Here is a 287,006-nt window from a genome sequence, read left to right on the forward strand (position 1 = left end):
GCCCGCCTCCAGGGGCTGCTCCCGGCGGGCGCCCGCCCGCCCCTCGTCCCCCCCGCCCCCAGCCCCCCTGCAACGGCTCTCCGGAGCCGGGGGCGTCGCTCCCCTCCCCTCATTGCCCTTTCCACACCTTCTGGGACATTCTTCCGGCCCTGACCGTCCGTCTGTCGGTTTCTGGCCTCTCCTAATCCTACATGTTCTGGTACGAGCGGGTGCGTGTATGGTGAGAGTGAGTTTGTGTGTGTGTGTGTGTGTGTGTGTGTGTGTGTGTGTGAGCGAGCGCACTCTGGAGGGACGGCCCCTCCTCCCCCATCCCATCCTCCCCCGCCCCCACATCACCTTCGCCCAGAAGTGCCCCCGTTGACCCCATGGGGCAGGCATTAAACCTCGTGCCCTAGTTCCTGTTGGACCTGCTGTCCCCAAGATAGACCCTAGGCCATCTCCTTGGGGCTGAGGGGTGGGGGGGGGGCGGGGAGTGGGCGGAGGGTTGTTGTAACCCCCACCGGCTTTGCCTTGACCCTTCGCTCTTCTTGCCCTGAACCGGGAATGTTTCGGGGAGCGTGGACACTGCAGGGAGACTGGGGCAGCTCTCCTCACTGTAGATAGATGCAAGGGGCTGATGATTTATTCAACACCGGTCTGTTGGGAGCCTATCTTGTGCAAGGCACCACTGGGGCTGGGCTCCCTCCGGTAGAGTGCAAAACAGACCAAATCTCTACCCTCAGGCAGAGCATGTGTGAGGGGAAAATGCTGAGTATAATAAATAGTATAAAGAATATGTTTTAGGGGCGCCTGGGTGGCGCAGTCGGTTAAGCGTCCGACTTCAGCCAGGTCACGATCTCGCGATCCGTGAGTTCGATCGAGCCCCGCGTCAGGCTCTGGGCTGATGGCTCGGAGCCTGGAGCCTGTTTCCGATTCTGTGTCTCCCTCCCTCTCTGCCCCTCCCCCGTTCATGCTCTGTCTCTCTCTGTCCCAAAAATAAATAAAAATGTTAAAAAAAAATTAAAAAAAAGAATATGTTTTAAGATTGTATGCACAAAGTAGGAAAATAAAGCTAGGGAAAGGGGAAGATAATGGGAGTGTTCACAGGGTGATTAGGTACTAGGCATTTATGGGGAACGGGGGTGGCTGAATTTGATTGTAAGCCCCTCAGGTGGTCCTGCAAACTCTCCTTAGCCACAGACCTCACCACTCCCTATTGTGTGTAACTGGGCTGATCACACATGCTTCCTGCCATCCCTCTCCCATCCTCCCTCACCAGAGGCACCGAATGAAATTCATGACCCTAGTGACCAGGGGGAATGCCCACGTGCAGCATTTGTTCAATGAGAATTCTCTGAGTACTGATTTCCTGTTAGGTGTTAGAGCCTGGAGGAATTCAACACCTAGTTAGGGGGGCCAGATGACAGTACCTACCCCAAGGATGAAGAGGATAGCCATGTGAGTGCACAACGTCCCAGAGAAGGTCAAAGGGCTCTGGTTTAGGGTCATCCAGGAAGGCTTCCTGAAGGAGGCAGTATCCCGATGAGTGTGCTGGGATTCTGATGAGCCAGATGGGGCAAGAGGCAGCAAAGGATTATTGAGACAGGCCAGCAAAGCCAGGAGACATTTGGCAGGTGGCTGGGCTGGGGTCCCAGAGCATAATGGACACCCTCCATGTAAGGAATACGTTCATGTCTGGAGCTGATGAAATCCCACCATCTTCCACACACTAGCAGTTCCTGGTTCCAGTTGCCCTCCCATCAACCTGGAATTTCCCATTGCCAGGAGGAGATGTGTTGAGCATGTAGAGGAGAAATCACGGACTCCACTCAATTGCTTGTTTGCTGGTAAAAAAGGACATATTACTTAACCCCTCTGAGGTTTAACTTCCTTATCTTAATAAGCTGTGTGACAACTTACTTAATTGATCTATGCCTTGGTTCCCTTGTTTGGAAAATGGACACAGCAACAACACCTGCCTCACAGGTCCTGTGAATGTTACACAAGACAATAAAGATGAATTGCTTAGCACATAAGTACTCAGAGACTTTTCTTGTTTTTATTATCACAATAATTACACTTGCTTCACAGGGTTGTTGGAATTAGGCAAAGGATGTCAGGCACCTAGTTTAGTGCCTGGAACATAACAGGTGTGAAATAAATCGTGACTATTATTACCATTAACTACATGTACCCCCAAATCTCTCCCCTTTTGGTCTACCATGGTGCTGTGACGTTCCTGTTAGAATTTTCTTAATATGAAGAGGCTAATTCCCCAAGAGCTCTTAAAATACAATCAGGGATGGATAGACTACAATACCTGCCCCTCCCCTACGTTAACCTGCTTTGATGTAGATGGAATGGAGCCCAGGACTGGTATGTTTTAAAAAGGTAGTAAAATCCAGAGCATGGGACACTGACGGATAAAAGGCGCTCGGTGTCCCTTGGCAGCCAGGCATTTGGTGGAGGATGGTAAGAGTGGGAAGGGGAAGGGTATTCCCAGGGGATGGGGTCATAATGCAGAGGGGAAGAAGGGCTAGGGGGCTGGAGGTTGACAGAAGCTGAAACCAGTTAGGGCAGCTGTGGGAAGGAGAATAGAGGGTTAGACCTGATGGGGCAGATGATGGAGAGAGCAGTAGGGAAGTGAAGAGGCTGACAGGCTGGGCTTACTCCCCCTGAAGTTGAGATATGCCCAGCCTAGAATTAAGACCCTAGCATCCCAAGCCCTGGAGGGAAAAAAAAATGGGAGTGGAAAACACACACACACACACTGGTCCATGTGTAAACAAAATAACATTTTATTTTGGAAATTGACACAGAATTTCCATGCTTCTTAAAATTGAACTAGCTTCCTTCTCGATTTTCTGATTGTAAAACTTATGCTTATCAGAGCTGACCACCCCCATCTCTCTCCCCCCTTATTGTTCTGTGCCCCATCCAGAGAATAATACATTTATCTGTTTCACTCTTCAAGGCACTTTTCACATCTCTTGTTTCCCCAACAATTCACTGTTCTCAGTCCCATTAAGTTCCAGATACAGGGATTCAATGGGACCCTTCTCCCCACTGAGAGCCCCAAGCCATGCCTCAGTCATGCTAGCCTCCTGTGCTAGACTCTGCATGCCACACAGAGCAAGGAGGCAGGCACAGCCCTCCCCGGATGAGTTTCCAATGCAGACAAGACGAAAAGGACATGTTCAGACCGGCACTGAACAAGCATGTGGAATCCACCAATGAGCGAATAATGGATTAGTGATCAACATCACATGGTTAGCCTGGGAACGGTGGAGGGGAGATGGGAAAGATTTGGATTCCCTTTTTGTTCCATCCAATATGGAAGGCTTCAAGGAGGAGGTGAAGTTTTGAAGAGTTTCTCTATACTCCCCACATCTCTGGTTGGAAAGGAAGGGCAGGAAGTGTGTCCCAATTTTGACAGAGCAGGACTCTGAAGCCCAGAGAGGAAAAGTGACTCGTCAAGGTCACACAGCGCATCGGTGACAGAGCTGGGCTAAAAACAGATCTCCTGACTTCTGGTCAGGTGCTGTCGTCACCAGATTCCTCTACCTCCCCCGCAAACCTGCACGGAGGTGGGGCGGGACAGAGCGGGGAAGCCATTGGCCCAGGAGCCCATGGTGTTTTATTTTTTGAGCTGCCTCCCAACAGCACGCACAGAGGTGAGCAAGACACCCCCAAGGGACAAAAGTACTGTAAAAACAGCCTCACAGCCCCTTCTGCCCTCTCCTTATCTTCCCACCAGCTGGCTTCGCACTTGCAAATTGGTTTCCATCACCTGCTGGGTGGACAGAGGCTGTTGCCAGCTGTGCCCTGAATCTGGAGACCAAAGTGTCAGGAGTCTTGGAATTGTAGCTTTCTCTGCTCATGACTCATGCCAGGGGGGTTAAAAATGTCCCGAAGACCTATTGTCTTGACAAGACATTCAATCTTGGGAGATGCCCAGAGTTGGGACCCAGACTATGCATGAGAGAGGGCTCACCCTAGGACATACACAGACAATGGCAAAGTCAGAGCGCTTTTCTTAGACCAGGCACTTTCCAAGCACTTTACACACATTAACTATGAGGATAGGTTCGATTACTACAGACGTGGAAACGAAGGCCCAGAGAGGTTAGGTAACTTGCCCAAGGTCACACAGTTGGTAAGCAACAAAGCTGAAATTCAAACCCAGGCAATCTGGTTCCAAAAGCCAGGCTTTTAATCATTTAGCTAGGAAAGGAGCAAACACTTTCTGAGGGTCTTATTGTGCACAGGAGGATTTTACATCTCATTTAGTACTATTATCCCCATTTTACAGATAAGGAAACTGAGGTTTCGCCAGGTCTTTCCATGAGGCCTCAAAGCATAAAAAAGGAGATCTTTGATATGGTCCATAGGGTTTCTGCTCTGGAACACACGACAGTGGCCTGGACACCATCGCCACCTAGTGGCATTGTACCTTAATTGCGGGCAGGTTACCTAATTGGATGCTGGGTATCAAGTTCAACAACACCCAATAAAGATTTTGCCTTCTGGCTTTGGTTTTTAATTCGTGTCCTGAACAACAGAGAGACGTGGTTCACTAATACTCTGATATTGAAGACGTGGTAATGGGCAGAGTTCACCATTTGTAATATCAGCCTCAAAATTAATACCTAGGGGAGAGGAATGTATATGGTGTGTTGATTTTTTAGTTTTCTAAGGGCTTTTGTATACATTATCTCCTTTGATTCTTACCACATCTGGTACTACTTTGACTCCTACTATTTTTTTTTTCAACGTTTATTTATTTTTGGGACAGAGAGAGACAGAGCATGAACGGGGGAGGGGCAGAGAGAGAGGGAGACACAGAATCGGAAACAGGCTCCAGGCTCTGAGCCATCAGCCCAGAGCCTGACGCGGGGCTCGAACTCACGGACCGCGAGATCGTGACCTGGCTGAAGTCGGACGCTTAACCGACTGCGCCACCCAGGCGCCCCTACTCCTACTATTTTTTAAATGTTTATTTATTTTTGAGGGGGAGGGGGAGAGGCAGAGAGAGAGGGGGATAGAGGTTTTGAATCCAACTCTGTGCTGACAGCAGAGAGCCCAATGCAGGGCTTGAACTCAACGAACTGTGAGATCATGACCTGAGCGAAGTCAGACACTTAACCAACTGAGCCACCCAGGCGCCCCTTGACTCTTACTATTTTTAATGAGGAAATGAGATTTGTCAAGGGAGCCTTGATTGAGTTGGCATTGGAACCTAATCCTAGTGGCTCCAGAACCTGTATCTTATGATTGGAGAAGCCCCATTGGGTCAAACTCCCACCTTCCAGGCCCAGAGACTTGCCCAAGGATTTCATGGGTCAGTGGCAGGCCTGAGTCTTGATCGCAGGTCTCCTGAATGATAGGGCTGAGTTCCTTTCCAACCCTGGACTGTGTTTTGGCTTCCAAAGCAAACCCTGCCAGAAGGAAAACCAAGGTTTATGCAAAGGCTTTGCCATGAGGCTTGCTGCTGCAAAACACCCCCTTCAGCCCATGGTCTCTGCTTTGCTGCTTTCCAGGCTGAGGGTCTGGGGTCTTCCTTCCAACTGGTTCTCCTTCATCATGCAGCCAGTGTTAGGCCGAGGAAGAGAAAAAAAAAAATGACACTGGTATATTTGTCTGCTCGCCACCCCCACCCTCCTGCCACTTGTCCCCTTTCATGCTGGTCCCCCCCCCACCCCATTCCAGAGCCAGGAAGCCCAAGCCAAGATGAAAATACCTTCATGGGATGTAGAGCCAGGGGACTGGAATCTGATCCCGGTTCTGCCACCAACTCTCCAGGTGGCCTCTCAAACCTCAGTTTCCTCACCAACACAATGGGTATGGATCCCAGCATAGTGTGTTAGAGCTGCAGACTGCAAACCACCCAAGTGCCCCTCCACATGGGATATATTAGAAACGCCAAGGCATAGCCAAGCAATGGAGTATTGTTCCTTTTTAAAGGAAAGCTATTTGGGGCTCTTGAGTGGCTCAGTCAGTTGAGCGTCCAACTTCGGCTCAGGTCATGATCTCGTGGTCTGTGAGTTTGAGCCCTGCGTCGGGCTCTGTGCTGACAGCTCGGAGCCTGGAGCCTGTTTCAGATTCTGTGTGTGTGTGTGTGTCTCTCTCTGCCCCTCCCCTGCTCATGCTCTGTCTCTCTCTCGCGTTCTCTCAAAAATAAATAAGCATTTAAATAAAGGAAAACTATTTTATTTTATCTTACGTAGGCTTCAGGCCAGCACAGAGTCCAACGTGAGGCTTGAGCCCACGACCCCGAGATCGAGAGTCGCATGCTCTACCAACTGAGCCAGCCAGGCACCCCTCGAGCAATGGAATATGATGCAACTGATAAAAAAAAAAGTGGGGCTGGGGCACCTGGCCGGGTCAGTTGGTGTAACATGTGACTCTTGATCTCAGGGTTGTGGGTTTGAGCCCCACGTTGGGTGAGGAGACCACTTAAAAAAATCGAACAAGGCAGCTCTTGGTGTTCTGATACAAAACAATCACCAAATATCTACTTTAAGGGAAAAAAGGTGCAAGGCTGTGAGTATAGTCACTACCATTGTGTGTGTGTGTGTGTGTGTGTGTGTGTGTGTGTGTGTATTTTTAAGTGGTGGTGGAAGAATATATATCCATGTTTGCTTGTAAATGCAGAGGGTATTTCTGGCAGGACACAAGACCTGGAATGAGTCTTCCCAGTCTTCTTCCTGGGAAGAAAAGAAGGTGGCTGGATACCAAGCAGTAAGACTCTGCTTTGTGGACCCTCATATTCCTCTCTGATGGGTGAACTATTTAAGCATTTAGCTTAATTCAAAAAATTAAGTCACATATTTTAAAGTTTATTCATTTTGACAGAGGGAGAGAGAGAGAGAGAGAGAGAGAGAGAGAGAGAGGGCATGAGCAGGGGAAGGGCAGAAAGAGAGGGAGAGAGGGGGAGTCCCAAGCAGGCTCTGCACCAGCAATGCTGAACCCGACACGGGGCTTGAACCCACGAAACCATGCGATCATGACCTGAGCTGAAACCAAGAGTCAGACACTTAATGCAGTGAGCCACCCAGGCGCCCTGAAGATAGAAACAAATACAGTCGGGGGAGGGGGCAATAATCATAATCACCGCTCACATGGGCTTGCCCACCGCTCACAAGAGCCCCACAGCCAATACCTCTCTTGTCACAATGAAGCTACCAGGGAGGCATCCTTATTATCCCATTTTGCGGATGAGGAAACTGAGGCTTAGAGAGGTGAAGGAAGGAAGGAAGCAGTGGCACTTGGATGCGGACCCAGGTGGCCTGGCCGCCCACTGTGATACCGCCTCCTGCGCACTGCCAGTCCCCGTCCCCCGCAGGGATCGTGATGGACGTGGGATGCAAGCCCTTTAAGAGTCGAGAGTGCCCTGCCGATCTGGGCAGAACCGCACCCCAATGCATTCTGAAGCTGTGACACAGCGCACTTCCCAAAGATGGCCCCACAATGACTCCCACCCATATGCCCTCCTGCATGTTTCCCCGGGAAGAGGTGGGGTCTATTTCTCCACCAGCCTTCAATCCGGGTGCCCAGGGACTACGTGGACCAACGCAACGTGGCAGGAGCGAGGCTCTGTTAGCTCCCAGTGTAGCCCCGAACCAACCTGCATCTTCGGCTCCCTGCTACCCGTCACTGCTCTGGCTGACAGCCGGCACCAACCAGCACCAACGAGCAGCCTGGAGAGAGAAAGCGGTCCTGGGCTTCCAGACCAGTCAGGCCTTCAGAAGACTCCAGCCCTGGACAGCAGTCTGACTGCAGACACACCAGAGATCGGGAGTGAGAAAACCACCCAGCTGAGCTGAGTCAACCCACAGAGTCAGGAGACCACGTAACACATTTTTGTTTGAAGCCACTGAGCTTTGGCCTGGTTTGTCATCCAGCAGTGGATAACCAGATAACCAGTGGATAAGCCTGCTCTTCTTGCCGCCCAGTTCTTGGCTGCGGCACTATTGCACTGTAGTGTTCGGTTGGCAGAGGGGAGGGAGAGAGGCAGAGACCCTGGACGGCTCCTCGGTGACAGCCTCCAGCGACGACAGCCATCAGAAGCTCAAAGCTCGAAGCTCGGCTTGAGTGTTGTCACAGCTCCACCTCCTTGTCTGTCTGGATCTCTCCTTTTGCCCTGATGGCCTGGGAGGCGCCAGCAGCACCATTTCCGGTTGTGCTGACAATGTGCCCTGCTGCCCCTAAGCCACGTGTCACCACTTCATAGCACCGCTCAATCACACAGTGGGGCACAGGCTACTCTGTCGGGTATCTGTCTCCTGGCAAAATTGGGAGCTCCTTGGAACTTGGCTCACCCTCAGTGTGGAGTGGGACGGCTTGGCCCCATCATCTGGGCCCCGGACCCTTCTCAGTCCCGCATTGTTTCTCTCTTACTCTCTGCCTCTCCGTCTGATAAGGTTCCGCATGGTTTCACTCACGGACTTACTGAGAAACAAATACAGACCGGCAGCGTTCTATCCAAGCCATACTTCGTTTCTTCATTCATTCCAAGTATGGAGGGCCTATTGTGTCCCAGGCACTGTTCTGGGTGCTGGGAATACAGCCATGAACAAGTGAGGCAAAATCCTTGCCCTCCTGGGGCTCCCAGCCCAGTGGGAAGGAGACAATAAGCAGATAAACAAATACACAGTCATGTCAGGTGAGTGGTGGTACTATGGAGAATAATAGGACCTGAGAGTTAGATAATCTTTAACAAGGATAATCTTTAATAAGGAAGATCAGTGAAAGTTCCTGAAAAGTCATCAAAACAACATGAAAATGACTCAAAGAAAGAATCAAAACTTTTTTTTTTTTTTAATTTACTTACTTATTTTCATAAGAGAGAGAATCCCAAGCAGGCTCTGCACTGTGAGCGCAGAGCCTGACTTGGGGCTCAAACTCAACAACCGTGAGATCACGACCTGAGCTGAAATCAAGAGGCAGATGCTTACCTGACCGAGCCACCCAGCTACCCCAGAATCAAAACTTCTCGACAAAATTCACATCTGCAAAATCTGATCAGAGAAATTATACTTGGTAAAAATAGAAGCACAAAGAAAATTCACAAACATAGGAGCTTTAGATAGTAACACCTGGTGTGTACTTTCCTTCCATTAAAAAAAAGTCAATAAATCACATGGAAGGGGCGTCTGGGTGGCTCAGTCTGTTAAGTGTCCAATTCTTGATTTTGACTCAGGTCATGATCACATGGTTCGTGACGTGGAGCCCCGCGTCAGGCTCTGTGCTGACAGCGCGGAGCCTGCTCAGGATTCTCTCCCTCTCTCTCTCTCTCCCTCTCTTTCTCTCTCCCTGCCCCTCCCCTGCTTGTACATGCACGAGCTCTCTCTCTCTCTCTCTCAAAAATAAATACATAAATATTAAAAAAATAAATCACATGGGATTTTTTTTTTAATTACTCAAAAATAATTGGTCCTGGGGCACCTGGGTGGCTCAGTCGGTTAAGCATCCAACTCTTGACCTCGGCTCAGGTCATGATCTTATGGTTTTGAGATCGAGCCTTGCATTGGGCTCTGCACTGAGCATGGAACCTGCTCCGGATTCTCTCTCTCCATCTCTCTCTGCCCCTCCCCCATTTATTCTCATGTACTCTCTCTCTCTCAAAATAAACATTTTTTATAAAGGCATAAAATAAAATAAAATAAAATAAAATAAAATAAAACAAAAAAAAAACAAAATAAAATCTTGAAAAATTTTTTCCAAGGGACTCCTGAGTGGCTCAGTTGGTTAAGCATCCAACTTCAGCTCAGGTCATGATTTCACGGTTCGTGAGATCAAGCCCCACATCAGGATCTGTGCTGACAGTGTGGAGCCTGCTTGGGATTCTGTCTCTCTCCCTCTCACTCTGCCCTTCCCTGATGTGAGCTTTCTCTCTCCCTCAAAATAAATAAATGAATTTTAAAAATTAAAAAATAAAACTTAAAAATTTGTTTTCCAAAAAAATATTTTTCCAACTTAACTATTTTGTTAAACCTTTTTTTTTTTTTACAGTTTATTTATTTATTTTGAGAAAGAGAGTGCATGAGCAGGAGAGGGGAAGACAAAGAGAATTCCAGGAAGGCTCTTTTCTGTCTGCGTGGAGCCTGATTTGGGGCTTGAACCCACGAACTATGAAATCATGACCTGAGCCAAAATCAAGAGCCGGACACTCAACCGAATGAGCTACCCAGGAGCCCCTCCATCTGAACTTTTTAAGTGCATGGTTCACCAGTGTTAAGTGTATTTAAATTACTGTGCCATAGATATCTGGAACTTTTTCATCTTAAAAACTCTACAGCCATTAAACACTAATTTCCCCTTCTCCCTCCCCTAGCCTTTGGCAACCACCTATTTTCTGTTTCTATAATTTTGACTACTTCAGGTACTTCATATCAGTGCAATCATAAAGAATTTGTCCTTCTGTGACTGGCTTATTTTGTTGGGCATAATGTCCTTGAGTTTCATCCACGTTGTAGCATAGGACAGGATTTCTTTCTTTTTTAAGGCCACGTCATATTGTCTCGCGTGTAGACGCCACATTTTCTCCACCTGTTCATTGAACCGTGGACATTTGGGTTACTTCTGCCTCCTGGCTACTGGGAACGATGGCTGTGATGAACATGACATGTGCAAATATCTCTTGGAGACTGCTTTCAGTTCTTCTGGTCACATACCAGGAAATGGGATTGCCAAACCATATAGCAATTCTACTTTTAATTTTTTGAGGAACGTCCATATTATTTTCCACAGTGGTTACACCATCTTCCATTCCCACCAACAGCGTGCAGGGTTTCAACCTCTCCACATCCCCACCAGCACTTGGTGTCTTCTGGGGTTTTGATCGTTACCATGCTAATGTCTATGAAGTGATATTTAGCTGCATTTTTACTTGGAACCTGACATTTTCTTTTTTTTTAAATTTTTTTAACGTTTATTTATTTTTGAGACAGAGAGAGACAGAGCATGAACGGGGGAGGGGCAGAGAGAGAGGGAGACACAGAATTGGAAGCAGGCTCCAGGCTCTGAGCCATCAGCCCAGAGCCCGACGCGGGGCTCGAACTCACGGACCACGAGATCGTGACCTGAGCTGAAGTCAGACGCCCAACCGACTGAGCCACCCAGGTGCCCCGGAACCTGACATTTTCTTTTTTTTTTTTTTTTTATTTTTTTTTTTCCAACGTTTTTATTTTTATTTTTGGGACAGAGAGAGACAGAGCATGAACGGGGGAGGGGCAGAGAGAGAGGGAGACACAGAATCGGAAACAGGCTCCAGGCTCTGAGCCATCAGCCCAGAGCCTGACGCGGGCCTCGAACTCCCGGACAGCGAGATCGTGACCTGGCTGAAGTCGGACGCTTAACCGACTGCGCCACCCAGGCGCCCCGGAACCTGACATTTTCTAAAGCTCCCCAGGTGACTCCCACATGGGACCAGGGCTACACTCTGAGAATCTGAGTGCTAAGATGTTTCCCAGTTCAAAAAAACCCAAGGACATCAAGCACAGGGGGACAACAGGCACCAGGAGATGACAGTAGCAGGGACGCTCAGAACCTCCACAGCTGGTAGGGGCTCCACACCCAGCCTGGCTCATCTTTGTCCCCTCCGGTCCTCCTGACACCGTAGCTCACCGGGAGCCCGACAGCAAAGGGATTTGGGGAATTCTGGAAGGTACCACTCCCTGTTTCTGATTCTTAAGGATGAAAGGTTCAGTCTGTGGAATTTGACTGGAGGCAGAAAGTCAAATCGTCACCTTGAAGGGAAAAGCCAGGCGCAGAAGGCAGCTGGAACACGGCTCAGCGCCTGCTCCCAATTTGCAAAAACCCACTTCTATTGTTGAGGAAGTGGACTCACCATATGGCATCAGCCGTGCCAGCCCTCCCAGCCAGCCCCAGAACAAAAGCTGAGGCATCAGAGGGGAACATGACCGGCCATTCCATCCATCAGAATGCCGGGGCTCCGGGAGGTAACTTGTCTCCACACTCAGCCAGGTGGCTCCGTACCACACAGGGAGGGGCAGCAAGGCAGGAACAAAATGATGACTTTTGGAGTGGCCCTGATACGTCAAATTATCTGCCTTCCCCTTCATCTGGCCTTGTCCTGCAGGCTGCAAGGAGCTTTGGGGTCAGGCTGCTCAGTTTGTCATTTCAGGCCAGAGGCGAGGGAGGGGGCGCCTCCAGGATACTCCAAGGCCGGTGAAATGGGCCTGCAGGGCGACCACCACGCCCACAGTGTTATTTATGGCACCGGCCAGGCCAGCTGGTTTGTGCCTTCCTCCTGCTCCATCTGGCCCTCCCTGGCAGGGCTCCCGCCTTGACTTACCACCGGCAGGGCCATATGTCCTGCCAGCGTTCAGGGGGCCTGTGAGTGCCAGGGGCGGGGAGGAAGATGAGAGCTAATTTTCCTTCCCTTTGCACCGTGCTGGCCCCCAGGAGGAGGGTCCACCCATCCTGGTGCTCCCCAGAGCCCCAGGTAGAAACTGCCAACTGGGTGGAAAGGTTGGAGGACGGTGGAGTTGGAACGGCAGGATTCCCTTCTGGAACTGGAGGCCGGGAGCCATCCATTCCTCCCTCCTTGGGTTACCCCTTAGTGACAGTGACAGGTACAGGCTTCTGTTAGCCCCAGGCAAATTTCCCAAGGGCTGGGGATGGTACTTGCTTGGGCTCTGGGTCAGACTGGGATTCCAAAGATGGCCCCATCCATCGGCCTCTGCGTGCACCTGCTGCTTCCTTCAGGAGGTGGAGTCTGTGTCCCTCTCCTTGAATCTGGGTGGGATTTAGCTCACACTGGGGAGAAACTGCTGGTCATGGAATAAAACTGAGTTGCGGGACAGGGATGACAGAAATGGAGGGAGAAGGGCCACACAAAAAGTGGATGTGCCAGTTACGAGTTTATTTGCCTCTTGGCTCCAACACCTCGTTTCTTCTCCATACCAGCTGAGCTCACAAGGAAGCACACAGATCATCTAGTCTGTCCACCAAAAAGGCTAGATGCAGTGATCAACCCAACAGCAATGAGCTTCCCGAAAGCCCAGATTGTGGTCTTGAAATATCATTTCCCAAGAAAATGGGAGAACTGCCTGGCTTCAAGGCTGGAGCAGAAAGGTAGGAAGTGCAAGGTACGTGATGAGCCTTGATGCACCAACTAGCCAGAGGCTCCAAAGACTAAGAGGATCGAGTCAAAAGGACTCAGAGCCAGTTTGAAGAGGTTCCCACTGGACCCTGTGAGTTCTAATGAGGATAAGAAATACCATGGATTCAAATCAATCAAATATGCTTAAATCCATGGGTTCACAATGCTATTAAAAAATAATTGGGGGGAGCCTGGGTGGCTCAGTCAGTTAAGCAACTGACTTCGGCTCAGGTCATGATCTCACGATTCGTGGGTTCGAGCCCCGCATCGGGCTCTGTGCTGACAGCTGGGAGCCTAGAGCCTGCTTCAGATTCTGTGTCTCCCTTTCTCTCTGCCCCTCCCCCACGTGCGCGCGCGCGCGCGCTCTCTCTCTCTCTCTCTCTCAAAAATAAATAAAATGTAAAAAAAATTTTTTTAATAAAGTAAAATAAAATAAGATAATCGGCCATGCCCTGATTTTCAGAACGACCTGACCTTCCTTGCACATCGCCAGCCAGTTTGCGAAACCCCAAAAACGTGCGTCTCCACTTCTCTTGAAAGTTTACTCCAAAGAGGGGTTGGTTTTTTTTTCCTTTACAGGGTTGGCACACAAAATCACTGAGTGGCCATGGCTCTGGGAATACAAGTGGAGTGTCCCCCACCCCCACAATAATTGGCCTCCTTGATAGGGAACCAATTCATTGTCTTGGAAATTGGTAAATAAAAGAAATGACCCAAGCATTTATCCTGCCTTCCCAAGATGAACTATGTCACTGGGTAACCAGGTAACAGATAAGGGGAAGCATCTCTTTATAAAAGTATTGAACCAATAAATGAAATCATAGAAATTGAACATCATCATTTTGCTACAGCCTGTGAATTAACTGATATAGGCATTGAGCACTAATGGCTGCTAACATCACAAAAAGAGAGAGAGCCAGACATCATGCGCCTCCTGAGGGAGTATCCCACCACCACCTAAATGTTGGCAAAGGAGTCTGACCTGAGTCTGATCAATCCTCTGGGTCCAGCTGCCGATTTGCCATAAACACAGGAGACAGAGGGACATGTTGAATTGCACTGTGCATCGATCAGAAAATCTAGACTGGGAAACTCTACAGTAACAACCCAGGACTTCAACAAATTCACCGTTAAGAAAAAAAAAAATGGGTGAAGAGTGTGGCCAACATAGCCTCAGTGACCCCGAGTGAGTCATGTCCCTGTATAATCCCTTCCTCTTGAGTACAAGCATGACCTATGGCTTGCTCCTACCCAAGAGAATATGGCAAAGTGATGGGATGTCACTACCATGACTATGTTTTGTTATATAAGACTCCATCTTTTTTTTAAGGTATTTTAAAATTTATTTTTGACAAAGAGACAGAGCATGAGCAGGGGAGGGGCAGAGAGAGAGAGAGACAGAAGTACAGAATCCGAAGCACGCTCCAGGCTCCGAGCTTCAGCACAGAGCCCAATGCAGGGCTCGAACCCATGAACCTGGAGATCATGACCTGAGTTGGAGTCAGACACCCAACCAACTGAGCATCCAGGCACCCCCAAAAACCTTTTTATTCTGGACTAATTGTAGACCTAGACAAAAGTTGAAAACATAGTACCCAGAGTTGTCTTACACCCTCCACCTGGCTTCTCTTAGTGTTATTCTGTGTCGCCAAGAGTAGGGAGGTAACACAGGTACAACACTAGTTAAACTACAGACCTGACTTAAATTTCATGATTTTTTTTTTTACTAATGTCCCTTTTTGTTTCCATGATCTGATCCGGGACCCCACACTACATTTAGTTGTTATTTTTCCTTAATCTCCTTGAATCTATAAGTCTTTCCTTGTCCTTATGATGCTTATCAAAAACATTTTTTTAATGAGCAAACCAAAACAAAATTTTTTTTTAAAAAAAAGAACAGAGTGGGGCGCCTGGGTGGCTCAGCCGGTTAAGCATTCGGCTTCGGCTCAGGTCACGATCTCACGGCTCATGCGTTAGAGCCCCGCGTCAGGCTTTTTGCTGTCAGCAAAAAGCTGTCAGCACAGAGCCCACTTCAGATCCTCTCTCTCTCATTCTGCCCCTTGCCTAATCATGTGCTTGCTCTCTTTCTCTCAAAAATAATAAATAAAAAATTTTAATAATAGTAAAGAAAAGGAAAGAAAGAAAGAAAGAAAGAAAGAAAGAAAGAAAGAAAGAAGGAAAGAAGTTAGAAAACTTACACTACCTGATTTCAAGACTTCTGCAAAGCAATGGCATCCAGGAAGTGTCATGCCGGTGTCAGGACAGCCCTAGGGAGCAGTAGAAGAGAAAAGAGAATCCAGAAGCAGATCCAGAAATTTATGGTCTGTTGATTTTTGACAAAGATGCCAAAGCTATTCAACGTGGAAAGAATGGTCTGTTCAACAAATACACTGGGAGCACTAGATGGCCGTTGGAAACAAAAAGAATCTCAATCCTCACACGCACACAAAATTGAATTTGAAATCGATCATAGATGTGAGTGTAAAAGGTAAAAACGACAAAACTTCTAAAAGAAAACATAGGAGGCAATCCTTGTGCACTTCAGGTAGACGAAGATTTCTTAGCTAGGACACAAAAAGCACGGTTGTTAAAAAATTAATAACGTAGTCTATTAATAATTAATTAATTAATTTAAAACTTCTGGTCTTCAAAAGACACTGTTAAGAAAATGAAAAGACAAGCCACAGAATAGGAGAAAACATTCATCTGCAAAAAAGGACTGGTATCCAGATTACATAAATAACTCCTACAATTCAATAATGGGAGGAAAAAACGATCCAGGCTTAGAAACAGGCAAAAGACTGATCACACGCTTGAAAATGGTTATGATGGTGAGTTATGTGCGTTTTACCACAATTTAAGGAAATGTTCATGGGCAAAAGATAAAAAGACCTTTCAGAAAAGAAGCTATCAAAACATCAGGTGTCCACCTTAAATATAGGCAATGATTGTTTGTCAATCATACCTCAGTAAAGCTGGGAGGGAAAAGAAAAAGACGGGTGAATGGTCAATACGCCAATGAAAAGATACTTAACATGATTGGTCATTAGGGAAATGCAAATTAGAACTATCGTGAGATACCACTATATACCCTACATACCATAGAACGGGTTAAAAAAAACAGAAAGAAACAAACCAACGGATTTAAAAAGAACTCTGATGATTCTAAATGCTAGCAGCGATGCAAAGTAACTAGAATTCTCATATGTTGCTGATGAGAATGTTCTCCACTTTGGAGAATAATCTGACAATTTCATGCAGATTTTAACACACACTTCTTATGCAACCTAGCAATCCCACTCCTGGGTATTTACCCACGGGAATGAAAAGCATATGTCTGTACCAAAACCTGTACACTCATGTTCACAGAAGCTTTAGTCAGAGAAAAATTGATGTTTTTGATGGTGTTTTGATGGTGCCCATCAAAACGGAATGCATAAACACATTCAATATATTTGTTCAGTGGAGTATTACACAGCAACAATAAGGAAGAAAATATTGATACAGTCTACAAGGTGAATAATTTTTTTTACTGTTTTATTTATTTTTGAGAGACAGATAGAGTGCAAGTGGGGGAGGGGCAGAGAGTGAGGGAGACACAGACTCTGAAGCAGGCTTCAGGCCCCGAGCTGCCAGCACAGAGCCCAACGTGGGGCTCGAACCTATGAGCTGTGAGATCATGATCTAAGCCAAAGTCAGATGCTCAACCGACTGAGCCACCCAGACGCCCCCCCGCCACGTGAATAAAATTTAAAACCATTATGTTGAGTGAAAGAAGCCATTTGCAAAAAAGAATATACCATATATGATTTCATGTATATAAAAGTTTATTTTTGTTTCAAAATTTTAGAAAAGGGAAATTTAATCTATTGTGACAAAGCAGATCAGTAGTTGCCTGGACCGAGGAGTGGGAAGGAGGGAGGAGTGTAAAGGGGCACAAGGGAATTTTTCGGGTGATGGAAATGTTCTTCTATCATGATTGATGGCTATATGACTATATACTTGTCAAAACTCATCCAAATGCACACTTAAAATTGGTGAACGTTCTTGGGTATAAATTACACCTCCATTAAGTTCATTTTTAAACTGGGCACTGAACTACAGCATCTAGAGATGGACACATAGGTGATGATACTCCATGGAAGTGAATACTATGAGCCAGGCTGGTGGGCACTGTTGGAGGGAGCCAGGGGCCGTACTCGGGATGAGGTAAGGAGGGGCTCCTGGATGGGGGGGTGCACAGGAAAGTTCTAGTTCTTGACATGGATGGTGGTTACAAGAGCATTTGCCTTACAAAAATTCATGAAACTAGGGGAGCCTGGATGGCTTAGTCGGTTAAGCGTCTGACACTTGGTTTGAGCTCAAGTCACGATCTTAGGGTTTGTGAGTTTGAGCCCCACACCAGGCTCCACACTGACAGCAGCGGGCCTGCTTGAGATTCTCTCTCTCTCTCAAAATAAAGAAATCATCTTTTTTTAAAAATTCGTGAAACTGTACCTTTATTTTCTGTGGTTTCCTGTATGGTTTTATTTTATAATGGCATAGTAAAAAATAAATATGAAAAATTTAAAATACTAAATAATTAACGTCTTGAGTGCACGCCGTGTGCGAGGCACTGCTCCAAATGCATCACTTGTGTGAACTCTTATAATCCTTCCCACAACCCCACAAGGTTGGTACGACTGTTATTTCCACAAAGGAGATGAGGTAACTGAGGCACAGAGAGGCGAAGCGATCTGCCCAAGGCCCCACAGTGACAGTGGCAGAGCCGAGATTTGCAGCAGACTGGGTAGAGGGAAAGACAGGCTCCAGTGGGGGCGGGGAGAGGAAACTCCAGAGAGGAGCGTGGCTACCTTGCTGGTCCTACTGGACTGAGCCGAGGAAGGAATTTCAGTAGGAAGAGGATATTGAGTTAGGAATTCCAAAACCAAAATGCACCACAAGCTTCGTTTATTAAGAAATCTTTACTGAGCCCCTCCTGTGTGCCAGGCACTGTCCAGGCTGCTGGGACAGCAGCTCACCAGCTGTGAGCACTGCTGGCAGAAATCCGTGCCCTTGTGGAGCTGACATTCCAAAGCTTCCGAAGCATCAGTTTTTCCTGCCATAAACGGGTACTCAAAGCTATAATTAGGCAGTTTAAAGGAAAACACGGGAATGTGAGAAATGCTCAGAGGTTTACAGGTGACAGTGGATGAACCAGACCTTGACAGCAATGTGGATCATCTCTGCAGCAGCAACAAGAGCAGGGACTCAAGGCAACAGACCCAACAGACTATAAAAATGTGGCATTCCTGGGGCGCCTGGGTGGCTCAGTCGGTTAAGCATCCAACTTTGGCTCAGGTCATGATCTTGCGGCTCTTGAGTTCGAGCCCCACGTCAGGCTCTGTGCTGACAGCTCAGAGCCTGGAGCCTGCTTCAGATTCTGTGTCTCCCTCTCTCTCTGCCCCTTCCCTGCTCGTGCTGGGTCTCATAAATGAATAAATGTTTTAAAAAAAAATCTAAACAAAAAATGTGGCATTCCTGAACTCTGTCTACCGTTTTTGTCTCAACACTGATCATTATCAAATAATTTGGGGAACTAATCATGGCTGCTCCATGCAGGTGAGGTCAGAGGAGCTGCCCCAGTGACATACAAAGAGATGACAGTCCCTGAGGGAGAGGTTGTCCATAAGGCACATGTGGAAGGCATGTTCAGGCTCCATTTAGAGGAGAAATCCCACCATCAGCCCCATGGCGCCAGATGTGGGTAACTCATGTATGCATGCGTGTGCGTGTGTGCGTGTGTGCGTGTGTGTGTGTGTGTCCGGGAATGTATCTGCAGCCATCTACCTACATATCACAAACTCACATATGCTGTGGGAGTTATAAATGAAAATTCGCAGCACAGATGGCTCTTTTGAGGAGGTTTCTTCAGAAGTGGGAGGAGGTAACAGGATTAGAAAGCTATTCTAGATGTGGCGAAGGGAGATGCAGGGAACCGGTGAGGCCCAAGGTGTCTGTTGGTGACATGTGATTCACTGCTGTTACAGCCAGTGCATCACCTTACTTGGACCATGAAAGAGCGTGTGCACCGGGTTCCCAGAGGCTCAGAAATAGAGGCCACCCTGCGGGCCATAGGGGGCACTGCTCCCCAGGTCTCCCTCCATTCCTGCCGTGACACAGATTCTACTAAAGGCTCTGGAACCTCAAAAGGAAAGGAACTGCAACCAAAAAAATCTTTACAAGCCACAGTTACCTCATTTCAAACCTGGAGCTCCCAGGGGCTCCAGGGACCCCGACCCTGACTTTCATCTTTTGCAATAGCAAAAGGAGTTTATAGATTCCTCAAAGTCAGTGGTTCTCAAGGTTTGCTGCTTTAGAAACCGCTGCTACTCAGCACCCAGGTCCACCAGAAGACGTGTGTAAGACCATTCATTCTCAGCAGCTTTGTTACTTTTTTTCTTTGAGAGAGAGAGAGAGAGAGAGAGAGAGAGAGAGAGAGAGAGAGAGACCGGGGGAGGGGCAGGGAGAGGGAGAGAGAGAATCCCAAGTAGGCTCCACGTCCAGCACAGAACCCGACGCAGGGCTCATTCCCACGACCCTGGGATCACGACCTGAGCCGAAATCAAGAGTTGGGCACTCAACCTACTAAGCCACCCGGGCGCCCCTCAGCAGCTTTATGTATAGTGGCCAAACACTGGCAACAACTTAGATGTCCATCAACTGGTAAATAGATAAACAAATTGTGATCTATCTATACAACGGAATGTCACCCAGCAACAAAAAGCAACAGACTGCCCATACCTGTGACACGGATCCTCACAGACCTAGTGACTGGGAGTTGGGGGGGGGGGGCGTGTAGCCAGACCCAAACAGACACATCTGTGGTGCCATCAGTCAGAATGGCGTGTATGTGGGAATAGGGGTGGGGCGTCGATGGAGACCAAGACTAGGGTTTTGGTCATACCCCATTCTCTCTCTTTATTTTTTTTAAGTTTATTTATTTATTTTTGAGAGAGAAAGAGAGAGAGCACAAGCAGGGGAGGGGCAGAGAGAGAGGGTAAGAGAGAGAATCCCAAGCAGGCTCCACACTGTCAGTGCAGAGCCCGACTCAGGGCTCAAACTCACGAACAACGAATTCATGACCTGAGCTGAAACCAAGAGTTGGACACTTAACCAACGGAGCCATCCAGGTGCCCCACATACTCCATCTCTTGATCTGGATGGGAGTTAACATGGAGTCACATGTACACACACGTAACGACACATTGAGTTGTAGTCTTAAGATGTGTGCACTTTACCGCATGTATATTACACATCAAGAAAAATGACAAAATAAAATACTGATGCCTGGGCTCCACCCCCAGAGCAGTTGACTGAATTGGTCTGGGGTATGGACTGGGGTGAATCGATTTTTAAAAGCCTCCCAAGCTATTCTGATGGGCAGCAGGGGTGAGACCAAACCCCAGGAGAGCCAGAGTCCCTCCTCTCACTGTGCTAAGTCCTGGGCTGTGGCTCCCTGCCCCTGACCTTGACCCCAGTAGAAAGACCCCATTGCAGAGGGACAGCCTAAAACAACAGGGAAGGCTTGGGGCTCTGCAGTCAGACTCCACTTCCATCACTTCCTAAGTCTTGTAACCTAGAAAGAAGCATCTGTTTCTCTAAGCCTCAGTTTTGGGCTTTTGGTTCTTTGTGGTTTCTGAACCTTTAACATGTGGTAGGTGACGTAATTACACCTTACGCACAGTATAGCATGGCAGTGGTAAAAATGGTGTTGATCTTTATAAAAGTTAATCTTCTTAAAACATACATCTGATCCTGTCACTACTTTTTTTCTTTGCTTTTTTTTTTTTTTTTTTTTTTTACGTTTTATTTCTAAGTGATCTCTAGACCCAACGTGGAGCTTGAACTTATAACCCTGAAAGTCACATGCCCTCCCGACTGAGCCCACCAAGAGCCCCCTGTCGCTCTTCTTGAAAGCTGTTGCTTTTCACTGCCCTTTGAATAAAATCCTACTTCCTTCCTGAGGCCACTTGTGCCTTGTCCGTCCCAGCCAGGCTGGCTGCCTTTCAACTCAAGTGCTCTTCTGCAGTAGAACCTGTTGTAGGAACTGCTCCCCTAGCCTGTTCTCAACCCAAGCTCGACTCCTCCATAGGTGTTAACCTCCTTACTCCCCATTGCTTTCTGTCACCACACCCTGATCATTTTCTTCATAGCTTCCAGCACATAATGGAGGTGTTTGTTGCTTGGCATGGGATCCATGTGTGTTCCTGCCCCGACTCTTGCCCCACCACCTGGCCCAGCGCCAGGCGCTCAGTGCCTAACTGATGCATGGAATTCAGTGAATTCAAGGATACACTGTCATCAGAGAAGTCTTCTATAAAGTCAGAGGGTATTATTATTCGTCCTCCTTCCCCGTGAGGTTGCTGTTTATTCTGGAAATACTTATTTAAAAATTTTTTTAATGTTTATTTATTTTTGAGAGAGAGAGAGCAGGGGAGGGGCAGAAAGAGAGGGAGACACGGAATCAAGAGCAGGTTCCAGATTCTGGGCTGACAGCACAGAGCCCACACGGGCTAGAACCCACAAACCGTGAGATCACGACCTGAGCTGAAGTCAGACACCTAACGGACTGAGCCACCCAGGCGCCCCTGGAAACATTTATTAGGTATACCTAACGTGTGAGACTTTGTGCTCACTGCTGGAGAGGACACAGAGAGAAAAGCATGGTCCTTGCCCATCAGAAGGGATCTACCCAGGGAAGGAGACACCTACAGGAATACCATCCACAGGTATTCCCAGGTGAGCTGAGAAGTTCTGTGAGGTCCTTCCTCACCCACACCCTCTCTAGATGATCTCAGATACTTACAAGGTCTTAGATGACTCCCTTACCTAATCTAACCCAACTCTAACCCACAGAACAAATTCTGAGCTTTTTATCTAAAATTATACTGGGGTCGAACCACTCTACTGAAACCACACCTGAGACTAATATATAATACTGCATGTTAACTAACGGGAATTAAAATAAAAACTTTAAACAATTTTTAAAAGAAAGTGAGATTGGTGTTTCACCAGTGCGTCTCATAGGCACAAATGCAACAAAACCTGAAACTGAATTCATCTCTCATAAACAATTCAGCGGAATTTCAGAGAAATAGAAGCGTAGCTTATGGAGGAAATGATGTTGAGATAGCAGCTGACCCTCTGGAGTTAAAAATTTTACATCAGAAAACATTGCAGAATAAAAGATCTAAACACAAACAGTTAAGTCACAAAAAAGACCGAGTATTTTTGCAAGTGAACTAGGGAGTTATTGGAGGGTTTTACGCAGGGGAATGATATGGTCTGATATAATAGAGGGATCACTCTAGCCATTACAAGGGAGGTGACCTGGGAGACTCCATTTCAGCAGAGGGCATTCTATTGCTGCTCTGGGAAGAGAGCAGTCTTCCTCGTCTTTTCCAGCTTTTAAGATCTTCTCTTTGTTTTTGATGCGCTGCAATTTAATTATATGTTTAGGCATGGATGTATAAATTTTTTATGTTTTGGGGTTTTTTGTTTGTTTGTTTGTGGGCATGGATATGTTCTTAGGTAATCCACCTTGGGATTCGATGAGCTCAGGGAATCTGAAGTGTGTTGTTTTCCAATAATTCTGGAAAATATTCTGACAGTGTTTCCTTCTTACATACTCTATTATGAGACTTCACTTGATAGATTTTCTCACTCTATCCGTCATACTTCTTATCCTTTCTTTCAAATATTCCATCTCTTTTATTCTCTGAACTACATTGTCAATTTTTTTCACTTCCATCTTCCATTTCATGGAAATGTGTGAAATCTATTGTCTGTTCTTCAAGTGTGTCAATCTATTGTTTATTCTTTTTTGAATGAAATTTTAAATTTCAGAGGCGCGTGGGTGGCTCAGTCAGTAAAGCATCCAACTTTGGCTCAGGTCATGATCTCATGGCTGGTGAGTTTGAGCCCCACATCAGGCTCTCTGCTGTCAGTACAGAGCCCTGCTTCACATCCTCTGTCCTTCTCTCTTTCTACCCCTCCCCCGCTCGTGCTCTCAAAAATAAACATTTGAAAAAATAAACAAAAATTAAAAAAAATTCTTTTTTATTTTTTCAAATGTTTATTTCTGTTTGAGAAAGAGAAAGATACAGAGCAGGAGCAGGGGAGGGGCCAAGAGAGAAGGAGACACAGAATCTGAAGCAGGCTCGAGGCTCTTGAGCTGTCAGCACAGAGCCCAACATAGGGCTCGAACTCACAAGCCGTGAGATCATGACCTGAACCAAAGTCTGATGCTTACTCGACTGAGCCACCCAAGTGACCCCAAAATAAAAAATTTCTGTAAACATGTTATGAATACTTATTTTTCAAATTGTGGTAAAATATACATAACAGAATATTTACTATCTTACCCATTTTTAGGTATACAATTCAGTAGCATTAAGTAATTCACATTGTTGTGCAACCAATCTCCAAAATTTTTTCCATCTTGAAAAAGTGACAAATATTTTTTAGGTAATAAGACCACAGAAATACTTGAAGAAACTAGATGAATATTTATATAATCGTGAGATGTTGAGTGATGTTTTAAGCATTGTACCAAAGTCTGAAAATCATAAAGATTTGGATATAAAGAAACGTGAAACTTCTACTTCCAAATACCATGAAAATCAAGACAAATGAAAAAAATAGGGAAATTCTTGAAAACGTATGTGATAAATGATTAATAGCTTTCATATGTAAAGAGTGATTTCAAACCAATAGAAAAAAAAAGTTTTCAATAGGAAAGCTGATCATGGAAACGAACAATTCATAAAAGAAGGAACACAAACGCCTAAAAAGAAAACTGTTTAACCACAGAAGTAATCAATAAAAATAAATTAAAAGAGCGTTTATCAAACTGACAAAAATGAGTAACAATATTACCCAATCCCAGCAGGGTTAATGGGGAAGTGAGTCTTGTTAATAACTGCTGGCTAGAATGAAATTGATAAAGCCTTCCTGAAAGTCAGTGTAGAATGCGTCAAAAATGTAGAATGTGCTTTGTTGATGTGTGTGGGTGGTTCAGTCGGTTAACCATGGCGCTCTTGATTTCAGCTCAGGTCATGATCTCATGGTTTGTGAGATGGACACCCTCTAGGCTCTGTGCTATTAGCTTGGGATTCTCTCTCTCCCTCTTTCTCTTCCCTCCCCCGCTCTCTGTCAAATAAAAAAGTAAATAAACAGTTTTTTAAAAACGTGTGCCTTAGGGGCACCTGGGTGACTCAGGCAGTTAAACATCCGACTTTGGCCTAGGTCATGATCTCACAGGTCCCAAGTTCCAGCCCTGCTTCAGGCTCTGTGCTGACAGCTCAGAGCCAGGAGCCTGTTTTGGATTCTGTGTCTCCCTCTCTCTCTCTCTGCTCCTCCCCCACTCACACTCTCTCTCTCAAAAATAAATGTCAAAAAATAAAACTTTTAAAAAAATATGTGCTTTACTGCTCAACAATTACACTTCCAGGAATTTATCCTAAAGAAAATACTGGACAATGGTGCAAATATGTGTGTGGTATTGTTACTTATAACAGTGACGGATTTTAAAAATACATATCCAGGGGCATCTGGGTGGCTCAGTTGGTTAAACGCTGGGTTGACATCCGCTCAGGTCATGATCTCACAGCTCATGAGTTCAGGTCGCATGTTGGGCTCTCTGCTGTCAGCACAGGGCCTGCTTCGGATCCTCTGTCCCCCTCTCTCTGCCCCTCCCCAAGTTGCTCTTTCTATCTCAAAATAAATAGATAAACTTAAAAAAAAAAAAAAAAGAAAATCCCTGGGCACCTGGGTGGCTCAGTTGTTAAGCATCTTACTTCCCGCTGAGGTCATGATCTCACAGTTCATGAGTTCGAGGCCCGCATCAGGGGAGCTCCAGCCCCACTTCAGATGAGCACGAGTGCCCCTTCGGGTAAAACACGAGCTCCGGGCGAACCCCACTTCTCTCTCTGTCTCTCTCTGCCCCTCGTGGGATTCTCTCTCTGCCCCTTGTTCCCTTGGGCCCTCTTCTCTCTCAAAAAGAAAAAAAAGAAAAAAGAAAACAACAATAAAAAACCCACAATGTTGATTCAACTATCCACCAGTGGACTCCCCTCAATTACATGAAAAGAGATTCATGATGTGTGATAAGCAGAAAAACACAGGTCACCACCATATCTTACATAATGTACATACAAGACATCCCATTGTTGCTATCTATCTATCTATCTACATACTTGCTTGGGTGCGTTTGAGTGTAGAAGCATACATACCAAAATGTCAATAGTCATTACCTTTAGCTCATGGGATTCTGTATTTATTCTTATACTATTGTTAATTGTTCTCTACCTGCTCAAAAAACATGTATTACTTCCACAATAAGAAGTTAAATTATCGGTGGGAAATAAAGAATTAGCATATTTCTGAAGGCACTGCGCAAGCATAAAAGGGATCATTTTCCGACAAAACACGCAGGCTCACAAGCTCCGGCGTCGGCTCCCACGTGCGTGGAGGCCCCCAGGCGGTCGAGGTTCCGAGCCGCAAAGAGCCAACCAGTCCCTCAGGCACCGCCGAGGCCACCCCAGGCAGCCCGCGGGTCCTCGCAGGGGGCGGGGCACGTCCGCCCGGAAGAGACGCCGCGCCGCGCATGCCCCTTCTTTTCGGCCCCGGTCCCGGACGTAGTAGCTGCAGAGGTGAGTTTCTCCGTGGTGCGGGTTCCATCGGCTTCCATCCTGGCCATCCAGTTGTCGTAGTCGCCGCTCCGCCCCGCAGTCGGGGCGGAGGGGCCACTCTCCTGCTTCCCGCGCGTCTATTTCTGAGTCGTGAGAGGGGCCGCGGGCGCTCTTTGGCGGGTAGTGGGGCGCTGAAAGAAGATTGGCGTCCCGTTTGCGGAGGCTGAGGAGGGGGGGATGGAAGCCCTTGTGTCGCGGCGACCCTAATGGCGAGTTTGAGGACACTGTGCTCCTCTTGCCCGTTTTTGTTTCGATCCTGAATTGTTTCCTCCGGGCTCCCTCCTTGCCCGGCCTTGTAGCTCTAGTGGAAGAGTGGTAGGAGATGAGGGAGGGAAGGCCTTGGCCCTTCGGTTTGGGGTCCTGCGTCCCTGAAAGCATGCCTCGCCGTTCCGCGCTAGGTACAGTTCCCCAAATACCCCCCAAATACTGCCGAGAGTACAGGGTTTGCGCCCCCCATTATGCTTCCGTGAGTGTGAGAATGAAGTCTGGCGCGAAGGGCCACCCCACATCTGTTTTGCCCAAACGTCGCGGCACCTTCTTCCTCGAGCGTTTTTGGCAGGTGGAGGCGGGTAACTGGCGGGTGTCAGTTTTGAGGAGTTTGAACTTCTCTTTCCTGCATATTTTCAAGTGCGTGGTTTGAGATTTCAACCCACTGGACGATAATTTTGTGTGATCGTTTTGGGGTCACGAACTTTGTTGCTGGACCCTGGCTATTTTGCCCAGAAATGCTCTTGATGGATCACTTCCTTCTAGATGTTGATGCCCAAGAAGAACCGAATTGCCATTTATGAACTCCTTTTCAAGGAGGGAGTGATGGTGGCCAAGAAGGATGTCCACATGCCTAAACATCCTGAGCTGGCAGACAAGAATGTGCCCAATCTTCACGTCATGAAAGCCATGCAGGTAGCCTGGGGGCTGCTGGAGTGGGGTGCAGATGGAGGGATTTTCCACTAAATGTTGGAGGCAGATTCCAAGGAGAGGTCAGGACAGCCAGAGCTGCTTGCTGCCTTGAAGGGCGCTGAGGTAGATACATCCTGAAAGCTTGTCTACGTAATTTAGCTTCCTTTTGCACCAAGTTTCTAGATTCGGGTCTCTAGTTGCATCTTGACAGTTGTTTTCTGTTTTACAGTCTCTCAAATCACGAGGCTACGTAAAGGAACAGTTTGCCTGGAGACATTTCTATTGGTACCTTACCAACGAGGGTATCCAGTATCTTCGTGATTACCTCCACCTGCCCCCTGAGATCGTGCCTGCCACTCTGCGTCGCAGCCGTCCTGAGACCGGCAGGCCGCGGCCCAAAGGTATGTTGCCCACATGAAGGCCTGCCCTGAAGTTGCTCTCTCTCTCTCTCAGAGGAAGGGTATATGTGAAACGGTGGGGAGCAAAAGGGCTCTTATAATACACCATTGGTGTCAGCTGGACCGTGGGCCAAGTCCTGGAACCTTTGTCCCCTGGCGTAGGACTCGTAATGGAACTGCAATCATGCCAGGTCTTCAGGCCATTCCAGGTGATGCCATTAAACAGAATATAGTCTGTGGCCAGGCACATGTGGTAGAGCATGCAATAACTTTTCCAGGACAGAGATTGTGCCGGTCTCCAAAAGTCCAGAACAAAGCTGTTTACCACATGTGAAAGAAATGGAGAGTTTATTTACAGTCTCTTGGCAATGGGAGCAAAAATAATCAAGGGGTGCCTGTGTGGCTCAGTCGGTTAAGCATCCTACTTGGGCCTAGGTCACGATCTCACTGTTCAGAGTTCGAGCCCCATGTTGGGCTCTGGTTGATTTGATTTAAAATAATCAAAACTGGGGCGCCTGGGCGGCTCAGTCGGTTGAGCGTCCGACTTCGGCTCAGGTCACGATTTCGCTGTCCGTGAGTTCGAGCCCCGCATCGGGCTCTGGGCTGATGACTCGGAGCCTGGAGCCTGCTTCCAATTCTGTCTCCCTCTCTCTCTGCCCCTCCCCCGTTCATGCTCTGTCTCAAAAATAAATAAACGTTTAAAAAAAATTAAAATAATCAAAACTCAAACTCCTAATCATAGTGTGAAAGGATGTGCTGGTGAGAAGGGTGGTGAATTACCTTCTGGCGGGGGATCACTGCTGGCTCACAGTTGTGTTTTGTCAAGGTTATGATTTTCTTTCCTTAGGTTATGGAAGAACTTGTCATAGGAATTTTGTGGGAGGAGCAGTTTGTGGGCTTGGGTAATGAGGTGCAGTGTCCTAAAACCAGATAATCACCACACTGTCCAGGTTCCCCTGGCGAGAGACTTCTTAGCACTCAGGAATCTATTTTTTGTGAACGTTCCCTAGGGGATTCTGGTGGTTACGTGGGATTATGTATCAGTAGAGCAAAGGTTCTCTGCTGTATCTTGGAATCCCCGGCGGGGGGGAAGAACAGTCTGTGCCCCCACAGATTCTGATTTAGTTGGCATAAATGAGACCTGGCATGTATTTTAGCCACTCACTACAGGTTCAGTCTTACTTCTTGTACTTAAAAAAAAAAAATACACTTGACCTTTGGAACAATGTGGAGGTTAGAGGTGCCTCTGTATTTACTGTACTATACTCTTAGTTTATGAAAAGAAATTGTGTCTGGGTAGATCCCTGCAGTTCAGACGTGTTTCAGATCAATTATAGTCTATATTCTAATCATGGATTCTAGGTAAAGTTCTAGGGTGCTGGGTAGAGAGAATGAGATTAACTTCTAGTGTTTTGGAGAATGTTTTAAAAGTACCTTTTAAATCTGCGTAGGGGCATCTGGGTGGCTCAGTTAAGCATCTGACTCTTGGTTTCTACTAAGGTCATGATCTCCCAGTTGGTGAGTTCACCAACTGCACTGGGCTCTGTGCTGCTGGTGCAGAGCCTGCTTGGAATATTTATTCATTCATATTCATTCTCTCTCTGTCTCTCTCATTCTCTCAAAATAAAGAAACTCTGAAATAAGTTAATCTGCCTTAACATATATCCCACAGCCCAGGGACTAAAGGGTTCTTGGTGGCCTGTATATTTATATGCTGACTGTTGGAGGTGGGGCTTTCAGCACCTCCTTTCCCATTTGCACAGGAGATTTTCCACTTTAGAGATGGGTCAAGTTCAAAATTTTGGCTCTTCAGAGATTTGTAGAAATGGTCGGATTGCTTAATTTGCCAAGTATTTGGAAGATGTGTATCTGTGTTGAGAAGTGCAGTAGAAGAAAGCAATACTTTTGCAGATGGGTGGCATTTTAATTGTGAGTTTTCTCCATCACATTTGAGGAGCCAGTGTCAGTGATGACAAAACTTCTGGCCAGTAGTTCTGTGTCAGTTCTGTCCCCTTGAACTCATCGTAACTAAGTTGCCAGTGAGAACAGGAGAGCAATTTCACTTTTCTTGGCCTGGAGGCAACAGAGTTCCCACATGGCTCTGTGTTCACAGTGTGGTTTCATTTCTCTAGGTCTGGAAGGAGAGCGGCCTGCAAGACTCACACGAGGGGAAGCTGACAGAGACACCTACAGACGAAGCGCTGTGCCCCGTGAGTAATGCATCACCTGTATCGGTGTATTGGGGTGGGATCTCTGGATTCTCAGTCACCTTGGCTGGGGCTCAGCCCTCGAAAATGCCAAGGTGACTAGGAAAGATTCTTGGTTTCAATCTTTAGGTCATCTTTAGCTGGAGTCCTTTATGTTTCTTGCCTTGTGCTGGGATTGGATAGATGGGATTAGGGGAAAAGGCCTTTTCACTGGGGACAGGGAAGACTTTATTGAAGACCTTAAGTAGAGCAAAACTGAAAACTTTTCCAGAAAGCAACGTGCTTTTGTTAGTTGGTGGTTGTGTTCCTGTGTCGCAATCTCCTTGCAGGCAGGGCCCATTCAAATTGTCTTTTGCTTCTTCTTGCAAAAATGGTTCAAAACCTTGTCTTTAAATAGGTGTTTGCATTGTCTTGGAATAACAGGTGTTTGTTCATTCAACCAATATATATATATTTCTGTGACGTACCGGGCACTGTTGTAGGAGCTGGAGAGACAGTAGCATACGTAACAGATAAAGGGTCTTTCTCACTGAAATTGCATTTTAGTAGTAGGAGACTGGTAAGCAAAAATGAGTATATAGTCTGCCTCTGGTGTGGATGCTTCAGGGAAAAATAAAGCAGGGGGATGGTGCAGTTTTCAATAGGGTTTTCAGTCACAGAAGTGAGATTTAAGCAAACATCTGAAGGAGGTATGGGGAGTCAGCCAGTAGCTCTCTGTGGGGTGAGCATTAAGGCACCTGGTCTGGCTTGTCTAAACCACAGAAGACAGGAGAGTCAGATGAGGGTGTAGGGTCTCATAGCTTTGTGGGCCACTTAAAGAGTCCTTATCTTTGTTGAGAAGCAGTTAATTGTAATACGAAAGGTTATAAAGGAATTTTCGTCAGCTTTTTCCACACATACCTGCCTCGTGTCCTGGTTCCTGATTCTTCATAAAAGAAATAGACATGAGCACCTGATCTGAATTTACTGGATAGTAAGAAAGAATTTCTTCAGCCCCTAGTTCAGAGAAAGTTAATGGTTGCTCTTATTAGATGTCACATCACCGGGCACCTGGGTGGCTCAGTTGGTTGAGCTTCTGACTTCCGCTCAGGTCGTGATCTCGCGGTCCAGGAGTTCGAGCCCCGTGTTGGGCTCTGTGCTGATGGCTCAGAGCCTGGAGCCTGCTTCAGGTTCTGTGTCTCCCTCTCTCTCTCTCTGACCCTCCCCCGTTCATGCTCTGTCTCTCTCTGTCTCAAAAATAAATAAACATTAAAAAAAATATTTTAAAAAGTCACATCACATGGGGAATTGGAGTAGTTCTCCAGAGGATGTGAGGTTGGGCCTGAGCCCCAGTTTGAGTGGGAATGAGCATTTCGGGTGAGAGCAACATGAACAAAAGTACAGCATTGGGAACATGATAGCTTGCTTGTCAAAGGGGCGGGGGAGTGAGGGGAGAAAAGCAAGATTTTATTTGTTTATTTTTTAAGCTCTATATCCGACGTGGGGCTCCGACCTACAACCCTGAGATTGAGTTGTGTGCTCTACTGATTGAGCCAGCCACGTACCCCAAATCCAGTATTTTTAAAAATGTTATTTTAGGGGCACCTGGGTGGCTCAGTCAGTTAAGCGTCTGACTCTTGGTTTTGGCTCATGTAAATGATCTCATGGTTCATGAGATTGAGACCTGCATTGGGCTCTGTGCCAACAGCATGGCACCTCCTTGAGATTCTCTCTTGCTCTCAAACTAAAATTTTAAGAAAAATAAAATACGGTGCTATTTTAACATGTAATCTGTATAAACATTGTTTTGCACTCTCTCAAGTCTTTAAGTCTGATGTATTCTGCACACACCTCAGTTTGGACCAGTGGCTGCCACACAGGACAGGGCAGCACCGGATCTTTTCATCTTTGTTCTTTACTGTGGTCATAATGAAGTTACTTTTTCCTTCTGTGAGCCTTTATGTTCTTTATCTCTTCCTTCTTTATTGCACTGTGTCTGTAAGCTAGGTGCTGATCTGAAGGATGTAAGTAACTCGATGGGAAGTGGGGGCCTATATTGAAGGGCACATAATTCAGACTTGGTGGTCTGGGCAGCCTTCCTGGAGGAGGCGGTAGTTTGGACCGTGAGTTCTGAAGGATGACATAAGGAAAGCTGCCACAGGAGAGGGACGGGGCAGAAGTGATTCACCATTGGGTATAATTTACCTGCACTTCATGGTGTACAATTGTTGAAATGGCTTCCCTTGGTCTGTAGTAGATCACCTCATCTGATGGTTCTAAAGTGATGTTTCTTGTTCCAGCTGGTGCCGACAAGAAAGCTGAGGCCGGGGCTGGGTCAGCAACTGAATTCCAGTTTGTGAGTATCCCCCTGTTTGCTCTCCGTAGATAGGCAGTCATTGTTCTGGCCTCTGCCCTGGGTGTCTGCAAGTTCTGGGGATACGGTGTAGTGTCGTGGGTCCCACCCCTTGTTGCAGTGGAGCCCCCTCCCAGAGAAATATGAACCAGGTTTTTACATTAAGATACAGCATACAAACTTCTATAAGTATGTAAGTTACTGAAACCGTAAGACCCCAAATCAATACGACATAGAGCATAGTGATTTCTTCATTGATGAGCATCATAATTCTAACTGCCGTAAGTAGTTTTGTGAACTAAAACTTACAGTTAAGAACTACAAACTGGAGATTGGGTTCCAGGACCAAGATGGTGTGGAATCAGGTCCTTCATCTTCCTTTTGGTGGTGTGATATTGGGCATATTCCCTCCATGCCTGTTTCCTCATCCTTAAAATAGAGGTGATGGTCTTAGCTGTCGCGAGTACTTGTGAGATTAATTGATCTAGGTAAAGTGCTCGGGGCAGGTGCTGGCATATCACTGTTGAGGCCACAGCTGTCCCGTGCTGGGGGTGCTTCTGTGTGTGTGTGTGTGATTGGAGCACACTCTTGAATGGGTTTCCATATTCCCATTTTACAAATGTGGAAACAGGCCTAGGAGGTGGCCTTGTAGCTAGTAAAGAGCAGGGCTGGGAGTTACGGCTTGAAGTCTTGAGCCCTTACGTTGGATAATGAGGCCTGTGTGGCATCCTGCTAATATTGATGTCATATGTTTTCTCTTGCAGAGAGGCGGATTTGGTCGTGGACGTGGTCAGCCACCTCAGTAAAGTTGGAGATTGTTTTGTGTTGAATAAATCTGTAGCCAGAAAAAAGTTAATCTTGTGTGTCCTGTTTGGTTTGCATTCTGTGGGCTGAACAGGAATGATATAAGGATCAGAGTGTAAATGGGGCAAGACAGTATAGGTTTAAAGAGTTGTCTTCATCCAGGGTGGCATCACTTGTGGCTGTTACAGCTGCAGTACTTGGCTGAGACACGGGCCGTCTGTTGCAGCACGTGCTCCCCTGTTGAGTCCCATCCAGCGTGGTTACCATACTGGGGGGTAGTTGGAAAGTTGGCATCTTCACTAGACGGGGCCATGCTGGTGCTGCTCTGGCAGGAAGGTAGCTGTTTTGTTAGCCCTGGAATTAACGAATCTCAACCTTCTCGAAGCTTAGGAGAAATCGGGAGAAAACTGCGTCAAGATTGCACAAAATCCTCTGAAAGAGACTGCCAGCAATATGAAGACCCCTGGGAGTTTTTGGTCTTTACGTAATCAGAATAACCGCAGTTGGAGCTCTTGCTCTTGCAGGGCTCCTTCAAGGAGGAAACACTGTCCAGTCTTTTAGAGCCTTTGAAAGTGGTGACCCTGCATATGACATGAGTAAATGGATAAGAGCGGCAATGTTCTCCAACAGGGCCAAGTGCCATCTTGGTACCAAGAGGGCTTTTTGGGGACCATGTCTGGCCCTGCACTGCAATGTGGCTGGCTCGGTGTTGGGCAGGGGCCGTGAAGGTGCAACCTGTGAAAGGGGACAATACTGCAGACAGGTTTGCTGGGTGAGATGCTGGCTTGGCTTGCAGGTGGAACCACAACTGACGACGGATGCAGTGAGCACACGGCACAGAGTCCCAAGTGTTTGAGGCAGCAGCTCTGGGCCAACTAGCAACTCTGGACGTGCCCACCCATCGAGGTAAGGTTTTTCAGTCAGCAGAACTGGTAACTAATAGTGGACCTTAAGGGGGTGTGGACACTTGGGAGTCGTATTTATGAGCTACTACAGGCCAAGCATTGTGTGGATTTGGACAATAATTAGCCAAGTGAGATTTGTAACCTTGAAATCCTGAAAGGGTGTGCCTGGGTGGCTCAATTAAGTGTCCAACTCTTGATTTCGGCTCGGGTCATGATCTCTCGGTGGGTGCTGATGGTGCAGAGCCTGCTTGGGATTCTCTCTCCAGAGAAAGGAACTTTTTAAAGAGATGTAAACATTTAAAATTCCTGGAGTGGTTTTGTGCTGGTAGCCATCCATTTCAGTCTTGATAGGCAGTTGTAATTTGGACCACAAGGTGGCAGCCGACAGCAACTCCCAATGTGCACTTAACATTTAGTTTTGGGAGATGAGCTTTGTATTCTGAAGCACCAATGAGTAGAAGCTTGCCTTGGCAGAAAGAGGTGGTGTTTGGGGAAGCTGTTTCAGTGCGGCCTTGGCTGCCTAGCCAAAGATTGCTTTTTATCCAATTTTTCTGCTGGCTCAAGTGATGTCAAGTGGTTTGCCCGTGTTCACACGCCTTGTGATTGTTTAACCTGGATTCCACTGTGAAATGTTAGTAGCTCCCGGCCTTTCTGTTTCCCACCCAAGCCAGCAAGCAAGCAGATGGGTTTCCATTATAGCCCTGGTGATTTTCTGGCCCTTAAATGTTACTTTTTCAGCTGGGGCTCCTTGCCAACCCTCTCCCTCATGATTTCAATTAGTCCTAGGATGTGTTCTCCAAGATCACCCATGGACTCTGGGAAAACCCAAAGATTCTACAAAGTAGAGTCATAGCCCGTGGATAAAAACAGGCTGTTGGAGGCAGCTCTTTTGCTGCTGGCCAGCACCCTCCCCCCTCCCCTGGTAGATTGGCTACTGCCGGCCAATAATCATTGATTAGCTGTTCAGGGATCGGTGTTAAGTGCTCTGGGAAACAGAAGCCTCAAGATTTGCCTTCAAGAACTTCACAGTCTAAGTAGGAAAACAAAACCAAAGCTAAGCTTTAAAAGTCCATATGCAGGCCACCCAGCTGGCTCTCAGGGTCTTGGGTTCAAGCCCCATGTTGGGCATTGAGCTTACTTTTTGAAAGAAGTCCCTATGCCAAATACTACATAAGAGGTAAATGTTTATGTCCAGAGCTAAGTGCAGGGCAGGACGGATGAATGTCAGCTGAAGTGACACACAGGTGGGCTTGTGGATCAGGGGAAGGGTCAGAACAGTCGGGGCATCTTGAGGATTTACTGGAAAGTAAAGATGTTGGTGTCAGGTTATGAAAAACAGGCCCTATAAAAACTTGAGAGTTTTGGGGTAAAAATGGATGTTGATTATTACAGGTGCCTAGGAAGGTCATCTGGGGTGGCTGGTTACAAGGGACAGGGAGAGGGATGCCTGGGTGGCTCAGTCAGTTGAGCGTCCAACTTGGGCTCATGGGTTCAAGCCCTGCCTTGGGCTCTGCTGACAGCTCAGAGTCTGGAGCCTGCTTTGGATTCTGTATCTCCCTCTCTCTGCCCCTCACCCTCTCGCTCGAGGGTGCTCTCTCTTTCTCTCCCAAAAATAAAAACATTAAAAAGGGGGGGGGTGCAGGGAGAGGCCTCCATGGCCACATCTATCAGTGGGTGAAAGCTTTAGAACAGTTTTGGGGTCAGTTTCCATCATGGCCTCACATCTGCCCACTAGCCCCAAAGCTCACCAGCTAAGCCCCACTGCCACTACTGCCACCAACCAAGGTTCCAAAGGATTTGTAAGGGATTTTGGAAATGCGGCTGAAGAGACATTTTCCAATTTAACACAAACTTCCTGTTAACACAAACCACCTCTCCCTGAAGCATAGTTCTCCTGTGGTAGTGCCAACAGCAGCTTTAAGTCTCTGTGATGCTTTTAAAGTCCTAACTAGAGGGGCGCCTGGGTGGCGCAGTCGGTTAAGCGTCCGACTTCAGCCAGGTCACGATCTCGCGGTCCGTGAGTTCGAGCCCCGCGTCGGGCTCTGAGCTGATGGCTCAGAGCCTGGAGCCTGTTTCTGATTCTGTGTCTCCCTCTCTCTCTGCCCCTCCCCCGTTCATGCTCTGTCTCTCTCTGTCCCAAAAATAAATAAAAAACGTTGAAAAAAAAATTAAAAAATAAAGTCCTAACTAGATCTACCGTATACCTATGTTAGGTGCTGGGAGACAAAGATGTTGAGAAGGATGTATCCTGAAGACATGAGGACCCGCTGGAACACTCCTTACATGGATGGATGGGCCTCCAGTAGGGCAGCATGAGTCCATCGTGGCTAGGAGTTCCCCCATCCCAAGCCCCATCCAGAAGCCAAGGCCCGCTTAATGCCCAGACTCCTCCAAGGTAGCAGCCAGTAGCAGCCCCACAGTAATGAGGGGTCATGGGCTCCTGCTGCTGCTTTAATGCTGAACCCTTAGAATGGATTTATCAGCCCTGTTACTTCTTAGACCTTGGAGAAAGATGGGAGAAAGTCTTGCTGAAAGCACTAATTAGGACAATTGTATCAAAGCCCACAGGTGAGGGAGATCTTGGTTTGATCAGTCTTGGGACAAGGTTTGCCTATTTCCAAGGAGTGTGAAGCACTCTTGGCTCCCAGAGGAAGTATCAGCGACTTTGGGGAGAGATGGCTTTTTTTGGTTAGGCTTTCAGGACAAGAACTTGGTCTTAGGATGCTATGGAAGGAAGCTGGTGGTCTATGGGCAAGTAGGTTACTGGGCCGGGAGTGGGAGTGGAAGTGTAACAGGTCCTTCTGCTTCAACTTTCCCTCCTTGCCTGTGCCTCAGGCTGCCAATAACTGCCCCAGAACCACTGCAGTCCCTTCCCAAGAGGTCCCCTGCCCCAGCTTTGCCCTACCAAGGTTATTTTTTGGAAACACAAATGTGAACGAGATATTCCCCAGCTTAAAATCTTTAAAAAGCTCTATGTTGCCTTCCAGAGTCTTCTAGAATCTAAACAAATGCCAAACTCCTCACATGGCCTGACGGATCCATCACAACTTCACCTGCCTACCAAATCAAGCCTCCAAATTTCAGCATCCAGCTAAACTAGCTTGCTCTCTTTCTCAGCATGCAGTGGTCCATTTACAGGGAAACTCTCCCACCCCACCCCACTCAGGACTCTTATTCATTCTTCATTGTTCAGATTAAATACCACCTCCAAGAAGCTTTTCCTGACAGAACCCACCCCTACTTCAACATCCAGTTTGGTGTCTTCTTGTTAGTGCCCGCGTCATCTCTCACTTAGGCTGTGTTGCAACTGCTTGAGTATTTGTTCATTTCCTCTCTGACACTGAGCCTTGCTCCAGGGGCCCAGCCCAGGGCCTCACACGCAGTAGCTCCTTTGTAGTTGTTAGCTGCCTGAATGATGTCCCTAAAGAGTTGTCTCTGAGACTCTGTCTCCTTATGTGCAAAGAACACTTGTAAAGTTAAAAACAAAAATCTCTGCAAGCCTAAATTAGGAATATGAAAGTAGCTGAAACACAGCCTTACTACAGAGGTTCTGCCGGAATTAGAGAAGGCAGACCTAGAAATAAATACTAAATAGTAAATGGCCTGGTGGCAATGGCAAGAGTTTAATTGGTAGCCTGCAGGGAGGAGGGAAGCAAACACTATTCAGGGGAAGGCTAGTAGGTCTTCTGTGACCAGTGGGTCCCCATGACCATCTGAACTGAATCTTACAGTCTGGACTAAGTATGAGGCAATAATGGTGGCTGACCCAAGTGGTGCCCCATTGAGCATTGGAGAAGGCTGGGGCTTCCTTGGCCAGGTCTAGGACTTGCCTTATTTCCAATTCTTTTCTTTTTCAGCTCTAATGAGGTATAATTGACATTTGATAAAGGGCATATATTTGGACATACAATCCAATAAATTTTTACATACGTATATGCCCAAGAAATCAAGGTAATCACTCTTAAGAGTTTCCTTCTGTTAGTTTGTAACCCCTCACCCTACCCCACCCTCATCTCCAGGTAAACGGTGATCTGCTTTCTGTCCTATAGGGAAGTTTGCATTTTCTAGAGGTTTATAAAAATGGCATTTTACAGTATGCATTCTTGTATAGTCTGGGTTATTTTACTTAGCATCATTGTTTTGACATTCACCAGTGTTGTTGCTTGCATCAGTACTTACTGCTGTGTGCATTCCCTTGTGTGGATATGCCACACGTTCTTTAAATGTTTATTTTTGAGAGAGAGCGCACATGCGAGCGGGGCAGAGGCAGAGAGAGGGAGACAAAGAAGCCAAAGCAGGCTCTGCGCTGTGAGCGCAAAGCCTGATGTGAGGCTCCAACCCACGAACCGTTGAGATCATGACCTGAGCCAAAGTCAGACACTCAACCAACTGAGCCACCCGAACTCTCCAGACACACGTTTTTTTTTTTTTTTTTTTTTTTTCAGACACACATTTTTAATCCGTTCACCTGTTGGTGGGCATTTGAGCAGTTTCCAGTTTTTGGCTATTATGACTAACACTGCTACGAACATTCATGTACAAGTTTTGTGTGGACATGTATTTTCAGTTCTCTTGGGTATCTAATTAGGAATGGAGTTGCTGGGTCATATGGTAACTCTATGATTAACATTTTGAGGGCCTGCGAGACTTTTCCAAAGTGGATTTCCCATCAACAGTGTATGAGTTTCAGCGGCTTCTCATCTTCATCAGTAGTACTTGGTCTGTTCAGTCTTTATTTTAGCCATTCTTATAGCTATCAAGAGTTTGGATTTTGTCCTGTAGATGATAGAGAGCCAATTAACAATAGAAAGGTGAGGACTGATGCTTCCAGGAGTGCTGGCTGATTGGCAAATACTTAACCACCTGCTGCAGGAAAGAGTAGACTGAATCTGGGTCTACACAGTGACCACACTGGGGCACTGAGTGGTCATGGGTAAACCACTCGGTCAATAGTGACCACAATACACATTCAGCCTGCTAACGGGAAAGGGAGGGGGGAACTCCATCATTTGATTGCTCAGTTTTAGAAAGGGAAACTAGGACAGAAGGAGGGCATTAAGGGGGAGAAATGAAAGGAATTGTTTAAAAAGTTACAGCCCATAGAAAGCCTGGAGCCTATTTCTTTTTAAAAGTGCTTTATTGGAAGCCTGTGATAAATGCATGGCACAACTCCAAAAGAACAGCCACTTGAAAAATAAGCCCTGAATGGTTTACTGACATATCAAAGAGGCCATTGTGAGGAAAAGGGCATCTTTAAAAATAAATAAATATTAAATGGCAGAGGATACCCAAGCCGAGGGAATAAGGAGATCTTAAAACAGGGCGAAAAATTGTGAAAGCTCAGAATCAAATGGCATTAAACATTTTTGAGGAGTACCGGCAAAAAAATGTCCAAGTAAATAAGCTCTAGCTTATTTAAGTGCATGAAAAGCAGGAAGTCAGTTCGAGAATCTAGGGGCATCAGTTCATTAATGTGCAAAAAGTGTCCTAGGGGGATGAATAGTCAACTGACTTCTGTGACATCTTTGCCTCCATCACATAATTTCCCCTTCCATCAAAATTAACAGCAACAACTTTTTATTATGGAATATTCCAAACCTACATAAACATATGAGTATAATAAACCACCATATACCCACCACTGAGCTTCAACATTCTGCCTCCTGTGTTATATCCATCCCCACACCCAGGCCTTCTCAGCCGTAACACAGTTGTTTTTTTACAGTCAGGCTTATTGAGGTATCATTTACATGCAATAAAGTCCATCCTTTATACGGGTACAGTTCTGAGTTTTGATAAACAGGGATAGTTGTGTATCCTATACAGTCGTATTATCCTGTATCATCTGAGTGGCCACAGTACAATCACAAGGATCCTTATAAGGAAAGAGGGAGGCAGGAGAGTCAGAGATGCGATGACGGAAGTAGAGGGCAGAGAGAGAGGAGTGACCAGAAATGGTGGCCACGTGGCAAGGAGTCGAACCCCCGCAGGAAATAGTAGACTGAATTTAGCTCTGCACAGTGACCACACTGCTATAGCGAAGCAATGGAACGTTTCTATCACCTTAAAAAGATCCCCCATGCTGACCCGTTGTGGTCAACACCTTGGCAACTGCTGTTTTGGTCTCTATAATTTTGAGTTTTCTGGAATATTACATAAACAACTGCAACCATTTATCTAATGTCTTCTTTCTTTCGCTCAGTGTAATGTTTTGAGATTCACCCATGAGGTTGCATGTATCCATAGTTGATTCCTTTTTATTGTTGGGTACTATTCCATTGAGTGGATGTTCTACCCTTTGTGTAGTCATCTTGATTTTTTTTTTTTTTTTAAGTAAGCTTTATGTCCAACTTGGGCCTTGAACTCATCACCCTGAGATCAAGAGTTGCGTGCTCTACCGACTAGGCCAGCCAGGCCAAGCACCCAGTCATGGTGAGTTTTTTGTTTTGTTTTTTTTTTAAATGCAGACATTTGTGGGTAAAAATTGAAATAAACCAATCTTAACTCCATCCTTTTGACGAATAGCTGTAACCATGTAACTCACACCCCTGAGAAAGAGAAAACCAGCCCCTGACATCCAGGAACTGGCCTCACCCTTACAGCTGGGTCTTGGTATGTTTAAAGTTGGCCTGGCATTCATAGTGAGGTCATGTCATTCTCTTGGACATCAATAGCATCATCAAACAACAACATCAGACAAGGTCGCTTTGTGACTCTGATAAAGTAGACAAAAAATCAAGACTATTTTATAATCTTATCTAAAGACAGACAAAAACAAGTTCACTGTGAAAACCACTGAAATGCCAAAGATCCTCTATCCCAGCTAACAGGAGTGACTACTGCTTCTCTACCAGTTATCACATTAGCTGTGTTCATTCCAGCCTCCTTCTAGGTAAGGTTTTTGAAGATACCCAGTCACAGAATCATCCTGCTTCCTGAAAGCATCTGGTCCAGAGCAAAGCCCTACTTCCTTAAAACCTCCCCCAAAATCACCCAGCACAAACCCAAATCCTACAATACATCCTTTTTTAAAAAATAAAAAAAAATATTTATTATTTATTTTTGAGAGACAGAGAGCACAAGTGGGGAAGGAGCAGGGAGAGAGGGAGACACAGAATCTGAAGCAGGCTCCAGGCTCCAAACTGTCAGCACAGAACCCGACATGGGCTCCAACTCATGAACCGTGAGATGATGACCTGAGCCGAAGTCAGATGCTTAATGGACTGAGCCATCCCAGGCACCCCTGTAATAAGTCATTCTTAATATCTTCTTCCAGAGACACCCCATGGTTTTCAATGGTATGTATTTCTCCATCATTGCAACAAGTAAAAAACCCAACCTTGTTCAACTACAAGTGTGTTCTTGGTCTTTGGCTGGAGGGCACTGACACCCCTGTCAGATCCAGAACATTTCACTGTCCCATGGACACATGTGTTGTTTGGTTGTTATGCATAAAGCTGCTGTGAACATTTTGTAAAGTTTTTTTATGAACATGTTTTCATTCTTGCTAGGTGTATTAGTTTCTTAATTTGCTGCTGAACAAATGATCACAAACTTAGTGGCCACAAATCAATATAAAATTGTCTTGCAGTTCCAGTGGTCAGAAGTCCAAAATGGGTCAGCAGAACTGCGTTTTCTCTGGCAGCTTTAAGGAGAATCTGTTCTCTTGCCTCATCAGCTTCTAGAAGCCACCTGCATACTGTGGCCCCTTCCTCTATCTTAAAGCCAGTTGAGTAGCCTCTTTAAATCTCTCTCTATGCTCTCTACTCTCATCACCACATCTCTGACTCTGAATCTCCTGTCTCCCTCTTTCCCCTGTAAGGACCTGCATTGGGCCCACCCAGATAATACACGATAATATGCCCAACTTGACATCCTTAACTTAACCTCTGCAAAATCTCTATTCCTGTGTAAGGCAATGTATTCACAGGTTCTGGGGATTAGGATGTGGACCTCTTCGGGGGGCCGTGATTCTGCCTACCACACTGGGTAAATACACCCAGGAGTGGAATTGCCTTGTTACTAGGTAGATATATATTTAGCTTTATGAGACACTGCCAAACAGCCCTCCAAAGTGTTTGTACTATTTTGTATTCTCACTAGCAATGTAGGAGAGTTCCCATTAACTCAACATTTGATGCTGCCTGTCTTTTTAATTTTAGCCACTCTAATAGAGGTGTATAAAGTGAGAAATTATAAAGAATTTGCATGATTATGCAAATTCAAAATAGATGTAGTGGCTTCTCATGGTAGTTTTAATTTGCACTTTGCTGATTACCAATTATGTTGGCCACTTTTTCTGGGGCTTGTTGGCCATTTATATATATTTTTTTGTATCTATTCCACTATTTTGCCCATTTTTATTTTTTTTAATTTTTTTTTTATGTTTGTTTATTTTTGATAGAGACAGAGTACAAGGGGGGGAGGGACAGAGAGAGAAGGAGACATAGAATCCGAAGCAGGCTCCAGGCTCCGAGCTGTCAGCACAGAGCCCGACGTAGGGCCCGAACCCACAAACCTCGAGATCGTGACCTGAGCTGAAGTCGGATGCTCAACCGACTGAGCCAGCCAGGCGCCCCATGGCTATCCATTTTCTGATGAACAGAATTTTAAAATTTTGATGAAGTCTAATTTATCATATTTTTCTTTTATTGTCATTGCTTTCTGGGTCCTACTCAGAAATCTTTGCTTAACCTCAGGCCCTGAAAATATTCTCTATGATTTCTTCTAAAAGTTTTATGGTTTTAAATTTTACTTTAGGTTTATAGGTTTATGATCCATCTTGAATTAGTTATTGTGTATAGTGTCAGGTAGGAATCAAGGCTCTTTATTTTTTTATGCAAATATCCAGTTGTTCCAGCACTGTTAGTTGAAATTTTTTCCTTTTCATTGAAGTCAGTTGATTGTATAAGGGTGGATCGATTTCTGGACTCTATTCTGTATAATTTCATGTTTTTCCTAAGACTAAAATCACAGCCTTGACTACTGTTGGCTTTAGACTGTTAGTCAGATAAGTCCCCCAGCATTTTTCTTTTTCAAGATTGTATTGGCTACTGACGTTTTACATTTATATGTAAATTTTAGAATCAGTTTGTCAATTTCTAAAAAAAAAAAAAAACAAACCAATTAGCTCTCCATGATTTTGATTGGGATTGCTTTGAATACATAGATCAGGTTGGGGAGAGGTGACTCCTTAACCATGTCAATCAAGTCTCTCAATCCACTCGCGTGACATCTCTCTCCATTTATTTAGATCTTCTTCACTCTCTACAAAATTTTGTAATTTGTAGTGCAAGGTCTTTTGTTAAATTTATTCCCATTTTTGTGATATTTTAATATTTTTTAAATTTGAGAGAGAGAGAGAATGTGGAACTCGACGTGGGGCTTCATCCCATGACCCTGGGATCATAACCTGAGCCATAATCAAGAATCTGGTGCTCAACCAACTGAGCCACCCAAGCACCTCTTTATATAGATTTTATATAAGTGGAATTATGTAATATATATTTTTTATTTTTTAAGGTTTGTTTATTTTGAGAGAGAAAGAGCATGAACAGGGGAGGGGCAGAGAGAGAGGGAGAGAAAGGATCCCAAAAAGTCTCCATGTGGCCAGAGCAGAGCTCAACACAAGGCTCGAACCCATGAAAATGAGATCATGACCTGAGCTGAAATCAACAGTTGGATGCTTAACCGACGGAGCCACCCAGGCGCCCCTAGTCTAGTTACCATATGTCACCATACAAAATTGTTACAATATGATTGACTGTATTTCTTATGCTGTACCTTACATCCCCATGACTCATTTTAAAATTGGAAGTCTGGGGGTGCTTGGCTGGCTCAGTCAGTAGAGCGTGCAACTCTTGTTCTCAGGGTTGTAAATTCAAGCCCCACGTTGGATGTAGAGATTACTTAAAAATAAAACCCTAAAAAAAATAACTATTATAAAATTAAATTAAAAAAAATAAAATTGGAAGTCTGTACCTCTTAATTCCCTTTAGCTATTTCTGCCCATTTCCCTCTATCTTCTCCTCTAGGATCCCTATAATGCCGATATCAGCGCACTTGATGTTTGTTGTCCCAGAGGTCCCTTACAATAAATATCCTCATGTTTTAAAATTCTTTTTTCTTGGGGCATCTGGGTGGTTCAGTCGGTTAAGTGTACAACTTCGGCTCAGGTCATGATCTCACAGTTCATGACTTCAAGCCCCACATCAGGTTACCTGCTGTCAGTGCAGAGCCTGCTTTGGATCCTCCGTCTCCCTCTCTCTACGCTCCTCCCCTTGCTTGCATTCTCTCTCTCTCAAAAATAAACATTTAAAACAGTAAAGTAGAATTCTTGCTTCCTTTCGCTCTTCAGCTTGGGTGATTACTGCTACCCTGTCTCCAGATCCATTCTTCTGCACCCTCTAATCTTCTGTTGATTCCCTCCAGTATCTTTTTCTTTTTATAACTTTTTTTTAAGTTTATTTATTTTGAGACAGAGAGAAAGAGAGAGATTGAGGGAGGGGCAGAGAGGGAGAGAGAGAATCCCAAGGAGGTTCTACACTGTCAGCACAGAGTCTGATGCAGGGCACGAACCCATGAACCACGAGACCATGACCCAAGCCAAAATCAAGAGTCGAATACCCAACCAACTGAGCCACCCAGGTGCCCCGCCCCAGTGTATATTTCAGTTCAGTTATTGTATGCTTCAGCTCTGAATGATTCTTTTTTATATTTTCTTTTTTTTCCTTATTTATTTATTTAAATTATTTTTTTAGTTTACATCCAAGTTAGCATATAATGCAATAATGATTTCAGGACTAGATTCCAGTGATTCATCCCCTATGTATAACACTCAGTACTCATCCCAAGTGTCCTGCTTAATGCCCCTTACCCATTTAGCCCATTCCACCACCCACAACCCTCCAGTAACCCTTAGTTTATTCTCTGTATTTAAGAGTCTCTTGTGCTTTGTCCCCCTCCCTGTTTCTATATTTTTTTTTGCTTCCCTTCCCTTATGTTCATTTGTTTTGTATCTTAAATTCCACACATGAGTGGAGTCATATGATGTTTGTCTTTCTCTGACTGACTAGTTTTTTTATATTTTCTGTCTCTTCGTTGAAGTTCTCACTGTTCATCTACTTCTCTCCTGAGTTTGGCAAGCATTTATGACCATTAGTTTGAACTCTATCAGGTAGATTGTTCATCTTTTCATTTAGTTCTTTTTCTGAAGTTTTGTCTTGTTCTTTTGTTTGGAGCATAGTCCTCTGTCTCTCCATTTTGCATGACTCTCTGTGTTTGTGTCTATGTATTAGGCCAATCAGCTATGTCTCTTGGTCTTGAAGGAGTGGCCTTATGTAGAAGGCATCCTGTGGGGCTCAGAAGTGCAGTCCGTCCTGGTCACCAGAACCAGGTGCTCTGGCTCATGAGGCTGGCCCCCCATGGGCTGGCTGTGATGCCTGGATGCTGGTGCTGGAGTGAGCTGGTGGGTGGGGCTGGCCCCCTACTTCCCACGGAAGCCAGTCCCACCTGAGGCTGTGGAATACCTAGCAGGGTGAGAGGTACTAGCAAGGTAGATAGAGAAATTGTGCCTACCAGTGCCAATCCAGCTAGGTAGAAAGAGAGTAAGAAAAATGGTGCCTGCCAGTGCTTCCATTCCCAAAGAAAGTTCCTACTGATCCTTGCCCCTCTGGCGCATGCCCTAAAATTAGTCAATAAGTTTCCTTCTCATATGGCCGAGGCACTTTTCAAACTGCTGGGTTCACAATGATTAAGTTTGTGCAAGTGCCCTTTAAGGGCAGAGTCTTGGTTTCCTAAGGCCCCCTGCTCTTCCAGAATGAAGTCCTGCTGATTTCCTGAGCCAGATATTATGTGGGCTCTTTCTGGTGCAGGTCTCCAGGGCAGTGCTGCCTCACGTGGGGCTTGAACTCCTTGCTCCTCAGGGAGGACCTCTGCGTTGGTGATATCCCTCCTGTTTGTGGGTCCCTGTGCCCAGGCTGTGGGTCCTGACTAGACCACATCTCTGCCCCTCCTGCCTTTTGATGTGGCTTTTTCTTTATATCCCTAGCTGTGGAAGAGCTGTTCTGCTAGTCTACAGGTCATTCTCAGAAAGAGTTGCTCTACATGTAGCTGTAGCTTTGGTCCTGTCTGTGGGAGGACATGAGCACAGTACTCCATTATCCTGTTCCTCCTCCTCCCTAGCTCATTTTATTTTATTATTGAGTGGTATTCCATTGAATGAATATGCCGCTATTTATTCACTCTCCTAGTGATGTATGTTTGGGCTACTTCCATTTTGAGGCTATTAAGAATAGGACTGCCACAAACATTCCTGTACAAATTTGTGTGTGTGTGTGTGTGTGTGTAAATTTGTTTTCACTTCTGTTGGATAAAATATCTAGGATTAGGCATGTTTTTAACTTAATAAGAATGTTCTAAATACTTCCTCAGTTTCATTGTACAACCACTATACAACAATTGTTTGAGAGTCTCAGTCATTCCATATCCTAGCTAGTCAATATTTGCTGTTATGAGTCGTCTTTATTTTACCTATTTGAGTGTGAACTTGTATCTCATTGTAGTTTTGTTGATGGTTACCTGATAACTAATGGTCTTAAGCACTTTTTTTATGTGCTTGCTGGACATTTTTATGTCTTATTTTGGGAAGCATCTGTTTAATTGTATTTTCCATTTAAGTTTATTTATTTACTTAGAGAGAGAGAGAGAGAGAGAGAGAGAGCGAGCGAGCTGGGGAGGGGCAGAGAGAGAGGGAGAGAGTCCCAGGCAGGGTCCACACTGTTTGTGCAGAGCCTGACTCGGGGCTCGAACTCACGAACCATGAGATCATGACCTGAGCTGAAGTCAGACACTTAACCAGCTGATACATCCAGGTGCCCCAATTTGCATAAATTTAAAAACATATTTTGGATACCAATCATCTGTCACACATATATGTATTACAAATGTGTTTTCCAGGCTGGTCCGTTCGTTTTCTTTTTTTCAAAGTTTATTTATTTTTGGGACAGAGAGAGACAGAGCATGAACGGGGGAGGGGCAGAGAGAGAGGGAGACACAGAATCGGAAACAGGCTCCAGGCTCTGAGCCATCAGCCCAGAGCCCGACGCGGGGCTCGAACTCCCGGACCGCGAGATCGTGACCTGGCTGAAGTCGGACGCTTAACCGACTGCGCCACCCAGGCGCCCCCCGTTCGTTTTCTTAATGGTGTCTTTTGGTGAGCAGGCTATAACTAATTAATCAAGTTTTTCCTTTTATGGATTGTGCTTTTTGTGGCCTCTAAGATATTTTTGCCTGCTTTGAGGTCATGAAAATATTCTCCTATACTTTCTTCTAGAAGTATTGAGAGTCTTGGTTTTATGTTTAGGTCTATGACCTCAAATAAATTTTTGTGTATGGAGTGGCATAGAGGTCGAGGTCCATTTTTAACCAACATTTTATGAAAATCTAGCCACATACTGTAAAATCCATTATTGAATATTTATATTCCCACTACCTACATTCTACCATTAACATTTTACTATGTTTTCTCACTTATTGCTATCCTTCCATCTGTTCATCCATATATCCATCCATTAATACATCTTCTTTTTCTTTCTTTCTTTTTCTTTTTTTTTTAAGTAGGCTCCATGCCCAGTGTGGATCTCAGTGTGGGGCCTGAACTCATGACCCTGAGATTAAGACCTGAGCTGAGATCAAGAGTCACTTAACTCACATCAAGAGTCAACTTAGCCAACTGAGCCACCCAGGTGCCCTGTTTACATCTTATTTTTAAAATTCATTTCCAAATAAACTGCAGATAGTAGTACTTTGTCCCCACATCGCCTGTGTGGCTCAGTCAGTTAAGCATCTGACTTCAGCTCAGGTCATAATTTCACGGTTTATGGGTTTGAGCCCCACATCCGGCTCTGTGCTGACAGCTTAGAGCCTGGAGCTTGCTCCAGATTCTGTGTCTCCCTCTCTCTCTCTCTGTCCTTCCCTCGCTTGTGCTCTGTCTCTCTCTCAAAAGTAAATAAACATTAAAAAAAAAGTGCTATATCTCCTAAATGTTTCAGCATGGATATTATTAGTTATAGCTCAATACTATTTCCACAGGTGAAAAACACAAATCCTAAGAATATGTTCACTGGGTTGTGAAAACAGGACTTATGTAACCCAGACCTCTAAGAAATAGAATTTTACCATCATTCTAGAAAGTTCCCTCATTCTTCTTCCCAGTTAATCCCCATCATCCATACCCACAAAGCAACCATTGTTCTCTTTTGTTTGTTTTTTTTTCCTCACCTTAGATTAGTCCTCCCCGTTCTAGGACTTCCTATAATGGAATTATACAGTATGACTCTTTTGTATGAGGCTTATTTTTACTGTTTCTGAGATTCGTCAATGTTGATGTATCTATCAATAATGCATTCCTGTTTGTGGATGAATAATATTCTATCGTATAGTTACACCTTGATTTGTTTACCCACCCTTCTATTGATGGTTGCCAACATCCTTCTGGGATGTCGCTAACTTTTTTTTATATAGATTTTTTTTAACGTTTATTTATTATTATTGAGAGAGAGAGACAGAGCATGAACATGGGAGGGGCAGAGAGAGGAGGAGACACAGAAATCTGAAGCAGGCTCCAGGCTCTGAGCTGTCAGCACAGAGCCTGATGCAGGGCTCAAACTCACAAACCGCAAGAAGTCGGGGCTTGAACTCACAAGCTGAAGGTGGATGCTTAACCGACTGAGCCACCCAGGTGCCCCTGGCTTTATGGACATTCTTATACAAATTTTCGGTGACTATATATTTTCAATTCCCTTGGGTAAATACCTAGAAGTGGAATTGTTGGGTCATGTGGTAGGTATATTTCTCACTTTTTGAGAAATTGTCATGCAGTTTTCACAAGTGGTTGTACCATTTTACATTTCCACCAACCATGGATAAGAGTTGCAGTTGCTCTACATTCTCCCAACAACATATGTTGTCAGTCTTTTTCATTTAACTATTTCAAAATTTAGCCATGCTGGTATATTTCATGTGGTTTTCCTTTGCACTTCCCTGACAACTAATGATGTTGAACACTTAAAAGAATTTTTTTTTAAATGTTTATTTTTTGCGGGGGGAGGAGCAGAAGAGAGGGAGACACAGAATCTGAAGCAGGCTACAGGCTCTGAGCTCTCAGCAAAGCCTGATGCTGTGCTCGAACTCATGAAACCCGAGATCATGACCTGAGCTGAGGTCAGACGCTTAACTGAACCACTCAGGTGCCCCTGAATACTTTTTTAAGGTGCTTATTGGCCATTCCTTACATCTTTTTTTAAATGAAATATCTGTTAAACCTTTTGCCCAATTAAAAAAAATTAAACTTTAAAAGCTTTTAAAATGATACTTCCCACAAAGCTGGAAAAAAATAAAATTGAACATTCAAGAAATTAATCTTTTGGGGCACCTGGGTGGCTCAGTCACTGGAGCGTCCGACTCTTGATTTCGTCTCAGGTCATGATCTCACAGTTCATGAAATGGAGCCCTGCATAGGGCTCTGTGCTGGCAGTGTAGAGCCTGCTTGGTATTCTCTCTCCCTTTGCTCTCTGTCCCTCCCTCTCTCTCTATCTCAAAAATAAACAAATAAACATTAAAAAAAAACAACCTGTACATAAATGTTTATAGAAATGTACTAGAAATGTTCATTTCCAGTAGCCCCAAACTGGTAACAGTCTAGATGTCCTTCAATGAATGACAGGTTAGATAAATTCTGGTGTATCCATACCATGGAATGTTAGTTACTAAGCAATAAAGAGGAATAAACTATTGAAATAGGAAACAATATGGATGATCTCCAGAGAATTATGTTGAGTGAAAAAAGCCAATCCCAAAAGGTTACATATCGTATGATTCCCTGTATATAACATTTATGAAATAACAAAATTGTAGAAATGGAGTATGTACCAATGGTTGCCAGGGGTTAAGAAGGATATTGGGTTGGAGGGAAGTAGGTGTGACTATAAAGAGCAAGAGAGAGATCCTTATGGTGATAGAAATACTCTATATCTTTTTTTTTTTTTTAATTTTTTTTTTCAATGTTTATTTATTTTTTTTGGGGGGGACAGAGAGAGACAGAGCATGAACGGGGGAGGGGCAGAGAGAGAGGGAGACACAGAATCGGAAACAGGCTCCAGGCTCTGAGCCATCAGCCCAGAGCCCGACGCGGGGCTCGAACTCACGGACCGCGAGATCGTGACCTGGCTGAAGTCGGACGCTTAACCGACTGCGCCACCCAGGCGCCCCTACTCTATATCTTAACTGTATCAATATCAATATCCTGGTGGTGATAGTGTTTTGCAATATTTTATTTTTAAGATATGGTTTTGCAGGGCGTCCGTGTGTCTCAGTCAGTTAAGTGACTGACTCTTGATTTTGGATCAGGTCATGATCCCAGGGTGGTGGGATCAAGCCTCAAGCCCCATGTCGGGCTCTGTGCTGAGCATAGAGCCTGCATGAGATATTCTCTCTCTCTCTCTCTCTCTCTCTCTCTCTCAAAAAAAAAAAAAAGATATAGTTTTGCAAGATGTTGATGTTACCATTAGGAGAAATTGGATAAAAGTAGTCTCTCTGTACTATTTTTTTCTTTACAACATATACATTTACAAATATCTCAAAATTAAAAGATTAATTTTTTAATGTTTATTTTTTGAGAGAGAGAGAGAGAGAGAATATGCATGTGCCGATCAGCACAGAGCCCAGTGCAGGGCTGGATCCCATGACCCTGGGATCATGACCTGAGCCAAAATCAAGAGTCAGACTTAATGGACTTAGCCCCCCAGGTGCCCCTATGTACAGGTTTTTGAATAAACATAAATCTGCATTTCTCTGAAATAAATGCCCAGGAGTTACAATTGCTGGTTTGGATATGGTTGTTGCATGTTTAATTTTTTAAGAAACTGTCCATCTGTTTTCCAGAGAATATGGTAAAATGTACCAAATTACATCCCTACCAGCAACATATGAGTGATTCAGTTTCTCTGCGTCTTTGCCAGCATTTAATATTAATCCTATTTTTAATTTTAGCCATTCTCTTGGTGAGGAGTGAGATTTCATTTGGTTTTAGTATGCATTTCCCTAATGGATAGTGGTGCTGAATGTCTTGTCATGTGTTTATTTACCATTTGTATACCCCTTTGGTGAAATGTCTGTTCATGTCTTTTGCCCATTTTCTAATTAAATTGTATGGGTTTTGAAAAAAAAAATTAATGTTTATTTTTGAGAGGGAGAGAAAGCATGAGTAGGGGAGAGGCAGAGAGAGAAGGGGACAGAAGATACAAAGTGGGCTCCCCAATGACAGGAGAAAACCCTATGTGAGGCTGAAACTCACGAAAAGTAAGATCGTGACCTGAGCTGAAGACAGATGCTCAACTGACTGAGCCACCCAGGCACCCCAAATTGTGTGTGTGTGGGGGGGTGTTAGGTTTTTTTAATGTTTTTTATTTATTTTTGAGAGAGAGAGACAGAGCATGAGCTGGGAGAGAGACAGAGCATGAGAGAGAGAGAGGGAGACATACAATGTGAAGCAGGCTCCAGACTCTGAGTTGTCAGCACAGAGCCCAGTGTGAGGCTTGAACTCACGAACTGTGAGATCATGACCCGAGCTGAAGTCGGATGCCTAACCAACTCAGTCATCCAGGTGCCCCATTGTGTGTTTTTTTAATCACTATGTTTTGAGAACTCTTTATTGTAGATACTAGTCCTCTGTCATACATGTGATATGCAAACATTTTCTTCCAGTCTGTAGCTTGTCTTTTCATACTCTTAACAGGGTCTTTCACAGAGCAAAATACTTAAATTTTAACGAAGTCTGATTTACCATTTTAAAAAAAATTAAAAAAAAAATTTTTTTTTAACGCTTATTTATTTTTGAGACAGAGAGAGACAGAGCATGAACAGGGGAGGAGCAGAGAGAGAGGGAGACACAGAATCTGAAACAGGCTCCAGGATCTGAGCTGTCAGCACAGAACCCGACGCGGGGCTCAAACTCACGGACCGTGAGATCATGACCTGAGCCGAAGTCAGACGCTTAACCGACCAAGCCACCCAGGCGCCCCACCATTTTTAAAAATTTTATAGATCATATTTTTCTTGTCAAATCTAAGACGTCTGCCTAGCACTAGATCTGAAGATTTTGCCATATGTTTTTTTCCTGTAAGTTTTATAGTTTTTTATATCTTACATTTTTTTTAAGTAGCCTCTATGCCCATGGGATCAACAGTCAGATGCTCTACTGACTGAGCCAGCCAGGTGCCCCTATGTCTTACATTTGAATCCATGATCTACTTTGAATTAATTTTAAAAAATATTTAAACATGTTTATTTATTTTTGAGAGAGAGAGAGAGTCAGAGTGCAAGCAAGGGATGGCAGAGAGACAGGGAGACACAGAATCTGAAGCAAGCTCCATGTTCTGAGCTGTCAGCACAGAGCCTGATGCGGGGCTCATGACCTGAGATCATGACCTGAGCTGAAGTCTGACACTTAACCAACTGAGCCAACCAGGCGCCCCGACTTTGAATTAATTTTTGTATGAAATTTAGGTTGAGTTTCTTTTTTATTTGTTATGGATTATTCTAGCATCATTTGTTGGAAAATCTATATTTTTTCCCAGTTTTAAATTAGGTTATGTGTCTTTATTATTACTGAGTTGTAGTAGTTACTAATATATCCTGGATACTATCCTTTTGTCAGATATGTTTTATAAATATTTTCTTCACATTGATGACTTATCTATTAATTGTCTTAATGATGTCTTTTGATGAGTAGAAATTTTTAGTTTTGATGAAGTCTAACTTATCAATTTCCTTTCATGGTTATTACTTTTTTTTAAGTTTACCTTTTGAGTAATGAAGATATTTTATGTTTTGCACAAAAGTCTTTATGGGTTTTGCTTTTATGTTAATGTCTACAATCCGTCTTGAATTAATCTTTGCATATGGTGTGAGGTAAGAGTTACAGTTCATTTTTTTCACATGAATATCCATTTATTCCAGCACCACTTGTTAAAACGTCTGTCCTTTCTCCACTGAAGTGCTCAGGTGTCTTTGCTGAAAATCAAATAATCCTATAAGTGCGGGTTTATTTTTGGGTTCTCTGTTTTCTTCCATTTATTTATTAGTGTGTCTTTACACTGTTATTCCACAATCCTGATTACTGTCATTTTACAGTAAGTATTAAAATTTGGTAATATCAATGCTGTTTCTGTTCTTTTTTGAGATTTTTTTTGGCTATTCTACATGCTTTTTGTTTCCATGTATATTTTAGAATTACTATACCTACTTTTTCCAAATAATCTGATAATTTTTTTTAAAATAGAAATTGCACTGAATATATATATCAACTTAGGGAGAATGGATTCTTTTCAATATTAAGTTTCCTAATCCATAAACATGATACATCCCCTTCATTCATTTAGGTCTTCTTTAATTTCTCTCAGCAATATTTGTAGTTTTCAGTATACAGGACTTACATGATTTTTGTTAGGTTTATTTTTAGATATTTGACTTAAAATTTTTTTTTAATGTTTATTTATTTTGAGAGAGAGAGAGAGAGAGAGATAGCATGGGCAGGAGAGGGGCAGAGAGAGGGAGACACAGAATATGAAGAAGGCTCCAGGCTCTGAGCAGTCGCACAGAGCCTCATGTGGGACTTCAACTCCCAAATGTGGGATCATGAGCTGAGCCAAAATCAGCTGCTTAAATGACTGAGCCACCCAGGTGCCCCTAGATATTTGACATTTTTGATGCTATTGTAAATGATATTTTGTTTAAATTTCATTTTCCAATTGTTTGTTGCTTGTTATACAATAAACCGACTTTTTATGTATTGATCTTGATTCCTTTCGTTTTGCTAATTTCACTTATTAGTGCTAGTATTTTGGGTGTAGCCTTGTTTTTAGATTTTCTTACATATACACTCATGTTGTCTATGAATAGTGATGGTTTTATTTCCTTCCCAATCTTATGCCTTATATTTATTTTTCATTTTTTATTTCACTAAGTTCTCTAATATAATATTTACTAGTAGTGGTGGGAAGGTATTCTTGCCCTGTTTCTTATCTTAGCGGGGAAGGATTTATCTTACCTTTTACCTTTAAGTATAGTGTTATTGTTGAGAGATATCCTTTAACAGGTTGAGAAGTTTCACTTTTTTAAAAAAAAATTATTTTTATTTTTTTTATTTTATATTTATTTTTTTAAGATTTTATTTTTAAGTAATCTCTACACGCAACATGGGGCTTCAACTTAGAACCCTGGGATCAAGAATCACACGCTCCACCAACTGAACCAGCGGGGCAACCCCCCCCCCCAAGTTCACTTTTATTCCTAGTTTGCTAACCATTTTTATTATGAAATAATTTTATTAAACATTTTTTTTTTAATTTTTTTTTTCAACGTTTATTTATTTTTGGGACAGAGAGAGACAGAGCATGAACGGGGGAGGGGCAGAGAGAGAGGGAGACACAGAATCGGAAGCAGGCTCCAGGCTCCGAGCCATCAGCCCAGAGCCTGACGCGGGGCTCGAACTCACGGACCGCGAGATCGTGACCTGGCTGAAGTCGGACACTTAACCGACTGCGCCACCCAGGCGCCCCTAAACATTTTTTATAAAATACTTTTCCTGGATCAAGATGATCATATAGTTATTCTCTTTTAGTCTGTTTATGAGGTTTATGTCATTGTTTGATCTTTGTAAAGTTAAGCTAACCTTGCATTCTTGTATTTCCCTGTATATGTAGGTGGATTCTTTTTTTTTTTTTTTTTTTAAGTTTATTTTGAGAGAGATCAAAGCACGAGTAGGAGTGGGGCAGAAAGAGAGGAGAGATAGAGAATCCCAAGCAGGCTCCACACTGCTAGTGCAGAACCCCATACAGGGCTCAAATCCACAAAGCCCGGAGATCATGACCTGAGGCAAAACCACCCAGGCGCCCATAGGTAGATTGTATTTACTGATATTTTTGTTCAGGATTGGTTTTTTTTTTTTTTTTTTTGTATGCATATTCGTAAGGAATATAGGTCTGTAACTCTTATCTTGTAATGTCTTTATCAGATTTTGGAATCAGGGTTATCTTTGCCTTATAAGACAAATTGGGAAGTACTCTTACGTCTTCTATTTTCTGAATGTGTAGGATTAGTATTACTTCTTTGGATATTTGATAGATTTCACCAAAATACCACCTGACACTGGAGTTTTCTTTGTAGGGAGACTTTTTTTTTTATTTTTTTATTTTTTTATTTTTTTATTTTTATTTTATTTTTTTTTTTTTTTAATGTTTATTTATTTTTGGGACAGAGAGAGACACAGCATGAACGGGGGAGGGGCAGAGAGAGAGGGAGACACAGAATCGGAAACAGGCTCCAGGCTCTGAGCCATCAGCCCAGAGCCCGACGCGGGGCTCGAACTCACGGACCGCGAGATCGTGACCTGGCTGAAGTCGGACGCCCAACCGACTGCGCCACCCAGGCGCCCCGAGACTTTTTTTTTTAAATAGACTTTTTGTTTTAGAATAGTTTTACATCTACAGAAAAGTTGTGAAGGTAACTGAGTTCCTAACCCCACCCAGATCCTATTGCTGACATCTTACATTAATATGGTAATGTTTGTCACCAATGTCAATCTTTGTCACCAATGTCAATACATTTTTATTAACTAAAGTGTGAGAAGGCTTTCAACAAATTCAATTTGTTACATAGATAAGGATGTTCAAATTTTTTATTTTGTTATTTTTGGTAAATTGTTTTTCTAGGAATTTGTCTATTTCACCTACTTGTTGACATTGTTGGCTTAAAGTTTTTCATTATATTCCCTTATTACTCTTTTGCTGTCTAAAGATCTATTGTGCCCCCGTTTTTCATTAATAATATTGGTAATTTGCTTTTTCCTCTTTTTTTCCTTTATCAGTCTTGCTCATGATTTATGAATTTTATTAGTGTTTTCAAAGAACAAACTTTTGGCTTTGTTAATTTTCTCTATTGTTTGTTTTCTATTTCACTGATTTCTTCTCTATTCTACTTACATTGGGTTTAATTTACTTGTTTTTTTTCTAACTTTTTAAAGTAGGAACTTAGATCATTGATGATTTTAAGTTTATTTATGTTGAAAGAGAGAGAGAGAGAGAGAGCGAGTGGTCATGAGAGAGAGGGAGATAGAGGATTCTGAAGCAGGCTGTGTGCTGACAGCAGAAAGCCCGATGTGGGCCTGGAACTCACAAACTGTGAGATCATGACCTGAGCCAAAATCAAGAGTCCCACACTTAACCAATTGAGCTACCTAGTCACCCTAGATTTTGATCTTTTTTTTTTATGTTTATTTATTTTGAGAGACAGAGAGAGACGGAGCTCGAGGGTGGGGTGGTGCAGAGAGAGAGAGAGGGAGACACAGAATCCAAAGCAGGCTCCAGTCTCTGAGCTGTCAGCACAGAGTCCGACACGGGGCTCAAACTCACAGACAGCAAGACCATGACCTGAGCCAAAGTCGGACGCTTAACCAACTGAGCCACCCAGGCACCCTGGATTCTTTTTTTTTTTTTTTTTTTAACGTTTATTTTTTGAGGGAGAGAAAGAGCAGGGGAGGGGCAGAGAGAGACAGAGACTGTCAAGCAGGCTCCATGCCCAGCACAAAGAGCCTGATGTGGGGCTGGATCCCATGATCTGTGAAATTGTGACCTGAGCCGAAATCAAGACCTGTAGCTTTACCTACAGAACCACCCAGGTGCCTCAACTCCAAGATTCTTAACCCACAGAAATCATGAGAAATGATTCATGTTTTAAGTCACTACGTTTTGAGATTTGTTATGCATCAATGGGTAAGTACTACAACAGCAGGGATCAGAAACACTAGGTGCTCCTGGGGGACTTGATGGGATGGACAAGGTAGTCCTGGGAGGTGGACAGAGTGAATGGCATGTTAAGGACGCAGGATGGAGCAAGGAACCTGTGAAAACCAATTTTCTGTATTTTGTCATTCCATTCAGGATTAACCCTAAAAAGTTACTATGGATGATCCCTGAAGTGTGGGATCAGGAAAATGCTATGTGATCTTCATTCAAAGGGCAGATTTTGGGTGTGTCGTTAGAGGGGGGGTGTTCCTACAGACAAGTGAGTCTCGTTCCATACTGAGCAAGTAATTAAGCTCTGTACTCAAGATCAGGTTTTGGAAGAGCAGGGGTTGTTCTTTCATTAACAAAATTGTTTTGAGGTGTGTTCTATGTCAGGCCCTGAGATAACTGCAGAGTGAAATAAACAAGGATAAGTGAAACACAGACTGCCTTCAAGTTTAAAATGTAAGATTGGCAAGAAAACTGTGACAGTACTGTACCATGTGACAATGTGATAAAGCAGGACAAACTCAGGCCAGTAGGAAGTATAGAGGCAGTTAGGCAGTAGGAAAAGGTAGCCTTTTTTTTTTTTTCTTTTTAAAGTAGGCTTCATGCCCAGCTCAGGGCCCTATGTGGTGGGGCTTGAACTCACAACACTGAGATCAAGACCTGAGCTGAGATCAAGAGTCAGACACCTAACTGACTAAGGCACCCTGGCACCCCCGGAGGAGGTAACTTTTAATTCATTTATTTATTTATTTATTTATTTACATTTTTTTATGTTTATTTTTGAGACGGAGAGAAACAGAGCATGAGTGGGGTAGGGGGAGAGCGAGAGAGAGACACAGAATCTGAAGCAGGCTCCAGGCTCTGAGCTGTCAGCACAGAGCCTGACATGGGGCTTGAAACCACCAACTGTGAGATCATGACCTAAGCTGAAGTCGGATGCTTAACCAACTGAGCCACCCAGGTGCCCCTTAATTCAAGTTTTTAAAAATATTTATTTTGAGAGAGGGAGAGAGAGACGGTGGGGTAGAGAGAGAGGGTGAGAGAGAATCCCAAGCATGTTCTGTGCTGTCAGGGTAGAGCCTGACGTGGGGCTTGATCACATGAACTATGAGATTATGACCTGAGCTGAAATCAAGAGCCCCTCAATTTGAGTTTCAAAGGATAAATATAATTTGGCTTCCTCTGGGTTGGTGGGGAGAAACAATGAAGTGAGGGTCTTGGAAGAAAAGCCTTCTAGACACCAGGGAAGCATGTTCAAAGAGTTGGATGATGCCCTAGAGGTTCAAGAAACTGTAAGTAGGTTTTTTTTTTTAAATTTTTAAAATGTTTTTTATTTATTTTTGAGAGAGAGACAGAGAGAGGGAGAGAGAGAGAACAAGCAGGGGAGGGGCAAAGAGAGAGGGAGACACAAAATCTGAAGCAGGCTCCAGGCTCTGAACTGTCAGCAGAACTAGGGGCTCGAACTCACAAATGGTGAGATCATGACCTGAGCTGAAGTCGGCCACTTCAACCCACTGAGCCACCTAGGTGCCCCCATACTAGTTCTTTCTTGTAGCACTTTTGGAGAAGTATTTAACTGGAATAATAATAATTTTTTAATGAATTTAAATCTGGTCTTTACTGCTATCTTCCAGGAAAGGGTGGGATCCTTTGGTTGAAAGTAAAAAGAAAAAGTAATTACAAAGGAAAAGTAATTACTACAAAAGCAAGAAACCTGGAGTGGTCCTGTGGGTTCTTGCAACTACACAGGCTCGTAAGCTGGGGAAGGAATTAGAGACAACAGAAAAACTGCATCCACCTACTTAATCAACATTTACTGAGCTCTTATTTTGGACAAGGCTTTGTGCTAGAAGGTGGAGACATGCAGGTAGATGAGACAGGGCCTGCCCGTGAGGAGTTTACAATCTAACTTGCTTATCACCTTCACTCTGGTGTACTGAGACCAGGAATGTCATTTGCATTTCTGCTCTCAACCTTAAGAAAACAGCAGATAGTACACTGTGGCTGTATAGCTGCTGGGTTGATTACACTCATAGACTTTTCTGCAAAGGCTTTGGCAACAGGCAGCAAGAGCCACAAAGATATTCCTACCCCCTTGGTCTGCCTCTGGGAATTTATCTTGAGGAAATACCTGAGATAGGGTTAAGGATTTATGTTCACGGACATTCATTGCTGTTCTAATGAAACAGGGGACATAACCTAAACTTCTAACAATGGGGAAAAGATAAAATAATTGATGGTGCATCCCTATGATGGACTATTAGGTAGTAATTAGAAGTGTTATTAAAAAAAAAAAGTAATAACATGGGGGAAAAGACCGGGGGTGGGGGTGGGGGGTGGGGGGCAGGGCTACAAATCTCTACTGAATGTGCTCAGAGATACGTGATTTAATTTTGTATGCCCTCTGTATTTTTCAAATTTTTGACAAACACGTTAGAGGATTTCTACAGTCAGAACTTGTTTTCTTTCTTCCTTCCTTTCAGAGATGTAATGGCAGAAGAGAAAGCTATAAAGACAACCAAAATGACCAAGATTTTGGGAATTGTATTGCATGTGGATTGACCCAAATTAACTGAAACTCCACATTTTACGTGTCAAGCATTGAGTGAAGTATCAGTAATACTAGTTGCAATGTATTAAGTTACTACCATGTGCCAAATAGAAGGGTAAATAAATGATATAATTGAGATCCCAACCCAGGTTTGGTTTAGGACCTGGTTTTTTTTGACTGTGCCAAATACAAGCAAGTTAAAGAAGGGAAATAAACAATTCATAGACAAATATTGCACATTCAGGGAACGGGCATCGTATTGTTTGGTCTGGGCTGCTGAGAATATCCACAGGTTATATACATTTTTTCCTTGCTCTACAGCGTGTGGGTATATATTTTCCCCTGGAGAATATATGTGTTTGACATCCACACTATATAGTCCTCGTTTATTGCCAGGAACGATGATGCATTATGATTTGCATTATGTGTACGTACACACACACCCATCTTCCTTTTCTGGACCTTCTGTTTACCTTAAGAGAAAGCATTTGTTTTTGCACCAATCAAGGATTGCAGGATAAACATCTGTTAATGTCCCAGCCCCTGAGACTTCCACAGCTTCTGGATGTCAATTGAATGGGCAACCGCCACCCGCCACCCCCCACCCGCGTTGACGTGCAGTGCCTAATCCCAGATAGTTTAGGTTGCACACTCCAGGGCGTTTAATCGCATCCCACTTTTTCCTCCAGACCTTCCCCTTCACCCCCTCCCAGATGAACGGGCAAGGCCGAGAGCGGGCGGCCTGACCTTGGGTCATCTTCGCCCGTGGAACTGCGGTGTGACCTTGGGCAAGTCCGCCGCTCTCCCTTCGCCAGGCCGCGTAGCTGGATAGCCGGATCTCCGCTCCGGCCGCTGCCCAGCCGAGCGGGGCGACCGTGCGTCCGCACCCCTTTCTCCCCGGACTTCCTCCGCGCACGCCCCACCTTCCCCACCCCTACGCTCCTGGCGTTGCGGCCGCCTCCATTCGCACGGCCCTTTCATTCCAGACGCTCGTTTACGCCGCGCGGACTGGGAGGGTGCGATTCCCGGACGCGGCCTGCGCTGCGAGCGCGCGGCCGTCCCGCAGGCCGGCGCGGCTTTACGCCGCTGACGCAGCGCGCCCAAGATGGCGGCGCGGTCGTCGTCGGGGGTGGCGGCGGCAGAGGGGGCGGCGGCCGTGGCGGCAGCGGCGACGGCAGCCGTGACGGCGGCGGCGGCGCGGGGCCTGGGCCGGGGGGAATGAGGCAGCCGTGGCGGGCCAGCGGCCGAGCCGTGTAGCGGAGAAGCGGCTTCCCCTCCCAGCTTCCCTTGGCCGAGCCGAGGACGCGCGCGCGCGTCCGTCCGGAGCGGGCTCCCCACCCTCGACTCCCGCGACCCGCTCCGCACCCCCACCCGGGCCCGGAGGATGATGAAGCTCAAGTCGAATCAGACTCGCACCTATGACGGCGACGGCTACAAGAAGCGGGCCGCGTGCCTGTGTTTCCGCAGCGAGAGCGAGGAGGAGGTGAGGCTCCGGGCCCGGCGGGCCGGGGGTCGCCGGAGTCGGCGGCCACCGCCAGCCGAGGCGCGGGGGGCGCGGCCGCCGGGGGAGGGTGTGCTGCCGCCCCTGGCAGGGCCGCTCCTTTCGTCTGAATGAAGTTCCGACGGAATTTCTTGAACCGAGGAAGAGGAGAGAGGAAAAAGGACGGTGGGCGGAGGGGAAGCGGGTCCGAGCGTGGCCACACGGCACCGATCCGGCCGAGGGAGCTTCAGAGCCCGTCGCCTGTCATAGGGGAGAGTGGCGGCGGAGAGAAAGCGGTGGGTGGGGAAGTGTGTGGGTTTCGGGCCAGGCCTCCAGCTTTGGATCCAGGAAGGGCAGCTCAGCACTTGTCAGTCCGCACATGTGTGCAGAGGCCGCGGTGCACGAGGCGCAGGCCGGCCCTTTGTGCCAGAGAAATAGTCCACTTCACTGGCGGGTTTCGGGGTTGCAGAGGGATTATGTGTGTCTGTGAGCCTAAGGGGGGGGGGTGTTGGGAAGATTTAGGGCGTAGTGCAAAAGCCAAAGCTAATTGTTTATTTTACAATGCGCTGGGTAGCCCCTTCTGGTGTAGCTGAGAAGAAAGGACATTTGATAAGATAATTTTTATGGGCTGAAAATATTTCATTTTCATTGGGAAGGCCAAAGGCGGTGTTTCAGATCTGTGCTCTGACATTGCCCTTTAGGAAGGCCTTTAGGATTAAATTTGCTAGCTAAATAGAAGTGCTTAAAATCAGTTTTTGCTTGGGGTACTTAAAAAAAAAATCTCAGCTTTTCAGAGCCGTTTCTGTGGTGATAAAGGGAATTTAGAGAAGGCAAACGTTTTTGTAAATCCACAAAGAATTAGCTGCTTTGGAAATTCATAAGATGCCTGTGGGAAAGCGTTTGTCTCCTGTGCATGGGGGTAAAATGGCAGTTAAAGTGGAAACAATGAAGGACAGTGAAATTCAATATGCTATATTCTGGCATTCAGCAGTGAGCTATCGCGGCAGGCTACAAGTACAGTGCATGGTGTTGAAATGGGGGGAGCGGAACTTGACCCGTTAGTTATGAAAAGAAGCTGTGATGAAAGAGACAGATGGATTGCCAAGAGTTGCTGTCCAGAGATATTTAGGAGGAAGTGGGACTTTAAATTATTGCCTGAAAAAATTTAGTAAAGCAGTAATTGTGCTGTTGAGGGAGTGTGTGTGTGTGTGTGTGTGTGTGTTCCTTTTCAGCAAAACAGAAGGAAATGGAATTTGGAAATATATACTTTGTGTCCTATCATATATTGTAAAAGTCCCCAAAACAGATGCCTGGTAATAGAGGTACTAAGTAGGGCCATGTTGTAAATTACATAGTTTTGGAATACATACTTGAGTAAGGTAAAATTGTTGGTGGTGTTTACTGCTCCACAGGCTTTGTTCTCTTATCATATCATATTATGGGAAATCAGATGGGATCACAGTCTGTTTTAACTGGAGGGAAAATTAATTAGCATAATAACATGTCTTCATACTGTGGTTAAGTCTGTGAGCACCCCAATTATAAGTAGAAGGGTGTATAATTTAGTTGTGTGAAGGATGCAAGACTTTATTCATTTTTAAAAACTCATACTAGAAATTGAGAACATGTGAGTATTTTGGATAAATTGGCAACTCTTTATAGGCCATACGCAAACTAAAACTTGATTTTCCATTTTCTGTTAGTTTTATTATGTACTGACATTAGCCATTAGCAGGCTTAATGTTAAAACATTTGACTGATTGTGGAGTTTCCTTGAATTTCTTTTTGAACATTGGTTAATGAGCAGAAGATTCATGCAAATTTTTAATTACAGATTCAGTGGATGTTACAGCTAAAAGCCCAGAAAGAACAAGAAAATTAATGAAATGCACCCATTTTAGACTTGTTCAGTTCAACTAAACAAGTGTGTATTAAGAGCCTACTATGGGTGCAGAACCCTATAATGTGGGATTTAAAGATAAATATCCTTCCCCGTCCTCCCAAATTGAGTACTTATTGATGGGATCCCTTAATTGGGAGGGATTTCGGACCACAAAATAATCTCTAGGGTGTCGTTCAACTCTCAGATTACATAATTGTGTTAGAAGGGAAGTAATTTGTTAGTTCCGGGAGAACTTTTATGTTCTCAATAGAAGTGCCAGAAACTGGAAGTATTAGCTGCCACATATTGTGGGAATGTGAAATTCAAACTCAGTAGGACATTCAGCCTGGTTTTATTTTGTAATGGGAACTTATGGCTTTAATCAAGATAGAATAGTTCATAGAATATTATTAGTATTAATATAACAGTAATATAAATATAAATAGAACTCTGGTTAATAAATTCAATTAACGAGTGTCAGGAAACATACATACAATGTAAAGAAAAAGAGATAGAAAATATTAGCAGGGGGTAGACTGTGAATCAGACCTTCTAACATTTTTTTTCAGCCCCAGGAAATTTTACTTATAAGATCCACGTTAGGAAGTGGGAACATACTCAGCAAGTGAACTGAGCAAGTTTATTGAGATAAAAGGAAACAGACATGTAGGGAGCTTGGAGTCTAGTGGGAGAGATAGAACAAACAGGCCCAACAGCATGAAGACAAGGAATTTCCTTTCCTTCAAACCTCTGGCTGTTTTTCCTGTTGATAAATAAGAATCAATAGCCGGAAAATCCCCCCCTCCCCCCCCTTACAAGTTTTACTGATTGTTAATTTTGGGGCATTCATGATAAGTAACATATTTATTACAGTACTTTGAGCCTGGTACACAGTAGAGAGTCTTTTACCCAGCCACTGCTTTAACCAGCTTGGTGCACTGAATACTTGGTGTTGCCCTCTCCGCCACTGGGTCTGATATAACCCCCCAACCATGAGGCCTCCCAGCCAATTGTGTGCTTACAAAGATTCAGTTATATTTATTCCTGTATTTGTTTATATTCATCATTCTTGTTATTGTAATTCTGCAGTGTAATTAAATATGATGTAAGCCCATGAAATTTGAATTCAAAAAGAATGGTTTTGTATTTCAAATGCTTTACTTATTAAAAATTTTTTTTAACATTTATTTATTTTTGAGAGAGATAGAGACAGAATGTGAGTGGGTTAGGGGCAGAGAGAGAGGGAGACACAGAATCCGAAGCAGGCTCCAGGCTCTGAGCTGTCAGCACAGAGCCTGACGCGGGGCTCTAACTCATGAGCTGTGAGATCATGACCTGAGCCGAAGTCGGATGCTCAACCAACTGAGCCACCCAGGCGCCCCTCAAATGCTTTAGAATGACTCAATTGCAAGTCATTAAAAGAAATTACTGCTCAGTTATATGGGTAAGCAAACTGTAAGAGTTGGAAAGGGAGTCTTGAAAGTCTAGAAGGACTCTGCACATAGATCTGCACATGAATGTTTTCAGGGTGTTTTTTTTTTCTTTATAGAAACCTGAACTGGAAAACATAGGTCATGATGGGTGTGGTATGTGAAAGACAACTCACTGTTCAATAGTAGGCCTACATTTAAGATAAGATCTTGGACCCACAAAAAAGATTAGCAAATACATATGCGTGTATATTTTTAATCTGCCGTATCTTCCAGTTAATATTTTATCCTAAACAGTATAGAAGACTGAAACTGATCTCTTGAGTAAGACTTTATTGTTCTGGATTGGGTAATACAACATTCATCTTTGTCCTGTTATTCAACTTTGCCTCTCCGAAAGCACTTCCAGTTGCGATTTTCCTTCTTCCCCCTTTTTGGAGCCTCTATAATGACAGGAAGTGAGACACACTAGGAGTGGGCTTGCTTTGTACCCTCCCCAGAGTGGAGTGGGGGGAGTATAACAGGCCTTTTAGACAGTTGAACTATCTAGCAGTGTGAAATACTCACAAAGGCCAGTGACACAGGCTATACACCAGATGATGTCACAGTCCCTAGGAAAGTTAAAGCTGTGCCTATTGGGTCTGTTTTTACTCAAGGGGAAAAAAAAAGTACTGATAGGATCTTTCTCAGTTAGATTTCCCTGTATATTAAAAATTAAAACTGCTTTTATTATTTTTTAATTTTTATTATTTTTTAAATTTGTTTTTGAGAGAGAGAGAGTGAGAGTGAGAGTGCACGAGCAGAGGAGGGGCAGACACAGAATCTGACACAGGTTCCAGGCTCCAAGCTGTCAGCCCAGAGCCCGACGTGGGGCTCGAACTCATGGACCGCGAGATCATGACCTGAGCCGAAACCGGATGCTTAACCAACTGAACCACCCAGGTGTCCCTAAAACTGCTTTTAATAAGAAAGGACAATACTGTCTTTAAGGGTCTTAGTTTGGTTTGTTGGGCTTTTCCATCTCTTGGCAAGGGGTTGCCGTTTCATTTTCTCAGCTCCTTGAACTCATGAGGTTGGGTGTGTAGATGATTGATAACAGGAGATCCTTAGTGGGCAGAGACTCTGGTGGCCTTAGTGTTTGTCAGTAAAACTGACTCCTAGAGGAGCAGGTGGAAGGACGTCACTGCAAGACCACACCTTCCCCTGGGCTCTAGACAGGGGAGTAAAACACGGGTGGTAATCCCAGAGGCGATAACCATGACGAAGAGCTTCCAGTAGATCCCAGGCTGTTTGGAGAGTCTTTTTGTAACAGATCTTGGTGATTGTCCGGTATTACATTGTTCTAAGATCAGGATGGGTGCGTTCATCCAGTCACCTGACTGGACATTTCTGTTCCTCATTTCTCTGTCTTTCCTGGAGGCTTTCTTGTGTGTGTGTTCCGTTGTGCCTACCTAATAATACCGGTTAGTCAGTTAGACACTTCTCCCACTACCTCCTTTTCTGCCTGTTTCCTGAGATGTGATTTCTGTTCTGAAATCATACTGCAATCTCCATTTTCTCCCATTCTTTGCCCTAACCTTTTTTTTTTTTTTTTTTGCTTTTGAGCAATTCTCATTTCTCCGTAAATATAGTGTTGCCTATCTACTTTGTGTGAAGCAATCTATATTTTTCTTCATAGCCTAGTACAGAAAGGAAGGGCCCTTGTTCGAGAATACATTAGTTTATTCATTTTTTGAGAGCCCTATTATGGACTAGTCTCTGTGTAAGAACCTGGGAATTCCCAGGTAAATAAGGCTGTGGTTCCTCATGAAGCCAGCCTGTCTGCCTGCTGTGCATTTGTATGCACCCCCTCCCACCTGCCCAGGGGCCTCGCTCTGATCGGTGTCCTGTCTTTCCTGCTTCATTGCCTTTCCTTCTCTACTTTATCATTCCCAGGGCAAATAGGCTATAGTATTTCCCATCTTAAAAGAACTGCTCCCTTGCCCCATGTTCCCTCCAGCTACCATCCCATTTCTCTCTTTTCCTTTTACAGCAAAACTTTTCTGTACTTGGTGTCTCCACGATCCCGGTTCCCATTCTCTCTCGAACTCATTCCAGTCAAGCACTCTTTCCTGTGATTCTGCCAAAACCAGTCTTTAAGATAACAAGTTAACAAATCCAGTTCTCAGTCCTTGTTACCCCATCTTTCCTTTCTTCCTGAAACACTTTCCTTACCATGCTTCTAGGGTATCTTTCTAGTTCTTCCCTTTCTTTCTGGTTGTTCCTTGTTAGTATTGTTGTATTCCTCCTCATTTTCCTGACTTCTTCCATTGCAGTGCACGAGGACACAGTCTTTGAACCACCCTCCACCCCAACACGCACCAGTAGGTGATCTCATCTAGTCTCATCTTTAAGTACCGTATTTATACTGATTGCTTTCGGCTGTCTCTGTTTAGCCCTAATTTCTCTCCTGAAATCAGGGCTTGAATATCCTGCAGTCTACTCAGTATTTCCACTTGGGTATCTGATAGGCATCTCAAACTTAAAATACCCAAACTGAACTCTTGATTCCATCCACCAAAAAACAAACGGCAACAAACCTGCTTCTCCTACTGTTGTGCCTCTTTCAGTAAGTGAAGTCTCCATGCTGCCAGTTGCTCAGGTTAGATATCTAGGAGTCATCCTTGACTTCTCCCTTTGTCATACCCACGTCTAACCTGACAGCAGATCCTGCCTAACCTTAACCCTTCAACCTCCACTGTGCTGTCCTACCCTAACCCATGATTGCCGCTTGTCTGGACTACTGCTGAATCTTCCTGACTGGTCTCCTTGCTTCTGCCCTCACTCCTCTAGTCTTGTCTACCACAGCTGCTGGAGTGATTCTTCCAACACAGAAGTCAGATCATGTCACTCCTCTGCTCCGGTGGTATTCTGTCTCTGTGAATCCACAGTCTTCACCATGACCTCTAAGGCTCTGGATGTTCGGGTCCCCTGCCATAGCTCTGATCTCATCTCTTACCACTCTCCCTCTTACTCATTCCTCTCCTCCAGCCACACTGGCCTCTGTACTGTTTGTTCTCCGTATTATCTGCATGGCTAGCTCCCTTCTTTTGGGTCTTTGCTTAGTTTTCGTCTCATCAGACAGGTCTTTAACGATCATGCTATATAATACACCAGTCCATTGTCACTGTGTCTCTTAGGCTTTGTTTTTTCTTGGCAGCACAAATCACCACCAAGACATGGTATGTACTCATTTGTTGTTGTCTGTTTCCTCTCACTAGAATATAAGCTAGTTCATGGGGATAGGAGTTTTTGTCTGTTTTATTCACTCCTGTATCCTTGTTGTTTAGGACATAGTATATGCTCAATACTATTTGTTGACTGTGTGAATGAATGAATGAACACATTGCCCCTGTTTTTAAGCTTACGGTCTAGTAGAGGAACTGAAAATACCCCAAATACACTGAATGCTAGGGTCTACCAATAATGTGGTGATAACAATGTTTCAGGGAAGTCTTCTGTCTCTTTTTTCCAGTATCTTAGTGACAAGGTGTCTGATAATGTTGGGTATCAGCCCAATGGGAGTGTATGTGTATTTGGTTGTAGATCTTTTTGGAATCTCAGTGGATCGTCCCATGACAGGGCACTTAGGATTTCTTTCAGATGTTGAACTTGTGAATCTATGCCATCTTGCAGGATTTGTGTTGGATGGTTGATAAAATGTACTGATCCTCAATCCTAGTGATTCATCACCTGAGGAAAAGGATTTTCATTTTGCTGATAGCTTGGAACCTTTTATTTCTAAGTAAATAAATACATCAACAAACTATAATCAAGCAGTGGATAGCCAGGGCGCCTGGGTGACTCAGTTGGGTAAGCATCTGCCTTCGGCTCAGGTCATGATCTCATGGTTTGTGAGTTCAAGCCCCGCATCAGGCTCTCTGCTAGCTGCACAGAGCCCACTTCAGATCCTCTGTCCCCTCTCTCTCTGTACCTCCCCCTCCCGCACGCGCGCTCTCTCTCTCTCTCTCTCTCTCTCTCTCTCAGAAAAAAAAAAAAATATTGTGGTTCATAGCCAACAGTGTATGTCAAATCTGGATTCCAAAGTTTAGTTGATAGTAGAGTAATTAATTTGAAAATGAAGGTTGATAGGGATGGTCATAATATTTTCCTGTCATCATCGTTTTGTTCCTTATCTAGGTCAAAGTGAAAGAGATATGATGTCAAGTTTGTGAGCGCTGAGTCTTGAAGTGTTTCCTTTATGGTGGTTAACGTACGAAACAGAACAAAGGAACCATCACAGGCAAAAAAGATATGTGGATAAAAGAATAAGGAATTGGATTTGGAAATAAAATCCCCAAACCTAAAACTTAGTAATAAAACATATGCACCTGAAGACAACTTGTTGAGTAAAATCCTCTGAGACCAAAGAAAACTTCCTTGAATCCAGTTTGAGAATTTCTGCCCTAAAGTAACATGGCTCAAGAATGTCCACAGTCTTTTTCCCAGCCTTCTTGAAACCCTTGCTTCCTAGCTTACTGACCCTTTGAGTAGGGAAAAATGTTTATTCTTATATTCATTCATTCATTTTACAAACTTTATTGAATGCCTGCTTCTGGGCCAGACACTGTTCTTGGAATGCAGCTGTGAATGAGGCAGAGTGGAGGCTCTTGCTCTTGTGAAGTTTCTGATAACAAATGCGGGGAGACAGTCAATGAGCAGAAATATCAGTGAACTTGATTTTAGGCAGTGATGGTGCTGGGCAGGAGATAAGCGTGTGATGGTGCTGAGAGTGGGGAGGGGATTGGCAAATTGTGGCTGGGTAGGCTCTGAATGGCAGGGCAGGGGAAGAGCAATTACCGAGGCCCCAAGTGGGGGACGACTTTGGCCAGGAGAAAAAGCAGGAAGCAGGCCAGAGTGGCTGGCGGCCAAGTGGAGGAGAGTGGTGGGAGATATTGCAGAGGTGGGAGGCCACCATTTCCCATGAGGCTTTGTTACCCACCCTTCCAGTTCTCCTGGTTTTCCTTTACTCTGTCCTCCTCTGTCCCTTAAAGCAACCCAGCAGACACGCCAGCAACAGCCCTCAAAACCACCTTCTTTCCCTTGACTGTGAGGCACAGAAGTGGTGGTGACAGGATGGTGAGAGTTTATTAAAAAAGGTTGTGGTTAAGAAATGTACAAGTGGAGAGAAAAGAAAGTACTGTACTGCAATCTTTTTAAAAGAGAAATCTGAAAGGACTCAAAGAAAAGACCCTAATGTTTCTTTACACAATCTTAGGGTAGTTTAGTCAGAAAAGCTACTTTGGATAGATAATATATGTGCCCAGTACAAAATTCAGAAGGTACAAAGAACATGGAGTGAAGGACTCAGGTAGTTATCTTATAAAAGATAAGACTGGTGCATTTCAAATGAAGGATTGAGGGGTATTTTTGTTTAATCGAGGCTTGCCATTTTTTCCTAGGAATATATTTGAATCCAGGCCACTTGGGCACCTATGATTTTTCAGCACTTACCTAGTTTTATTGAGGTTTGGTTACCTTAAGTGCCAGGGATCCTTCTAGAATGAAGAACTGCTGGGAATGGAGTGGGGTGTGTGTGTGTGTGTGTGTGTGTGTGTAGAATCAGTGTTGGCAGTGGGCTGTGTGTGTGTCAGGAAAGCACTCCCATGTAGAAGCTCCTTGTCTAACTGGCCTTTGGGCCCCTGAAAAGCAGCTTAGCAGTTGTCTGGGTCAGATGGGGTTTGCTGATTTCTAAGCTCTCATTGTTTGGACTACTCAGAGTCAGCCTTTTAAGCCAAAGTACCTTCCTAGCAATGTGCCTCTGTCCCCAGCTGTGGAACGGGGGGGTAGGCAGCATTCTGAGTGGAATTGTGGCCTCCCAGCTCTTCCTGAGACAGACTGTGAGATACTAGAAGGTGTGTGTTGGTCTCTGGCCCCGCTTCCTGGCACAGAGCTCCTGATCCTCTTGTGATTTCTTACGCGATAACATTAGGAGCATCTCTTGCTCTAATATTGGTCTTTGACCTCTATTCCTGATGCAGGGCTCCTGAAACTCATGTAATTTCCTGGGTGATAGGAGGGTCTTTGGTTCTAATGAGGCCATTCTGGGTGGGCTCCTGGATAGTTTCTGGGTGAAGGCTGGTCGCTAGAAAGACCAAGCCATGAATAGAAGCTTGAAATTTTCAGCCCTGCCCCCCATTCCCTTGAGCAGGGAGAAGGGCTGAAAATGGAGTTAATGATCAATCATGCCCGTGTGATGAAGCCTCCATAAAAATCCTGATAGTACAGGGTTCGGAGAATTTCCAGGTTGGTGAACACATACTGGTTGGGGGCGGGGGGGGGGTGACACACCCCACCTCTACCGGGACAGAAGCTCCTTGCCCTGTGTATCTCTTCATCTGGCTTTTCATCTGTATCCTTTACCATATTCTTCAATAAACTGGGAAACATAATGAAGTATTTCTCTGAGTTCTGTGAGCCACTCCAGCAGATTAATTGAACCCACGGAGGGGTTGTTGGAACCTCTGGTCAGTAGCCAGTTGGTCATAACCAACACTGGTGATAACGTGGGCTCGTGACTGGCATCTGAAAGGGCGGTGGCAGTCTTATGGGACTAAGCTCTTAACCTGTGGGATGTGATGCTATCTTTGGGTTGAGAGATGACAGTCAGAATTGAGTTAAATTGTAGGACCCCTAGCTGGTGTTGCAGAGACCTGCTTGGTGTAGGGGAACCCCACTCATTTGGTGACCATAAGTGTCCGAAGTGAAATGTGCTTTGTGAGTAGTGAAGGAGACTCTCAGGAAAGAAACACATAGTAGGGAAGAACTGGGGTTTTCCCTTTTCAAGTAGGAAGAAAACTGGGGTTTTTCCTTCTCATAAACTGTGCCTTACCCTTCTTTTCTATCTCCTTGCACCAGTCCCCCAAAAGGCTAACCCAGAGTTAGGTATGAGAAACCTAACTGAAGAAGATCATCATAGTGCGATGTCCTTATTTTATGAAATAGGAAAAAAATTACCAGAATGATACAAAAATATTCATATGTGAGCATCAAAAGTATTTGCAAAACAAACATGAGTGGTCCCCCCCCCCATTTTTGACATTTTATCATTTGTATTGTGTGCGCTGCTTTCTTATTAGCACAGTTCCCCAGAAGTGGACTGTGTGCAAATCAGGTTATGTATCTGAGGCAGATAAGATCATGCTTTTTGTGTGCTTTATCCAAATATACTTGAAGAAATTCTGAGGCAGTTTAGGATACTTTTTAACTCATTTTCAAAATGGGAAGTTAGTAACTCGATTATCATGAAATATTTTTGAGCACTTCCAAAAGGAGATAGAGTGAATGAATTTCTACTCCGTGTAAAAAAAATTATTACAAAACAATAAAAACTTAAATCTGACACAAGTAGAAACAAACTTATAGAGAAGACAAGACTATTACAAACATAGAAAAGAAATGATCCCTTAAATAGACTTTCTTTGTATACACTTAGTTGATCTCTTTGTTCATAAAACAGTCAAGTCCTTTTAAAGAACTGCTTGGAGGGACTCTTGGCTGGCTCAGTCGTTAGAGCATGTGACTCTTGTTCTCGGGGTTGGGAGTTTGAGCCCCATGTTGGGCTTAGAGATTACTTAAAAAAAAAAAAAAATGGATGTGTTTTAGATGATATTAAAAAAAAAAAGAACTGCCTGGAAAATCTTTTCTTAGTTGGTTATTTAACACTATTCTGATTTTCTTTCTTTGTTTCCTTCATTCTTTCTTTATTAAAAAAATGTTTTTAATGTTTATTTTTGAGAGAGAGAGAAAGACAGAGACCGAGTGTGAGTGGGGGAAGGGCAGAGAGAGAGAGGGAGACACAGAATCTGAAGAAGCTCCAGGCTCTGAGCTGTCAGCACAGAGCCCGACGTGGGGCCTGAACCCACAAACCTCGAGATCATGACCTGAGCCGAAGTTGGAGGCTTAACTGACAGAGCCACCCAGGTGCCCCTCTGATGTACTTTATAAGAGCAGCTTAGCAGTGATGAACAGAAATGGATATGAACTCAGACATACAGTGCTTCTACTTCTGTTAAAAGGAAGAAATACATGGGGGCACCTAGCTGGGTCAGTCAGAGTGTGCGACTCATGATCTCACGGTCATGAGTTCGAGCCCCACATTGGGTGTAGAGATCATGAAAAAAATTAAAAACAAAGGAAAGATAGTGATTTTCCTTTGAATATTTAGGAATCCTAATAAAATATGCTTTAAAAGAAGTTATAGAACACTTTATTTTTGTGAGTAGCTTGAAATAATATATTTTGAATCATTGGAATTTTAATTATTTATATTTCCTTCCTCTTTGCAGAAATGACTTGGTTGTTAGACTTATATTCAGTCATCATTTGCTAAATGTGCTGAGCCCTCACTCAGGGCTTTTACACCTATCACTGTAGTGATTTTTTTCCTGGGAGGCTTTGCAGTTTGGGGAGACTCCCTTTAATAATAATAATAATAAGATGAAACTTTTAGATTTTATTGGTAAAATGAGTTAGAAAAAGAATCCAGAAAGTTTCTGTGTGTAATAATTATATTTCTATGTTATTTAAATAAGTTCACCAACTATTTTTTTAAAAATGTTTTTAATGTTTTTTATTTTATTTTTGAGAGACAAAGACAGCATGAGTGGGGGAGGAGCAGAGAGAGAGGGAGACACAGAATCCGAAGCAGGCTCCAGGCTCTGAGCTGTCAGCACAGAGCCCAGTGTGGGGCTCGAACCCACAAACTGTGAGATCATGACCTGAGCTGAAGTCGGATGCCCAACTGACTGAGCCACCCAGGCACCCCATAGGGTTCATCAACTATTTAATAAGGACGTAGCTTGGGATCATCCTTGTGCTAGACACCATGAGTGATTTTTTTCAACAGAATTGTTTTTTAATTACAAAAATAGTTGTCATATATCTATAAAGAATACTCTAAACTGAGGAGGTTAAGATGTGTAGAACAGAATGTGTGCTCCTAAGGGGCTGTGAGCTGTTGGCAGGATGTAGTGTAGAATGTAAAATATAAGCCTATTAGAGAAGTGATGGAGAGGAGTGTTTAAGGGAATTTGGGGGAGTCTGTGAAGATGAGCTGAAGTGTCAGGAGCAGTTTTATGGAGTGTGTGGGGCCATACCTAGAAGTCTCGGTTAGATTGGGGTAGCTGATGAAGAATATTCCAGGTGGAGGACATCGGGCCAGATAGGTGACCTCATGGAAAGTCAGAGGCCTTTGGAAACCTGTTTGCCCTGAAGAGTCATGAGGACCACAGACTGATGGCTCATGGCTGTGTTTGGGCTGCAAGATGATTAAACAATTTTTTAAAATTAGTTGCCAATATTTTAATATTGAAAATGTTCAAATAAGAAACCTGGTCTCTAGGTTTCTTGGAAAATCAGAAGATCTGGCAGCTCTGGGCCAGCTTTCCTGTATGATGGCTGTAGCCAGAGCTGACTGGTGGCTGCCCTTTGGACTGTCCACCCCTCTTGAGTTGGCCACAGTCCTTGCCACTCCGCGTGGTCCTTTTGATATCGAGGCCCAGCAACAGCTACCATTTATTGTGGTGGCTGAGGTGTTACTGCCTCCCTGAGGTAGCGCTAAGAGGAAGGTCAAATAGTTCTTGTACCCTTGTAAATTTCACTCTGAAGTGGAAGGGTCGAGATAAAAGGGCGACATGTTTCAAAAAAATGGGAGAGTGCCTATTTCTTTATGGAGATGGAAATAACTCCTACCTCTTTGCTTTGGACCCATGATGAGTCCTTGTCAGAATAGTCTGACTGACTTCACACACTTGTGCCCCCTTGCCCAGGCCTCATAGAGTAGCATTTGAGTTTTGATGTTTGTAGTGGTTAAGAGCTTGGGCCCTGGAGTCAGACAGACATGGGTTGGAACCCTGGCTCTTACACTCACTACGCCGGTGATCTTAAGCAAATTACTTTATGTCTCTTTGCCTCGTCTTCCCTCTTGTAGCAATAATAGTACCTCCCTATTTTATTGTATTGTTGGAGAACTGAGGAAAATCACTTAATATATAGAACATTTAGCCCAGGGCCTGGCACCAGTTAACACTCAGTGTCAGCTATGTAAATAGAAAGCTAAGAAAAAGGCAGTTTCTGACTTCATTGTAACCTGCGCTTGTAGTGAATTGTGGTGAGAAGAACGTTGTGACATTCGTGAGCCCCGGTTTGCATTTGTTTATGAGTTCGGTTTGTGCTTCTCGAGCAGTACCGCACGGGGCTGCATTTCAGTGAATGAGGCCGACACAGGCCCTGCTTTCATGTTCTTGCAGTTTGACGGTGGAGATCGATAACTAAACCAGCAATTGCAGTACGGTGTGATATTTGAAGTAGAAGATCTTAAAATAGAGTCCTTCAGTGGTTCTCTGGTTTCGTCATCTTCTATGACAGTTTCAGCGTGAGGAGAGGTACCAGATGGGGCAGAGTACTTGGTGATGGGTCCTGTTCATAAGAGCACGGCACTGTTAAGTAGTATACATCTTTCCTCAGATCATCATTTATGGAGCACCTACCATCATTTAGGCAAATGTCCAAGCCTGACAGAAAAAAGAGAAAGAAGCCTTTCTCTGGATAAAGAAAGCTTTTGTCCTCAGCCTGCCTCCCCCCCTCTGCCCCAGATCTGTACTTGGAGAAAGAGAAAGTAAGAGGGTCTCACCCAACCAACGTCTGAGAGAGGAATAAAGACACTTCTCATCCCCAAGGAGTTGAAAACAAGAAACTCAACAGAAAACCCTACCAGTTTGGAACCTTGGAGCTGCCACTAGAACCAGGAAAATCCTTCAGAATTTAACTTTTTATTTCATGGTATCAATACTTTGTACCATTAAAAACTAGTACTTTATTGCATGTCTAAGAAAGTATTTTAAGTACATAAAAGAAAACTGATTTAACAACTTATATTTTATTTAAAATAGTCCCTGTGGGGGCGCCTGGGTGGCTCAGTTGGTTAAGCGTCTGACTCTTGGTTTTGGCTCAGGTCATGATCTCACAGGCCCCACACGGGGCTCTGTGCTGACAGCGCAGAGCCTGCTTGGAATTCTCTAGCTCCTTCTCTCTCCGTCCCTCCCCCACTCATGCACTTGCTCGCGTGCTCTCTCTCTCTGTCTCTCTCTCTCTTTCATAAAATAAATAAACTTTACAAAAAATTTAAAAAATAATCTCTGTGGATTAGTTTTATAATAAAACAAAAATTTTAAACTAGAAATACAGTGCTGTGTGAGAAGTGGGGGGATGAATTCTTTGGTTTTATAAGGTGTGCGTCTGGGAAGGACTCGCAGAGGACTTGATCAAGGGACTTGGGGGGAGGGTATGCTGTGGCCAGACTGGGCAAAAGAGGCCAAGGGCAGCTGAGGCAATAGCACACACATTAGAGCCTCTGGAGAAGAGTTTGTGGGCCCTAGTGCAGGGATTTAGAGTGTATTGAACGATTGATTTTTCTGGCAGAAAATCGGAGCATAGAATGTTTGTAGAGTCATTCTGAGAGTGACTCTGCAAGTGGGTATGTCTCTGACGAGAGGAATAAGTGCTTTTTATTTCTAGGGTCTCTGGTCAGCTCTTCTTTCCTCAAAGCATTCTTCTTTTTTGGAGAAATCCTCTTTTGGAGAGGAGGAAGGGCCCACACTACCATCCCCAAAACTGAATGGCCAGTGCGCTAGCTCCCTTCTCTGGTGTGCCTGTGTGTATGCAGGACTCAGGCTCCGTTAGTTGGTGGCTCAGTGCTTGGAATCTGGGTCCTGAGAAGGCTGTGGGGAGTGTTGGGGAAGGCGAGTGGCTACCTTGCTAACCAGATGTTTGTGTTTTAGATCCTGTCTGAGGCTCTAGCTGCCAGTCCTGGAGTGCCATGGTGTGGGCTTATCTTCCCAGCCTGGCCTTCTAGTCCCTGCCTCTTCAATTATCTGAGCTTGTGGTATTTCTTTCAGTACATTTCCTTTGGCTACAGATGGCCAGACTTGGTTTCTGTTGCTTGCAACCCAAGAACCCTGTCTTATGCCTTGGGTAGTTTTTAAGGTAACGTCCTTACTAATTCAGTACCCCAGAAGAAATGTGTATGCGTTGAGTCCAAATTATCTTATCTTATCTTATCTTATCTTATCTTATCTTATCTTATCTTATCTTTTCTGGGAGAGCTTTAACATTTTTCTATTTTTTTCTGTGGTAAAAATTTCTTCCTGCTAAAGTAATGGCCAAAGAATAATCCAGTCAGATTAGAGCCAGTGTAGCTAACATTGGCCTGAACACTGGTGTTTTTACTAAATGCTTATCAGCATAATCATACCCTCCCTACCCTTGATGCTTATAGTTTCTCTTTTTATTTATTTTTTTTTTAATTTTTTTTTTCAACGTTTATTTATTTTTGGGACAGAGAGAGACAGAGCATGAACGGGGGAGGGGCAGAGAGAGAGGGAGACACAGAACCGGAAACAGGCTCCAGGCTCCGAGCCATCAGCCCAGAGCCCGACGCGGGGCTCGAACTCACGGACCGCGAGATCGTGACCTGGCTGAAGTCAGACGCTTAACCGACTGCGCCACCCAGGCGCCCCATAGTTTCTCTTTTTAGAATTGTCCTAAAGAATATCTGAGGATGTGTGAATTTTTAATATTTTAAACCTTGTGGATGTCAAGGACCAGATTAAAAAATGTTTTTTTTTTAATTAAAAAAATATTTATTTATTTTGGGGGAGAGTATAAGCGGGGGAGATAGAGGGGGACAGAGGATCCGAAGCGGGCTCTGCACTGATGGGCTGTCGGCACTGAGCCCAATGTGGGGCTAGAGCTCACAAACTGCGAGATCATGACCTGAGCGGAAGTTGGATGCTCAACCGACTGAGCCACCCAGGTGTCCCAGTGTTTTTTTTTTTAAGATTTTATTTTTCCAAAGTAATCTCTGCACCCAACATAGGACTTGAACTTATAACCCAAAGATCAAGAGTTGCATGCTCTACCTACCGACCGAGCCACCCAGGCACCTGAAAATTGCTTTTTAAATGCAGGTTTATGAAAGTTCTAGGATGTTTCTTAAAATACACATTGTAGTCTCCCAAGTTCTATCTTGATCAACAAGAATTTATTGAGGCCTTTATATAAAGCACTATTCTAGATGCAGTGATGATTTTTAATACTGGGGATGTGTTCCTTGGTCTCCAGGAAGAACGCTTTTCTATATTGATAATTAAATTTTCTTTAGGCATTTCAGTGCAGTTGAACAACCGGCTATTTTGTGTCTTAAGTGGGGGCAGATAGACAATTGGAAGAGACAGGACTAAAGTACATGGTACAATTAGAAGTATAGAGAGGCTGTGCTTTGGAGGGACTTCATGTTGGAGACAGAATGCTGAAGTAGTCAATCTTGGGCTTTAGGAGATGCATAGGATTTAGGTAGGTAGGAAGGAGGAGAACAGGTATGTTTAGAAGGGGATCCAGTGTGGTTTTGGGTTGATTAGGAGTGGTTTCAGGAAAGAAGTGAATTTTAATCTGAGATGGCAGGGTGGAGAAAAGAAAAAACCTAGAGCCTGAATTATATTGATGTGAATTTGAGAAAACTCCTTCCAGATGGCCCCATCATTCTGAGAAGGAAAATGTATATACTGAAAGGGGTCTGGTCAGAGGTATTTTAGAGGCGAGAAAAAGTCTGACAGACTGGTATGGTTGGGATCAAAATGATTGTTTTTTAAGTTTGGAGGTTGAATGGTATGTATCCTCACGAGCAGTTGTGGGCCTGCTGTGTATAGAGCACCATGGAGAATAAACTATAAACAGGAAGGAGAATTTTAGAACTCTGGAAACTTAAATCCTGTCTTCAAAAGAGAGGCTAGAAGCATTTGTATTTTTTGTATTTCCCTATGCCTTTGCATGTAGGAGCTGTAGAGAGGAAGGGGAACAGAAGAGATGTTTCAAGGGTGGGGACTGATTCAAGAGCATTATGTAAGGTCAGAGGAGTCCGTGTTTTCATCTGTAAAGTGGGAATAAGTAGCACCTAACTCATGAAGTTCTGTGAAACTTGAATGAGGGAAGATCAAGCGCCTCCCAGGTACTTGTGGAGCACTCAGGAATTATTAGCTATTGTTACTAAGACAGGATCCACTGAAGGAATCACAGTGGTCAACAAATAATTATGAGGCAGTGAGATAAGTGTTGTAAAGGGACCCTGTCCAGAATGCTTAAGGCATGGTGGGGTGACTAGTACTGAATTGGGAAGTTGGAAATAGTGGGAAAGGAGTAAATCTGGGTGTCGAAGGGTGAGTAGAGGTTTGCTTCCACTACATTAATACAGATTGTGCAGATCTTGAAAAAATATCAGATCCCGATCTTAACAGCCTAGCACACTGCACAAAGATAGGCTTTAGTGTGATGTGTGATCCAAAAGCGTAGGAATTGGAAAAGAAAGAATTTAAATGGAGCAAATTGTAAAAAGGATTTATTTATGGGGTGCCTGAGTGGCTCAGTCGGTTAAGCGTCCGACTTTGGCTCAGGTCATAATCTCGCGGTCTGTGAGTTCAAGCCCTGTGTTGGGCTCTATGCTGACAGTTCAGAGACTGGAGCTTGCTTTGGATTCTGTGTCTCCTTCTCTCTCTACCCCTGCCCTGCTTTCTCTCTCTCTCTCTCTCTCTCTCAAAAAGAAATAAATATTTAAAAAATTTTTTAAAAAAAGGATTTATTTATTTACTTTTATTTTTTTAATTAAAAAAAAATTTTTTTTAAGTTATTTTTGAGAGAGACAGAACACAAGCAGGGGAGGGGCAGAAAGAGAGAGAGACACAAAATCTGAATCAGGCTCCGGAGTCTGAGCTGTCAGAGGGCTTGAACTCACAAGCTGCAAGACCATGACCTGAGCCAAAGTCGGACGCTCAACCAACTGAGTCACCCAGGCTTCCCTAAAAAGGATTTAAATGCAGGAAATGAAGCTATATGAGTTTGCTTTCAAAGGGCTTTATCTTCGGAAGGAGGGAAGAATCTTTACATTTGTAAGCCTGGAAGTAACCTTAGACAAAATCCAGCCACTTCAATGAGATAAGGGAACTGAAACCAAAAGGGTGTTCAGAGCTGTCTACTGTGGTATTTCTGGTGAAATAATGTGTCCAAAAGAAGAAAAGGGCACAGTTTTTTTTCTGACAGATCCACAAGAAGAAGGTAAATATGTGGAAAGGAAGAAATGTGAATAAAGATATATTTCTAAAGCTGTCTCCCAGCACCAGCATGGAAAACAAAACAAAAAGCAGGTGGAATGAGAGGCTGTGATACAATTATAGAAATAAAATCTATACTGACTTTAGCAGCGTCTATTGGTTATTGTCACTTTTGGCTGCAGCTGCTCACACATCCCAGAGCCAGCACATGTGTGTTGTGGGAAGAAGTGAATTTATCAGAAACATGGATATTTTTGGCAAATTTTGAATGCCAAAAACTTATTTTGGAAGGCAGTTTTATTAGTCTTTCTTACATTATAATGATATTTCACGCTCGTTGTAGTGAATTTGGAAAACTTCCCTTCTTTTGAGCCCACTGGGTTGTAAATTACCAGAGATCTAATGCGTCTCTCCTGCTTCTAGTTTATCTTCCCTGGTGCCTACATGGTGCTTTATACACGGCAGGCTCACAATTGTTGGGAGGATAAATACCTACTCTTAATTTCTTCCAAAACATAGGGAGGAAATTCTTTAATCATTATGGTTTTTGTTTTTTACAGCATTGTGATTGGTTTAAATACAGTTTTGTAAACTGGTTTTTCATGTATGATAAACATTTTTTTTCCTAATCTGAACTCAGCATATACATTTTAATGTCTGTGTGTCCATTGAATAGATTAAATAATTTATTTAAATGTTCCTCTGTTGTTGTAAATGCCGTGTAAATGACATTGTTAAATCACAAATATAATATTGGCAGCCACAGTAATTACTGTTTTATCTTTCTCCAGTCTCACAAAATACACATTTTTTTGAAGATGACAGCCCACCATCTTAAAGAATTGCCACCGTCTTCCCCCAGTGCTCATTAATAAGAAACAAGTGTGAGATTTAGTGAAAAGATTGGTGGTATTTTACACTTTTTACAAATCCACAAATATTCTTAGATAATTGATAGCCGGGTTTTCATATCTGCTATTCAGTACAGGATCAGTGTTTTGATAGGTTGTTTTGAAATATCTGAAGAAAAGTGAGTCTCACACAGAATATGTAGTGAATTATTTTGTAGGATGTTCCTTAACTTGGGTCTCATGGTTTCTTATGATTAGGTTGAGGTCATGTATTTTTGGCGATAATGTCTCAGAAGTGATGTCCCCTTGTCAGTGCATCATATCAAAAGGTACATGATGTCAGTATAACTTATTGGTGATGTTAACCATGACTGTTGGGTTAAGGTGAGGTCTGTCTGGTTTCTCAACTATAACATAGTTACAAATCTTTTTTTCTGTTGTTGAGCACTTCTGAGATTTACTTTCTTAGCAACTTTCAAATAACTGTATACAACAGAGTATTGTTGTTGTTGTTGTTGTTTTTAAAGCAAACCTCACTTTATTTATTTAGCTCACGATTTTGTTGGTCAGCTGCATAGTTTTTGTCCTCTGGATGAGCTCAGCCGATCTACATCTCTCATACATACTTCTGTATAACCTGGATCATGTAGGGGGGCCCCCCATCCGTGTGTCTGGTTGTTGGCCAGTTCCAAGCTGCGTTACCTTGGTTTCCCTCCAGGTGTCCTCTTATCGTCCTGGGGGATAGCTCAGGTCCACTCACACGGCCATCTTGGAATTTCAGGAGTTTGCAGCCATTCTTTCAATCTATGTCAATCTTGATTTAAATGTTATTTACATGGGTGTATACACATTGTCCAAATGTATACTCAAAACCAGTATGTTTTACTGTATGTAAGATTTGTCTTTTTTTTATTGTGATTTTTTTTCTTTTTTTATTATTATTTTTTCAATATATGAAATTTATTGTCAAATTGGTTTCCATACAACACCCAGTGCTCATCCCAAAAGGTGCCCTCCTCAATACCCATCACCCACCTTCCCCCCTTCCCACCCCCCCAGAGTATTGTTAGCTATAGTACATAACATCCCCAGAACTTTTTTTATTAAATTTTTTAAATGTTTATTTACTTTTGAGAGCGAGAGAGACAGAGAGTGAGCAGGGGAGGAACAGAGAGAGAGGGAGACAATCTGAAGCAGGCTCCAGGCTCTGAGCTGTCAGCACAGAGCCAGACTCAGGTCTGGAACTCATGAGCTGTGAGATCATGACCTGAGCTGAAGTCTGACACTTAACCAACTGAGCCACCCAGGCATTCATCCCAAGAACCTATTTATCTTGTAACTGAAAGTTTGTAGCTTTTCACCCTGTTCACACCCTCCCATCCCCACCTCTCATAACCATCAGTCTGTTCTCGGTTTCTGTGAGTTTGTTTTTTAGATTCCACATGTAAGTGAGATTATATAGTGTGTGTTTTTGATTTATTTTACAAAGCACAATGCCCTCCAGGTTCATCCATGTTGTTGCAAATGGCAGTTTCTCTTTTCTTTGGCTGAATAATACTCTTATGTGTGTGTGTTGCATTTTCTTTATCCATTCATCCATCTGATGGACACTTAGGTTGTTCCCGTGTCTTGGCTATTGTGATAACGCGTCAGTGAACATGGGCATATAGATACCTCTTCGAGGTAGTGATTTTGTTTCCTTTGGCTATACCTAGAAGTTGGATTGCTGGATCATATGATAGTTCTGTTTTTAATTTTTTGAGGAACCTCCATACTGTTTTCCATAATGGCTGCACCAGTTTACATTCCCACCAATAGCACACAGGTTCTCTTTTCTCCATATCCAATGCTTGTGATCTCGTCATTTTAATGACAGCCATTATAACAGGTGTGAGGTGATGCTCATTGTAGTTTTGATTTATATTTCTCTGATGATGTTGAGCATCCTTTCAGGTACCTGTTGGCCATTTGTATGTCATCTTTGAAAAAATGGTTTAAAATTTCCCTCCCCAACCCCTGAAAAAATGTTTATTTAGTTCTGCCCATTTTAAAATCAGATCTTTTTCTTTCTTTTTTGTTTTGTTGTTGTTGTGGAGTTATATGAGTTCTATGTATACTTGGGATATTACCCTTATCAGATGTATGATTTGCAAATGTTTTCTGTTATTTGGTAGGTTGCCTTTTTATGGTTTCCTTTGCTTGCAGCTTTTTAGTTTGATGTAATCCCACTTGTTTATTTTTGCTTTTGTTGCCTTTGCTTTTTTTTTTTTTAAGGAGTTTTATGATTAAAAAAAATATTTTTTAATGTTTATTTATTTTTGAGAGCGCATGCACGAGAGTGGGGAACAGGGGCAGAGGATCCGAAGTGCGCTCTGTGCACACTGCCGAGAGCCCAATGTGGGGCTTGAACTCAACAACCCTGAGATCATGACTTGAGCCAAAATCGGATGCTCAACCAACTGAGCCACCCAGGCACCCTAGCTTTTTTTTTTTTTTTTTTTAAGTAAAATCTGTGCCCAACGCGGGGCTCAAACTCACGACCCTGAGGTCAAGACTCACATGATCTACTGACTGAGCCAGAGTGGCACCTCTGTTACCTTTGCTTTTGGTCTCAAATTAAAAAAATCATTGCCAAGACTGATGTTAAGGAGCTTATCTGCTGTGTGTTTTCTTTTAGGAATTTTCTGATTTCAGATCTCACGTTAAAGTCTTTAATTCATTTTGAGTTAATTTTTGTGTATAATGTAACACAGTGGTCCAGTTTCATTCTTTGGCATGTGGCTGTCCAGTTTAACCAAGAGTTGGACGTTTAACCAACTGAGCCACCCAGGTGACCCTCCCAGCACCATTTATTAAAGAGACTGTCCTTTCCCTGTTACATATTTTTGGCTTCTTTGTCATAAATTAATTGACCATAAATTCATGGTTTTATTTCTGGACACTCTGTTCTGTCCCATTGATCTATGTATGTTTGACACCAATACTGTTTTGATTACTGTAGCTTGGTAATGTGGTTTGGAACTGGAACTGGATGCCTCCAGCTTTGTTTTTTTTTTTTCTTTTATTAAAAAAAAATTTTTTTTTACGTTTATTTATTTTTGAGAGACAGAGAGGGACAGAGCACAAGTGGGGGAGGGGCAGAGAGAGAAGGAGATACAGACTCCAAAGTGGGCTTCAGGCTCTCAGCACAGAGCCCGATGTGGGGCTTGAACCTACAAACCGTGAGATCATGACCTGAGCCGAAGTCGGACACCTAACCACTGAGCCACCCAGGCGCCCCAGCCAGCTTTGTTCTTCTTAAGATTGCTTTGGCTATTAGGGTCTTCTGTGGTTCCATACAAATTTTAGGATTGATTCTTCTCTTTTTGTGAAAAATGTCATTCAAATTTGGGTAGGGATTGCATTCAATTTGTAGATTGCTTTGGGTAGTATGGAGCATTTTAATAATATTAATTCTTTCATCCATGGTCATGGAATATCTGCCCATTTATTTGTGTCTTTGGTTTCTTTCATGAATGTCTTACAGTTTTCAGTGTACGTATCTTTCACCCCCTTGATTAAATTTATTCCTAAGTATTTTATTCTTTTTAATGTAATTGCAAATGGGATTTTCTTAATTTCTTTTTCTGATATTTCATTTTTAGTGTATAGAAATGCAGTTGATTTTTTGAATATGGAATTTGTATCCTACAACTTCATGAAATTTATTAGTTCTAACTTTGGCAGTCTTTAAGGTTTGCTTACATATAAGACCATGTTATCTGCAAATAGTCACAGTTTTACTTTTTCTCTTCTGACTTGGATGCCTTTCCTTTCTTTCTTTCTCTTCTTTCTTTCTTTCTTTCTTTCTTTCTTTCTTTCTTTCGCCTAATTGCTTTGGCTAGGGCTTCCAGTACTGTGTTGAATAAAAGTGGCAACAGTGGGCATCCTTGTTCTGTTCCTGATTTTGGAGGAAAAGCTTTCAGTTTTTCACCTTTGAGTATGATGTTAGTCTTGGGCTTGTCATATGTGGCCTTTATTATGTTGAGGCACATTCTCTTTTTACCCACGTTGATGAGAGTTTTTATTATGAATTGATGTTTAATTTTGTCAAAAGCTTTTTCTGTATCTACTGAGATGACAATATAATTTTCAGAATTAAAAAAAAATTAAAAAAATTTTTTTAACGTTTATTTATTTTTGAGACAGAGAGAGACAGAGCTTGAACGGGGGAGGGTCAGAGAGAGAGAGGGAGACACAGAATCCGAAACAGGCTCCAGGCTCTGAGCTGGAGATCATGACCTGAGCCAAAGTTGGACGCTTAACTGACTGAGCCACCCAGGCACCCCAAAAATTTTTTAATGTTTATTTATTTTTGACAGAGAGAGACAGAACATGAGCGGGGGAGGGGCAGAGAGAGAGTGAGACACAGAATCCAAAGCAGGCTCCAGGCTCTGAGCTGTCAGCACAGAGCCCGACACGGGACTCGAACCCAGAGACCGCGAGATCATGACCCAAGCCAAAGTCAGATGTTCAACTGACTGAGCCACCCAGGCGACCCAGAGATGATAATGTAATTTTTGTGTTTTATTTTGTTAGTGTAGTGTATTATATTGATATGTGGAGGTCAAACTATCTTTACATCCTGGAATAAATCCTACTTGATTATGGTGTGTAAAATATTCAGTTCCTTTTTTTTTTTTTTTTTGAATGATTAGTCTCAGTATGATGCTTCAGTAATAATATTAAAAAATACTTTGTTGGGGCGTCTGGGTGGCACAGTTGGTTAAGTGACCAAGTCTTGATCTTGGCTCTGGTCATGATCTCGCAGTACATGAGTTCAAGCCCTGCATCAGGCTCTGCGCTGATGGTGTGGAGCCTGCTTGGGATTCTGTCTCTCCTTCTCTCTGATCCTGCTTGTGCTCAATTTCTCAAAACAAATAAACTTTAAAAAGGTTAAAAAAAAAAACAAAAAAACTTTGTTGCATAAAACATGATAAGGTAGATTATTAACATCTACAAATCTAAGGGTAAGATGGCTTCCATCTTCCATATTTTTGTTTCTTACTACAGTTTCATCCAGTTTCCTTGGAGTAGACTCCTCCCTTTCATGAATCCGACAACTCACTGATATGGTCAGTTTCATCATTTTCAGCATCTTTAGACATGGATGGTGCAACTGTGGGTTGAGAAATCAAGTCTCCTAATCTTCCTTTTTTAAAGAAATAGTCTATCCTTAAATATAAAACAGTTATAGACACATTTTCTTTTATTTGAGAATAAAATATTGTTAAAGTAATAAAATGGTGGTAAAGTAACAGTTTTAGATACAATTTAAAAATTTAGAAAAATTTAAAAATTTGAAATATGCTATTGCCAAACTAGACTACAGAGTGTATTGTTTGTGTTTTTGTGTAGGCATAGGCAAAGCTTCAGAATTTGGATTAATGATATGTAGGGCAATATTCAGGTTGTAGGAATTTATAGCAGGTGTAAATGACTGGTAAGAGCACAGAACGATCAAACTGAGTTAATCTCTGAGAAGCATATTTGTATCCTAAACCTGTTATCTTAGAAAATTCTAGATAACAAGACTATACAAGTACACATTCCATTAACGGTCGGAGTGATGACATTGTTACCTGTCACGTAGCCTCTGGAAAACTCCACTGTACACACATGAGAGAATAAGAGTGCAAAGGGCAGATAATATCTTAGTATTAATATGAAAATAGTATTGGCCCCTCGGGGACCTGTGCCCCCCACCCCCCAAAGGAGGTTTTGAGAACCTCTTTTTCTGAGTGATTCTTAACTGCAGCCTGATGTGAAATTTTGGTGGGAGGAAGGGCATTGTTATTAGTCAAGTGCTTTTCTGTGCCAGACACTATTAGGAACTTTATTAGATACAATCTCATTCAGTCAAGGTCTTTGGAATGGTGGCAGTGGAGGTCATATGAAGTCACAATTGGGTTATTCTTGAAGGTGGGATTTTGTTGATTGGTTGAGTGTAAGATGTGAGTAGGGTCAAGGGGTGCCTTAAGGTTTTTGACCAGAGTATCTGGAAGGGTAGAGCTGCCATTTCCCTGGAATGGAGTAAACGACTGAAGGAGCAGGTTTGGGATGGGGAAAAGATTAGCTATATATAGAAAATGGCATTCAGGGGAGAGGAGTGGGCTGGAGGTATAAATTTGAAAGGTGTCAGCCTATCAGTGGTATTTTAAGCCACAATCCTGGACAGAATCACAAAGAGAATGAGTAGGTATAGAAGAGAAGACACTTTGAGGACTAAACCCTTCAACACTGCATGATTTAGAGGCTGAGGAGATAAGGAAAGAGTAGCAAGCAAGGGAGCAAGGAAATCGGAAGAGTATGTGTTCTGGAAGCCAAGGAAAAGTTGATTCAGCGCAGAGTGAGAATGTCATCATGACAAGGGCTACTGATGGGTCAAGTGGATGAAGACTGAATTGGCCATTGGATTGAGCAACAAGAAGGTAATTGGTGACTTTGATAAGGGGGAAAAATTCTGTTTGCAGTGGATTCAGGAGTGAGTGGGAAAAGAATATAGATCAGTAGTTACAGACAATTTTACTGAATAATTTTGCTATAAAGGAGAGCAGTAGATAGAAGGGGGATATGGGGTCAAGAGAGGGTTTTGTTTTTTCTTGAGGGAGAAATACAGCATGTTTTATGCTTTGGTAGAGAGGTAAAGTCGTTATGCAGAAGAGAGGGGGAGAATTGCTGGAGCAATGTTTTTAAGTGGGGCATAGAAAACCACCGGGTTGGTTTCCACTTGGAGCACAAATAGTGCCTCTGTGGTACTAAGAGGAGAGACCCGGTTTATGGGCCTGGGTGCAGTAAGGTAGGGAGATGTAGAGATGGAAACATGTGGATATTCTTTTCAGATTGCATGTACATTTTCAGCAAAACAAAACCAAGAGAGTGAGGGTGGAGCAACTAAGGGCAACGTGCCGCGTCAGGTATAGCTGTGAAATGGCAAAGAAGCCACAAAAGGACAGCGTAGGGTAATGTGATATAACCAGAAGTTAGGCTGCTTGCGAATTTCACATCTGATTACCTCATGCGAATTCTAGGATAATCTGTGACAGAGCTTCCATTTTGGCTCCATATTCTCACTGAGTGAGACGTACTTACATTTTTTTAAGTTTATTAAAATTTTTGCATCTTTTGTATCAAGGAGTATTTTTAAATGTACTGCCTGATTAGTGTTTGATATCTTAATATTTGTGTTCAAACAATTAGCTTTTGCAGTCATGTTGTACCTTAGAATTATCCTTGTTTTAATGGTCGTGTTATACTTCACCGTTGTTGTAAATAATATAGAAAGGTGTCAGAAAACTTTATTAACTGGAAAGCAAAAGGGTAAAAACAGCTGATTACATCAAGTCTGTTTTATAGGCTACTAGCACTAATAAAAGCAGCAGGCATCAGTTATGGAAAATGTGTTTTTGAACTTTGATACATGATGCAGATCTGTAAAACCAATGGCCAGTTGCTTTCTAGTGAAGGAAGAAAAGCAAACAAACCCATAGATCACAGTTTTGTCAAGTCACCCATGTCTAGAACTGCTTAAGGACTTTGCCCACAGTGGTCTGTTACACATTTGAAATTATGTTGCTTAATATTTACTCTTTTGTGTGAAGCTCAAATTCATTTTCATTATTGAAGTATATCATCATAGCCTTCAAACAGTTACCTTTAGGAAAAGCAACAAAACAAAACCGACCCTCCATCATTCAGGCTTTTGCAGCTTTTCCTCTGCTCTTGATCTTTAGCGTGTCATACATATATGGTCATTTTTTTTGTATTTGCGATGTTGTAAACTGGTATTTGATGTGCAGGTTTGAAAAGACAAAGGTGATTAGCTGGTTTCTCGCTCGCTTTGTTGCTGTGTCGCTAAGTCCAGGACTTATGGAGCTTGTTTTGGTGGTGGGTCACCTCTTACTGGTAGCACGGCCCTTCTGAAATGGTCAGGCTGATCAGCTGTCACATTTCTTTCCCTTCAGGTCACATCTCTTGGCATTGCTGTAGGTTGAGTTTCAGTGCCCTTAACGTGTTTCTTTTGCATCCTGGATTAATGGTACAGGGGCTTCTTGAGAATGAGAATTGCCTTGGTTGTGTACAGGAGGAGGACAGCCTATTCTGCAGAATTGGCACTATGTTGTGGACTGACAGTAATCCTGAAGATTGCCGGGTATATAGCTTAGACTTCACTGGAAAAATTACATATACAGGCGAAGCTTTTCATTGTGAGTATGGAAGAACTGGAAGCTGTCACCTAATTCCACCTGTAGGCAATATGCCGAAAGATAAAGAAGTAGAAGACTGATAAAAAAAATTCTATACGTGGGACGCCTGGCTGGCTCATTCGGTAGAGCATGTGACTCTTGATCTCAGGGTCATGAGTTCCAGCCCCACGTTGGGCATAGAGCCAACTTAAAAAAAAAAAAAAAGTTCTATACACATTTTAAGAAATTGGCAGGCAAGCTGTACAGTGAATGTGATATCAAGTTATTTGGTTCTGTGCAACGATAGGTATCAACACACCTTCTTAAGGGCCCTGATACTGGAGGCTGGCTAAACACTGAATGGCTGATTTAAACATTTGGTCAGCGCCACCTAGGAACACTAGTGCTGTGGTCGGTGCTCCATAGGAGCATATGATTAATTGGCAATATAGGGTTATCACTTTAAGTCTTCTAATAATCACCAGATAAACAGCCGTACTTCTTTTTTTTTTATTTAAAAATTTTTAATTGTGATAAAATACACACAATGAAGTTTATCACTATTTTGTGCAGAGTTCCATAGTACTAAGTACACTTACATTGTCAGAGTTTACATTTACATTTACAAAGTCCAGAACTTTTTCATCTTCCAAAATGGAAACTATATTCATCAAATAATTTTCTATCTGCCCTTCTTCCCCCAGGAACCAGCATTTTACTTTATTTCTGAGTTTGATTACCCTAGGTATCTCATATAAGTGGAATTATATACAGTATTTATCTTTTGTGACTGGTTTATCTCATTTAGCACAGTGTCTTCCAAGTTTCATCCATGTTGTAGCATGTGTCAGAATTTCCTTTTTGTTTATTTATTTTTTTAAGTTTATGTATTTTTGAGAGAGAGACAGAGCACGAGCAGGGGAGGGGCAGAGAGAGAGAGAGGGAGACAAATTTTCTGACACCAAAAACAGCCATACTTCTTAAAGAGAAAACAGAAGAGGGATTACTTAGTCAGTGGCCTGGTATATATAACCAACTCAACCTCCAGTAAACACCAGAATGGGACTAATGTTACCAGGGGGAATTAGTGAAATACAAGGGCAAACATTTGACCCCAGTGATAATCAGGAAATAAATACTGTAATAGGGTGTCAAGTCTTTCCTTAAAGATAGTCTCCCACTGTCTGAAATTGAAATGCAGCCTTTCCTGCAGGTAGAGAATGGTCTAGTTTTCAGGTCTGCCCTTTAGCTCTGGTTTTATAATAGCAAATAATAAAGCAATCTTTTCTTTTTTTTTTTTTTTCCAGTTTATTTTTTGAGAGAGAGAGTGAGAGCACGCAAGCAGGGGAGGGACAGACAGAGAGGGAGAGAGAGAGAATTCCATGCAGTCTCCATACCATCAGTGCAGAACCTGATGTGGGGCTTGGACTCCTTAACCATGAGATCATGACCCGAGCTGAAGTTGGACACCTAAGCTGCCTGAGCCACTCAGGCACCCCAATAATAAAGCAGTCTTAAGAACTCTCCTTATTAGATTAGGAAAGAATTTCTGTTAAACCTTTTTACTGAAAATTTCTTAGCAAAAAAATTTCTAAAAATGAATGAAAATCTTTTAATGCCCTTATTCAGGTTTCGAGTAGTCTTATTCTTACAAGTTTAGCAGTTGCTTAACGTTTATGAAGAGAGGTTACCCCAAATTTTTACAAAGGAATTTAAAGTTTGCTTACTCCCTTGCTCTGCACTGGGGCCAATTTTGTGTTTTTAAACAAAAAATATGTAGAATCTTTTTTATTTTTTTAAGCAGAACCTTCTTAATTCAGACTCATTTTCCAGTAATTGCGAGTTAATAGTCTGGACTACATACAGGCATATCTCATTCTACTGTGCGTTGTAGTACTATGCTTTTTACAAATTGGAAGTTTATGGCAACCCTGCATCAAGCAGGTGTGATTGGTTTATTTTTCCAATAGCATTTGCTGACTTTGTGTTTGTCACATTTTGAAAATTCTTGCAATATTTCAAACTTTTCCATTATTATATTTGTTAGTGTAACCTGTGATCAGAGATTACAACTTGCTGAAATGAAAGCTCAAATGACAGTTAACATTTTTGGCACTAAAGTATTTAAAATTAAGATATGTACTTTGTTTTTTGAGACATAATGCTATTGCACACAGAATAGACTACAGTATAATGTATACATAGCTTTTATATACACTGGGAAACCAAAAAACTCGTTTGACTCACTTCACAGAGATATTCACTTTATTTCCATGGCCTTTGGAAACCAAACCCTTAATATCTTGGAGATATGCCTATACTATGGAGCTTTCTTTCTTTCTTTTTTTTTTTTAATTTTTTTTAAACATTTATTTATTTTTTGAGAGACAAAGACAGAGCATGAGCGGGGAGGGGACAGAGGGAGAAGGAGTCACAGATTCCGAAGCAGGCTCCAGGCTCTGAGCCATCAGCACAGAGCCCGATGCAGGGCTCGAACTCACAAGCCCCAAGATCATGACCTGAGCCAAAGCCAGACTCTTAACCGACTGAGCCACCCAGGCACCCCCTATGGAGCTTTCTTGATTGATAGATACATATATACATAGGGTTCAAGTATTTCCTACTGAGTGAAGGGTCCTACCATCTAGCTGTAATTGACAAGAAGAGTGATTAGTAGTTAACATGGATTATTTCCATATGAGCAAGTGCTTGAGGGTGCTTAAATTGTTTTTGGACTTTACTGTCAGTTTACTTAGCAGGTCATAGGTAGAATAAAAGTTAAATTTGTAAGCAGCTCCTCAGTTATAAATTTGGATTAATGGTGGCTGAATTAATTGGTGAAGTCTTTTCCACATACTTGATGCAGTCTTTATTTAAAAGATATTTTGATAAATTTAGTCTCTTGGCTGGCCATAAAATTATTTCTTAGGGTCCTAATAGCACTGTAGTTCTAAGAAATATTGAAATTAATGTTCAAGATGTCACTGTCCAGATACCTGAGTTGTTACCCTAAATGTTCACACGTTAAAATAATCAGAATTATTTAAATCTCATTTCTGCCTGTCACCCAGGTGTTTTGATAAAATAAAAAGACAGACCCATTTAATGTTACAGTTTCCCACATGAATTATACAATTTAAATGGCACTGTGACGATGCCTGGAATATATTACAGAAGGACTGTCTGTGGCGATCACGAGGGAAGCAGAATGGTGAAGTCCTGGGGCCTCTGTTGAAGCATTCCTAATAGAAAGCTGCTTGCCAGCCATCTGGAGCAGGACGTGAAGGGAAGTTCCTGGGGTCCGAGAGAGAATTCATCGCCATGTGTCCCCTATTCCTTTGATCTTGATTTTGGGGAAGGAGGAGAAGCAACTATAAAAAGAGTGAAAAGAGACCGGGTTGTGGGTTTGTGTGGTTATTTTTGGTGGATAATCATGATACTTCCATGACGGGAATGCTAAGGACTCCAATATCCCCAAAGAAAGACACTACCGAGGGAATAAATAAGAATGATTCCTCTGTGCCACTTGCAGAAAACGGAGACCAAAATGGCAAATAGTTTTCAAAACTTTAGAATGTGTTTTGTTACAGGGAGTTTGAAAGCAGTTCCATTGATAGTCTTAGATAGTAAAATAGATCATTCAGCAGCTACCTTTAAATCATTGGCTCTCTGCCAAGTCCTGTGCTAGATGCTTGATATTCACCGATAAGCAAAAACATGGACTCTGCTCTTATCAACTTTAGAGTTGTCACACTCAGAAATGTTTGATCACAAACTAAAGTGACATTGTCTGGGAAAAGAACATCAGTCAAGTGAGTGCATTTGACAGAAAACCTTGATGTGGACGTGGTGGGCAGGGGTGTATTGGGGAAGGCCGCCCTGGTCTCTGAAGAATGAGTAGGAGTTGACTAAGCATTGGGAAGGGCATTCCAGATTGATGGAACAGCATGTGCAAATACTTTGTATCAAGCAGGAGTGCAGTGTTTAAAGAATTGAAATTAGGCCAGTGGTGCAGAGGTGTGGAGCACAAACATGAAGTGGGGCCAGACGGTAGAGGTCCTTGTCAGCCATAGTCTTTGGCCTTAGGTCTTTGTTTCTTGGTTGTTATTTATTTTTTAACTTTTTTTTTTTATTATTGTGGAAAATCTCAGACATACACAGAAGAGAGGCTAGTATTAATACACTCATCTAGCTTTCATCGGTACTTGGCCAGTCTTGTCTCATTTCTGTTTTCACCCATCTAATCACAGTTGTGATTCTTAAAGTAATGGGAGGCATTGCTTTGAAGATTTTAATAAAAGCAGGGATGAGTAGGATATTTGACCAGATTTTTGTTTTGAAAGATAATTCGGGCTGCAGGGTAGGGAATAGATGAGAGAGGGAAGAGCACACATACTGGCGGACAGTTGGGTAGTTTACTGTAGTGGTCCTGTCAAGTACATACCTTGAATCAGGTTAGCCGCTGTGGAGCTAGGAGAATGGACAGATTTCCAAGGTGTAAAGGGGAAGATCCCCTGGACTTGGGAACAGGTTGGCTACGAGGGATAAAGGAGAGGGAGAAGGTGACCCCTTGGTTTCTGACTTGAACCTGGGATGGTTGAAAGATCCTGAACTTAAAGGATAGTTGTGTGAAGACCAAGTGCAGGAGGAAAGAAGGCAACCAGTTTTGCCATCTCCCCTCCCTACACTTCCCAAACTCTGCCTTTCTCCAGGTTACATGACAGCTTGGCTTCTCACACTAAGACCAAAGAACCAAGCTGATTTGAACTGTGCGCTTTTTTTTAAATTATATTTTTAATGTTTTTATTTATTTTTGAAGGACAGAGAGAGAGAGAGAGAGAGAGAATGAGCGGGGGAGGAGCAGAGAGAGAAGGAGACACAGAATCCGAAGCAGGCTCCAGGCCCTAAGCTGTCAGCACAGAGCCCGACGCGGGGCTCGAACTCACGAACTGCGAGATCATGACCTGAGCCGAAGTCGGACGCTCAACTGACTGAGCCACCCAGGCGCCCCATGAACTGTGTGCTTTAAAAAAAAATTTTTTTTTAAGTTCATTTATTTTGAGAGAGCATGCGTGCACATGTGCAGGGGAGGGGCAGAGAGAGAGGAGAATCCCAAGCAGGCTCTGTACTCTCACACAGAGCCCGACATGGGGCTTGATCTCACAAACTGCGAGATCATGACCTGAGCCAAAATAAAAAATCAGACACTCAAGCGACTGAGCCACCTAGGTGCCCCTGAACTGTTTGCTTTTAATATTTCTCTGGAGCAAAAAACATGGTCCTGTTTGGATTCAAAGAACATCCTGGAGCTGTCTCATAGAATGGTGCCATGAAGGCAGCAAAACCAAGCTTAGGGCAGGTTTAAACTGTCAGAAATATTCTATGAGTAATCTGTTTAGATTTTGAGTGTTTGCCGTGTTCTTTCAGGAGTCACCAATTCTTAAAAATAAACCAGAAAAGAGGCAAGACTTTCTAAATATTATGTTTCAGGTCCTTATTCAGGTTAATAGATTTATAATAAACTTCCTCTAGGAAATCTCAGATTTGTTTCCAGGATTTTGAGTAGTATGTATTGTAGCACAGGTGCAAGCGTTAGTCATTCCAGGAAGAGGTCAGGGTTAGAGTTCCCGTCTTCAGAGTCCATACCAGCTAGCTGCCTGATAACTCTGTGAGGTGCCTGAGAAGACCATCTGGGCACCTGTTCAGCTCATTGCTAGCTGTAATCTTCTGTAGGGATTCTTAAAAATCTTTTCACCATTCTGAGGTGGCATGTGATAAATGATGTGAAGTAATTAAGATGAATCCCTTTAGATCAGTCTGTTGGTTTTTTTCTGAGAGGTCTTGCCTGGCCCTCTTTCATGTAGCATTCCATCCACATCACACACTATCACATCATGCTCTTTCTTCTCCCTAGCACCTGTGACCGTCTGAAGTCCCCTTATTTATCTGTGACGTGACTCCCTGCCTTAACAGTGGACTCCACGAGAGCCGCAGTCTCCTGTCACTTTCATCTGTGTATCCCCAGTGCCCAGACAAGGAAGAGCCTCATGCATATACATCCTCAAGAGATAATTTTTGGATGAATAAATGAATGTTAATATCTAAATATATTTCTACATTTTCCGCATTTGCCAGATAATTCACATTGCTCAATTTAGTTTAATCATGTAGGAAAAGTGTGATTTCTCAACAAAGAAATTATTTGGTACCTAATACATGTTGAAATGTACATTGAAATGTAACTGTGCATTATGGTTTTACAGAATAGACAAAAGTTGCTTATGTGTTAGGACGTTTGGATTTTTTACCTTTGAATCTTAAAAAACTACGGTTTATTTCATATTTTTAGAATAATTTTATTTCTAAATGATGAAAGAGAAGAGATTTCAGGATGCTTTTTGGAAGAATCTTTCAGTAAGCAACATGGAAGGTATGAATAACCTTTAATTCCCACTAAGAAAATTCCAGATGCACATATTCAACATTCTGTTTTTTCTTTTGCTATTAGTTTTGAAGTGTGGGAACATACTCCTGTTATATATTAGAGATTTTGCCCAGTTGAGTACAATTTGCACATCTGATAGATATTGTTGTGAAAGAAATTTGTTCTTTCTGTATTCTGTATTCAACTGATGGCCTGTTATAGGTTGTGACATGTGTTGAGCCTCAAAGGATGGATAGAATTTACATATAGATTTCTGTTGTTTGGATTTAGAAACTGTCCTTAGCGGTTTATTTAGAAATTATTAGTAAAAATATAAGTATTTTAAAATTCATTTATTTTTATTTTACTTTTATTTTTTTTATTTTGAGAGAAAAAGTGGGCGGGGGGAGGGGCAGAGGAAAAGAGAGAGAGAATCCCAAGCAGGCTCCGTGCTCAGTGCAGAGCCCAATGTGGGGGCTCCATCTCACGACCCTGGGATCATGACCTGAGCAGCAATCAGGAGTTGGCTGCTCAACTGACTAAGCCACCCAGGTGCCCCCAAAATACAAGAATTTTAAAATACAAGTACTTATTTTTTATCTACTATTTAAAATTTTTTTTATTCAAGTATAGTTTACATAGTGTTACATTAGTTTCAGGTATACGGTATGATTCAAAAATTCTATACATTATTCAGTGCTCATCATGATTAGTGTACTCCTAATTCCCATTATCTATTTTACTCCTCTCCCCACCTACCTCCCCTCTGGCAACCACCAATTCTCTGTATTTAAGAGTTGTTTTGTCTTGTTTAATTTGTTTCTTAAATTCCACATATGAGTGAAATCGTATGGTATTTGTCTTTATCTGACTTATGCCACTTAGCGTTGTACCCTCTAGATCCATCCATGGTATTACAAATGGCAAGATTTCATTCATTTTTATGACTGAGTAACATTCCGTTGTATATATATGTCTTTATCCATTCATCTGTGGATGGTCACTTGAATTGCTCCCATGTCTTGGTTATTGTAAATAATGCTGCAATAACATCAGGATGCACATATCTTTCCAAATGAGTGTTTTCATTTTTGGGGGGTAAATACCTGGTAGTGGAATTACTGGACCATATGGTAATTCTATTTTTTAATTTTTTGAGAAACCTCCATACTGTTTTCCACAGTGGCTGCACCAGTTTGGATTTCCACCAGCAGTTTCATGAGGGTTCCTTTTTCTCCACATCTTTGCCAACACTTGTTTCTTGTGTTTTTGATTTTAGCCACTCCGACAGGTGTGAGATGATAGCTCTTTGTGGTTTTGATTTGTATTTCCCTGATGATGAGTGATGTTGAGCAGCTTTTCATGTTTCTGTTAGCCATCTTTATGTACTTCTTTGGAGAAATGTCTGTTCAAGCCCTCTGCCCATTTTTAAATTGGATTATTTTGGGTTTTTGGGTGTTGAATTCTACAAGTGTTTTATGTATTTTGGATATTAACCCCTCATCAGACATACCATTTGCAAATATCTTCTCCCGTTCGGTAGGTTGCCTTTCTGTTGATGGTTTCCTTTGCTATGCAAACAAGTCCTAATTAAAAAAAAATTTTTTTTAATGTTTTATTTATTCTTGAGAGAGAGACAGAGCACAAGCAGGGGAGGAGCAGAGCGAGAGAGGGACACAGAATCTGAAGTGGGCTCCAGGCTCTGAGTCGTCAGCACAGAGCCCAATGCGGGGCTTGAACTCACAGACCGTGAGATCATGACCTGAGCTGAAGTTGGATGCTCAACCGACTGAGCCACCCAGGCACCCCAAGTCCTAATTTTTCTAAAAGCTTCTAAAGAAGGGATGCACAGGTTGAACTGCTGTTGGAAATACTGGAAATGATGCAGGAGCTTTTTTAGTGCTAGAGAACAAAGGGACTGAGCTTCTAAATGAGAGCATATAAATTTAGTTATATTTGCAATGATTGACAATAAGGGCAACTTAAGAACTATTACTGTTTCTTCTGCCAGCCTTCATTTTCTGACTTTTTAAAATCTTCTAAAATATGTCTTTTGATTCTTGATGTCCAAAGTAGATTAAAAACAGCCTTTGTGACATAATAATTTGACAACAGCAGAAAATACCACCTGAGAATTTTGTGACCTAAGACAATTTGTGGTCAAGCATAGTTTTACTTGAAAGCTTGACTCAATCTGGTTAGTTAGCAATAGCTTCCTTGTTTAGCCTCCCAAGGATGAAGCCAGGAACAGATACTGGGGGACAACTAGGAGTCATCTTTGCCACATTTCTCTTCTTTCCCTTCCTGCTTTCCTTAGGCTGCCCCACCATCATACCCACCTGCAAATCAGATGTGGAACATAGAGGTTCCTTTTGACTGGAGGCAGGGGTGCAGGGGAGAAGGTGTATGGTGGGGGTGAACACTGTCAGGGTGGCTTTACAAGGTTACAGGACAATGGCATAGTCGGTGCTGGGCTTTGAACTTGTAATTATTTCCATGGTGAAGACGGTTGTGGGGAGAGGAATAATTTTTCTGGCATTTCAAAAGACTGGTAGCTAAACTAATTTTGAACTGGGCATATGAACTATAAATGCGCAATCACTAAAAATATGTGCTGATCAGAATTCTCACCTAGCTGTGTTTAATACATCTATTTTGGGCCCTCTTTTCCCACTGCCAAGACTCCCTAATCTCCCATGACTGCTGAGTTTGCTTCTTACCCTTAAATGACAAGCCTGCTTCTCTTACTCCCCCCCCCTTTTTTTTTTTTTTTTTTACCGTTTATTTCTTTTTGAGAGAGAGAGACAGAGTGCAAGCGGGGGAGGGGCAGAGAGAGGAGAGGGAGACACAGAATCCGAAGCAGGCTCCAGGCTCTGAGCTGTCAGCACAGAGCTTGACGTGGGGCTCAAACTCACAAATTGTGAGATCATGACCTGATCTGAAGTCAGATGCTTAATGGGCTGAGCCACCCAGGCACCCCTTCTCTTACTCCTTTTAATGGGCAAGGATAAAAATTGAGTTTTCAGTGTTGTGGGTGGATGAGGAGTTAAGTCTGCTGTTGTGTTTTTATTTCTCTTTGGTTATTTCCAACTTTTGCTGATCTGTTTTATATAGCTGCCTTCCTCTAGTGGAAATGATGAAATACCAGTACGTGTTAACTTGTAAAAGGACCCAAGTAACCCTTTATCCTTGTTGAGGTGAGCATGGGCATCTGGAGGACTCCCAGGCTATGCAAGCTTAGAACAGAACGAACCTTGGTGTGGCTGCTAACACGTAATGTAGCCACACAGTTCCTACACCAGCTATGAACATCTGTCAGCTTTTGGTTCCTTAGAAAAATGGAGAGGAGGATGATATTCTTGCTGGGTTGAGTATTCCGATGAATCATTATCATATACTAAGCATGTTTTGCGAATTGGCACCATGTGCTATAGAACTGAAGCTACAAGTGTAATTTGCTCTTCATACAAATGCAGACTCCCAGGATTCTCGTTAGCTAATGGTGTTGGCTAATGGTGGCCAGTGCTGCAGCATTCAGATGGAGTCAGTGTGGTGGAAAGAATGTGGTTTTAGGGTCCGGCCTGTAGTTCAGGGCTGAGTTACCCTCCTAAAACCACAGTTTCTTCAAGTGTAAAATAGAAATGCATCCACTAACAGCATCTAATTCCCAGGGTTATTATGAGAATTACGTTAGATTATATTTACATGCATAGCATTTAGGACATTTCAATTGCTTGTAGATACATTAGTTACAACTGTTACTAATAATTCTATGAATTTAGGTTGAGCCTTTACCGACCCTTTAAAGTAATCCAGCAATTGTGTTTTAAAATAAATCCAGTACCTTTAAAACACATTTTAATACTCTTTTTAAGATTTTATTTTTAAGTAGTCTCTACACCCAATGTGGGGCTCAAACTTAAACCCTGAGATCAAGAGTCCCATGTTCTACAGACTGAGCCAGGCAGGTGCCCCTTAATACTTTTTATTTTTTTATTTTTTTAATGTTTATTTATTTTTGAGGGAGAGAGAGAGAGAGAGAGAGAGATAGAGTGTGAGCGGGGGTGTGGGGGACAGAGAGAGACACACACACAGAATCTGAAGCAGGCTCCAGGCTGTCAGCACAGGGCCCGATGCGGGGCTCGAACTCACAAGCTGTGAGATCATGACCTGAGTCGAAGTCGGACGTTCAACCGACTGAACCACCCAAGAGCCCCCGCCCCTTAATACTTCTTAATAGACTTTATTTTCTAGAACAGTTTTTGGTTCACAAAAAAAATTGAGTGGCAAGTGTAGAAAGTGCCCATGTACCCTCTGACTTCACACACTTAACACCTTCCCTACTGTCAACATCCCCCACCAGAGTGTCACATGTGTTACAGTCACTGAGCCTACATGGCTACATCATTATCATCCCAAAGCCATACTTTATATTAGTGTTCACTCTTGGTGTTGTACATTCTGTGGATTTTGACCAATATATAATGACATGTGTCACCGTTACAGTATCGTACAGAATAGTTTCACTGCCCTAAAAATCTCTGCTTTTCCTGTTCATCCTTCCCTGGCTCCACTCCCTGGCAACTGTTCATCTTTTTACTGTCCCCATAGTTTTGCCTTTTCCAGTATGTCATGCAATTGGAATCATACAGTATGTAGCCTTTTCAGGTCATCTTCATTCACTTAGTAATATGTTTTTAAGGTTCCTTCATGAACTTTTCATGGTTTTGATAGCTCCTTTCTTTTTAACGCTGAATAATATTCCCTTGTCTGGATGTACCACAGTTTATTTATCTATTCACCTGTTGAAGGACACCTTGATTGCTTCCAAGTTTTGGTGATCATGAATTAAGCTGTTGTAAATGTTTGTGTGCAGGCGTTTGTGTGGTCATGTTTTCAACTCCTTTGGGTGAATATAACGGAGCATGACTGCTGAATTGTATGGTAAAAATATGTTTAATTTTGTAAGAGACTGCCAGATTGTCTTCCAAAGTGCTCATACCATTTTGCATTCCCACCAACAGCAGTTCCTCTCAGTCCATGTCTTCCCCAGCATAGCATTTAGTGTCAGTATTGTGACACCATATGGATTTTGGCCATTCTCAGAAGTGTGTACTGGGTATCTTACTGTTTTTTAACTTGCACTTTCCTAGTGACATATGGGGTTGAGCATCTTTTCATATGTTTATTTGTCCTCTGTATAGCTTCTTTGGTGAGGTGTCTGTTCAGGTCTTTCACCCAATTTTTTTTAAGTTGTTTTTTTCTTTTTTTTTTTTTTAAGATTTTAAGTAATCTATACACTCAATTGTGGGGCTCGAATTTACAACCCTGAAATCAAAAGTCGCATGCTTCACTGACAAAGCCAGCCAGGTGCCCCTCTTTTAACCATTTTATTTTTTATTAAAAAAATTTTTTTTTAATTTTTATTTATTTTTGAGAGAGAGAGACAAAGTGTGAGCAGGGGAGGGGCAGAGAGAGAGGGAGACACAGAATCCGAAGCAGGCTCCAGGCTCTGAGCTGTCAGCACAGAGCCTGACACAGGGCTTGAACTCAATGAACTGTGAGATCATGACCTGAGCCGAAGTTGGATGCTTAACTGAGCCACCCAGGTGCCCCCCTTTGACCCATTTTTAAATCAGTTACTTATTTTCTTCTTGTGAGTTCTAAGAATTCTTTTGGATGAGTCCTTTACAAGATATGGCTTTTTTTGTTTTTTAATGCTTGTTTTTGAGAGAGACAGAGCCTGAACAGGCTAGGGGCAGGGCGAGAGGGAAACACAGAATCTGAAGCAGGCTCCAGGCTCTGAGCTATCAGCACAGAGCCCAATGCGGGGCTCGAACTCATGAACTGAAAGATCATGACCTGAGCCAAAGTTGGATGCTCAACCGACTGAGCCACCCAGGTGCCCCTCAGATATGACTTTTGTAAATGTTTTCTCCTAGTCTGTGACTTGTTTTCTCATTCTCTTGATATCTAATACATTTTTACTTATTTTCTGGGAGAAAAAGTCTACTTATTTAAGTTTTCTGTGGGGTGGGGGGAAGAGGAGGAAATAGGAGTTTAATATTTCCCATTCCTGCTTATCACTATTCTACTTTCCTTCAGTATTTAAGTAATTATTAGGACATTCTTAGAACTAGGTTTTACACTTTCCACCCACTAGGATAGCTATAATTTTAAACATGGGAAATAACAAAGTTAGGATGTGGAGAAATTGGAAGCCTTGTACACTGCTGGTGGAAATTTAGAGTGGGTCAGTTGTGGAAACAGTTTGATGGTTCCTGAAAGAGTCAAACATTAAGGAATTATGTTTGACTTAGCAATTCCATTCCTAGGTATGTACCTAAAAGAACTGAAAACAGGTACTCGAATATTTGTACATAAATGTTTAGCACTATTCATGATAGCTGAAGGTGAAAACAGCCAGACGTTTATCAGTGAATGAATAAACAAATTGTAATGTGTATGTATAATGGGCTAATATTACCCATAAAAAAGAATGAAGTACTGGTACATTCTAATACATTGCAGATGAACCTCAGAAACCTGCTAAGTGAAAGAAGCCAGATCTCTTGTCACATTGATTCCATTTACATAAAATATGCAGATAGGTAAATCTGTAGATGCAGATAGCAAGATTGATGGTTACCAGGGGCTGGAGGTCTGAGGTCCTGGATGAGGAGTAACTGCTTAATGGGTATGAGGTTTTATTTTGCGGTGATAAAAGTGTTTTGGGATTAGATAGAGGTGGTGGTTTTATGACATTGTGAATGTATTAAGTGTCACTGACCTGTTTACTCTGAAATGGTTAATTTTAGGGGCACCTGGCTGACTCAGTTGAAGAGCATGCAACTCTTGATCCTAAGGGTTGTGAGTTCGAGCCCCATGTTGGGTGTAGAGATTATTTAAATAACTTAATAAAAACCAAAAAAAAAAAAAAAAAGGTTAATTTCAAGTTGTGTGTATTTCACCTTTTTTTAAAAGGCTACTTTTAAGATTATAGTAATTTTTAAGAAGTATTCTCTTAAAAGTTTTCCTTTTAGAGTGGTCTGTTATTAAATGGCAATTTATAATTTAATATGATTTCATGGATAAAAAGGCTTTGTTTTCTACATACTTCATTGGGTGGGTGTTGTTGAGGGTATTTCATTCTCCACATGCTTTGAAGTATAATCGAGAGATAAATTTAGGGTCAAATTGTTACAGTAAAAGTTTTAGAGGCACTCCCAAAATGTGGCCAAATTAATTGTTCAAGAATGATGCTTTTCCAGAGTAGAGCAGAGTAATTTTTGTTTTGGCCTCTTAATGGTTGAAAAAAGGAATGTCAAGAGTAATTTATAATTTTGGTTTTCTTTAAGAAAAAGATTTATGAGAGTTTGCATTAAAAATATATGAAACAGATCAGCTAAAAGTTTTAAAAGATCAGTAGAAGAGATATTGCAAGAATGGGCAGTTGTCCACTAAATCTAGCTCTCTTATGGGTTAGTTAAAAAGAAAGAGGAAAATGTGATGGGACTAATGGCTTTTTAGTGACTGATAAAAGAACAAATGTAAGTTAGTCTAGAAATAGACGTTTACTTTAAGATTCACTTATGTAGGGAATTTGAGTGTTCTAATGATTTTTTTTGTTTTTTGTTTTTTTACTGTTTATTCATTTTTGAGAGAGTGAGCAGGGGAAGGGCACAGAGAGGAACAGAGGATCTGAAGTAGGCTCTGAGCTGACAGCAGCGATCCCGATGCGGGGCTCAAACTTAGCAACTTGTGAGATCATGACCTGAGTCCAAGTCAGACACTCAACCAACTGCACCACCCAGGTGCCCCAACAATGTCTTTAAGTGTTGTTTATAGAAGGTTCAGAATTGTTCTTCAGTTGGTCATTTTATAGCATCTAATGAGCCCTTTAAAAAAAATTTTTTTGGGGCGCCTGGGTGGCGCAGTCGGTTAAGCGTCCGACTTCAGCCAGGTCACGATCTCGCGGTCCGTGAGTTCGAGCCCCGCGTCGGGCTCTGGGCTGATGGCTCAGAGCCTGGAGCCTGCTTCCGATTCTGTGTCTCCCTCTCTCTCTGCGCCTCCCCCGTTCATGCTCTGTCTCTCTCTGTCCCAAAAATAAATAAACGTTGAAAAAAAAAATTAAAAAAAAAATTTTTTTTTTTAATGTTTATTAATTTCTGAGACAGAGACAGAGCATGAGTTGGGGAGGGGCAGAGAGAGAGGGAGACACAGAATCGGAAGCAGGCTCCAGGCTCCAGGCTGTCAGCACAGAGCCCGATGCGGGGCTCAAACTCACAAACTGTGAGATCGTGACCTGGCTGAAGTCGGACGCTCAACCGACTGAGCCACCCAGGCGCCCCCCTGTAATGAGCTCTTAAAATTAAAATTTTTAAGCTTTTTATTTAAGTAATCTCTACATCCAACATGGGGCTTGAACTCATGACCCCAAGACCAAGAGTTGCATGCTCTTCTGACCTAGCCAGCCAGGTGCCCCAAAATGAAATTTATTTTTGAATAGGCAGTACATTTACTTGGTTTAAAATTCAAAAGACACAATTGGGATACAATGAAAATTCTCCTTCCCATACCTGTCCCCCCTTTTATCCAGTTTCCTTCCTCACAGACAACCAGTGTTATAATCAGTTTCTTATGGTTCTTTTATTGATGTTTGATTATATAAGATTTATTCATATTAATTTTCTATGAAGTTGAATGAACCCTCGCTCTTGGGTATAATGAACCCTCGCTCTCTCTGTTTACTCCTCTTTATTCTGAGTCTTAGAGCAATGGATTGTCTTCAGGTAAAGGACTCTCAGCCAAGATTTCTCAATCTTAATGCAGTTGCTACCTAGTTTTTTCTGATTTCTGGTGATACTGTCCATCTTCTACTAGAGTAAATGAAGCATAATTTATGGTAGAATAAAACAGTTTGACGGTTCAGTTATGTTAGAAACATGGAAAGTTGTGAAATACAGTATTTGAAATTACATGAAAATTATCTTTCCATCTTAATTTTCTCATATACAGTTAAATATTTCGTTTATTCTTGGTGCACCATATGTGTTTAGCCCTTTTTTGTTTTCGTTTTTGTAAGAATGGTAAGTTGGAATCTACAGATATGCGGTCAGAATTGCAACAGAATAGTTACTTGTGACCTGCCTGCCCCCTGCTTACTGCTCATCTGACCCCACCATATGATGTGGCTTTCCTGTACATCTGCTCGTGGCCATAGCTGGGCAGCTGTAGTCATGATGGAAACCATGATGGTTTATAGTACATTAGCATAAGGTAAAAATTGCTTTTTTACTGAAAATAATTTTCTCTTAATCATTTGTGCTTATGCATGGATTTAATATAATCTTAATAGTAATCTATAAAAAGTTGGTATGATTTTTTTTTGAAATAATAAGCAGTAGAATAGTTAGGAGCTCAAGAGTAACAAAAAGGAATAAACTGAAGAAATCGGCAAGATCTGTGGAAAGAAAACTTTAAAAATGTCACTGAGAGGATTTGAATAAGTGGAAAAATGTACAGTATTCCTAGGTAGGAAGGTTCAGCATTGTAAGATGTCAATTCTTGCTAAGTTGATCTGTAAATTTAACTTGATCCTTGTAGAAATTACAAGTCAGTCATCTTTTTAAAATGTTCATTTGTTTTTGAGAGACAGAAAGAACACAAGTTGGGGAGGGGCAGAGAGGGGGAGATGTAGAATCCAGAGCTGGTGCCAGGCTCCAAGGCATCAGTGCAGAGCCTGTCACAGGGCTCAAACCCACGAACTGTGAGATCATGACCTGAGCCAGAGTCAGATGCTTAACCAACTGAGCCACCCAGGCGCCCCACAAGTTGTTTTATTTAAACTACTCAAGCAGTTTCTGAAGGTCAAATGGATAAGCAATCATGGAAGAATAGCTAGTAAAATTATTGTTATTTTTTAAAGATTTTATTTTATTTGCATTTTTTTTAAGTTTATTTATTTTTGAGAGAGAGAGAGAGTGAGCACACGCAAGGGCAGGGCAAAGAGAGAGACAGAGAATCCCAAGCAGGCTCTGTGCAGTCAGTAAGAGCCTGACGTGGGGCTCAAACCCACGAACCATGAGATCATGACCTGAGCTGAAACCAAGAGTCAAATGCTTAATGGACTGAGCCACCCAGGCTCCCCAAGATTATATTTTCTTTTTTGAATACTCTCTACACCCAACGTGGGGTTCAGACTCACAATCCCAAGGTCAAGAGTCTTGTGCTCTACCAACTGAGCCCGCCAGGTGCCCCTGGCCACTAAAACTCTGAAACAGAAGAGTGAAGGGTGGGAATGTTAATGTCTAGTCCAATTAAACCATGTTGCAAAGCTATAGTACTTAAAATAGAATGCTTGGAAACTGGATCAGGAGTAGGCAAACTAATCAATACAACAGAATAAGTTGTCCTGAAATAAATTGGCAGGTCATCTAGAAAAAAAAAAAGTTGGATTCTTTTTTTAGGTTTATACTAGAGTAATTTCCATTGTAGATAGGAAGTGTAAACATTTAGAAAGTTAAAACTATAAATTGCTACAGGAAGACATGAGGCAATTTTGTTATAGTCTTGGACAGGGGCAGGACCTTCTAAATTTATGCCATTTAATTCGAGTCATAAAAGAAAAGATTTGAAGAACAGCCTACATAAGTGGAAAACTACACCTCGCTAATGAATGAGAAGACATTATCGTTCTTACCAAATCATCTATTGGTTTTCCATTACTACTAAAAATCTCAGTAGGTGTTTTAAAAAAATAAATTCATTCCTGAGTATATATGGAAGTATATGGCCAAGAATAACCAAGACATTAAAAAAAAATTGAAAATTTCAAATCTTTACAAAAGTAGACCAGATAGTATAATGAGCTCCCATGTACCTCTCACTCAGTGTCAACTGTTACCAACTTATGGCCAGTTTTGTTTCACGTGTATCGTTAACCACTTCTCTCCTCTTGTAATATCTGATCAAATCTTAGACAATAATATCACCCATAAATTTTTAGAACATACTTCTAAAAGAGAACACTCTGCTTTTAGAAATCGCGTACAGTATCATAATCATACTGTAAGAAGTTCATATAGGAATGACAAATAGCTGGTATTTCCCCCTCAATTTACCATTATCGCTCAAATTAATGAGTTACTGTACATCACGTATGCTTCAGTCCATGAGTTCATATTGGTTTTTGAACAGGTAGAGCCTCTTGAAGTTAACTTCTAAGTCCTATTTATATTAACTAAATATTAGCAACTTGAATCCACCAATATACGAGAAGAGTAACATATCATGGCTATCTAACTGGGTTTATTCCAGAAATGCAAGGCTGATTTAACATTTGAAAATCAATCAATGTAATCTACTACATTAACAGACTGAAAAAGAAAAGTCATTTGACAGAATCCAACATCCATTTATGATAAAATGCTCAGCAAACTAGGAATAGATAGGAACTTCCTCAACATGATAATGGGCTATTCAAAACAGCTAACATTATACTTTAACATTGAAAAAATAAGTACATTGCCCCTAAGTTGTGAACCAGACAAGGATGTCTATTCTCACCACTTCTATTAATCATTTTTCTGGAAGTTCTATCCAGTACAGTAAGGCATGCATGCATTAATTAATTAATTAACTAATTAATTTAAAATATAAATTAGGAAGAAGTAAAACTCTTGATTTTCAAATGACTTGATCTTCTGTGTAGAAAATCCTAAGGAATCTATCAAAAAGGAATTAGAACTATTAAGTGATGTTGGTACGGCCACAAGATAATAAGGTCAGTATGCAGAAATCAGTTGTGTTTCGGTACACCAGCAATTAACAGAAATTGAAATTTTAAAAGAGCATCAAAAGATAGTGTCAGACAGGGACTGGCAGATGATGACTCATTTTTGTAAGTAAGGTTTTCTTGAATCACAGCCACATTCATGTACATATTTAGTGGCCGTGATGCTTCTGTGCTGCATTGGTAGAGCTGAGTAGTTGCGACAAGGTATACAGCCCACAGAGCTGAAAATATCAACCACCTGGCCATTAAAAAAAAAAAAAGTTTGCCAACACCTGATATAGAAGAGCTTTATGATCTCAGGGAAGGGGAGGATTTTTTATACAGGAAACAGAAAACACTAACCATAAAAGGTAATACAATGTCTTCATCAAAATTAGTAACTTGTGTTCATCAAAAGATATGAAAGAATAGAAGGAGAAGTCTTCAAGAGTGGGAGAAAATATTTGCAAAATATAGCAAAAATCTATAACAATCAGAACACAGTAGGAAAATGGACCCTAGACTTGGCCAATAAAGCCTGTCATAAAAGCAGATGGTCTGAGAATATTTTTTAAAGTACTCCAACCCATTCATAATCAAAGAAATGCAAAAAAATCCCACAATGACATACTATTAAACACTCACCAGAGGAAATGTAAATTGAAACAGCCATTATGGAGAGCAGTATGGAGGTTTCTCCAAAAATTAAACTACCATATGATCCAGCAATTCTGTGTCTGGGAGCATCTGAGGGAAATGAAATGAGCATCTCAAAGAGATAACTGTACCCCCATGTTCATTGCAGCATTATTCACAGTAGTCAAGATACGGGAGCAACTTAAGTGTCTATTGATGGATGAATGGGTAAGGAAAATGAGGCATGTGTGCACTCACACACGGATATTACTCAGCTATAGAAAGAAGGAAATCCTGCCATTTGTAACAATTATGGATAAACCTTGAGGGCATGATGCTAAATGAAATGTCAGACAGAGGAAGACAAATACTGTATGATCTCACTTATATGTGGAATCTAGAAGAGTCGAACTTGGAAACACAGTGGAATGGTGGTTACCAGAGTCTGGGGGATGGAGGAAATTGAGAGGTGTTGATATAAGGGTGTAAACTTTAAGGGTTTTTTTTGTTTTGTTTTGTTTTGTTTGTTTAAACTAACCTCTACCCTCAACATGGGGCTCGAACTCGCGACCCTGAGACCGAGAATCTCTACCAACTGAGTCAGCCAGGCACCCAAACTTTAAGTTATAAGATGAAGTTCTGGAAATCTAATGTATCACATGATGACTCTAGTTAATAATACTGTGTTGCATGCTTGAAATGGAATATTCTCGCCACACACTCACACAGTGGTAACTATATGAAGTGATGAAGTATTAACTAACTTTATTATTGCAGTAATCATTTTACAATATATGTTGTACCCTGTAAATTTACACAATTTTATTTGTCAAATAAATAAGTAAGCTAATAAACAAACATTACCTCAGTAAAACTGGGGAAAACATCTGATTGGCGGGGAAAAAAAAGAATACAATTAATTACATAAAAACAGAAGGCTTCTACACGGCAAAATCACTATAAAGTCAAATCAACAATCACCAGGTCAGCATTTATTAAAATTACAACTATGTCTTATATTTGACATAGCAGTTCTTAGGTTCTGTAAAGAAATACCTTTATCATGATACAAATGGCCTCTATGTTGTCAAATCCAGTGGTCAGTTCTTAGCCTTTATCTTACTTGATCTCTTAGTGGCATTTAATCTAGTTGATCATTCTTTCAAACACTTCACTTGGCTTCTTGTATGCCTTATGGTTTGGTTTTCTTTTGTGCTTACTGTTGGTTCCTTCTCGAACTCCTTCGTTGGATCCTTCAAAACATTGAAGAGCCCCAGGGTTCAGGCCAGCAGTGCTCCAGACTTTTTCTCTAAGTGATCTCATCCAGCCCCAAATTCTGCATACTGCTACATGTTAATCTCCAGCTCTGACCTCTTTGCTGAACAGCAGACTCCTCTCTCCAGCTGCCTTCTCAGCAATTCCATCTATGTTGTCATTTAGGCAGCTCAGGCTTAACATGTGCAAAACTGAACTCCTAGAATTACCAAACCCTGCTCCTCCCATTGTTTTCCCACCTTGTCCATTTGCTCAGGTCAGGGAACCAAAGTCATCCTTGACTTCCTTCTTTTTCTCATAGACCAAATCAAGAATTCTGTTGGCTCTACCTTTGGAAGAAGTCAGAATGTTATGACTTCGCACTCTCCCCACTGTTACCTCTTTAGTCTAAAACCATCTTCACTTCTCTCCTTGGATTATCGTAGATCCTCCTAACTAGTCTGATCCCGCCTTCGTTCTACCTTGCAGTCTATTTTCTATGCTACACTCTGGTGATTCTGTTCCAGGTGTTTACTTAGAACCCCTAAGGGGCGTAACTTCAGATCTTATCCCAAGTGAAGAAGAATTAACTTGTTCTGAGAAGCCCTCTTTGACCTGTCCTGCTCCTCCTCCTTTTTTCCTTGCTTATTCTGCTCTAGCCACTCTGGCCTTCTTACCTTGATCTTGTGGCCTCAGGGCAGGACCTGTGTTTCAGAAGGTACCTTTCCCTAGAGAACCAAAGGCTTGTTTTCCTCACTTCAGTCAGATCTGTGCTCAAACCTCACCTCTTAGGAGAAACCTTCCCTGACTTCCCAATCTAAAAGAGTACTCTGTTAATTTCTGCTTCCTTATTTGGTCTTAGGTTTCTTATTACTACTTCTGACCACCTGACATTATTTTTGTTTATTGCCTGTCTTCTCCCATTAGATTGTACATTCCAAAAGAACAGGGCCTTTGTTTGCTTATTGCTGTATCCACAGTGCCTAGAACAGTGATTGGCACTGAGTAGATAGTCAGTGAATATTATTTGAATGAATGAGTGAGTGTGCGAATTCTACCAATATATTCACATTTGGGAAGTGATTCATGTATAGGGCTATTTACCGTAGCATTGTTTAATAGCAGAAATTGGAAATGCCCAAAATGTCCATCAAGAGGTCTAATGAAATAAATTGTGATACAACCATATAATAAAATCCCCTGTATGAACTCATTTATATGAAGATCCAGAACAGGTAGAACTAATCTGATAGTATAAATCACAATAGTGATTGCCCCTGGGTTGGAGGCATTGATAGGAAAGAGTCACAGGGAACTTTTTGGGGAGACGGAAACATGTATCTTTATAGGAATGTGTGTGGAATCAGGTGCATGTGTTAGACTTTGACCATCTGTAAATTCCAGTGAATGTGAATTGTAATTCAGTTACAACAAAATGCATTCCTAAAAATGGAAAACAAATGAACTTGTGTATCAAGCTAGTGGCATAATCCTACAGAAAATCTTTCATGTGACTCTAAAATAGTGTTTTGATTGAACATCTCTAGTGGGATCTGTCCTTAGGCTAAGAAAACTACAAAGAAACCTTAAACTGTAGTTAGTAGTTTTATGGTTAATAGTGCTATTAATTTGACACTATTAAATTATATTACAGGACAACTCGGATAATTCTATTAATGTTATTTTGAGCATAAAAGATACATAAGGATTAAATCCAAAAAGTCAAAGCTCAGTAACTTTTTGTTAAAGATTTTTAAAAAATAATGTTTTTATTTTTGAGGGGAGGTGGGGAAGGGCAGAGAGGGAGACAGAAGATCCGAGTGGGCTCCATGCTGAGAGTGGAGAGCCCTTTGTGGGGCTTGAACCCATGAACTGTGAGATCATGACCTGAACAGAAGTCGGGTGCTTAATCGACTGAGCCACCCAGGCACCCCTAAGATTTTATTATTTTAATTTTTTTAATGTTTATTTATTTTTGAGAGAGAGAGAGTGTGCGTGTGTAAGTGGGGGAGGGGCAGAGAGAGAGAGAGAGAGACATAGAATCCGAAGCAGGCTCCAGGCACTGAGCTGTTAGCACAGAGCCCAATGTGGGCTTGAACTCAAAAACCGTGAGATCATGACCTAAGCCAAAGTAGACGCTTAACCGGCTGAGCCACTCAGGTGCGCCCCTGCCTCAGATTTTAAGTAATCTCTACACTCACCATGGGGCTGGAGCTCATAACCGCAAGGTCAAGAATTGCATGCTCCACCAGCTGAGCCAACAAGGCGCCCCAAAAGCTCAGTAACTTTATTTTTTTTTTCATTTTTATTTTTTACTGTTTTTTTTTAATATAATTTATTGTCAAATTGGTTTCCGTACAATACCCAAAAGCTCAGTAACTTTAAACCAGAAATGGAAATATCGGTATAACCCATAATTCATTTTTCTTTTCAATTATTCTCTTTATTGTTTTTGTTTTAATTATACACGTTTCCTATCTGCTATTGAAAAGCCATAGAGCGATGACAAGACAACAGCGCCTGTACCTAAATTGAGGTCTCTAAATATCCTTTCCCACCAAGAACCAGAGCTCCTTAGAGAAATAGCTGAATTCAGATATGGGGCAGGCAATGCTTACAATGAGCCTGAGATGTTACAGTGACAAAAAAGCAAGACAAAACCAAGATTAAAGATTTATGTCAAAAGGATATGAGATAAACAAGATTTGTGCAACATTACTGGTAGAATATAAGTGGGAGGCATATGGGTGGTTACTGTACAGTTCTTTCAACTTAGCTGTATGTCTGTAAATTTTTATAATTAAGTGCTGGAGAAGAAAAAGACAAGAGCCAGTCTGAAGCAGCTCTTGCTAAAGGTGGGGGCATCAAAAGATTAATGACTGCAGTAGATTGAAACACAGGAAGTATTAAATCTACTAGTTAATTGTACAACAGTAACAAAAAATATTTGGAGACTGCTTGGATGCTATCTCATTTTTCTTTTACTTTTTCTGTCTTTTTTTTTTTTTTTTTAATTTATTTTTGAAACAGGGAGAGACAGAGCACAAGTGGGAGAAGGGCAGAAAGAGAGGGAGACACAGAATCCGAAGCAGGCTCCAGGCTCCAAGCTGGCAGCACAGAGCGTTGACGCGGGGCTGGAACTCGCGATCATGACCTGAGCCGATGTCGAACACTTAACCAACTGAGCCACCCAGGCGCCCCTCATTTTTCTTAAAATGAGTAAATTAGGAAGGAAAAAATTATGGATATAGATGATTATGGATATAGATGGCTGTCATTAATAGACGATAAAACCAATAAAAGAAAGGCTGCTGATGTGTTCTGTAGTGGACAGGTTATGTGATGGTACTTGAAACCAGTTTCATCGTCTCATCACTAAAGGTGATGTCAGATCTTATTATCCGACAGTGCGATCCTATAGGAAGCATGTCGCACCGTCTGTGAAGTTTTTTTGCCAAAACAAATCCAAACCTGATCAGGCTTCAAGATCTAACAACCTGGGTACAGGAACTATGAGAGAAGAGATTGAGGACCGAGTTGAATATTACAACAGAGGGAGGGCATTAGCAAATGCAGGAATGTGGGAAATCCTACAAGATAATTAAATGATCTGTTTTCTTCAACAAATAAGTGGCTTGAAAACAATGAGCCATGATGGGGAACTGTTTTAGAAAACTAAGGCTTAAGAGTCCTTCTATCAGTCAAATGCAATGTATGTATGGGCTTGGTTTGGATTCTTCATTTAAATAAACCAGTTGTAAAATAACATTTTTTAAACAGTTGGAGAAATTGTCATGGCTTGTTTACTAGCTGATTAAAGCAATTGTTCATTTGCTAGGTATGATAAGGATATATTTTTCAAAAGTCCTTATCTGTTAGTGATATGTAATTGAAGTATTTAATAATGAAATATGTTAATGTCTGGGATTTGCTTTAAAATACTCTGGCATCTGGGGTGCCTGGGTAGCTCAGTCAAATGTTGGACTCTTGGTTTCTGCTCAGGTCCTGACCCCACATCAGGCTTGTGCTGCCTGCTTGGGGTGTTCTCTCTCTGTCTCTCTCTCTCTCTCTCTCTCTCAGAATAAATAAACTTAAAAAAATACTCTGGGGGGCGCCTGGGTGGCGCAGTCGGTTAAGCGTCCGACTTCAGCCAGGTCACGATCTCGCGGTCCGTGAGTTCGAGCCCCGCGTCGGGCTCTGGGCTGATGGCTCAGAGCCTGGAGCCTGTTTCCGATTCTGTGTCTCCCTCTCTCTCTGCCCCTCCCCCGTTCATGCTCTGTCTCTGTCTGTCCCAAAAATAAATAAATGTTGAAAAAAAAAATTAAAAAAAAAAAATACTCTGGCATCTAAAATTAAAAAAGGAGGGGGACACCTGGATGGGTCAGTTGGTTGAGCTGCAGACTCTTGATTTCGGCTCAGGTCATCATCCCAGGATCGTGAGATGGAGCCCTTAGCTGGGTTCCGTGCTGAGCGTGGAGCCTGCTTAGGATTCTCTCTCTCCCTCCCTCTGCCCCCCTCCCCTGTTTGCGTTCTCTCTCCTTCTCTCTCTCTCTGTCTCTCTCTCTCTCTCTTTCTCTCCCAAGTAAACAAAATACTCTGGAAATGGGTTTAGGTAAATGAAACATGATAGGCAAAATGTTAATAATTATTGAAGCTGGGTAATGAAAACATGGAGATTCATATGGATTTTCCTCTATTTTTGTGTATGTTTGGAATTTTCTACAATAAAAGAGTTTTTAAAAATACCACATGGTTGGGGCCCCTGGGTGGCTCAGTCGGTTAAACTGTGGTCTCAAGTCATGATCTCAGAGCTCCTGAGTTCGAGCCCCGAGTGGGACTCTGCTGACCGCTCAGAGCTTGGAGCCTGCTTCGGATTCTGTCTTCATCTCTCTCTGCTCTTCTCCTCTTGCACTCTGTCTCTCTCTGTCTCTCAAAAATACACGTTAAAAAAAATTTTTTTTATTAAAAATATTACATAGTCTTTAAAGGAAAAAAGAGGCTTTGTGGTTATCTAGTGATAAAATGATTTCTGTGATTTAAGTTAAAAAATAAGGTAGAACAGTTTGTCTGATGGGTTACTATTTGATTTAACAGAGAGAAAAGAAAATAATAAATGTGTTTCTATTTATACTCCTATATGCTAAAATATCTCAAGAAGTCTTCATAAGCAGTGCCTCTGGGGAGAGAGGTAGGAGAGAAGGCTTACTTTTCAAGGAATGTCCCTTTGTACCTTTTTAACAAGTGCAGTGTGTACTATTGAAAAAATAGGTCATAAAAGAAAGAGTAGAATTAGGAACCACTATTCCAGGCACAAACATGTGTGTAAATTTAGAGCAATAGAATGTTAATACTGGGAGGGGTGTTGAGGTTATTTGCTCAGTCTCATAAAACTGAGAAAGTTGAAGTATGTGGATTTTTTTTTTTTTTTTTTTGCAGTTGTATGGCTGATTGGTGTGAGGCAGACCTGTAAGCCAAGTCTCTGACTGTTCGCTATAAAGTAGACAGCATACGACTGTGGTTTTAAACTTTGACATCTCTGTAATTAATATAATCTCAAGTTAGATTGAAACGTGATTGATACGTTGGTGGCTACTGTAGGGACACAATACATACCTGTCTTTGAGTCCACTGTCAACGTCTTTTTTATGAACCTGTATTTTAGAAGACTTCATTTGTGTTTGGCTCAGCAAAATCAGTGTATTGATGAACAGTGATTTTACAGTGTATTCCCACAGTTCTAAGATCGTGTGTGGGAAAATAATGCAGTTTGTGGATGTCAGGAATGTTGTTGCTGTGGCTTCGTTTGTTTTAATGACCTCAAGAAGCTTGAATGTTCTAAATATTTCATTCACTCTTATTTGGCTTTCAGAAATTTCCTAGGGAATAATGCTTGGCATTCTTCTTGGCCAAATATAAAAATCTTAAATGCTTGTTCTAAAATATTCAAGCTGTACATGAAGTTTTAAAGAAATGCCTTTAAAGAAAATGCTTTCTCCTCCTTAGTGCCACCAATTGTACTGTTACAGAGGCAGTCTTTGTTTCTGGGGTGAATGCTTTCAAATGGACATTTAAATTGAAGCTGTGAAGTTCCCATCACATAGAGTGCAGGAAGCTTCACTTCTCCTGCTGGTGCCTCAGCCTTTTTCTCTTTTCCCATCTGCTCCCCTCCTGTTTGTCTCTTGAAAACTGGGTATCTGTGTCCATCTGCTAACCCCAGTAGGAAGCCATAGCCCTTACATCCCTTTTTTTAAAAAAAAAAATCTTTAAGGTTTATTTATTTATTTTTAGAGAGAGGGAAGTGAAGGGGCAGAGAGAGAGAGAGAGAGAGAAAATGAGAATCCCAAGCAGACCCTTCACTGTCAGTGCAGAGCCGGATGCAGGGCTCGAATCTGTGACCCATGGGATCATGACCTGAGCTGAAATCAAGAGTTGGACGCTTAACCCACTGAGCCATCCAGGTGCCCCGCCCTTACATCCCTTTCACAGCACCCTCCTTTCTGATTAATTACCAGTCCCTGCCATTGCTGCCCCCTAAATGAGACGTAACGCACTGGTTGCTCCCCATCTCCGGGGATGCCGATTATATCCAGGTCCCTAATCCTCTCTAACCAACCCCTCTGCCCCAGCTCCAGCCCATCACTCATTCAGCCTTCAGATTCAGGCTTCGAAAAGAAATGAAATTGCCATCTTCCTCTTCAAAAACCAAGGAGGATTCCTAGTTGCCTTCTGTTTCTGTAACTCTTTGGTGTGCTTGCTGTATGAGTTTTTTAGACTGGTTTCCAGTCTGATTAATCAGCCTCCTCCGTTGCCCTCTTTTTCTTTCCCATCATGCACCTTACACCATTATCAAATTGCTCGAATTGCTCAGTGTTCCCTGGATAAAATACACTGTTGGAGCATCGGTGCCTTTGCAGTTGCAGTGCCCCTGTCTGGAGCACCTCTCCTTACTGAGCTCGGGAAAGCCCTCCTCTAGGCCCCTTTCACACGTTCCTTCTGGAGAAGTGTCCTGGGACCCTCTCAGAGCCTTTTCTCCTCTCTCATACTCCTTGCTGACATGATGTTGGAGCTACTTGGGCCCTTCATTAGATCCAAGGTTGACAAACTTTTTCCTGTAAGGGACCAGATAGAAAATATTTTTGGCTTTGTGAGGACATGTTCTTTATCAGAACTGTTCAGCTGTACCCTTGTAGCTTGAAAGCAGCCATAGGCTGTAGGTAATGAACGAGCATGGCTGTGTTCCAATAAGCTTTATTTAGGGATACTGTAACTTGAATTTCATGTAAATCCATGTTCCCAAATATTCTTCTTTTGATTTTTTTCAAACTTTTGAAAATGTAAAGACCGTTCTTACTTAGGTCATGGGCCATACAAAAACTGATGGATTTGGCCCATGGGCCACAGTGTACCAGTCCTTGCATGAGAGAGATCAGGGGTAAGCTTTATATATTTTTACACATCTCTGCCTTCCCTTCACACACACTGCCCTTCCTCCATGCCTCACTTCACTTAGAAGCAAATAATGACTGAACCAACCGTTGTTTATGGAATAAATGTTTAAGTAAGGAATTACTTAAACTATGGTAGTATCTAAACAAATGTGAAAAATAAGAGACTCATGTTGCAAATTAGTAGCCATTTTTAATATTTATTAATAAACACTTTCACAAAAGAAGGTTACAGAAGTTGCACAATCTAGAGGAGCTCACAGTCCCCTCTATGTAGAAGACAGCTCTGGCCAGGAAAGATGTAATGAGCAAATAAATAGTCTCTGCTCAGAGAATTTTGAAAATTGGCCCAAATCTTTGAATTCAGTATCAGATTACCTTCTCCATCTTTTCCTTCTACCTGGCCTGGAGAAAGTCGTGTTGTACCTTTTATCCAGTGGTGGTTAAGCTTTCAGAGGGTTTTTCATGTAGGACTTGATATGTCATGGGTGTGACAGGCTCTCAAGTGGCCCGGTGGTCAGAGTCAGACCTGGAGACTTTTGAATCCTGGCTCAGCACTGATCTTTTATGTGCCCTTTGCCACATCACCAGATCATCTTCAGGCTTAGTTTCCTCATTGTTTATAATGGCAAGTATTGAATAATACCCAGCTTGTATGGTTGTTTGAAAATTAGGAATAGTGTAGTAAAAATAGATTATGTAAAAAGCCAGCACCTGGCCCAAAATGAGCACTGAATAAATACTACCTGCTGTTGTTATTTATTTTCCCCCAGGATTGGTCTGTTTTCTTTCAGTATATACAGGGGCTGTGGGAGTGGGTTAAGGTTTACAGAAATAGCCTGGGACATTCCAGTAAGTTATGTTGAAATAGTGTGATCCAGCAACTTTTAGTCTTTGTCTTTTCCTATAACCTGCAAATATAGCCAAGTTTATTGGTTTCTTTAGGCTTATTAAAAAAAATAAAAAATAAAACAGTCATCGAATACCAGGCAATATAAAGTGCTGTATGTGGTTATCTTAACATTTGGACATTAATTGAGGAAGACCGGGCAGGGCGGGGGGCAATCTGACTTCGAAGTCTAGTATTACACTCTGTACCCTGGGACTTATACTTAAGAATGCTGTGTAGGATAGTTTGTGTCTCTGACCACTTTTTCATATTGTTCTTAAAATACCTTGTTACTTCCAAAGTTAAACTGGCAGAATATCTGTTCACAGCACAGTGTGGTAGTTCTTTGTACTAGACAGGGAACTTCCTTTCATTAAATAAACAGCCTGATTAGCTAGATAAAGTGAAGGGATGTTTATAAGGCATTTTGTAAACTGACTGTTTATGTCTGCTTGTTCCTTATGTTAGTATTTTGAGCTCCTGTGTAGGAAAAAAAATCGAAGGGTAAAATGGCTTCAGAACTCTAGGAACTGATACTACTAATGCTTGGTCCTGTGATAATTTATTGATTTATCTTGCTTGCTCATCTTTACTTACCTTTTAAATATTTTTATGAGATCCTGTGCACAGGAACTTGTGGTGGCTCTTCTTTAAAATATCCTGTTTTCAGGGCACCTGGGTAACTCAGTGAGTTAAACTTCTGAATTCGGTTTAGGTCATGAACTGGTGGTTGGTGAGTTTGAGCCTTGCCACGGGCTCTGTGCTGACAGCTCTGAGCCTGGAGCCTGCTTCTGCCCTCTCTCTCTGCCCCTCGCCCACTGGCAGTCTCTGTCTCTCTCTCTCATAAATAAATACTAAAAAAATTTTTTTAAATATTCTGTTTTCTGGAATCTAAGCAGCTGCAGACAATTATTCATTATTATTTCGGTCTTATTTTTCTTTTTTTAATTTGTATTTAAAAAAATTTTTTTTAAGTTTATTTATTTTTGAGAGAGAGAGAGAGAGAGAGCAAGTGCATGCGCACATGCACAAGCAGGGGAGAGGCAGAGAGAAGGAGAGACAGAATCCCAAGCAAGCTCTGCACCATCAGCACACGGTCCAAGGCAGGGCTTGAACTCATGAACTGCGAGATCATGACCTGAGCCAAGATCGAGAGTCAGTCGTTTAACTGACTGCGCCACTGAGATGCCCCTTCTTTTTCTTTTTTAAGTACAACTTCTTTTTTAATGTTTCATTTATTTTTAAGAGAGAGAGCACGCGAGCAAGGGAGGGGCAAAGGGAGGGAGACAGAGAGGATCTGCGCTGAGCACAGAGCTCAATGCAAGGCTTGAACTCACGACCATGAGATCATGACCTGAGCCGAAGTCAGATGCTTAACCGACTGAGCCACCCAGGCGCCCCTATTTTGGTCTTATTTTTAAGAAGGAGCATAGAGGGGCGCCTGGGTGGCGCAGTCGGTTAAGCGTCCGACTTCAGCCAGGTCACGATCTCGCGGTCCGGGAGTTCGAGCCCCGCGTCGGGCTCTGTGCTGACGGCTCAGAGCCTGGAGCCTGTTTCCGATTCTGTGTCTCCCTCTCTCTCTGCCCCTCCCCCGTTCATGCTCTGTCTCTCTCTGTCCCAAAAATAAATAAACGTTGAAAAAAAAAATTTTAAAAAAAAAGAAGGAGCATAGAAATGATTAGAAAGGGTTTGTCTGTAGAAGCAGTTTGCAGGGTGTATCACAGAGTTCATAGTGTGTAGCCCTTGGATTGTCTGGGATATCCACACAGCTCTCTGGCAGTAACGGCAATGCTGAGGGGCCTGCTGAATGTAGGAGGCATTGCATTGTTGGAAATGAGACCATGTTATATATATTACTGAATGTAGTTTTCTGAGAGTTGGTAATATGTCCGAGATCTATAGCTTACCTATCAGAATTTCCCATGATGTAGATCGTTACTGTAGATATTCTCATTTTTTGAGGAAAATATTTCCAGAATTATACCTGAAATATATTTACCTCCATGATGCTCTTGGTGAGGGAAATGGAAACTTATCTGATACCAAGGGTAGTGGACAGGTAGGGAGAACAGGGATAGCTCCTCTAGCTAGAACTTTGCAAAGATACATATTCTGTCTTGTGTTAGTCTCATCCTGGTTGGAAGAGTCTAAGACCATTCTTCCCCCCAAATCTCTTTTTCCCTCTTCTCAGCTCCAGTCCCACATTTATATGCTGGTCCACTGAAAATACTCATTAGATATCTCATTATACTCTCGATTCATGTGTTCAGAGGATAGCTTCCTATGGTTCCCTCCTCCACTGATACTTTTTTCTCATTTTCCTTGGAGGGCAGTTCCTCCTTTGACCCAGCCCATGGCTATCAATCACTTGGTCCTCTGGATGCTTCTTTCTGTTTATCTGAGAACCTGTAACTCCCTTCCCACTCCCATGTCTGTCCTCATCCTTTCTCAGCCTGAATTCAGTGCAGAAACCTATTCTGCTTCCAAGCTTGCCCACCTCCAGCTCAAGTAAGAGTGACCTTTCTAAAACCCAAATTGGGAGGAACGCTCCTGGCTACTTCTGGTTTGGCGCTGCCGAGAAGGAATTAGTTTTTGTTGAAATAAACTCTTAAAAATTAAACACAAAAACAAATTGGGTTGTGTTATTTCTTTGCTTAAACAACTTCCTGACTTACCCATTGCCTTTAGGTTTCAATCCAAACTCTTTATAATTAGACCCTTGCCTTTTTGTTCAACCTCCCTAAGTAACCCCTTCTGGATGCTTTCCGTGCTCCTTTTTTCAAGCACTTGTTTGTTCATTCAGCCTTTGGTCCATTCTTTCATTTGCTCATTAAACTTTTATTGGCCACTAATATGGGTCAAAGCTCTGTGCCTAAGGCTTGGGTCTCAGGCAGTCAACAGAACGGATCCTTAGACATTTCACTGACCTCTCACACTGTTAATCAGGATTGATTAGGTTATGCTGCAGTAACAAATTTACCCTGAAATCTCATTGTTTTAACACAACACAATTGTATTCCTTGTTACGATGCCACTCAGTCTTGGGTTGTCAGAGGCTCTGCTCTACATAGGAACCCTTCCATTTAGAGGCCCTGGCTTATAAGCTACACCAGCTAGAACTCACTGTGCTCCTGGGCACTGGGACAGAGGAAGAGAGAAGCTGGATGGGCTTCTCCCTGCCTCAGCCCAGAAGTGACATGTGTCCCTTCTGCTCACATTTCATTAGCCAGAACTAGTCAGATGGCCCCACCTAATAGCAGGAGGGCTTGGAATACCATCGACAAGAACATAAAATATCCGGTGAGCATGATGGTCCCTGCCACAGGCCCTGAAGTATAGTTACCTGACTTCTGGTCTGTCCTATCCACTGGACTTCAAATTTCTCAAGAGCTGGGATTGTATCTCTCTTGCTTTTGTGTCCTAAACATGTGGGCACACAGTAGGCTTCTGATTTTTGTTGAATCAATGTCCTTCTTGAGCTTGAATTTAACTCAGGTCACTTCTTTTAAGAAGCCTTCCCTTGCCATCTCTCTACTGTCCTCCCCCCAGCCTAGATTAGGTGTTTCTTTTCAGTGTCTTTGGGGTATCCTGTGCATACCTCAACCAAAGCACTCCTCACCCTGTATTACTACTCTTTTTTTCTTTCTTATTTTTTCTTCCCTCTCTCCACTAGATACTCCTTTCCTGGGTAAGGGGCTTTCTTTTATATTCTTTTGAGAAGTTGTATTAAGCATTACTTTTTTAAAGTTTATTTATTTATTTTGAGAGAGACGGAGACAGTACTGTTGGGGAGGGGGCAGAGAGAGAGAGAGAGAGAGAGACACACACACACACACACTCTCTCTCTCTCTCTCTCTCTCTCTCTCTATGTGTGTGTGTATATATATATATATATATATATATATATATATCCCAAGCAGGCCCCAAGCTGCCAGTGCAGAGCTCAACGTGGGGCTCCGACCCACGAAGCTGTGAAATCATGATCCAAGTTGAAACCAAGAGTTGGGACACTTAATGGACTGAGCCACCCAGGTGTCCCTGGATTAAGCATTATTAAAGCAATTTAAGAAACCTTAAAAAATAAAACATTACTGTTCCAAGCTTAAGTCCATTATAGAAATCTTCCCCTGTTAGGTTTATTATTCCCACAGATTTCTTTAGTCTTTCATTGTATACCTGTGTCCCTAATCAATATAATGATTTTCCTCTGTGTCCATGTGGATAACAACTTGTCCCAGCCCCACTGTTGATTTCTCCCTGCTCTGTAGGGCTAGCTGCATCATGTTCATATGTGGGTGGGTGTGTTCTGTGGGCACATAGCCATCTCTGCACTGATATCACCTGTCTTGGTGATAAGAGTTTCATGAAGGGTCTAATTAATACCTGGTTGTCCAGTCCCCTACTTTGATCTGCCTTAAAATTGCAGGGGTTTTCATCTTTGCAACCGCCATTCCTAGTTTATAACAATGCTGAATGAATGTTTGTTGAATAAATAACAAATTCTGTGGTTGTTTTCCTTAGTATGTTGTTTTCAGATTTAGGAACTTTGCCATTTGATTTCTTTTCTGATAATTTTATATTTAAAAATCAAGCTTCAGAATCAAAATTTACTGACCAGAAACACCACTTAGTGTTTTATAAGATAGGAAGGAGTAAAGCCTCTGGCTAAAGGAAAGATGTTTTGTTTTTCAATGGGTTGTCAAGGAAACTTAGGAGAACTGTTTACTGGTAATGGTGTTTGCTTTGAAGTGTGACTACAAAGTAATGAGGCTTATTTTTCCCAATGTCTGTATTATACATAGTCTGACCTCATGTAGGCCTGCTTTGAATGTGCAAAGTAGTAGTGACACTTGCAAGATTTACTAATTAATATTTCACATTGATTGAAATTTAGAAATGAAATTATACTTTATGTTAGAGGTTTCTTTTGCTTTAGCTTTAGTATTGTCCCCATGAAGTTCTTTCATTTGGACTATAACCTAATTGAATGGCCCTAGTCAGCCTTTTAAGCAAATGCTTAGGTTCAGAATGGCTACGTAACACTGCCAACAAGTGGGAGAATTCTAGGAAGAAAGACTACATGTTCTTTATATAACAAATCCTTGAAAGATTAACCCATTTTCTACCCTTTCTTGAGTTTTCCTTGCAGGTTGGATTGGTATGATTTAAATGCCAATATCTAGAGAGTCTCGGGAGGACTTTTTAAAAAAAACTTTTTGGGGCGCCTGGGTGGCTCAGTCGGTTAAGCGGCCAACTTCAGCTCAGGTCATGATCTCACGGTCCGTGAGTTCGAGCCCCGCGTCGGGCTCTGTGCTGACAGCTCAGAGCCTGGAGCCTGTTTCAGATTCTGTGTCTCCCTCTCTCTGACCCTCCCCCGTTCATGCTCTGTTTCTCTCTGTCTCAAAAATAAATAAACGTTAAAAAAAAAAATTTAAAAAAAAACATTATAAAAAAAAACGTTTAACTTAACAAACATGATTGCATTTGGGCTTATTTTTATTTTGAGAAGGAATTTTTAAAAATATAAGATTTGCCACAATTATCACAAGATGGGAGGAGTGTGGCAGTGATTCCCTCCCCCCTTTTTTTTTTTTCTTGAGAGATCAAGAGAAGAGAGAACACGAGTGGGGGAGGGACAGAGAGAGAGAGGGAGAGAGAAAGAGAGAGAGGGAGAGAAAGAAAGAATCCCAAGCAGGGTTCCCACTGTCAGCACAGAGCCGGATGCAGGGCTCGAACCCACACACGTGAGATCATGACCTCAGCCAAAACCAAGAATCGGATGGCTAACAAATTGAGCTACCCAAGCACCCTTGCCCTTTTCTTTTATGGAAATAGTGTATTATTTCAGCTTTATAATTTAATATGATGTAAAACTAAGGATCACTTCTTGGAAGGCTACTCCCCTGGAATATAGACTCTGAGGAAAAAAGTAGTGGCACTGACTCCTAAATTTAGCTTTTGAAAAGTTACTGTGATCTTAAAACCAGTTTTATTTTATTGAGATGAAGCTCACATAACATGACATTAACCATTTAAAAGTGAACGAGTCAGTGGCATTTGGTACCACTAATTCAGTGGCATTTAGCAACCTTTGTATAGTTTCAAAATACTGTGGTCACCCCAAAATAAAATCCTGCTCTCCATTCTTCCCTTCCCCCAGTCCCTGGCAACCACCAGTTTGCTTTCTCTCCTCTCTCTTGATTTACCTATTCTGTATATTTCACATCAGCGGAATCTTACAGTATGTGACTTTTGAGCCTGGCTTTTACTTCGCCTGATATTTTGAAAGTTCATCCACACAGTACTTCATTCTTTTTTAATGGCAGAATAATATTCCTATGTGTGTGAATGCCACATTTTGTTATCCACTCACTGATCGGCATTTAAGTTGTTTCTACTTTTTGGCTAGAGTAAATAATGCTGCTGTGAATATTTGTGTGTAAGTATTTGAGTGCCTGTTTTCAGTTCTTTTGGGTGTATACCTAGGAGTAGAATTGCTAAGTCACGTGGTAATTTTTTATTTAACTTTTCAGGAACCACCAAACTTTCCACAGTGCCTGAACTATTTTACATTCTTACCCAATGTTTGAGGGTTCCGATTTTTCTACATCTTTGCCAGTTCTTGTTATTTTTAAAAATTATAGCCATTCTTGTGGGTGTGAAGTGGCATCTCATGGTAGTTTTACTTTGCACTTTCCTAGTGACTAATGGTGTTGAGCATCTTTTCGTGCGCTTCATGGCTATTTGTAGATCTTCTTTGGAGAAATGCTGCTTCTTTGGAGAAATGTCTTTTTGTTATTGTTGTAAGAGTTTTTATATTTTTATGTATTTATATTTTGGATACCAGACCCTGATCAGATAGATGATTTGCAAATATTTCCTCCCGTTCTGTAAGTCGTTTTTTCACATTCTTGATAATGACCTTTGATGCACAGAAGATTCTAATTTTGATGAAGTCCAACTTACCTAGTTTTAGTTGTTGTTCATACTCTTGGTGTGTCATGTGAATTGGCATATCTTGCCAAATTCAATGTCATGAAGATTTATTGCTATTTTATTTATTTTTTATTTTTTTAATTATTTTTTTAAGTAAACTCCATCCCCAGTGTGAGGCTCAAACACATGACCCCAGGGTCAAGAGTCACACATTCTACCCACTGAGCCAGCCAGGCATCTCAGATTTATTGCTGGTGGGTGTACAATGAGAACTCTTATTTTAAAAACAAAATTTCGGGAGCGGGTGCCTGGGTGGCTTAGTTGGTTAAGTGTCCAACTTCGGCTCAGGTCATGATCTTGTGGTTCATGAATCTGAGCCCCATGTTGGGCACTCTACTGAACCCACTTCGGATCCTCTGTCCTCCCCTCCCTGGCTTGTGCCCTCTCTCTCTCTCAAAAATAAACATTTAACAAACACCCACAAAATTTCATAGAACCTCCACATTTTACTTTAACCTCCCTTAGATTATACATTTATACACATCACCCAAAAACTGTGGGTTTCATATTATCTTAAATTACTCTGCATTATGCAAAGCAGAACCTAAGTACACTTAACAAATGAAATAGTACTTGTAAATTTAAAGGCATTATTTTCTCCACCCAGTGTCTATATTTTGGTGACTATGTATGGATTCATGGATTTTCTTTTTAACTCCAGACCCCCTCTGAGTCAGCAGATCACAGATTTTATAGAGGAGCACCAGGGGACTGTATCATGACATGCAGAAAAGGGATTAAGGATGAAGAAAAAGGTAGCATTTCCAGGGGCCCAGGTAGTTGCAGAAACGTCAAAGGAGAAAGGGGAGATGACTAAAAGGTAGGTCACCGGAAGTCAGAGGTGGAATCTGTAAGGGCTCCAGAGGACACAGCGTTTGCTTTCAGGCAACAAGAATGACTGCAGAGTGGAAGTGAAGTTCAAGGGGGAGTGTGTTGGGATTAGGGCTGGACACTCAAAAGACATCATCAGAAAGTGATGGTTTAGGGAGCAATAGAGGATTCCTTTAGTTTTAGAAGTAATGCCAACCGAGTTCTACCTCCAAAGGAGGAGTCCAGCTAACTGTTTAGCTCCTGTCCTGGAGAAGGATAAGGAAAAGGAGCTGGGGAAATCCTAGATTTTATTTCAGCCGTGATTAGAATGCAGTTAATTTTGAATTAATAATACTGTAGCCTGTATCTGTATTTTGTGTGTGTGTTTGGTGGTTTTTCTCATTTCTTAAAATTTTTTCGTAAAAAATACCCAGTTTTCTCTCAGTTGCAAGCATGATGAGGTTTTTCAACTTGACCTGTAAATGAGGGAGTTGGGTTCTCAGGACACACTTAGAGCTTGGGGTGGTGATGGGCCAGGAGCTGGGACACGCGGGAGTGAGGACCTGGGAGGGAAAGTGTTGGGACTGCGGTGCCAACCAGGGCTAAGGACTGCTTTCCTTCTGGCCAGCCCTTCACAGCGTTCACAGGCTCATCAGTGACTTTCCACCCCCGCTCCCCGCCCCCAGTCCTTGTCAGCTCTGTGTTCAAAGGGCTTTAGAGAAAGGAGCTAAGAAGAGGATAGATAGGCCTGAGGGGAAGGTAGAGGTAATGGCCACTGGTTCACATGTCCTTCGGCTTTTACAAGGCGGATTGTCTGCTTTTTCCAATAGAAATAAAAGCTACCTTACCAGAAGTGACCTGGAGAGATCTAAACAAAAAATAGGCTTAGGTACTTAGACTTTGGTGGTGTTTAAGAGTCTGAGTTTATAAAAACGTGTCTTTTTTGTGTTTTTAACTGCCCATGTAACCTCTGTGACTTTCAGGTGCTACTCGTGAGCAGTAGTCGCCATCCAGACCGATGGATTGTCCCTGGGGGAGGCATGGAGCCCGAGGAGGAGCCGAGTGTGGCGGCAGTCCGTGAAGTCTGTGAGGAGGTGAGCGTTGAGAACAAAGGGCACGGCAGTACCTTGTAATCCTGCATCTTTCACGTCTGTGTAGTTCTTTATCACCACCCACTGACTAGACATGCTCCTGATCCCAGAAGGAAGGCATTTAACAGTTACCCTGTGCTTCCTTGATGACAGGGGTGATCGGGTTGTGACGTGGTCATGTTTGTCAGGCACTCTGTGCAGGGAGAGGGCTCATAGTAGTGACTGTATCTAACTATTCCAGACAGTTTTTGTGATTTCCCATGGAGCTCTTTCAGCATCGCCTCTGTCACCTGTGGCAGAAGATCAAGAACAAATAGTTCATCAGCCCTAAGAAATCAGAGGAACAGGCAGTATTGATATAAATGGCTCATTCTCATTAACCTTTAGATGAGGAGGTGGTGGCCCTTATTTTCCTATGCTTCCTGAGTCCTGGCCTTAGAACAGTGGTTAACGCAGCAGTTCTGTTAGCCAGAAGATGTTATTAATGGTGCCATTAGATAATAGCATCTTCTTTGTTATTTAGTCACATGACATTCAGCATATATGTACTGAATTCCTGGGCTATGCCCAGTATATCTTACTAGATACTCTAGAATAAATAGTCGGAAGAAGTAAAGTCTTGGACCCCTAGTTCCCTTACTTTGAGGAAACTAAGACAGAGATTGCAGTTCAAAGCCAGGAGGAAGAAACTGACTAACATTCCTCCATAGCCTGCTGTGCTCTGCTTACATGATTTCACTTAAGATTCCTAACTTGGTGGTGTGTTTTATCACCCTCATTTACTTGCCCTCGCCACATAGTTGGTGCTTTTTAGATCTATTTCTTTGTTCCAGAGGGAATTTAAAACTGATTCTAAGGACGTATAAAATCGCACTAAGAATGAGTCTAACTCCTACAGTTCTTCAGTGTTCAGCCCTTGCTGAAGTCCTCTGAGACTGACTTACTCTTGGAATACTCAAGGAGTTCTTTGCTTGCTCTGAAACTCCTGCAGACTTGTGTTGGCTCGTGTGCCTCTCCTTCTATCATATATCTGGTGTCCATAACTAGACTATAATCTCTGGGAGCAAAGAGTATGTTTTAAAGTTTAAATCCTCCCTTCCTGTGCCTCGTACACAGGTAGGTAAATGGAAAGTAATGAATACATGCTTCCATGACAGATGGAGTAATGGATGGAACAGTAAAAGTCCTGAAGAGTCCCCCTTTCTTATCAGACCTGGGATAATGGGGAATGCACAGGGGCAGGGTGGCCTGGAGGGGCAGATGTGATTCTGTACTCTGCCCTCCCATGCTGCAGGGCTGCACATCTTTGCCTGGTCCTTGGAAGATCTCAGAGGCTAAGTGGCTGGACCAGTTGGTGGACCTAAGCTGCACACTCTTAATTCAGATCCACTTGGCTCCTGTAGGTTCTAAGACACGTAAAGCAAAAGTGATGTTTGAAAGCTTCTGTGGCAGTTGTGGATTAAGAAAGGTGGTTGGAAGGCCTGAAATAGAGGGTTCTAGAACAGAGAGAAAGGAAAAGGTTCAGAAACTTTGCAAAACTTGCTACTTGGTTTTAGGAGTCATGGGGGGAATCTGACAGCTGTACCATTGTGGAGCACGTTGGGATTGGCGTCTGTCTCTGGAGAACTTACATTGCTGTTACTGTTGTTTGATTTTGAGAGTTACAGTTGAGTCATCCCTGACTATACACATGCAGCGAAGATGGAGAGAACTAGGAGAAATGCAGTGAGGGGCAAGAAAGGGTGTAGGGCACCCCACTCACCTTTGTTTCCTGGAAAATGCCATCCCACGCGCCTGAGTTGGTGAGAGGGAGGCTGTGGTGAAGGAGGAGGCAGAATGGCTTGTGATTTGAGAAGGTAGTGGCGCAGCACCGAAATGAATCATGTCCTCATATGTTCAGGATCCCCCTCCCTCCTGTCCGGATGGGGTCCTGAGCTTGAAATTAAGCCCTGCTTGACTCTGAGCAGATTTTCCCCCTCCCGTCAAAGGAGAGTCCTGCCACACTATATGCTTTATTCTAGCATTATTGAGAGATAAAGAATGGGAACTGCTTGCAACTTTAGAATACGGTACTGAATAAATCAAATGTTTGCACAGACAGTAAACATTAGTGAAATATGTCATTACGAAAACAAACATTTCAGTGGCTTCTATCAAAATAGAAGGGATGGTTTTTCCAATTCCACATCCGTCAACAGAGTACAAGACTTGGAATCAGAGAGGATATAGATAGATTTTTTTTTTTTTAATTGCCCTTGAAAGGTAGCTTTTGTAAGCAGAAATCGCTATTCAGGGAGTTTATTTAGGTTTCAAAATGTTATGACTTTTGTAAAAGTACACATTCAAAAACGTTTTTTTTTTTTTCATAATGCTCACAGGTCTGTTCTCTAGATAAACATAGAAGATTTTACTAGTCACTTTTAGATAATATTTAGACCAGTTAATTGAAGACCTTCAGATGTTTCAAATTGGTTTTATACAGGTAAATGTATTTTATTGCTTTCTAAAGAACTTCAGTTATCTGATTTAAAAAAATAAAACCCTGGGGTGCCTGGGTGGCTCAGTCAGTTGGGCATCCAACTTCAGCTCAGGTCATGATCTCACAGTTCGTGAGTTCAAGGCCCATGTTGGGTTCTGTGCTGACAGCTCAGAACCTGGAGCCTATTTCGGATTCTTTGTCTCCCTCTCTCTCTGCCCCTCCCCTTGTCACACTCTGTCTCTCTCAAAAATAAATAAACATTAAAAAATTAAAAAATAAAATAAAGGCCTGATGAAGCTGTTCAACTGAAGTCCTGTGAATCTCATACATTAAACTTACAAACTAGGTGAGTCTTAAATTCTTTAAATATTCCCATAATATATGTAAACTTACTAAGAAGTTTAAACACAAGTCAGAAAGAAATTATTCAATTATACTTTCAAAACTGTGGTTACAATCTAATAGGCCAAGTTTTTTTTTTTTTTTTTTTTATAATCTCTATGCCCAACTGGGGCTCAAACTTACAACCACAAGATCGAGAGTCGCATGCTCTATGACTGAACCAGCCAGGCGCCCTAGGCCAGATTCTTTTACATATTACAAAATCATAAAATATGCCTGGTTTCCTTTGTTTTTTGTTTTTTGTTTTCTTAAGTTTATTTATTTTGAGAGAGAGAGAATCCCAATCTCCGCCCTCTAATCCCAGCGTCCGACGAAGGCTTGATCCCATGAACCATAAGATCATCATCTGACCTGAAATCAAGATTCCCTGGTCATCTTCTTAACATAGAAATATATTATGGTTTTGAGGTGCCTGGGTGGCTCAGTCAGTTAAGCATCCGACTTTGGCCTAGGTCATGATCTCGCGATTCGTTGAGTTCAAGCTCTCTCAAAAATAAATAAATGTTAAAAAAAATTTTTTTTAAATAAAAAAAAGAAATATATTATGGTTTTGATTCCCTTAAACATTTTTTTAATTAAAAAAATTTTTTTAACGTTTACTTTTGAGAGAGAGAGAAAGAGAGAGAGAGACAGACAGCATAAGCAGGGGAGGGACAGGGAGAGAGGGAGACACAGAATCCGAAGGAGGCTCCAGGTTCTGAGCTGTCAGCACAGAGCCGGACGTGGGGCTCAAACCCACGAACTGTGAGATCATGACCTGAACCAAAGTTGGAGGCTTAACTGACTGAGCCACCCAGGAGCCTTTCCCTTAAACATTTCTTTATTTCATTCTAAATAGTTTCAGCATTGCACCCGGATAGGGTGGTTCAGTTGGTTAATTGACTGTTGATTTCTGCTCAGGTCATGATCTCAACAATTCATGAGATCAGGCCCTGCTGCAGAGCCTGCTTGGGATTCTCTCTCTCTCTCCCCCTCCGCTGCTTGTGCTCGCTCACTCTCTCTCAAAAATAAATAAACATTAAGAAAAAGAAAAAGAAAGAAAGATGTTTACCCACCAAAGAAACCAGGCCCTTCCTGTTAAGCGAGACCAAGACTCTTTGGTGGCCTGGTAGGAAATGCTGATCCAGACCACTGTTGTTCTGTCAAGGTATAACTGTGGGGTGCCTTGGTGGCTCCGTTGGCTAAGCATTGGACTCTTAGTTTTGGCTTAGGCATGATCTCGTAGTTCATGGATTTGAGTCCCACGTTGAGCTCTGCGCTGGTGGTATGGAGGAATCTGCTTGGGATTCTCTATCTCCCCTTCTCTCCCTCCCCATCCCCTGCTTATGTTTGCTTTCCCTCTCCCTCTCCCTCTCCCTCTCCCTCTCCCTCTCCCTCTCCCTCTCTCTCTATTTATAAATAAATAAACTTAAAAAAAAAAAAAGAGGGTAGCTTCGGGGCGCCTGGGTGGCTCGGTCGGTTAAGCGTCCGACTTCGGCTCAGGTCATGATCTCACGGTCCGTGGGTTCAAGCCCCGCGTCGGGCTCTGTGCTGACAGCTCAGAGCCTGGAGCCTGTTTCAGATTCTGTGTCTCCCTCTCTCTGTGACCCTCCCCCATTCATGCTCTGTCTCTCTCTGTCTCAAAAATAAATAAACGTTAAAAAAAAATTAAAAAAAAAAAAAAGAGGGTAGCTTCAAAAGCCTGGTGTCGTGGAGTCCACGTTGGGTGGGAATGGGTGTTGAGTGAGCACTTTGCAGTATCCGGCACACGTGGCTAACTTTGTCCTTCAGCCCGCAGGCTCCTTCCTCCATCAAGCCTTTGTGATTCCTCCCTGCAGACTCAGTCTTCTTGCTGTGTGTTTCCATTGCAGTCTGTGCTTCCTAGCGTTGTAGTGCTTATCATTGGTACTGCTTGCTTAATTGTGTCCTGTGCTAGACTTCACATTCTCTGTAGTCAGACGCTATTCTCTTTTGCTCACTGTTCCATCTGCAGTGCTTATTAACACATAGCAAGTGCTTCACAAAATAAATGTTTCCTTTGTTGACGTGACCCCTAGAGCAGCCACATAAATATGAGGTAGGCCCTTTTTGGGTTGCCAGGAGCAAACATGCCTACAGGTGTCCCAGAACTGTGCCTACAGGCTGTGCAGAACTGGAAACTTGGGTCACAGTGCACAGGAGGGCCTCGCTCACGGTGGGTGGAGTGACGGTGGGAGTGCAGTGTAGCTCAAGGAGCCTGGTCGCTGCACCTGTGGCCCAGCCCCCGTCTTCCACGGGGATGATGCCTTTCTAATCTCTCTCAGTGTCCTGGCTTCTGCTTACCACCTTCTGTGTTTTCCCTCCTATGTGCACCACACTCAGCCTTCCCGGCAGAGGTGACCTGTGGGCACAGCTGCCGGGTGACATCATCGGCTTCTGGCTATTTTGAAGACGTTTGCCTCAACTTTGCATCAGTTGATGATTTCTTATTTCTCGCTGCGCTCAGAGTGTCCAGATCATGTGCTATAAAAGCATGGCGGCTGGTGCTTCAGAACACCTGCAGCAGCTTTGCCGGGAGGATCCCGTGTATGTAGTAAAAAAAAATATTTACTAACACAGGAAAATGTTTGTGACACATTCCTAAGTGGTCAAAGCAGACTCAAAAACAGGATTTGTGACATAAAACCATTCAGTGGAAAAGAAATGTGTGTGTCTATTCGTGTGGAAAAAATGAATAACACTGGTTGCACACTACGTGCCAAGCTCTGTTCTAAGCATTTTGCAAATGTTGCCTCATCGAATTCTCTCCGGACTCTCTGAGCTGGGGGCTGTTACTGTCTACGTTTTACAGGTGAGAAAAAACAGGTTCAGTGAGATTAAGTATTTTGTCCAAACAAATTGTGCCCAGCTAAGTGTGCTCAAGGTACAACCAGGTGCGATAACACCCTGATATCAAGGATCATGGTTGTCTCAGGAGTGCACAGGTGCTCTCTGGTTATCTCCAGCCTTACCAGTCTTACAGTCCAGAGCATCTAGTCTCAGCACGCATGCTCCTCTAATTCTATGCTCCTTGAAAGAAGCTCTACCAAAATGCTCATGGTGGTTCTCTGGGTTAGCTCATAGATTATCAAGTTTTTTCCATGGAACATACATATATGTTATTAGTGGAAGAATTTTCTATATAAACATGAATGGAGTGAAATTATTAAGTCTGCCATGGCGTCGCCGGGCCAACGTACCATTAGACTCAACCTGTTCAGAAGGTTTGTTTAACCCGGCTTAAAAATTTCAGCATATTGGCTGAATTTCAGAAACCGATAAATCTGTAGCACTTGAAACATTAGCAGTCACATCTAACGGGCTAAAATATTCCCTTTTGGAAACTGGCATCCATTTTTTAGCTGCTTATAGTCAGAATCCTATTACAGTGACCCGTCAAAGGGCGAGAAGGATGAGGCTTTCTCCCAGGGCCAAGCAGGGGCCTTGGAAACAGTGCATCTCTAGCCCAGGGCAGCAAAGGCTTGTGTGAGCCAGCCATGTGACACCCTCTGTAATGAAAAGAAAAGCACCTCTTTGTGTAGTTTTCAGAGCTATTCTTTCTTGCTAATTCAAAAGGAAAGGTAAAACTTTTGGCTGACAGGGAGAAAAGAGAGAAACTGGATCTGAAACTGTTCTGTCTTCTGTTCGTTATATCCCCCGTTCTCACCTCAGGCGAACCAAGAGCGTTATCACAAAGGTAAAGAACATCTGAAAACAGAATCGGGAGAAAAATACGTGCATACTTTCAACTGCCTCCTCTTCAAGGATGACAGAGATGGGTACCTTCTGCCTCTAGAGAAACGTAGTCAGTGATGACACTTGACAATAGGTGGCCAGATTCCAGCTCCTTTTATCTGCTGCTTCGCGTCTGGACAGGGCCCGTATCCTCAGCACCATTTCCAGCACACCAACTATAAAGTATTTGTAGGCAGCCTGATAATTGATCTGTGACATAGACACAGCTTTTTAAAAAAATGTAGTTTGTTCTCTCACTTCCTCACTTGAGTCCTAATATCACACTTCCCTGCTACTCCTCTGGCTCTTACCACCTGTTGCTTTGCGGTATAAACTCGCCATCTTGGAAATTTCTGTAGATTAGTTAGTGATGTCTTCTACTTCCCTGTACCTCTTGCTGTCCTTTCGTAAGTTTGTAATACACTGTACAAAAAGTAAAACTTTCACCACATGTTTGACTTAATTCACCTTCATTTAGGAAAGTTTTTTTTGAGCAGCCAGGTGCCATAACATAGTATCAAGGATCATGGTCATCTCAGGAGTGCCCAGGTGCTCTCTGGTTATCTCTAGCCTTACTGATCTTACATCATCCCATCAAAATCTCTTGTATCCTTTCAAAAATCTGTATCGGGGTGACTGGGTGGCTCAGTCGGTTGGGTGTCTGACTTGGGCTCAGGTTATAATCTCAGGGTTTGTGAGTTTGAGCCCTGTATCGGGCTCACTGCTGTCAGCATGGAGCCCACTTCAGATCCTCCGTCCCCCTCTCTCTCTGCCCCCCCCGCCGCCCCCCCCCCCCCCCCCCGCTCACGTACTGTCTCTCTCTCTCAAAAAGAAAGAAAGCATTAAAAAAAGAAAGAAAAATCTATATCATCTCAGGGTGCCTGGGTAGTTCAGTCAAGTAAGCATTTGACTCTTGATTTCGGCTCAGATCACGATTTCACCACTGTGAGACTGAGCCTCACATAGGGTTCCGCACTGAGTGTGGAGTCTGCTTAAGATTCTCTCTCTTGGGGCGCCTGGGTGGCTCATCTGAGTGTCAGACTCTTGATTTCTGCTCAGGTCATGATCTCACAATTTATGAGTTTGAGCCCTGCATTGGGTTCTGTGCTGATAGCAAGGAGCCTGCTTGGGATCCTCTGTCTCCCTCTCTCTGCCTGCCCCTGCTCACTGTCTCTCTCTCTCTCAAGATAACTAAATAAACACTAAAAAAAAAAAAAAAAAAAAAAGATTCTCTCTCTTCCTCTGCCCTTCTCCCCTCCTCATGTACTCGCTCTAAAATGGAAAAAAAAAAATCCATATCCTCTTATCCTACTTCTTGTACTGTGTGTTCCCTGTCCCTGCAAAACAATGGTTGTACTCTCTAATATATGTGTCATAGCAACTGGAAGTCTCCATATGGAATCTCAGAACCGTCTCTAACAGGGAAGTAGTATTTCATGTCTCTTGTTAACATTTTGGAAACAATTTTTAAAAAGCCTATACCTACTTGGGAATAATTTAAAATACTATTTTGTCAACCTGTTTTTTTTTTTTCTTTAGGTCGTAAGTGTTTGACTCTATTCAGAGTGGAGAAAAATGTGAAGGCTCTGTGTGACTGTCTTGTATTTTCATCTTTATTTTTTGGCCCCAACCTGAACAGTTGGGAATGGAAGGTGGGGATATACGGTATCACAGAATTTATTAGAGAAATGACATGATTCTCTTTAAATCCCAAACATTGATCACAAAATCTATATCACAGTATCTTAAGAATATTTTTAATCTGTTTAACATGGTAGGTGAAAGGTGGGGAAGTCCTACTACAGACCAGGGAACCTCAGAGGTCATAAGCTCGTAGGGAAGTGGACAAGCAGTTGACAGTAGATGTAGCTCTAACAATGTGGGGGAGCCTGCCCTGGTCAGGAGGCGGTGCCCGCCCAGGCCTGGCCATTAGCTGTCATGTGGCAGTCAGGACCCAGTGTGGTTCTGACGTTTCAAGAGAAGCTTGAAAGCTAGATTCTCATGTGAGAGTTCCTGGTCTTTCAATATAGGCAACTAATTTTTAAAAATTGTTTCCAGAACGTTAATCAAAATAATACGTGCCTGTGCCTATGGATTAAGACAATAACAGTAGTGATACGAAAAGGCCCATAATTGAAAAACAACCAAAGGATGTGTTCATGAGGTGAATGAGGTGTGTTTCAGATTTTTACATCATTTTCAACTGTAAAGTGATAAGCTCCACCCTCTTTGAAAAAGACAGCTTTACTTTTCAGTCTCCTAAATGATAGATGAAAGCAAATAAAGGTTTTTAACCTCAGCAGTACTTTTCACTGTTTAATAGAAATGTTAATATGAGAAAATACATACAGCTGTAAATTTCTGTAAGTCAAGAGAGACCATAAATGACCCTAATTTGTTTGTTGAACAGCAGGTTTTATTTAGATACTGTGCTCTGAATTTCCATGATTTAGTGTTTAAGAAATTTCAAATTACATGAATATGAGTTATTAACAATAGGGTACATGTATGGCTGTGTGCACCTACAGATTTCTCTTAAAAATAGGTACAAAAGTAGGCAAAGAATTTTTCTATATATTTGAACTTTTTCAAAATAAGTTGGGCAGCAAATAGCCGTAAGTGCTTATTATGTGCCAACTATATTCAGATCTCGAGGAGGAGACTATGACGTACAACGATGTGGTGGATTCCACTTTCCTTAAGACAGATTGTGTTTCTGTAAGTACTACCGAGTTTTTATTTTTACTTGGAAAGAAGATATTTTTAGCTCATTTGGTCACAGCATTATAAAATGCAAGAATCATCATGTCTCTTAAAACATCTTATTTTGATAGTTAATTCCTCTTAAAGAATTTAATAGGAAATGTGGTTCAGTGATCAAAAATTTCAGGAAAGCCTGTGGTTTACCTAACAGGGATATACATTTTTGCGTGTGGAAGCGTCTTTATTCTGACCTCCTAAGAAAGCAAATATACAAAAGCACAGCGAAAGAAGAGCTTTTCCTTAGAGAAACTAATTTTGAATATAGAAAACGAACAGAGAGGGGCGCCTGGGTGGCTCAGTCGGTTAAGTGTCCGACTTCGGCTCAGGTCATGATCTCACGGTTTGTGAGCTCGAGCCCCGCGTCGGGCTCTGTGCTGACAGCTCAGAGCCTGGAGCCTGCTTCGGATTCTGTGTTTCCCTCTCTCTCTGCCCCTCCCCTGCTCATGCTCTGTCTCTCTCTGTCTCAAAAATAAATAAAACATTAAAAAAAAAAAAAGAAAAGAAAACGAACAGAGAAAGCACACCGTGTTGAAAGCATACCGTGTTTTAGCGTGGAAGCCCGTGTGAGGCTGTTTTATGTGAGAGGACAGAATGAATCCCACAGATCGCTGGCAAAGGCCCTTAAGTAAATCCGTATTGAATCTCCTGTTTCTGGCAGCTGAGAACTTGGAAAGGGCCTTTCTTCTCAGTTACAGTTCAGGGATGAAAGGAGACCTTGGCACAGACACCGCCTCCAGTGAAGGGCCTGGCTGGGGCGCGCTGTGCTAATCCTCGTGCTCAGCTTTTGCTCCTGTGCTCACGTGGCCGAGAGTGTAATTCAACTCTGGCCCCAGAGCAAGGAGGCCTCTCTCTTCTTTCGTGGGTGGGCATCTCTCCACAGTTACCAAATGGCTTCTCTTGGGTTTCTTCCATGATTACTTCGAGAGTCCACCTTAAAATGATTGACAATTTTTAGTGACTGTCATTTTGGCTTTTGCACGAATACTGGATACTCGCAGCTTTATGAAAAGTGGTACTCAACACGTTATGACACGTTTGTGTTAGTGAGCCAAAAGTTTAAATATACAAGTGCTTCTGACTGGAATTTCCATTAGGGTAGTTTGCAAAGTTTTTAAAACTTAAAAATAGAAACAGTATAATCTGAACGGTGCTCTTAATCTGAGGGCTTTTCTGTCCTCCTTGTAGCACTTAGTGAAGTTTTTAGCATAGCCAGTTTGATCACTTGGTTAAGCTGGTGACTTATGATAGCTCACCATTTTTCTGATTATAAAAATAATTCACAGGGGCGCCGGAGTGGCTCAGTCGGTTGAGCACCCGACTCTTGATAACCATTTAGGTCATGATCCCAGGGTTGTGGGGTCGAGCCCTGAGTCAAGCTCCACGCTGAGCATGGAGCCTGCTTAAGATTCTCTCTCTCTCCCTCTGTTCCTCCCCCACTTACACGTGGTGTGTGTGTGTGTGCGTGTGCACAGACTCTCTCTGTCTTAAAAAATATATATGTGTGTATATGTGTGTGTGTATGTATGTTCCTAGAAGAACGAAAATCCAGAAGGCGCAAAGAAGACAGTATATTAACATAATACCAATGGCTGGCTGTATTTTCCCCAACATTTGAATCCTCAAAATTTTCAAATATAAGAAAAAAAATTTTTTTAAGTTTCTTTTTTAACATTTATTTATTTTTGAGACAGAGAGAGACAGAGCATGAACGGGGGAGGGTCAGAGAGAGAGGGAGACACAGAATCTGAAACAGGCTCCAGGCTCTGAGCAGTCAGCACAGAGCCCGACGTGGGGCTCGAACCCACGGACAGTGAGATCGTGACCTGAGCCGAAGTCGGACGCTTAACTGACTGAGCCACCCAGGTGCCCCTAAGAAAAATTTTTAAATAGCAAAACAAACACTGTATACCTTCTTCTGGATGTAATATCTGTTAGCTTTTTGCAGATTTGCCTTATCTCTATATGTACTTTCTTGGCTCTGCCATTTATTTATTTATTTATTTTTCTTTTAAATTTTTTTTAACGTTTATTTATTTTTGAGACAGAGACAGAGCATGAACGGGAGAGGGCCGTCGCGGGGCTCGAGCTCATGGACCGCGAGATCATGACCTGAGCCGAAGTCGGCTGCTTAACCGACTGAGCCACCCAGGCGCCCCTTGGCTCTGCCATTTAAAAAGAAGTTACAAGTATCATGCCAGGTCACCTCTAAATTCTGTTCTTTAGCATGCATCTTTTTAGAATGAAGCCAGTTCCCTACATCACCACATCCCATTGTCACACTTAAGAAAATTCGTAATTCCATAACGTCATTACAATTTTTTTCAACGTTTATTTATTTTTGAGAGACAGAGCACGAACTGGGGAGGGGCAGAGAAAGAGGGAGACACAGAATCCGAAGCAGGCTCCAGGCTCAGTGGTGTCAGCACAGAGCCCAACGCAGGGTTTGAACTCATGTACCATGAGATCATGGCCTGAGCCGAAGTCTGACACGTAACCGACTGAGCCACCCAGGTGCTCCCCATACTGTCGTTTAATACTCCATATTCATGTGTCCCCGGTTATCATGAAATGTCTGTTCGCTCTGTTTCCTCACCAGGACCTAATCTAGGTTCACGTGTTACAATTGATTGTATGTTTTTTTTAAGGCTATTTTATCACAGAATCATGATCCCAGCTTTTCCATTGCCCCATGCCCCATGATACTGGCTTTTTAAAAAAGAGCCCAGGGTAGTTGTCTAATAGAATGTCTCACATTCTGCTTTTGTTTGATTGTTTCTTCTTGGTGTCCTTTAACTTGCTTCCTTATCCGCTGTATTTCTAGCAACTTAGTTTAGAGCAGTGCTGTCCAGTAGAACATTCTGAAGTTCTGTGTATGTACGGTCCAGTACTGTAGCCACTAGCCATATATGGCTATTTAAATTAATTAAAATCAAAACTGTAAATTCATTTCTTTAGTCACACTATCTGCATTTCAAGTGCTGCTTAGCTGCATGGCTGCAGGTGGATAAATGGCCACTGTATTGGGCAGCACAGGACTAGAGGCTTGATTAGATGTAGCATAGACATTTTTTGATAGGTTGCTGCACATTGTAATAGGTGATGCCATGTGCTTCCTAATATTTAACGTCAGGAGGCACCTAATGTCAGGTTGCCTTGCCATTAGTGATAAAATGTTCCATCAGATCATTACTGACAGATCTCTCCCTTGTAGAAGTGCATTTCTGTCTATGTAGCAGAATTGGTTAGCAATCTATTGAGTATGAATATCCACACTGTATGAATATCCTGTCTCCCAGCAATCTTTCACCTAGCAGTTTTAGTCTCTACTGATGATCCTTACCATATAGAGCCTTTCTTTCTTTCTTTCTTTTCTTTCTTTCTTTCTTTCTTTCTTTCTTTCTTTCTTTCTTTCTTTAACATTTTATTTATTTCTGAGTGGGGAGAGAGAGAGAGAGAGAGAGAGAGAGAGAGAGTGTGTGTGTGTGTGTGTGTGTGAGAGAGAGACAGAGAGAGAGACAGAGAGAGTGAGCAGGGGAGGGGCAGAGAGAGAGGGAGGCACAGAATCTGAAGCAGGCTCCAGGCTCCAAGCTTTCAGCATAGAGCCCACCTCAGGGCTCGAACCCACAAACAGCGAGATCATGACCTGAACTGAAATCAAGAGTCAGGTGCATAACTGAGTGAGCCACGCAGGCACCCCTTTTTCTACTTATTTTAAATACCCCTCTGGGCTCATGGATCTTAATTTTTTTTTTTTCATTGTATTACAGTCAGTTACAGGCTTTTTTCTCTTTGTCTTAAATTTGGCCAGTGTGTATCCTTTCAGGTAGCCTACTTAAACAAAAAAAAATTTTTTTAATGTTTATTTTTTGAGAGAGAAAGAGAGACAAAGTGTGAGCAGGGAAGGGGCAGAGAGAGAAGGAGACACAGAATCCAAAACAGACTCCAGGCTCTGAGCTGTCAGCACAGAGCCCAATGCAGGGCTTGAACCCACAAACTGTGAGATCGTGACCTGAGCCAAAGTCCGATGCTCAGCCAACAAACCACCCAGGTGCCCCATGTGTACTTTTGACATAACCTTTTATTCTTTGAGTACTTCCTTGCTCTGTAATGCAGTAAAGTTATTCCAAGCACACCTTGAATCTTCCTGTCCCAAACCTGTTGTCAGCTATTTCTCCAGAGTTTCCTTTAGTGGCGAATGTTATTTAGAAACCAAGGTTGGTGCCTGGTGTGCTTACTGATACTGGAATGTCATTGCTGCTAGGCCTTTTTAATATACAGTAATAGCACAGTAAAAAAGAAGAATCGTGGGCCACATGGGTGGCTCAGTCGGTTGAGCATCCGACTTTGTCTCAGGTCACGATCTCACAGTTTGTGAATTCAAGCCCTACATCAGGCTCCGTGCTGTCAGTGCAGAGCCTGCTTCTGATCCTCTGGCCCCCTCTCTTGCCATTCCCCTACTTGCACTGTCCCAAAAATAAATATTTTAAAAAAAACAAGAAAAGTCATGATTTCATCTTAATATTTCCACTTCAGATTTAACATTACAAGGTTTTTCCCCTGTATTTGTATCTCTTTTACTCAATAACATTGTACTGATAATCTTGTTACTGTTTTCTAGTAACATTATTTGCATTATCATATTATAAATAACATGAATATTTTTGTGTCATTGGTACTTTCAAGAAAGGTATTAGCCGAAATTGTTAGGCTCATAATATTCTAAGCTGTTTAATGTGAACCCATTGATTTTAGGGAGGGGTGCTCTTAGGAGTAGAATTGGCGTTTGGTGCTAATTGGGGTTCTTTAGGGATTGTATCTGGGTTGGTTTGGTGGTAAATAACAAGACAGTATTAAAGAGGAAGTATTGGCACCAGCAGGGAGGGATCACTTTTCTTGTAAACCTGCGTTATGGTTTGACTTACATTAGGGACAGTATACCTAATATACCCTTCTTTATCCCATTTGGGGACCACTTTGAGGCATAGATATGGTAAAATAAGTTAGGAAATATGACCGAAGAACTGGGTAGGGGGTGTTGTATTGCTTCTGTGTAGATTTCTGGCCTGTAGGTGTTCTTGATTGTGTGTGTCGATGAGGCTGTAGGCATGATACACGGCGTATGCTTGTGTGCCAATATGGTTAACCATTCTCTACCTGTGCTCCTGTATTTACAGATGCTTGTTTAGATTGGAGTGGTTCTCAACCTTGCCAGTTGGATTCTAGGCTCAGATAGTTAAAAGCAGGTTTTCCACCCACATAAACGTGTGGCAGAAGTTTGAAAAGTTACACAGGGTATAGAGTTGTTGGGTGAGACAGACCGTACTTCTTACTGCAGAATATCCAGCACTTCTAGTACCTTCCTACTAATTGCCAGTTGAGCCGTCCAGTCATCATGACAACTACACTCACACATTTCCACAGTCCCCTTGGGGACAGTCGCACTTGTAGAAAAACTTTATTTTGAATGACCTGAGAGTTCCTTTTGTCCTCCAGATCCCAGTTGCTTAGTTACTCAAGCTTAATTGGCAACTGTTGTCAAGCTCCTGCTGTAGGGTTGGGGCTAGTGTCCTGAACATGGCAGGTAATGTAGATGGAAAGAATAGGTCATGAGTACAATAGGATGGTGGAGAGCCTTGACAGCCTGGTAGAAGAGTTCATAGTTGAGAAGGTTCTAGGACGTGGGTACCTTGCTGAATGTGTAGTACTGCTCAATGACCTGCAAACTCATGGAATGAAGAGAGAAAGGTAGTGATTGAAGCAAAGTTGTTCTTCCCTGGGCTTTCCCACTTTGAAGCGGAAAGGAAATGTTAAGTGGAAAAATATATATATATCATCTCACTTGTCATCAGATAAAGGCCAGTTAAAATACGCTGGTATCTTGCTCCTGTCAAATTAGTGAAGATTTCAAAAAATGAATTCTGTCCACGATGACGAAAGAGGCAGCATGTATTAAACAGCTGAAAAATGTCTCTACTGTTTGGGACACTGTACACAGTCATTGCAAATCTTTCCATTTCAGGACATGCCACACATCGGACATAAGGCGCGTGACTCCCTCCAGGGAGAAGGCTTGCCTTGCTCCCTTGCTACCTGGGCACGCCCTGTTTGAGTTGTCAGTGCAGTCACTTCATTTTATGAAAGCTTTCATGACTTTCCAGGCTGATACATAGGTGCTCTGTCCACCATCCCATTGTAATGTAAGTTTCAAATATGTTTTCCTGTGTATTCTTATTCAATGTGGACATTTTGAAAAACAGAAAAGTAAAAGAAACAAATTTAAAGTTTTCTCCTCCCCACTAGTAACATTCTGGTGTATTTTAACTTCTTTGTTTTTGCCTGTCAGCCTTCCAGGTTGACTATAAGCCTCTCAGTGGTATCCTCGCATATCAGAAATAAAAGTGAACTGGGGGTTCTTAAGAAGTATGGGGAAAAAAAGGAGGCAGGGACTTTCTAACTTTTTTCTTTGCTGTCATTTTCTGTTTTCCCACCTCTTCATCCTCCTCTCTCACCACAGGCTTGGAGACCTTGACCAAATCTTATAGCTAACTTTTGGTGCCTTTTGGTTCATATTTGAGCCCGGCATTTTCGCTTCTAAGTATCTGTAGAGAAATGCTTATTCATGGGCACAAAGAAAGCATGCACAAGAGGTTCATTACAGCTTTAAAGTACAATAGCAAAAACTGGAAACAATCTAAGTGCCCATCAATAGGAGAATGATTATCTCAGTTGTGGCGTATTCATATTTTGTATTATCATCCAGCAGTTTAAAAACAATAAAGGAAATCTACATACCCTAACATGGAGTGCTGTCAGAGACATTTAGTGAAATGAAATGGCAAGTATGGTTGATTTATATATAACAAAATGCCCTGGGGGCACCTGGGTGGCTCAGTCGGTTAAGTGTCCAACTCTTGATTTCGGGTCAGGTTATTATGATCTCGCAGTTTGTGAGATTGAGGCATGCCCCCCCCCCCCATTGGGCTTTGTGCTGACAGCACAGAGCCTGCTTGGGATTCTCTCTCTGCCCCTGTCCCTCCCTTGCTCACACGCACACACTCTCTCTCTAAATAAATAAATACACTTAAAATAAGATGTCCTAAAGCATTTGTTTGTGTATATATGTGTATATTTATATCTGTATGTGTGTATGTAAATACCTAGAATGGAGTCTGGAAAGAAAACCACTAAACTGATTACCTGTGGGGGTGGGGATGGAGGGGAGGTGGGACTAGAAGGAAGCCCATGGGAAATTTTGCTTTATCTAAACTTTGTTTTTTTTACAACCCCATCACTTTTTCCAGAAATGTGAAGCCGTCAAGCAGTTGTAAAAGTCAGTATTTAAAGTGCTTAACAGTATAGCCACAATCCCCCCATGGAATTCTAAAGGAATATATTTAAGCTCAGAAAGGTTAAAATTAGACTTGCAGAAATTCTGTTCTGTATTGTCTTGTCCTTGCGTGTCAGAAAGTGAAAGCGAAGCCATCTCTGGTGGCAGCGGCGTCAGAGCTTCAGTTAGCTTTTTGTTTTAGTTTTTGATGCAAGCTTATTTTTAGCTTTGCCATCTGATCTTGCTATTCTTTGAATTTGTTTAGATTTGAATTAAAATGGTTGATGAAGATAAGGTGGTTGAGAAAGGGATGATTCACATGGAGATCATTCAGTTTGCTGTTTCCAGATGACTAGATTAATCTTTAGAGGAGTCGGAGTAGAAGCGATCCATGAGGAGACATCAGATGTGTTCATCAGCCTGAGAACTAAAGGTTATTGCCGTCAGATAAATTTGTGTGAACTCTTTTGTTGGTTATGTGGACAATTTTGACTTTAGAAACTGTGTTATTTATTGCTGCCTAGCAAAACCTGAAACAAGACTAATCATGTTATCTCCTGATTTCTGTGAGACATGAATTCAGACGAGGTACAGCAGTGACGGCTTGTCCCTGATGACTGGGGCCTGAGCTGGAAGAAGCAAAGGAGAATACTGTTGGGGAAAAAAATCTTGAATAACTTTTTCTACTAGGCTTCCAGGACTGTATACTTTGCTGATTTTTCTCCTGCGTGTGAGTGTTTGCTGATTCCTCCCTTAAGTTTGAATGTCCTAGAGTTCAGTCCTTTGTCTTTATTTCCTTGTTTGTCTTTCCATCTACTCCTTGGTGATCTGACCCAGTCTCAAGGTTTTGAATCTGGTGGGTGGGTAGTTGAGTTAGTGGGTAGGTAGGTAGATGGATGACCCATTCATCCTAGACCACAGCTCTCCTGAACCTGCCTACTTAGTATTTCCATTTGGTTGTCCAATTGGCCACTGAAACTTAATATATATGAAGCTAAAACTGTGATTCCAGGACCTTCTCCCAAACTTGCCCCTCCAGCAGTCTTCCCCCATCTCAGTAAATCTAACTCCCTCCTTCCAGTTTCTTAAGCCAAAAAACTAGGAGTTTTCCTTGATTTCTTTCATTTCTCACACCCGGTATTTCATTTATCAGCCAATCCTGTTGATTCTACCTTTAGAATACATATATATCCAGAAGCCAACCACTTCTTACCACCTCTCTCTCTACCACCTTGGTCCAAGTCACCATCACCCCTCCTTCAGTTCTTACCTCTTTCAGTCTGCTTTCTACACAACAGGCAAAATGGTCCTGTTAAAAGAAACCAGACTGCAACACATCACGTCACTTTCTAAGCTGAAGCCCTTAGAATGGCCTATGATCTGGCTTCTTCTGGGACCTCATCTCTCACTTCTGTCTTGGTCACTGAGCTCCACCGGTACTAGTAGCCCCCTAGCTGCTCATCTAAAGCCAGGCCCTTTTCCCCTCGGGTGCTGTTTCTTCTGCATAATCACCATGGTCTTGACACAGTCTCTAGGTATTGAATCTGGAGGAGAGAGACCATCCTGCTGGTTTTTTCTAATGGGTTATATGTATGGCAGTTGCCTCTTATTGGTGATGAAATACCAAGCTATTAAGGATGGGAAACTAACAGTTTCAAAAAACAGATATAATCTATACTGTAAGTAGCAGATCCATGCATATTATATCTGTGCCAAATGAAATGCCATTTTTCCATCCGTCTACCTGACATTCTTGCTCATCTAGATCTTGCCACACTGAACAGTCCTGTCCTTCAGATGAGGTGGCAGTTATTGAAAGTCCCTTGAATGCCTCTAAAATGTTCATGCAGCTTGATTTCTGTTCCTCTTTACTCCCTTTTGGGTTGAGAAGTGACTTGAGGGCATAAGAGGGCAGTCTGGGATGCCATCTGAACAGCCTATTCTGTCAGTTGAGAGACCTGGTAGGGCTCCATGTCAGGCCCCAGAACAGATAGGGTTTGAATTTCAAAGTACGCCATAAAAACACACAAAAGGGCTTTTTACTGTGGAGAGTGAGGCAGTTCAAGAAGGGAAGAGTATCGTTTTCAGCCAAGAGCTCCTCTGTGACATGCTTTCACTAAGATTTATGAGAGCTGGAAGGAAAGACGATCAACTATTTATGGCTGTGTGAGCAGCAGAGTTCTGGGTGCAAAACTGAATGAGGACATCACTGAGAAGATCTCCAGACTTGAGAAACCTGGGGGAGTGTGCCTGTCTCTACAGGGACTATGATGTTAAGAAGAAATTATTTTTATGGAGTCATAGCATCACATTGTTGACAAGGACTTCAGGAGGTTATCAGGTTTAATCCTGCACTTTTGCTCAAGCAGAGCTAAACAGCTACACCGTTCTAGCCTTCATTTTTTTCCTTTTGAATATATATTTATAAAAGATACTAAAATCTTGTATGTTATCTAAATGAGTAATTTCTTAAGGTCTAGTTTTTTTTTAAGTTACTTTTAATGCCACCCAACAATGAGATAATCACTACATACCTATTAGAAATAGAATAGCTAAAATAAAAACTGCATGATGGCATTTAGTAGCAGATTGAGGCTGAGAAATGTAAGTATATTTGCTCACTGCTTTCAAATCAACTGTTCATCTCTGTTGGACCAGTTAAAAATATGCAATATTTGGGGCGCCTGGGTGTCTCAGTCATTTAAGTGTCCCACTCTTGGTTTTGGCTCAGGTCTTGATCTCACAGTTTGTGAGTTTGAGCCCCAAGTCAGGTTCTGCACTGACAGCATGGAACCCACTTGAGATTCATTCTCTCTCTCTTTCTCTCTCTCTCTCTCTCTCTCTGTCCCTCCCACCTTGTGCTCTTTTGCTCTCTCAAAGTAAATAAACTTAAAAAATATATGTAATATTAAATGTTCAGAAAGAGCAAGATACCTTTATGGTGATATTTAACAATACTGAATTTTTTTGTCATTTCAAACTGAAATTGCCAGTTCTGCCTTTAAAATAAAAGTTAGAGTATGGGGCGCCTGGGTGGCTCAGTCGGTTAAGCGGCCGACTTCGGCTCAGGTCACGATCTCACGGTCTGTGAGTTCGAGCCCCGCGTCGGGCTCTGTGCTGACGGCTCAGAGCCCGGAGCCTGTTTCAGATTCTGTGTCTCCCTCTCTCTGACCCTCCCCTGTTCATGCTCTGTCTCGCCCTGTCTCAAAAATAAATAAAAAATGTTAAAAAAAAATTTTTTTTTAAAAATAAAAGTTAGAGTATTGTTAAGAAAACCTCCTTTTTAAAGCTGGTCCTTCAAACTGATTTTCTAGATTCTCAGGTAGTCTAGAAGCCAGATTTATGTAATACCCCTTCAGTAATTGCAAACTCCAAAGATAATTTAAGGTTCCATTTATATAAGCTTGCCTGCCCTCCAGAAGGTGTCCTAATTTATTCTTTCAGCAGCAGAGAAAAGGAGGGCATTAATACATTTGGTGTGTGCACAGGCTTTGGAATCAGTCACCTGTGTTCAAATCCTAGTGCTGCTGCTTAACAGTGTGGTGTTGGCACATTATTTGTCTTATCTAAGCACTGGTTTTCTTATCTGGAACATAGGAACCACGATAATACTTGCTTTATAAGTAGACATTTAGTAAGAACTAAAATAACTAGCTATTATTATTACTAGAAAAGAGGAGTAATTTGCACCGAATCACAGAGTAGAACAGGACTTACCACACAAGAGTGTTTCCAAAAGCCCTGGATTCTCGTTTCCCCATCTCCTACCCCACCCTCTGACCCTAACCAGGAGGATCCTAGTAAGGTTAATGAACTGTAGGAGCATCATTATAGGTTACTTTAAATACACAGTTAGAGGGGCGCCTGGGTGGCTCAGTTGGTTGAGTGTCCCGACCTCGGCTCGGGTCATGATCTCACAGTCTGTGGGTTACAGCTCCACGTTGGGCTCTGCTGACAGCTCAGAGCCTGGAGCCTGCTTCCCTGTCTCTCTGCCCCTCCCCTGCTCATGCTGTGTCTCTCTCTTTGTGTCAAAAATAAATAAACGTTCAAAATAAATAAATACATACATAGTTAGAAAAAAAAACTAGATTTGTATTTTTGGCATTGGGTTCATTTAATTTTTTGTTACTTTAAAAAAATGTTCACGTAATTATTTAAAAATGCTTCCACTACCACCTTGCAATGTCTTCTGTAGCGTATTTTGTTGATGAAATGGAAAGGGGAGTACCTTATTTTTGGATTCTAAAATGTATTTTTCTCCTGCAAATTTTCAGGTTTGACATTTTTTCACAGTATTAGACAAATTTTCAAACTCCCTGCCTTATTAAAAGAATTTTATTGTAAACACCCAGTATGTCCACCACCTAGATTCTACCGTTAGTACTTTACTGTACTCGCTGTATCACATAATCTACACCTGTTACTAAAATCTTAAGGAATAACCAGTACTCAACAACAAAAATCATTTACATTGCCATCACCTAACAATAACTAACCTTTGTTAACATTTTGGTAATTTCAAACATGCTTACAAACCCATAAGTGTGTGTATGTGTGTGTATATTTAAAAATAATACTGGAGTTTAGCCATTTCATTAGCTTATTGTGGACAAACATCCTTTTGTGGTAATAGGCACATATGTGAGCAGTTATTTTGAAAGGTCTCTTAATAGTCTATGTATAAATATGCCATAGTTTGGGGCTCCTGGGTGGTTTAGTCATTTGAGCGTCTAACTCTTGATTTTGGCTCAGGTGATGATCTCAGGGCCATGGGATCAAGCCCCAAGTAGGGCTCTGTACTCACGTGGACCCTGGTTAAGATTCTCTGTCTCTCCCTCTGCCCCTCCCTCACTCGTGGGCTCATGCCCTCTCTCTCTCTCTCTTTCTCTCTCTCTCTCTCTCTCTCTCTCTCAAAAAAAAAAAAAAAAAAGAAATGAATATGGTCTAGTTTGACTATTTTTTGGTTGAACATTTAGTTTGATCCTAATCTTTCATTCTACACAACATTGAGAAGACTATCGAATACCTGTGGGTGTTTTTTTTTTTTTTTTTTGGTACTCACTCAGTTATTTTTTTAATATCAATTTCTTGAGGCAGAATTGTTGGTAATATGCTTAAGTTTTGTGTTTAATTGTCTAGTTGCTCTCTAGGAAGAGTACCTGTTTATAGCCCATCTCCATGAAAATGCCAAGGTATTTTTCTTTCTTTATCTTAGCTGCTTTGAGAAATGAAAAATTGTTTCTTATTCTGCTGATTTCCAAATTTGATTTGGGAAACAATAAACACTTTTAAATAACTCTTGAGTCCAAAAGAAAATAAAAACTGCAATCTCAGATGATTCCTTAATTAATCATGATAAAAATGGTGGAAAGTGGCCTATAAAATTCTCTTGAGGAATTTATTAAGAAAATCTTTTTGGGGGGCACCTGGGTGGCTTAGTCGGTTAAACAGCTAACTTTGGCTCAGGTCACAAGCTTCTGGTTCATGGGTTTGAACCTTGTGTTGGGCTCTATGCTGACAGCTCAGAGCCTGGAGCCTGCTTCAGATTCTGTGTGTGTGTGTCTCTCTCTCAAAAATAAACAAACATTAGAAAAAAATTTTTTAAAGAAAATCTTTTTTGCCAAGTATATGTCAGTTTTTATAAACATTTCATTTTATACATAGATTCTGTAGTTTTTGTTCATACATACATACAGACTGTTTATTGTTCCATAGGTTTAAGCTATCAAATTTTGAGATGTTATCTTTCTTTGTAATTGTGAATTTTATTTGTTTTTCCATATATTTTGCTTTCTGTTTTTATTTATGTAATTCAGCATGTAAAGAATGATGATTGTTTTATTTCCATAATGGGTCATATCAGCGTAAAATTACCTTTTTTGTCCCATTTGTTCTTTTTGCTCTGAAATTTAGCCTCTTCTGTTTTTTAATGGGTGATGAACGATGGCTATTTCACTGGTATTACTTAACCCTTTATTTTCCTGCCTTTTTATGTCGTTTTGTTTTAGTTATATCTTTTGTGACTGTACTTTGTTTTTCACTGAGTTTGAAAGTCTTTGACCTTGGAATGATGAAATCTAGCTTTTAGTAACATTATGATAATTTTTTTTAAGATTTTATTTTTAAATAATCTCTACACCCACTGTGGGGCTTGAAGTCACAACTCTGAGATCAAGAGTTACATGCTCTACCAACTGAGCCAGCCAGGTACCCCTAATTATAACTGTAAAAAAATGTATTTCTGTCACCTTTCGTATTGTCTTATTCTTATTTGCTTTTCTTATGACGAGTCTACATTTTGCTAAAGTGATTGTTCTTTATTTTCTCTAATGACATGGAAGTTATATATACTATTTCTTTACTGCAATGGTTACTTTCTTTTTTTAATAGATTTCAGTTTTTAGAGCAATTTAGGTTCATAGCAAAATTGAGCAGAGTACAGAGTTCCCATATATCTCCTACCTACACACACACACACACACACACACACACACACACACACAGGTAACACCCCCACCATCAACATCCTATACCCGAGTGGTACATTTGTTACAATTGATGGTCCTACACTGACACATCATTATCCCCCCCAAATCCGTAGATTATATCAGGGTTTACTCTTGGTATTGTATATTCTGTGGGTTTCAGCAAATCTGTAATGACATGTATCTGGTATTACAGTATCATACAGAATGGTTTCACTGTGCTAAAAATACTATGCCCTGCTGGTTCATCCTTCCTCCTCCCCTAACCTCTGGCAACCACTGATCTTTTTACCGTTTGCATAGTTTTGTCTTTTCCAGAATGTTGTATAGTTGAAACCATACAGTATGTGGCTTTATCAGATTGGCTCTTTGACTTAGTAACCTGCATTTAAGTTTCCCCCATGTCTTTCCAAGGCTTGATCGCTCATTTCTTTTTAGCCCTGAATAATCCATTGTCTGGATGTACTACAGTTTATCCATTCACCTTTTGAAGGACACCTTGCTTCCTTCCAGTTTGGGTAATTATGAATAAAGTTGTCTTCAATGTTGGTGTGCAGGTTTTGTGTGCACATTAATTTTGTATTCCTTAGGGTAAATACCAAGGAGCATGATTGATAGATTATATGGTAGAGTATGTTTAGTTTTGTAAGAAACCTCCAAAATATCTACCAAAGTGGCTATATACCATTTTCCATTCCCACCAATAATGAATGAGAGTTCTTCCTGCTCCACATTCACCTCAGCATTTGCTGTTGTCAGTGTTCTGGATTTTGGCCGTTCTAAAGTGGTATAAGTATTTCCTTGTTGTTGTTGTTTTTAAATAGGTTCCACACCCAGCATGGAGCCCACAGGGGGCTTGAACTCATGACTATGAGATCAAGACCTGAACTGAGATCTAGAGTCTTAGGCTTAACCAGCTGAGCCACCCAGGCCCCCCTCATTGTTGTTTTAATTTGAAATTCCCTGATACCTTATGAAGTTGAGCATCTTTTTATATGCTGATTGGCCATCTGAATGTCTTCTTTGATGAGGTGCTTATTCAGGTCTTTTACCCATTTTAAACATTTATTTATTCATTTATTTATTTATTTATTAAAATTTTAAAAAATGTTTATTTACTTTTGAAAGAGAGCGCATGCAAGTGGATTAGGGGCAGAGAGAGAGGGAGACAGAGGATCCTAAGTGGGTTCTGCACTGACAGCAGCAAGCCTGATGCAGGACTCAAACTCACAAAACTGCAAGATCATGACCTGAGCAAAAGTCGAATGCTTCATTGACTGAGCCACACAGGTGGCCCCCCCCCCAAATTTTTCTAATGTTTATTCATTTTTGAGAGACACAGAATGAGTGGGGGAGGGTTAGAGAGAGAGGGAGACACATAACCCAAAGCAGGCTCCAGGCTCAGAGCTGTCAGCACAGAGCCCTATGCGGGGCTTGAACTCAACAAACTTGGATTGTGACCTGAGCTGAAGTCAGATGCTTAACCGACTAAGCCACCTAGGTGCTACATTCATTCATTCATTCATTCATAAGTTTTATTTATTTTTGAGAGAGAGAACCGACTAAGCCACCTAGGTGCTACGTTTGTTTATTTATTTATTTATTTATTTATTTATTTATTTATTTATTTATAAGTTTTATTTATTTATTTATAAGTTTTATTTATTTTTGAGAGAGAGTGAGAGAGAATGTGAGTGGGTGAGGGGCAGGGAGAGAATCCCTAGCAGGCTCTGCACTGTCAGCACAAAGCCTGATGCAGGGTTTGAATTCAGTGAACCATGAAATCATGACCTGAGCTGAAATGAAGAGTTGGATGCTTAATGGACTGAGACACCCAGGTTCCCCTTACCCATTTTTTAATCAGGGTGTTCATTTTCTTACTGTTTAGTTTTGAGAGTTCTTTGTTATTTGGATAACAGTCTTTTATCAGATATGTGTTTACAAATATTTTGGCTTGGCTTCTCATTCTCTTAACACTGCCTTTCACAGAGCAGAAGTTTTTAATTTTAATGAAGTCCTGCTTATCAGTTCTTTATTTTTATGGATTGCACCTTTGGTATTCTATTCAAAAAATTGGGGCGCCTGGCTGGCTCAGTTGGTTAAGTGTCCTACGCATGCTCGGGTCACGATCTCACGGTTGGTGGGTTCAAGCGGGCTCTATGCTGACGGCTCAGAGCCTCGAGCCTGCTTTGGATTCTGTGTCTCCCTCTCTGTCTGTCCCTCCCCCATTCTCTCTCTCTCTCTTTCTCTCTCTCTCAAAAATAAACATTTAAAAAAAGTCACCATCATACCGAAGGCATCTAGGTTTTCTGCTCTGTTTTTTAGTTTTGCATTTTATGTTTAGGTCTCATCCATTTTGGCTTAATATTTGTGAAGGGATGAAAGGTCTGTGTCTAGATTTGTTGTTTTACCTGGAGACATTCACTTGTTGTAGCACCACTTTGTTGAATACACTGTTCTATTTTATTGCCTTTGTTCTTTGTCAAAGATAAGTTGGTCATATTTCTGTGCTCTTTGTTCTGTTTGTCTCTTCTTTCATCAAAACCATACCATCTTATTCACTGTAGCTTTATCCTAAGTTTTAAAGTCAGGGAGTGACAGTTCTTTGTTACTTGCCTTCGATGTAGAGGTTGGCTGTTCTGAATCTTTTGCCTCTCTGTATGAACTTTAGAATCAGTTTGTTGCTATCCACAAAAACTTGCTGGGATTTTGATGAGGATTGTATTGAATCTGTAGATCAAGTTGGGAAGAACTGACATCTTGACAGTATTGAGTCTTCCTATTCATCAACATGGAATATCTCTCCATTCATTTAGTTGAGTTCTTTCATAGAGTTTTGTAGTTTTCTTCATATAGATCTTGTACATGTTTTGTCATATTTATATATAAGTATTTCATTTTGAGAAGTGCTAAGGTAAATGGCATTGTGTTTTAAATTTCAAATTCTACATTTTCGTTAATGGTATATAGGGAAGCAATGGACTTTTGCATATTAACCTTGTATCCTGCAACCTTGCTGTAATCACTTCTTAATTGCACAAGTATTTTTTTCCAGTTCTTTCAGAATTTCTACAGTCATGTCATCTGCAGACAAAGTTTTATTTCTTCGTTCCATCTGTATGCCCTTTATTTTGTTTTGTTGTCTTACTGCATTAGCTAGAACTTCCAATGATGTTTAAAAGGAGTGGTGGGAGGGGACTTGCCTTGTACTTGTCCTTAGTGGGAAAACTTTTGAGTTTCTCATCATTAAGTCTGATGTTAGCTGTAGGTTTTTGTAGATCATCTTTATCAAGTTGAGGAAGTTCTGTATCCCCAGTTTACTGAGCATTTTTATCGTGAATAATGGGTGTTCAATCTGGTCAAGTGTTTTTTATGTATCTATTGATAGGATCCTATGGGTTTTTTTTCCTTTTTAGCCTATTGATGTGGTAGATTACATTAATTGATTTTCAAATGATGAGCCAGTTTTATATACCTAGGAAAATCCCACTTCATCCTATTTATAATTCTTTCTTTACATAGTGTTGGATTCCATTTGCTAATATTTTGTTGAGGATTTTCGTATCTCTATTCATGAGAGAGATTGCAGTTTTTTTTGTTATATCTGTCTGGTCTTGGTATTAGGTTAATGCTGGCCTCATAGAATAAGTTAGGAAATATTGCTTCTGCTTCTGTATTCTAGAAGAGATGTAGAAAATTGGTATGGTTTCTGTCTTCAGATGTTTGGTAGAATTCACCAGTTAACCTGTTTGGGCCTGGTGCTTTCTGTTTTGGAAGATTATCAATTATTGATTCAATTTCTTTAATAGACATAGTCCTATTTAGATTGTCTATTCTTTTTTTTTTTTTTAACTTTTTAAGTTATTATTTTAAAGTTATCTCTACACCCGTCGTGGGGCTCAAAATCACAGCCCTGATGTACTACCGAGCCAGCCAGGTACCCCTAGACTGCCCATTCTTGTGTGAGTTTTGGCAGCTTGTGTTTTGCAAGGAATTGATTCATTTCTTCTAGGTTATTGAATTTGTGGATGTAGTATTCACTGATTCATAGTGTTCCCTTATTATCCTTTTGATGTTCATAGGATCTGTAGTGATGGCCTCTCTTTCATGTCTGATATTAGTAATTTGTATTTTTTCTCTTAATTAGCTTGGGAGACCTACTGATTTTATTGATCTTTTCAAAGAACCACCTTTTAGTTGTATTGATTTTCTCTTTTGATTTTCCATTTTGAAATTCATTGATTTCTGTTCTAATTTTATTTCTTTTCTTGTACTTTTTTGGATTTAATTTGTTCTTTTTCTAGTTTCCTAAGGTGGAAGCTTAGATTATTGATTTTGGATCTTTCTTCTCATCTAATATTTGCATTCAGTGCTATAAATTTCTCTGTAAGCACTGCTCTAACTGCATCCCACAAATTTTGGTAAGTTGTGTTTTTATGTTCATTTAGTTTATTTTTATTTTTATTTTTTATTTTTTGTTTTTTTAAATCACATTTATTTATTTTATTTATTTTAATATATAATTTATTGTCAAATTGGTTTCCATACAACACCCAGTGCTCATCCCAACAGGTGCCCTCCTCAGTGCCCATCACCTACTTTCCCCTCTTCCCCACCCTCCATCAACCCTCAGTTTGTTCTCAGTATTTAAGAGTCTCTTATGGTTTGCCTCCTTCCCTCTGTAACTTTTTTCCCCCCTTCCCCTCCCCCATGGTCTTCTGTTAAGTTTCTCAGGATCCACATATGAGTGAAAACATATGGTATCTGTTTTTCTCTGCCTGACTTATTTCACTTAGCATAATACTCTCCAGTTCCATCTACATTGCTACAAATGGCCAGATTTCATTCTTTCTCATTGCCAAGTAGTATTCCATTATATATATAAACCACATCTTCTTTATCTATTCGTCAGTTGATGGACATTTAGGCTCTTTCCATAATTTGGCTATTGTTGAAAATGCTGCTGTAAACATTGGGGTACAAATGCCCCTATGCATCAACACTCCTGTATCCCTTGGGTAAATTCCTAGCAATGCTATTGCTGGGTCATAGGGTAGATCTGTTTTTAATTTTTTGAGGAACCTCCACACTGTTTTCCAGAGCGGCTCTCTAGAGATTTCTTCTTTGACCTATGTGTTATTTACAAGTGTGTTTTTCAATCTCTCTAGTATTTTGGATTTTCCAGCTATCTTTCCTGATACTGATTTCTAGTTTAGCTTCATTATGGTCTGAGAGCTTATATTATATGATTTCTATACTTTATATTTATCTATTTTTAATGTTTATTTTTTGAGAGAGAGGGAGACAGAGCGCAAGCAGGGAAGGGGCAGAGAGAGAGGGAGACACAATCTGAAGCAGGCTCCAGGCTTCGAGCTGTCAGCACAGAGCCCAACACGGGGCTTGAACTCAGGAACCGTGAGGTCATGACTTGAGCTGAAGTCAGGCACTTAACAGACTGAGCCACCCAGGTGCCCCTGACTTCTATACTTTTAAATAAGTGTGTTTTACAGCCCAGAATGTGGTCTGGCTTGGTGAATACACATGTGAGTTTGAGAAGAATGCATATTCTGCTGTTGTTGCATGAAGTAATCTGTAAATGTCAATTGTATCTGATTTCTTTTCTGCCTGCTGGATCTGTCCATTTCTGATAGGTGTTGAAGTCTCCAACAATAATAGTGGATTCATTTAGTTTTGTAGTCCTGTCAGTTTTTGCCTCACATATTTGGATACATTATTGTTTGGTATACACACATTAAGGATTATTATGTCTTCTTGGAGAATTGAGCATTTTATCATTATGTAACACTGTTATGTAGCACTATATAATATTCTTTATCTCTGGGAATCTTACTTGCTCTGAAATCTGTTTATTCTGAAATTAATATAGCTATTCATACTTTCTTTTGGTTTGTGTTAGTATGGTATATCTTTCTCCATCCCTTTCCTTTTCATCTGTATGTGTGTTTACATCTATATGAGCTCCTTGGAGACAGCATATTAGTTGGCTCTTGTTTTTTGATCCTCTCTGAAAGTCTTTTATTGGTTGTACGTAGGCCATGATGTTCAGAGTGACCATTGATACCATTTTCTATTTGTTGCTCCTGTTCTTTGTTTCTATTTTTGTCTTCCATTCTTTTTTCTACCTTTTGTGGTTTTAGTTGAGCACTATATATGATTCCATTTCTGTCTTTTCTTAACATACCAGTTTTGCTTTTTTTTTTTTTTTAAGCGATTGCTCTGGTGTTTGCAATGTATATTTATTGCAATATGTATATTGTAACTAATCCAAGTCCACTTTAAAAAAAACACTATTCCACTTCACAGATAGTGCAAGTACCTTTTAATGACAAAGTAGCCCTTACTCCTCCATCCCTTCTATCATTTCTGTCATTCATTTCATTTATACATAAGTTTGTGTACACATAGTTGAGTACAGAGTTCCTGTTATTTCCAACTATTATTAGATCAATTAAGAATAAGAAAAATAGGGGCGCCTGGGTGGCACAGTCGGTTAAGCGTCTGACTTCAGCCAGGTCACGATCTCGCGGTCCGGGAGTTCGAGCCCCGCGTCAGGCTCTGGGCTGATGGCTCAGAGCCTGGAGCCTGTTTCCAATTCTGTGTCTCCCTCTCTTTCTGCCCCTCCCCCGTTCATGCTCTGTCTCTCTGTCCCAAAAATAAATAAACGTTGAAAAAAAAATTTAATAAAAAAAAAAGAATAAGAAAAATAAAAGTTTTTATTTTTCCTTCTTTCTCTAATGTTCTTTTTATGTAAATCTGACTTCTGACCTATTATCATTTTGCTTTTCTTTAAAGAACTTTTTTTTTTTTTTTTACATTCTTTCAGGCCAAGTCTACTGACAATAAATTTCCTCAGTTTTGGTTTTTCTGGAAATTCTTTCTTCTTCACTTTATTTTTTAATTTTTTTTTAATGTTTATTTCTTTTTGACAGAGAGAGACAGAGCATGAGCGGGGGAGGGGCAGAGAGAGAGGGAGACACAGAATCCGAAGCAGGCTCCAGGCTCTGAGCTGTCAGCACAGAGCCCGACGCGGGGCTCCAACTCACAGACCATGAGATCATGACGTGAGCCGAAGCCAGACGCTCAACTGACTGAGCCACCCAGGCGCCCGTCTCCTTCACTTTTAAAAAATAAGTTTGCAGGATACAGAAATCTCGGTTGCTGGTTTTTTCTTCTCAATACATTGTTTCACTCCATTCTCTTTTTGCTTGCCTGCTTTCTAAAATAAAGTCAGATACAGTTCTTAACTTTGCTCTTCTGTAGGTAAGCTGGGGTTTTCCCCCTCTAGCTTTTTTAAAACTTTTTTCCATATCTTTGATTTTCTACACTTTGAATATGATATGTCTACATGTAGTTTTTTGTGTATTTATCCTGCTTGGTGTTCTCTAAGCTTCCTGGATCTAGGTTTTGTGTCTGACGTTAATTTGGGAAATTCTCAGTCATCATTGCTTCAAATATTGCTTCTCTTTGTCTTTCTTCTTCCGGTATTCCCATTATGCAGTGTTACACCTTTTATAGTCATCACGCAGTTCTTGGATGTTTTGTTTTTTATTTTTGTTTTTTTCCAGATTATTTTTTTTTTCTTTTCAGTTTTGGAAGATTCTGTTGACATATCCTCAAGTTGACGGACTCTTTCCTCAGTTGTGTTTAGTCTACTGATGAGCCAATCAAAGGCATTCTTCATTTCTGTTAACAGTGTCTTTGAACTTTAGCATTACTTTTTGATTCATTCTTAGAATTTCAGTGTCTCTGGGGCACCTGGGTGACTCAGTTGGTTGAGCATCTGACTTGGGCTCAGGTCATGATCTCGCAGTTCATGAGTTGGAGCCCCGCCTCGAGCCCTGTGTTGACAGCTCAGAGCCTGGAGCCTGCTTCAGATTCTGTGTCTCCCCCCCTCTCTGCCCCTTCCCTGCTCATACTCTGTCTCTCTCTCAAAAATGAAAAAATGTTAAAAAGAATAAATTAAAAAAAAAAAGAATTTCAGTGTCTCTGTTTATAGTACCCATTGGTTCTTTTTCTATTAGAACCCTTAACATATTAATCATAGTTGTTTTACATTTATGGTCTGTTAATTTCAGCATTCCTGCCATATCTCATTCTGGTTCTGATGCTTGTTCTTTATCTTCAAACTGTGTTTTTTTGTTTTAGTGTGGCTTGTAATTTTTTTTTAATTTATTTTTTATTTTAATTTATTTAAAAAAATTTTTAAAGATGTTTTATTATTTATTTTTGAGAGAGAGAGAGTGCGAGTGGGGGAGGGACAGAGGGAGAGGGAGACACAGAATCTGAAGCAGGCTCCAGGCTCCGAGCTGTCAGCACAGCGCCCGACGCAGGTCTTGAACTCACGAACCGTGAGATCATGACCCGAGTCAAAGTCAGACGCTTAACCAGCTGAGCCACCCAGGCGCCCCTGCCTTAGTAATGTTTTGTTGAAAGCTGAACACGATGTACCAGATAAAAGGAATTCTGGTAAACAGGACCTCAGTAATATGGTGGTTAGTTGTGCAAGGAAGGGAAGAAGTCTATAGTCCTGTGATTAGGTCTCAGTCTTTTAGTGAGCAAGCCTGTGCCTTTGGGCTGTGAACTTCATAAATTCTTCTCTGTATTTCCAGCTCTTCTACACCTCTCCTCCCCACCCCCACTTGAGGTGGGACTGGATGACTAGAGGGTGCTGGAATTGGTATTACCCTTCCTCCCCATTGGCTAGGCTCTGAAAAAAACCCAATACATTAGCCTCTGGTAAAATACTTTCTCTTAAAGTCAGGCTTTGTTAAGAACAGAATGCTCTGGAGTATTTGAAAATGGCTGTTTTTCCCTCTCCCTGGAAGCAAGAGGGAGGTACCTGGAGGTAAAAACACAAAAGTATGGTGGGGCTTCCCCACTGAAGTTTTTGATTCTCAGACTTGTCTACTGAGCCTCCCGCAACCCATCAATTACAGTTTAGGTTTTCCTTCCCCACCCTCTCGCACTCCCATTGGTTCCCTTGGTGGCTTCTGCTCCTGTAAGTTGTGATCTTCTGTATTTGCCTGTCTCTCCAATTTTGGAGGCAGTGGTTTGCCCTTTTACTTCACTTTTGCAAAAACTCTAAGAAGAGTTGTTAATTTTTCAGTTCAGTTTTTTTTGTTGTTGTTAGGACAGAGTGGCAGTTTCTAAGCTCCTTATATACTGGACCAGAAACTAAAATTCCTTTTCAAGTAGCATATTTGAACAAGTATTTATTTTTGTAAGCAAACAAAATAGTCCACCCAGAAACACACACAATCTAAAAGACAAAAACTAATATCTCCTATTGCACATCTCTCATTTTGTTTAAATTTTTAACTTTAGGTATAGATTATCATTATTGTTAAGATACTATTCTTTAAAATACAAAAAGTTATCATCTGGGGCACCTGGGTGGCTCAATCAGTTAAGTGTCCAACTCCTAATTTTGGCTCAGGTCATGATCTCACCATTCATGGATTCGAGCCCTGCATTGGGCTCTGCTCTGACAGCATGGAGCCTGCTTGAGATTCTCTCTCTCCCTTCTCTCTGTCCTTCCCTCACTTGTGTGCACACATGTATTCTCAAAATAAATAAGTAAACTTAAAAAAAAGTTACCAGCTGTGATATTGAAAACAACAATATCAACAATAATTTAAATTTAAGGCCAGGGTGCTTGGGTGGCTCAGTTGGTTAAGCATCTGACTTCAGCTCAGGTCATGATCTCACAGTCTGTGGGTTTAAGCCCCTTGTCGTGCTCTGGGCTGACAGCTTGGAACCTGGAGTCTGCTTGGAATTCTGGTCTCCCTCTCTTTCTGCCTCTCCCCCACTGCACGCGCGTGCGCTCTCTCTCTCTCTCTCTCTTTCTCTCTCTCTCTTTCTCTGTCTCTCTCAAAAATATAAATAAACATTAAACATTTTTAAATTTAGGGGCACCTGGCTGGCTCAGTTGGTTAAACGTCCGACTTTGGCTCAGGTCATGATCTCACGGTTTGTGAGTTGAAGCCCCACATCAGGCTCTGTGGTGGCAGCTCAGAACCTGGAGCCCACTTCAGATTCTTTGTCTCCCTCTCTCTGTGGCCCTCCCCTGGCTTGTGTGCTCTCTCTCTCTCTCTCAAAAATAAATAAACAAAAATTTTAAATTAAAAAATGTTTTTAATCTAATGTCAATGAATTTTACTGCTATCATTGATCACACCTCTTTTTCCCCTTTCTTTCTCTCTTCATGTATTCCTTTTGTGTGTTTTTTCACCTCGTCTGTTATTGGTTGACTACAGCATACTGGGAACTGCTTTTAAGAAAAGTAAAGAGTGTTATGTGTTTTAAAATTTTTTTTTCACACTTGAATGTTTTGCCTAATTATAGATTCCTTGAAAAGTAATCTTTTTCCTTAGGACTGTTGACTTCAAGCATTTGGTGTTGTAGAGGAAAAGTCTGGTATCAAATTATTTTTGCCCTGTGTAAATGCATGAAAACTTTCATCTACACTGAAACTCAGAAATGTCACTGGAGTCTGTCCCATATTTGATGAGCTCTTTTGATAAGAAGGTTTGTGTCTTTCCTTAGCTTCAGGAACTTTTCCTCTTTTTTTCTTTAATTATTGTCCCACCTTCATTACTTTTATTTTCTTTTGCTGAAACTTCTCTTTTATATTGTATTCCCTTATCCTTTTTATAGTTTTGATCTCCACATGTTTACCTGTGTGCTCGGAGAATTCTTCAAACTTTGACCTTCCAAATCTCTACTTTTCTGTTGTATTCAATTAGCTATCCATTGCCTTCTCTGGGACTATTGGTATGTAATAATAATGGTGATGTTATTTAGGATTTTTTTTGTTTTCACATTGCTCCCTATTTGTAATAGCCTGCCATTGGTTTAGAACTGTAATGTCTTCTTCAATCTTAGTGAATAAGAATTCAGTTTTTCTTATGATAACTGTTTCTTGAATTGTCAGATTGGTTCCCCTTTTGTTTTGAACTACTGCCTTTCCCTATATTTGACTTTTGTCTGAGTGCTCATTCTTAGACTGAACTCTGAGTTTGTTTCATAGTTGTGACTGAAATAAATATTTCCGGTAATAATGGATGTTTTCATTAGGGACAGTCTCTTTTTTATGTCTCTCTCTGTTTTTCTCCAGCTCATCTGCCCTCAGCAGTCATCCACCCTCTCCCAGCCTGCCAAGCTTGCTCCTTATACACTGATTGGTCTGGCAGGGCCCCTGTTCCCATACACTGCAGAATTAAAGTTCCGCTGATGGTTCATTCCCTGCTTTGTGCATGCAGAATTTAGTAAGACTGGGTGTGTGTGTTTGTGTGTCAGGGGCAATTGCAGGGAGTGTCAAGGGGCTGGAGTAGAAGATTCCTTTACTTTCTTCATAGGCTTCATCTGTCCTTGATGCTTTTCCATTTGCTCCATTCTTGCCTGCCCAGTCGTCTGCTGAGATTCAAAGTGTGTTGGTTGTTGTGGAAGGAAATTAAGACTATGAGAGTCAATATATGGGCACAGACCTGTCCATCTAAGAATGTTTCTTTTTTTTTTTTTTTAATGTTTATTTATTTTGAGAGAGAGGGAGAGCACAAGTGGGGAAGGGCAGAGAGAGAGGAAGAGAGAGAATCCTAAGCAGGCTCCGCACTATCAGTGCAGAGCCTGACACGGGGTTTGAACTCATGAACTGTGAGATCATGACCTGAGCCAAAATCAAGTCGGACACTCGACCAACTGAGCCACTTGGGCACCCCTAAGAATTTTGTTTTTTTTTTAAGATAGACTTTTCCCCTGAGTTCTAAAATTGTATCAGAATAATATTTTTGTGTGGTCCATGGCTTAAAAATAAAATAGAACTGGAACACTTAGAAAGAAAAGAAACATTCCTTAAGTAATTCCCTAAGGAAGAGCACACACTAAGTAATATCTTATTGTTTGCCTTATACTTTCATTGTCTCACTGAGGGTTTTGCCCTTCTAGTGAATTTTTTTTTTATTTAAAAAATTTTTTTAATGTTTATTCATTTTTGAGAGAGAGAGAGACAGAGCATGAGCGAGGGAGGGTCAGAGAGAGAGGGAGACACAGAATCCGAAAAAGGGTCTAGGCTCCAAGCTGTCAGCACAGAGCCCGATATGGGGCTCGGAACTCATGAGCTGAAGTCAGCACTTAACCAACTGAGCCACCCAGGTGCCCCTACCTAGTGAATGTTTTATATCAGCAGTCACATTTTTAAGTTCTAAAATGCCATTTTTATTCTTGGTTGCTTTTGCATACATTTTGTTCTTTTTTGGGATGCCACAGCCTCTCAAATTTCTTTAAAGATAATAACTAATTTTCTCTAAGTTTTCTTTTCTTTTCTTTTTTTTCTTTTCTTTTCTTTTCTTTTCTTTTCTTTTCTTTTCTTTTCTTTCCTTTCCTTTCCTTTCCTTTCCTTTTCTTTCTTTCTTTTTTTTTTTTTTTTTTTTTTTTTTTTTTTTTTGACTAGAGCTAGTTTTCATTTGCTCATTTTGATTTTTCCTTCCTTTCAATGATGCTCCTTGGATGTTGGGTGATCCGTGGGTGTCCTGTCCCAGTTAGGACTGAGTCCATTAGGACTGAGTCAGTAGCAGCACTGAATGGGAGATTTGTGTAAAGAGTGACCTGGAGGGAAGTGGGGCTGTCTTACCAGGAGCCAGCTGAAAGAATGCCACAATAGGTGGACTCTATTGGGGGGATATTTATGGATATATATGCTACAGTAGTTCTTCCTGTTTCTGTTTTTCTGCTTGGATTAGAGTTGTCTAGGTGATAGATGCCTGGCTCCAGGCCATTCTCCATGTGTGGGGATGGCTGTTTGGTATGTAGACATTCAACTTTCAGGACCCCTTCTCACTTCCACCCTGGGTTCCTGCCATATGCTATCCTGGAACCTCTCCAAGAGTCTGGAAGCTGAGCTACTTTTTTTGCTTTCCTTCATCTTTCCAACCCTCACTTATCACTTTGCATATTCTTGGAATTTTTTTTTAATGTTTATTATTTTTTTTTTTAATTTTTTTTTCAACGTTTATTTATTTTTGGGACAGAGAGAGACAGAGCATGAACGGGGGAGGGGCAGAGAGAGAGGGAGACACAGAATCGGAAACAGGCTCCAGGCTCTGAGCCATCAGCCCAGAGCCCGACGCGGGGCTCGAACTCACGGACCGCGAGATCGTGACCTGGCTGAAGTCGGACACTTAACCGACTGCGCCACCCAGGCGCCCCTTTAATGTTTATTTTTGAGAGAGAGGGAGGGAGGGAGGGAATGAGCAGGGGAGGGGCAGAGAGAGAGGGAGAGGGAGAGGGAGAGGGAGGGAGGGAGAGAGAGAGAGAGAGAGAGAGAGAGAGGAGAGAGAGAATCCCAAACAGGCTCCACGCCATCAGTGCAGAGCCTGATGTGGGGCTCAAACTCATGAACAGTGAGATCATGACCTGAGTCAAAATCAAGAGTCGAACGCTTAACCAGCTGAGCCACCCAGGCGCCCCTGGAATTTTCTTTAAAACCTCCTTTCTTCCGATAGCCACTTTCTAGTCTCACTTTGATTTTAATGAGGTCTCAGGAAGAAGAGATAATATACTTAGTCTACTACTATATTTTTTTAAGTTAAAAAAATTTTTTTAGAGTTCTATCTGTTTTTTTCCTTGACTCTTAAGTGATGTTGTGTTTTTTCTTACGTAATCTCTACATCCGATGTGGGGCTCGAACTCACAACCCCAAGATCGAGTCGCATGTTCCAGGCGCCCATAAATATTTTTGTTTCTCTAAGAGGCTAAAGGCAGATTTCTTGCTTTTAGTAGATTAAAAAAAATCTAAGTAGGTCACGATTTTTAAAATTCAGCCACCCTTATATTTAGCTCAAACACTAGCCACTTTTTAAAAGAACCCACTCTTTAGTCACAGAATTGAAATTTTATTTATTATTATTTATTTTAAACTGATTAAGAGTGGGTGCCTGGGTGGCTTGGTCGGTTGAGCGTCCGACTTCAGCTCAGGTCATCATCTCGTGGTTCGTGGGTTTGAGCCTTGTCTGGGGCTCTGTGCTGACAGCTCAGAGCCTGGAGCCTGCTTCAGATTCTGTCTGTCTGTCTGTCTGTCTGTCTGTCTCTCTCTCTCTCTCTCTCTGCCCTTTCCCCTCTCATGTTCTCTCTCTCTCTCCCTCTCAAAAAAAAAAAAACATTAAAAAAATTTTAACTTACTAAGAGAACCTAAAGGTTAGCCCTCTTTTACTGCAAATAACTCCTAAATTATGTTTTAATCATTGTTTTTAAAAACTAGAATAAAAGAAATCTCTTGACTCAATCTATCTGTTTACATTATCACATACAATTGCATGCTACCCATTGATGAATAGTTAATTCATTGGCTTAGTGAAGAGATTAGAATCTGCCCTGTTAGAGAATATAGTACTGTATTTAAGCTGGTTTGTGTTGGAACCCTGAATAGAAGCTGAATTGCTGGGAGAGGAGCCAATAGCCTTCTGCTAAATGAATGGAGTCCAGATGACTCTTCCAAACCAGTTGTACTTGCTTTCCTATCCAGCTTCACATTCCAGGAAAGGATTTTTACTCATTAGGAGGTATATCCACAGCGTACTTTCCATTGACTCCAATACCATCCACACTGGCTTTGGCAAATACTAAATGCAATTCTTGCCTCTGGAGGCTCCATAATCTTTAAACCACCAACAGCCACTGGACCTGGGTAGGTCTAACTGACCTGGCTGAGGTGCCACTTAACCAGCTTCCTCTTAATTCAGTGAACTTACAGATGCCAGCTGCCTAGCATTGAGCTTGCTACACAAATAAATTTAAGGACTCTGATTCTGATTCACCTTCAAGAGACCCCATGTGGCTCAGAAAAAGCTATGCTTCCAGGTTAAATATCACAATAAATGTAACTTGGTTGTACTTTAGACTTACTCATTAATAGGCACAAACTTGTATTAAAAAGAAAATAAAACTTGTCATATGTTTTCAAACACAGTAATACTAAATGACTAAGAATGAAGGGATGGTAAAAGGTGTATCTGGCAAATACTAATCAAAAGAAAACTTGGATAGTAATTACAATATTAAACAAAATAGAATGTAGGTGAAAAGCATTTAGGAGGGACAAGAGGGACATTTAATATTGATAAAAGAGACGGTCTGTCAAGATATACAGTGGTCATGAACTTATGTGCACCTACCAGACTTCATCTATATAAATCAAAATTGGCAGAGTTAGGGGGAAAAGTTGACAAATCTATAGCCATATTGAAGACTTTAAAACATCTCATCTAGAAACTGATAGAAAAGGCTACAAACAGTAGGAAAAATAGAAAGATTGAGTGATACCGTTAGCAAGGTTGATCAAACAGTTATATATGGAGAGAGAACCTTGCTTTCAACAAAGAATATGTAATTTTTTTCAAGCACACATGGAAGAATTATAAAATCCCAGCTATATAGTAAGCTATAAACAAAGTAATAAAAATTCTAGAGCAGCAATAATATAGACTACAGATCTTCCTCAACCTATGATGGGGTTATATCCTGATAAACCCCCTCATAAATAGAAAATGCTTTTAATGGGGCGCCTGGGTGGCACAGTCGGTTAAGCGTCCGACTTCAGCCAGGTCACGATCTTGCGGTCCGTGAGTTCGAGCCCCGCGTCGGGCTCTGGGCTGATGGCTCAGAGCCTGGAGCCTGTTTCCCATTCTGTGTCTCCCTCTCTCTCTGCCCCTCCCCCGTTCATGCTCTGTCTCTCTCTGTCCCAAAAATAAATAAACGTTGAAAAAAAAAATTAAAAAAAAAAAAAGAAAATGCTTTTAATACACTTAACCTCTTGAACATCATGTAGCTTAGCCTAGCCTACCTTAAACATGCTTAGAACCCTTACATTATAGCGTACTGTTGGGCAAAATCATCTCCTACACAGCCTATTTTATTTTATTTTAAATGTTTTTATTTTATCTTTGAGAGAGAGGGAGACACAGAATGTGAAGCAAACCCCAGGCTGTGAACTGTCAGCGCAGAGCCTGATGCAGGGCTCGAACTCACGGACCGTGAGATCATGACCTGAGCGGAAGTCAGATGCTTAACCAACTGAGCTACCCACGCGCCCCCTACAAAGCCGATTTTATAATAAAGTGTTGAATATCTCATGTAATTTATTGAATACTGGATTGAAAGTGAAAAACGGAATGGTTAAATGGGTACAGAATGGTGTGAGTGGTTGGTTGTTCACCCTCATGGAGCTGAGGCTCACTGTTTCTGTCCAGCATGACAAGAGAGTATCATACCACGTATCGCTAACCAGGAAAAGATCAAAATTCAAGGTACAGTTTCTACAGAATGTGTATCACTTTTGCACCATCATCATCGAAAACTCATAAGTCAGACCATCATAAGTTAGGGACCATCTGTATATACACTCTGACACGTGCAGTAAGATTAGAAATCAACAATAAAGCCAGCTTGACAGAGAAACATGAATTTGGAAACAGAAAAAAATGTTCTAAATAATTCTTGAGTTGAACCACAAATCACAATAAAACTTAGTAAATAGAGCCGAACAATTGAAAGCACTTCACATCATGACTTATTGGGTACAGCTCATTCAGTTCTTTGAGCCAAAGGGGCTTTTATTGGAAAGCAAAATAGACATTAAGTAAACTAAGCAATCGATTCAAGAAGCCAAAAACAAAAACAAAAACCAAACAAAAAACACAGGATATACTCAACCTAAGAGGATGGAAATAACCAGGAAAAAAGGGCAGAAATTAATAGAGGAAAATAGACATGATCAACAGAACCAAAAGTGGGTTACTTTTATTTTTCTAATAAAATAGACAAACCTTTTGCAGGACTTGTAAAGGAAATGAGAAAAGGCACCAACTAAAAACAAAATAAGAAATAACCATAGAATATAATAGAGTCTTTTAAGAGAATGCTATATAGAGCCATTAACACAAAAATTTGAAAACTTTGATAAAAATTTTCTAGAAGTTACCCCAATTTACTTAAAAATTAGAAAATCTTTGTATAGATTATTAATTTTTACCCAAATTGTTATCCACCCCACCAGCAAAAAAATACTAAGACTAATTGAACTTTGCCAAAATTTCCAAAATTACGTTTTTTTCTCTTAAAGAACTATTTCAGAAAGGAATAACTACACCTCATAAGATTATTATAATCTTGATCAGTGATCAGATCAAGATCAAACTTTTCTGTAAAAGGCCAGATAATAAATACTTGAGACTTTAGAAGCCATATGGTATCTGTCACCAAATATCCAATTCTGCTGTCATAACATGAATGAGCCATACACAGTACTTAACATGAGTGAGCATGGCTATGTTCCAATGCAAGTTTATTTATAGAAATCGATGGCAGGGGGCGCCTGGGTGGCTCAGTCCATTAGGCGTCTAACTTTGGTTCAGGTCATGATCTCGCGGTTTGTGGGTTAGGGCCCCATGTTGGGCTCTGTGCTGACAGCTCAGAGCCTGGAGCCTGCTTTGGATTCTTTGTCTCCTCCTCTCTCTGCCCCTCCCATGCTCATGCTTTGTCTCTCTCTGTCTCTCTCTGTCTCAATAATAAATAAACGTTAAAAAAAAATTTTTTTTTAATCGATGGCAGGATAGATTTGGCCCATGGGTTATAGTTTGCTGGCCCCCGATCTTAATAATTAAAAGTAGAAAGAAGGCAGCTCTTTGTGTCCACGGGTCCTGTCCCTGTACTTTAATAAAACCACCCTTTTGCACTGGAAAAAAAAAGAAAAGAAAAAAAAGTAGAAAGGAGCCATAAATTCTCACTTATGAACTTGGATACAAAAATCCCAAGCAAAATAAGAGCAAATAGAATCTAAAGCTCTCTCAAGATACCACACAACTAAATTATCCCAAGAGTACAAGTCTTAGAGAATACATTTATGTAATTTACTTCATTAAGAGATTAAAATTATCATCTCAGTAAATGAGGAAAAATTATTAAAATTCAATATCCAGGGGCGCCTGGCTGGTTCAGTCAGCAGAGCATGCAACTCTGATCTTGGGTCGTGAGTTCAAGCCCCACATTAAGGGATAGATTGTGCTTAAAATTTTTTTTTAAATCTTTAAGATAAAATTTGGGATCCATTCATCTTGAAAGTTATTAGCAAACTAAAAATAAAAGGAAGCTCCTTAACCTGATAGAATGTCTAATAAAACCTGTGGTAAGCATTATATTTTGAAACGGTCCATGTTCCCAACAGACAGGGAAAAGGCAGTTATGTTTGCTATAAGGCTACCATTTAATATTGAACTGAGGTCCTAGCCACTGAAGTAAGACAGAAATAAATACAAATTACAAATATTCCAAAGGAAGCTGCGGGGGTGCCTGAGTGGCTCAGTCAGTTAAGCGTCTGACTCTTGAGTTCGGCTCAGGTTATAATCTCACAGTTCAGTTTCTCGTCAGGCTCTGCACTCTCTCTCCCTCTCTCTCTTCTCCATTCCCCACTCATGTGTGCATGCTGTCTCTCAAGTAATAAACTTTAAGAAAAAAAAAAGCAAAATTGTCATTATTTGAAGATGATGTCATTATTAACTTAAAAAACCAAAGGAACACAACAGAAACTAGTAGATCTAGTAAGAGCATTTAGAAGGGTTGTAAAACATAAGATTAATATGCGGAAACCAGCAGTGTTTCTTTAAAAACAGTAATTGATTAGAAAATATGTGACTTTTAGGGGTGCCCGGGTGGCTCAGTTGGTTAAGCCTCAGACTTCAGCTCAGGTCATGATCTCATGGTTTGTGGATTTGAGCCCCACGTCGGGCTCTGTGCTGACAGCTCAGAGCCTGGAGCCTGCTTCGGATTCTGTGTCTCCCTCTCTCTCTGCCCCTCCCCTGCTCTCATGCGTGCCTTCTCTCTCTCCCTCATAAATAAGTAAACATTTAAAAATTTTAATTAAAAAAGGAATTATGTAACTTTTAATATGGCATTCGTAGCAATAAAACTAAACTAAAATGCCTTGCTGTAGACTAATAGAGTACAGGGCCTTTACAATAAAAATAATAATGGGGCGCCTGGGTGGCGCAGTCGGTTAAGCGTCCGACTTCAGCCAGGTCACGATCTCGCGGTCCGGGAGTTCGAGCCCCGCGTCGGGCTCTGGGCTGATGGCTCAGAGCCTGGAGCCTGTTTCCGATTCTGTGTCTCCCTCTCTCTCTGCCCCTCCCCCGTTCATGCTCTGTCTCTCTCTGTCCCAAAAATAAATAAACGTTCAAAAAAAGAAAATTAAAAAAAAAAAAAAGAAACAAAAATAATAAAACCTTCTGTTGAAGGAATGAAAAAAGACGTAAGTAAAGGGAGAGATACAGTCTGTTCTTGGATGAGAAGACTACATATTATAAAGGTATTTCTCAAATTAATCTAAAAATTCAATAATAAAACATCCCGAAAGGATTTTTGAGAGATCTGAAAAACTGATTTTTGAAATTTGTATGGAAGAATAAAGGTACCAAAATGGCTTTGAAGTTTTTGAAAAAGAATGGAGGATAAAGCTGTATTAATTAAAACCATGTGATATTAGTATATAAATTAATAACTAGATTAGTAAAATAGAATGATCTGTATGGGTCTATTCTGGAGTATCCAGACTACTGGCTATTGGGGAATAAATTCCCCTATTAATTTTGGTGGATCATATTATAAAACTCTTCAAAGTAGGGACGCCTGGGTGGCACACTTGGTTGGGGGTCCGACTCTTGGTTTCAGCTTGGGTCAGAATCTTACAGTATGTCAGTATGTTGGTTCAAGCCCCACATTGGGCTCTGTGCTAACAAGCAGAGCCTGCTTGGGATTCTCTCTCTCTCTCTCTCTCTCTCTCTCTCTCTCTCTCTCTCTCTGCCTTACCCTGCTCTCTGTTTCTCTCTCTCAAAATAAATAAACTTGAAAAAACTTCAGAATGTTAGAAAAAATGTGGGAGACTAAAAGAATACTAAACAGGCAAAAGGAAAAGATAAGCAAAATCAGCAATATCTAATAGAACATGTTTAGCAAAGGACATTAGAAATGAAGATAGAAATAAGTCAGAGAAAGACAAATACTGTATGATTTCACTCATATATAGAATTAAATAACAAAGGGCAAAAAGAGAGAGAGACAAACCAAGAAACAGACTCATAACTATAGAGAACAAACAGGTAGTTATCAGAAGGGGGGTGAGAGGGTGGGGAAATAGGTGATGGGCATTAAAGAATACACTTAGTGTGATGAGCAATGAGTAACATATAGAATTGTTAAATCACGGTATTGTACACTTAAAACTAATATAACACTGTATGCTAACTATACTGGAATTGAAATTGAAAAACAATAGAATTTTTAAAAAATGAAGTTAAAGGACAAGTGTCAGATTGGGAGCATGTATTTACCACAGAGAGTAAGTGTTAAGAAGATATCATTTCTGGGGTGCCTAGGTGGCTCAGTCAGTTGAGCATCCGACTCTTGATTTCAGCTTGGGTCATGATCCCAGGGTTGTGAGATTGAGTTCTGTGCTGTGCATGGGGTCTGCTTGGGATTCTCTCTCTCTCTCTCTCTCTCTCTCTCTCTCTCTCTCTCTCAATCTCTCTCTCTCTCTCTTTCTTTTTCTCTCTTCCTCTCTTCCCCTCTTCGCTGCTCGTGTGCTCACTCTTGCTCTCAAATAAATTTTTTAAATATGTAATTTCTGAAGATCACTGCAATCAAATAAGAAAAATGGATAAACAGTATGAATTCCCAGAAGAAATTTAAATGCCCACTAAACAGGAAAAAGTACACAGAAAACTTATGCAATATAATTTCATATTCATTATGTTGACTTTAAAAGGCTGACAACAAAGACCATCCTCTTGTTAAAGAGGAACAAGAGTGATGGGAACTGGTACATTGCCTGTGTACTCGAATATACCAGGTAGTTATTGCCATATGAGAAACTATCCCAAAACTCAATGGCTTAAATTAGTTAAGTATTGACTATTACAGGGGCGCCTGGGTGGCTCAATCAGTTGAGCGTCCAACTTCAGCTCAGGTCATGATCTCAGAGCTTGTGGGTTCGAGCCCGACATCGGGCTCTGTGCTGACGGCTCGGAGCCTGGAGCCCACTTCGGATTCTGTGTCTCCCTCTCTCTGCCCCTAACCCACTCACATTCTGTGTCTGTCTCTCTCAAAAATAAATAAACATTAAAAAAAAATTTTTTTAAGTATTGATTATTACACACAGACCCATGGGTCTGCTTCTAGTGTCTACTCCGATGTCTGTGGCCAGCTCTGGGTCGAGTAGGCAGCTCTGCTGGTTTTAGCTGGGCTCTCACAGTGGGAGGTTAGCTGGCTCTAGGCTGCTTTGGAACACCCTCAGCTGAGACAGGTCTTTCATTCTTTTTTTTTTTTTTTTTTTTTTTTTTTTTTTTTTTTTTTAGTGTTTGTTTATTTTTGAGAGAGACAGAGACGGAGTATGAGCAAGGGAGGGGCAGAGAGAGAGGGAGACAGATTCCGGAACAGGCTCCAGGTTCCGAGCTGTCAGCACGGAGCCCGGCACAGGGCTCGAACTCACAAACCACGAGATCATGACCCGAGCGTGACGCTTAACCAACTGAGCCACCCAGGTGCCCCTTTCATTCTTCAGGAGAGTAGCTCTTGTGGCGATGGCAGAGTTCCAAGAGAAAAAGTAGAAACTCGAGACCTCTTGAGGCCTAGGCTTGGAACTGGTATGCCATCCTCCTGCGTTCTGTCGGCCAAAGCAAGTCATAAGGCCAGCCTTGTATAGGAGTAGGTTAATAGATCCTGTCTCTTGATAGGAAGAGCTGTAAAATTACATTTCAAAGGATGTGGATACAGGAAGAGGTGAGGAATTGCACTCATTTCTGCCACTGATGTACTGCATAGAAGAACTTGATAATATGTGGGAAAATTGGAGGTACCTATCATATGATCCAGAAACTCCCATACATGGTAGGTAGCAAGGATATCTACAAGAAAGGTTTTGGGTTTGTTTTCGGTTTTTTGTTAAAGTGTTTTTCATAATAGCAGGACTAAATGTCTAGCAACAAGTAAATGGATTAATTGTGGCAAATTCCTAAAGTAGAATACTGTTCAACAACTAAGATGAATTAACTAGAACTATATGTTTCAATATATCTAAGACTCAGAATCATGATACTGAGGGGGAAAGGTTGCAGAAGATATTATCTTTTTTTTTTTTTTTTTTTTTTTTTGAGAGAGAGCAGGCACACGTTTGGGGGGTGGGGGGCAGGCAGAGAGAGAGAGAGAGAGAGAGAAATCTCAAGCAGACTCTGTGTCCAATGTGGAGCCCAGCGGGGCTCAATCCCACGATCCTGGGACTGTGACCTGAGCCAAAATCAAGAATCAGGCCCTCAACCAACTGAGCCACCCAGTTGCCCCACCCTAATCCTTTTTTTTAATTGAGTAAAGAAACATACAGAAAACACTATTTACCATGAATAGTGGGTATATACCTAAGTAGTACAAGTGTAAAGACATGCAGGAGAATGATAAACACCAAATTCAGGTCAGTAGCTACCTCTGAGGGCTGGGGAGTACCCAAGGGGCCTCGGTTGTACCAGCAGTTTTATTTATTTCTTTAAAAAAAAATACACAAAATGATACATTACTATTATTATTTTATTTACTTTTTTGATGTTTGAAATATTTCATTTAAAAAACAAAACGGGCACCTCGGTGGCTCAGTTGGTTAAGCGGCCAACTCTTGATTTCAGCTCCCGTCGTAATCTCACGGTCGTGAGATCAAGCCCTGCGTTGGGCTCCTCACTGGGCATGGAGCCTGCTGAAGATTCTCTCTCCCCCTCTCTCCGCCCCTCCTCTCTCTCTCAGAAACAAAACACTCTGGGATGGGATATCACTGGACTTAGTACAGTGGCTTCCCATCTGCTTTCCTCTGTCTTCACTGTGATTCTTTCCTTCTGTAATTTAAGTTTGGCAGGTACCAGAAAGGTATGTGCATTAAGACAATATATTTGGGTTCATGGGTTTCCTCATACAGACACTTGCATTAGAGTCGCTGCCCTGAGCTCCTTTTGGGTCTGGGTTTATTGCTTTAATAGAGCAAGCTTTTCTACCACATTGCCCTTGAATGTTCAGAATCTTTGTTTTGGGATGCTCAGTCTTCCTCTGAGAGCTGCCTTCTAAATCAAAGGAAGTAGCAGGAAGCGTGCTGATACAGGATCACAATACCTGACTAAAAAAGGGGCTTCAGCCATACTGGTAATTTTTCTCACATGAGAAGTTCAGAAGCTGGACATTTCCCTCCTTGCTTCAGCAGTTCAGCCACCTCAGGACTTTGGCTCGATTCTCATCGGTTCTCATCGATTCTCTTGCCCTCCCCCTTACAATCACAAGATGACTGACCGTAGCAGCTCCAAGTTTCAGGTCCCCGCTTCACAAGCAAGGTGTAGGGTTTCTTTTTGTGTAGCTCTTTTTATCATGGTGGGAAATCTTTCCCATAAGCCCCCAAGGGACATCTTCTCAGAAGCCACTGACCCAGAAGTGGGTCACGGCACACCTGGACCTGTCACTGCAGAGGGGAGCGGAACTCCCTGCGCCATACCGGGAGGGCCACAGCCCTCATCTGAACAGGATCTGGGTCTTACTGGCAGCCAAGTGGAAGGAATGTCTGTGGGTTAGACATCCATCATGTCTGCCAGAATGTCCGCCTTACAGTGAAAAATAGCTTTCGGAAGGTGGCGATCCGCTTTGTACCCCCCCAAACTAACAACAAAGCCAGACCATTTTAGGGGCATTCTCAAAGGCCCATCCATGCTAGTGGCTCTGCCGGAGTGTCGTGTACACACTCGGAGAGCTTACTAGAAGGAAAGATGGGATCCCTGGAGTCAACCTGGTTGGTACTTCCAATCTCAATAAAACACCCCACAGGGAAAAAAGACATTTGTGGGTGTTTTTTTTCTTTTTTCTTTTTTCTTTTTTCTTTTTAAAAGGTAGGCAGTTGGACGCCTGGTGGCTCAGTCCGTTAAGCATCCGACTTCAGCTCAGGTCAGCGTCTCACGGTTTGGGGGTTCAAGCCCCACATTGGGCTGTCAGCACAGAGCCCGCTTTAGATCCTCTGTCCCTTTCTCTCTCTGCCCCTCCCCTGCTCGTGCTCGCTTGCTGTCTCTCATAAATAAATATTTTTTAAAAGAGGGTTTTCATTTTTTTTAACTAATTTATTTATTTTGAGAGAGAAAGAGAGGGAGAGAGGCAGAGAGAGGGAGAAAGAGAATCCCAAGCCGACTCCACACCATCAGCGCAGAGCCCAGTGTGGGGCTCGAACTCAGAACCGTGAGATCATGACCTGAACCAAAAACCGAGTCGGACGCCCAACCTGAGCCGCCCAGGCGCCCAATAAAATTTTTTTAAAAATTAAAAAGTAGGCAGTTGCTCAAATTATTTTTGTTATCTAGACCTAAAGTGCTAGAATTGATGTTTTATACTTTGAAGTTCAAGGAAGCACTTGCCTGCATATGGTTGAATAGCAAAGGGCGATAGATACTTTATTTGGAATTCTTACTACTAGCTAAGATGGGCTTTTAAATAAAGACTCTGCCTCTGGATTAGGGGCTTTTGACATGTGAATTGGAATTATAACTGCTTTTGTATGATTTTAAGAAGAACGGGTTCATGCCAGCACCGACTAGACCAAACTTACATATGCCCCAAATCAGATCTATCCCCGATGTCTGAGCCAACTCTCTGTCTCATGTGACCCTGACACCTACCCCAACTCGCAGGCAAGAATCATGTGAGAGATAAAAATAACTCTCTCCTGTTGCTTGTGGCAGCAGTTGAGCGGGAGCTAGCTCAGAGTTAATTGGACTATGGAGAATCGTGAAAACGTTAAATAGTTGCAGTGAACTCTGTCTTGAAGGACCTTTGCCTCTGAGGAATCTCCCTCTTGCTCAGCACTGTGACTTTAAAGAACTGAAATCCTCTTTCTTACTCGAGAGGCACCTCCTCTTAAGGAAACTGCTTAATCTCAATTTAGAAGCTGGTAAACATAAGAACATTCCTTTGCTTTTCACCATAGAATCACTGGTAGGATCACCTTAGATAGAATTCTCCAAAGTGGGGGCACCTGAGTCGCTCAGTTGGTTAAGCGTCTGACTCTTGGCTTTTTGGCTCAGGTCATGATCTCATGGTTTGGTGAGTTCAAGCCCTGTGTCAGGCTCTGCACCGGGGGCACGGAGCCTGCTTGGGATTCTCTCTCTCCTTGTCTCTGTCTCTCCCCCACTCGCACTGTCTCTGTCTCTCCCAAATAAATAAGATAAAACAAAACTTGAAAAAGAATTTTCCAAAGTAGATCCCTTAAATATTGGTATAAAACTGGAAACACAGAGACAAATAAAGCTATTGTTAATTTCTACAACTTGACAGTTAATTAGAAGTGAAGAGAAATGTCACTGAAATTTAACGTCCAGGTGGCAGCATTATTTAATTTACACTAACCTTGATAAGAAAGCATCTGTTTTGGGGCGCCTTGGGTAACTCAGTTGGTTAAGCATCCAACTCTTAATCTCGGCTCAAGTCATGATCTCATGGTTTGTGAAGTCTAGCTCCATGTCAGGCTCTGTGCTGACAGTGTGGAGCCTGCTTGAGATTCTCTCGCTCCCTCTCTGCCCCTCTCCTGCTCGTGCATGCATATGCACATGCTCTCTGTGTCTCTCTCAAAACAAATAAGAATTTTTAAAAATGCATCTGCTTTATAAAGAAAACTGTTTTGTGTTTTTTCCAACTGCCTATGGCACAGTAAATCATAGATATATGTTGGTATTGAATGCAGAAGATACTGTTAAAAGTTTTAAATAAATTATATTGAGTTGTCATAATGTTAAATTAGTTGTGCCCTTAAAAATTGAAGGTCATTTTCTAAACTTTTGGTTTCTTTAAGAAAAAAAAATTAGGGGCACTTGGGTGGCTCAGTTAAGCATCCGACTCTTGATCTCAGCTCAGGTCTTGCTCTCAGGGTCCAAGCCCCACATTGGGCTCCGCACCAGGCATAAAGCCTACTTTAAAAAATAGGGGCGCCTGGGTGGCTCAGTCAGTTGGGCGTCCGACTTCGGCTCAGGTCATGATCTCACAGTTCATGGGTTCGAGCCCCACGTCGGGTTCTGTGCTGACAGCTCAGAGCCTGGAGCCTGCTTCAGGTTCTGTGTCTCCCTCTCTCTGCCCCTCCCCTGTTCACACTCTGTCTCTGTTTCAAGAATAAATAAACATTAAAAAAAATTTTTTTAATAAAAAATAATTGAACCGTTAGAACTACTGAAGAGAACTTTCTCTACTTTGTGGAAGAGCAATGTGAATGATGGCCTGTGTGAACCTCTGTGAATCTCCTTAACCCCCTTCCTTCCCTCCCAGCCTGACAGCCTTGCCCTTAGTCGCTATCAGTGGGGACCTGTCACTGTGCAGGAGCACAGCTAAATTGATCTGAGCTTTTGGGCTGCCTGGGATCAGGGTACAGAATTGGCTTTCTAGCCTAAGCTGGCCTGCCATCTTGTCCCACTTGTTCAGGCAGCTTCATTGGTTAATTCATGAAGTACAATCTAACTTCTTAGCTCGCCGTGGAGTGCAGTTATCTCTAAAAATGTAGAAAATCAGTTTAGTAGCACCTGGCTGGCTCAGTCAGTGGAGCAGGTAACTCTTGATCTTGGGGTTGTGAGTTTGAGCCCTACACTGGATGTGGAAATTACTTTAAAAAAAATAATATATTTTTTTAAAGGTGGTTTTTTGTTTTTTTTAATGTAGAGAATCAGTTTAAATAAGAAAGGGTAGACGTTTCTATTTGAGTAGACTCAAAAGCCACAGAGGGGAAAGAATGGGTAGGAACTGAAACAAGCATGTTGGCAAGAGAAAGGAAAAGGATTCTTTGGCACATAAATAGCAAAAATTAATTTCAAAGTATAACCTACCTAGGAGTCTTGCCTTTAAATTGGCTTCTGTTGTTTTTATTACTAAATATCTCTAGAGAACTTTTAGAGCACTCATTTTAAAATTTTGTTCATTCTCTACAAACTTAATGAGCACCTAATTTTTAGTTTATTGTACAAATAACATGGCAATGATAATAGGAAATAAGTTACAGCATTCCCCAGGCATTTCCAGAGATTTCTCCTTCCCTTATTATCTCTCCCCACTTCTGCCCCTAGCATAGACAGATAAAAAAAAATATAAAAAGCAAAAGCTAAAAAAGACATAGCCTGGCTCAAAAGCAAGGTGGACACCATATCCACAGATCAGAAACAGTAGAAGTGCTGAATATCATGGAAGAGCTGCAGCCGGCCTGGCCTTGGGTGGTCAGACCCCTTGCAGTCAGGGGAGCCCAAGTTCCCAACGGAAAGGATACCAGGAGCTGAGACTTCCATTTTGAAAAAAAAAATTTTTATTTTTTAAAATTTTTTAAATTTTTTTATTTTTATTTTGTTTATTTTTGAGAGAGAGAGAGAGAGAGAGAGAGAGCACAAGTGGAGGATGGGCAGAGAGAGAGGGAGACACAGAATCCAAAGCAGGTTCCAGGCTCTGAGCTGTCAGCACAGAGCCCGACACGGGGCTCGAACTCACGGACCATGAGATCATGACCCGAGCTGAAGTTGGACGCTCAACCGACTGAGCCACCCAGGCGCCCCAGGAGCTGAGACTTTTAGAAAGATGTGGGCCTGCGTAGAGAGGGGACACAGACCCAGTGCACACTACAAGATGGAGCCAAACCACCCCCGAATTCCATGACTCTGCCTGTGGTATTCCCTGTGTCACCTTGGAGCAGGAGCCCTTAAACTGTCGCTTTAAGACCAAGCTTTGGAGAGCTTGGTGAAAGCAGCCTCACAAGGAAGCTCTTCACTAATTGGAATATAAGTTTACTTGAGATGAAGTGAATTTTATAGCATGGCCTGACAAGGAACTGAAATATGTTCAGGGTATTCAAAATTAAAGAAAGAATAACTTCCGTTTTAAAAGAACAAAAAAATCATGGAAACAAAGGCATACATAATGGAAACAGATACGTAAAGAACAGGTAGAAATGAGTAAAATCAAATGACTAGAGATGGGACAGCTGTAGTTTAGATTCATTTGAAAAGAAAATTAAGTAATTGGAATAGACTGAAAAATTTACCTATGATGCATCAGAAAATCTTTTAAAAAATGCCAAAGGGCCAATGGAAGATACAGAGTATATAAAGGCCTGCCACTGTGTAAAGTTGCCCCCTCCCTGTCACTGTTCTGTTTGTCACCTTGTCCTGCGCATCTCTGTCAATACCTGTCACTAGCAGAATCACCACATTTGTGTATTTGTTGATTTACTCTTTACCGAGTTTCTATACAGTATGCTGTCTGGGGCATACTGTATAAAGACAGCCAAGAATAGGTAAGATAAGGATCTTGCTCTCGTGGGTCTTGTGTTCTAGCCTATTCATCACCATACCTCTGGCACATACACTGTTATCTGGCTCAAATTAGCATTCAGTGTATTTGTTAAGTGAATGGATTAATTAATGAAGTAATTAATCTCTCAAAATACCTTCTGTGTGCCTCCATGGCCTTGATTATCTGATATGTTTGGCCAGCTTTGCAGTGGGGAGAGAGACGGGGAGGAGATGAGAGAAATCCTCCCTCCCCAGAGTACACCCTGCTCTTACCAGTCTGTGACACACAGGAAATAGTGGTGACCTCCAGAGACCTGGAGTTCACCTAACATGTGTCCTCTTCAGAATGAGACCAGCAATGTGAACAGTATTAATGTGTTAATTTTTCTTTTTCACTTTTCAGGCTGGAGTAAAAGGGACATTGGGAAGATTAGTTGGAATTTTTGAGGTAAGTCAGTTAAAATCTTTGGTGCAATTGGTATCATATTAGTAACCATATTGTGTTGTGTGTGTGTGTATGTATACACACACACATACACAATGTATATATATACATACACACATATACGCACACACACACACACACACACACATATATATACATGCATGTATACATGTATATATACATACATATCTTTGTCTTAGTCCATTTGGGCTGCTGTAACAAAACAGTGGCTTATAAACAATAGAAATTGATTCCTCACAGTTTTGGAGGTTAGGAAGTCCCAAGATCAAGGCACCAGCAGATTCAGTGTCTGATGAGAACCACTTCCTGGTTCATAGTTACAGTTTCTCCTGCTATCCGAAAGTAGGGTGTTTGTATGCAACCTTTTGTAAGTTGAAGTGATAAGAAGTGAATAAGCAATTAATTTATATGCAGCCTTTTTTTTAGCATTTCCAGAACCAAAACAGTACCTCTCTCAGGCTTTTCTTATACCTCAGGACACATCTTGTTAACGGACGCGCAAAGTAAATCAAGATAAAGCACAGATGCTCACAGCCTCATTTCAAAGCCTTTGCGGCTTGATGAGGAAATGCCGAGTGTCGCTCCCGGGGAAGGAGTTTGGGGGTGCCGCTCCCCACGTTCCAGATGTGCACTGCCGCTCTCGTGGCTCGCTGCAACATAAATGCTAAATGGTGGTTTTGCTTTTCACCTCTTTTTTATAAAAGCAAAACTCCGGATTTCTTTCAGTTAGCAGAAACAGGTACTAATGTAGGTCTTCCGTAAAAGTGAAGCGTCATACCTAGAACTTTTGAAAAGCAGCACATTCCAGTAGCTGTCTCTCTACATGTTCTCACATGGCAAAAGAGGGAAGGTTGCTCGCTGGGGTCTCTATCATGGCACCAATCCCATTTGTGAGGGTCAGCGCTCCTCACCTAATCCCCTCCCAAAGGCTCTCTCCTAATGCTATCCCATTGGGAATTAGGATTTGGGCCTCTGAATTGTGGGGGGTGTAAACATTCAGTCCGTTATAGTCTCAATCTAGCATAGATGCTGTCTTTGTTTCACCGACTTTTCAAAACAAAGCAGCACCAGCAGAGAATAACTTGCTTTCTTCTTTAAACTCCCATAGTCTCCTCCAAACAAATAGAATTATTTGTAAGTGCAGGCATACCTCAGAGATACTGCAGGTTCAGTTCCACACCACCGCAATAAAGCAAATATTGTGATAAAGCAGGTCAAATGTTTCTTTGTTTTTGGTCAGTGCATATAAAAGTTGTATTTACACAATATGTAGTCTGTGAAGTGTATACATACACTTAGAGTACGTATGTTAACATATATACCTTTATTTAAAAATACTTTATTGCTGGGGCACCTGGGTAGCTCAGTTGGTTAAGCGTCTGACTCTTAGTTTCAGCTCAGGTCATGATCTCACGGTTTGTGAGTTCGATCCCTGCATTAGGCTTTGTACTGACAGCATGGAGCCTGCTTGGGATTCTCTCTCTCTCTGCCTCTCCCCCACCCACACGCACACGTGTGCTCTTTCTCTCTCTAAATAAATAAACTTCAAACCCTTTATTGCTAAAAAATGCTAACCATTGTGAGCTTTCATCAAGTTAAGTTATAATCTTTTTGCTGGGGGAGGGTCTTGCCTCCATGTTGATGGCTGCTGGGCTGATCCAGGGTCATGGTTGCTGAGAGTTGGGGTGGCTGTGGCAATGCCTTAAAATAAGTTTGCTGCATCGATCAACTCTTCCTTTCATGAACAATATCTGTGTAGCAGGCAATGCTCTTTGTTAGCATTTTACCCACAGTAGAACTTCTTTCAAAATTGGAGTCAGTCCTCTCAAACCCTGCCACTGCTTTATCAACTACATTTATGGAATACTCTGAATCTTCTGTTATCGTTTCAACAGTCTTCATAGCATCTTCACCAGGGGTAGATTCCATCTCAAGAAATCACCTTCTTTGCTCATCCACGAGAAGCAACTCCTCATCTGTTAAAGTTTGATATGAGCTGGGCAGTCCTGGGTGGCTCAGTCAGTTAAGTGTCTGACTTCGGCTCAGGTCACAGTCTCGCGGTTCGTGAGTTCAAACCCCACATCGGGCTGTGCACTAGTGGTGTGGAACCTGCTTGGGATTCTCTCTGCCCCATCCCCACTTGCACGCTCTCTCTCAAAATAAATAAATAAGTGGGACACCTGGGTGGCTCAGTCAGTTAAGCGTCCTACTTCGGCTCAGGTCATGATCTCACAGTTTGTGAGTTCCAGCCCCACGTCGGGCTCTCTGCTCACAGCTCCGAGCCTGGAGCCTGCTTTGGCTTCTGTGTCTCCCTCTCTCTCTGCCCCTCCCCTGCTCTCACTCTGTCTCTGTCTCTGTCTGTCTCTCTCTGTCTCTCTCAAATTAATTAATTAATTAAAAAATTAAAGAACTAAAGATGTTTAAATAAATAAGTAAAGTTTAAAAAAAAAGTTTGATAATGAACTTGCAGCAGCTCAGTCCCATCTTCAAACTCCACTTCTGATTCTAGTTCTCTTGCTGTGTCCACCATATCTTCAGTTATTTCCTCCACTGAAGTCTTGAACCCCTCAAAGTCCTTCACAAAGGTTGGAGTCAACTTCTTCCAAACTCCTGTTAATGTTGGTATTTTTACCTTTTTCCATGAATTACCAGTGTCCTTGAGGGCATCTAGAATGGTGAATCCTTTCCAGAAGGTTTCCAGTTTACTTTGGCCAGATCCATCAGAGGAATCACTATCTATGGCAGCTGTAGCCTTATGAAATGTATTTCTTAAATAGTAAGGCTTGAAAGTTGAAGTCGCTCCTTGACCCATAAGCTGTGGGATGGATGTTTTGTTAGGCATGAGAACATTAATCTCAGTGTCCATCTCCATCAGAGCTCTTGGGTGACCAGGTGCACTGTCGATGGCAGTAATATTTTGAAAGGAATCTTTTTTTTTTTCTGAGCAGGAGGTCTCAGCAGTGGGCTTAAAATATTCAGTAAACCATGTTGGAAACAGATGTGCTGTCATTCAGTCTTTGTTCCATTTATAGAGCACAGGCAGGGTAGATTTAGCAGAACTTTGAAGGGCCCTAGGATTTTTGGAATGGTCATTGACCATTGGCTTCAACTTTGAGTCACCAGCTACCTCTAAACAGAGAGTCAGTCTGTCCTTTAAAGCTTTGAAGCCAGGCATTGACCTCTCTAACTATGAAAGTCCTAGGTAGCATCTTTTTCCAATAGAAGGTTGAAAATCTGTTGTTGAGTGTAGTCACCTTCATGATTGATTTTAGCCGGACCTTCTGGACAACTTGCTGCAGCTTCCACATCAGCACCTGCCGCTTCCCCTTGCGCTGTGGTGGGAGGGAGACGGCGTCTTTCCTTAAACTTCATCAACCAAGACTTTCTTCTGCAGCGTCCCCACCTCTCTCAGCCTTCATAGAATCGAGAGTTAGGGCCTTGCTCTGGAATAGGCTTCGGCTTCCGGGAACGTTACGGCTTCTTTGATCTTCTATCCAGACCACTCCAACTTTCCCCATATCGACAATAAGGCTGTTTGGCTTTCTTGTCATGCGTGTGTTCACTGGAGTAACGCTTTTGATTTCCTTCAAGAACTTTTCCTTTGCGTTCACAAGTTGGCTAACTTGTACAAGTGGCCTAGCTTTCAGCCTTTTTTGGCTTTCCACATGCCTTCCTCACTGAGCTTAATCATTTCTAGCTTTTGATTTAAAGTGAGAGTAAGAGACACAATTCTTTCTCTCCCTTGAACATTTAGAGGCCACTATGGGGTTATTGATTGGCCTAATCTTAATTTTGTTGTGTCTCAGCAAATAGGGAGACCCAAGAGAGGGAGGATGACAGGGAGGGGCAGGAATGGCCGGTCAGTGGAGCAGTCAGAGCACACACATTTGTCAGTTAAGTTCACTGTCTTACAGGAGTGTCGTTTGTGGCACCCAAAACAATTACAATAGTAACATCAAAAATTATTGATCACAGATCACCATAGCAAATATAATAATAATAAAAAGTCTGAAACACTGTGAGACTTACCAAAAGGATAGACACGAAGTGAGCAAGCACTGTTAGAAGAATGGCACCTATGGGCTTGCTCGATGCAGCGTTGCTGTAGACGTTCGAGTCGTAAAAAAGCAGTCGCTGTGAAGCACAATGAAAGAAGGTATGCCCAGATTACTTACCCCGTCCCTACCTCTCTTCCTCTTCTCTCAGGGTGTGAGGAGGGCAGATAAGTGTAGAGAAGACAGGAGGAAAAAGAAGATCCGAGTCACTATCGCAGAGGTGGAAGAAACAAGGAAATAGGCCGGGGTAGAGGTTTGGAGGGAGGCGGAAGCAAGTGAGAAATCGGGAATAGAGATGAGCAAGGTTAGCAGAAGGGGAGATGCGTGACGTCAGAGCTCACTTGCACTGATAGAACCCCCGCCACCCACAGCCTCTTCTCCTTGTGTTTCAGCGAGTTAAATTTACTTGGTGCCTTTTGCATGAGAGATCACAAACTTCATTCTCACAGCATTCCTGTGAGGTTGTACTGAGGGGAAGGGGAAAGAAAAAAGAGATTAAAGCCTCGGCTTTAGAAGCCCAGCCAAAGAGCACAACCTTAAATGCAAGTGTGGCCTGTTCTAAATAGGCCATCTGGCACCATTCCCTGTATGATTGATTGTAGGACAATTAAAAGTGAAAGGAATCCTTGTATCTGCGCTCTGGACATATGGCTAAGAGTGTGTTTCACTTAAGTAATCTCAGCTCTCTAAGGGAAAGCTGTTTCTCTGTCCTTCTCTCTTTGCCCTTCAGAACCAGGAGAGGAAGCACAGAACGTATGTCTATGTGCTCGTTGTCACAGAAGTGCTGGAAGACTGGGAAGATTCAGTTAACATTGGTAAGTTGTCCCTAGATAGCCTCCAAAATGCTCCCCACAACGGGCCCTGGCCCACAGGTCGTCACCCAAAGCCAGAAGCGAGCCTGATAAATGAAATAATAGAAGGATACGTTTAATGACACAAACATGTCCATTTTGAACTTGTGAAAGTTAGTATTTTGAAGTGTTTAAAAGGAAGTTGAAGTTGGGTACATGGTCCACAAATAGAAACATAGCACGTAAAAATAAGAAAAGACTGTTTCTAAAGTCGAATCGGACCCTCCTCAGCAGGTACCGACCCTCCTCCACAATGCTGGCCACGAAACCCCGCTGAGAGCAGACCCTCAGTTGTTCCTTGTGATGATGCTTGTTCACATGGTTGGGGAAAGCTGTTGGTTTGGTAGGGTGAGCCTCTCCCTCCAGAGTCATTTAATAGACACGGAGTCGTGGGAGTAGTTTCCGGTGTTAGTCCTATTACCCTTTGGGTGCCCCTGCCTTTCTCCTAAGGAGCCGTTTTCTTTGATCTCTCAAATCACTATTGGATGTGTATCTTTTGAACTAAAAACATAGGTGATCTAATGGTTGGTTCATGGTTTAACCTTTTGCCTCTAAAGGAAAGTATATTCTAGAAAAGTGTAATATTAATTTAACAACGTCTGTTATAATCGGCAAACGGATAAAATTCGCTTGCTAGAACCTCTCCCTTTATTGTGTGTATGCGCTTTGCCACCATGGCCCTCACACTGCTGATCGGGGCATCTCACAGCCCTTCAGCTTTTAACGGCTTCGTATCTGGTAAGGATGCAGTATGCTTAAGTAAATAAATTCAGTGGGGGTTATTAAAAATAGACTCCTTGACAGCCAGTGCTAGGGCTTTAAAAGGAGACAGAGATGAGTGTGGTGTGGCCCTGTCCTCAGAGCACTCTGTCAGGCGGGAGTCACACACTTGTGAGAGGAATTTTCAAGGTACCATTGCTCTATTAATATCCAACAAGCCTTTCACCTTGTACTACTTCTGAGAACTGAAATAATGAAATAATCTAAAATATGGAGGCTAAATCTGCAAGCCTTCCTTCCAGTGAGCCTTTTCCAGGTGGAAATTGGGTCTTAAATGGACACCTCCGTGAAGGATAAGTGAGCTAAGGCACACTCGTCTGATGGAATGTCACGCAGCTGTTAAACGCGGACTTACGAAAGCTAGCGTACCACGGGGAGGTGCTTATGAATTGGTGTTGGTGAGTGAGGAAAGCAGGGTACCGACTGATACACACATGACTTAGAGCTACTTTAAATAGGAATTTGAAATGAAAACAAAAACGAGGGACTGGCTTTGACCTACAGAATTGGCAGTGACGAAAGACAAGGTAGCCGTGCTGGCGGGGTGGGTGAGAACGGCATCCCAGCACACACAGGCAGCCCTGGGGCTCGGGATGGTCTTTCTGGAAAGCAGTTTGGCATTACAGGTCACAAGGTCTTCGGAGCCCAAATGTTTTATTCATCTCAGTTCTAGGCATCTTCCTCTGGGAGGTTAAAAGAAAAACAGATAAAGTGTTTTTTTTTAATTGTAGCATGATTTATAACAACTAAAATCGCAGACTGTTGATGTCCAGTGATGGGGACGCGGTTGCGTGAATGGCAGCACGTCCATGCTGGATGTTACAATGTAGTGCAGCCATTAAATGTCACGTTTGGCATAACCTAGAAGAGCGCTCCAGAAACGGCGTGAAGTAAAAAAGGAAGTAATAACAATACTGATCATAAGCAAGCTCTTAACAGCATGTGCTGTGTGCCAGGTCTTGTTCAGACGGCTTACATATATATTAATCCTCACAGCAGACTTGTGAGATAGGTGCACTGTCCCTACAGATGAGGAAAGTGGGGCACAGCTCAGTACCTAGTGCAGCCACTTATGCCAAACTGACAGTTCATGAGAGCCAGTGATGCGATGGGAGCCCAGCAGATTCGCTCCAGCAGCCATATGTCCAACCACAGCACTCTTACTAGAGCTTCTCGGGATTCGGGGCATCTTAAAAGCACGATCCCAGTTACAGCTGTCAAGCGCAGTGCCTTCTTCCAGTTCGATGAAGGAAAAGCAAAAGGCACTAAAATATTTAGAGTAGTCCTTTCTGGTTTATAATGTTAACGGGTAATTTCCATATTCTTCATACTTTCTTCCATTTTCCAATTTTAAGCAATCCTCTTTTACTGTGAGAGAAAAAATAAAGGATTTTAAAACACGAATTTGGGCGGGGGGCGGGGGGGGAGGTAAGATAACAAACCGAAAAGTTAATAGTGATGGTGTTCTTTTCTTAAAAATATTTTGTAATGTGTTAGTACATAACTCTTAAACGCAAATTTTAAATGAACATCTGATTGATGACAAGCAGCCATCCTAATAATTCTGGAAGCTGACGTTCATGTTGAGTTTTGCAGGAGGTGGGGATGCTGGCTGCGCCTCCGGTGTGTACGTGCAGGCCGAGCAAGGCCCAGAGGCCCAGCAACGCAGGAAGAGACCACGAGCAGCAGCTCTCTCTGGAGGGCGCGGTGTACCGTTAGCCCCTCACTCTTCAGATGTCAGCATTGCACATGGTCTCTTTCCTGCATCTGACACCCGTAGTGTTGGAGGCATAGAAGCGGGCTTGCATTGTTCTTGTAAGAAAAGAGAGTAAGGAAAACTAGCTCCGTAACGCATCGTCTTAAAGTGTTGATAACCATTGGCTTTCCTGTTTTCATCTGCATTTTCTCCAGAGTTATAAGATCAGAAACTTTTTGTCGCTTCCCTTTTGTGCTGATTTTTTTTTTTTTTCTCTCTCTGCCTCCACAGGAAGGAAGAGGGAATGGTTTAAAATAGAAGATGCCATAAAAGTGCTTCAGTATCACAAACCGGTGCAGGCATCGTATTTTGAAACGTTGAGGCAAGGCTACTCAGCCAACAACGGCACCCCGGTCGTGGCCACCACGTACTCGGTTTCTGCTCAGAGCTCGATGCCAGGCATCAGATGACTGAAGGCTTCGTGTAAGAGGAATGGAAATTGGAAACTAGACTGAAGTGCAGATCTCCCCTCCCCTGCTCTTTTCACCTCTCCTCACAGGCCTCCTCTTCAATAAGACATGATGGGCGGCAGAGAAAGGGTTTATTGATGATGTTGCTGTTTGGTGTTAAGTGATGGGCTTTTTCTTCTCTTTTTATGGAGGGGGGCGGGGGGATGGGCATGTAATTTGTACGTACTTTGGTGCATGATCGGTCCCTCCCTTTTCACACCCCCACAATTGTCTAAGGAGACAAACAGCCTTCCCTCTGCCTTGGATTCTGAAGTGTTCCTGTTTGTCTCATCCCAGCCCTGGCCAGACATTTTTCTTTGATTTTTAATTTTTTTTTTATTAAAAAGATACCAATATGAGATGACACCTTTCAAGAATTTGTCCTGTACTGCGCTGTTCAGTCCAGTAGGTTGGTCACTTCCACTGCAGGATACATTTATCTACACATTATATACTGGGCATATAATATGTAAATAAATGACTTTTAGAAGAGGAATTTAACCGTTTAATTTTTCAAGGTTTGGTCTTGTTTTTTAAATTCGGGGTGTTTCTGGAATGGAGAGCCTCGGAGTTAATTTACCTTTTTGTTTTTGATGCTAGTGGCTAGGTAAGTTTCCCTGTCTGCTCCCCTTTCCCCAGTCACTGACTGTAGTTCTATAGGGTACGGAGAGTTTAGCTACCTTCCTAGTGCTCCCAGGACTCATGGCCTTCTCTTCTCAAAGCTGTGTTTCCATGCCAAGAAAGAAACAGGAAGAAACCTATTTTCTTTTTTATTACCGAGTCAGGAGCAAATGGCCTCAGCTCAGACCTGGAGAAACAATGATAGAAATTGAATTCCTCCCTACATGTTGACAATAGGGATTTGAACTGGATTCTTGGGATTACTCTCGCAAAAACTGGAGCATCGAGCTTTGTTTCTATCCTGCTGGTTGGAATTTTTTCCATAATGCTACTTATTGCCAACAGTGGCCTCTCTCCTTGTGCATACATGCCTTACACCATGCCGAACGGGATACTGTCCTTGTGCTGAAGCATCCAGCTGTACTTGGCAAGCACCAGGGTTCGGTCCCGTCCCCATCCTGGGTAACCATGTTAAGTTCCTGAAAAGTAACACGGGAGGAAAATTCAGGTGTTGGCTTATCTTTGTGATGTTACAGCATTTGGAATTGCACCATGGAGCATGCACAGAAATATTAAATTTGTCTCCCACTGGGATGCAGAAGGTCCACCTTCTGCTGAGAAATCGTGTGGGAGAATGCTCCGTCATTTACTAGAACAGCTACATAACGCGTTGGCTCAGTGCAGCTGTCGCGTTGGTCTCTGATACAGGTTTCATGCTGGCTTCATTTGCCAGTTGTGTTGTTCGGTTGGGAGGTTTACAGAAAAGGGTCTTGAGATCGAGGGGTGGGCCTGGGAGTGGGGACACTGATCAATCCCTGGTGTAGGACAGGAGTTCGTTGCTGTCCTCTTAGTGGCATCTCCTTTGTCAAAACGTAGCCAAGATGTGAAATTGAAATCGTAGTTCTCTTTATTTAAAACTTCTAATAAACACTCAAACGTTGAAAAGTTTTGCTCTTCCCTCCCACTAAAAGAGATGTATGTATCCAGTAGGCCTGTGTCATTCAGTGTTCCACATTTTGGGGGACATCTTTCGGTGAGCTTTAAACTTTGCCGTCTGTTCTCAGTTTGCATCTTCTCCCAGTCTTGAGGCACCGATCCAACAAGTAGTGCCCACAGTTTCCTTAGGATGCTGTCCTACCTCTGGGATAGGGATGTCCCCAAGTAAGGGTCCCAGTGGATAGAAACAGTACCATGGGATTTGAGTCTAAATACCAACTCGCTGTTCACATGTCCTACTCAGAAACGAACATATTGCTGCTTGTTGCCTGATTGAGAGCATTGTAGTAAGTTTCTGTCCAAAGAAATAAAGGAGAAAATGAATTAAATTCAACTAAGCACTGAGTGGAATCCAAAAACACATTCTTCCAACTAAATTCTACCTTTATGATATGGATTGAAAGTACTTCGCAGCAAAACAGTCAGTACCCCTGAAAAGGGAACTGCAGCGTTCATAGTGATTTGTGCATTTTTTTTTAATTGTCTAAGGATGCTTTTACTGGGCTGGTGTCACAACACGTTACCCTACCGGGTCCACTTGGGATTGATGTTGGCGTCTTTGGGTCAGGAAAGTGAACTGTGCCAAGAAGCATCTTTCAGTGACATGAATGGATCTTATTAATGCAGTTAACTGAGGAAATTGTGCTGATGCTTTCTTAACTGACAAAAAGAGGCTTTGTCCAACCAGAATTGTTGAAACTGGTGCTATTTTCTGTTGCACTGGGATTCTGATGAGCAGGGATTGGTGGTTTTTTCCTCCCTGGCACCCTTAACAACATGGCTGTCTTTCCTGGTGTGTGGTCATAGCCCTTTTGTGATAGATTACTTAGACCCCTGGGTGCAATAGCCTTTGTACCTCCCCAGAGAAATCAAGGAGAGGCAAAAGGAAGCGCAGAAATCCTACTTGCAGAATCTTTCTTTGACGCTGATTTGCCATGAATTCTACAAGTATTCACCTGATTCAGACTTGACAGAAACCAGTTGTTGTGTACAGGGCAGGTTAATAAAGTCTCTTTCTCACAGTGAATTTGCATGTCCTAGATTCGGGTTATTACTGGAGCATCCATCACAGTCTTCCATGCTCAGGATAGAGAAAGATAGCATTGGATATTTTTAAATAAAACTTTGTTTTTAGTTTACAGATTTGCAGCCATTGGGGGAACATCAGTGAGGTTATGCCATTTTTTTGGACCAGGACTGTGTGTGTGTGTGTGTGTGTGTGTGTGTGTGTGTGTGTGAGAGAGAGAGAGAGAGAGAGAGAGAGAGAGAGAGAGAAAGGCTACCAGGAGTCAGCTGTATTAGATTTTTTTGTAGCCTCCCAGAATGGCGCAGCCCATGAAACAGAGGAGCCTTGATTTTCCCCATAGCAAACATAGCACGATGGAAAAGTGAACGAGTTGACCATGTTTTGTTTTTACAAGTGTCTGCGGCCCCAACTGCCCTGCGGGGAGAGGGCTCCCTCACTGCTGAGTCTGAGCTGAGGCCATCTGGTGGGATCAAAGAGTGTGGGACTGTATCACCCGCCTTGAGGCTGCGGAAGGCCTAGGAGGTGGCTTCGCTGCAGGATTTCCGCCCTCTGCACCATGCTGAGTGGTGCTGTGGAGCGGTGAGGCACCTGGGGCTTCGCTTCTCACAGCCTCTGGGGAGCAGAGTGGGTCACTGCCCTTCAGCAGCTTTTGCAGCAGTTTTGTAAACGTGTTGCTACCCGGTCAAGTTCCTTCTTGACAGATATTTTCGGTTTTGATGTTAGGAGTCAGTCTCTTAGACTCGCTTAAAAGAAAAAAAAAAAAATCACCTCTTGTTTTGTAAAGAAAAGTTCCACACAGGGCTGCTGTTCCTCCTTCTTCCCCTTTTGCTTCTCTACATCCAGTGCTCCTTGGAGGCTCACCCTGAACCTTGTTAACCAGAGGAGTAATCGGTCTTCTGCCGGACCCGGCTGTGCATTTCACACGTTGTACTTGTCATTTTACGGGCTTGTCAGTTCCATCTAGTGAGTGCTGCATTAATGCCTTCGTTGGTTTCCCCAACTGATCTTTTTTTAAAACTTAGCTTAGCCTGAGCCACGTTTTCTTTGTTTTTTTTTGTTTTTTTGGTTCACAAAGAGGATCTAATAACCACAGAGCGATTTTTACCACAACTGTGTGATTTGTAGTATTTCTGAAGTGTTCTCGAAGTCCATCCCAGTTGAGAGAAAATTTAAAGTTAGAAGAAATCCCTGGAGAAGTCTTCGCAGTGGGCTGTATTTCTGCTTTAAGAGACATGAGGATTAGTTAAAATTGCTAATTGAGCCTCGTCCTGGTCCCATCTGCATTTCAGAAAATAATCCACATCTTTATAACAAATAGATGTGTTAACGCAAGCGGCTCTGGGGTGAGGAGATTATTCAGTGGTGATTACATAATGGGACAGCTCTTGTGGTTCCTATTCTTGAAACTCTACAAGAGGTCAGGCCTGAAGCTATGCAGGTCATACTGCCCAGTTGAGGCGACAGTCACTTCTTCTGAGCCCTGCTGGGATGGAACCTACTTCCCCAAGGCTGTGGGAATCTTCCAGACTGTGCAGCTGTCCATGTCCGTGACCTCAGCCTTGCTCCATCCGGGCACCCATCTCGCTTAGAGTAGGTGGGGAAGCACCACAGGGTCAGCTTCTGTTCTCCAGGGTGAGCCTTGCAACAGAGACCTCACCATCCCGGAAGAGCTGTATTTTCCATGTCACTTTAGACGTCACCTAAACCGACGAGACATTCGAGATTTTCAGGTAGTAAATTGGGAAGCATTGGCTGCAATCCATAAAAGATAACTGTTGTCTGTATGTTAGGTGACTTGAGGTCACCGCAGCCCCTGGGAACCTAGAGATGTGAGGCAGACTCTCCTTTGGAAGCCAGCGTCCTTCTTCTGCCTCTAAAAGGGCAGTTTCACATTTTGACCACATTTTTGCATTAGCTGATAACCCTCCAGGGATGTGAGAAGCCTAATCTGAACATCGGAGGAAACGATACCTCTCACCTTCAGATTGATCAAATGGTTTGTCCTCCTAGTCCCCTTAAAAATTAATAAATAAGAGAAAGAATGCCGTTTGGTGTTGGTTTGGACACACTCCTTGAGCTGAGGCCAGTAGTCACGTGATTTTGTGAGTCTGCCAATAGGAAGCCTTCTAAGCAAAAGAGGCATGTGTCTCCCCTAACGCTTTGTTTATAGTGATGATTTGGCGCTTTGTTTATAGTGATGATTTGGCGAGCTTTTAGCTGTCTTAAAAAAGGCGATTGTCCACTTGGAGGGGAGCTCGGAGGGAAGCCGCGTTCACTCTGAATTCACACCAGGAGGGATTTTGCTGGAGAAGCAAGTGCCTCTGGCCAAAAAAGTAAGATTAAGATCTGAAAGGTGGACAGGCATTGCTTCTGTTCCTTCGGCAGTCGGCTAATAATTAACTCTGGGTTTCCTTTGGTTTACATTCTCAGTTCTTAACCCCAAACAGGGGCCCCTAGAACACCAAAAACGGCATTTAAAACGCTGGAGATGGCCTTTAAAAGGTACAAAAACAGCAGCATTGCCATATTCCAGGTTCATCACCATTTCCATATGCTCCGCATCCTTCCGTACGCACTGCAGCCCGGCCAGATATGGAGACCGCGTCATCACTGAGTTGAGAAACAAATTCTGGGTCTGGAACAATCACCTGCCAAATTGCTTACCGTCCGCGGAAGTTGTCTGTGGGGGTGTACCTTTCACAGAACATTTCAACAGTACAGTGAAATTGCTCTGGGCTTGACATCCCAGTCAGGCATTTGGGTCAAAATTGTAAGTCTTTAGGCCTCCTTAGGAAAAAGGAAAGATGCCTACGGCCCAGTGCTGGGCCTTGAGACTGTACCCCCCTCTCCCTAGGGTGGGGCGCAGTGGCACCTCCAGGAAATCATTTTTCCATTTTTCCAGTGAGATTGTCCATAAATCCCGACGGGACTTGTGAACCATAATCCCAGTGTGAACCTGTCGTAGCTCTCTGATGCTCCACTGAAAATGGTATGCTAGAGCGGCTCACAGATCCTTGCAGCTGCTTTCACCTCTTTGTGGTCCCATTGCGGGGAAGAAAAGCTTTTCGGGGTTAAACCTTGGTCTTTAACCTCTGGTTTGTTGTGGAGAAAATGTGTCACTGACACATGATCTGAAGAAGACCTCTCGTTTTGGTTACTCGAGTCCAGCAGCATGACGATATGCCGCACGCCAGGGAAGGTAGAGGCCGATTGCCAAGACACCCAGACCCCAGACTGGTCCATTCCACAGCAAGCCTCCATAGGGAACGGGTCTGAAGTTAGGTCTTGGAGAACTTCCAGAGCGCTGAGGTGAAGGAAGGACTCCGAGGGCCTTTGCTCAGCAAGCAGGCAGCTTGTGCTCATCCCCAGAACATGAAGGAGCTTCAAAGGGAATGGCAGGCGTCTGGGCCACAGCCTGCAGACACGAACCTTCCCTTCTGCCGCTTCCCACGTGGCTGTGCGCCTTTTGCTCTGAATCCAGGGGGAATCTCCTCTCCAAAATCGAATTTGCTTCCGTTTTGGTTAACCTCTGAGAACCTCACTCACCCTTTCACTCCCACCTGTGGATGGACGTAGACGTGTGGCTCGGGGCCCGGATGCGTAAGTGAGCATAGCCCAGCAGCACAGTGTTGTATTTCGTAGTTAGAAAAACAGCTGGTCCACTCTGTTATAAAAGAAATACAGTCTGTGGTGCAGTTTTGTAAATATCAGGTCCGTTTTATTGCTTCGTGGTCTGAAAGCTTTCCGCCGGGTTTGTAATCAAGGAAAAGGCAGATGGCTAGAATAGGTAAAATTTAGTTAATACCTCTGTCTTAAGAAAGATAGCTGCCGGTTTGCCATGTGCGTAAGGAGGTCAGGAGCACTTGAGGATGTGGGGGGCTGTTGTGAAAGGAAAGCAGGTGGCTGTGGCCTGCCCACGTGTGTCAGAGAGAGAGGACGTGGAAGCCCGTTGGTAGCATCTTTAGATTTGCTCTGGCCGGCCCAGCCTTTACTTCGTGGATCTTGTCTCCCATCCTGTCCAACGACCTTGCTAGGGAATGGGCAGCGAGGCCCCAGCTCTGTTTGCCCGGCTACAGGGTGTGGCCTCCAAACGGTATGAGGTTTCTTGAAGGGGCTTCCTCACTACGATTCCCTCCACGTCACTCATCTGCCGTCAGCATCAAAAAGGTTAAACTCCCCGGGACCATGCCAGTTGTAAAACAGGTGAACTAAATGTGCTTTTTTTTTTTCCCTTTCGCAAGTGTGTTGTCCAGATGCAGTCCCCCTTTGGCCAAGTTCAGCAGGAATTTCCAGGGAGCCCCTTCAATTGAGGCAAGTAGCCAAGATGTTTTGAGTTTTTTCCCCAAAGGACAAAGTCTTTTGTCCCTTCCCCCTAGTGCTCATACATTTTAGCTGAATCTTAAAAGGTCAAGTCTAGTAATAGCTCCCTCCAGAACTGAGACGAGAGCGAGGGGCCCATGCCCCCGGGGACCAGTCCCCCGGGGCACCCCACATGCTCGAACTAGACTGTTCTGATCCCACCACGAGTCTGCTGCTGTCCCCTTCCATCAGGGCCACCCAGAAGAGCGGACAACTTCACCTTCCCGTCATTAGGTCACCTAGCCCCCCGGTGACCATTCTGGAGGGAGAGTGTGTGTATCACCTGCCTCGGCGGTGTGCCTCCTGTTTGTAGAAAGGGTAGAAAGTGGAACATCCAGTGGGCCAAGCACTGCCATCCTTGGAGAGGCTGGCAGAAATGACCCCAGCGAGCTCAGCACAACTGAGGAAACCAAGGAACGGCACTTATATGGGAGGAGGGGTTGGTTATGGTCCTTTTTACCTCTTGGGACCTGATGGTGCAGTATGTGAAACTGGACTTGGGAACCCTGTCACCCTTCCCCCCAGTGCAAATGCACCCCAGGACTTAGGAGCTTCCAACCCATGGGTGCACGGTCTTATTTTCCATTTCTTGTTTCCAAAACAATCTTGCTTGGTATTGCATGGAAAGTCCCATTTTCCTTCCTTCCTCCTCGGGGGCCACCTGCCCAGACCTGGCCCCTTCCCCAGTATCGTCCTAGCACTCGCAAGCAAGACCCGCGCGTGGTGCCCGGAGGCGTTGAGGGGAGTGGAATTTGGTCCGGAGAAGGCGGCAGATACTGAATATTCTGGCTTCCTCTTCTCAGGGAGGGTGTTTTTAGGCTTCCTTCACACCCCTCCTGTGGGTGCCATCGGGTTGTGGAGGAAGGGCTGAAGAGAAAGGGAGCGGTGTCCAGCCAGCCCAGGTTTGGGTCCGAGACAGGTACACAGATGTGAGTCCCACTCTCCCCCTTTACTGGCAGGCCCGTCATATGTAACCTTTCACCTTTACTAAAGTGTCTGCTTCTGCCGTGCCAGCAACAGAGGACAGACAGACCCTTCCCTATAGTCTGGATAGAGCTTTGGTACTTGCCCTAAAGTTTCACCGTCCCCACATCCCACTCCTTTTTGTAAAAACGATGCTTAAGCCTGTGAGCGTGCTGTTCCTTTCCATGTGTTAATCAGTTTCCTTCCATTTGAGCTGTGTGGGAGGGAAGGGCATTGGAATTGTAGGTTGTAATCTTGTGCCAACCAATAAAAACCAGTATTTCACACACATCCCTGCTCAGTGTCTGGTCTCTTCTTTCTCGAGGTTTTCCTCGAGACACCAGTCTTCTTTGGGTTTCACCCCCCGCTCTCTGCTGCGGTCTTGAGAGTCAGAGGTGGCCCTGTTCGAGGGAGAAGCGAATTGGGAGAAGCCCATGGCAGGCGGCGAGACTCGGCGCTTGGTTTCCACCAGCCCTGCTGCGAGGTGCCCAGGGAGACTCGGGTGGCCTGCCCCCCCCCCCATCCCAGTGGGGCTTTCCTTCCTTAGGAGCCCAAAGGGGTATGGAAGAGAGGTGAGCCACATCTAGGACAATACGAGAGTACGGCAAGAAGTTGCTTTCCTGTGTGGGACCAGGAGTTGGCTGCGGGAGAGTCAGGAAGCCTTTATTTCAAGGACCTTGTCTCCCGTCCTCTCCGGTGATTTGGGGACGGCTGGAGAGGACGGGATGGGCTAAAGGGCTGGAGCCGCGTTCGGAAGAGGTGTAGCGGCAGGACTTGCAGGCAGAGAACGGGCAGGAGCCATCGGTGGGAGAGCCACGCTGAGTACCCTGGGAGACCAACAGAGAACATTTTGGGCTGTCATGAAAAACAAAGCATGATGAGGCCAAATTACAAAAGACCAGGAAAGCCCGGCCGAGGAGTTTGGCTTGGTACACGTAAAGCATTCCTGAACGAGATAGTCCCGTAATGTCGCCCGTGTTTGAGGAGGAGGCAGCAGGAGAGGTCGGAGAGGAGTGGTTTGGAAGCTTATGCTGCCCAGTCCGTGAGGTGATCCAGACTCAGGGAGTGAATGAACCTGGGGATGAAGAGAGGGATATAGAAGCAAGAATAAAGAGCATGTCACGATCAGATAAACGTGTCCATCCGCTGAGGCGGGCCGGCCTTCCTGGAATTCTGGTGGCATCACCACTAGCCAAGTTTCGTAAGCGAACAAACCTGATGTAGTCCGTGTACCCAGAGGGTCACTACCAGGCTGAGACTCACACGGACACGTAACTCACAATGGACTGAGGTGGATGTGCCGGGACGACAGTTGGCTCTTGTATATGATGATAAATGTCAAACCAAGTTAACCTGGTTAGTGCAGTGGCTATCTGTGTGGGTAGCCAAAAATAGGCAGGAAGTTGGTTACGGAACAATAATAACCGATGACTTCATTCCACCAAGGGCAAATGCCCTATCAGTTGGCCAGGGCACCCTGGGCCCCTAAACTCTGATTCCGCAGCCCTCCTTTGTCCGTCCTGTGATGATCACCCCTCCTTTATCAAAGGATTCCTTCTTGTGCCAGATTGAGTGTGCACAACGAGGCCGTGAGCTTATAAACGCTGACACAAGGGATGTGCTATACTTAACGAAACTACCAGATGGCAATCTCTAATGGGGATCTGGGGTCCCCAGAACTCTCCACTCTCCCATGTCCGACTGTGACAGGCCATTATGCAGGTGGCCCATCACCATCACATTCACTACATGTTGATTGTTCTTCACCCTCGGAGGATAGATGCAAACTAGGATTATTTTGCTGCAGCCCGGTGTTTCTATAGCCTGTAGGACAAGAGAGAGGTCTGTAGGGTCCCCAAAACTTTGTGCACGGGTGAGGGAAGGAAATGAGCTCAAAGGACACCAGTGCAGCTCTGACCATCCAAGCCAGACTTAGGTTGGCACAATTCTCGCCCATCCCTCAGGCAGGTTGGCTCCCATCCTCTCCAGAGACCTGATAATCGTACCCAAGAAAGCCTGGCGTTGTAAACCATGGTCTTGTTTGCTTACCGGTTTCAGTCACATTTGGGGTGTGAAAGGTTTATTTTACCTCCTCGGTCTTGTGACACCCAGCGAACAGCCTCTGAGGATGCAGCCACGTGGCTCCATGTTCTGTGTCCTGAATACCAGCAACGTGCTAACCCCAGGACACACAGTCCTCACAGAGGCACCTGCTTGGGTGACAGATGGCATGAAATCGGAGAGATGACAGCCTGGGGAGGTAAGCCATTAGGGGTGGGGTGAGAGGGGACGGTGGAGAGAGCTCAAGCAGGAGGACCATAGGGTGGAAAAGAGGAAGGGACCGGGCGCCCGGGTGGCTCAGTCGGTTGCATATCCAACTTGGGCTCAGGTCACGATCTCACAGCTCGTGGGTTCGAGCCCCGTGTCGTGCTCTGTGCTGACAGCTCAGAGCCTGGAGCCTGCTTCGGATTCTGTGTCTCCCTCTCTCTCTGCCCCTCCCTTGCTCGTGGTCTCTCTGTCAAATAAATAAACAACAGGGGCGCCTGGGTGGCTCAGTCGGTTGAGCAACCGACTTCAGCTCAGGTCACGATCTCAGGGTTTGTGAGTTCGAGCCCCGCATCGGGCTCTGTGCTGACAGCTCAGAGCCTGGAACCTGCTTCCGATTCTGTGTCTCCCTCTCTCTCTGACCCTCCCCCACTCATGCTCTGTCTCTGTCTCAGAAATAAATAAACATTAAAAAAAATTTTTTTAAATAAATAAAAATTTGTTTAAGAAAAGAGGGAGTCGGAAAAGGGAGGAAAGACACGTCGAAAGGCTGCCTGCTGTAATAGAAGAGTGAGTGTTGCAATTAGACCAGGGTTCAGGTCTCAGCTGCTGACAGGCTCTGTGATCTTGGACAAGTTACCATCCCTGTTCCCTCCTATTCGGTGGGAGAGAAGTCTCTTTTTGGTGATTGTCGTGAGCCTTCAATAGGTGAAGGAATGTGTGGACGGGGCACCTGGGAGGCTCTGTGAGTTAAGTGTCCGACTTCGGCTCAGGTCATGATCTCGTGGTTCACGAGTTCAAGCCCCGCATCGGGCTCTGTGCCGGCTGCTCCGGATTCTGTGTCTCCCTCTCTCTCTGCCCCTCTCCCGCTCACTCTCTGTCTCTCTCTCTCAAAATAAAGTAAAATAAAATAAAAAACGTTAAAAAAATAAATAGTAAAAATAAAGGAATGTGTGCAACGTCCAAGTTGGTGCGTGATCATCAAATGGTAGCCGTGAGTGGACACCTGTTTGGGAATCGCCAAGGGCCGTGCCAAGGTCACTGAGTCACAGCACATAGAGGTCATCACAATGCAGAGGAGTGACAAGTGCAATAAAAAGAAGGCTGAGGGAGGGACTGAGGAGCCTCCGTCTGGGATTCAGAGGGCTGAAGGAATTCTCAGCTGAGGGGACAGCGTGTGCAAGGGGAGGCCACGGCACCGTGCTCGTGTAACGGCAAGTTGGCTGGAACACGATATCGATAGTGAGCCCGGAGGAGAGAGAGAGACGGGAGGTGCCGCGGGAAAGGTCAGCTGGGGTCAGGTGGCTTGGCAGGCCGTTTGAACTTTACTCCGCATGACTGGGAAGCCAACAAAGGTTTTAAAACAGAGCAGTGACTGCATCGGGACGGGCATCTGAGGAAGATGATACCAGCATCTGCCGAGCGGTCCCGGTGTTCCGGGCCCTATGGCCCGGCAGTGTATTCACGGCTCTGCATTCACATTTCGGCTCTGCATTCCCGCGATGCGTAGGACCTATATCATCGCCACTGGGTGGTAAAGGCTTAGGGAAGCAGACTGCTTTTGAAAGGAATTGGACCAACTCATTCGAAAAAATCGTAGGGTAAAGTGCCAAGGACGCCTAACGATAATTGTGAAAAACAAGGGAGAATACCGGGCTACGAGGAAGTCCTGACTCTTGATCCCCGGGCCGTGAGTTCGAGCCCCACGTTGAGGGTAAAGATGACTTAAATAACAAACCTTAAAAAAAGGGAATCAGATACCATTAAAAAAAAGATTTCGGGGGCGCCTGGGTGGCGCAGTCGGTTAAGCGTCCGACTTCAGCCAGGTCACGATCTCGCGGTCCGGGAGTTCGAGCTCCGCGTCGGGCTCTGGGCTGATGGCTCGGAGCCTGGAGCCTGTTTCCGATTCTGTGTCTCCCTCTCTCTCTGCCCCTCCCCCGTTCATGCTCTGTCTCTCTCTGTCCCAAAAATAAATAAACGTTGAAAAAAAAATTTTTTTAATAAAAAAAAAAAAAAAAAAGAAAAAAAAAAAGATTTCGGGGGTGCCTGGGTGACTCAGTCGGTCGCGCGTCCAACTTCAGCTCAGGTCATGATCTCGCGGTTCCCAAGTTCAAGCCCCGCATCGGGCTCTGTGCTGACAGCTCAGAGCCTGGAGCCTGCTTCAGATTCTGTGTCTCCCTCTCTCTCTGCCCCTCCCCCACTCATGTTTTGCCCCCTCTCTCTCCCCCTTCCTCTCTCTCTCTCTCTTAAAAATAAATATGTATTAAAAAAAAAAAAGAAAAGATTTCCTATAGGGGCAACCTGAGAGGCTTAGTTAAGTGTCCAACTCTTGATTTTGTCTCAGGTCATGATCTCATGGTTCGGGAGATCAAGCCCCGCATCAGGCTTTGCACGGACATCGAGGAACCTGCTTGGGATTCTCTCTCTCTCTCTCTGTCTCTCTCTGTCTCTCTCTGTCTCTCTCTCCTTCTCTCTCCTTCCCCCACTTGTTCTCTCTGTCTCAAAATAAATAAACTTTAAAGAAAAGAAAATTTCATATAAAGATATAGTAACTAAAACAATGGGATAGAGAAATAAACGAGACAATAGAACAGAACAGGGGACCGAGAAACAGACCCATGCAAGTTGGTAATATGTAAAGAGCCAGAGGCAACACCGGGTTCTTCAGCAAATGGTGTTGGAAGAGCTGACTGGCCAAATGGAAAAAAATAGATTTAGCTCCTTACAACATACATGAAAATAAGTTCACAAATGTGTAAAATGAATACCTCTTAGAATAAAAAAAGAAGTTCAGTAATATATCTGGGGCCACCCAGGTAATAAATGGAGACACTGTATCTCGTCAAGCCTGAGGGGTCTGGTGCCAGATCCTGCCCTCTTAACCCACTCAGTAGGTGCTCTGTCCCGGTCCCTTCAGAGTGTTAGACGGACCAGTGCAAACAGACACTGAAGGCAGGGCGGTGGCGATTGGAGGCTGGATTGGCAGCCGGTCCCCACATACCTTACGTGAAGGATCGCTGGGGAGGCAGAGGGAGGGACTGTCGCCGTATCACCGTCACTCAGTCGACAGATTGGGCACCGATGATGTCCCACCCCCTGCCCGGTGTCCATGTGAGAGATACCATCACAAGCTCAACAAACGTTTACCGAGGGTGGTCGTGTTACCGGGTGGGTGTGAGAAGGATAAAAATAAGGCAATGGCAGTGAATCGTTGCATGGTAGGGCTGGGAGGATTTGGGAGATCAACTGTCCAGTCCTCTCGTTTTACAGATTGGGAAATAGGCACGGTGAGAAGGGACTTTTCTCTTTTTTCACAGTATTCTTTTTTTTTTTTCAACGTTTTTTATTTATTTTTGGGACAGAGAGAGACAGAGCATGAACGGGGGAGGGGCAGAGAGAGAGGGAGACACAGAATCGGAAACAGGCTCCAGGCTCCGAGCCATCAGCCCAGAGCCTGACGCGGGGCTCGAACTCACGGACCGTGAGATCGTGACCTGGCTGAAGTCGGACGCTTAACCGACTGCGCCACCCAGGCGCCCCTTTTTTCACAGTATTCTTGTTTGGAACCCTGAGCAAAGAACACAGCTCCCTGGCCGTGTTGTAAATAACCAGCTCCTCTGTCTTTCTTGGCGTGAAATTATCTTTTTAGTTTTTTAAGTTTATTTATTTTGACAGAAAGAGTGTGTGTGAGTGGAGGAGGGGCAGAAAGAGAGGGAGAGAGAGAATCGCAAGCAGGATCCCTGTTGAGAGCGTGGACCCTGAGGTGGGGCTCGATCCCACAAACTGTGAGATCATGACCTGAGCCGAAATCAAGAGTCGAACACTGGGGCGCCTGGGTGGCTCAGTCGGTTAAGCGGCCGACTTCGGCTCAGGTCATGATCTCGCGGTTTGTGAGTTCGAGCCCCCGATCAGGCTCTGTGCTGACAGCTTAGAGCCTGGAGCCTGCTTCGGATTCTGTGCCTCCCTTTCTCTCTGCCGTGCCCCCCCCCCCCGCCCTTGCCTCGTTCTCTGTCTCTCAAAAATAAATAAATGTTAAAAAAAATTAAAAAAAAAAAGAGTCAAACACTTAACTGACTGAGCCACCCAGGCGCCCTGAAATTAACTTTTTTTTTTTAACTGGTTATCCTGCTCTGGCCACCAAACACTGTCCAGCCAGTGCCAGGCAGGTCTAACCCTGTTTATCACTTCATTACTCATTCAACCATTTTTTTAATGTTTTTATTTATTTTTGAGACAGAGAGAGACAGAGCACGAGCGGGGGAGGGGCAGAGAGAGAAGGAGACACAGAATCCGAAGCAGGCTCCAGGCTCTGAGCGGTCAGCACAGAGCCCGACGCGGGGCTCGAACTCACGGACCGCGAGATCATGACCTGAGTGAGCCGAAGTCGGACGCTCAACCGACTGAGCCACCCAGGCGCCCCACATTCAACCATTATTTACTTCCATCTTTTTTGTCCCCATGTTCTTCCCTGCAGCCTTCCTATAGAATTCCTATAGAATTCATTCCTATCCCTCCCTATGCAAGAGCTGAGCCTGCCCAGAGAAAACCATATACTGTGGGGTCACCATGGGTTCATGCCTCCCCTCCACGGACCCTCCGGTGCCACCCATCAGTGGCCAGCGACTGCCACATTGACAAGTCCAAAGGTCACTTTTCTTCTCATCTGACTTCACGGACCCCTCCCTTCTCCCACTGATGTCTTCAGCAATACTTCTGATTCTCCTCCCACCCATAGCTTTCAGAGTAAAGTTCCAACTCCTTAGATTAGCATTCAATATCTTTTGTGATTTGGCCCCTGCCCACCTCTGCAGACTCTTTTCCTGCCACTGACCTTGCCCTTCTTTACCCCTGGCCCCAAAGAACTTTCTGCTGTGCCCTTCTTCGGGAAAGATCTCTGCGATTCTCTCCCGTAGGTGGGGTTGTGGAATTCGGCATGTGCCTTCATTCCGAAGGCACCTTCTCAGGCAGGGAGAGTATCTCTCTGTTCTCGGTATCTGGCTGAGTGCTTCAGAGCAGGTACCTAGGAAATGGAGGTTGGAGGAAGCTAAGAGCCAAATGGCATTGTGGGAACGTCCACAGCACAAGGAAATGTATGCCTGATGTCACCCTCTTCTCTAGACAACACCACCAGCCGTACACACGCCCCTTCACTTTTCCCCAAACTTGGAAAGAAGCCAGTGGCGGCCTGACCTCAGGGATCTGGGGGGGGGGAGGGGAGTGGGGAGGGAGATGTTTGGACAGGGGGAGGAGAGCACCACAGTAGTCTCTTCCCTTTGGGATAAGGGTGATGCTCAACCGGCGTAGCACCCACCGAGTCCCCCTCCCCCGCTTTCTCTTCCTGCCTTGAGTTTGTGGGTTGGAGGGGAAGAGGGGGAAGGTGCTTCTTCAGGGGGGAGGAAAACCCCAGTTCCTATTCCCTTGATCTCTCAGCCCAGGATCCTGAGACCCTCAGGGCGGAACCTAATGGAAGGCTGGTCACTTCCTGTGGGGCCTGTGCCGGCGACCAGCCACGGAAGCCAAGTTGGGATTGAGACCTGGGAAGGGCAGGGCAGTTATGGATATTTGCAGATCGAGGGGCAGAGTTCAGGGTAATTTGTGTGACTGGCGGGGAACTTGATTTGAGAAAGTTGAGCGGACCCACCTGTATAACAGCTAATATTATCTGACCAGCGCTTTCCAGTTTACAAAGTACTCTCCCATCAGTTCAAACAATTCCTTGGACACCTACTGCCGACACAGGGCCAGGGGCCAGGGCCTTGACCCGCACTTATGCCCTGAGAGGCGGGTGCTTTGATCCCCACCTCATTGTTGAGGGAGCTGAATGAAGCCTGGAGGAAGAGTGAAGCGCAGGAGGAAAAATAAGGAAAAATAGGTCGGGTGTGGGTCAGGTTCAGAAGGTGAAGGAAAGCCAGAGGGAAGCAAGTCGGGCCTCTGGTGGTGACAGGGGCTGGCCAGTAAAAAGGTGCCTCCAGCCGCCCCTTCCTTCTGCTGCATTTTAAGACCCACTTAGTCCCTCCTCACTCTTTCAGGATGTGCAGGCCCGGCCTGGGGGCACCTGATGGCCTCCATCGCTAGCCTTGGACCTGCTGGGCTTTGGAAAGCGGGTGAGCCTCCTTCCTGGTAGTTGCAGACAAACCCCCCGGGCCTCTGCTATTTGGGGGCCCGGGGTGGGACCATCACGTAGTCAAGGCAAGCCCAGGGCTGGAGGCCAGGGTGGGAGGGGCCCTACTCCTGGAACTTCTGGCAGCTCCTGCGAGGACCCTGAAAACAACAAAAAGAGACGGCCTTGCTCCGAGGCCCCGTGCCTCACCTCCTCCGAACCGCCGGTGACATCACAACGGCAGGCACAGGGACTATGGGGACCTTCTGCCTCAATCCCAACCGGCCTTGATCCCAGAGTGGGGTGGGGGCCGAGGCTGACCCCGCTCTACTGGCCAGTGTCTTCTCAGAACCTCTTCCTCCACGCCTCCCTCCTTCTGGAGCTGCCCCCCCCCCTGCTCCCCCTGCCTGGGGGAGACCCACGGGCTTCTGAAACAGGCAGAGAAGCAGCTGAGTAAAGGCACAGAGAAGGTGCGAAAAAACAGAGGGGCTTCGGGCAGAACGCCAAGTAACCTAGCAAAAAAAAAGTGAGCCGGTGTGAGAAAAAGCCTAGAAGGAAGCACCCTCTGAAGTTGGGGTTATTGAGTACCTTTTTTCTGTGTTATGTTGCACATCCTCCAGCTCTTGCTGGTAATCTGTTTTTGCGGTGAGAAAGGAAATCATCCCTTACCCTTAAAGGAGCATTTCATTTTACCTGATGTTTAGTCCTTGTATGTTATTCCTGCCAACCAGCCGATCATCTTATTTATGAGGTGATTAGCATTTTGGAGGCAGGGACTCTGAGACTCCATCGTGGTGAATGACGGACTTGAAGGCACAATAGCAGCCTGTGGTCTGTTCTGGAGACTGTTCTGCGTGTCCCCGAGAACAGTGCCTGTTCTGTTGTCGGGAGGAGTGTCCCGTAGTCTTTTAGGTCCAGTTGGTTTCTAGTGTTTTCCAAGTACTCTATTTCCTTACTGATCTTCTGTATAGGATATTCTGTCCATCATTTGTTTTAATGTTTATTTATTTATGAGAGAGTGCAAGCAGGGGAGGGGCAGAGAGAGGGGGACAGAAGATCCGAGGAGGGCTCTGCGCTGACAGGCTGACAGCGGGCAAGCCCGATGTGGGGCTCGAACCCACTCACTGAGAGATCATGACCTGAGCCGGAGTTGGATGCTCCACTGAGCCACCCAGATGCCCCTGTCCATTGTTCTTTTTTTTTAATTTTTTATGTTTGTTTATTTTTGAGAGCGAGAGAGAGCACGAGTGGGGGAGGGGCAGAGAGAGAGGGAGACACAGAATCCGAAGCAGGCTCCAGGTTCCAAGCTGTCAGCAGGGCTCGAACTCACGGTGTGCGAGATCATGACCTGAGCCAAAGTCAGCTGCTTAACCAACTGAGCCACCCAGGTGCTGTCCATTATTGAAAGTAGGTGCCTGGGTGGCTCAGTCGTTTGAGTTGATTTCAGCCCAGGTCATGATCTCACGGTTCATGGGTTGGAGCCACCCCGACCCCCGTCAGGCTCTGGCTGACAGGGCAGAGCCTGCTTGGGATTCTCTCTCTCTCCTTCTCTCTCTGCCCCTCCCCGACTTGCGCTTTCTCTCTCTCTCAAAGCAAATAAACTTTAAAAAATAATAAAAAAGAAAGTAGGGCACTGAAGTCTCCAACTATTATTGTAGACGTGTCTATTTCTCCCTTCACTTCTGTCATTGTTTGCTTCATATATTTTGAGATTCTGTTGTTTGGGACATATAGAATTGTTACAGCTTCTTCACGAATTGACCCTTAAATCAATATATAGTGTCCTCCTTTGTCGCTTGTAACAGTTTTTTATTTCAAATCTATTTGGTCTAGGATTAGCATAGCCACCCTGGCTGTCTTTTGGGTGGCTCTTTGCACAGAATATGTTTTTCCATCCCTTTGCTTACAACGTATTTGTGCCTTTGGGTCTAAAGTGAGTCTCCTGGGGGCGCCTGGGTGGCTCAGTCGGTTGAGCGGCCGACTTCGGCTCAGGTCACGATCTCGCGGTCCGTGAGTTCGAGTCCCGCGTCGGGCTCTGGGCCGACGGCTCGGAGCCTGGGGCCCGCTTCCGATTCTGTGTCTCCCTCTCTCTCTCTCTGGCCCTTCGCCTCTCGAGCTCTGTCTCTGTCTCTGTCTCTCTCAAAAATAAATAAACATTAAAATAAATGAATAAAGTGAGTCTCCTGCAAGCAGCATATACTTGGATATAAAATATATATATATTTTTGGCCATCTTAAAGTTTACAGTTCAGGGGCAGTAAGTACATTCCTGTGCAACCATCACCGCCATCCGTCTCCAGAACTTTTCTCATATCCCCACACTGAAACTCCATACCCATTAAATAATAATTCTCCATCTCCCCCTACCCCACCAGCCCCTGGCAACCACCATTCTACTTTCTGTCTCTGTCCATTTGATTACTAGTGTATGTAAAGTCCTAGGTACCTCGTCCAAGTGAAATCATAAGCATCTGTCCTTTCGTGTCTGTTTTTCTCTCCCCCTTAGCGTAATGTCATCAAGGTTCAGACATGTTGTAGGCGTGTCAAAATGTCATTCTTTTTTAAGGATGAATAATATTCAATATGCCGTTGTATACATATATATGCCTTAGTTTTTTTTTTTTTTTTTTTTTTTGTCTTTTAACGTTTATTTATTTTTGAGACAGGGAGAGACAGAGCATGAACTGGGGAAGGTCAGAGAGAGGGAGACACAGAATCTGAAGCGGGCTCCAGCCTCCGAGCTGTCAGCACAGAGCCCGACGCGGGGCTCGAACTCACGGACCGTGAGATCATGACCTGAGCCGAAGTCGGCCGCTTAACCGACTGAGCCACCCAGACGCCCCTATGCCTTAGTTTTTGTATCCATTTACCTGTCAGTGGGTGCTCGGGTTGCTTCCAGCTTTTGCCTGCTGTGAATAATGCTGCTGTGAGCATGAATGTACAAATACCTGGCTTTCAACTCTTTCGGGTATATATTCGAGCAGAATTGCTGGATCGTATGGTGATTCTATTTTTAATTTTTTGACGAACCGCGATACATACTGATGTCTATAGCGATGATACATTTTATATTCCCAGCAGCAGTACACAAGAGTTCCAATTTCTCCACCTTCCCACCAACATTTGTCTATTTTGTGTTTTGTGTTGTTATGTTACATTTTAAGTAATGGCCATCCTAATGTGTACGAAGTTTTGACTTGCGGTTTTGGCTTGCATTTCCCTAATTAGTGATGTTGAACATCTTTTCATGTACTTATCGGCCATCTGTTGTCCTCTTTAGAGAAATGGCCATTCAAGTCCTTCGTATTTTTTTATTTATTTTCAGTTAGATCATTTTTTATTTTATTATTTATTTATTTGTTGTTGTTGTTGTTGTTGTTGTTGTTGTTTTTTAAGTAGGCTCTACACCCATTGTGGGCCTTGAACTCATGATTCTGAGAGCAAGAGTCTCATGTTCTACTGACTGGGCCAGCCAGGCACCCTGGTTAGATCATTTTAAAATCCATCCTGGGGGTGCCTGGGTGGCTCAGTTGGTTGAGTCTCTGACTCTTGATTTCAGCTCATCCCAGGGTGAAATCCCAGGGTCGTGGGATTGATCCCAGGGTCGTGGGATTGAGCCCTGCGGGCTCCACACTGAGCGTGGAGCCTGCCTAAGATTCTCTCTCTTCTGCCATTCTCTCCCCATTCGTGCTCTCTCCCTCTCTCAAAAAAAAAAAAAAAAAAAAAGTTAAAAAAATCCATTCAGCCAATCTGTCTTCTTATGTGTGTAGTAAAATATACATAAAACTCACCATTAAGTATATACATTTATAATGTATAATCATCACCAATCTCTGTCTTTTAATTGGTGAACTTAATCCGTTTAGATTTAAAGTGAGTAGTGGGGTACCTGACTAGCTCAGTGGGTAGAGATTGTGACTCTTGATCTCCAGGTCATGAGTTTGAGCCCCATGTTGGGCATAAAGCTTACTTAAAAAAATGAATAAATAAAATAAGTGATTACTGATATTGAAGGATTTACTTTTGTGATAGTGTTCTTTTCTATATGCCCTCTTCTTTTGTTCCCCAGTCCTTCCAATACTGTGTTCTTTTGTGTTTGATTTTTTTCTAGTGTACCATTTTGATTTCCTCTTCACTTCCTTTTCTGTATATTTCCTACTTGTTTTCTTAGTGGTTACCATGGGGATTACAGTTAATATCCTAAGATTAGTAGCTAATTTATCATCAGACACCATGAAGGCCTAAAACCAGTAGGATGATATATTTAAAGTAGTGATAGACAGGTGCCTGGGTAGCTCGGTCGGTTAAGCATCCAACTCTTGATCTCAGCTCAGGTCTTAATCTCAGGGGTCGTAAGTTCAAGCCCCACATTGGGCTCTGCACAGGGCATGAAGCCTACTTAAAAACAAGTGAAGGAAGGAAGGAAGGAAGGAAGGAAGGAAGGAAGGAAGGAAGGGGAAGGGAGGAAAGGGAAGGGAGGAAGGGGAAGGGAGGAAAGGGAAGGAAGGAAGGAAGGAAGGAAGGAAGGAAGGAAGGAAGGAAGGGGAAGGGAGGAAAGGGAAGGAAGGAAGGAAGGAAGGAAGGAAGGAAGGAAGGAGAAGGGAGGGAGGGAGGGAGGGAGGGAGGAAGGTAGGTATTGATAGGGTGTTCCCTATGGTGGCACATATACTAAAATTGGAATGATATACAGGAGATTAGCATCACCCCTGCCCAAGGATAACATTCATGAAGCATTCCATATGTTGAAAGTTATGCTTACAAAAAAATAAATAAAATAAAGTACTGACAGTATTCTCGTATTTTTGGTATGTAACTCCTCTTTTGTGTTTCTTATATGATTTAAAAGGCAGATGCATAAAACAATAATTATAAATCTATGTTAACATGTACATAGTGTATACAGACGTATTTGTACCAATAACATAAAGGGGGTATGGAATTGACTAGGAGGAATTAATGTATGTTATTGAAGCTAAGATGTTCTCAGTTCAGTCTAGATTGTTGTAAATTTATCTATTTCTTCTTAAGTGCACTTAGGTAATTTGTGTCTTTCTGTGTATCCTCCATTTCGACTAAGTTGTTGGATTTATTGGCATAAAGTTGTCCCTAATGGCCCCTCATTAGTCTTTTATTATCTGTAAAATCTGTTGTGATGTTACTCTCTCATTCCTGATATTAATGATTTGTATTTTTTCCCGACCATTCTGGATGGAGGTTTATCTGTTTTGTTGATCTGAAGCAGCATTTACTTTCATTTATTTTTCTCTATTTTTCTGTTTTCTATTTCATAGATTTCTGCATTGAACTTTTGTTTTCTTCTGCATACTTTGGTTTCAGGTGGAAGCTGAGGTCATTGACATGAGATCTTTCTTCCTTCTTCCTCCCTCCCTCCCTCCCTCCCTCCTCTCTCCCTCCCTCCCTTCCTTCCTTCCTTTTTTTAAAAAAGGATTTTTAGGGGGGTGCATGGGTGGCTCAGGTGGTTGAGCATCTGACTTCAGCTCAGATCATGATCTCACAGCTCGTAGGTTTGAGCACCACATTGGGCTCTGTGTTGACAGCTTGGAGCCTCGAGCCTGCTTTGGATTCTGTGTGTGTCTCTCTCTGCCCCTCCCCCACTTGTGCTCCGTCTCTCTCTCTCAAAAAAAAATAAACATTAAAAAGTTTTTTTGTAAGAAAAGACTTTTTTGGGGGGGCTCCTGGGTGGCTCAGTCAGTTAAGCATCTGACTTCGACTCAGGTCATGATCTCGGGGTCCATGAGTTCAAGCCCTAAGTTGGGCTCTGTGCTGACAGCTCAGAGCCTGGAGCCTGCTTCGGATTCTGTGTCTCCCTCTCTCTCTCTGCCCCTCCCCTGCTTGGGCACTCTCTCTCTCTCTCTCTCTCTCTAAGTAAATAAATGAGTCAGATGTTCCTTAAAAAAAGGCATTTAGTCAAGGTGCCTGGGTGGCTCAGCTGGTTAAGCGTCTGACTCTCGGTTTTGGCCCAGGTCGTGATCTCATGGCTTCATGGGTTCTAGCCCTGAGTGAGGCTCTGCGCTGGCAGCATGGAGCCTGCTTGGAATTCTCTCTCTCCCTCTCCACCCCTCCCCCACTCACACTACATCTGTCTCTCTCAAAATAAAGAAACAAACAAAGGCATTTAGTGCCATAAATTTTGGTAATGGAGGTGCCCCGCAAATTCTGTGTTGTGTTTTCATTTTCACTCAGTTCAAAATACTTCCTATTATTAAAAAAAATTTTTTTTAATTTTATTTTTAAGTAATCTCTACACCCAACATGGGGCTTGAATTTACAATCCTGGGATCAAGAGTCGCATGCTCTCCCAACTGAGCCAGCCAGGTGCCACTCTAATTCTTTTCTTTGTTTAAATGTTTATTAATTTATTTTGGGGGGGGGGGGGGAGAGAGAGAATTTCAAGCAGGCTCCACACCATCAGCCCAGAGCCCAACATGGGCCTCAGTATCACAAACTGTGAGATCATGACCTGAGCCAAAATCAAGAGTCAGACACTTGGCTGTCTGAGCCACCCAGGCACCCCCTAATTATTTTTTGATCCAGAGGTGTGTTACTCATTTTCCAAGCATTTGGGGATTTTCCAAGTATCTTTCTGTTATTGGTTTCTTTTCTTTTCTTTTTTTAGAGAGAGAGACAGCATGCGCCCATGGGAGCAGGGGAGAGAAGCAGAGAGAGAAAGAGAGAGAAACTTTTTTTTTTTAATGTTTATTTATTTTGAGGGAGAGAGAGAGATAGAGCTCAGATGGGGGAGGGGCAGAGAGAGAGGGAGACAGAGAATCCCAAGCAGGCTCTGCACGGGGGCTTGAACCCACAACCCCTGAGATTGTGACCTGAGCCGAAATCAAGAGTCGGATGCTTTACTGAACCGAGCCACCCAGGTGCCCCGAGAGGGAGAGAGAATCTGAAGCAGGCTCCATACTCAGCGCAGATCCCAATGAGGGACTCGATCCCACGACCCTGGGATCATGTTCTGAACTGAAACTGAGCAGGGTACTCAACCGACTGTCACCCAGGCGCCCTGTTATTGGTTTCTAATATAATTCCGCTGTGATCAGAGAACATACTTTGTATGACTTGAATCCTTTTGAATGTTCTATGTCAAGTTGGTTGATAGTGTTATTCAAATCTACTATATCCTAGCTCAGTATTTGTCTACTTGCTTTATCAATTACTAAGAGAGTGGTACTGAAATCTCTGACTCTAATTGTGATCATTTTTCTTGTAATTAGTAATCAGTTGTAATCAGTTTTGGCTTCATATCGTTTGAAGCTCTCTTACAGGACACATGAACATTAGCATTGTTATGTCCTCAATTAATTGACCCCTTTGTCATTATGAACTGAACTTCTTTATCCCTGGTAATATTCTCTGCTTTGAAATCAACTTTGTATTATATTATTGTAGCCCTCCCAGCGTTCTTTTGACTGCATAAGCATGGTGTATTTTTTTTCCATCTTTTTGCTTTTACCCTATTTGAGTCTTTATATTCAAAGTACATTTGTTGTGGGCAGCATATAATTGGGTCTTGCTTTCTTATCCACTGTAACGATCCCTGCCTTTCAATTTGGTTGTTTAAACAATTTGCCTTTAATGTGATGACTGATATACAGTTGACTCTTGAACAGCATAAGTTAGAACTGGGCAGGTCCACTTATGCACAGATTTTTAAAAATAAATATAGTACAGTACTGTAGATGTATTTTCTCTTCCTTATGATTTTCTTATGATTTTCTTTATTCTATTTATGTCATTCTAAGAATACAGTATAGGGGTGCCTGGCTGGCTTAATCAGTAGAGACTCTTGATCTCGGGGTGGTGAGTTTGAGCCCCATATTGTGCATAGAGATTACTTTAAAAAAAGAATACAGCATAAAATCCACACGACATACAAAATATGTTTTTTCCATCTTTTTCTTTCTTTTTTTTTTTTCAACGTTTATTTATTTTTGGGACAGAGAGAGACAGAGCATGAACGGGGGAGGGGCAGAGAGAGAGGGAGACACAGAATCGGAAACAGGCTCCAGGCTCCGAGCCATCGGCCCAGAGCCCGACGCGGGGCTCGAACTCCCGGACCGCGAGATCGTGACCTGGCTGAAGTCGGACGCTTAACCGACTGCGCCACCCAGGCGCCCCTAAAATATGTTTCATCAACTGTTTATGTTATCGGTAGGGCTTTTGGTTAACAGCAGGCTATTTGTAGTTCAGTTTTGGGGGAGTCAAAAGTTCTACACAGATATTTGGTTTGCTCCTAATCCCCATGCTGTTCAAAGGTCAAGGGTAGTTAGGTTTCAGTTTATCATCCTATTTGTTTCCTAGTTGTCTCATCTGTTCTTTGCTCCCTTTTTCCTCTTTTTCTGCTTTCTTTAAATTATTTTTATTCCATCTTTTTTCTTTTGTTGCTTTATTAGCTATAACTCTGTTATTTTACTAGTTGCTTTAGGGTTTATACTATACATCTTTAACTCACGACAATCCACTTAAAAAAATTTTTTTTAATGTTTTTTTGGGAGAGAGAGAGTGAGTGAGCAGGGGAGGAGCAGAGAGAGAGGGAGACACAGAACCCGAAGCAGGCTCCAGGCTCTGAGCTGTCAGCACAGAGCCCAACGTGGGGCTGGAAGTCACCAACCGTGAGATCATGACATGAGCCAAAGTCGGACGCTTAACTGAGTCACCCAGGCGCCCCTCCGCAGTCCACTTTTAAGTGATATGACACAACCTCATGTATATCTGAATCTTACTATATTTCCATTTCTTGTCCAACCTTTGTGCTATTAACATAATACATTTTGTATCACATCTGACTCCATAATACATTTCACTTTTACATATGTTAACTTGAATCCTTGTAAATTTGAGATTTGTTTATGGCCCAGAATGTGGTCTATCTCAGTAGGTATTCTCAGTGCACAAACCCCACAATACATTATCATTTTTTATTTTTTAACACAATTCTCTTTTTAAAAGATGTAAGTAATAAGAAAAAAATGATATACTTACTCATGTAGTTATCACCAGAGTTCTTCATTCCTTTGGGTCGGTCCATATTTTTATTTGGTATCATTTTCTTTTTGCCTGAAGAACTTCCCTTAACAAATTTTGTAGTGCAGGTCTGCTAGTGATGAATTCTTTCAGTTCTTATATATCTGAAGATGTCTTTATTTCCCCTTTATTTTGTAACCTTTATTTGAGAGTGGGGAGGGGCAGAGAGAGAGGGAGAGAGGGAGAATCCCAAGCAAGCTCTGTGTTGTCAGTGCAGAGCCAGATGTGGGGCTCAAACTCACGAAAGACGAGATCATGACCTGAGCCAAAATCAAGTCGGGCACTTACTCAACTGAGCCAGGTGCCCCTCACTTTTGTTTTTGAAAGATATTTTTTATTTTAATTCCAGTATAGTTAACATAGAATATGTTAGTTTCAGGAGTACAAGATAGTGATTCAACACTTCCATACATCACCCAGTGCTCATCCGGACAGGTGCACTCCTTAACCCCCATCACCTGTGTAACCCATCCCCCCACCCACCTGCCCTCTAATAACCATCAGATTGTTCTCTACAGTTAAGAATCTGTTTCTTGGTTTGTCTTCTTTTTAAAAAAACTTTTTTTAATGTTTATTTATTTTTGAGAGAAGAGAGAGACAGAGCGTGAGTGCGGGAAGGGCGGAGAAAGAGGGAGACACAGAATCCCAAACAGGCTCCAGGCTCTGAGCTGTCAGCACAGAGCCCGATGCAGGGCTCAAACTCATGAACTGTGAGATCATGACCTGAGCTGAAGTCAGGCGCTTAACCGACTGAGCCACCCAGGCGCCCCTCTCTTTCTTCTTTTACTCGTTTGTTTCCTAAATTCCACGAGTGAAATCATAAATTTGTCTTTCTCTGACTGACTTATTTTGCTTAGCATTATACTTTCTAGTTCCATCCATGTTGTTGCAAATGGCGACATTTCAATTTCATCCTTTCATGATGAAAGGATTTCATCCTTTTTATGGAGAAATAATATTCCATTGTATATTTATACCACATCTTCTTTATCCGCTCATCTATCAGTGGACATTTGGGACATTTCTCTCTTCTTCCGGGCCTCTAATCACCATATGTTAGGCCACTTGAGATTGTCCTACAACTCCCCGATGCTCTTGTAATTTTTTTCTAGACTCTTTCTTCTGTTTCATTTTGGGTAATTTCTATTCTAATGCCTTCATGTTCATTTACCTTTTCTTCTGCAATATCTGATCTGCCATTAATCTTATCCACTGTATATTGTATTTTGGACATTGGAGCCTTCATGTCTAAAAATTCAATCTGGGGCTTTTTTTTTATATCTTCCTTGTCTGCCCTTAACTTTTTGAGCATAAAGAATACAGTTATAACTGTTCTATTTTTATTTTTTAACTTTTACTGCTTACTTATTTTTGAAAGAGACAGAGTGCAAGCAGGGGAGGGGTAGAGAGAGAGAGAGGGAGACACAGAATCCGAAGCAGGCTCCAGGCTCTGAGCTGTCAGCACAGACCCCAGTGTGGGGCTTGAACTCACAAACCATGAGATCGTGACCTGAGCCGAAGTCGGATGCTTAACTGAGTCACCCAGGCACCCCCAGTTATAACTGTTTTAATGTCCTCCTCAGGTCTAACATCTGTCAGTTCCGGATCAGTTTCAATTGATTATAGATTGTGTTTTCCTGCCTCTTTGCACGTCTAAGTATTTATGAATCCATTGTTATTTATTTAGTCATTTATTTAAGTTTATTTTGAGAGGGGCAGAGGCAGTGGGGGAGGGGCAGAGAGAGAGGAGAGAGAGAATCCCAAGTGGGGCTTGAACCCACAAAACCATGAGATCATGACCTGAGCCAAAACCAAGAGTCAGACTCTTAACCGGCTGAGCCACTCAGGCGCCCCTTTATGGATCCATTAAAAAAATATATTTATTTTTGAGAGGGAGAGAGAAAGAGAGAGAGAGAGAGAGAATGTGGGGGAGGGGCAGAGAGAGTTGGGGGGCAGAGAAACTGAAGCAGGCTCTGTGCTGACAGCAGGGAGCCCGCCATGGGGCTTGAAGTCACGAACCTTGAGATCACAACCTGAGCTGAAGTCGGATGCCTAACAGACTGAGCCACCCACGTGCCCCTGAATCCATTTTTTTAAATGGATGCCACACAGTATGAATGTTACCTCACTGGGGGCTGGGTAGTTTTGCATTCCTATAAATCTTCTTGCGTTTTGTTCTGGAATGAGTTTATATTACTTGCCAACATTTTGATCTTTCCAAAGGTTGCTTTTATGATTTGTTAGGTGGGTCCAGAGTAGGGGGACACAAGGATGAGCAAGGCATTAGTGGAAGTGGATACATAAGCCTAGGCACTCCCCGTAGCAACACGGGTAAGGGAACACTCACAATTTGATCAGGGTGGCACGGTGCAGCCTCAGCTCTGCCCTCTCTCTCCCCTTCCTGAGGTAGCAGCAGCGTGAAGAGAGCAGAGAGGGCTGCAGTATTCCCCGGCTGGGCTTGGGGGTACCCAAGGGATCTAAAGCCTTATCACTAGAACAAATCGGGCTTCACATCATTTGTAAATTGGGGCCACCCGCACCTGCCCTGCCTAGCTCAGAATGGTGTTCTGTCTGTCCTGGCGGTAAGGGAAACGTGCTGAGTTTCTGACACTGAAATCCCGACATACTGGCTTAGCCAGTTGACCGCTAAGCCCACTCCTAGAGGGCCCTCGAGATATGTGGTCAGAAGCTGTGGGGATGAGGACAAAAGCTGGGTGTGTGAGCAGCCAAAGGGGTCTGAGTTCTAAAACTATTTGCTCCTAACCTTGCAAGATGAGGCAAGCCCAGGGCATCTGGGTGGCTCAGTCGGTTTAAGCATATATTAAAAAATACATATATAGGAGGCAGGTCCTGCCTGGGGAGGTGGTTTCCTCCGTCTGCCCTCACCTCTGATAGAAGCCTGGGATGGGTGGTCTCCTTACTCTCCAGACTCAAAAGCCTGAGAAACACCAGGGAATCCACCTGGAGCCTCCAGACCTGGGCATTTCTGTCATTCCTTTCCTTTTATCTCTGATTTCCCACCAGTCAGATGATGGTGTCTGAAGGCAAGAGGCCAGAGTTCTCAACTGCCCTCTGGTTCTCCGTTGGGTCATCTCTGCATCAGACCCGCCCTTATCCAACCTCCTTCGGAAGGGCCTGAGGAAACTGGCCAGACCAGACCTCCACGCCACTGGCTGTCCCTGGCAAGAATAAGCCGATCCAACTTATTCCTATATCTCCAGTAGCACCCAAGGACCCTGGAGGGCCTCAGCCTCGTTCAGCTCCCACAACTTTTGTGTTCTTGGGTGGCTTCCATCACCTGCCAGTCTCGAGTTTTCCTAATCGTGTGTAATGGGCTGGGGGGGGGGGTGGTTCTGGTACAAAACTACACATACCTACCTGAGGTAATTGTAGATTCACATGCAGTTGTAAGAAATAATAGAGCTCCCTTATACGCTTTGCCTAGCTTCCCCCAATGCTAACTTTTGCAAAACTATAGTGGAAGATCACAGCCAGGATACTGATACCGGTAAAATCCATCCACCTTATTCACATTTCTCCAGTGCGTGACATTGTAACTAACAGACCACGCAAGCTTTCAAATTCATCGGTGTCGCGAGTTGCTTGTGACCCAGGGGGACTGCACCGCCCTGCTCCACCTGTGCCCCTGCAAACCACGAAAAGGTTAACGGGGCTTTTAACAGGGCATCGCATGTCATCGGTTAATCCGCACACCAGCCTGTTTTACAGACGTTAAGACTGAGGCGCAGAGAAGGGTGGGTGGGTAAGTGGGCCCAGGTCCCACGGCCGGGCAGGACCTAAGCCGGGCTTGCCTACTCTATCTACCCTCTGAGCACAGCCTAGGGGGCCACTAGGAGGCTTGGAAGGCTAAATAAACATAACGGAGACCTTGTGGGCCTGGGGCAGGGTCCGGCCGTGAAGGGAAGAGCAGCCAGCCGCCCCACGCCGCGGCTTGGCCCTACACCGGAGCTCCACGCAGAAGCTTGAGCAAGCCGGACGTCACACCTACCACGGCCACCTGAGCTCCCCGGCGGGGGCGCTCGGCTGGGGTCCCGCCCCGGGGGACGCCGGGAAGCAGCCCCGGCCCCGGCCCCGCCCCGTCCCTCCCCTCCCCGCGCACTCTCCTCCCCCTTCTGCGCAGCGCTCGGCTGCCCTCTGCTGCCGCGGGGTGGACCCTGCAACCCGGGCCGTCCCCGCCTTCGCACCGCGCACCCCCCGCCTCCGGATTGGCCGCTCCAGCCGTCTCCGGGCCGTCCGCCTTCGGCCACTGGATTGGCTGCGCCCCTGTACTGAAGCCCCGCCCATTTCCCCGGGTCCTTTGATCACGCGCCTGCCGGCTCTTCCGGGGCCTGGGAGCCAACCGAGGGCGTTCCTGTCCGGGCTACAGCGGCGGGAGGTAAGGCATGAACGGGTTGGATGGGCTGCAGAGCGCCCGGACGGGTCCACGCCTCGGGGTGCCGGGATTCTAGGATTCCTGGGCCCCTCTGCGCACCGCTCCCCAAACCTCCCTCCCTCCCCCGGCCTGAGCCGCCCAGCGCAGTGGGAACTACCTCCCACTCGCCGATGCTGGTCCGCATCCTCGGAGCGGCCTGACACTCGCCCCACCTCGGCACGTCCCCTCGACCGTGGGACGGTGTGCATGCGACTGGGCAAGCTCGGTGCCCCGACGGACACCGGGACGGGTAGTTCGTACCTTGCCCTCCGATGGAGACCCAGGCGAAGCGGGGTCAGGGACGTTGGGGTCTGCGTGCAAGAGCCTATGGACAATCTCCTTGCATCTGTTGATGGGAGCTGACCCTGTCACCTCCCGCCTGTCAGCCCTCGCTAAGAGGGGAGGGACCTGGGCGGAGCCCCGGGTGGGGACCAGAGGGAGGTGACATCACCTCACAGATACAGTCCAGCCCTGCCCACTTGTGTCCACCCTGGCACATGAGACCAATGGGGGGAGAGGCTATCCAGGCTGTATGTCTGCAGTCACACCGGGGACAGGGAGGGCACAGGGAGAGCCCATAGTCTAAAATGTGGGGACTGGACCAGGACGGAGGCAGTCTCCTTCAGATGCTCCTCCCTCACCCCCTAGGCCACAGTGCAGGACCAAATCTCCCCTTTGTGCTCCACTGGATAGGTGCTGGCAGCCCAGCGTCCCAGGAGGTTGGAGCAGGACCTGGGAACCTGTGTCTAAGCTTTTCCCCGTTGAGATGTGCAAACGTTGGCCACCACCTGAGCTGGGCCACACCCTGATTTGGGGGTAGGAGCCGAGCGGGACTCTGGGCCTCCCCTGGATGCCCTCCAAACCCAGGATTTGCTGAGAGTCACTGGAGGGTTAAACCCAGCACCCTGACCTGGAGGATCCCTTGTCCCGGTGCCTGACCTAAGTTGTGATACATCACTGCTCTTGGGGAGGGATCCAGAGCTTGAAATTGATAACCTCCCTTCCTCCTCCCCAGGGAGCCCAGTGGAGGCGCCCTCCCGAGGCACTACTGCCCATGCTGACTACCCAGCCCTCCGGCTGCCGATGTCATGAGTAACACTACAGTGCCCAATGTCCCTCAGGCCAACAGCGACTCCATGGTGGGCTATGTGTTGGGGCCTTTCTTCCTCATCACCCTGGTCGGGGTGGTGGTGGCTGTGGTAAGGAGCCCCCACATCCACACATATACACCCACACCTTTGCTAAGGCAGGGCTGGGTGGGCCTGAGCCAGCCTGCACACATCGTCTCAGCTGTCCTGCTGTTTTGGGAGTGGAGGGGGTAGAGGTGGGTCCCTCTCGCTTGTGGGCCATCCTGGGCTCGCTCAGCAGCCTCCACAGTGCTGTGTCTCTGTTACAGGTAATGTATGTCCAGAAGAAAAAGCGGTGAGTGTCCCTGCCCTGTTGTTACCTCTCCTGCATTCTGCTTCAGTTTCTTCCCTTGGGATCTGGGTTCCTCTGCCTACGCGTTGAGAGGCCCCTCAGCCATCCTTATACGAGCCCGAAATTCCCTACACCCCATTGTTAGGTTTTCCTGCCCACGTGCGGCTTACCCACCGGAGAGGGGCCCCTTGTGGGTTCGGGCATGGATGCTTAGAACCTTTGTGTGCCCCTAAAGGCACCCACTGCAAGTGCCCCTGCCTTGGACAGTCAGGTGTTTGAAGGGAGTGGGCACCCCCCTGGGCTGAGCCCCCTCCCCTGCTCCCCAGAGTGGACCGGCTTCGCCATCACCTGCTCCCCATGTACAGCTACGACCCTGCCGAGGAGCTACATGAGGCTGAGCAGGAGCTACTGTCTGATGTGGGAGACCCCAAGGTGAGCACTCCGGGGGCAGGGACAATCAGCAGAGGTCTGTGTTCTCACCCATACTCCCCCTGAAACAAGAACCTGCTTCTGCCCTCGGCCCTCCCCATTTGGGGCCGCCACCAGTGTGGGGTGCCCCGGAGGCTGTGTCGTGGCCTCTGCCCTGGAACCCAGCCTGGTGGCATGATCTCTTCCCTCACAGGTGGTACACGGCTGGCAGAGTGGCTTCCAGCACAAGCGGATGCCCTTGCTGGACGTCAAGACCTAACCTGACCCCCTTGCCCTGATCTCCAGAACCATGGGGTCTTGGGAGTGCCCAGGGCCTGCAGCCTGCTGCTTGCACTCACCCAGCTCCCCCTGCTGGGTACCGGGTCTCCTCTCCTCCCATCCATACCCAGTAGCACCTCACAACCAACCCTCCCCGCCCCCCTTCCAGCCTTCAGGCCTTTGTGGGCTGAGCCTACCATCCACTCCCAAGGGGCTAATACAAGTTTTTCCTTCTGGGGTGGAAGGGTGGTTGGAGACCGTTTTCTCTGAGCCCTCCCCGACTCGGCTTTGGATTGGTTTCCATGGTGACAGGGCCTAATGTATAGTATTCAGTATATATATTTTGTAAATAAATGTTTTGTGGCTAGGGGTGTGGTCGATTTCTTCGAGAGGCTTAAGTTACCCTTCCCTGGAGCTAATGCTTGTTTGTCCTCCCCCCCCCCCCCGCCTCCCGCAGCCTGAAGAGCACCTTGAAAGCCACCCCCAACAACTAGATCCTTAGTTTCCAGCCTTCCTACCCCAGGTGCCCATCACAGAGAAGACTCCAGTCCAGAAAAGGATATTTTTTTTATTCAAGTAACTGCAAATAGGAAACCAGATGGGGGGGCCCCAGGCTGGGACAAATAATGGCTACCTCCTCCCCGGCAGAACAGGGGGAAAAGGTGGCCCCTACACCCTTGTCGGTCAATACAGGCCCCCCCCACTCCTCACTCTGCTGCAGCATCCTAGGGGCAGGGCCCCCACCTTCCCTGGGACTGGGGTGGTCGGTAACCCAGCCTGCTCTGCCCCAGGCCCCTTCCCCTAAGAGCATCTTGGAGGAGGGGGATGTGGGCAGAACAGGAGGAGGCAATGAGGATGAACATTTGGCGCTGGTCGCAGCAGCAATGACGGATGTCTAAGAATGGAAACATTGAACAAAAACAACACAACTGTCCAGAGGTAGTTTGTGAACAGAGGAAAGATGGAACCAGAACCTTGGGGGGTGGGGAGGAGCAGAAGGGTGGGAGTGGGCAAGGCTAGCTCCTTGTTATTAGTGCCCCGTGTGAGGAAAGGGGAAACTGAGGCCTAGGGTAGAAGCGGATAGGGTTGGGCAGTGGCTCCAGCCCACCTTAGGTGGCTGCCACAGGGAACCTGGGCCTCCTGGATAAAGGGTGACCGAATTTCCCTCACTGCAATAGATTCCAGGGTGGCGGTGAGGTGGGCTGGAGCCCGTTTGGAGAGGGTAGGGGGCTCAGACCCCTCCTGCCTTCCTTCCTGTGCCCCAAACGGGGCTGTCCGACCTCGAGCAAGGACTAAGCAAGGTGGGAAGGAAGAAAAGTGGGCGTGAGCCGCACCTGGTGAGACACAGGCTGGGTGGGCGCATCTTGGGGCTGAGCACCCCTCCCCACTGGCCGTACCTGCTGCTGCCAGTGCTGTGGAGTGGGGCAGATCAGAATGAGATGGGGCATGGCCCCTTTTAAGGCCAGGGGAGCCCTCCCAGGCCCCTTAGTGGGAAGCCAGAAGGAAGAGTGGGGAAGCAGAGGGGACCCCCATACCAAGAGCCCAGTCAGCAATGTCCCCAACCACCGAGCGTGGGGACGCAGCAGGGGCAGGGTGCGGCGAGGCGGGAAGTCGGCTTTGGAAGGGCAAATGTGCGCATGGGTGAGGGGTCGCTGGAAACCTAGACCAAAGGAAACTGCTCCCCACTCAGGCCTCGGGGCCCCGCAGCGGCTGGTGTGCTGTGTAGTGTGGTGTTGAGGGCACAGGTAGGTGGCGGTGACGCGTGGGCCTGGGGGGAGGGGCGGGGGCGGTGGGAGCGGAGCGGAGCTGTCCAGTCCCAGAAGGAAACTGCTCCCCGGTGAAGGAGCAGGCGGCACGGCGCGGTCACTGCTCCTCCTCGGAGGACTCCTGCGAGATGCCCTCTTCTTCCTCCTTCTCCTGTGAGGTGGGCAGGGCAGTCAGCAAGAGTGCCAGGCCTGCCCCCCTCCCACTCAGGGGGGAAGGGGCACAGGCCAAGATTGCCCCCACCCCTCTCTGTGCTCCCTGGCTCTCCAGAAGGGGGATGAGTCAGGGCTGAGTGTGTGAGTGACTCAGCAACCTCCACGGCCCAGTTTCATTCATAAAAAAGGAAGAATTTAAAGGGAGGGAAAAAACCCACACACACGCTGCTCTCACACAGAGCCAGCCCCCCTTGGCCCTGGGGCCTGTGGTGGGTGCAGGGTGGGGGGACCCGCACAGCTCAGTGCAGCCCCGAGCTCGAGGCAGTGAGGAAGTCACTACCGGGCTTTCTGGAGGAGGGGAAGGGAGAGGGGGCCAGGGAGAGGACCGGGGAAGGTGCGGCTGCAGGGTGCGTGAGCCCCCCCTGCTGGGTGCAGTGCAGGGGAACCAGGTGGCCTTGGCCCGCAGGGGCAGCTGCTGGGCTGGGGAGCTGGGCCGCTGACTGACCCCAGGCCAGGGCGGGGAGGAAGGGGAAGTGTGTGCCGCCGGGGCTCACTCACTGGGCGGGAATGTCGGGACACCACACGGGCCTGCGGCCCCCGTGCCAGGCACAAACTCCAAAACAACTTGTTTCCTGTTACTCACTCCTGGGGCCCGGCCAGCACCCTCTGACCCCCCTCCTCACCCTGGTGGTGGCTCAGCTCGAGGAATGAAGGCCTCAGGGAGTTCAGGGAGCAGGTTTGGGGTAGAAAAGGGCCAGGAAGATTGAGGCTGGGGTGGCCGTAACTTCAGTGTAGGCCTTAGGGGCAGCCTCCGGACTCAGGCCACCTTCTTCCATTAGCAGCTATTTGTGGGGGACTCAGAAATGGATAGGTGAAGGACAAACCTCACCCTATGCCCAGGTAGCACTCTTTCCTCATTTCTACTGGTGGGGGGCCGGGGAGACTAGATGGCCTCCAAGTTCTCCCTAAAAGTTGAGTCTGTTCTAGTAGGGGAAGGAGAGGCGGCCCCACCCCCCCACCAGGGCGGGGGTCCAGTCTGGTTTCTACATGGGACCCCTTACTGCTACGGACAGAGCCCTTGAAAAGCCCTGGGCTGGGTGCCAGGACCCAGAATCCCTTTCCCTCTCTAGGCCTGGATAGAGCGAGGATGTCCCACCATGCCCGGCTCTGGTCAGCCAGAGCCATCTTTCCACGGTGAGCGCCCAGGAGGAACAGGCATCACCCAACCTCAACACCCTCCCCCGAAAAACCAAACCACCGCTGTCCCTTCACCTACCAGTTTTTTGGGTCTGCCCCTTGGTTTCCTCCCTGGAGTTGTGGTAGTTTTCTAGATGGTCCGAGAAAAGATCCACTAAGTCAAAAATGTTCCTGACAGTGCTCCCCCAAATGACCAGGGCCCCGATGGTGAGGGAGAGCAGGGAGGAGCAGAACTACGTACCTCTGCTCAGGGCGGCCCAGGACTGTCACCCCGGCAGGCCCACCCGAGTCCAGCTGGTGATGACTGGCCAGCCACACTGCCCACCCCCCCCAATATACACACACGCCCCCCACTCCCTCCTCCACCCATGACTCAGAGGATATGAGTCGTGTCTCAGAAAAAATAAAATAAAAAACAAAACAACTGCTCCGAGAGGCTGATGCCACTGTGAATCTGGCCTTCCCTGCTTAACCCCACTCCCTTGGGACCCAGGGGACCCTGGAATGGAAGGAAACACTCTCAGCCCAGGGACTGGTGCTGCTGTCCCTTCGCTCTTCCTGACTCTCCCTTCTCCAGACGAGGAAAGCCGCAGGACTTCTGACTTGACCTCCCCATTGTCCTGGGCAGGACCAAGTCCCCAGAAGGAAGACCTCGATCATCACCCTGCTTTCCCCCAATTCGCAAAGACTCCCCCTGCCACCCACATGCCAGGGAAGAGGGGGCAGGGTACAGGCCCTTCCCAGAGCCCCCCACAGCCGTGGCCACGGGGACAGGGCCCTCTTCCTTCATCCTTACCCGGGTCTTGGCAGCACCCTTGTTTTTGCTCCCCTTTGGTCGGCCCCGAGGTCTCTTAGGTGTTGGCACTTCGCTGGGTTCCTTCTGCAAAGACAGATGGGGTCATCAGGGACACAGATGCCACCTGTCCTGCCCCTTTCAAAAGACACAGCTCTCTCCCGTGCCCCAGCAAGACTGAGTCAGCAAGCCATCACCCCGACCCAGAAATCCACAGGAACCATGGCGGGCAAGCCCTCGTGATGCAGGTTCTGACTCTGACCATCTTTCGCAAAGCCCCTCCCATGCTGCCCTATGACAACAAAGTGACAAGAAACCAGAAAAGGGAAAGGTGTCACCGGAGAAGAAAGACACTGTCAGGGAGCTCTGCCACCGAAGGGCTCTAAGCTCTTGGGCAAGACACAAAATGCCTGGGCCTCAGTTTTCTCAACTGTAAATGGTGACCACGCTCACCTCACGAGGCATCACGAAAAGTAAAGGAAGGATGTGGGAATGTCTAGCACTGGGCCAAGACTGCTGCCCACCCCCTCAGACGACACAGGCTGGAGACTGTGGAGGACGCAGAAGGGGAAAGGAGGCCCCGCGACAGTGGAGGGAGCCTCCAGCCTCCACCCGCAAACTGGACTCCCTCTAGGCTGCCTCCCAGAGCAGGAATGATGCCCGGATGTCAGAAACAGAGATCCCGGCCGTGGTTGCCGCTGAAATTTTAATAAGCCTGACAGGATAAAAAAGCTGCTGCATAATGCATAGAAGCTGGGCAGTAAAGGCAGGTCAGCTATGGTTTCGGGGGGACTGCCCATAGGCTGTTTAGAACTATGGTCCAGTAGCCCAACACTCCTTCTCGGACACCCCCCTATGGACCCCAGCTAACTGGCTCCAGGTGGAGACTAAGGGAACCAGACTGACTTCCCTCCACACATTGTGGCCTCTGAAAAGAGGCAGCTGAATCCCACCACTCAGACTGCCCACGGCTCATTATCTCCCTAAAGAGTCAGTACAGACAGCACTCTTCAACCTACAGATGCGGAAGCCGAGGCCCACGGTATAAAGGGCAAGGGTTGCCCTCAATCCCTTTCCTCTTCCTGGGGAAAGGGAAGTGAGCTGGGCCTCACCAGTTACTGCCCCTGTGAGAGAATCCAAGATCTCCACCACAGGGCAGGGGGCCCCCAAAAGGCCAAGCTGGCCTTCTAACCCCGGGAGACCTCAGCAGGGGACAGCACCAGGGTTGAGGGTTACTCTCTCATCAACTCCCCCACATTTTCAAGTTCTTGGGCTTCAGTTTTCCTTTTACAGAGCAAGAGCCTGGCCTAGGCTAGAGGGAGGCCCATGGATAGATGCTGGCCCAGGATTTTTTTTGTTACAGGCCTGGGATGAGGAAGTACAGAAATTGACAAGTATTCGTAAACTTTCACGGCCAACTGACAGAATAGTCTGTACAACAAAATCTCGGGACTGAAAACGTGAACTTCTATAGACACGTAACTCCTCTTTTCTGTGTTTTATCAACGCATTGGTCCACAACAGACTGGAAGTCAAGGGTGGGTAGTTCACCAGAGTGCGAGCTCTCGCCTGTGTGACTGCAAGGTCGCTTCTGGCTTGGATCGGCCAGCAAGGGCTCAGAGTTCACTCAGATTCCTCAGCCCCCACTTCTCTCCTGGGGTCTCAGCAACGGGCCAGGGTGGGCATGCGCCGGGTGCACGTTGGAGGACACACACACTGAGCAAGGATCCTGCACCCCTCTTCCAGTTTTCACTTGGCACCTCCCTAGCCCAAAGGGGTAAACCGAGGCAAAGGTTCGGACACCCACCTGACTCCCTACCAGCGCCGTCCCGGGACTCACCGGAGGCTGCTTGCGCGGCCTGCCCCGACCCCGCTTCTCAGTGCCGTCCTTTTCCTGCTTGGAGGCCAAGGGCTGGCTGGACTTCGAGCTCGACTCGCTCATCTTCCCTTCTCTCTGGAGCAGGTGGAGGAGCGATGGCTGGGATGCTGGAAAAGCAGGAGAGGTCGTTTTAAACACAACATTTTGCTTTGGCCACCTCCCACCCCCTTTACCACTCCCACCTTCAAGGTGGCCTGCCTGTAGGACCCTGCCTGCTCCCGGGGATCCAGGATCCCCACCCTGCTTAGCTGGTGGGGGTGGGGGTCCGCCCAGCCCCAGCATGTTGCTACAGGGTGGGGTCGAGCCGTTGGCTCTAATCAGCTCCTTATCTCCTGCTCAGAAGGGCGCTTTGTTGTCCTGCCACCCCCACAGGGCCCAGGCCCAAGAGGCACAGCAGGCTCAGATGTGGCTGTGGGTGAGGTCACCAGGGCAAAGGTGTGGATGAGGTGGGGGGATCCTCACACTGCCGGGGGTCCCTTCTCTAGCCAGCCGCCCCTTCTCTTAAGAGAAAGCCAAGCCTGAGTGGCTCACAGGCAACAAGGGAGGAAAGGTAAGCAGGGAATAAGCCTTGGGCTTCCATCTGGCAGCCGTGGGCATCAGTCCCTGGCCCACCTGCCTTGGCCCAAGCCTCGGGACCAGGCGCTACCAGGGCCAAGCTTGATACTCTGTACCAACCATCCAGCCAGGGATGGTGCCCACCCCACTAGCTCTCTCTCTGGATAGAGCCTTGGGGACTCAAGGATGGGAAGTCTGGGAAGGGGAAGTGGGCTGAAATCGCACGGGGGGCGGAAAAGAAACCTAAAGCTGAAAGGTGGGTCTCCTCTTCCACCCCCGTCCACCTGGAGCCAAATGAGATTGTCCCCTTTGATGCCTGCTTTGGGGAGGGGCAGGAATTCTGCACTGAGATGGATCCTTCAGAACAGATGCTAGCTGCCCTCCCCCATGCCCCACTCCCCCAGCCTGGGCAGAGCTGGTCGTCAGTCCTCCAAAGCTTCTTGGTTCTCTTCTAGCATCTTTCCTCTTCTTATATACAGGCCGTTTTGTGTTTAATCAGCCCCACCAATTTTCAGTTTCCCTAAAACTTCCCACTGCTTGCAGCATTTGCCCCCTTTATCTGGGAGCCTCTTCCAGAGGCTTAAAAGACAGTGAGGGTGCTCCACCCCGTCTGTCTTCCCAGTTAAAGATACTCAACCTGGGAGACCTATGGCTCTACACCTTCCTGGTAACCAATCCCTGGTTGCACTTGGCAAAGGGTGGGCCCAAGCGGCCTCACTTCTAAAAGACCTGCCATCTGTAAAATGGGGGTAATGGTAAGACATCCACCTCAACCGCCTGCTTCTCCAGACTGACGCAAGATCAAACCAGATGATGGTTGAAATGTGTAAACAATGGGAAATCTCACTCCAATCAAAACGAAAACTAGAACATTTGAAAATGACTTCTCTTTCCCTTTTTCCGATTTTCAGACGATTTCCAATTTTAACTCGATGAGGGCGGGGAGGAAATGTTTTTTGCAAACTAGGGACTTTTGGAGGACTGGAGGCCCCCATCCCCAAGCATCAAGATCCTCCAGACGGCGAGACTTTGTCTGGTAATTATTCTATTTTATAATATTTCAGACTTGAAGACCCTTTTAAACAAGGTGGTTGGTGATTTATCCTGCTCCGTCATTAGTGGCTTGGCCTGCTCTGTAATTACAGGCAGTGATTAGAATCTTATATTACACCACAGGTTCCCCTTCAAACTAAACATCAAAATTAATCAGCCTAAATGAGTGCTGACCTCACATGAGGTCTGTTGAAGGCCCCCTCACAGAGGGGGTTCCAGTTGGGCCAAGCCAGCCCCTAATCCCAGAAAGCCTGGGCCCAGCAGGCCTGGGAATCCTGGTGGGTCTCTGGGGGAAGTTCTTGCATCATCTGGTGCTTCCCCCCACTTTTTGCTACTGGGGACCCTTTAATCCATTCTCCAACCACCCCCCTCCCAATCCAGGCCTCCAGGAACTGAATGAAGGCCTGAGGCCCTCTCTGGTGAGACCAACAAATGCTTGTCTCTTCCACCTGTTTCTGAAAATCAGAGGCCTAGCTGGGCGAAGCCATGTTTAGGGCCCGACCTCAATCCTTCAGTTTGTAATAAGCCCTTCTGGGCCTCAAGCTTGTCCCTCTCCATACACCGGGCGCGCAATGTGTATTCCACAAAGGCTTAGGGAATCTACAAGAACGACCCTAGGAAATCCTCATGGCGCTCCCTTGTTTTCTGGAAAAAAAAGTAGCCCAGAGAGGCCTGAAGAGTTGCCCAAGGTCACACAGCAAGTAGGCAAGCAGGATACAGTAGGTTCCTGGCGACCCCTCTAGCCCGCCACTTTCCCTACCCGCCTAGAGAATGGTTAAGTCCCTGTCGCCCCCTGCTCCAGACCCGGCCCCAGGGTGACTCTGCAAGTGTCTGCGCCGGGCCGTTGCAGGTCGGCCGGCGGGACCAGGGGCCAGAGCGCACGGGGGGAGGGGCACAGGCTGCTCTTGCAGGCGCGGGAAACTGGTGCACCCCGACCGCATGCACCGCCACGCGGGTGCACCCGGCCCCACTTCCTGCCAGAGGGGGCACCCAAGCCCGCCTTGGGGCAGGAAACCTGGCGCGCGCGGGCGCGGGGCAGAGGAAGAAAGACACCTCCCTCCGCGCCCTCCCCGCAAAATAAAGCCCCAGAAAAAAAAAAAATTGAAACGGGGAGTCAAAGGGACTAGTTCCAACAGAGCCCTGCAAAGCAGAGAAACCTGTTTGTGGGGGCGGAGGGCAGGCCCGGCCCTGGGGGCTGAAGAGGCGCGGGCCCGGCCAGAGGTGGGGTCCGGGTGAAGCCCCAAACCCAGGCCCGCGATTCGGCCTCATCTGCGTGGGGGGGGGGGGGGCACCAGGAAAAAGGCCGAGCGGGAACGGGGCCGAATTGCGGGGTTCCTGCCCATCCCCCTCACTTCTAGAACTTCCCCAGGCTGCGGGGGGCGCCCGGCCCCCCACCCGCCTGCTGCGCCGCAGCCTGTTCCTCTCCCCGCCCCCCACACCCCGGGCCCCGGCTCGGGCTCCGGCGGGAGCGGCGGCCGCGCGAGGTGCACCGGGCTCCGCCGGGTGCACAACTCGCGCTCGCCGCAGCCGCGCGCCCCCTCCCCCACCGCGCGCCTTTCCCGGGTCCCCGCCCCCCGCAGGGCGCCCGCGGCGCGGGGGAAGGGGTGCGGGCGCCCTCCCCGCGCCGCCGGGCCCCGCCGCCCGCCCCCGCGCCGCGCGGCCCTCCCCCGCCGGCGGCTCGCGCAGCCCCGGCCTGGGAATAAAGCCGGAGGCGCGCGCTGCAGCCCTGGGCGGCTTGCAGGAGGGGCGGCGTGCAGGCGGGGGCGCGGGCGCCCCCCTCCGCCGCCGCCGCCGCGGGCCCCGGGGACGACTCACCGCGAGCTCGGCCGCCGGCCTGCGGTGCGCGCTCCGGGCTGCCGGGAGCGACGGTGCTGGGCGCTGAAGACCGGCCTGGCTCCGCCGCCGCCGCCGCTGGTAGCAAATGCGGATCTGAAACCGGGAGAGAGAGCAGAGGCGCTCAGAGACCGCCGCCGCCGCGTGCTCGCCGCCCAGGCCCCCACGGGGTATTTATCTGTCACATCCAGGCGGGGGGACAAAAATATTCACCCTCCCCCGAAGGATGGCGAGGGGCAGGAAGCTAGGCACGGCCCGTGCGCGGCCTCAATAAATAAATAATTTAATTAAATGATAGATATAAAAAAAAAAGAAGCCACCGGAGGGGCCGCGAACTCACGCCTTCTTGGAGCCGCGCCAGCGCCAGAAATAGCCCGGGCTCGGAGTCCCAATTAGAGGAGCGCAGCCCCGGCTCAGGGGAGCTTAAAAAGAGCGACCCAGGGGCAGGGGGGACGGGCCCGCCCGCGCCAGCCGTGTCACTGTGGGGGGCGGGGCCATGCAAATGAGCCCGGGGATTTAAAAGGGCGGCCGCCCGCCAGCCGCCGCCGCCGCGCGGGTGGGTGCTGACTACGGGGAGGGGCGTGCGGTGCCGGGTGCCTGGGGGCGGGCGCGCGGGAGGCCTGGGCTGGGAATCCGAGGCGACGGCCCACTCCCCACTGTCCCGGGCCGGGAGACACGGGAAGGTGCACAGAGGGATCACCAGGGAGCTTTTCGCGGGGGAGGGGGAGGAGGGCATCTTTACATCCAGCAAGGGGGTCCCCGGGAGAGTCACCTCTAGGGGCCTTCCGGGCGTGTGGGCCTGACGCCCGCGGGGCGCGTTGGATGTGGGCGGGCGTTCGTGCCTGCGGGGTCCGCGCGGGCGGGAGGGGGTGGAGAGAAACGCGCCTGTGAGAGAATTCCGCGGCCTACCCGCCGCCCCCTGCGCCCAGATACACGGCTCGTAGATTTCCCCTGGGCGGACAGGTGTCAGCATGTGCATTTTAGTGGCAACGTGCGTGTGGCTGACTGGTGAAATTCAAGTCTTGTGAAATTCAAACGTGAAACTTGTGAAATCCAGACTTTTCGTTTATTAATGGCCGCGAGTGAGCCGTAATCAAGGTGCAGCCTCCAAAGGAAACAAACGATTGGCTCGCTTGCAGGTAAACCTGAGGGAGGCTTCATTCCTTTAGGTGACTCGGATGATGTTTTGGAGACGTGCGTTTCCACTTTGTGACCTGGTCCTCTCCGCCGTGACTTTTAAGAAAAATAAGAAAGCGTGAATCAGTGGTCGCCTGGAAGCACTTTGAGGGCAGGAACTGGGTCTACGCAAGCCATACCCGCCACGCTTGGCCCGCCCGGCGCCAGGCGCAACAAAGACTTGTTGCACGTAGAAGAAGGAAGCCAAAGTGAAAAGATGGCGGGGAGGGCGGTGGGAGAAGAAAGGGCGCTGTCAGAGCGGCGCGCCCTGCAGGCCGGGCCCGGGGCCTTCTCGGGCGCACCTCCCCGCCCCTCGTCCCTGAGGCGGCCTTCCACACCTCCCGTGATGCAGGGAAATGCAATGCGGCCCAGTGACACACGGCTGTGACTCATGTTTTTCTTTGCTCCCCTTCTTCCTCCCCGGCCGGCCGAGGCCCCGGCCCAGCCCCCTCCTCAGGGGGCGAGCCGCCGATGGAGGGGGGACGCCAGGAAAACCCAGAGCCCGGAGTGGAGGCGGGGTGGGGAACCGGAGGGGCCGGGCCTCCTACTTTCAGGAATGTTTCAGGAATGTTTCCGGTGGGGGTGGGGAGCAGAGCCGGGAGTGGGCCCAGCCCCCACCCGGGGCGGCGGGCTGGCGCTCCGGGCCGGGGGCAGCACGTGCTCGGCCGGGTGGGGGCGGGGGCGCCCGGGCGGGAAGGCGCTGGGGGCCCTCGGAGCGCGTTCAAAGAGGAGGGCGCGGGCCTGGGGCCGGCCGGGGCTGGGGGTGGGCCGGGAGGCCGCCCTCCAAGCACTGGCTCCCCGCCCCGCGCCCAGGTGAAACGCAGTTCCTGCGAAGTGCCCAGGCTGCCCCTGGAGGGGAGAGGAAGTCACCGAAGGGCGGCCGGAGGGGAGAGGAGGGTGGAGGGGAAAGCCAGGGAGAGGCTGGGGGAGGGGCGGCCTGCCCCTTTGTCTGGAGCCGGGGGTGGGGGTGGGGCGGGGTGGAAGGCGCGCTGCGCCCTCCATCTTTGTGCCCTGCGTGCGGCACGCGCGCTTAGTAGGCCGCGAGTTGAGTTGGCTGGAGGCATTGAGTTAGCTCGAGAACCTTTGCAGCGTTGAGTGGAAGAATGGCCCTTCGGTTGTGGCCCTGCTCCCCCCAGGTCACAGCTCCCCTCCAGCAACCCGGGCCTCCACGCCTGGCCCAGGGATAGCCCTCACGGAACCTCGGCGCCCCTAGACACAGCCCTCCCCAAGGCCGCCCGCGCTGCTAGGCCCGGGGCTGATGGCCGGGAGGCGTGGGAAGGGTCCTGGTAGGCCCCTTCCCTGGACGCAGCCAACCTGGGGCAGCTCTTGCCTTTTGCTTGTGACTTGTGGCCTGTGGCGGTCCCTGAGGGAGGTGGGGAAGGGAGACGGACTTCTGCCTCGAGAGGCTGTGGGAAAACTTGGCCAACTTTTTGGCCCACTTCTAACAAAACGACTTGATCTTATTTTTCCTACTCTTATTTTTCCCCTCGTCCTGATTTTTCTCACCGACTTGTTTTTTACCTTGTATTACGTGTATTTTTGTAAGCCACCTCAAACCCTCTCTGGAAGGAGGGGCAGGTATAAATAAATTTGTGCGCAAGTAGAGTAGCTTGCTACTTGCATTACCCACACCCTTGTACAGAACTGCCCACTGACCCCCCATCTCCTTGCTTTCTGGATTACAGATGGCCCGAATTCCCTTCCTTCCCTTCCCTTCCTCCTTCAGGAAGTAGTTACAACAAGATATAGCCCTTGCCCCAGCGAATTTCGTATTTAGAGGAATCAGAACCAGGAACACCGGAGAGAAAGCTGAGGCACAATCCAGGAGATGCCACCAGGCAGAGTCCATTCATTCATTCAATAGTTATGGAAGGCCTACTGTGTACCAAGAGCTCGTCCAAACTCCCGGGGTATAACAAAGTTCCCTGTGCTCTTGAAACGGAAGACTAAGGGGTCAGGCCCTTAAACAGAGACTCAGTGGGTGCTACAGAGGGAGACAGGATGGGAGCTCTGGGTAGTCAGGGAAGTCGGCTGGAGCAGGCCTTGACCTGGCCTTGATGGGATTTGGATAAGTGAGGGGCCATGGGGAGCACGCAGGAAGAAAGAGCTATTCTGGGCCTGGGGAATCGACCTGGTTGGTCAAAGCCTGAGGAGTCCCAGGGGAATTGGTCATGTCATAACTGCTCTAACCCACAGGAAGCATTTTCTTAACTATCAGAGTCGGGTTATACGGTTTCCACAAGGACAACCCAGTGAACTTCAGGAATCCAACAGGAATGTCCAGGGAATGGGGAGTTCGGGTCACCTTTGTATTTCAGGACAGCTGAAGGGTAAGCTCATTTTCTCCTGAGCTACTGTGATTCTTCCCGACGTGTGCTACTTTTTCCCCTGCCTTGCTAAGTGGCGTAGTGGGAGCCTGACAGGCTCCCAGTCGAAGCTTGCATAGTCGGTCGGGGTGGCCCTTGGCATTCCCTGGGGGTTCACGTCTCTCTGTACATCTCTCCAGTCAGCACGCTTGCTTGTCAGCTTACCTCTTGCTTCGGAGTCAACTCCAGCTCTTAGAAGAGTCAAGGGAAAGACCCCTGTGAATGGTACCATGTGGTGTTTGGATTAGTCGAGGTTTTCTGAAAGTCACAGGGGTGAAGTTTGGTAATGTTCTGTGTCCAGCCCAACATGAAAGGTAGATGGGAGGACGTGGGAGGAAGAGGAAGAGGAATTGTTTAATCTGTGGCCCAAACCGGGATACTTTTTAACGTAAACGTTTTACGGATGAGAACTACATCCAGAAAATGCACAATCCCGTTATCAGCTCAAATGGGTTTTCATAGAGGGAACACCATTGTGTCACCAGCACCCAGATCAAGAAGCCACCTCCAGCTCCCCTTGTGTAACCGCTGTCCCCCCTAGCATCCTGTAGTTTCGCCATTTATGCGCGTTGTATGGACGGAATCCTGGGTTATGTACTCCTGGGTTAATTTCCTTTGCTCAACGTTATGTGTGGGTTTCATCCATGTTGCATGTGGCTGCAGAATGTTCATTCTTGCTGCACAGTTATGTGGTATGAATGTGCCACAGTGTTTGCATCTGTTCTGTTCAACGGCATTTGGATAGACTCTGGTTCGGGGCTATGACAGTGCTGCTGTGAATGTTCTAGAATATGTTTTGGTGATGAGATGTGCAAATTTCTGCTAAGTACATGCCTAGGAAAGGAATTCTGGGATCATAGGGTATGTATGTCCAGCTGTTAACAGACAAGCAGGACATTTCAGAGTAAAAGGGGGTACCGCTGGTAGTTATGACCAGACAGTGGGCATAAACCTGGCCTGGCCCATTCTAACTGGGATTGACCCAGGACCATATCAACCAGCACTGACCCACGGCAGTCGAATATAGGGTCACCCTGGTGCACAGTGTTTGACCACTCTCCTGGAGAGTCACCCAGCTACTAGTACATCTGGTCATCTGGCAGGATCAGGTCTCCAGGCCCTGCTGACCACAAGCTGTGCTGCCAGGAGGCCTGGCAGGCCTAGAATGGGAGGAGAGCCTCTTCTGCTTCCAACTTTCGAGGGAAAACCTCTCCAACGAATTGGAAGGCCCAGGAGGCAGGCACCCCCGTGCCCTGAGCCAGCCACCCACGCTGCATGGCTGCAGGACACCATGGACTTTGTCAGCTTTCTTCTTCAAGGCTGAAACCCAGGGCAGCCCCGCTCCTCTCCAACCTCAGAAAAACCTGAGGAAAAGGAGTGTATGAGCACATACTAAATGCATATGTGTTCTCAGATCCCTCAACACTTCTACCAGGTCGAAAGTACTGTTGTCCCCATTATACAGGTGTTAAAACTGAGGCTCAGGGAGGTTAAACAACTTGGCGTTTAAACAGCTTGCTTCTATTCCCAGGCTAGGTAGGCCTGCTGCCTTCTCCCAGCCTGGCCAGATGGATTCCCTCCAGGCACCAAGATAGGCGCTGGGGATGTGGCCTTGAACTAGGTAGCTAGGTTCCCTGTCTTTAAGTGGTGCACTTTGGGCGGGGTGGGGGGCAGACAAGTACGTGGTAATACACTTTTACATACTGTGGTGCCTGCTGGAACGAGGGCCTGAGGAGCACAGGGCAAGGGCCCAGCGTGTGAGTGGAGCATCCCAGGAAACCCTGGAAGCAGGCAGCAGGGCATGTGATCCAGAGATGGGCTCGGGGCTGTGGCAGACATGGTAGGCTGGATTCAGCACCATTCCCCACACGGTTCTGGATGTGAGTTAGGTCCCAGCAAAGAAAGAGTGAAATTTGGAGGACGCAAGGAAAGGAGATATTGCTGTGTGGGCTATGGAAACTCGGGGTTTTCTGTAGCACATACAGAGTCCAGTCATCAGCTTTATGGGGATCAAGAGGGTAGGCATGGGGGCAGAGTAGCCTCCTGCCCCTGGATCACAGCTCCACCGCAGGTGAGGTCTTCTGATTGCATTCCCTACCCCCCCCCCCCCCCCGCCCTCATCAGAGCAGAGGGAGGCTGTTGTGTTGTTCCAGGAGGCCCAGCCTGGAGCCGGCTCCTCCAGTTCCTCCAACGGCTTTATAACCACCTAATTCCTGATATTAAATCTCTTTCCACCTAAAACATAAGGCATGTCCCACCTCTGCTCAAAATCCTCTAACAGTTCCCATCTCAGAGTAAAAAGTCCTCATAAAGGCCCACAAGGCCCTGCAGTCTGCCCCGCTCCTAACCTCATCACCTGCCTGCTGCTCCGCTTCAGTCACACCGGCCTCTGTGATGTTCCCCCGACCTGTCAGGCAAGAGCTCACCTCAGGGCCTTTGCACTTGCCATTGCCTCTGCCTGACTTGCTCTTCCCCCTAATATCCTCAGGGCTTACCCTCTCACTGCCTTCAAGTCTCTGTTCAATATTACTGTCCACGCTATGTAAAACTGCACGTTTGCCCCTGCGGTCATTCATCCACTTTACCGTGCTTTTTCCCCCATAACACTTCTCAATTTCTAACATACTGTATAACTGACTTTTCTACTTAACTGTCACCAGTAAAAATGGCATATCTGCTTCCTGTCCAGCGCTCTCTATTGGAAGGCCCGAGGATTTGACGGTTGTGTTCACAGGGGGATCCCCAGGGCCTTGCAAAGTGTTCAGACCTAAGAAAAGTATTGAATGAAGAATGATCAGCCAGAGTGATTTCTGTTATTACAGACACCAAGCCACAGGGCATTAGGTTGGGGATAGGACATCTGTCCCCAAACCTCAAGGCAGAGAAAAGGGCGAGGGACCCAGTAGATCATCATGGGAGTGACAGGGTGGCCCGGCCTGCACCTTGCAAGACACCTGTTTTTTTTGTCTCACGGTGTTAAAATCATTGTACCATCGCTGTCACGTGATCTGCACACAGACTCATTTCTAGCAGGCACTACCTTCTGATCTTCTAGTCTGCCAGCAATCAGGGGAAATTGTTTTTTCCCTTGGTTTCAGGTTTAGTCATCAGGAGCTGGCAGCCACCTGACAACCATCTTGGCCCTTTGGCTGGGGCGGACCGGCTGGGTTGCTTGTTGGTTGGTGGCCGGGCAGTGGTGGCGGCTCTCCAGAGTGTGCTTTGGGTGAGTGTCAGATTTAAGCTTTGCATGGGACAAAATAGTTTCCCTTTGGTCTGGGGAGCTACCTGATAATATCCAGTGCAACGAGCTCTGCGGGTACAGTGCCCCAAACAGGAATGGCTGGAAGTGCACTCACTTTAAAGCTGTGTGGACTATGAAAGCCCATCCAGGTGAGCCAGTGGAAGGAAATGTTAGGACAGCGACTGCGGGCCTGTGACCCTGCTCTCTGGGGGCTGAGCTGTGTTCTGGAGTCCGGCTTGAGGCCCTGGGCTGGGTTTCTCTCCAGGCCACACGCCCTCTGGGGTTGGACGTCATGTCAGTTTGTTCGCCAGCTCTAGTACTTGGGGACTCCAGTCCTGCACCTTTGGCCACCTGCTCTCCCCCACCTCACACCCTTTTGAGAACAGGCCCCGAGGGTTCAGGAGAATCTCTTGTGGTCTTTAACTTGTTTCTCTCGTCTCTATTCCCTGCCTGCCTTCCAAGCTGTGTGAGACTACGTGCTGGGGCTGGGGAAGGGGAATAGTGACCCCTGAATTCTTCAAGAGTGACTGTCCTCCACAACTTGTGGGGAGGAGCCCTCCTACCCAATGTCTGGGGTTGCATGGGTCCCCGCTGGGTCCTTCTGTCTCCGTAGCGGCGCGCTACTCTAACTGGGATGTGTCCTGGGTCCCACAGTGCTCTGTCTCCTCCAGGACCCCATGAACCTTTCTTAGGGCTGAGAGCGTGACTCTGGGATCTCCATACTGGGGACGAGCGGGAGGACTGCTGCCTGCCTGATCCCAGTAGCACGTGGGATGCCTGGGCTCGGCTCAGGGCCTGGCCGGCCAGAGTCTGGAGAGAGAAAGGGAGAACAGGGTGGAGGTCGAAGGGTGGGGGCCGGGGTTGAGGAGGAGGTGGGCTAGGGGTGAGGGGAGGAGCCAACACCAGGCCCGGGATTTGTCGGAATCCTCCGGGGCTTTGTTTTGTTCTTCTCCCCACCCCCGAGCCTCGCACCAGGGCCTAAGGGGGCCTTGGCGCTCAGCACAAGTTTGGTGAATGGATGGATGAATGAGAGCCAAAGGAGCTGGGGGAGGGGCGGAGGAAGTGGGTAGCTGGGGGGAGGGGAGAGAAGCAGGCTGGGGGAGGGGAGGTAGCCACTGGCGGGAGGGCGGAGGAGGAGGGAGGCGGGCGGAGCAGGGCGAGCCTGCTGGTCTGGAATCTGGCTAGGAGATGGCGGCCGGGACGGGCCTGCCCGTCTCACCTCTCCATCACGCTGGCTTAAACCTCGTTACTCCCTGCTCACCCAGCCGCCAGGCCTCTCTCCCACTCCGTGAAGACCCGGGGGTCGTAGGTCTTCCTGGGCCTACTCCTTACTGAGAATTGAATGGCGCCATTCTTAGTCTTCTTACTTACTTTGTAGGAACCCAGCCGCTACGGGGTCGGTGGCCCTCTGGGGCTTGAATACCCGAATGGCCCTGGTGGACGGATGGTGAACCTGAGCTTGGACACCCCCTCCCCTTTCCCCACTCTGAGGTCTGGATGACGGAAAATACAGTGACTGGGATCTGGGCCACCTTGGAGAGTCTGGGGTGGGTCACCGGGAGTAGAGCAGGGAGCCGGTGGGCAGAGAAAATCCGAGGGCTTGCCTCACTGGCAGCAGCCAGGGACTCCTACGGGAAGCAGCGGAGCTCAGTGTGGACAGTGCCAGGCAGGAGCTGCTGACAGCCAGGTTTCTGGGTCACCATCCAGGGTGCCCTGCCAATTCCCAGGCCTTGGGGGTGGGGTGAGGGGTGAGGGCCGTCTGCATCCCAAGCCCAGACCCTGCTGTCTCCTTTGTCTGGGTCACTTCGGGGCCTGCTCCCATCCCCCACTTACAGCCTTGCTGGGGCCTCGGAGCCAAGGAGGAGTTGATCCTCGAACTTCCCTTGGGTTTGTGGGCCTGCTGGCCTACCTGCCCTGAAGGTGGGGTGTGTAAAGGTGATCTAGAACCTTTCCCACAGCAACCCCTTGGCTTGGGTCCCTCTGTCCTCAACCCCTGCTCCTGGGCTCTGCCCACAGTTGTATGCATGTCTTTTTCTGGCAGTCTTGTCCTTGGTGGGAGGGGTTTTTGTGAGCAGGATATCTTTTGTGGGCAGAAATCCTTCTAGTTCTCAAAGAGGGAATTGACCTTTCCAGTATCATGAGGTTGGCACCTGGGGCCAGCTTAAGCGGTGGCTTGGTCCCCAGAAGTCTACAATACTTTTCTCTCAAGCGCTCTGAGTATCCATCCCACAGTGAAACTGAGGTCCAAAGAGATTAAGTATCTTGCTGTAGGAAGGGGTAGAAACGGATAAAAGGTGGAGAGAGTGGAGGTGGGGTGGGGAGCTAGGTGGCCTTTGGTGGCCACAAAGTGTTGGGGGTGTTGGGGTGTGACTCAGAGATTGGGAGCCTGTGCGCTGGCCAGTGGTATAGACAGCTGGAGGGGTGGGGACAAAAATAGCATGAGTGCTCATTACTCCTAGATGGGGGGGGGGGGGAATCACATCTCCATTTTGTAGATGAGGAAATTGGGGTTCAGTAAGGTCAGGTGACTTGGATTCAGAATACCTACAAGTCTCAGTTCTCTGAATCCTGCCCCTCCCCCACCCAGCTCTCCCCACCCCCTAACCTTGCTCTACTTTTTTTTTTGAATTCCATAGCCCTTATCTGACATCTAGACTGTGCTGCCCATTACTGTTGCCACCAGGCCCAGGTGGCAACTGAGCCCCTGAAACGTGGGGGGTCCGAATTGGGATGCGCCGGAAGTGCCAAGTACTGTGGATTTCCAAGGCTTAGAACAAAACAACCCGCAGCAATACTGATTTTTTGTATGTTGATTATATGTTGACATGATACTATTTGGTCATATTGCCTTAAATGAAATATATTATTAAAGGTCATTTCATGTATTTCTTTCGACCGTCTTAATATGGCTGCCAGAAAAACTAACATTGCATATGTGCCTCCCGTCCTATCTCCATGCACAGTGCTGGTTTAGATCCTTGGCTTTTTAGTTATTGTCTCCCCTCCACCACCCAATATCTGCCCAGGGAGGGCAGGAATCAACATATTTTGTTCATGGTCTTCTTGGTCCTGTCCCAGGTTTTTAAGAGTCTGGCACTGGATTTTATTATAGGTGTTCAATAAAAATGTGTTTAATTGAATCCAGCCGATCTGATCCTAGGCCGAGGTCAGAGGGTTAGGAGGAGAGCCTGAGGAAGGGGATGTTTTACCCCGTAGGACCCCAAGTTGCCAATCCCCTGCCACCCCGCGGGGCTCCACAAGGTGAGCCTGTCGACCAGCGAGGGGGTGTCTTCCTGACACCGTGCCTGCGCCGTGTGTGTGGGGGGGGGGGATGGGTGTGAGGTCCGGCAGCTACTGAGCGATGCAGGCGGGGAGAGGGGGATCTGTAAGCGCCGCCGGGCCCAGGCTGGGGGTAGCCCCCGGGCGCCCACTTTCTTGGACCCTGACTGCGCACCCGGGAGTGGTGGGCTTGGGGGTGTGTGTGTTGTCGTCTGCGGGTAGGGTGTTGGGGGTGTGCCCAGGCTGGGCTCACACAAGGTCACTGTGTCAAAGGAACGTCCGAACACTTTCTCTTTCCCTGTGATTCGATTGCGGCTCCGAAAGCCCCTTCCGTAGGGACTTCCCTCCGCGCCTGACTCACGCTGCCTCATGCGTGTGACTCAGGCCGGGCGCTGCGCCAGCCCTGCTGTCCCCGCCCCCGGGCCCTGCCACCGAGCCGCAGGGGCGGAGGGACGGGCCGGCGACAGGAGGCGGGGCGTGCAGGGACTGGGTGCCCGCGGCAGAGATGGGAGACTGTGGGGCACAGGGGACAGCCCAGAGGAGAGTTGCAGAGAAGCTGAGCTCTAGGCGGGGTGGCCGGAAAGCCAGCCATGTAGGAGAGAAAGGCTGAGAGAAATGCGGACAGACTGAAAGCCAGAGACAAGAAGGCTAAGAAATTGGGAGGACAGAGAGATAAAGTGGAGAGGGACACAGAGACCCAGGAAGGAGAGAGCCCAGATCCTTCACGGAGGCCAAGGCGGACAAGTGAGAAGAAGGGACAAGTGACCAGTGAGAGGGAGGGAGGAGAGAAGGGTGGCAGGGGCGTCTGGGCGCTGCCACACTGAGTGCTGCTGACCCAAGGGACCTGCAGCCTGTCCCCAGAGGCTGGGCTCGGACCATCATCGCCTCTGAGCCTTGCTCTCCTCTCCCAGCTCCACCTTACCAGCTCTGTTACAGTGGGCAAGTTTCTTCCTGTCTCTGGGCCTCAGTCTTCTCATCTGCAAAATGGGAGGTGGTGGTGGACAGTAATCCTATCCCCCTGAGCTCCCTCATCCACCCCTTGCCCTCCCCATCCATCGGTGCTCTGGCTCTGGGCCTGGGCCCCCTTGCCAGCTGGCTTTCTGTTGGGCAGCACCCACTCTAAGGAGATCTGAGGGAGGGAGAAGTGGGGATACTCCTTCCCAGGCCTGGCCCTGCTGTGGCCCCTGGTCTGGCTGTCGCTGTGTCCCTCCATGACTCCCCTTCCATCTTCAAGCTCCCGGCGCATCTACCCCTTGCCTTTTCAGGCCTGCAGTCACGGTGACTTTCTGCCGCCACTGGTCCCAGTCCCACGCACACCCTCACTGGTCCTCTTCACCCCACGAGCACCCCTCCATCAAAGCCTCTTGAAGACCCCAGGTTGGGTTCCATTTCCTGCCAGGGCCCTGACTGTGCACAGGGCTCACCTCCCGGTCAATTGTCCTCTTACCATCCTGCTCTTTCCTTCCTAGAGTAGTGGTGGGAGGAGACGCTAACCCTCAGTGGAGTGATATACAACGTTAAAAAGCACTCGGATACCTATTAGATCTTTACATCATCAGTGCGTCTGAACAGGTGTGGAGTTAGCTTCATTTCAATGGGAAGCGCGAAGCTCATGCATCTAGGAAGCAACACAATGGAGTACGGGTGGCGATGTGGGCTGTTTTCTATGGGTGACAGGCCAGGTTGCTGGGGGGCAGCTATGAATGACACTAGTAGCAGCTAAGATATATTCATACTTCTCAAGTGGGGCGCCTGGCTGGCTCAGTCCGAGGAAGATGCGGCTTTTGATCTCCAGCTTGAAAGTTTGGGTGTAGAGATTACTTAAAATCTTTAAAAGAAATACTTCTCAATTGCCAGACACAGTTCTTTTTCTTTAAGTTTATTTTTTGAGAGAGCGAGCATGGGAGCATGAGTGGGGGAAGGGCAGAGATGGAGGGGGACAGAGGAACCGAATCAGGCTCCATGCTGACAGCAGAGAGCCCGATGTGGGGCTTGAACTCACAAACTGCAACTCACAAACACTTAACTGACTGAGCCACCCAGGCGCCCCCAGACACAGTTCTGATATTCTCTTATTTAACTCCTTAATCCTTACAACAACCCTCTGAAGTGGCTATCCTTACTGCTATTTTACAATTGCAGTGACAGAGGCACAGAGAAGTTGAATAGCTTTCCCAAGGCCTCACAGCAGAGCTGGGCTGGAACACAGTCAGTCTGGCTCCAGATCCGACACTCAGCCTCTCTTGGGTACCTTGGGGAGGGGTAAACAGGGCAAGTTCTGGGCAGAGTGGACAGGATGGGCAGAGTCTTGGAGGGAAGGCACTTTTGCAGTACGTTTCAGAAATAGCCAGCCATGCTGTAGTGCAGGGTCGGAAAACGAAGCCACAGAATTTGACAAGAGAGTAAATGGGACCTGATATTGGGGTGCCCACCTGACAGCTGGAGGCATGGGCTTTATTCTGAAAGTAATAGGGAGCCATGGAAGGTTTTTAGCAGTGGTGGGATAGGTTGGCATTTTAGAAAGGATTACTTTGAAATGCAAGGGAAATGCTGCATTTCTCCTATCAAATGGCAAAGAGCTTTAAAATGATAATTTCCAGTACTGGCAACGTTTCAGCGCACTGAGTGCTCGCACATGTAGCTGATGGGAATGAGTTAGTTTGACCTTTCTGGAAAGCAGCTGAGCCACGTGTAGTACTTGAGGAGGGCCCAGGCCTTTGACCTGCTAATCCCATTTCTAGGAATCCTTCCTCCCTCAAGAAAAGAGGTCAGAGATTTGTGTCTCAGGATCAAATTTACTCCATCATTAATAATAATAGTAATAATAATACAAGGAAATAATGTCAATATCCAGCAGGAGGGAATTGCTAAACTAAAGAGTAAAGTATCATGGAATGTTTTATGGCAATTAATATATTTTTTCAAAGAGAGGAAATGCCATCAAAAGTGCTTAAAGATTTCTAGAGCTTTGGGTCCCTGGCTGGCTCAGTGGGAAAAGCCTGTGACTCTTGATCTCAGGGTTGTAAGTTTGAACCCCACATTGGGTGTAGAGTTTACTTAAAAATAAAATCTTTAAAGGGCCCCTGGGTGGCTCAGTTGGTTAAGCATCTGACTCTTGATTTTGACTCAGGTCATGATCTCACAGTTTTCGAGATGGAGCCCTGCATCCAGCTCTGTGCTGACAGTGCAGAGGCTGCTTGGGATTCTCTGTCTCCCCTCCTCTCTCTCTCTGCCCCTCCCCTACTACTGCACCTGCGGATACTCTCAAATAAACGTTTTTTTTTTTTAATGTTAAAAAAATAAAAATAAAATCTTTTTTTTTTTTTTTTTTTGAGGAGAGACAACATGAGCAGGGGAGGGGCAGTGAAAGAGAATCCCAAGCAGGCTCCTTGCTGCCAGCACAGAGCTGTCACAGGGCTCAAACTCATGAAACTGAGATCATGATCTGAGCCAAAACCGAGTTGGATTGAGCCACCCAGGCACCCCCCCCCACCCCGCCAAATAATTATTTGTTTTTTTTAAATGTTTATTCAATTTTGAGAGAGAAAGTGTGAGTCGGGGAGGGGCAGAGAGAGAGGGGGACAGAGGATCCAAGGTGGGCTCTGAGCTGACAGCAGCGAGCCTGATACGGGGCTCAGAACTCACCAACCATGAGCTGAAATTGGACCCTCAACCGACTGAGCCACCCAGGTGCCCCAATGAAATCTTAAAAGAAAAAAAAAAGATTTCTAGAATTCTTACAAGTAATAACTGGGTTCATCATGTCTGCAAAGTACATGATTAACACACAAAAAAAATCAATCTTATTTCTATATGCTGACAATGAACACTTGGAAACAAACAGGTGCTTGGGTGGTTCAGGTCATGATCTCATGGTTTGTGGGTTTGAGCCCCGCATTGGACTCTGTGTGGAGCCTGCTTGGGATTCTCTCTCCCTGTCCCTCCCCTGTGTGCTCTCTCTCTCAAAATAAAGAAATAAACTTTAAAAAAAAAGAACTTATTAAAAAAAAAAGACAATTCTATTATAACAGCTCCAGAAAGGAAGGAAGGAAGGAAGGAAGAAGGAAAAAAAGAAAGAAGGAAAGAAAAGAAGGAAAGAAAGAAAAAAAGAAAGAAAGATAGACAGACTTGTGTATAAATCTAACAAAACATATACAGGGTGTCTATACTGAAAACTATGAAATGGTGATGGAAGAAACCAAGATATAAATAAACAGGAATGGGGACGCCTGGGTGGCTCTGTTGGCTGAGAGTCTGACTCTTGATTTTTATGATTCTAGGGTCGAAAGCCATGGGATCGAGCCCCACATTGGGCTCTGGGCTGAGTGTGGAACCTATTTATGACTCTCTTTCTGTCTCTCTCTCTCTCTCTCTCTCTCTCTCCCCCCCTCTCCCTCTCCCTCTTCTTCCCCTTTCCCCTGTTCACTCACTCTCTCTAAAATATAAATAAATAGGGGCGCCTGGGTGGCTCTGTCGACTAAGCATCCGACTTCGGCTCAGGTAATGATCTTGTGTTTTGTGAGTTCGAGCTCCGCTCCGGGCTCTGTGCTGACAGCTCAGGGCCTGGAGCCTGCTTCAGAATCTGTGACTCCCTCTCTCTCTCTCTCTCTCTCTCTCTCTCTGCCCCTCCCCTTCTCATGCTCTGTGTCTCTCTGTCTCTCAATAATAAATAAGCATTAAAAATTATAAATAAAATAAAATAAAATGCAAACAAACAAACAGGAATGTACCATGTTAATGGATTGGAAAACCCAACAGAGTAGAGCTGTCATTTCTCCCCATATTGATTTTATTCATTTCCTAGGGCCGCCTTAACAAAGTAGCACAAACTGGGTAGCTTAAAACAACAGAAATTTATTGTCTCACAGTTCTGGAGGCTAGAGATCCGAAATCAACAGGATTTGATTGCTCTCTCTGAAGCCTCTAGGGGAGGATCCTTCCTTGCCTCTCCCAGCTTCTGCTGGTTTGCCCACAGTCCTTGATGTTCTTGGCTTGCAGCTACAGTACTTTAGTATCTGCCTCCCTTGGCACATGGCGTTCTCTCTGTATGTCTGTGCCTCTTCTTCTATAGGGACCTGTGTCACATTGAATTTAGGACTCACCGTATTCCACTATGGCCTCATCTTAACCACAGCTATAATGGTCCTATTTCCAAATAAAATCACGTTCTGAGGTAATGTATTTGGCCCAGGTTAGGACTTCAACATATCTTTTGGCGGGGGGAGGGACACAGTTCAACCCATAAAAGTGATCTGTAGATTTAACATACTTCCAATCCAACCCCAGCAGGACTTTTTGTAGATATGGACAAGCTGATTGTAAAATTAAATGGAAAGGCAGAGAAACTAGAATAGCTCAAACAATTTTGAAAAAGAAGAATAAAGTTGAAGGAGTTATCTGATTTTGGGACTTACTACAACAAAACTTGCAACAGCAATCAAGAATGTTCATGGGCTCCTGGGTGGCTCAGTCGGTTGAGTGTCTGATACTGTCTCAGGTCATGATCTCACGGTTTGTGAGTTTGAGCCCTGCCATTGGGCTTACAGCTGTCAGCGCAGAGCCCACTTTGGACCTTCTGTCCCCGTCTCTCTCCTTCCCTCTCCTGCTCGTTTTTTCTCTCTCTCAAAAATAAACATTAAAAAAAATGAATGTTGGGGTGCCTGGGTGGCCCAGTAGGTTGAGAGTCCAACTTTGACTCAGGTCATGATCTCACAGTTCGTGAGTTCAAGCCCCATATCGGGCTCTATGCTGGAGCCTGTCTCGGATTCTGTGTCTCTCTCTGCCCCTTCCCCACTCGCACTCTGCCTCTGTCTCTCTCTCTCAAAAATGAATAAACATTAAAAAAAAAGAATGTGGTGGGTTCAGAGGAGTGGACGCAGTGAATGGATCAGCGAAACAGAATAGAGTCCAGAAATAGACCCACACAAATATGTCCAACTGACTTTGCCAAAAGTGCAAACACCTTGCCAATGAACAGTGCTGGAACAACCAGATACCTATATGCAAAACAAAAACAAAAACAAAACCCTCGTCCTAAACCTCACACATTATACTAAAATTAACTCAAGATGAATCCTAGATCCAAAACATAAAACCGTAAAATGTCTGGAAGAAAACACAGGAGAAAATCTCCATGGCCTGGGGTTAGTCAAAGAGTTTTTAACTATAACACTAAAACCATGATCCGGGAAAGAAGAAAATTGGTAAGATAGACTTTATCAATTTCTTAACAATGTCTGTGAAAGGCACTGTTAAAAGAATGAAAAGACAAGTTATAGGCTGAGAGGCAATATTTACAAGGTATATATTTGGTATATTTGACAAAAGACCTTTATCCAGGATACATAAAAAAATTCTTAAAACTCAACAGTAAGAAAATGACCAATTAATTTTAAACAGGCAAAAGAATTAAACAGACACTTCATCTAAGAGGAAATACAGATGGCAAACGAGCACATGCAGAGATGCTCAACATCCTTCGCCACTGGGCAAGTGCAAATTAAAGCCGCCCAGACCCAGCAGTCTCGCTCCTGGATATTTACCTTAGAGAAATGAAAACTTACATCCACACAAACAGCTGCACAAGAATGTCGGTAGCAGCTCTGTTCAGAATCCCCCCAAACCGAAGCAACCCAAATTGGAAGGCTGGGTAAATGAACAGCAGTTCATTTATGGAATACTACTCAGCAGTAAAAATGAACAAAATCTCTCTCGTTCTCTTTACCTGCCTCCCCCATCCCTCCCTTCCTTGTGTAATTGACATACAATATCTTTCTAGTTTTATCATACAGTGTACATCATAGTGATTTGATATTTTTATACATTATGAAATGATCCCCCTGATAAGTCTAGTTACTGTCTCTCACCATCAAAGTTATTACAATATCGTTGACTATATTCCCTATGCTGTACATTATATCCCCATGACTTATTTACTTTATAACTGGAAGTTTGTACCCTTTAAACCTCTCTGCCTATTTTACCTATCCCCTCCCCTTCCCCACTCTGGTAACCAACAATTTGCTTCCTGTATCTAAGAGTCTGTTTCTATTTTTGTTTGTTGATTTGTTTTTTTGTTTTTTGTTTTTTTTTAGATTCCACATATAAATGAAATCATACAGTATTTGTCTTTCTCTGTATGACCTATTTCACTTAGTGTAACACCCTCTAGGTCCACCCATGTTGTCACAAATGGCAAAATTTCACTTTTTATGGCTGAGTGTTATTCCTTTTTTTTTTTCTTTTTAACTGATAATCAATTTATTAAAAAGGTTGATTCAAGCATCTGCAATGGTGACTTCAACCTCAACTCCTGGCTCAATACTGATGGAAATAATCTGTTTAACAATCTCCAAAAGTCTGTGCAAATCAATGGGTCGCTTGTGGATCCTCACCTGAAAACAGTCCCAAGTCTTAGAACCTTCACCACAAGGAGTTTTTCTTGTAGTGATGCTCAGAGTCTTGGTAGTCATCCAACCTGGTCCTTTCACTTTGAGATTCTTTTCCTTTGTGCCTCAGATCAAGTCAGCACATACCTTCTCTAAAGATTTTATGTTGCAACTGGTTAGAATAATTCTAATTCAGTGAAACACCACCTCTAGTTCCACGGGTGTCTTCCCAGTGTCTTTGTTTTTTTTTAAATTTTTTTTAATGTTTATTTATTTTTGACAGAGAAAGAGAGAGAAGAGCATGAGCGGGGGAGGGGCAGAGAGAGAGGGAGACACAGAATCTGAAACAGGCTCCAGGCTCTGAGCTGTCAGCACAGAGCCTGACCCAGGGCTCGAACTTACAGACTGTGAGATCATGACCTGAGCTGAAGTCAGATGCTCAACCGCTTGAGCCACCCAGGCGCCCCTTCCCAGTGTCTTTAAAAGCCACAGCTGTGGTATCGCTGCCTGACCCACTTGTTCCTCAGCAAGAATGAACAGTGGTGTGTCAGGAGCAGGAGAGGGGCCTCCAAAGCTCCGCTGTAGCTGCGACTGCATCTTCCTCAAAGAGTGGCTGGGTGTAATTCCATTGTGTGTGTGTGTGTGTGTGTATCTATCTATCTATATATCTATATTGTGTGTGTATCTCTCTATATATTCATATATATCTATAGATATATAGAGAGATACACATATGTATATATCACATGTATATATATGTATATATCATATGTCTATGTATATCTCACATCTTCTTTATTCATTCATGTATTGATAGACACTTAAGTGGCTTCCACATCTTGGTGATTGTAAATAATGCTTCAGTGAACATAGGAGTGCATGTATCTCGTCAAATTGGTGTTTTCGTTTTTAATTTTTTTAATATTTATTTATTTTTGAGAGGGAGAGAGGATGCGAATAGGAGAGGTGCAACGAGAGAGGGACACACAGAATCTGAAGCAGGCTCCAGGTTCTAAGCTGTCAGCACAGAGCCCGATGCGTGGCTCCAACTCACAGACCGTGAGATCATGACCTGAGCCTAGGTCAGATGCTTGACCGACCGAGCCACCCAGGCTCCCGGTGTTTTCATTTTTTTTAAAGATTTTATTTTTAAGCAATCTCTACACCCAGCATGGGGCTTAAACTCATAACCCCGAGATTAAGAGGACTGAGCCAGCCGGGTGCCCCTCATTTTAATTTTTTGAGGTACCTCCATACTGTTTTCCACAGTGGCAGCACCAATTTACCTTCCCACTGACAGTGCACGAGGGTTCCCTTTTCTTCACATCCTCACCAGCACTTATAACTTTTTGTCTTTTTGATAACAGCCAATCTGACAGGTGTGAGGTGATATCTCAATTTGGTTTTGATTTGCATTTCCCTGAGGATTAGTTATGTTGAGCATTTTTTCATGTGCCTGTTGGCCATCTGGATGTCTTCTTTAGAAAAATGTCTATTCAAGTCCTCTGCTCAATTTTTAATTAGGTTGTTTATTTTTTTTAATACTAAGCTGTGTAAGCTCTTAATATATTTTGAATATTAAGCCCTTATTGGATGTATGATTTGCAAATGTCCTCTCCCTTTCAGTAGGTTGCCTTTCCATTCTGTGGATGATTTCCTTCACTTTGAAAAAGCTTTTTTAGTTTGATATAATCCCATTTGTTTATTTTATTTTATTTTTTATTTTATTTATTATTTATTTATTTATTTATTTTTTCTTTTTAACGTTTTATTTATTTTTGAGACAGAGAGAGACAGAGCATGAACGGGGGAGGGGCAGAGAGAGAGAGAGACACAGAATCGGAAGCAGGCTCCAGGCTCTGAGCCATCAGCCCAGAGCCCGACGCGGGGCTTGAACTCACGGACCGTGAGATTGTGACCTGAGCCGAAGTCGGACACTTAACTGACTGAGCCACCCAGGCGCCCCGCCATTTGTTTATTTTAATGTTAGTTGTCCTTGCCTGGGGATACTGATCCAAAAAAATATTGTTAAGACAAATGTCAAATTGCTTACTGCCTATGTTCTCTTCTAGGATTTTTATAGTTTCAGGTCTTACATTCAACTTTAATCCATTTTGAGTTTATTTTTGTGTATGGTGTAAGAAAGTGGTTAAGTTTCTTTTGTATGTGGCTGTCCAGCTTTTCCAACATCTTTTGTAGAAGAGACTGTCTTTTCCCCATTGTACATTCTTGCCTCCTTTGTCATAGATTAATTGACCATGTATGTGTAGGTTTGTTTCTGGGCTTTCTATTCTATTCCATTGATCTATGTGTCTGTTTTCATGGCAGTGCCATAATGTTTTGATTAGTATAGTTTTGTAGTATAGTTTGATACCTCCAGCCTTGTTTTTCTTTCTAAATATTTGAGAAATAGCTTTGGCTATTAGGGGTCTTTTGTGATTCCATTCAAATTTTAGGATCCTTTGTTCTAATTATATGAAAAATGCCATTGGCGTTTTTTTTTTAAGATTTATTTTTAAGTAATCTCTGCACCTAATGTGGGGCTCAAACTCACAACCCTGAGATCAAGAGTCTCATGCTCCACTGACTGAACCAGACAGGTGCTCTGCCATTGGTACTTTGATGGAGATTGTATTAAATCTATAGATTGCCTTTGGTATATGGACATTTAAAAAATGTTTATTTACTGATTGTGTGTGAGAGGGAGAGAGCTAGGGAGGAGCAGAGAAAGAGAGAGGGAGAGAGAGAATCTCAAGTAGGCTCCACTGATAGCACAGAGCCCAACATGGGGATTGATCTCCCAACCATGAGATCTTGACCTGAACCAAAATTAAGAGTTGGATCCTTAACTGACTGAGCCACCCCAGTGCCCCTGGTCTATGGACATTTTTAACAATACTACTTTTTCCAGTCCATGAGCATGGTATATCTTTCCATTTATTTGTGTCCTCTTCAATTTCTTTCATCAATGTCTCACAATGTTCAGAGCACAGGTCTTTCATCTCCTTGGTTAATTTTATTCTTAGGTACTTTATTCTTTTTGATATAATTGTAATGAGATTGTTTTCTTAATTTCTCTTTCTGATAGTTCATTATTAGTGTATAGAAATGCAACCAAGGGGCGCCTGGGTGGCGCAGTCAGTTAAGCGTCCGACTTCAGCCAGGTCACGATCTCGCCGTCCGGGAGTTCGAGCCCCGCGTCAGGCTCTGGGCTGATGGCTCAGAGCCTGGAGCCTGTTTCCGATTCTGTGTCTCCCTCTCTCTCTGCCCCTCCCCCGTTCATGCTCTGTCTCTCTCTGTCCCAAAAATAAATAAACGTTGAAAAAAAAATTAAAAAAAAAAAAAGAAATGCAACCGATTTCTGTATGTTAATTTTGTATTCCGCAACTTCAGTGAGTTCATTTAGTAGTTCTAATAGTTTTTTAGTGGGTTTCTTAGTCTACACACACACACACACACACACACACACACACAGAGGACCATGTCACCTGCAAATAGCGATAATTTTACTCTCCTTTTCCAATTTGAATGCCTTTTATTTATTTTTCTTGTTTAATTGCTGTGGCTAGAACTTGCAATACTGTATTGAATAAAAGTGGTGACAGTGGGTATCCTTGTCTTGTTCCTGACCTTAGAGGGAAAGCTTTTAGCTTTTTACTATTGAGTATGATGTTAGATGTGGGTTTGTCATATATGGTCTTTGTTATGTTCCTTCTATCCCCACTTTTTTTTAAGTTTATTTATTTATTTATTTACTTATTTTTGAGAGAGAGAGAGACAGAGACAGAAAATGCAAGTGCGGGAGTGACAGAGAGTGAGAGGGACAGAGAGAGAATCCCAAGCAGGCCCCACACTTTCAGCACAGAACCTGATGCAGGTTCGAATCACAAACTGCAAGATCATGACCTGAGCCGAAGTTGGATGTTTAACCAACTGAGCCACCTAGGTGCCCCTATCCCCACTTTGCTGAGTGTTCTTATCACTAATGGATGTTGAATTTTATCAAATGCTTTTTTGCATCTATTAAAATAATCATATGATTTTTACCCTTCATTTTGTTAATGTGGTGTATCACATCAATTGATTTAAGGATGTTGAATCATCCTTGCATTCCTGAAATAAATCTCACTTGATGGTGGTATATCATCTATTTAATGTATTCTTAAATTTGGTTTGCTGATATCTTATTGAGGATTTTTGAACATGTGTTCATTAGGCATATTGGCCTATAATGTTTTTGTTTTATTTTGTTTTGTTTTGTTTTGTTTTGTGATGTCTTTGTTTGGTTTTGGTATTAGAGTAATGCTGGCCTCATAAAGTGAGTTCTGAAGCTTTCCTTCCCTTTTATTTTTTGGAATAACTTGAGAGAGATAGGTGCTGACTCTTCTTTAAATGTTTGGTAGAATACACCTGTGAAGCTGTCTGGACCTGGACTTTTTTCTTTTTTTTTTTTTTTTTTTTTTGCAGGGGAGAGTTTTCAAATTACTGACTCAATTTCATTACTTGTTACTGTTCTATTCAGATTTTCTTCTTCTCTTCTCTTCTCTTCTCTTCTCTTCTCTTCTCTTCTCTTCTCTTCTCTTCTCTTCTTTTGTTTTTGAGAGAGAGTGCAAGTGCGGGAGAGGGGCAGAGGGAGAAAGAATCCTAAGCAGGCTCTATGCTCAGTGTGGAGTCCAACATGGGTTTTGATCCCATGACCCTGGGATCGTGACCTAAGTTGAAATTAAGAGTCAGACACTTAACCAGTTGAACCACCCAGGAGCTCTTCTATTCAGATTTTCTATATCTTTGAGATTCAGTCTTGAAAGGCTGTGTATTTCTAGGGCTTTATTCATTTCTTCTAGGTTTTTCAATTTGTTGGCTTATAATTGTTCATAGTAGTCTCTTATGATCCTCTGTGTTACTGTGGTATCAGTTGTAACTTCTCTTTTAATTCTGATTTTATTTATTTGGGTCTTTTCTCTTTTTTTCTCATTTAAAATTATTTTTTAATGTTTATTTATTTTTGACAGAGAGAGAGAGACAGAGCACGAGCAGGGGAGGGGCAGAGAGCGAGGGAGACACAGAATCCAAGGCAGATTCCAGGCTCTGAACTGTCAGCACAGAGCCTGATGAGGGGCTCTGTGAGATCCCTGTGAGATCCTCTGTGAGCTCTGTGAGACAAACTGTGAGATCATGACCTGAGGCAAAGTCAAATGCTTAACTGGCTGAGCCACCCAAGCACCCTTATTTTTTCTAATAGATTTTCTTTTTTAAAGGATTTTTTAAAATGTTTATTTACTTTTTTTGAGAGAAAGTGAGACAGAGCAGGAGTGGAGTGGTGGGGGGCGGGGGCAGAGAGAGAGGGAGATACAGAATCCAAAGCAGGCTCCGGGCTCTGAGCTGTCAGCACAGAGCCCGATGTGGGGCTCAAACCCACGAACTGCGAGATTATGACCTGAGCTGAAGTTGGCCACTTAACCAACTGAGCCACCCAGGTGCCCCTTAATAGATTTTATTCTTAGGTAATTTCTACACCCAACATGGGGCCTGAACTCACAACTCTGAGATCGAGTTGCATGCTCCACCAACTGAGCCAGCCAGGTGCCCCTCCTCTCTTTTTTTTCTTAATGAGTCTCGTTAGAAGTTTATTGATTTTTGTATATGCTTTCAAAAAACTGTCTTTTAGTTTCATTATCTTTTCTGTTGGGTGTGTGTTGTTTTTGTTTTGTTTTTTTGTCTCTATTCATTTATTTCTGCTTTGGTCTTTATTATTTCCTTTCTTCTGCTAACTTTGGGCTTTGTTTGTTCTTTTTCTAGTTCCTTTAGGTGTAAAGTTAGATTTTTTGAGAATTTTATTTTTTGAGGTAGTCCTGTATTGCTATGAACTCCCCTCTTGAAACTGCTTTTGTTGCATCCCATAGATTTTGGAAAGTTGTGTTTCCATTTTCATTTGTCTCCAGATATTTTTAAAACTTCTTTGACTTCTTTTTTTGACCCATTGGTTGTTTAGTAGCATGTTGTTTATTCTTAAAAATTTTTTTTAATGCTTATTTATTTTTGAGAGAGACAGAGCACAAGTGAGGAAGGGGCAGAGACAGAGAGGGAGACATAGAATCCGAAACAGGCTCCAAGCTCTGAGCTGTCAGCACAGAGCCAGACATGGGGCTTGAACTCGGGAATGGTGAGATCATGACCTGAGCCTAAGTCGGACGCTCAACCCACTGAGCCACCCAGGCGCGCCGGCATGATGTTTATTCTTAATGTATTTGTGTTTTTTCCAGTTTTCTCCTTGTAATTGATTTCTAGTTTTGTACTCGTGTGCTTGGAAAAGATGCTCGATATAATTTCAGTCTTCTTGAATTTTATTGAGACTTGTTTGTGGCCTAATACATCCTGGAGAATGTTCCATGTACACTTGAGAAGAATGTATATTCTGCTGCTTCTGGTTGGAAGTTCTGTATAAATCTATCAAGTTCATCTGGTCTAATGTGTCGTTGAAGGCCAATATTTTCTTATTGATTTTCTGTCTGGATGATCTATCCATTGATGTAAGTGGAGTGTTAAAGTCCCCTACTATTATGGTATTACTGTCAATTTCTCCTTTATGTCCATAAAGATTTGCTTTATATATTTAAGTGCTCCTATGGAACAAACTCTTGCTGCACATAATGTGATTGCAAGAACCCAATCTCAAAGGATACATGCTGTATGGTTCAATTTATGTGACATTCTAGGACAATGGTGATGAGAACAGATCAGTGGTTCCCAGGGCTTAGGGGTGGGGGAAAGCATGCCTACAAGGGGGATGATGGAATTATTTGGGGATGATAGAACTGTTCTGAATCTTTATTGTGGTGATTACATATATCTATACATGTAAATATTGTAGAAATGCACACCAAGAGAAGTCACTATTACTGCATGATAATTTTAAAGACAATCTATATCCAGCTGGATAACTATGCAATAAAACAACTATAGCACAATGTTGTTCATTAAAAAAAGTTTTTTTTTTTCACGTTTATTTATCTTTGAGAGACAGAGTGTGAGCAGGGGAGGGGCAGAGAGGGAGGGAGACACAGAATCCGAAGCAGGCTCCAGGTTCTGAGCTGTCAGCACAGAGCCTGATGCAGGGCTCAAACTCACGAGCTGTGAGATCATGACCTGAGCGGAAGCCAGACGCTCAACTGACTCAGCCACCCAGGGGCCCCTAGTACAATGTTAATGGGAGAATCTAGGGGGTGAGAATAAGTGATCACTGAGCAATTCTTTTAGCTTTGCTATCTGCTTGAAAATTCTCGTAACAAATATTGGAAAAAACTATATCCAGAATGATTCTAAGTTAGAAGATTGAAGGCATCACACCTATTAACAGTGAGACTCTCTCTGAAGGGTGAAATTGTGGGTAATTAAAATTTTCTTTTTATATATTTCTGTATTTTCTATAATGAGCACCTATTATTTTATTTAGAGAGAGTATAGGCTATATTTGATTTTTTTTAAATAGCTCTCCCTGACTCAGCATTTTAAAATAGTTTATTTATTTATTTTTAAGACAGACAAGAAGAACACAGGAGGAGCAGAGAGAGAAGGAAAAAGAAACTCTCAAGCAGGCTCCACACTGTCAGTGCAGATCCCCATGTGGGGTTTGATCGCATGAACCGTGAGATCACGACCTGAGCCAAGATCAAAAGTCAGACACTCAACCGACTGAGTCACCCAGGTGCCCCATAGGCTATATTTGATTTTAAGTCTTTTTTTTTTTTCATGTATATGTGGAATCCATGCTTCTTGTAAGGTTCAAATGGTCCAGAAATAGGTAACCCCATAGGAAAAGTCCCTGTATCAGTCCTAACGCTGTTAACATTCTGTGGGTAACTTAAAGAATAAATCTTAAATTCAGGTACATTTCTTTCATGTTATGTCACCATTTAGAAATGAAGCAGCTCAAACATATTCCATTTTTGTTTCCCATTACTATCACCTAACAATAAAAGTTTTATATTTACAAGGAAGAACACAGGCTCTTTTCTAGGTTCAAGGCAGAGAGCCTGAGGTGCAAAGAAGGTGTGATAATTTTTCCTGATTCCAAGAACTGAGCCAGGAAAGAGTTTGCCTCCTTAAAACACGGGGCCGCCGTTCTTTGTTATTTTAAAAGCTGTAACTATAAAGATTTCCTTTCAATTTTTCTTTTGTAACTTAGGTCAAAACTAGAATGCTCTTTTGTTGTATGTTTATGTGTTGCATTGCCCCAATTATAAAATATTACCTGCTGAGAAAACTGAGGCCAGAGTGGAGAGGGACTGTGGTTGGGGAGTCTACTTCTGACACAGCCACCAACTCTCTGTGACCCTTCTCTGGGCCTCCCCTTCCTAGACTATATTATTTTTATAATGAAGAACAAAAGTGAAGAGTAACAATAAAACCCTCTACTGGGCAGCGGCGTGGAGGGTGCTGCAAAGACTGCTGGTTGTCCTACATGCCATTCTTCCTGAGTACAACATTTTTTGTATTTTTAGCTGAGCACATAATTGACCCACAAAATAGACTGTTTCCTTGCCTCCCTTGCTAGATGTGGTCAGTGGAAAATAAGCAAAATGTTTTTAAAGGGAAGGGGTGTTTTATTTTTCTCCAGTTACTCCTTTCTAATGGCTGGAATGTGGACATGATGGCTGGAGCACAAGCACCTACTTTAGACCATGAGGAAACTTTGGGAATGAAAACTACACACTGCAGATCAACCATATAGAGCCTGGGTTCCTTGTTCGGTGGTATATCATGCTAACCCTGGACTGCATGCCTGCCTCTGGACTTCTTTTTTTTTTTTCTTTTTTAACATTTATTTATTTTTTGAGAGACAGACAGTGAGGAGGGGAAGGGCAGAGAGAGAGGGAGTCACAGATTCTGAAGCAGGCTCCAGGCTCTGAGCTGTCAGCACAGCGCCCGAAGCGGGGCTCGAGCTCACGAACCATAAGTTCATGAGATCATGACCTGAGCCGACGTCGGGTGCTTAACCGACTGAGCCACGCAGGCGCTCCTGGACTTCTGGAATGTGAGAGGGAAATACACTTCTGTCAAGTGTAATCCGCTGGTATTTGGGGATTTCTTTTGAAAAATTTAAAATCCAGTTAGCAGACCGTATAATATTAGTTTCAGGAGTACAAGATAGTGATTCAACACTTCCATACATCACCCAGTGCTCATCCGGACAGGTGCACTCCTTAACCCCCATCACCTGTGTAACCCATCCCGCCCCCCCCACCTCCCCTCTGGCAACCATCAGTTTGTTCCCTATAGTTAAGAGTCTGTTTCTTGGTTTGTCTCTCTCTTTCTCTCTCTCTCTTTTCCCCTGTTGCTCGTTTGTTTTGTTTCTTAAATTCCACACATGAGTGAAATCATACGGTATTTGTCTTTCTCTGACAGACTTATTTTACTTAGCGCAATACTCTCTACTCCATCCGTGTTGTTGCGAATGGCAAGATTTCATTCTTTTTCATGACCGGGTAATGTTCCATTGTATATATAACCACTACCTCTTTTCTTTTTAATTCTTAACATTTTATTATTTTTTATTTTAGAGAGAGAGAGAGAACGCACGAGCAGCGGGTGATGGCGGGGGGAAAGGCAGAGGGAGAGAGAGAATTTCAAGCAGGCTCCATGCTCAATGCAGAGCCTGATGTGAGGCTCGATCCCGTGACCCTGGGATCATGACCTGAGCCAAAATCAAGAGTAGGATGCTTGGGGCACCTGGGTGGCTCAGTCCCTCGAGCATCTGACTTTGGCTCGGGTCATCATCTTGCAGTTCATGAGTTCGAGCCCTGCATCAGACTCCCTGCTGTCAGTGCAGAGCCCGCTTCGGATCCTCTGTCCCCCCCTCTCTCTGCCCCTCCCCTGCTTGCTCTCTCTCTCTCTCAAAAGTAAACATTTAAAAAAAAAAAAGGAGTCAGATGCTCAACCAACTGAGTCACCCCGGTGCCCTGACACCACATCTTCTTTATCCATTCATTAATCGACAGACACTGGAACTGTTTCATTAATTTGGCTATTGTAGGGGGGGCGCCTGGGTAGCTCAGTCAGTTGAGTGTCCGACTCCTGATTTCAGCTCAGGTCATGATCCCAGGGTTGTGGGACTTGAGCCCTGTGTTGGGCTCCGGGCTGAGCGTGGAGCCTGCCTGAGATTCTCTTTCTCCCTCTATTTCTCTCCCCTACTTGCTCTCTCTCTCAAATGAAATTTAAAAAAAAAAAGGCTATTGTATAGACTGCTGCTATAAACATAGGGGTGCACGTATCCCCTTGAATTAGTACTTTTGTATCCTGTGGGTAAACACCTAGTAGTGTGACTGTTGGATTGCAGGGTAGTTTTATTTTTCACTTTTTGAGGAACCTCCATACTGTTTTCCAGAGTGGCTACACCGGTTTGCATTCCCACCAACAGTGCAAGAAGGTTCCCCTTTCTCTGCATCCTTGCCAACACGCGTTTTTTCTTGTATTGTTGATTTTAGCCATTCTGACAGGTGTGAGGTAGCGTCTCATTGTGGTTTTGATTTGCATTCCCCTGACCATGAGTGATGTTGAGCATCTTTTCATGTGTCTATTGGCCATCTGGATTTCTTCTTTGGAAAAATGTTTATTCATGTCTTCTGCCCTTTTTAGTTGGATTTTTCATTTTGGGGGTGTTGAGTTTTATAAGTTTTTTATATGGTATTTTGGGATTTTGTTATTCGCAGCCTTGTACAAGGCAGGAGAATCAGTGAGGGGGCTGTTTCAGTAATTGAAGGGAGAGTTGATGAGGGCCTGAGCCATGGTGGGAAGCGGGTATAAGAGATACGGGAGACATGCTAAGTGCCCATGCCTGAGGGGCCTTAATGGGGATTGCTGATTTGTTTGATCCGGAGTTCAGCAGAAAGGTCTGAACCAGAGAAACCATACGCTCAGAGTGGTAAAGTTCCCACAGTCACACAGCCATGAGGGGCTGGACCCTGAATGATGTGTGTATCAGTTACCTACTGATAACCTCCAACATGTAGTGCGTAGGAGTCAGGGGTCTGGAAGCTGCTCACCTTGGTGGTTCTAGCTTGGGGTCTGTCATGAGATTGCAGTTAAGATGTTGGCCACGGCTGCGGTCATCTGAAGGTTGGAAGGGGGCTGGAGGAGCCATTTCCAGGATGACTCATTCATACAGCAGCTGCCCCACCTTCACCCCGAGCCCCACCCCCACCCCGGTGCTGAGGGCCTGCCCTGTGTTGAAAGTTTTCCCCGAGTAAAGACCGATGCCACGTTCAGAAGTGCAGGGGAGAGACAGTGTAGCATAGAGGTGGCCTCTGATATGTTCCAGCAAGGGTGGCTGGGATGGGTAAGGGGAATGCTGTCTATAAGGCGTGTGGCCCACAACGAGTGTTCATGAAACACTAGCTCCTGCTGGGGATAGGACTTGAGGTTCAAGTCCCAGCTTTGCCACTTGGTGGTTGTGGTGCTTCAGTGTCTCAGCCAAATGGGATGCTAATATCCATCTCACGGGGTTGGCATGAGGATTAAGGAAGGAAACACATGGGGCACCTGGCTGACTCCATCAGCAGAGCATGTGACTCTTGATCTCAGGGTTGTGAGTTCGAGCCCCACACTGGGTGTAGAGATTATTTATTTAAAAAAAAATTTTTAATGTTTATTTATTTTTGAGAGAGAGAGACAGAACATGAGCAGGGGAGGGGCACAGAGAGGGAGACACAGAATCCAAAGCAGGCTCCAGGCTCTGAGCTGTCAGCACAGAGCCCGACATGGGGCTCGAACCCACGAACTGTGAGATCATGACCTGAGCGAAAGTCAGACACTTAACCGACTAGCCACCCAGGTGCCCCGAGATTACTTTAAAAGAACAAAAAAGGAAATACATGTAGAACATCTAAGCTGGTGCCTGGCACATCATAATTGCGCAAATAAAGCTTTACAGACATCCCTTGTTTTATTGTACTTTGCTTCAAAGATATTGCATTTTTTTACAAACTGAAGGCCAAGCAAGTCTGCATCAAGCAAGTCTGTGGACATCATTTTTCTAGCAGCAAATGCTGCTCACTTCACGATTCTGTGTCATGTTTTGGTCACTCTCTTAATATTTCAAAAGTTTTCATTACTATGTGATCAGTGATTTCAGCTTGCTGAAAGCTCAGAAGATTGTTAGCATTTTTTAGCAATCATTTTTTAAAAAGTAATCTCTAAATTCAATGTGAGGTTTGAACTCATGACCCCGAATCAAGAGTCACTGTTTCACCCCTGCAATAAAGTATTTTTTAAATTAAGTATGTACCTGGGGCACCTGGATGCCTCAGTTGGTTAAGCTTCTGACTTCGGCTCGGGTCATGATCTCATGGTTTGTGAGTTCGAGCTCCACTCTGGGCTCTGTGCTGACAGCTCGTAGCCTGGAGCCCGCTGCAGAGTCTGTGTCTCCCTCTCTCTCTCTGCCCCTCCCCTGCTCACGCTCTGTCCCTCTAAAATGAATAAACGTTAAAAAAAATAATAAAATAAAAAAAATTAAGTATGTACATTGTTGTTTCAGACATAATACTATTGCACACTTAACAGACTACAATATAGTGTCGACATAACTTTTTTACCACTGGGAAACCAAAAGATTCATTTGACTGGCTTTATTGTGGTGGTCTGGAACCGACCCACAATATCTCTGAGGCACGCCTGTATGAGGTTAATTATCCTGCTCGAAATCCCCAGGGGCCTGCCCAGGCTGTAGCACCAAGGACATCCATAGGTTCTTCCGTGTCACCTTGCCAGCTGAATTTTACCCCCCTGCTTAGGGCCTGGCCCCTATCTTCCTGCACCCCTTTTCTCTCCACCTGACAGGCCATCCCCACGCCCAGCCCTGTCACTCTGTTCATCTCTCCCTGGAGCCCTTTTCTGGTGGGATCTCCCAGAAGGGGCTCGCCTTCCTCTGTCCCTCTCAACGCAGGCGTCCTGCCTGTTTCTTGTGCCTGGCATCGTGCTGCTCGTGACCTGGTGGGGGGAGTGGGAAGATCCACACTGGACCGGTTTGGGGGAAGGGGTGGGGCGTGGGGAGGGGGGTGACTGACTCAGCTGAGTTGGAGGGCCTCCAGGGGGAGCAGGAGGGTAACCCAGCTGAGATGGTGAGCAGCAGAGGTGGGGGTGAGGAGGGTGTGGTCTGGAAAGGCTGCCCAGAGGAAGCAAGCCTGAGCCGAGAGGTAAATGATAATCCCCTGCCACCTCCAGATGTCAAGCCAGCAGTAGGCAGCACTTGTGTCTTTTTCATCTGCACACTCTAGGTGCTCAATAATTGCTTTTGAATTTAATTGAGAGGAGGGTCATTTGAGGATTTGAAGAGTGATAGAATACCTGCTTTTCCCCCAAATGTGCCCCACCAGCTTGTTCAAGGTGCTTGAAATCTCCCCCCATTAGATTCACGTTTGGCTTCAAAGCCAGTGCCTCCAGAAAGCTCCCTCTCAACTGTTCAGATCTGCACCCAGCATGTTCCGTGGGTGGTATCAGAGCAGCCCATTAGTCCCGACGAACTGATCTGACAAGCCATCTGTCACCCACAGCCCCAAGCCACCCTGAAATCGCCGAGTGTGTCGCTTGGCTCCACTCCTCTTCTGGGCCCCCTCCGCCAACCCCCAAGTGACCTGATGGTGGTCCGAAGTCCCCTCTGAGTAACCCTGCCCCCAGCACTTCCCACCTGAGCTTTCACACTGGATGGCCTCACAGCACTTGTAGGAGGGAGGCGCACCTTACTAGAGCAAGATTCAGGATGCCTCAAGCTGACACTTGACTCCGGTGGCTTCCACGGTGAGGAAATTTCTGCTTTCTCATAACAAGGTGGCAAGAAGTGAAATGGTGCCAGTAGTGGGTGAGTGGCTCAACAGCGTCGTCAAGTACCAAGGCTATTTTCAATCTTTGTCTCTGCCATTGCCAAGAGGTCAGCCATGTTTTTCTTTATGGTCACAAGATGGCTGCCTGTCGGCAAGTGTCACGTCTAGACGTGACAACGTACAGTGAACGAAGAGAGCTTTCCTGGAAGCTGCTAACAATTCATCTTTATGTCTCAGGGGCCATAATTACACCGCTGCTCATTCAAAATCCAATATTACTGCAATGCTGGGAGATAATTCTCTGCGGGTCTCTCATGTTTCTGCACACCTCTCAAGGAGGTGTGTACAGCAAACAGCCTTAAAGGTAGCGTTTTCGTCCAGGTCAAAAGGCAAGTTTGTTAAGATCTGGTGTTAAAAGACTCAGGTTCCCGGGGCACCCGGGTGGCTCAGTTGGTTGAGGGTCCAACTCTTGATTTTGGCTCAGGTCATGATCCCGGGGTCATGGGATTGAGCCCCGACTGGTGCTCCACGCTGGGCATGGAGCCTGCTTGAGATTCTTTCTCTCTCCCTTTGCCCCTCTCCCCTGCTCACACTCTCTCCCTTGAACCCTCTAAAATAATAAATAAATAAATAAATAAATAAATAAATAAATAAATAAATGGAAAGTTTCAGGTTCCCTAAGCTCGGGGTTCCTCTCCTATAACAGAACCCACTGAAGTCACATGGCCACCCCTTACTGCAAAGGAGTTGAGAAATGCAGTCTTTGGCCAGCTGAAATTTCCATTTCTATGGAAGAAGGGAGAATGGATGTGGGGGCAATCGGCAGTCTCTGCCATAGTTACTCCAACAAAACTGTGGTTCCGTGAGGAAGTCAGGAGGAATGATGTTGGAGAGGCAACAAGAATGGCTACACAGAAGGGTTGGTGTCCTGGCCCCACTTTACAGATGAGGAATTGAGTTCTAGTCAGGGAGGTGTCGGGGCCAGATCTGCTGACCCCTGACTTCAGGTTTTCTCATCATTTCCCTGCTTCTGCATCAGTACAGGTCAGGGAAGGTCACGGCAGGGAAGGCCTTCTCTCTCTCCTCAAAACACTCAAACCCCTTGGCTTCCACGAGAGCTCTGCCTTCTGTTCGTCTCATCTTTGGTCTTGCTGTTTCCTTCTCCACTTTATCTTCCCAGCCTGTCACTGATGGGATTACCAAGGCTCAGCCTTTGCCCTCGCGCCTGTGTGTGTTCCTTTGGTCTGTGGCATTACTAGCATCTCGTCACCATAACCCCCTCACTCCTATCTGCCCTTTGAACCACTCTTTGTGCTCTGGACTTGTGTAGCCAACTGCCCGCCAACATCCCCACTGGGATGTCTTACAGGCACCTCGGACGTCACAAGCGCAAACTGACCTCGCTCAGTCACCCACAAACTTACTTCTCTTCCACTCTGGTCTTGGCATCTTCAACATCTCCTCTCCCTCTTCTTCTGCATCCACTCCACTCCAACACCACTGTGCCTGGACCATTGCTGGAGCTTCCTCCTGCCTTCCTGAAGCCACCCTGACTGGCCAGCCACTCCTTACCATCCTAAAATGAAGGTAGGACACTATTCTTAAAACCTTCAATGGCTATTATTACTTTTAGGAAAAAGGCCAACATTCTTTTCGTGGTGTGGCAGCCATGTGCCCATCCCCCATGATCAATTCTTTCCTTCATTTTTAAAAATTTATTGGGGGCACCTGGGTGGCTCAGTCAGTTGAGTGTCTGACTTTGGCTCAGGTCATGATCTCGCGGTTCGTGAGTTCGAGCCCCGTGTCGGGCTCGGTGCTGACAGCTCAGAGCCTGGAGCTGCTTCAGATTCTGTGTGTGTGTGTGTGTGTGTGTGTGTGTGTGTGTGTGTGTCTGCCCCTCCCTGTTCATGCTCTGCCTCTCTCTCTCAAAAATAAACAAGAAAACATTAAAAAAATTATTTATTTATTTATTTATTTATTTATTTAAATTTTTAAATGTTTATTCATTTTTGAGAGACAAAGAGAATGCAAGCCGGGGAGGGGCAGAGAGAGAGAGACAGAGACAGAGAGAATCTGAAGTAGGCTCCAGGCTCTGAGCTATCAGCACAGAGCCTGACATGGGGCTCAAACCCACGAATCATGAGAGAACTGTGAGATCCTGACCTGAGCTGAAGTCAGATGCTCTACCGACAGAGCCACCCAGGTACCCCTTTAATTTATTTTTTTTAATTAATTAATTTTTAAATTTATATCCAAGTTAGTTAGCATATAGTGCAACAATGATTTCAGGAGTAGATTCCTTAATGGGTAAGAGGTTACCCATTTAGCCCATCCCCCCTCCCACCACCCCTCCAGCAACCCTCAGTTTGTTCTCCATATTTATGAGTCTCTTCTGTTTTGTCCCCCTCCCTGTTTTTATATTATTTTTGTTTCCCTTATGTTCATCTGTTTTGTCTCTTAAAGTCCTCCTATGAGTGAAGTCATATGATTTTTGTCTTTCTCTGACTGACTAATTTCACTTAGCATCATACCCTCTAGTTCCATCCACGTAGTTGCAAATGGCAAGATTTCATTCTTTTTGATTGCTGAGGAATATTCCATTGTATATATATATACCACGTCTTCTTTATCCATTCATCCATCAATGGACATTTGGGCTCTTTCCATACTTTGCCTATTGTTGATAGTGCTGCTATAAACATGGGGGTGCATGTGTCCCTTCGAAACAACACACCTGTATCCTGTGGATAAATGCCTAGTGGTGCAATTGCTGGGTCATAGGGTAGTTCTATTTTTAGTTTTTTGAGGAACCTCCATACTGTTTTCCAGAGTGGCTGCACCAGCTTGCATTCCCACTAACAATGCAAAAGAGATCCTCTTTCTCCGCATCCTCGCCAACATCTGTTGTTGCCTGAGTTGTTAATGTTGGCCATTCTGACAGGTGTGAGGTGGTATCTCATTGTGGTTTTGACTTTCCTTCTTTATTTTTTGAAGATATTATTTTACTTCATTTTATTTTATTTTTTTGAAAGCGAGAGGACGCGAGTAAGTGAGGAACAGAGAGAGGGAAAGAATCCCACAAGGGGGAGAGAGAGAGAGAGAGAGAGAGAGAGAGAGAGAGAAGCGGGGCTCGAGCTCATCAGATGCAGGGCTCGAATTCATGAACCGTGAGATCATGACCTGAGTCAACTCAAATGACTAACTGACTGAGCCACCCAGCCGTCCTTAAGATTTTACTTTTAAGTAATCTGTACACACAATGTGGGGCTCAAACTCACAACTCCGAGATCAAGAGTCTCACACTCCACCAACTGAACCAACCAGGCGCCCCCATTCTTTCCTTCTTTAGAAAGACCATCCTTGCTTATAGCCAGGCACAAAGCCATTTATGTAGACTCCATTTCCCAGCCTCCCTTATAGCTGGGATGGGCCAAATGATTAAATCATGACTGACTGGATGCAGGCAGGTGTTGGGTTCTAATGTGTGTGTGGGGGGGCGGGGGGGGCTTCCTTTGCCCCTTTTCTTTCCAGCTGACTAGAATGCATACATGATGGCTGAGACTCCAGCAGCCATCTTGGACCATGAGGAGGAAGCTAATACTGGGGCCAGTAGAGCAATAAGACAAAAGGGGCCTGGTCCCTAACACTGCTATGCACACACCTGCCAACCTATGGGCTTTTCTTACGGGAAACAGAAATAAAATGTGATCTAATTTAAATAACTTATTTTGGTTTTTCTCAGAGTCCAACCAAATCCCATTCCAATCACATGGCCCCTACCACCCTCTGGGGTCTCAGCTTGTGGCCCTTCACCTTTGCTCACTCTGCTCTAGCCATAGTGCCAGTTTTGAGTTTTTCCTCTGCTGTGATGCAGGGCCTTTGCACATGTTCTTCTCTCTGCCCAAAGCACACTCTTTTCCTGGCCATCTCCAACTCACCCTTCAAGCCTTAGCTGGGGTTTCACTTACTCAAGGGAAGCCTTTCCTGACTGCAGAGGCATACTTAGAGTATTTGATATCCAGAGTAGATTTTTTTTTGAAGATATCCCTCTTCTATACGTGATTTTCAGTAATAATCATGACATGAATAGCAACCGTGACCAATAAAAAATGCAGTGCAAAATTTCTTTTATTGAATTTCATACATATAATCATCATAGTAAAAAATAAAACAAATATAGTACAATAAAATGTTTTAAGCAATGGATTAATACCTTTTAATCAATGCATTTTTTGAGGAAAGGGAAAAATGTCTATTTACATCTATTGTGGTAATAAATGATAACACTGCATTTTCTGTTTTCTAGCCTTCTGCAGACATGCCAGACTCTGTCGAAACTGATCTTTGCAGGGCACCTGGGTGACTCAGTCGGTGAAGCAGCCAACTTTGGCTTGGGTCTGATCTCATGGTTCATGAGTTCAAGCCCCACATGGGCTCACTGCTGTCAGTGCAGAGCCAGCTTTGGATCCTCTGTCCCCCTCTCTCTCTGCCCCTGTCCCCCCCCCCCCCGCCCCCATGCTCTCTCTCAAAAATAAATAAAAAACATTTAAAAAACCCTGATCTTTGCATATTTTTAAAAACGTTTATTTACTTTTGAAAGAGAGGTGTGGGAGGGGCAGAGAGAGAGAGGAAGACAGAGAATCCGAAGCAAGCTCCAGGCTCAGAGCTGTCAGCACAGAGCCTGATGCGGGGCTTGAACTCACAGACCGCGAGATCATGACCTGAGCCGAAGTCGGACACTTAACTGACTGAGCCACCTGGGCTCCCCTGATCTTTGCATATTTTTATGTTCAAGAAGTAGCTCAGATTGATCAAATTTATCAATTTATCTTTGATCATAATTAACCAAAGAATATTTTCAATTAATTTTTATTTGGAAATGTTCTTTCTCACCCGAAGCAATAGACACACAAATAATTAGGGAGAGCCTTAAACATAAGGATGTTTGGTGGAAATTCAGAAAAAGTCCATTTCAACAAGAAATTCCAGAAATTGCGGTATTGTCCACATGTAGTTCTTCAGGATCGATTCTAGCAGCTCTCAGATAACTTCCCTAAGTTGAAAAATTTTAAACAAATAGGAACTCCAAATGGTCACATAGAACTATGCTACCAATGTTTATTCCAAACGGACTGTTTAAATGAAGGACAGTGCAACAGGGATTCGAGACACAACATTCCTCTGAAGTGAGCATGAACAATTCTGCATCCACATGACCGCGGGTAGCTGGTCCCGGGAGTGGCTCAATGACTGGGAATTGTCCCAATTAATTTCCAAGCAGAATACAATGTTTTTTAAGGGATAAGTAATGAAAATGTACTAATTTGAAACTTACATGTATATTACTAAAAATTAACAGTAACGGAAACAATCGTTGAGGTCTTAAACCAACAACAGAACCTGGGGGGAGGACACTGTTTAGAATTGCTGGTATGCAGTGATAATAAAAAGCAGACTCACTTTTAGTGGGTTCTTATTGTTTTAAAATTTGGTACTGACGACACCCCTTCTTGCTGCCTGCATCGCGGCGGATGCTCCCTCCCCCCCACCCTCGGGTGTCCTCCTCGGTAAGGCTCCTTCCATGTCCCTTTGAGAGGCACTTACCTTAATTACATGTGCGTCTGTGTCATGACTTTGTCATCTGTTCCCCTCTAGCTTGTCTGCTCCTCGCGGGCAGTCACCATCCTGCTCGTGGCTGTGCCCCAGGTCCCCGCCAAGTACTCGGCGCCCACTAGGGCCCCAGCACACAGCTGTTGAACAAATGTAGGTGAGGAACCTGGTGCAGAGTATATACTCAATAAAGGGTAACTACATTCACTGTTTCCTGCAGCGTGTTTAGAGCCTGAAACGTAATAAATGTTTGAATGCCGCCACATTTAACATCAGGAAAATGCTGCCTGACTTTTGAAGCATGGATTTTCTCTTCCCCAAAGATCATTCTCGGAGGGCAGCAGTCACATCCGCTTCATCTCTGGGATCCCCTGAACACCAGCAGAGGGTCTGGTACAAAATAGGAGCCGATGAATATCCAATCAGAGGGTTTATTGAGGATCTGCTACACACCAGGAATATTCTTTCATGGGTATGGTTTCTACCAGTTACAACCCCCCGGGGTGGGCACGAGTGCTTTCGCTTTACAGATGAGGACAGTGAGACCCAGAGAGGTTAGAGGACTTGCCCAAGATCACACAGCCAGTAAGTGCAGAACCAGCTTTATTCCAGGTCTGCCTGGGCTCTAAAGCTCCTCTTCTTTCCAGGCCTCCTGGTTCCCCAACAGGGTGTGTGGGCCGGGAGGGAGGTGGCTGCATTTCAGGGGTAGATTGGGTGGCGGTGGGGATCCTGTCCTTCAGGCTGCAGGAGCCTGGGCTTCAGGTTAGGCGTGTGCCAGGTCCCTGGGATGACTCCTGGCCCCGCACAGTGGTGAGCACTTCTGGTCCTTCCGTGGGGTTGAGGCGCCCCTGCACAGATGGGGTGGCCCTGACTGAGGGTTTGGGGCTGGGTGGCAGACGTGAGCTCCACTGTCAGTGAGCTCCCACCACCGAGAGCTGTGCAGCTTGGGAAAGGAAGGTGGAGAATGGTTGGTTATAGGAGCATCCCTGTAAAAGATTAGAAATACTAAGTCTGGCCCAGAGCTGGGCACAGGCAGAATTGGGCACCCGAGGTGCTCTGCCAACGACAAGGTCTTCTATTTCTCCTCCATGTTCTATTCCCTTGCTCTCCCTTTTACGATGCAGGAGGAACACGGCTCACCCCAGGGGTTCTGTGGGGAGGGTGGGCTGCACACCTGATGGGGGCACCTTCAGGACCCCGGATATTGCTGGTGCACGCGTCCAGCCTCCAGGTCGCCCTGGACCGAAGCGGTCCCTAGGCTCCTTCCACGAGGATGTCCCGACAGCTGCCCCGCTTCCCCCGCCTCCTCTCCGGCCCGCGGCCCACCGGCCAGACTCTGCTGTGAACCGAGGCCCGGGTGCGGACGAGCCGAGAGGACCCCGGCCGGCGCGGAGAGAGGAAGAGCTATGAAACCGGGCTGGGGCTGGGTTTGGGCGTCTCAGGCGGTTTCCTGGCGCCACCTGGTGGCTGTGGTCGGCGTTGCCGCGCCTGCTCTGAAGGGGCTCCATGCTCGGGGCGTCTGGCTGGGATTGGGACACTTTGGGCTCTTGGGCTGTGACACTGAGGCGAATCCCCACCTCTGTTCCTGTCCTTTGAGGATGAAACAAGGCTCCGAGGGCCCCTGAGGCCTGTGGCAAGCGGAAGGGTGGGGAAGGAAGCACTGAGGGGTCCAGTCTAGAGAGGCAGGGATTGGGGGTGACCCTCCCTGGGGCTCAGGAGGGGAACAGTGCCCCACTACCTGCATGATAGCTCTCTTGACCACGAGTCTAATCCCATAACCTTTCTAGATGTTCATGTGTGGCCCAGGTGAGATAACCTGGGTTGGAGAGGGCATCGTCCACCCTCTCCTGATCACTGAGGGCAGGTGCGGGGAGCTGGGGCCACAGCCCAGGTCCCAACTCTTGTCCGGGACCAGAACTCAGGGTGTGGCTGCGGAACAGAGACAAGTTCCCTGGGCCCAGCCTGCTCACCTGTGGGGCTTCCAGCTCCGAGGCAGCTCCCGTGTCAGCACGACTGTGTCCATCCATTGCCCCGAGACATCTCCAGGCCCAGCAGCCAAGGGCAGCAGGGCAGCAATGTGGGAGACCCTGGGCCCCGCAGGACTCCTCACAATACCCCAGGACCCTCGCCAGCAGTGCCCCCGGCTGCTCTGGTGCTCAGGGAAGTCCAGGAATGTCCCTTGGGAGAGGGTGTGGCCATCTATTGGACTGCTCTGCCTTAAAGCCCCCACGGTCCAGGGGTCAGCCCTGTAGCTCACCTGGCTGGCTTGACTTCTTGCAAACTCCCGCCTCAAACTTTCCATTTTAGGTGCACTCACCTATGTTCCTTTGCATACCAGCTTCTGGGACTTCATGACTTCTGGGCACATTCTTCTCTCCACTCTTTAATTTCTGCCTCAAAAGAAAATCTTAGAAAATTTTATCAGGCAGGATTTGCACGTGCAGAAATGAAAATGGTAGTCAGTATACAAAGTAACAGAAGCCCGAGAAGGGCTGTCTATTTTTGGCAGGTGACGGCTTCTAGGGAAGGCCAGCTGAACAGAGCCTCTGGTCACAGTCTGCCTTCGGCTCTCCTGAGAGGGGATTGGAGCCTCTTCTGGAGAAGCCGGTGAGGTTATGAATGGGTCCTGAAAACCTGGGGCTCCCAGCAAGTCGATGGCAAGGTCTGTGCCTGTGTGTATATGTATGTGTGTATGTGTATATGTGTGCCAACGTACATGGGGGGAGTGGGCTCCTCTGGATTTCTGCTTCTCAGTTGCCACTTGTTCAATCATGAGGTCAAAGCATGAGGGTTCCCAGCTGACAGAGGAGGTTGTGCCTGGGGGAGCAAGAGGAAACTCATCAGCAAAGGATCAAGAGCATGTGGAAGCTGGGCCAGGCTGCCCTTTTCCTTATGTCATATTTTCTATAGTCAACACTCACTATTTTACCTAGGGGCGTATAGACTATAATTTATTTTATTTTATTAAAACAATTTTTTTTAATGTTTATATTTATTTTTGAGACAGAGAGAGAGCATGAGCGGGGTGGGGGGTGGGGGAGCAGAGAGAAAGGGAGACAGAGAATCTGAAGCAGGCTCCAGGGTCTGAGCTGTCAGCACAGAGCCCGATGCGGGGCTCGAACGCACGAACCATGAGAACATGACCTGGGCCAAAGTTGGACGCTCAGCCGACTAATTTTATTTTAAAAGGCAGCAGAGGTATCTCATGTGGTCTGGCTGGCCTCTCTCTGCCGGGTGCTCGGCTGGGACCCTGGGCTCTCCCTTCACCCTTCCCGATGTCCTTTCCCCTCCACTGTGGTGGGCCCCCTTCTGTAGCCCACATCATCCATGGTTTACCCCTTCCTATCGGTGGGACACATCCCCTAACTTCCTGAGAAGGGCTGGTGGGAGGGAACCCTTTCAAGAACGTCTTTAGTTTACTCTCACATTTGATTGCTACTTCGGCTGGCTCCAGAATTCTGTGTGGGAAATCACTTTCCTTCAGAATGTTGAAGGCGACGAGGCGTTGGCTTCTTGTATCTAAGGTTGCAGTGGAGCGGTCGGAAGCCATTCTCGTTCCCGACCCTTTTTAGGAAAGTGACCTATTTTTCCTCTTTGAAAGCTCATAGAATATCCCTGTCTGAAATATCATGATGATGGGCGCTGGTGAGGGTCTATTTTTGTCCATTGTATTGGCACCTGACAGGCCATTTTAGTCTGGAAACTCCTATCCCTCACTTCAGAGAAATGTTCTTGAATGCTTATCTTTTTTTTTTTTTTTTTAATTTTAGAAACCGCTTTATTGGGATAAAATTCACATACCATACAACTCACCTATTCAAAGTGCACAATTCACTGGCTTTTAGTATATTCACCAAGTTGTGCGCCCACTACCACAATTGATTTTAGAACATTTTCATTACTCCACAAAAGATAGCCTACACCTCTTAGCTGGCACCCTTCCCTCATTCCCCATCTCCTCAGCCCTGGGCAACCACTCATCTACTTTCTGTTTCTTTCATTAAAAAAAAAAAAAAAAAAAAAGAAGAATTTATTTTTTAAGTCATCTATCCACTCAACCTGGGGCTCGAACTTACATCCCTGAGATCAAGAGTCGCGCGCTCCACTGACCGAGCCAGCCAGGTGCCCCTCCTTTACGTTTTGATAGATTTGCTTATTCTGGACATTTACATGTAAACGGAGCCATACGATATATGGTCTTTGTGTCTGGCACGGCTTCAAGGTTCATCCTGATATTTCGTGCTGACATTTCATTTCTTTTTATGGCGGAATGATATTCCATTATATGGCTATGCCACCTTTTATTTCCCCATTCGTCAGCTGATGGACATTTGAGTTGCTTCCACGTTTTGGCTTTCTGATCAAATAATTTCCATCTTTCTGTTTTCTGTCTCTTTCTGTTCCCTCCTCTGCACTTCCTGCAGTTTGGGTGCTGACTTTCCTGAACGGGTCTTCCATTTGAGCAGGAGGAGATAGACGTTGGAGGGGGGACAGCGGGCAGAGAGAAAGGGCAGCCCGCCCTCCACTGTTTGGCAAACGTGTGTTTACCATGAGCGGACGCAGGAGCCTTGCCAAGGCCGAGGCCTCCACAGGAAAGGGGAGTCTGAAAGCATGGGGACCTGGGGTCGGAAGGAACCGTAGGAGAAGGGATCCCTCCATCAGACTCCAGGCCCCCAGCAGCACCCCTGAAGAAAGTTCACCTGCCCCCCCGCCGGGACAGAGCAATGTCCCCTGGGACATCATGGTCTTGGTGTACCATAACTGCATCCCTTTGGGAGAAAAGACTGTCCCTTCCCACTCGCCTCTTCCCTGATGTCCTATTCTAGTGATTTGGGGATGGTCACTTCCGGACTATTGAGCTGCCCCTCTGGGGAATGAGACACTTGCTAGATTCCCCCTCTTTCGGGCAGCCCTCCCAGATCACCTTGGAGCCCTCTTCTTGATGGGTCTGCAGTGGGGGCCGCGGTGCAGGTGGGAACTGGCAAAGAGGGAGAAGCCTCAACATCACTTTGCGCTGGGCTGGGGGTGGGGCTGCCCGCTGTCTTCTCACGGGGGACCCTGGGGGCTGTTTGCTCTGGGAGCAGCTTTAGAACAAAGGAGTAGAGTGCACAAGTACCTGGTTTTCCTGGTTTTGCAGCTTTAGCAATTCCAGGGCAACAGGAAAGTCCCTGTCCATATCCTGGGCCTGCAGCCGGGCTCCTTACGCTCCTTACGGTCCAGCGCGCACACAGGTCTCTGGGATTTTGCCTGAGATTCTGCATCTCTAACAATTTCCCAGCTGAGGCCTGTGCTGCGGGTCTGGGGACCACACTGTGAGAAGCAAAGCTTTAGATAATGTTGAGGGGCGTTCTGGGAAGAACGGTATTACCTCAATCCCTAAAATCATAGTGGCTTAAACAAGTTAGAATTTCCTTCTCTCCATGGTCAGAAAGACCAAGGGTGAGCTTTTCAAGGCTGGTAGGCCAGCTGCGCAAATGTGAGGGTCCCAGGTTCCTTCTCTCCTGTTGTTTTGTCCTCCTTAACATGAAGTAAAGTTACTTTCTCAGGGTCACATAGCCAAGATGTGGCAGAACTACTGTTTGAACCCACATCTTCTGGCTTTAAATCCCATGGTCTCGGGGCGCCTGGGTGGCTCAGTCAGTTAAGTGTCAGACTTCGGCTCAGGTCATGATCTTGAGGTTTGTGAGTTCAAGCCCTGCGTCGGGCTCGGGCTCTGTGTTGACAGCTCAGAGCCTGGAGCCTGCTTGGATTCTGTGTCTCCCTCTCTCTCTGTACCTCCCCCGCTCATGCTCTGTCTCTCTCTCAAAAATAAATATTTAAAAAAAAAAATTTAAAAAAGTCCCATGGTCTCTGCTCAACCTTGTGTGATGAGTGATGGGCGGCCATCTAGGACATGCATCCAGTAGGAGTTCGTGGTCGTGGGGCATCAGGAGCAGGTGACTGTCAGGGATCCAGGCAGTGCCAGCAAGGCCTCTGATCAGATGAGCAATGGCTGGGTCCCGGGGACAAGTTGGGGACCCTGGGGATACTGGGGACTACCACAGTGTGTGTGGTGGGGGGAGTGGTAGTCAGAGAAACTGGGACTCCAGGCAGGGATGGAAATAGTGACCTCTCCCTGCCATCATCCCTGCTCTGACTAGCATCACCACAGGATCGTAGTACTCTTTGTTTTGCTTTTAATCACAAATTTTGAAATATTTGAAACATATGGAAAAATACAGAAAATGATGTAACAAATATCTATACTCTAACAAGGTTATTTGTTTGAAATATTTTGACTTATTCTGTATAATATGTATATATTTTAATTAAAACATTTTTAATGTTTATTTATTTGAGAGAGAGAGAGAGAGAGAGAGAGAGAGAGAACATGAGCAGGGGGGAGGCAGAGAGAAGGAGAGACAGAATTCCAAGCAGGCTCTGCACCATCAGTTCAGAGCCTGATGCAGGGCTTGAATTCACAAACTGTGAGATCATGACCTGAGCTGAGATCAAAATTCAGACACTTAACCAACTGCACCACCCAGGTGCCCATATATATATATATATATATATATATATATATATATAGTCATGGAAAAAAACTGAAGCCCACCCTTGACCTCCTTTCTCCTTTCTCTGAAGTATTCTTTCCTTCCCAAACATGCCTGACAACTTACCAAATAAGTATATATCTGCAAACAATGTTGCTTTGCGTTAGAAAATTCTGCATGAATGACATCATCACATTGCATATCATTTTGCCAGTCGCTTTATCTCAACATGATGCTTCTGAGATCTATCAGTGCTGACTCGAACCCACTCCTTGTAATCTGCGTGTCCTTTATTTTCTGACGGCCACAATTCATCTACCTTCCTGCTAAGAATAGTTGCTCGCAGGAGTTCATGATTGTAATCTACGCCGCAGAGAACCTTCTTGAACATGACTCCCTGGACACACAACACAGAGTTTCTCTGCGGTTGTCATCTGGAGGTAAAAATTTGGGGTCGTGATGTTTATACATCTTCAACTTTACTAAGAATCATCCAACTATTCTCCAAAGTGGTAGCACGAATTTACGCTCCCACCACCAACTACAATTTCTGTCTCTTCACGTGCTCCGCGAGGTGTATCAGTCTTTGCCAGCCTGTTGGGTGCAAACTGGTGTTTTCTTCTTGTTCGAATTTGCATTTCCTTCGTTACTAGTTAGCCTGAACAACTTTTCATGTGGACTGGCCATTGGTAGTTTCTTTCTTTGCAAGGCCTGTTTAGATCTTTGGCCTATCTTTCTTTTGGGCTATTTATCGTTTTCTTACTGGCGTGTAGGTGTCCTGGATATCTTTTGTTGGTTACGCTGATTGCAGACATTGTTACAGCCCTCCGGTCATCTGATCCTGGACAGGGACTGAGGATCAGTGCCGGGATGGATTAGTGATGTCTGCCACAGGTGTGGGAGGGGAAGCCGCAAGGGCTTTGGGTTAAGGCAACAATGTGGAGGCCAGGTTATTAGAGAAGGGCCATTGAGGAAACTCCATCACAAGCAGAAGGCTCAGTAATGAGGCCAGAGCAGGTCTAGGCAAGTCAAGCCAGCAGGTGAGGCCCAGGTCACCAAGGCAAACCTCTAAATCTTTCTGAGAGACCTCTGAGAAGCCCATGGCTAGAATTTCTCTAGCCCCTTAGAACTTCTCTCATTGAATTGAATTGGATACATGTATCCTTCACTAAGGGAGACTGCGGGGAGAGTGTCACAACAGATATATTGCTGTATTTGTGGAAGGGATATTGTTGAGGATGCTTTTTTTTTAAAAAAATTTCTTTTTAACATTTATTCATTTTTGAGATTGAGAGAGGCAGAGAATGAGCAGGGGAGGGGCAGAGAGAGACACACAAAATCTGAAGCAGGCTCCAGGCTCAGCACAGAGCCTGACACGGGGCTTGAACTCACAGACCATGAGATCATGACCTGAGCTGAAGTCGGACGCCCAAGTGACTGAGCTACCCAGGTGCCCCGAGGATGCTTTTATTACATCACATGATGTTATCTCAAAGAGGACCAGGGAAGAAATCTCTCTCCCTGTTAGTACAGGAATGGCCAGCTTTCTTCTGAATAACCGTGTTGTATTTATGTTTTGTATCTGATGATGTTATTACTTCCCTTTTTGCTATGGCCACCAGGAAACTCACAGCCCAATCCAGAGACCCATGGAGTAACAGGGTACAAGATTAAGGCCACTTTACCCCAATTTTGCCTCTTATTTGATGCAACAAGTCTTGTTTTGCATGAGTTTTGTTTTGTTTTGTTGGTTAATTAGAATCCTTTTGAGATGAGATGGGGTAAAAATAATACCCCCCTCACTCTGCCACTGCTGTATTGTCTTGGGGTAGAACAAGGCCAGGGACTTGGAATGGGGGCTGGAGCTGAGAATAGGTGATGGGTGAGCTGCTGAGTAGTCCCAGAGAGAGAGGAGACAGGCCATTACACAGCAGTGGGAGCTGTTTTCTAAAACACCTGGGCCTGAGCGGTGCCACATTTCTGTGTTTTTCAAAATAAACTTAAAATTGGCTTGGAGCCACTCCCTACCTGGCTGGCAGAACAACTGGCAGGGGCTATTGTTGAGTCTCTATCCCTGTTATATCAGCTCATGTGAGAATCTGGAGTTTCCCTGGTCCTTGTCCTTGTCCTTGTCCCTGTTGCCGTGGGGCCTGGTTCTTGACCACATTAGGCACTGCTCCTCTGAGAGGGTCTTGACCACAGAGCCTGTGGCCGCTGTTTGCAATGCCCTGTCCTGTCCTGCTCTGGAGTTCCACGACATGCACGCCTTTGTTCTGGACAAAGTATGTTTGTATTTTGAACCGTCTTGGAAGATGGAGATACTATCTCTCTTCAGAGCAGAGGGCAGGTTTGTTTACTGTCCCATATTGTCTCCTTCCAGGGCAAAGGTTGGGCAGATTTGCTTGTAGTTCCTTATAAAAGACTTGAGTTCGCTAAGCCTGGGGCTCCTCAGCTGTGATGCAGACCCACTGTGTGGTGGCACCCACTTGGGCTGCTTCACATCACCCCATGGGACTTGTGGGGCAAGAGGAACAGCACAAACATGAAACTCACGATGCCCGCTCTGTTTTAAGTAATACAGTCCTTTGTCTCTGACCCATGAGTCTCCTGTCTTCTGCCAGTCTCCATGAAACGGTGGCAGGCTAGCTTGTTAGCTTGCAAGTAGGGCAAAGCCTCAGACTTTTCATAGCCTTTCCCAGGGTCCTAATAAGTACTACCTGTAGTGGCCCCATGACATGCCTTTTGGCTGCTTGAGCATTAAAAGTGTTTTAGTTATGGTAAGAGAAATCCATATCACATGAAAATTATCATCTTAACCTTTCCAGCATCTTTTAACCACATTCCCTAAATTTGGAGAGGCCTGCCTGCTCCAGGAAGAAAGCAGAACCATGAGTCTTTCTCCCAGCTAGAGCTCAGCCTCCACCAATCAGATGCTTGTGAGGGGCTGTGAATGGCAAAAGGGTGGTAGGTGGGCAGGAGGGAGGCAGGCACCTTTCTTTTCTTTTTAATGTTTACTTATTTTGAGAGGGTAGGGAGAGCAGGGGAGGGGCAGAGAGAAAGAAAGAGAGAGAACCCCAAGCAGGCTCCATGCTGTCAGCACAGAGCCTGACGTGGGACTCAAACTCATGAACCTCCACGTCATGACCTGAGCTGAAATCAAGAGTTAGATGCTTAACTGACTAAGCCATCCAGGTGCTCCCTGGAAGTCCCTTTCTTGGTGAGGACAGTGGTGAGCTGGACTCTGGCTCTCAGGGATGTGGTTGTAAGTGGCTGAGGTTCTGATACTCAGCCCCAGGGTCAGTGGAGTGATCTTGGGCGCCTCACCTGAGCTGGTCTGGACTCTACCTGTCAGCATTCCCCCCATGTTCCACAGCTGTCCACACTTCCTTCATCCTTTCATTTCTGCTCTTGGGCAGGGCGGCTTCCTATTTGGAAGCCAATAAACAATGGCTTCCTCATTGTATATTTGTGACTTCTCTTTTTCTTGGTCAATCTCACCAAAGGTTTGCCAATCTAATTGGTCTTTTCACAGAACCAATTTTGACCTCATGGATTTTCTCTCTCTTGCATTGTTTTCTGTCTATTAATTTCTGCTCTTATTTTTGTCATTTCCTGACTGCTGCTGTTTTTGAATTTATGTGGCTGTTCTCTCTGTAACTTGGACAGTTAATGTGTTATTTTCAGCCTTTCTTCTTTTTCAAGCTTTCAATGTGTTATGTTTTCCTCTTCTCATTGTTTTCACTGTATCCCCCAAGTTTTGATTAGTTTTCATCGTCTATTGTAAAATATTTAAAATTTACTGTTAATTATTTGACACATATGTTATTCTTGAGTATTGTTTTTCAAAATCTTTTATCATGGAAAACAAATACATAAAAGAGAAGAGAATATATAATGAACCCCTAGGTACCTACAGCCAGGTCCAATTGTGAACATATGGCCATTCTATTTTCATCTATAGTCCCATGTGCTCTCCCAACTCAAACTTCGTTTATTTTGAGAGTGTGTTTTAAATGTATGGAAAATTTTTATTTATTTTTTTGGTTAATGAGTAATGATGTAATTACATTGTGGTCAGAGACTACAGTCCTCATGATACTGAATTATTAATGTTTCTTGAGACTTGTTCTATGATTAGCATGTGGTCATTTTGTGTGAATACTCTATGTATTCTTGAGTGTATCTATTTCATGTGCAGGCTGGTATACATGTCCATTAGATCAAGTTTGTTAATTCGGTCATTCAAATATTCTATACCCTTGCTGGATTTTTTGTCTTCTTGATTTGTTAATGATTGAAAAAGGTCTATGAAGTGTTCTGTCATGATAGTGGATTCTTTAATTTCTCGTATGGTTCTGTCCATTTTTTTGCCCCATATATTTGAAAGCTAATTAGGTGTTTAGAGTTGTTATATCTTCGAACCAATTTGACTTTTATCATTATGTAATGATTTTCTGGATCTCTGATAATGTATGTTATCTTAAAAGTGAATAATGCAACCCTTTGACACTGGTTATCCTCTCCTGCCTGACCTAATTTTGTTCTGTACTTCAGGTCTGTCCTTTTTGATTGGCCCCCTCAAACTCTACCTTATTGTTATTTTATAGGGTAGGGTTTGTTTGATTTTCCCCCCACATGTTCCTCATTTGATTTGCTCACTGTTTCCTCATGCATTTCAGCCTCCTCTTCTGGGATCATTTCCCTTCCTCCTGAAGTACATCCCTTAGTGTAGGTCTGATGGTATGCACTCTGGTTTGATTTTGTTTGGAACTTTTGAACAATTATAACATATAACCCATGTATAGAAAGGTGCACAAGACAACAATAGAATAATTATAAAATTAACACTAGACCCCCAATATGTTCCTTTTTAAATCATGCCTCAGTAACTATCCTTTTATGTTAATCATACCCTTGCTTTTCCTTATAGTTCCACTGATATATAATCTGATATAACAGAGGTTAGTTTTTGCCTACTTCGGACTTTATGCAGGTGGAACCATACTGCACATGTTCTTGTGTGTTTTTCTCTCAGCATATGAGAACTGTATATGAGTATACAGTTCTAGGTTGTTGCATGTAGGTACAACCCACTCATTTTTATTGTCATATTGTATTTTACCATATAATTGTTTAAATGTTTATTTATTTTTGAGAGAGAGAGACAGTGCAAGCAGGAGAGGGGCAGAGAGAGAGGGAGACACAGAATTCAAAGGAGGCTCCAGGCTCTGAGATGTCAGCACAGAGCCTGATGTGGGGCTTGAACTCGTGAACCGTGACATCATGACCTGAGCCGAAACCACAAGTCAGGTGCCTAACCAACTGAGCCACCCAGGCACTCTGGAATGTGTACTTTCTTAGTGGATTTATGTTGTTCATCACTTCTGGAGACTGCACAGTCATTGTCTTTTTAAATATTTCATTTCCTCCTTTTCTCTTTTCCTTCTTACTGAGATTCTGATAAATATATGTTATATTGTCTTACTCTGTCCTCCATGTCTCTTAAAATCTCTTTTAAACTCTTCATTTTCTTGCCTCTCTGTGTGTGCTGTTTACCAGGTGATTTCTTTGGTTATAGCTTCAGCTCACTAATTCTCTCTTCAACTGTCTCTAATATCTTTTCAGTAAGGTTTTTGATTCCAACCTTTATATTGTTCATTTCTTTTTTTTTTTAATTTATTTTTGAGAGAGAGAGGGAGAAAGAGTGGGGGAGGAGCAGACAGAGAGGGAGACAGAGGACCTGAGCGGGCTCTGCACTGACAGCAGAGAGCCCAACACGGGGCTTGAATGCCTGAACCGTGAGATCGTGACCTGAGCTGAAGTCAGATACCTAACTACTGAACCACTTAGGCACCCCTATTGTTCATTTCTTGAAGTTCCATCTTAAAACCCATCTGTTCTTTCCTAGTTGTTTTTGTCGAGTGGCTTCTTTGTGACTGCATGTTTTATTTCATAAATGTATGTTTTATATATTTTTATCTGAAAATCCTTTGATCTTCAGTCTTTAGGGATCTAAACCTGGAGTTCATTGTTTTTTGCTGACTCACAGACACAGTAACTTGCCTCCTCGTGTGCCTGCGATCTTTGTGAGCTCATTGTTGGTTTCAAATTGGTAGGAATCCTGTAGGTCTCGGTCGAGGATTGGGGATGCAGCCCTGCAGACGGCATTTGCTTTTCCTCTTCTGCTGGTACCAGGAAGCACCATGATCTGGGGTTACCTCCTCTCGCCTTGAATGAGGGACTCCAACACTCCCCTTCCCTGTTTTGGGCTTGGACCAAGCCTCAGTTTCCCAGTAACAGGAGGAAATTTATCTGGCTGCCTGCTGCCCCAGCCCTGGCCAGCCCCCGGTCCCTTATCCCAGAGGGGGTGTGCTTAGGGACATCCCCTATCTCTTGTGAGATCAGTTACATTTCAAATAAATATGTTTTTCAGAGTTCAGCTGTTCTCCTCAGCCATGATGCTATAATGCCAGAAGCAGAAGATTCCTTATAGTCTCTAACAATTTCCTTTTTATGTAAACCACCCCGTATGGGTTCTGTTGCCTGCACTCAAGGCCACATATTAGGAGTGCTTTTCCCCTGGTATAAAGTGGTCATCTACCTTTTTGTCCACAAGAAGAGCAGCCCCCTCTTTTGGAGAACTAGTGGTTTCTCTCCCAGCCCAGTCACATGCCCTGTAATTACGGAACTCGGTCCCTCAGACTACAGGGTGGGTCACATGACCCAAGATCGCCAGTTAGAGTCCTTCCCCGGGGATTTCTGAATTTGAGTGGAGGCAAAGCTTCCTCCTCTTGGGGGCATCATAAGGGTGTGAGCTCAGTAAGGCTGCAGTCTTATTTCCCACGCGTGGGGATAAAGCCTGCAGAGAACGAAGCCAAGGTGCTGAGGGACAAAAGAAGATGCAAGAGACAGTGGGAATCATGTTACTCTGTGCTATCTGTGGTCTGACCACGTAAGCCAACACATCTTCCCGTGCTGCTCAGGTTTTCTGCCTTTTACATTCTAGCCTCTTACGTGGTGAGGTGATAGATGATTATTACTTTGTTTTCTGACTTCTTGTGTTTTAAAAATGCCTTACCATCTGGGGGCGCCTGGGTGGCTCAGTCAGTTAAGCATCCGACTTTGGCTCAGGTCATGATCTCACAGTTGGTGAGTTCGAGCCCCGCATCCCTGGAGCCCACTTCGGATTCTGTGTATCCCTCTCTCTCTCTTCCCCTCCCCCGCTCATGCTCTATCTCTCTCTGTCTCAGAAATAAATAAACATTAAAAAAATTTTTTTAAATGGCACAAGAACAGACCTTCAGATCAATGGAATTGAATAGAGAATCCAGAAGTGGACCCATAAACGTATGGGCAACTAATCTTTGACAAAGCAGGAAAGAATATCCAATGGAATAAAGACAATCTTTTCAGCAAGTGGTGCTGGGAAAATTGGACATGAAGCGACATGAAGAATGAACCTGGACCACTTTCTTACACCATACACAAAAAATAAACTCAAAGTAGATGAAAGACCTCAATGTAAGACAGGAAGCCATCCAAATCCTCGAGGAGAAAGCAGGCAAAAACCTCTTTGATCTTGCCTGCAGCAATTTCTTACTCAACATTGTCTCCGGAGGCAAGGGAAACAAAAGCAAAAATGAACTACTGGGACCTCATCAAAATAAAAAGCTTCTGCACAGCGAAGGAAACAATCAGCAAAACTAAAAGGCAACCGACAGAATGGGAGAAGATATTTGCAAACGACATATCAGATAAAGGGTTAGTATCCAAAATGTATAAACAACCTACCAAACTCAACACCCAAAAAACAAATAATCCAGTGAAGAAATGGGCAAAAGACATGAATAGACTCTTCTCCAAAGAAGACATCCAGATGGCCAACCGACACATGAAAAAATGCTCAACATCACTCATCATCAGGGAAATGCAAATCAAAACCACAATGAGATACCACCTTACACCTGTCAGAATGGCCAACATTAACAACTCAGGCAACAACAGATGTTGGCGAGGATGCGGAGAAAGAGGATCTCTTTTGCATTGTTGGTGGGAATGCAAGCTGGTGCAGCCACTCTGGAAAATGGTATGGAGGGTCCTCAAAAACTGAAAATGGAACTACCCTACGACCCAGCAATTGCACTACTAGGCATTTATCCAAGGGATACAGGTGTGCTGTTTCAAAGGGACACATGCACCCCCATGTTTATAGCAGCACTATCAACAATAGGCAAAGTATGGAAAGAGCCCAAATGTCCATTGATGGATGAATGGATAAAGAAGATGTGGTATATATATACAATGAAGTATTACTCAGCAATCAAAAAGAATGCAATCTTGCCATTTGCAACTACGTGGATGGAACTGGAGGGTATGATGCTAAGTGAAATCAGTCAGTCAGAGAAAGACAAAAATCATATGACTTCACTCATATGAGGACTTTAAGAGACAAAACAGATGAACATAAAGGAAGGGAAACAAAAATATAAAAACAGGGAGGGGGACAAAACAAAAGAGATTCATAAATATGGAGAACAAACTGAGGGTTGCTGGAGGGGTTGTGGGAGGGGGGATGGGCTAAATGGGTAAGGGGCATTGAGGAATCTACTGAAATCATTCCTTCACTACATACTAACTAATTTGGATGTAAATTTTAAAAAATAAAAAAATAAATTACAATGTTAAAATAAAATTTAAAAAATTAAAAAAACGCTTTACCATCTAGATATTTTAAAAAATAAAACAGCTTTATTATTATTATTATTGTTATTATTTTAAGTAGGCTTCATGCCTAGCATGCAGCCCAGTGTGGGGCTTGAACTCACGACAGTGAGATCAAGACCTAAGCTGAGACCAAGAGTTGGATGCTTAGTCAACTGAGCCACCCAGGTGCCCCCTAAACAAAGGTATTATTAAAAAAATCCTTGGGGGTGCCTGGGTGGCTCAGTCAGTTGAGCACCAGACTTTGGCTCAGGTCATGATCTCACGGTTCATGGGTTTGAGCCCCACATTGGGCTCTGTGCTGACAGCTCGGAGCCTGGAGCCTGCTTCGGATTCTGTGTCCCCCTCTCTCTCTGCCCCTCCCCCACTCACACTCTGTCTCTTTCTCTCTCTCTCAAAAAGAAATACACATTAAAAAAATTAAAAAAGAAAAACCCTTGCATTCACTTTTTTGGTGAAGCAAATAACCTCACCCTAATTGGTTTTTGTGAAATGAAATCTCCACAGGTTAGATTCAGCTAAAGCAAGGACCCGTCCAGTGGGCAAGGACTCGCGTGTCCATTCTGTTAATGGTGAGTGGGACACATACCTTCCCCAAGAAAAGCAGCCTGGCCTTGGTGATGCCAAGTGTCTGTGGTGGCCCTGATGATGGGGCAGTGGCTCTGGGGCTCCCCGCCCCTGGTGTCACCCCCTGGGGCCTCTGCCTGTGAGGCCTACACTCTGTCTGGAGTGTAACATTTGAGGGGCTGTCTCAGTCGGCTGGTGTCCTCGGCACCCAGCACTAAACTGGCAAGAATTTTTTTTTTTCCCCCCACCGGCCACCCGAGAAATGTTTTGATGAAGTGAGCTAATCCAGACCTCAGATTCTCAGTCAGGCATCCCATATCCTTCTTTGACTGGTTCTGACACCAACAAGCCGTGTGGTCTCGAGCAAGCCTCAGTTTCCTCTTCTGCAACGTGGGCTTCATGCTTGGTCTTCTGCAGGGTTGTAAGGATTAGACAGAGTCCAGAGCCAACATGGAATGAATTACATTGACAGGGGAGGAGGAAGGCCTCGATGGCGGGGGCTGACAACCTCGGGATGGGAACGAGGATGCTGAAAGGCACTTTTCCAGTTGCACTTAGGAATCAGAGTTGGGACGAAGGAAGGAGGAGGCGTTTGGCTTCACAGTCTAGAGAAAGAAGACCCTACTGGGCTGCAGACTCCCCTCCAGGGGCTGTTGGAAAGCGGCTGGACCTCTTCTGCTTCTCCCCAGCCACCCTGCCACGCTGCCAGTTCCCAGTTACCAGCAGGGACTGTGCAGTCACTGAAACCAGCACCCTGGGGAGGCCCAGCTCTGGACACCAGCCACACAGAAAGGAGACGCCGACACCCCAAGGAGGTGATTACGCCAGGGGGACAGCGAAACACAGAGCCTCTCGTCTCTCCTCTCCCTCTCTTCCCACACAGCCTTCCCCCGCCATGAGCGTTTGATTAGCTGTGAGCTGTTTACCTCGTCACTAGATGGAACTGGGAACTGGGTCTTTTTTGTATCTGAAAGTCACCAGAAAGCCACAGGACTTGCCAAGATGGTCGGAATGGGAAGAGGAGGCTGAAGGTTGGATTTAGGGGAAAATGGCTACACCCCCACCCTTCACTGAGCTGAGCACCTTGGGAGCCAGTGACCAGAGCAGCTTCCCCGAGGGCACCCATTCTGTGCCCCGAGAGCCCAGCTGTGCAGGGGCCCTCGGTGAGGGGCGACACAGAATCCAAGGGATGAGTGGCTCCCGGAGTGAGGCTCAGCCCTTGTCCTTGCTGGATACCAAGCGGCAACTGCTGTTGTCATCAGGGAGCTCTCCTAGGTTGGCAACGCCATCCAGGAAGTGCTATCCCGGGGGGCCGCCCTCCCTCCTGCTCTCCTGTTCTCCCTCTCCAGCGTCAGGCCCCGGGCCAGAGGGAGCCGACAGCAAAGGTCCTTGGAACCCAGAGGAGCAAATCCCCTGGACCCAGTGAGGAGTTGGGAGGTCCGGGCCAGGGTGGAGACACAAGGCGGTTCTGAGCCCAGACCTGGCTGAGGGCACAAGTTCAGGAGGCAGCAGGGTGGTTTCCCATGCTGCTTTTGTAAGGCCTTGTAACTTAAGCCCCCAGTCTGCAGAGTGAATAAAGGCGGACCTTTTTTCAGAGGTGTGTACATCGGGTGGAAAATGTTCCTGAAGACAACCTTCCTGAGCCCCGGTCTCCTCGGAGAAATGAGTTGTGAGGGATAACGAAGTAGAGCACAGTGCCTGGGACGCTGTAGGTGCTCAATAAATGGCAGGTTTTTATTCTATCTCCTCCCTTCACACCTGTCGCCTTCCTAGCACCTTGATAGGGAAGGAATAGGCAGAAAGGAGAAACGACACGCTTGAAATGACCAAAAGGGGTGTGGGAGCGCCCTCTGTTGGTCAGTAGTGGAAGGTGGCAGAGGGGGCTGCCCCGACCGCTAGAGAAACGGATCCAAGTCTTCCAAGGGCCCAGCGTGGGGGCCAGCTGAGGTCGGAGCTGTCCCATCCACTGTCCTGAGATCCCTCATGGGGAGGAGAAGGGCAGCTTCTGCCTCTGTAGGGACAGGTATCAGTAGCCACCCGTGCACATTTGCAGTGGCAGGGACACCCGGCCCCCAAACCTGACATTCGCACTGTGAGGGTCTCCGGGCTGCGCCAGCGCTCACTGCCGACGTGGGTGGAGGAAGGCGGTGCGCGAGGTGAGGGAGCAGGCTCCGCCTGGGCCCGGAATGCCAAGGCGCCCGGTCTCAGACGGTGGCTTTCCCTCTCCAGCCTGTTTCCTCCCCCGCCAGCTAGATGCCCCCCGCCACCTTCGAGATTACAGTGGTTGGCCTCAGCCTCCTACTCCATCCACGGCTTCTCAGTGAGAAAGAGACGTTCACTGCCGCCTGATAGGTATTTTTCAGAACAGTTAAGTGACTTGGCCAAGGCCAAGCTTTGTGGTTGTCTACGATCCAGGGCCCATGCTCCAAGGCCTGCGTTCTTCATGCTGCCTCTCACGGAGAGCCTCCCCTCTGCCCGCCACCCACCACCCACCGCCCCCCCGATCTTCGGCCCTGCCCTGCCGAGTACTCCTCCCGGCTGCTCCCTTTGCCTTTGGCCCTCTTGGCTTTGCGAATGGGAAGGAACAGAAGCCCCCTTCTGGTGGTGCACAGAGAAGTCTAGTTAAGGGAAGGGAGGGACAGACACGGCCAAGCCTCAGGAAGGGAGCTCATTTCTTCCTCCTTCTTCCCTATGACACGCGGGAAACATCCCAGTTCACGAACTGTAGGTCTAGACACACCATGAGAGTCAGACTCTCTTTCTCTCTTGTCCAAGTTCCTGGGAGAAAACGTCGGGCTGGGTGAGAGCCCACTGCTATGTGTGTGTGTTGGGGGGAGGGCAGGGGAGACAGCCCCAGAGTGCTCACCACAACAGACTTCTCTGAGGTCTGGAAGCCTCCTTCGTCTGCCTGGACGGCTCCCACTCACCCTGTAAACTCACCTTCCCTGACTTCACCCTGGGCCCAAGCCTGGCGCTTTTCCTCGGGGTTCCCAGGGTATGCTGCCGCGTGGTGGACAACGACTGCTCAGAATCTCAGGGCGCCTGGGTGGCTCAGTCGATTAAGCATCCAACGCTTGATCTCAGCTCAAGTCTTGATCTCAGGGTTGTGAGCTCAAGCCCCACGTTGGGCTCCACGCTGGGTGTGGTGCCTACTTAAAAAACAAACAAAAGCCAAAAACCACACACACACAATCTCCCTGCTCTAGGAACTCCTTCCATAACACGTATAGCAGCCATGTTCTTTAAAAAAAATTTTTTTTAAAGTTTATTTATTTTTGAGAGACAGAGAGAGACAGAGCCTGAGTGGGGGAGGGGCAGAGAGAGAGAGGGAGACACAGAATCTAAAGCGGGCTCCAGGCTCTAAGCCCAACGTGGGGCTCGAACTCACGAGCCATGAGATCATGACCTGAGCCAAAGTCAGACCCTTAACTGACTAAGCCACCCAGGCGCCCCTTGGGAGCTATGTTTTAAAACTACCACAGAAACTTCATAAATTTAACGCCGATACACTAATATTACCTAAAACACAGTCTCTATTTGAGGTTGTCCCAATAATGCCCTTTGTAACTCTTTTTTTTTTAAGTTTATTTATTTAGTTTTAGTAATCTCTACACCCAACGTGGGGCTTGAACCCAGGACCCCAAGATCAAGAGTTGCATGCTCTTCCGACTGAGCCAGCCAAGTGTCCCCTTAACTCTTTTTTAAAAATCCAGGAACCAGTCAAGTTCATGTAGTGCATCTAGTTGCCAGGACTCTGGTATCCTAGGACGCCCCCAAGCATTTTGTCTTTCACGACAGTGCCATTTTCGAGCTGTCTTGTAGAATATGCTACGTACGGTCCACATTTATCTAGTGGTCTCCTCATGAGCAGATTCGGGTTCAAGTAATCCTGGAGAGAACACTACCTAGATGGTACTGTGCCCTTCCTGCAGCACACCTGGGCCTCATAATGTCAGTTTGTACCTTCTTCCCCGGGAATGCTGAGCTACCTAGCCAGGTAAGGTGGGGCCCACCATTTTCTCCCGGGGAAAGGTACTGTTCCTCTTTTGCTAGGTTTTATTAACATTTACCCCAGGGATGGCCATTCCACATCTTTTCTAAGTACTTGATATGCCCCTTCGATATGTAGATTATGTTGCGTTATTTCTAGAAAGTTCCTTCTTTTGGGGGCCAGGGATTTCTATTTTGTTTGATGTTAGCTCTTTTTTGATCGTTTTGTTTTTCTTCTTTGGGCACTCCAGTGATGTGTATGTTGTACTCCCTTTGCCTGTCTTCTTTAACCATCTTTTTCTCTCTGGCACTTTTTTTTTTTTTTTTTTTTACTTTTTACTTTGTTACTGATTTTACTTTTGTTTTCTTGGTTCTTTTCATTCCTGGTATGATATGAGTGCCTCTTATTATATTTTCAGTTGACTTTAATTTCTCTTGAAATTTACTTTTCACTTCTGAGAAGATTTTGACTTTTTTTCCCCTTCAATTCCTTTCCTGATTTTTGTTAACTCTTATATCTGCTTCTAATTTTTTGGCCCGTTTTTATTTGATGTTCCCAAATGCCTGATTTAAAGTATTTTTCAGGGGCTCCTGGGTGGTCCACTCGGTTTTATACATCTGACTTCAGTTCAGGTCATGATCTCACGGTTCGTGAGTTCGAGCCCCGCATCAGGTTCTGTGCTGACAGCTCGGAGCCTGGAGCCCGCTTCAGATTCTGTCTCTTTCTCTCTCTCTCTCTCTGGCCCTCCCCCACTCATGCTCTGTCTCTCAAAAAACAAAACAAAACATTAAAGTGTTTTTCATCTCTGCAAATGATTGTTTAAGAATACTTAGTCCAAAAGGGCTAGTATCCAAAATCTATAAAGAGCTCACCAAACTCCACACCCGAAAAACAAATAACCCAGTGAAGAAATGGGCAGAAAACATGAATAGACACTTCTCTAAAGAAGACATCCAGATGGCCAACAGGCACATGAAAAGATGCTCAACGTTGCTCCTCATCAGGGAAATACAAATCAAAACCACACTCAGATATCACCTCACACCAGTCAGAGTGGCCAAAATGAACAAATCAGGAGACTATAGATGCTGGAGAGGATGTGGAGAAACGGGAACCCTCTTGCACTGTTGGTGGGAATGCAAATTGGTGCAGCCGCTCTGGAAAGCAGTGTGGAGGTTCCTCAGAAAATTAAAAATAGACCTACCCTACGACCCAGCAATAGCACTGCTAGGAATTTACCCAAGGGATACAGGAGTACTGATGCATAGGGGCACTTGTACCCCAATGTTTATAGCAGCACTTTCAACAATAGCCAAATTATGGAAAGAGCCTAAATGTCCATCAACTGACGAATGGATAAAGAAGATGTGGTTTATATATACAATGGCATACTACTTGGCAATGAGAAAGAATGAAATATGGCCCTTTGTAGCAACGTGGATGGAACTGGAGAGTGTGATGCTAAGTGAAATAAGCCATACAGAGAAAGACAGATACCATGTTTTCACTCTTATGTGGATCCTGAGAAACTTAACAGAAACCCATGGGGGAGGGGAGGGAAAAAAAAAAGGTTAGAGTGGGAGAGAGCCAAAGCATAAGAGACTCTTAAAAACTGAGAACAAGGGGCGCCTGGGTGGCGCAGTCGGTTAAGCGTCCGACTTCAGCCAGGTCACGATCTCGCGGTCCGGGAGTTCGAGCCCCACGTCAGGCTCTGGGCTGATGGCTCAGAGCCTGGAACCTGTTTCTGATTCTGTGTCTCCCTCTCTCTCTGCCCCTCCCCCGTTCATGCTCTGTCTCTCTCTGTCCCAAAAATAAATAAACGTTGAAAAAAATTAAAAAAAAAAAAACCTGAGAACAAACTGAGGGTTGATGGGGGGTGGGAGGGAGGGAGGGGAGGGTGGGTGATGGGTATTGAGGAGGGCACCTTTTGGGATGAGCACTGGGTGTTGTATGGAAACAATTTGACAATAAATTTCATATATTGAAAAGAAAAAAAGAATACTTAGGTCAGGGATACCTGGGTGACTCAGTCAGTTAAGCATCTGACTTCACTTAAGCATCTTGATATCATCAGGTCACGATCCCAGGGTTGTGGGATGGAGCCTCGTGTTGGCTCTGTGCTGAGTATAGAGCCTGCTTAGGATTCTCTCTCTCTCTCTCTCACTCTCTCTCTCTCTCTCTCTCTCTGCCCCTCCACCACTCGCGCTCATGTGCTCTCTTAAAAAAAAAAAAAAAAAAGAATATTCAGTCCAGGTTGGAGTGTTGTGTCAGAGTTTTCCTCCACCTGGTGGCGTTTTTCTGGAGGAAACTTCATCAGCTGAAATATTTTTCTTTTTTTTTTTTTTTTTAAATTATTGAATGGGCGCCTGGCTGGCTCCATCAATGGAGCGTGTGACTCTCGATCTCAGGGTCAGTGGCGAGTTTGAGCCCCACCTTGGGTGTGGAGATTACTAAAATAAATAAATTGGGGCGCCTGGGTGTCGCAGTCGGTTAAGCGTCCGACTTCAGCCAGGTCACGATCTCGCGGTCCGTGAGTTCGAGCCCCGCGTCAGGCTCTGGGCTGATGGCTTGGAGCCTGGAGCCTGTTTCCGATTCTGTGTCTCCCTCTCTCTCTGCCCCTCCCCCGTTCATGCTCTGTCTCTCTCTGTCCCAAAAATAAATAAACGTTGAAAAAAATTTTTTTTTAAAAATTAAATAAATAAATTAAAAAAACTTGAAAAAATGATTAAGGTATAGTTGACCCACAGCGTTACATCAGTGTCAGGTGTATAACAGAGATTTGACAGTTCTGTACATTACTCAGTGCTCGCCATGGCTAAGTGGACTTGTCGACCACACATGGCTACAATATTATTGGCTGTATTCCCTATGCTGTACTTGTCATCTCCGTGACTTATCTATTTTAAGACAAGAAGTTTCAGCTGAAGTGTTTTGATTCTCATTTTCTGTGTTTTTCTTTCTTTTTTCTTCTTTTTTAATGTGTATTTATTTTTGACAGAGAGACAGAGTGCAAGTGGGGTAGGGGTGGAGAGAGAGGGAGACACAGAATCCGAAGCAGGCTCCGGGCTGTGAGCCGTCAGCACAGAGCCCGACGTGGGGCTCAAATTCATGAACTGTGAGATCATAACCTGGGCTGAAGTTGGATGCTTAATCGACTGAGCCACCCAGGCGCCCCTCCGTTTTTTTCTTATAGCGGAACTGTATGGATGTTGTCTGCTCCGCGTTTTTCTGTTCACTCTGAAGTATCTTTTTTTTGGTGGGGAGGATCGATGTGTTTGTGGATTTGGTAATTCTTCTCGTTTCCATAAGCTTACTCCCTTCTCTCCATTCCCCAGCAAGGCTCCCAGGGCCACCTTCCCCTCCCCGGTCGCCCCTGTCACCCAGAACTGGTGCCTTTTCCAGACGGCTACTCTGGCCCCGCGCGTTCAGCAACACCTTCCTTTCAATTCCAGCAGAAGCCAGTGCTCTGATCCGCTGGGCATCAGACCTATTCGAGGTATTTCCCACCAGGGCACAGCTCTCTCTCTCTCTCTGTCTCTCTCTCTCAGGATCATTTTATTTGTGTCCCCAAGCAGGTTCTTGCTGCCCTCTCTTCTTTTGCACGGAGTCTTCCCCTGACCTTCTCTACTCTGTGAGGTTCAGACCTTGTTCTGTCGCGTTCAGAGCTTGCTTTCTCTTCTCAGCTATAGACTGAAGTTCGCAGAGCTCTGTTTCCTGGTTATGCTGCAGGCCGGGGGGGCCCGGGGGCCTTTATCGCCCTCCTTGTTCTTCGGCACGGCAGAAGCACGTGTGCAGAGGTCTGGATTTTGGCTGCTGTCATTTTCCTAAGGGAACCCAGAACCCGGCTCAGGTCTTCTTAGTGAACTGGCAGTGGCCACTGGCAAGTTCCACAGGAGCTACCAAGCCAGTTCCTGGTATTTATTTTTGTTCACGGTGGCCAGAGTAATTGTATTGCTTGCACCCAAAGAATCCTAGCTGTAACATCATGTTTCCGGCCACCTGGGTGGAGCTGGGTTGCAGGGAGAGGCAGATGGGAGCTGGAGGAGCTCCGGAGCCCTGATTTTAACCATCTCGAGGGCCCCAAGATGGGGTATTTCTGGGAACTGGGTGGCTTCATAATCCTGGG

The 287,006-nt window shown here is 44.6% G+C and overlaps 4 protein-coding genes, 2 long non-coding RNA genes and 1 pseudogene across 9 annotated transcripts; 6 read left to right on the forward strand and 1 right to left on the reverse strand.

The window, feature by feature from the left end:
* Window positions 1–25,731: 25,731 nt before the first annotated feature.
* Window positions 25,732–32,535, forward strand: RPS10 (ribosomal protein S10). The gene is made up of 6 exons (XM_047102608.1): window positions 25,732–25,803; window positions 26,596–26,745; window positions 26,972–27,143; window positions 29,273–29,350; window positions 31,627–31,682; window positions 32,444–32,535. Exons 2-6 carry the CDS (start codon window positions 26,596–26,598, stop codon window positions 32,483–32,485), a joined length of 498 nt encoding a protein of 165 aa, XP_046958564.1. The 5' UTR covers window positions 25,732–25,803; the 3' UTR covers window positions 32,486–32,535.
* Window positions 32,536–60,034: 27,499 nt separating this feature from the next.
* On the forward strand, window positions 60,035–185,541 carry NUDT3 (nudix hydrolase 3). The gene is made up of 5 exons (XM_047102607.1): window positions 60,035–60,272; window positions 125,011–125,121; window positions 177,092–177,136; window positions 181,940–182,024; window positions 184,828–185,541. Exons 1-5 carry the CDS (start codon window positions 60,174–60,176, stop codon window positions 185,004–185,006), a joined length of 519 nt encoding a protein of 172 aa, XP_046958563.1. The 5' UTR covers window positions 60,035–60,173; the 3' UTR covers window positions 185,007–185,541.
* A 20,481-nt stretch (window positions 185,542–206,022) lies between these two features.
* Window positions 206,023–206,121, forward strand: LOC124529486 (uncharacterized; annotated as a pseudogene).
* An 8,636-nt stretch (window positions 206,122–214,757) lies between these two features.
* On the forward strand, window positions 214,758–217,332 carry SMIM29 (small integral membrane protein 29). Of its 3 annotated transcripts, none has more exons than XM_047102906.1 (5): window positions 214,758–214,823; window positions 215,875–216,058; window positions 216,256–216,281; window positions 216,605–216,710; window positions 216,901–217,332. In XM_047102906.1, exons 2-5 carry the CDS (start codon window positions 215,948–215,950, stop codon window positions 216,964–216,966), a joined length of 309 nt encoding a protein of 102 aa, XP_046958862.1. In that variant the 5' UTR covers window positions 214,758–214,823; window positions 215,875–215,947; the 3' UTR covers window positions 216,967–217,332. The 3 variants fall into 3 exon arrangements, with proteins under 3 accessions (XP_046958862.1, XP_046958863.1, XP_046958864.1); XM_047102907.1 differs by having other exon boundaries at window positions 216,644–216,710; XM_047102908.1 differs by having other exon boundaries at window positions 215,875–215,998.
* Window positions 217,333–217,513: 181 nt separating this feature from the next.
* Window positions 217,514–226,633, reverse strand: HMGA1 (high mobility group AT-hook 1). Of its 2 annotated transcripts, none has more exons than XM_047102577.1 (6): window positions 226,535–226,633; window positions 226,177–226,290; window positions 222,682–222,860; window positions 220,878–220,961; window positions 220,161–220,211; window positions 217,514–218,882 (listed from the first exon to the last, which is right to left on the reverse strand). In XM_047102577.1, the coding sequence occupies exons 3-6, from the start codon at window positions 222,814–222,816 to the stop codon at window positions 218,829–218,831; spliced, it is 324 nt and encodes a 107-aa protein (XP_046958533.1). In that variant the 5' UTR covers window positions 222,817–222,860; window positions 226,177–226,290; window positions 226,535–226,633; the 3' UTR covers window positions 217,514–218,828. The 2 variants fall into 2 exon arrangements, with proteins under 2 accessions (XP_046958533.1, XP_046958534.1); XM_047102578.1 differs by having other exon boundaries at window positions 222,715–222,860; window positions 226,535–226,632.
* Window positions 226,634–232,782: 6,149 nt separating this feature from the next.
* LOC124528985 (uncharacterized) lies at window positions 232,783–235,862 on the forward strand. Its single transcript, XR_006966262.1, has 3 exons — window positions 232,783–232,959; window positions 234,356–234,468; window positions 235,614–235,862. It is a non-coding gene; the product is annotated as an uncharacterized LOC124528985 (long non-coding RNA).
* Window positions 235,863–251,332: 15,470 nt separating this feature from the next.
* Window positions 251,333–280,493, forward strand: LOC124529046 (uncharacterized). The gene is made up of 4 exons (XR_006966279.1): window positions 251,333–251,349; window positions 263,392–263,540; window positions 265,578–265,730; window positions 279,448–280,493. It is a non-coding gene; the product is annotated as an uncharacterized LOC124529046 (long non-coding RNA).
* The last annotated feature ends 6,513 nt before the right edge of the window (window positions 280,494–287,006 follow it).

Source organism: Lynx rufus, unplaced genomic scaffold, assembly GCF_022079265.1.
Source record: "Lynx rufus isolate CCGP_SWC_20201006 ecotype Redwood Valley unplaced genomic scaffold, mLynRuf1.p SCAF_6, whole genome shotgun sequence".
Classification (NCBI taxonomy): Eukaryota; Metazoa; Chordata; class Mammalia; order Carnivora; family Felidae; genus Lynx; species Lynx rufus.

What these genes read in the sequence shown, in the direction of transcription:
- NUDT3 (XM_047102607.1), top strand. Translation starts at nt 60,174, where the DNA reads ATGATGAAGCTCAAGTCGAATCAGACTCGCACCTATGACGGCGACGGC. An exon ending in GCAGCGAGAGCGAGGAGGAG is followed by an intron (nt 60,273 to 125,010) that starts GTGAGGCTCCGG and finishes TGTGACTTTCAG; the next exon opens with GTGCTACTCGTGAGCAGTAG. An exon ending in TCCGTGAAGTCTGTGAGGAG is followed by an intron (nt 125,122 to 177,091) that starts GTGAGCGTTGAG and finishes TTCACTTTTCAG; the next exon opens with GCTGGAGTAAAAGGGACATT.
- RPS10 (XM_047102608.1), top strand. Translation starts at nt 26,596, where the DNA reads ATGTTGATGCCCAAGAAGAACCGAATTGCCATTTATGAACTCCTTTTC. An exon ending in CAGACGAAGCGCTGTGCCCC is followed by an intron (nt 29,351 to 31,626) that starts GTGAGTAATGCA and finishes TTCTTGTTCCAG; the next exon opens with CTGGTGCCGACAAGAAAGCT. An exon ending in CAGCAACTGAATTCCAGTTT is followed by an intron (nt 31,683 to 32,443) that starts GTGAGTATCCCC and finishes TTTCTCTTGCAG; the next exon opens with AGAGGCGGATTTGGTCGTGG.
- HMGA1 (XM_047102577.1), bottom strand. Translation starts at nt 222,816, where the DNA reads ATGAGCGAGTCGAGCTCGAAGTCCAGCCAGCCCTTGGCCTCCAAGCAG. An exon ending in AGGGTGCTGCCAAGACCCGG is followed by an intron (nt 220,212 to 220,877) that starts GTAAGGATGAAG and finishes CGGACCATCTAG; the next exon opens with AAAACTACCACAACTCCAGG. An exon ending in GGGGCAGACCCAAAAAACTG is followed by an intron (nt 218,883 to 220,160) that starts GTAGGTGAAGGG and finishes CCCACCTCACAG; the next exon opens with GAGAAGGAGGAAGAAGAGGG.
- SMIM29 (XM_047102906.1), top strand. Translation starts at nt 215,948, where the DNA reads ATGAGTAACACTACAGTGCCCAATGTCCCTCAGGCCAACAGCGACTCC. An exon ending in TATGTCCAGAAGAAAAAGCG is followed by an intron (nt 216,282 to 216,604) that starts GTGAGTGTCCCT and finishes CCTGCTCCCCAG; the next exon opens with AGTGGACCGGCTTCGCCATC. An exon ending in CTGATGTGGGAGACCCCAAG is followed by an intron (nt 216,711 to 216,900) that starts GTGAGCACTCCG and finishes CTTCCCTCACAG; the next exon opens with GTGGTACACGGCTGGCAGAG.